Genomic DNA, 223,147 nt, shown 5'->3' with positions numbered 1-223,147 from the left:
CTGTCTGCTGCAGACCAGTTATCAAACTGGTGAGACTTTCACAAGCATATGCACTGTCTCCTCTTACCGTTGGTTGACGTAATAAATTACATCTGTAGCCACATGTTGGGCTGGAGACATTTCTGTGTGTAATGTTATTCAGTTTGAAATTTGTCTAATTTGATTATGTTGTTAAAATCCCAAACCCCAAATAAAACATCTGGCTGCTGAGGCACAAAGTGTTTCAGGTGCAGATGAGGCAGTGAGGTGACATCTGCAGAAGTGTGACGCTTTGGGCCAGACGCTGCTTTGAGTCCTTGTCACACTTACTAAGAATGAATCTACCAGCAGAGGAAGTTGGTGCTGACAATGAAAACACCCAATTGAGAAACCTTTCTAAAGGTAGTTACCGCTTCCAGGTAGGACTATTGTAGAGTAGAAGAAAAAGAAGAAAAGATTGTAATGGTACACTAGAGGGACCCAGAAATTCAGCCACGACACAGGAGTGAGCAGTAAATCTGATATTTATTAAAAGGCAGCTTGAACCGGGCACAGGATCGTCAGCTGCAGCACTGGCGTTCAGTAAATGTGGGGATCGGCTGAGGAACAAGGAGTGGAGCAGATGCTGCGCTGACGCAGAGCTCGGGACGAAGTGCCTGGGGAGGGAAGCGCTGATGCAGGGCAGCGTGCCAACTTGTGGGGGAAGCAGACGAACCAAATCCAGATCCTGAATCCTAGTCAGACGGGCGGAGGTCATACACGATCGGGACAGAGAACAGAATCCGTGGGAGTGGGCGAGAGCGGAGTTACAGTAACAGGCGTGGGTCGAGATCCAGAAAGGCAATCAGTAATAGTCCGACAAGGGCGAGGCAAAAGGGACAGGTCCGAGGAACAAGGCGTGGTCGTGATTATAAGGGCGAGGTAAGAGTGCTGGAAAACTACTAGCTGAAAGCGTTCGATAATCTGGCAGCTTGGTTGTGACTGAGGGAGGTTTAAGAAGGGAGACAATTAGGGAGAAACACAGGTGCGAGGAATAACGGAAATGAGGGGCGTGACTTGGATTGGCTGAACAAGAAACACAGGGTACAATGTAAACATCACAGTACCCCCTCCTCAAGGTCCGGCCCCTGAAGGACCACCAGGCTGGTCGGGGTGATCACGATGGAAATCCCTGATAAGGGTTTTGTCCACAATGTGGCGGGAAGGAACCCATGAGCGCTCCTCCGGCCCATAACCTTCCCAGTCCACCAGGTAATGGGTGGCACGGCCCCACCTTCTGGATCGGAGAAGACGCCTCACAGTGTAGACGGGACCCCCAGCAAAGAACCGGGCGGGAGGAGGGGGTTTGGAGGAGGGCATGAATCTGGAAGTGGCAACAGGCTTGATGCGTGAGACATGGAAAGTGGGATGGACCTTCAGAGAAGAAGGCAGCTGGAGGCGGACGGCCACAGGATTCACCACCTTGGAGATGGGGAACGGTCCGACAAAACGTGGCGCCAATTTCTTGTTCTCCACCCGAAGGGGAAGGTCCTTGGTTGACAGCCACACCCTTTGACCTACAAGGTAAGCAGGAGCCGGGATCCTGTGTCGGTTTGCTGACCTGGAATACATGGCAGACGTAGTTAAGAGAGCCCTGCGGGCCTTTCTCCACACCCTGAGGCACCTCCTCGCTGAGGCATGGGCAGAGGGAACCATGGCCGACCGCTCCTGCAAGGAAAAAACAGGTGGCTGGAAACCATAAACAGTGTGAAAGGGAGACAACCCAGTGGCACTGGAGGGAAGGGAATTGATGGCATGCTCTACCCAGGGCAAGTTCTGTGCCCACTTGGTTGGATCCTGTTCACAGAGCATGCGGAGCTTGATCTCCACTTCCTGATTAAGACGCTCAGTTTGCCCATCCGTCTGTGGATGGAAACCTGAGGAGAGGCTCACCTGGATCCCCAGCTGCTTACAAAACTCTTTCCAAAAACGAGAGACGAATTGAGGGCCACGGTCAGAGACAATGTCCCTGGGAAGCCCATGAAGTCTGAACACCTCTCTAGTGAGGATCTCACCTAATTCCTTAGAGGAGGGCAATTTCACAAGGGGAACCAAGTGTGTCATTTTGGAGAAGCGATCGACTATCGTGAGTATGGTAGTGTACCTGTTTGAGGTGGGTAATCCTGTGATGAAATCCATCGAAATATGCGACCAAGGCCGGTGGGGAACAGGTAGAGGGTGAAGAAGCCCTGCTGGGGGTCGAAGGTTTAGCCTGAGAGCAGACCCGCAGGCAGAGACAAACTCTTTGACATCCTTTCCCATGTTCCTCCACCAGAAGCGTGACTGGACCACTCTTAGAGTTTTGACTACACCAGGGTGGCAAAACAATTTAGATACATGGCAAAGCTTTAGTACCTCAGGGATAAGATTGTCAGGTACGAAGAGGCGTTGGGGAGGACAGCCTGGGGGGGGCCGTTGCAGTTGGTTGGCCTCCCTGACCCGATTCTCAACCTCTAGCCGAGTTACCGCCAGCCGAACTGACTTTGGAAGGATAAATTCTTCTGAACAAGTCACTGGTTCGTTCAGGGGTTCATGAATCCTGGACAATGCATCAGGCTTCACATTTTTGGAGCCAGGCCTGTAGGACAAAGTGAATACAAAACGAGAGAAAAAGAGGGCCCACCTGGCTTGCCTGGTGTTGAGTCTTTTAGCTGACTTGAGGTACTGGAGGTTCTTGTGGTCAGTCCACACTAGGAAGGGTTCCTTAGCTCCTTCTAGCCAATGTCTCCATTCCTCCAACGCTAGTTTAACTGCCAGCAATTCTCGGTCCCCACGTCATAGTTGCACTCAGCAGAGGAGAGGCTTCTAGAAAAGAAGGCGCATGGATGAACCTTATCATCCTCATACCTCTGGCTAAGGATTGCGCCAACACCAGACTCCGATGCGTCGATCTCCACAATGAACTGTCTATTCAGGTCAGGAGAATGGAGAACTGGTGCAGTGGAGAACAGGTGTTTAAGTCTTTGAAAAGCCTTTTCCGCATTAGGGTTCCACTGAAAAGAGACTTGGGAGAGGTTAGAGCATGAAGGGGTGAGGCAATAGAACTGTAATTGCGAATGAACCGCCTATAGAAATTAGCAAAACCCAGGAACCGCTGGAGTTGCTTACGGTCTTGAGGGGTAGGCCAATTCAGCACAGCGGAAACCTTGCGGTCCTCCATGGATAGCTGGTTGGGGAGACTAGAAAGCCTAAGAAGGAAGTCTGGGACACATGAAATTCACACTTCTCAGGTTTAACAAACAGGTTATTCTGTAGTAAACGAAGAAGCACTGAACGGACATGGTTGATGTGTGAGGGTAGATCCTTAGAGAAAACCAGGATGTCATCTAGATAGACAAAGACATAAAGACCAATCATGTCCCTAAGAACATCATTCACAAGGGCCTGGAAGACTGCTGGTGCATTAGTCAACCCAAATGGCATCACTAAATATTCATAATGCCCAGTAGGGGTGTTGAAGGCAGTTTTCCACTCATCTCCTCCGAATACGCACCAGATGATACGCATTCCTTAGGTCTAATTTAGTAAAGATGGTAGAGCCTTGGATGCGTTCAAATGCAGTGTCTGTGAGTGGGAGGGGATAACGGTTCTTGATGGTGATGTCATTGAGTCCTCTGTAGTCGATGCAGGGGCGAAGTGAACCATCCTTCTTTCCTACAAAGAAAAATCCTGCACCAGCAGGGGATGAGGAAGGACGAATGATTCCTGCTTGGAGGGCCTCCTTTATATAGTCTCGCATGGCTTGGTCTTCAGGGACTGAGAGTGAAAATAGACGACCCTTGGGTGGGCAGGTGCCAGGAAGCAGGTTAATGGCACAATCATAGGGGCGGTGTGGAGGCAGAGAAGTGGCACGATGTTTACTGAAAACCTCCTTAAGGTCATGGTAGTCCTTGGGGATCCCTGAAAGGTCAGGGTCCTGAACTGGGGAATCCAAGGGAACTGGCCCTGGATGATTAGCAGCTTGAAGACAGGTGGACAGGCAATGAGTGCTCCATCCAAGGACCAAACCATGGACCCAGTCAATATGTGGGTTATGTAGTCTCAACCAGGTGGCACCAAGAATTAACGGAAGGTTAGGAGAGTTGATGATGAGAAAAGAGATGGATTCCTGATGGTTCCCTCCCACGATCAGTCGGACTGGCTCTGTCTCCAGCTTGACCTGGTGTAAAACATGACCGTCAATAGCCTGGACCTCAGTCTTCCGAGTACTTTCTCTTAATTTCAAATTGAGTGAGCGGGCTAACTCCGCATCCATAAATTCAGTGTCGGCTCCAGAATCAACAAAAGCTGCTAAGGAGTGGGAGCGACCACACATAGAAATCTGCATTGATGGTAATTAATGAAGATTTAGTAGTTGTATGTTGGTTAAGTAGAGCGCTACAGACTGAAGGAACTAACCTCTTGGAGGGACATTGCGAAGTTGATGGTCATCACTGCCACAGTAGAAACAAAGGCCCTTCTTGAGCCTCGCTCCCTCTCCTCGGGTGTCAGCCTGGAGCGACCAATCTGCATAGGTTCTGGTTGGTCCTGGGAGGGAAAGGAAGGTGGTTTGGGCAACGATGACCTCATTGTGAGCCGGAGGGACTCCCAAGGATGTAGTCGGGTATAGTCGGTCGGAAGCCTTCTCTAGCCTTCTTTCATGCATCCGTTGATCGATCCGTGATGCCATGGTTTCGAGGTCAGCCAGATCCTTAGGGGGGTCACGAGTTGAGAGTTCATCTTTAATGCTTTCGCTCAGACCTTGGTAAAAGGCATCACACAAGGCTTCATCATTCCAATCACTGTCAGCAGAAAGGGTATGAAAGTCAATGATATATTCATTAATACGCCTCTTGCCCTGTTTTATTCTCCAGAGCCCTCGAGCTGCCTCTCTCTCAGGGAGGCAAGGATCAAAAACACGTTAATTCCTTGGAGAAATCATCAAAACTGTAACAGATGAGCGAGTCTTTCTGCCATTCAGCCGTACCCCAAATCTTAGCTTTGCCAGATAGTAAAGAAATCATGTAAGCAACCTTAGCTCGCTCAGAGGGAAAAGAGCTGGGCTGAAGCTCAAAATGAATCTCACACTGGGTAATAAAGGGCCGACATTGGCTAGGCTCACCACAGAAAACCTCAGGGGGGGAAAGACGGGGCTCCTGCGGAAGAGGTAACCGCACCAGCTGAGGAGGAGCTTGTCGTGGGGCAGCCGAGGCACTAGGAGGCGCTGTGGGGTTTGTCAACTTTGACAGCATAGACATCATTTCCTCCATATTAGCTTCCAATTTAATAATGGATTTCTCTACTGTAGCGCCATTCCTGTGCGTGCGATGGGTCCATAGTGGCCAGATTATACTGTAATGGTACACTAGAGGGACCCAGAAATTCAGCCACGACACAGGAGTGAGCAGTAAATCTGATATTTATTAAAAGGCAGCTTGAACCGGGCACAGGATCGTCAGCTGCAGCACTGGCGTTCAGTAAATGTGGGGATCGGCTGAGGAACAAGGAGTGGAGCAGATGCTGCGCTGACGCAGAGCTCGGGACGAAGTGCCTGGGGAGGGAAGCGCTGATGCAGGGCAGCGTGCCAACTTGTGGGGGAAGCAGACGAACCAAATCCAGATCCTGAATCCTAGTCAGACGGGCGGAGGTCATACACGATCGGGACAGAGAACAGAATCCGTGGGAGTGGGCGAGAGCGGAGTTACAGTAACAGGCGTGGGTCGAGATCCAGAAAGGCAATCAGTAATAGTCCGACAAGGGCGAGGCAAAAGGGACAGGTCCGAGGAACAAGGCGTGGTCGTGATTATAAGGGCGAGGTAAGAGTGCTGGAAAACTACTAGCTGAAAGCGTTCGATAATCTGGCAGCTTGGTTGTGACTGAGGGAGGTTTAAGAAGGGAGACAATTAGGGAGAAACACAGGTGCGAGGAATAACGGAAATGAGGGGCGTGACTTGGATTGGCTGAACAAGAAACACAGGGTACAATGTAAACATCACAAAGATATTCAGTTATTTTAAAAAGATTCAAATTGCAGACGAAATAAACACCTGTAGAAGTTTCCAACAAACAAGTTTGATCAGTTTACACCCCAAGTTGAAACTTGCTGGACTTGAAATGCCTCCTATTGGGAGGCACTTCTTTTTTATTATTTACATTTATCATATCTGTCAGTACCACACCTACTGAATGCACCGTTGAATGTTCAACATGTAGGTTCTACACTGACTGTGAGTCGGAGTTTGGGATTTGAGTTTAAAAAAACAAAGAATTCCTTTATTATTATTATTCCTTAAAAATTTTGATATTTATCCAGCACATCAATTATTATCAGAAAGTTGTGTTTTTAGTTTGCAATGATCGAAAGAGGGATGTTTGTTTTCTGCAGAAAAGACATTCCCACATGAACCTCCAGGAATCTCTAAATGTTTCATCAGCACTTTATCTGCCTGGATTTTCTCTGAGCTCTTAGTTTTTCTTACCGCTTTTGGTCAACTCTCATGGAGCTATAAATGGAGGCGAAGCTTGGATAAACCTAGAGAATGAGCTCTCCACAACAGAACAAAGAGGGCAAAAGGCAGGGAGCACTCTGAACCGGTCACCAGTCCATCTCAGGCCAACACAGAGGAACACAACCATGCTGAACACACACACACACACACGCATGCACACACACACTCAGTCTTAAGGGTAATTGATGTTTTTGGACTGTGGGAGGAAGCTGGAGTACTTGGAGAGAAACCCATGCAGAGGGAGAAAATGTCAACTACATGGACCCCAGACTGGGACTCAAAACCAAGATGTTCTTGCTCCAAGGCAGCAGTGCTACCCACTGCCCTCCACTCTGTCTAAGTTGGGGGTCTGCAGCCTGTGGCTCTGGAAATATATATGTGCCTGTGAACATCTTTGACCAAATCGGAAAGCAACAAAATCATACCAATTTCAGCAATTGTCCAAATGTTTTTTGGCTTTTGATTGAAAACCTGACATTATTTTTTCTTTATTTACCATTTTTATAAAATTCAAGAAAAAATGTTTAATCTCTTTTTTTAAGCTAGCTACTTTCTTCATTCTGAAAGCTAAAGAAAACAAACAAAAGAGTAACCATCAAACTATTGTCATTTCACGGATCCACAACTCTGAGGCAGTTTGTGAGAATATTCATTTGAAGAAGTCCAGTTTAGTGTTGGATAATATTCCTTCTTCTCCTTTTTTTTTACAATCATTGTGAAATAAAAAAGAAGAAGTGCACATTATAATCTATTCTAATTTACTCTGTTTAATGCGGTTTCTGTTTGCTATATGTGCTGTCCTGTCTCCGGTCTGTTATTTTTGTGAAGATTCTCAATCTTAAGATTTTTTTTATTATTAGACTATTATTTTAAATGTACTCGAAGGCACCATAATAGATTTCCGTTTTGTGGACAGAAAACTTGATTTGCAGTGAAATTAATTGGAATTTTATCAGCTAAAATCTCCAGTCTAACTTTGACCAAAAGGAACAAGAAAAGGAAACCTGGCATAAGGCAAACAGTGTTTCTTGCCTAAATCTGTTGCTAAAAAAAAAAAGCAAGAAAGAAAATGTTCTTTATGTTATCTATCCTTAAAGCATATAAGAGGAACAGAGAAAGAAAGATCCGTGACATTAATATTAAATACATATTGCACCCTGGTGTGCACAAACGGGAACCATGTAGGCAGAAACATGCTGCCTCCTTCTAAACTGTAAATGAGGCTAAACTGAGGGAGGGACAGAGGAACTGCATCTCCCCCTCTGGGGAAATGCGTGTATGTGTGTTTCTAAGAAAGAGAGAGGGGAAGAAAGGATGGGAGTGTGTGTGAACAGTTATTTAGTTTCTCCCCTAACGTCGCTCACCGCATTCTTGTCTTGACTGGAGGCGAACGGAGAGCGATTTAAACAGAGAGAGAGAGAGAGAGAGAGAGGGGAATCAGAGACAGATTGGAGCTGAAACTTGGCTGCAGACGCTCCTTGTGCAGGTCAGTCGATCTTCATAATCTTTTAATATTCTTAAGACAGACCAGACTCAAGAGTGCGTCTGCGGGACACTGTCCATCGCCAGCACGAATTTCTCATTTGGTTTAAGTTGCAGATTTGCATCTACATTCGGAACGTCTTCTCCACCTTTGCGCGTTTAAACTCGGCAGACCTCAAATGTTGCTGATGATGTCAAATCGCACAGTAGGCTACATTATTTTGCGTGCCCGCAAAGGCACCTGCAGTCGACCAAGTTTATCGATTGACTGCAGGGCTTTTGATGTCAGCTTCATATCTAGGCACTCGAAGAGCAATCGCTTGGCGCTTTTGGTGAAATCTCCCATCATTACGCTGTCGGGTAAACGGGGATACCTTCACGGAGCGTTTGGATTTGGAACGTTGGACCCCAGCGCAAAACAAAAGCGAGGTTTTACGCACGCATGCCTCCAGAGCAGCATTTTCCAAGTAGCCTAAGGGTCTCCTCAGTCCAACGTCATAACAACATCTCGACATGCATGATGTGCCAGGTCCTATGCGCAAAATGCGCGAACAGTAACATAACTCTGAGCGCTAATCGGGCCAAATTCAGACTTCTGGACTTGCTTTAAATGAACAATAAAAAAAGAAAAGAAATAAGAAGGCTCTGAAACGACATCAGGACGAAAAACAAAAACTAAACAAACACGTTTGTTTGTTTTTTTCTTTCTTTGTTTCCAAGGAAAGAAATAAATTCCCCAAATACTTTGGAATCTTGACCGTAAGGAAAAAGGCATGCCGTCAAGTCACTAAACCAGTATTTTTATATATTTATTTATTTTAGTTTTTATAATGGAGGTGTAAGGGCAGATATCCACTTTTAACCCAGTGTCAGGCAGGCGTGTGTTCACAAAAGATGCAATGAACAACTCAAAAAAAAGAAAACTAACTCAAATAACTAGACATTCGCAGTGGCGGCTGGGGCGATATACCGCACAGAAGAGAATCGTGTATGGAAAAATAGTAAACAATTGACCAATCAGCATTTCTAACGCCTTTGGTTGGGTCGGAATTTTGCCCTGACATCAAAGATGCCGAAACTTTTGGGTCGCCATGGTGATAAAGTTAATTATGGCGACAACAGCAGTCGGGGTGGGAGATCTTGCTTGAAAATGCTAAGGATTTTCCAGCAGACACGTAAGCTACAGCTTATGTTTCTCAGCCTGCATTACTAGTTTTAGCTTCCATGTTGCTCTGCTCTTTTCCATTGTTTAATTTTTCTGTCCATTATCTGCTAGCACTTGGTCTTTGTTGATAATCAGCTATTGGACGTAGATGATTTTATGCATTTTGTTGCCTTTGTTAGCAAAATGCTAATGTTGCTCTGGGTAAATGTTGCTAAGATTTTTTTATTATTATTGTTAATAATGGATATGCTCTTTTTGAGTTTCTATTCTAATAATGTTTGCTTGAAATGATGTTCAGATTCTGATGTGGTTTTGGACAAGGACAAGCTGAAGTTCTGTTTGCTGACTCAGTTTTGTGGACATTCATAAATAAATCCGGAGGGGTGTTTTGGTTCCAAAGTCCTTCTCATTACTGGGTTAATTTTGTCAAATTAATTATTATTCCATGGGATGTAATAATATGCTGGGATTATTCCATCTTATACCAGTGTGTGTTTTTTTTGTTTTGTTTTTTTTGTTATTTATGATAGGAAGGCCTTGTCTAGTGTAATAATTGATCATCTTCAATTTTAATAGAATTTTGCTTGTTGGTTCTCATAGTTTTTGAGTCTGATTTAGTGTTAACTATTGGCCCTGATTTCATGATTAAATGCTGTATATTTCACAAGTTAACGAACATAACTTTTATGTTTAGCTAATTTAACACCCCATGGTATTTCGCTGAATGAAGAATGTTATATAATTGTGCAACTGAAGTCAGTTTCCTACTGTTCATTGGAATCCATACTGGACTTGGAAGAGAAACATATCAGCCCCGAGATATATTTTTGTTTGTTTATTTTTAACCAGCCACCACTGAATATTGGACATAATGGCAATAGAATCCTATTCTGTAATTGCATTAAAAATACATGAATATTGTGGATCTTTGTATTCTATGTTGTACGTGCGCAGTATGACTAACGAACCACACTCTTGTAATATAAACATGAACCTGATTTTAATTGGACAGGTGTAAAGAGAAAGAACCGGTAGTGCGATCTTGTAGTTAGCACGCCATATGGTCCTGTGACGTAACATCAAGGACAACGTTGCCTCTGTGCGTGAGCGTCGGTTAGTGTGTGTGTGTAATGAGCGCGCGCAGCTCCACGTTAGATCCTTACTGACCCCCAAACACCGTGTGACATCACACGGTCCTCGCTCGCAGCCTCGCGCGACGAAGGACAACAACATTATTTATTTCTTTTTTTAAAAACACACTAAACGATGAACGCCTTGACCACCGCAGCCTGCCTGCTCGTCGCTGCCTTCAGCTGCTACCTCTACGGCGGCGGCGACGTGCTGTCATCGCTGCTCGGTGTCTTTTCTGCAGACGAATCCTCCATGCCAGAGCCGGGAGATGCTCCGCGGCGAAGCCCGCAGGGAGTCCCCTACACCGAGCTGCGGCACATCGTCAACGCCGACGGACTGCACCTGTTCTGCCGCTACTGGGAGCCCGCAAGTCCGCCAAGGTCAGTGAAAAGCAGAGTGGGCAAAGCGTGATCCGTAGTCATGACAAAATCAATAGGAAAACACTCCACCAGTTTTATCTGCTTTAATTCTGTGTGTGATCTTGTGATGTGACGTTACAAGTAATTCAGAGCACATGGCTGTTTCCAGTCATGGAGTCACATGACTTTAAGTTTAACAGATGGGGAACTGCGGTTCAGATGACAGTTGGGTTGTCTATTGAAGCCTTGCTAGATACTTGCGCATGCTTCTGTGGGTGTAACCCATTATGGCTAAGCCATCAGCTGTCCACACTGATAAACGAGCTCAGCTAGTCTGAGCTCTTTTATTTTATTTTTTTTATTAAGGTTGAACTTTCCAATAGGCAAGAGTTGGTCAGACTGTTCCATCAGTGCTGAAAAACCGTCTTAATCATTTATAGGCTGTTAACCTTTATTTATTGTTGATTGGAGGTTTTCTGTTTGGATATCATGGAGCTTTAAACAATAAAAGTAGGTCAGTGTTAGGAGTCAATAATGACTAAAAACTGCTCTAATCTATAGGAAATCTGGATTATTTTGACTCATTGTGCTTCATAAAGACATTTTAATTATGATAATCCCTGCATAGACAACATGATTACTGACACTGGGTTATGACCCTGTTTAAAAACCAGCAGAATCTGAATGTGTGGCTCAGGCTGTAAGGTAAAATAGTCACTGATGTTATTATGCATTTAGCTTTTACAGAACTAGACCAATCGTCTGCAGACTCTTTTATTTGGACAGTTCAAACTCTGATTTTAAAATGACTTGTTTTCTAACGCTGATAGGATTGTAATAGCAGGATCATGAAGGGGGGCAACACAGCTCAAAATAAGAATTAAAGATGCACTGTTTTGAGTTTCATTGCCAGTTTTCTATCTTGAGTTCATTTCAAGCTTGGGCTTCACAAAACTGATTTGAACTGATTTGTCTACAAGAACTATACTATAAAATAGATAAAAACATATTTATTTCTTTCATGTCTAAACATGTCATATAGGATAAATAGCTTATTACAGTTTTTAAAGTCTTCTACCTACTTTTTTTTTCTTAAAACAACTTGCTGATGCCAATAAGAGCTAACCTCGATTTCTTTTCCCTCAGTAATATAAACATTGCAGAGTGTTGTTGTTACCTCAATACAGTCAAGTATTAAAGGACATGCATCAACCCAGGAGACAATTCCCAGTCCAAGTACATGTCACAAATATTAGAAATTAAAGTGTGCTTTTAACCCCTGTGGACAGAATCTACTTTGTACATGTAGTGTTCACAATTAAACAGCATAAATGTCTGAAATCTTGACTCATTCTCTATTCTGAAGGATAAATGACATCATTCTGTCCTTGGCAAAGCAACATCAAATCACAGAAGTATTAAAACAACACTTCTGAGTACTTTACTGTAGTGCTGGTACTTCCCTCAGCCTCCTGTTGTTGGGCCCCCTGTGGTATGCAGTCTCTAGCTTTTAAAATCCTCTGCACCTGTCACATGTGTGTCTATGGCATTGTACGAAACCCAACGCATTACTCCCATCTCAGAGAAGCCGACCTCTCCTGCCAGCCGCAAAGCTGCACGGATGCCAGAAAATGATGCCACACTAAACAGAACATCTGGAATTCACACATGGGCCCACACATTTCATAAAGACCACGGTTTGTTTTCTGACTCAGCTGTGGAGCAGATTCACGGTTTACAGCCACATCTGTATACGCGTGTGTTTACACAGTAGTCATCCGTGATTAACTCTGTGTTTGTACATGGGGTTACTTGTATACCTGTGTGTATATGCTTGGGCAGATGAGTAGCAAACACTGAGGTGTTGTTTTTCTGTAACTATGACTAATGAGGCAAATACTGCCCACAATGCTCCTGTGGATCTAAACAACAGCACACTCACACTCAATCCATCCTTTAGTGTATTACTTTCTACTGGTAGATTTTTGCAGATATAAATTTCCCTTACACACATGCTAAAAAGCTGAAGCAGCGTAGCATTGGAATATCTGCAGAGTCGCTTGTGCTGTAACTGTTTTAAAGCTGCAGCTTTTTATGGCCTACGTAGGCGCTTTCTCACTGGAGAGCAACCAGTAAACCTGCTAAAACCACAAGCAGGCACAGTAGAAGGAGACTGAGTAGCCCCTGAGGGCTGTATCGAGTTATGTTCACGACTTTACCGACATTTTAGATCAGCCATGTGACAGTGTTATTCATTGGTGTTGTTTAAAGCAGATCAACTGTTTAAGTTTTAGACGCAAGCTCCACAGTTTTGAGTAAGCATGATTCCAAAGTGTGAAACAACAGAAGCTGCAATTAAACTTTAATATGATGGTTGCATTCTTTACCCAGGCTTATTAAAAGTTTTTCATTGAATTTGCGGCTGTCGTAATTACAGACAAGTGCTTTTCGGTTTTACTGGCGGAAGAATTACAGGAGCTTTGCAGTGATGGTGGGGAATTACAGTTGTAGTTTTAAACTGCATTTTTTTATGATAAATCAACAATGTTGGGTTTAAAAATAGTTTGGTGGAGGGATTGTCTTGAACTGGAAAGTCAGGGTTAAATCACCAACCCAGCCATGTGCTTAAGAGTTGTTGGAAAACGTGTGCACTTCCAATTTTCTCTGATAGACTTACTGGCATCTAAGGTGGTCTGGATAAAAGCAGCCTATCTCTTTAAAAAGAAAAGACACAGACTGAATGTTTCCTGTAATAGATCCACAGGCTTACAGTGACCATGTGCAACTGCTGTCAGATTATTATCATGAGATGCAGTAACTGTAATATATTATCGATGTAGAGGTTTCGACATCTCTGTAGAATCTGCTTCTTGCTCAGCGAGAAACAGATTTAGATACAAGAAAATGAAGAAGACAAAACTTCAGTTTCAGCAAAAAAAAATTTAAAAAAAAGTATTATATATATATATATATATATATGTTAAATTGTAAAACAATAATATAAATACATTTAAGGTATATATTTTTGGATATAATAGAAATTATTTGCACTGCGTAAAAAGATTAAGGATTTTTGTCTTGATATAAACAGAAACCAAAGAAGATTACAAAGAAATTGCTTGTAGCAATTTATGTTTTTTTTCCCAAAAAAGGGGTAATTAACATTAATTTAGCAGTTATCTAAATGCTAATCAGAATCATTAGGTTCTTGAACAACAAAGCACCCAGACAAAAGCCATGAAGGTGATTAATGTAGTCATAATAAGCAGTTTATTATTCATCACCAGGGGACATATTAAAGCCGGTCTTTTACATTCCCATTTCTACAAGATATCACAATGCCGTTTGCATTACAACCAAAGTAATAATTCTGCAGCTACTCAAAATATTAAATGCACTGAAGTGTTAAAAAGCAGATATGAATCATTCAGGATAAAATGAAACCCCATAGAGTTTGAAAAGGGAAAGCCCAGGCAGGGTGACCTTTGTTTGAACATACTAGAGGATTAGATGACCGAACGCAAGAATATTTTATGAAAATACATATCTTAAAAAAAACTGTAACGGTAAAAGGATGAAGGCCTGCACACAACAGGCAAATCATAAGTAAATAATTAGAAGGGAAAAAGCCAACCACTCAGCACCATTTTTATTTAAATGTATTTAAAGACCGCTAATGTACCTCAATCATAAAGGTAAGCAAGTATGAAATTCTCAAATTAGCATACAAATGTTTAAAACAAAAATTTTAATGTATAATGTGCTACTGCAATGATACATCAAATTCACAAAGGAATAATATCTGAGAATTTTTTATTTTATTTCTTTGCCATTTTAGCTCCAGAATTTTTCACAAAATCTCTGTATTCTGGGAAACAATAGAAGATATATCTACCTTTCTGGTAGCTTATTATTTTACAGGAAAATAATTATGAAGAATGAACTAAATACTCATGGAAAATTTTTTTTGTTTATATTTGCTACTCTGTTTTATTAAAAGTCATCTGGAAAAAAATACTTTAGAAACTTTAAATTACACTTTCAGTGAATTAGTGGACACTACTGTCGCACATCTTACCAGTAGAACAGAACTTATTTTACTGCTTACTCAAAACAGCAACTACTGAAGTGTTTGGGGCAAAATATCAACTCAGCATTCAAGGATATCTTCCAAATCAAATCAAATCAAATCAAACTTTATTTGTATAGCACATTTCAGCAGCAAGGCATTTCAAAGTGCTTTACATCAAATCAAACACAAAAATACAATGCAACATAGAATCAACAATAAAAACACAACATCAAGTCAGATTCTGTCAATAAATTTGCAATTGATTACGTTCCAAATACAACTCTAAACAAGTGGGTTTTTAGTTGAGATTTAAAGGAAGTCAGTGTTTCAGCTGTTTTACAGTTTTCTGGAAGTTTATTCCAGATTTGTGGTGCATAGATGCTAAATGCCGCTTCTCCTCGTTTGGTTCTGTTTCTGGGGATGCTGAGCAGAACCAGAACCAGAAGACCTGAGAGTTCTGGAAGGTTAATACAACAGCAGCAGATCTTTAATGTATTGTGGTGCTAAACCATTCAGTGATTTATAAACTAACAACAGTATTTTAAAGTCTATTCTTTGAGCTACAGGGAGCCAGTGGAGAGACTTTAAAACTGGTGTTATGTGCTCTATCTTCCTGGTTTTAGTGAGAACACGAGCAGCAGCATTCTGGATCAGCTGCAGCTGTTTGATTGATTTGTTGGACAGACCTGTGAAGACGCCGTTACAATAATCAATACGACTGAAGATAAACGCATGGATGAGTTTCTCTAGATCTGGCTGAGACATTAGTCCTTTAATCCTGGAAATGTTCTTCAGATGATAGAAGGCCGACTTTGTAACTGTCTTTATGTGGCTCTGAATGTTCAGGTCAGAGTCCATCACTACTCCCAGGTTTCTGGCCTGATCGCTGGTTTTCAGTTGTAATAACTGAAGCTGTGCACTGACTCTAGATCGTTCCTCTTTAGGTCCAAAAATAATAACTTCAGTTTTGTTTCTGTTCAGCTGGAGGAAGTTTTGGCACATCCACACATTTATTTGTTCCAAGCATCTGTTCCAGACATTACTATTTATTCTATTTATTTTATTTTATTTTTTTTACAAAATTTGCTAAGTAGCTCATATTAAGAGGGAAACTATGTTACACCCGATCACCACTGTGAAGCTGCTAAAAAGGTGTTACTTTATTTTCACACAAAGTGAGCATAACAAAAAATTAGGTCAAAGGTTTTTAAATGGTCTTATTTTAACAAGAAAGAGGTGAAAGGTAACAAGACAGACATAGGGACATCTGTAATCATTAACAAGGTCCTAGCAGATATTTGACTTGGGTTAACCGTTAAAAAACATGAACACACAAACCGATTTGGAGCTATATCTGAAACCTGCACCTGTACTTTACTAACTCTTTTTGCATACAGCAGACAGCTATAGCCCCTCACAATGAAATGTCAGATGAGGTCAGGGTTTCCTTTTCTGTTTGCATTTTAGCAATGTCAGGCAGTTTAAACTCTCCTCCTGTGTCTGTGGACAATACTTTTATTACAATGGTGCTCTTTGTATTAACACTCAGGGGTATTTATGGCAGATCTATAACGAATGACCTATGATATTGACTTTAGGTGGCAGCTCACTTTGAATATTAGGAACTGATGTAGATTTTTAGGTAGTGTCTTTTAATTTGGCTGAGATATGAGTAATCAAGTTATAAATCATACCAGAGGTCTTTGAGGATGTTCAATAATATTATACGTGTCCTGAGACGCTGTAGAGACTTGGGAATGTTTAGTTTACAAACCTCACATTCAAGAAGTGCAGTGTGGCATTTGGCTTGGCAGTGGATCAGAAAAACATGCTTTTCCTTTGCCAAGTTGTTAAGGAGTTTATGGAGGGCAATTTGTGGAGGTTTCTGTGGTAGCATGGGGTTCAGGTGATGCTTCTAAGGGATTTCAGAATTTCCATAAATAGTGTTTTTCAGCATCTATCTTACTTCACGGAGTCAAGTCATTTAAAGGATTATTTTGTCATCTTTGCAAATTAATGGCATAAGCCACTTTTTGCAAAAACAAATTGAGCTATTATTTTAGGAAGGTGACCAAATGGGAAGAATTAAATGTTGCAATAGAATTATGGTGACAATAGAATTTTTCTATGTAGTTTTAATTGCCATCCTTACATATCTTATGTGCTAATTTGTTATTTTTGAGTTTTTCATTTTAAGATCAGGTCTTTGCACAATTAGGTTCCTTTTTATTTAGGACTTTCTGATCAATTGTTTCTAAAAAAAACAAAACAAAAAAAAACCTATCTGTGCAAAGGAATATCTTAGATATAAAAGTATCACCATTCTTTATTCCATCGGTTTAAGCTTTCCTACTGTCACAGCTTATCTGCCTCGGTCTTTCTCCATCATGCAGCAATTTCCTGTTTCTTGTCTTTTTTTCCGACTCTGCTCAGCAGACTTTGACGCAAACATAATAACTTCCCCGTTTCCAGCATCCTTTTCCGTACTGGTCTGTCACATTAGCTTTCTACTTGTCAAACTCGGCATCATTTTGCAGCTGTCGCACAGTTCTTATCTGTCACATCCATTTTATTTTTTGCTCCAAGTGCATCAACTCTTCCTGCCACCTGGGAGTTCAGCCTGAATGTGTCTTAAATGGTTCTGAGTTATATTGAATTACACTTGAGTTACAGTGAGTCTTTTTGCACTGTACTTCATAATACTGGGAAAAGAAAAAGGATTAACAGTGGAAATACATTAAAATTTACTTGAAATAAGAGTAAAATAAACGGAAATTCTTTCTAGTGTTTCATTTCCTTCAAAAAAAAAAATCAAAACATCTTGAAGTCTGTTTCTTCTTTAGCTTCTGTTTTCTTGTTAGCTTTTTTATTCATACACTTAGCAAACAATCCAGATACAATTTTATATCAGGGGTTTATGTAAACAAATAAGCACTTATAGTAGGATTGGAGAAAATAGTGGATCCCCAGTATTCAGTCCCCTGTTAGAGACTAAACTATAGAGCATCTGAAAGAACTTATAACGCTGTTTTAATAATTCAAACAAATATACCTTAACGTGTACTGACAGTGGAAACCATCTTTGCACTACTGGAGAATTAAATAGCTGCAGTCTTTCTGATCTTTGCTTTACAGCCAATCAGTGTCAAGAAAAATCAATGGTCCTCCAGGATTGGCTGCTTTGCAAGCACCATCCATTAGCATGTCAATTAGCATTGCACCTAGGGACTTCAGCTTCCAGAGTTGCATTTTCTGTTGAATGTTTTAGACTTGCTTCATGAAAAAAATCAGAAAATAGGCAGATTTTCCACAAACAATTTTACGTTGCATAGATACAAACGCAAATAGGCAACTTAAATTCTGCTTTGGGCTTCATGACCTTCTGTTTACATTTAGCCAGGAAGTTTGGGGGAGTAATTTTCTTGTAGCCATTTCCTGGGCTTATAGGAGTGAACATACATGTGCTTTAGCTGAATGGCTTGTTTTCTGATCTTACCCATTTTGATGGGTCATAATTAAATCCCTGAAAAATAGAAAGTCATAGATTACTAACTCTAAATACACACTCATGAATATTAAAAATGATAATAATTCAATTTTCTTCAATAATAAATAACTAAATGAAGATGAGTCATTTTAAGCATGTTAAACCTTGTTATTAGCTGCAATGTGAAAACATGACAGCAGAAAAGTAGCACAGACTGGTGTTTGAAAATCTGGTAAGTTCCTGTTCCAAGTAATGCTCACCAGTAATGGTGGAGAATTTGAGGACCATTGAGAGCTTTATAAAGCTTATAACCTTGCTGTACCCCACAGGCTATACATAATCAGGTGGATTAGGGCTTTGGCTTTGTTTAGACCCTGTGGCTGTTTGGACTAGCCCCGTGTTAAAGCAGTGGGAGCCACAACCTGTCTCTCACTCTCTGGGTGGTTTAATAGGACTTGTTCTAAGCCACGTTGTTCAAGCAGCGGAAGCTGTGTGAGAGAGAAGTAGATCTCCAGTTCCCATGAAAGAAGAGGCAATGAAAAGCGAGAATCCTTTGAAAAAGGAGGAAAATCTGAAAGTTTTCCAGCTTTACGTAATAGGACAGATCTAAATAGGGATTAATTATGGGGGTGATGATGCAAACCTTAGGCAAACATGGTGCACTTTAGATGAAGCGTAGAGCTCATTTGAATTGATGATAATGTTATTGTGCTGTCGAGAAGTCTTTTCACCCATATAGATTTCTTCCTTTTCATTTTTTGGCATATGCTCCTTTTCTAGGTCGTCAAACAGATTTTAATATCAGACAAAGACAACCGGAGTAAAATGTCCAACCTGATAAACAAAAAACGTTTTCAAGTGGTGATTTCATTTGCTATTGGAAAAAGCCATGTGAAAATGTCCCTAAATCCATCCACTGCACACTAGTCCCTTTAATCATAAAATTAAACATTGTCTAATTTTATCACAAACAAATTTGCAACCCTACTTTGGATGCTATTTAGTCTCGTCTTATTCTTACTGTTGACTCAAAGACACTGACCTTCGCTGAGACTATTGCCTGCTGGGCTGCTGGACTTTAGATCCATGTCTAGCTTGTTCTGCGACCTCCTGGATGAGTCGTGGATGAGCTCTTGCAGTAATATTGGTAGGTCGACAATTCCTAGGAAGGTCCTCTACTGTTCCATCACATGTTTACGTCTGAGGATAACAACTCTCTCCGTTGTACACTAGAATCTCAAAGCCTCAGAAATGGCTTTGTAGTTAGATGCCATCAGTTCTCATCAGAGGCAGTAACTTTTATGCTTGATCTCTGCTCAAAAAGGTTTGCTCAGTTGAAATCACCATTTGAAAACTGTCAATTTCTATTTACTAATGGTATCTTTGTTTGATATTAATTTTGTTGATGGAATGTGGCAAAAAAATATTTTGGAACCTCAAACGTTTACCCTAAATTGAACCTGGTGTTTAAATGAATTTCATATAGTCAGAAAATAATTTTTTCCTTTATACGAATAATACCAAAACGTAGTATCCAATTCAAATAATAATGCAAAACAAATGCTTGAAAAGTGCCTGAAAAACGTGAGGTGGCTTTGTGTGGCTGAGCCATCATACTGAGGATATCTTGGTCATGTCACCTAGCCGCCTGCAGTGTGTTACTGAATGAAACCAGTATGCGACTATTCAGAGCGTTTAAACTGAAAGTACAATTTATTTTATTGTTTTCATACATTTTGTTACAGGACAGAAATAAAATGTGAGCTCATCCATTGCATCAAAAACCCTTTCGGTGAAATTATGGATGGAGAAAATCCTGAAAAGAAATGGAGTCTGCAGCATGCTGTTCACTACGGTTGCCTTGACAGCAAAGCCAAATTACCCCCGCTAATATACCGCAGCTCCTCTGGTTGTGTGTTGCAGAACATTATGGTCGCACAAAGACACTGATTCACACTCAAGTTCACTTGTGACCAGTGCGGAGGAAGTCTTAGCCCCAAGCGATGGATGCCTAAAAAAAGGAGAGGAAGAGCTGTGAGTGACACAGAACCCCTGATGAACAGTCACTACTGTTCTACTCCCCCTCCCCACCCTGCCCGTAACACCTTCGCTCATTTTCCTCCTTTTTCGTTTCACTTTGTCCCCTCCTTCCTCTGTCGCTGAATGCATTTGGGTTAATTGTCTGCTGCTGATTAGTGAAGCTCTTGCAGGCTTCTCAGCACCACTGATGCTTCTGAGAGAAGGAACGCTCCGCTTCCCCTGCTTAGTATGCGCTGATAGAAGACACAAAACATTTGATAAAATCAAGTGTTGCCCTAACAAGCCCCATTCTAGGAATAAAAATCCAGTATACTCCCCATTTGCAGGGCGGTGTTTCAAAACCCCTAAATTTACTGTCATGTTATCTGTTATGCGTTGACATGAGACTGGTTAAACACTGTAGTTTAGGAGCCTTTTGATTCAGGGGATATTACCTACTAGAAAAAGAAAAAGACTATTAGAAAGTCTGGATAACCATTAATAAAAAAATGTTTTAGTCTTTTCAACAGTTTTTCAGGTATGATACAAACTGAGAACATTTCTTAATTGAATGTGGTGCTGAAGATGAAGAGATGACTGCAGGAGAAATGTCAGCTAACGTTACTGGTAACATATCATGCCTGTCAGTCAGCAGCCAATCAGAATAGGTTGTTTTTCTACAGATATGTACAGATGAAGCACCTTGTGTTCATCTCCTTGGACGTCTTACCTTTCTTATTGATTTTGCAAAAATAATCTTTATTTAAAAATATGGCATTTTTTATGAAGTCCTTTAATGTTTAGGTAAAACCTGGTTTCTACAAAAAAATGACACATAAATAAAAATACGTAATGTAAAATAGGTGGTTGCATCATTATTCACCACTTTTAAAGTTATTGGCCCAATGAAACGTGTGTCCAGTCTCACAAGGAGTGAAATGGACATCCGCTGAGTGTTGTGGCTGTCTCAAGTGATTGCAAGATAAAGAAACCTGTCTCACTGGTTAATCGGTATTCCTGGATACCATTGCAGCATAAAGACAAAAGAAAACTCCAAGTAAATTAGAGAAAAGGTTACTGAAAAGTATGTGTCAGGGGATGGATGCAAAAACATTCCTTCTTAATGAAATGGAAGGAATATGCTACATATGTAAATCTGCCTACATCAGGCAGCTGAAATGGAGAAACTCTACAGACAACAACTGTTGCTTGGGTTCTTCACCATTCAAAGCTTTGAAGAAAACTCAGATTGAGGATGAAACTAGAATTTGCCAAAAGGCACGTGGGAGAATCTATGGTCAAGTGGAAGAGAGTTCATTGGTCTGATGAGATCACCATGAAAAAGTCAAAGCATCTAGCAATAGCTGCACAGAAATGGTTTGAATTCAACGTGGTAGATGTTCTTTAGTGGCACAGCTAAAGTACAGACCTAAATCTTATAGAGAACTTGTAATTAATTGGGTTAGTATTTATGTAATATCTTATTTTATGAACATGTTCGTTTTTTTGTCAAAAAAAATTTGGCTGCTCATAATTGTTTTGTAGAAGCAATAAATAAGGTAAATATCCAACACTTCTTCCAGTGTTTTATTGTCACTTGATTGAAAGGAAAAGCCAACAAGAAATCCAAGAAACTATTCTGGCTCTATATGTCTCAAGCTCATGTTATTAAGGATTGTCAGTTTCTTCTTTTGGACACTCGTATATCTTCCCAATTCAATTCCATCCTAATCATAAGATACTTGCTACAAATTTTAAAATTTCTTCATCATCTTCCTCTGTCCTGAACCCCCTGCTCTTCCACTTCTGCTTTCCACTCCCATCACCCCATCTGTCCACAGTGGGGTTCAGAGCCATCGTCCATAATCTCGAGATAGAAGGAAAAGATAACATCCCTTTGACACAAAAAATAAAAACTTGAATGTGAACTGTTCTTTTATGTATTCAGCCCACTTTAATTCTCTTCTATCTAATTAGTAAATACATTATTATGTGTAATTTAATCTTACCATAAATCCAGCTGTTTGTGAAGCCCATCATGTTGCAGAACATCAGTGAAGAAACAACATCAGGAAGACCAAGAAACATACAGTAGCAGACAGGTCAGACTTAAAATTACAGATTTAGGTTCTTAAGTTAGTTCTTAAACAATACAACAGAACTGCCAACTAAGACATGGCTACCCACCTGAATAATCAGATGGGAATTTAATTGCAAACATTATCCTGATTCTCTATGTAAATTAAGCCAAACTGTGTTATTTGATTTCATTACTTTGTGTTGTCTATTGCCTCGAAATATAGTAAAGCTTGCTGCTGAAGTGTGATCAATATAAAGGGAGTATGAATACTTTTGTACCACAAAACTGAAAACATTTAGGTAAAAATAGATGCTTCACTAAACGGGATTGCTAAAATCTGCATTTTTAGCTTGTGTTCTCATATTTCGGTCTTGAAAGAGCTGCAAGAATATACAGTTGCTGCTCTTGCTAAATTCATGCGCTTTGCCATGTTTTGGTGGCATCTCATGTGTGTGTTTTGAGTCAGGCAGGCAGGGGTGTGTAGAGGCAGGCAGACTGACAGATGGATGATAGCTGTTATCTCTGAACACACAGGCTGCTTCATTCTCAGCTTGTCTTTTTCTGCTGTTGCTCATGATTTTCTTCCATCATCCTGCAAGTCCGTTTCGGTCCTCTGCAGCTCATACACAGGGCCTGCCAGGGGGACATTCTGAGGTTATTTCAAGTCACAAACTGTTGCATTGCAGAGCCGGATTATCGGTAAATCAAGGAAGGATGCCACTCCCATGCAGAATATAAACTTCAGTTTATCCCCACATGCAAGGGATTGGAAGGGGATAAAAGAAGTCACGCACAAATCCGGTCTAGAAAAAAAAAAAATCAACATTTTCCCTCTCATCTCCTCTCAGGGCTCTGGTGTTTATTGCTCATGGAGCCGGAGAACACAGCGGGCCATATGAAGAAATTGCACAGAGACTGAAAGAACGGTCCCTGCTGGTGTTTGCTCATGACCACGGTGAGTGACAAACGCACATCACAGGACTGTAAGCCCATGCATACATTTACGCCCACGCTCACTGTGTCCCTCATGTTTATCAGTAGTCACATACAGCTCTGGCTGGTACAGATTATTCGTTTTAAAGCCAACTAATCCTGTTTGAGAAAATGATTTTGCTTTGTAGCTTTCAATGGACGTTGTTTTTCTTCCTGAAACATGTTGTTGTACATAAGTTTTCAAAACACTCTCCAGCCCTACCAGTCAGCGGACGAGGAAATGGTTCAAAACAAGACAGACCTGTTGTTCTCTGGGCCTTCGGTTAATCCAGTGTTTCTCAATTACAGTCCTCAGGAACCACTAGTGATGTTACGTGATGAGCCGAGGCTTCGAGGCGTGTGTCGAGTAATGGAGGGGGCGTTTCCGTGAAGCGCGTATCGAGGCTTGCTTCATTTAGGGGAGGAGCCGAAAACGATGACGTCCGAAGCCTCGCTGCCCGGCTGTACCACGTGACTGCTTCGGGAAATGGCTCAGATTTTGTCGCGCGGTTTGACAGCTTTATAAACCCCACAGGCTCCATTCAAAATGTGGGTTGTTGTAGGCGAGTTGCGGTCATTTGAGAGAGTGGATAGAGTTTTGATAGTTTGGATAGCAGAGTTTGGATAGTGGTTATTTAGTTTGAGACAGTTAGTTTGGTGTTTGGAGAGTTTAGGAGAGAGATAGATAGATAGGAGATTTAGGAGCGCGAAGACAGGATAGGAGTAGGATGGAGCCAGCGAGAGGTAAGGTGAACTGAACATTTGCAGATGCATTAGGTTTGCTTATGAGGAACTGTATTTTTCACTGTTTCTTATTTTCTGTAAAGTTTAGGTGTTTATTGTGCACCAAGGAGTTGGGGTACAAGCTAAGACACTACCGTGCCTTGCATGAGAATAGGGAGGAAACTGGAGCTTCACCCAGCCAAGGTATTTCATTACTATACTATATACTATACTATAATCATCGGTCACTGTACCCCAATCTGTACAAACTTGCACTTATTTATTTATGCACCCCGGCATCATGTGTGCCATGTGAGCGTGTCTTTTCAAAGGCTGGAGAAGTAGTGTCAAAAAAGAGAAATCGTTTGAAACCTAAAACTGTGGAGAAATTGTTGTTTCTTAAAAAAAATGAATGAAATCATCCAAGTTACACAAGCATTAGCCTATTCACTACCCCCTCCCTAGTTCCACAAGCACTTTCACTGTCCTCTGCCTGATTAAGCTCATGCCATTTTTCTAGAGTCACAGAAAAACATTATTACACAACATGCCATATCACATGACACTACTATTTTGGGAATAATTACACACAGAGAATACATTCAAACAATATTTTATTGTTCAAACAATATTTTATTGTACATATATGTACACCTTTTGTGAAGTTATTCCCAAGACCCATAATAGACAAAAATTCAATGCATCACATGTGTTAAGATACAGCGGGCTGTGATTGTACACCTGGCCAGTAGGTGGTGTCGTGTGCACATGAAGCCTCAAGAAATGAACCCTTTCTCGAACCAATTGGCTCAAGTGGTACAATGCCTCATGAGGCTTCATCTCACCATCACTAGGAACCACTGCCCTGCATGTTTTAAGTGTTTCCCTTCTGCCACACACCTGACTTGAATAAGTGGGCGATTGAACATGGTTTTGCAGCATGCTATGGCATGAAGAGGAGGTCCAGCAATAATTTAAGCCAGGTGTTCTGGAACAGAGACGCATCTAAAATATGCAGGGCAGCGGTCCCTGAAGACGGGAATTGAGAAACAATGGGTTAATCCTTTGTTTTCTTTACAACGGTGCTTTACGTCAGTTGTTGGATATACATTCATTCACCAGGCACTTTATCAGGCACGCTTTGTTGTCAGAGGGTGGGGCCTCTCCGAAATGTTGCAATTTGTTGGGTCACAGATTCCTCTTGAAGGCTGAAACGTTCTTCAGAAATTGTGGTCCATAACAGCATGACAACATCACACAGTTGCATCAGATTAGTCATCTGAACATCTATAATGCAAATCTCCTGTTCCACCACATCTGTGATCATAAAGGGATGGACATTACCAACAGCAGTTTTCAGATAGTGCGTAAAAAATTTAACACCATCCCCCACCGGGATTAATAACTGATACAAGGCAGGATGGATTCATGCCTTCACGTTGTTTACACTAATTTCTCACCCTACCATCTGAATGTTGCAGCTGAAGTAGAAATTCATTGGACAAGGCGAAATTTTGCCCATCTGTTGTCTTCCAATTTTGGTGAGCCTGTATAAATTGTAACTGTAGTTACACATTTTAGCTCACAAGAGCGGTACCCTGTGTGGTCTTATGCTGCTGTAACCCATCTGCCTCAAGGTTTGACATACTGTGTTTTTAGTGATTTGAGTTACTGTTTAGTCGGTTTCTATCATCCATTCTCCTGCACAGATCTGCTGCTGATTGGATATTTTCTCTTTTTTTGGATCATTTGTTAATCCAAAATAGATTTACTATGAATGGATCGTACAATTCCCAGTAGATCAACAGTTTCTGAAAGTCCAGTTTCTGATCCATTGTCATGCTTGGTTTGAACTGCAGGAAGTCACCTTCGTCACATCTCAATGCCTAAGTGGATTGTGATTGGCTGATTCACTATTTTAGTTAACAAACACCTGAGCAGGTTCACCTAATGAAGTGACCTGTGAGCGTATTTCTAACATTTCACACAGTCTGTTAGTGTCCAATCTTGCATTAGACCAAAGCTTTGACAAAAAACAGGGTATGAAGATGAGGATAAAAGCATCCCTCTTCTGTTGTTGTTTTTTCTAGTTGGAGCAGGACAGTTTTCAAGTGGTTTAAATATGAATGTTGTTAGATCCTTTATTTATGGGAACAAGATGGAAGGCAGAAGTCATAATGCTCAGTAACATACTTCATCTGAGGCAAATTAATTTTTACATAAAAACACTTTCAAAATCTCTGATATGTTATAAATTGGATGTGGAACTAGTGAAAAGTTCATTACAATTAATCTGACAGTACAGACGTAGCCAAAGATCAGTATTAACTTCTCTCTAAGATATTCTCAAAATATTGAGTAAAAAGTACTTTTTTGAAACAGTGTCTTCATTGTATGGGTATGGATGAAGTGTTATCTTTCTTTAGATGTCAGGAGGTCAAACAGTTTTCAGGAAGGGAGCAGCATCTGGATATGTGGTGTAAGCAGCAGAAGGACTGGAAGTAATCATTGTAGCTCCTTGTACATGTACTATGGATACTATGAATGCATAGTATCCATAGTAACCAGCTGCTGTGCTGGATGCTAGGTCCCAACAGTGCCCAGCACCAGTGCTGTGGGTTATAACTCAGATCTTCCCAACAACTATAGGTTATGCAGCTCTTCTGTTCTACAATTTGTATTAGGTTTTTATGTATTACTTTAAAACTGTTCTTCTGAACAAAAACACTGCTTTAAAAATCAGGAGGAAATTAAATTAAATTAAATCTCTGTTGTGTGATGTCAGTACAGTTCATCATTTGCATGTTAAATATCAACACGTGGCTTCCTTATTGTACTCTCTTAAAGTAAAAAAAGGCGGAGAAAGAGTTGCTTAAGTAATAATGAAACTGAAATGAAACACTGGCAAACACAATAAAAGGAGGTGAATGACTCTGAACATATGCACAGTGACACCTTTTGAAGTATGACGTTAAGCGAAAATAGTGAACTGGAGCGAGTCCCTATAGACTTTGTTTCATCTGCAAACAGATGCACAGGAACACACATCGCCTAAGGGCGTTCCCAACTGAGTTCATCAATTGAGTTAGCTTTTTTCCCCACACTGTCTCATGGGTATTTCTGTCTACATAAAGCATTTTTAGGTCTTTTTCATTCACAGTCCGCAGAGATTAATTGTTTCTCCCTTCTTACAAACATTTCATCTGTTAGCAGTCAACATTGTTTCAGCATCGTCTTGTAAAGTGCTTAGATTTATACATAGATCAGGAGTTTAATGCCAATTTTCAGTCTCTGAATTTTGTAGATGTTTGATCTGATGATTTGTCTTTACGAATTATATATGCAGCAGACATAACAAATTTCAAAATATATTTTTCCGGCCTTCCTGGCTTGATATTAGCAACACAAAGCAAGTTACATGGGGTGTGTGACAGAACCTTCTCCAGAAAAAAGGATTTACTGTTTTTTCATTTCAAAGACAAAATCTTTAGGCTCTTTTTTTGACAGTGCTCTGGGTAGCGCTGCAACGTAAGACTGCATGTATATTCCTAAAATATATAGATCTTTATTTGGGGTCTAAGATTTCCAAAAGGCAACTAATGTTTTTAAATCCAACATGCTCCAGGAAAACCCAAAGGGATAAAAACGTATTTTGCTGTACTCAGCTCTTTTTTTTAAAGTCCTGAAGCCCTATTGCAACCTTAATGAACCTCAGACAACATGTCATAGAAAATGCAGTTCCCTTTTAAAGCTTCTTACATCTCTGGGGTTCCTCCAACATTAAATTAAACATATTCTTGTTACTGAAAATAGCTTACATTGAGTTTTCTTCCCCCACTGAGCTGAAAAAGTTTATTTCATCATTACGCAGTCAAGCTTAGTAATGTGTGTTCACTTACTGGTAAAGATCTGGGTTTTTTTTTAGTTGCTGCTGGTCACCAGTCAGCTGAAGATTGTCAGATTACAGTCACCAGACGATTTCTCTGTGCATCTTTCTACACAAATTATCTCACTGTACTCTGCTAATAAAATGTAAATATAAGTTGTTTCTTTTATGCCTGGTTTGATTTCTTCATTTCTTTTTTGTTTGCCCACTTTGCATCCCTCTCTCATCAGATTCAACTCCAGGGCAGTTTTCTATTTCAATCAGACTTTATTTTCTTTCCCAGCTCATTTTGCCTTATTTGGTTACTTAGCCTGTCCTATCTCTTCTAATGACTTCATCATCTTAGCCAGAATTTCCCTCATTCTCATCAGTTTGGCTTCCCCTCCATGTTTTTTCATTCAATCTTTATGTCCTTTTAACAATCCACCATTTCACTCCTTTTTTGTCTAAAACAAAGCAGAAGGATTACAGTGGAACAGAGAAAGAGAGAGTTCCTAAATCGCTAATTAAAAACTTAGAGCAAAGCCATTTGTTAAATATCCACCAAAGTCTTGATGTTTTTGCATAAAAGGTCTTTAAATAATACCATTCACAATGACTAATCTGTCACTGTCTCGTCTTGCAGTTGGCCATGGTCAGAGTGAAGGAGAGAGGATGAACATCAGGGACTTTCAGATTTACATCAGGGATTCCCTGCAGCACATTGACCTCATGAAGTCCCACCATCCCGATCTTCCCGTCTTTATTGTGGGCCACTCCATGGTAGGACACTTCCCAATACCCATTTCAGTGATTGTCCATTGATTGCGGATGTTACTTCTATGTTCGCTTTTGAATTATTAGTTGCTCTTTTCAAGTCTTTTTGAATGTTTTAGATTTTAAAACCATCTGGTGTGGCATGAACTGAATAGTTTCTTCGACGTCAAAGTACGATCTTTATAATTTAGTCTTTCTGTGAAGCCAAACCACATGCTGTTATAATTCTCTGAAATCAAAAATATGGTTTAACTGTAAACAGAGCTGAGCTGGTTTCATACACGTCCCAACATCCTGCCAGAACCACAGGACTATTAAAGAAGACCATGCCTGTGCCAATTCTTTCCTCACTTTACGCTCTTGTTTTATTTGTTTTTGGCTGGATTGGAGCGCCATGTGTTTAATTGATGTGTAAAGGGAAGATGCCAACAGCTCAGGGGAAGGTTTGTTAGCTTTACCTTTTTCAGTAAACTTCACGTTTCACACAGTGACACATATTCCATACAGCTGCAGCTAACAGAGCAACCCCCTAACAGAGCAAGTCGCAGGTTGCGTGACCTGCCAAATGTCAGCGTGGTTTTACTAGAGAACAGAAAAGAGAAACTGTTCTCACATCCAGCACAGTGTCATTTTACCGACCCTCCCGATGCCTGTTGTAGTTCACCATCACCTACAGTTTACATTAAGGACTGGGAGATTAGTATCATCTGTGTTGAGTTAGAAAAGTTTTATTGTTACTAGAGTTACTTTCTGTCCAAGACTGTTCAATGTAGCAGTAAATGGCAGCAGAGAAACAACTGCTCCAGCTCCATCAAACTGTCACGCCATTAATTTGCACTGGAACATATAACTTTTTAAGTAATTTCATTGTCTTTGTTTCTCTTGATGAATGATGATGTCCCAAAACGATCCAATACCAATTTTAGATTTACAAGTAATGTCAGAAAGTATTTGTATGATCATTTGTTATAACACATACACTTTACACTGTATATATGTATAAACAAATACATAGATTTTCTATGTATTAGTGTGATCTCTCTCTGCAACACTAATATTCTGCAAATACAGTAAAGTAAGCTTATGACAAAAGCTGTTCATCTGGTCCAGATAGAGCTGGTGATACCAGAGTCTGTGCCTTTTGCAGTGAAAAAAGAAGTCACTGGTTCCCAGTCACAAAAACGACAAGACTGGGAATGTCAGGGCTCGGTGAGCAATCCTGAGCTCAGAATCCAATCTGATTATTCCCAAGTAGAAAGCTGTGAACAGTTCTGGTATAAGCTATAAACAAAGTCCAATTTTTTAGAGCGTTATATGTTAGCTAATCGTTAGCTAACAGTAGTTTAAGCATTGGCTAGCTTTAAAGCTTGAAAACAAGTCAAAAAGTTTTCAGCTGATCACTGTTTTTAAATTCTGGTTTACTGTGTAAGGAATGTAGATGGGTGTAAATTTCAGAACAGAAAGTTAAAAGAGTTTAGTGGAGTTTTGTGACTGATGAAATGGGGCAATTAAATAAATCTGTGATAGAAAAAGTCTGAATTATTTTCAAGTGGTTGATTCAGAGCGTTTCACAGAGCCGCACCAAAACAGCACAGCCTCTCATTGTTGTGCTCCGTGACCCACTAACTCTGAGCACAAACAAATAGGACAAAAACATTAGAGATGAGTTACATAATGGATGATTACTGTCGGTGTTAGTGGGCTGAGTCAAGTTGGATCTCATTGAACTCGTCTCTGTTGGATTAACAAGCTACTCACAGTCTGTACTTTTACTTTATGAGTGTTTGACATAGTGTCATGCTTTATAAAAAATTTTATGGGGTTAGAGGATTGATAGAGTAAGAAAGTACAAAGGCTCATGCACAAGTCAGGAACAATTCCAGCTCAAGACAGGTTAACCGCATAAATCAGAGAGCAAAAAGAAGAACTGCTGATTCATTTAAGAACTGTCCCCCTCCAGCAAGGAGCTTTGCCTTAATTGTACATCAGCAAATAATTAAAACTCAACACAAATAAATATTTTATTTTACATTTAATGAGCTTTACAGAGAAATTAGAACCAAGTTGTTTGAAGAATTAAACATAAGGTTACAATTTAAAGAAAAGGTTATCCAATTTCAAGAACAAAAGTCTCCAAGTCCTCAAGGTATTTAGGACTTTGAGAGCTTAACTTCAAGACTGGCCTGGTTATTTGTATCAGCGTTTTTATTTTTCTTGTCCTTTTTCGTAGTTTCTAAGGGTATCTGAACGGAGATCTCTGTCTTAATGAATCTTTAATTGTAACATCCTTTTTATAGATTTCTCTTTGGAAGCTCAATTATTATGAATTAGATAGCAGTTAAAAAGATATCAATAACAAATAATCCCCATTTGAAGCATTTTTTTCCAAACAAAGTTGCCCAGATAATCAGGTCTCCTTCTCTTGGGTATAGGTTTGTTCAATATCTTGTCTCAAAACAATTGGCTATTACAGACAAAACCTGCATTGGCCCTTATCTAATTCTAACCCATAAAGATACATTTTAAGAAAATTACCCATGAGAACCATGGTTGTTCACAGAATAAGCAAAGCAAACTCCAGGGCGTGGGTCAGTATCCGCCTCGAACTGGGGAGAAGAGAGACGTTCAGGTGTCTTGTCGTTTTGTTGATGAGTGATAGGATACAGAGACAGATATGCTAAATAGGAAACTATTTACGCTGTTTCTATTTTGGTCTGTCATGATGAAGAACGATCTGAGTCATAAAGCAACGATCTTGATTTACCGGTCGATCTACTTACCATGCACACATGATCATGAGACATAGATCATGACTAAAAGAACAAGATTCTGGATAAAAGAGGCTGAAAGGAACTCCACTGTAAGGTTTCTGGATTGAGTGTTAGGCCCTGGATCCTTTTTGGCATTCGATCAGATTTCCCATCTGATTGAATGCCAATGTCGATGTGTCTTTGGGCAAGACACTTCACCCATCTTGCCTGCTAGTGGGGGTCAGAGGGCCCAGTGGCGCTGGTGCATGGCAGCCTTGCTTCTGTCAGACTGCCCCAGGGCAGCTGTGGCTACTATCCAGTAGCTTGCCACCATCAGTGTGTGAGTGTGTGCATGAATAGTTCATTAACTGCACTGTAGTGTGAAGTGCTTTGGGGTCCTCCGGACTTGATAAGGGGCTAAAACCAGAAAGCCAACACCATGGATGGATGAGCGGAGTATTTCTATGTACATAGTTTGACTGAAACTGCAAAACATTTTTAATAAATGCGATTTGTTTTTTTGCTCCTTATAATTACTGAGTTTGAAAATTAAATTGTCCTTCACTTAGGCCTCTTCTTCTATCTCCTTGTAAATGAATACTTGTTTATTGGAGTAAGTTGAGCTTTGGAAGCTTTTAGCATCACTTGATTAATGTGAATTGGTTTGGCTTGCATAGCTCATTGTTTAAAGGAACATCTAGGGATGCTTTTTCTTTTGTACTATAAAGCTTGGGCTGTAAATGTATACTCTTGCTGTGTGGTCATGGACGAAGGCAGTAGAGTGTCTAAAAATCAGAACTAAGTTTAGGACCGTATCACCCCATGGTTATTGTTTATCTTTACATTTCTTCTTCTCTGATATTTCCCTACATTTGCTCATTGTCTTAGTTTTTCATCTGGTGGTTTGGGGGCGGTTGTAGTTTCATGCAGATATCCGCCACATCAGTCTGTACTGTTAATCCACCAACTTGTAGCCATCAGTTTCTTCTTTTGTTATTCCTCACCCTCCTAACACCTCACTATATTTTCATTCCAGTCGTGCTTTATGTTTTCCTTAAAAGCAACAAAACCCCAGACTGGGTGTTACGGAAACCAAGCCCATGATCAGTGTTGTGTCAGCGTGTTTTCACAGGCCTCACTCTCCAGCTTCCCAGTGTTGTAGCGATGCATCCTGTTTCCATTAGCCTGTTCCTCTGCTCCTCTGTGTGTACACGAATCTGTTTTAAAAAGGCCTTGAATGACGTAAAAACTACAAGACAATGAACCATCTGTAGACTCCAGTATGTGTGCTGACATTGTGCTGGAGATTGCAGGATCCAGAACCAACAACTGCAGAAGCACTTTCCCTTTTTGTTCAAATTGAGAGAAAATGCAATAAGGGATTCCATTAGGATTGTATTTTGTTTAGAGATTTGGTCCTGGACAAAAGTAATTGATGGGGTATGAATCCAGACGGGTTTCTCACTCCTTTATAGTGATTCAGGTCAGATGCATGAGTAGAAATATGAGGTCCTTTACTGGAGAAACGGTAGTTTAGGGTTTTGCTTCATATCTTGTTTTAGCTTGTTTTAGAACCATAAATTTCTAGTCTGTTATGTGATCAATCTCTGGAGAGCTCTAGATTTCAGATATATATTCTAAGCCTCAGCTTCAGCACTGTGACCTCTCTGCATGTTCCCCATTTGTGTTGTGTTCCGGGGTCCTGGCTGCATGGTGGGATTTCCTGTGCGCCGTATCACCTTTTTACCACCAGATGGCGACAGGTTCTGGTTGGAGTGCGGGGCATCATCATCCGCAGCTGTTCAGGATCATCCTCATCAGCGGTGCAGATTTAAGGAGTTGGCCGCCAGTCCAGCGTCGCCTGAGTGTTAGCCAGTCACGGTACCTCTGAGCCCCCTTGAGCTTGTCTCTATGTTACTTGTTGCCTTGAACCTTCTAGTGATCTGCTTTGTTTTTCTCCATTGCCTTCAGGTTATCCCTTGACGAGATCCTGACTGATTTCCTGGTTTTTTGAACCGCCCTCGTGACGCCGTGGAAAATACCCACAGGTTGCCCGAGTTCCCAGACTCATCTCTCCGTTGTTTGCAAATCTTCCCTGGACTCCACGGCTGGCGGCCGTTCCATTCCTCCGTGTCTCCGTTGCACCCAAGCCTACCTGTCCGCTCCCCGCCGCACTCCTCCATTGTTCCTGGACCCACCAAGAAAACAAGACCCCGGACATACACAGTTTCCCCTCCAAGACTTCATTCATCTACCACAAGTAAGATCAGCCTGTTTTTCCCAGAGAGATTCCCGTCTTCCCACGACCCCTGAACTCATCATTCTGCTTTCTCCTCACAGTGAACTATTGTTGCTGTTATTGTCGTTTTTCCCCGGACCAGACCATCCTGATCATCTCTCAATATTGTGTGATCACTATTAAATCATTTAACACTGATACTACCTCTCCTGTTTTGGTGTTCTGCATGTGGGCTTGTTTCAAACTACCATCATGACAGAACACTCAGGCCAACAAATCAGCCCAGCAGACGCAATCCGGAGAGCCTTAGCCGAACAACAATCAATATTACAAACTCATGAAAACGCATTAAGAGAACTAAGTAAAATCCAAACTGAAACTAACCAACAACTGTCTGAATTAACCCGTTTCCTTGAGGTTCAGCCCTCAAACTTCTCCTCCAGATCCCGCCCAGTTTCAGACCCAGTTCCAGCTTCAAACCCAGCCCCGGAGATCCAATCCACGCTTGAGGTCCGTCCACCTACACCCGAAAAATTCACAGGTGACCGGAAAAAATGTAATGGTTTTCTTCTTCAATGCTCTATAATGTTTAATCACTCCCCGAGAAGCTTCCCTTACAACAGCTCCAAGATTGCATACGTCCTGTCCTCGTTGTCGGGACAAGCTTTGTTATGGGCGGCTTCGTTTCCCAGATCCAGCACGCTATGGCTGTTCATTTGATGAATTTATAAAAGAGTTCAAACAGGTATTTTGTCAAGATGCTGACCAGTCATTTAATTCCAGAGAGTTATGGAATATTAAACAGGGAAATAGAACGGTGGCGGAATTTTCTGTTGATTTCCGCATCAAGGCTGCGGCGACAGGCTGGAACCCAGTCACTTAAGAGCGCATATTATAACGCTAAATGAAAACATTAAGGATGAGCTGGCTACTCTTGAAGAACCAAGGACCCTAGAGGAATTAATTAGCCAGACCATCCGACTGGATAATAGAATCCGTCCCGTAGGAGAGATTGGGGTCACAAGAGCCAACCATTTAAACACCTCGGTGGCTCCGCTCCCCTTCTACAGTTTCTCCGAGTCTCCCATGAACCCGAGCCAATGCAGTTAGGTCGAGCTCGCCTGACTCCTGAAGAGCGCCAGCGACGATTTCAGCCCGACTCTGTATTTATTGTGGTTCCCGGGTCATTTCTAGCTAGTTGTCCTGCTTCGTTTAAACCTCCCGGTCCCGCCAGTAGAGGCGAGGAGGTTGGCGGACCATCCCAACGAAAGGACTCTCCTCGATTACTGCTGCCTGCAACCATTCTGATTCAGACCCAGTCATTTTCTCTATCCGCCCTAGTCGACTCGCTGCGTAACAAGATCTGATCGACGATTCCCTGGTTAAACAATTGAGAATAGAGACCGAACCACTACCTGTTCCACTGCGAGTCACTGCATTAGATGGTAAAACGCTGCCACACATCACCCATAAAACCAAACCACTTCACCTCATCATTTCTGGTAACCACAGTGAGTTTATTTCATTTTTTGTATTTTCATCAGCCAATTCCCCCATAATTTTAGGTTTCCACTGGTTACAACTTCACAACCCACAAATAAACTGGACCGAAAAGCACCTAGAATCCTGGTCCATTTCATGTCACTCATCTTGTCTCCGGTCAGCTGTTCCCCCAGGTCCTTCATCGGCTGAGTCCCAGGAGACGGACCCGGTCGATCTCTCCACAATCCCTGCTGAATACCACGACCTCGCTCCTGTGTTTAGTAAGTCCAAGGCTCTTTCTCTCCCTCCTCACCGTCCATATGATTGCGCCATAGATCTCCTGCCGGGTGCTCCGTTACCCACCAGCCGCCTATACAATATCTCCCGACCTGAAAGAGAGACTATGGAGAAATACCTAAAAGAGTCCTTGGCAGCCGGTATAATCCGTCCCTCATCTTCCCCCCTAGGAGCTGGATTTTTTTTTGTAGAAAAGAAAGATGGATCCCTGAGACCCTGCATTGACTATAGAGGGCTAAACAATATTACAGTTAAGAATAAGTATCCCCTGCCATTATTATCATCAGCCTTCGAACCAGTGCATGGTGCTACAGTTTTTTCTAAGCTCGACCTGAGAAACGCTTACCATCTTCTGCGACACTAAGGGTGACGAGTGGAAGACGGCATTTAAGACACCTACTGGCCATTTCGAGTACTGCGTGATGCCTTTTGGCTTATCCAATGCACCTGCATTTTTTCAAGCCCTAGTAAACGATGTTTTAAGAGACTTTCTGAACATCTTTGTTTTCGTTTACCTGGATGACATTCTCATTTATTCGCAGAACCTAGAGACACACAAACGCCACGTTCGCATGGTTCTCCAAAGACTACTCGAAAACAAACTATTTGTCAAAGCTGAGAAGTGTGAGTTCCACAAGCCGTCCGTTTCCTTTTTGGGTTTCATATTAGGGGGCGGACAGGTACGGCCAACGGAGGAAAAGATCCAGGCGGTACTGCAGTGGCCCACACCCGAAACCCGCAAGCAGCTCCAACGTTTCCTCGGATTTGCAAACTTTTACCACCGGTTTATCAGAAACTACAGTCAGACAGCTTTACCACTAACTGCACTAACCACTACCAAAATCCCTTATAGTTGGACTCCGGAGGCAGAAGCGGCGTTCTCACGCCTCAAGGCCCTCTTCGCCAACGCACCTATCCTGATTCAGCCAGACCCGTCCCGACAGTTCATTGTCAAGTCGACGCCTCAGACCCCGGTGTTGGTGCGGTTTTATCTCAGATCTCTCCTCGCGACAATAAAACTCACCCATGTGCCTTTTTTTCCCGCAGATTATCACCTCCTGAGAGAAACTATGATGTGGGAGATCGGGAGCTATTAGCCATAAAATTAGCCCTGGAAGAATGGAGACATTGGCTGGAGGGAGCAGAGCATCCGGTGCTGGTCTGGACCGATCACAAGAACTTGTCCTACCTTCAGTCTGCCCGGAGGCTCAACCCACGTCAGTCACGCTGGTCACTATTTTTCTCTCGATTCAATCTCTCCATCTCATATCGCCCTGGTTCCCGTAACATTAAACCTGACGCACTTTCCCGCCTGTATTCATCTGACGATTCCGAGAAGGCACCTGCCACTATTCTTCCTCCCAGTTGTACAGTCGCCACCGTTACCTGGGAGATCGAAGACATCATTAAACAAGCTCAGTTAACAGAACCTGCACCCGACACCTGTCCACCCAACAAGCTCTACGTTCCTGTCTCAGTCCGAGCCCGTTTTCTCCACTGGATCCATGCCTCTAAATTCTCTGCACATCCCGGAATAAGCCGTACCATTGCACTCGTCAACCGCAAGTTTTGGTGGCCTTCTGTCCATAAAGATGTCAGTGAGTATGTCCAAGCCTGCACCATCTGTTCCAGAAATAAAACCTCTCACCAACCACCATCTGGTCTCCTGCAACCTCTCCCCATCCCCAAACGGCCATGGTCTCACATATCAATAGATTTTGTTACCGGCCTACCTCCCTCCAAGGGCATGACCACCATCCTCTCCATCGTCGACCGTTTCTCCAAGGCCTGCCACTTCGTTCCTCTCCGTAAGTTACCCACAGCTTTTCAAACCGCTCAACTTCTGATCAAACACGTTTTCCGACTCCATGGCATCCCACAAGACATCCTCTCTGACCGAGGTCCTCAGTTCATCTCTCAGGTTTGGAAAAGTTTCTGTTCGGCTCTCAACGCATCTGTCTCACTCTCTTCCGGCTTTCACCCCCAGACCAACGGTCAAACTGAACGGCTCAACCAGGACCTGGAAACCACCCTCCGCTGCTTCACCTCCACCAACCCCTCTGACTGGTCCCAATTCCTCCCTTGGGTGGAGTACGCTCACAACAGCCACATCTCAGCAGCTACCGGTATGTCCCCGTTCGAGGCCTCCATTGGTTATCAACCCCCTCTTCTTTCCTCAGAGGAAAAGGATATTTCTGTCACCTCAGTCCGTCATCACATCCGCCGTTGTCATAAAGTCTGGAACACCATTATCCGTAACCTCAACCACACTGCAGATAGAAATAAGCGCCTGGCCGACCGGAAGAGAAGACCAGCACCCACATACATCCCAGGTCAACAGGTATGGCTTTCTTCACGTGACATTCCACTCAAATCCATTTCCAAAAAGCTCTCTCCCCGATACATTGGTCCCTTCCCCATCGAAACCATAATCAGTCCGTCTGCTGTCCGTCTCCGTCTGCCCGCCTCCCTCCGCGTCCACCCCACCTTCCATGTGTCCCAGATCAAACCTGTCCAGACCAGCACGCTCTGCCCTCCAGCCGAACCCCCTCCACCCCCCCGTGACATTGATGGTCATCCTGCTTACTCCGTCCGCCGGATCGTGGACTCCCGTCGGCGAGGTCGCGGCTGGCAGTACCTCGCCGATTGGGAGGGCTACGGTCCGGAGGAACGATCCTGGATCCCTGGTTCTTCCATCCTAGACCCTTCCCTTATCTCCGACTATCGTTCCTCGTTGCCTTCCAGTTCATCTAGGCCGCCAGGTGGCGACCGTTGAGGGGGGGGTACTGTTGTGTTCCGGGGTCCTGGCTGCATGGTGGGATTTCCTGTGCGCCGTATCACCTTTTTACCACCAGATGGCGACAGGTTCTGGTTGGAGTGCGGGGCATCATCATCCGCAGCTGTTCAGGATCATCCTCATCAGCGGTGCAGATTTAAGGAGTTGGCCGCCAGTCCAGCGTCGCCTGAGTGTTAGCCAGTCACGGTACCTCTGAGCCCCCTTGAGCTTGTCTCTATGTTACTTGTTGCCTTGAACCTTCTAGTGATCTGCTTTGTTTTTCTCCATTGCCTTCAGGTTATCCCTTGACGAGATCCTGACTGATTTCCTGGTTTTTTGAACCGCCCTCGTGACGCCGTGGAAAATACCCACAGGTTGCCCGAGTTCCCAGACTCATCTCTCCGTTGTTTGCAAATCTTCCCTGGACTCCACGGCTGGCGGCCGTTCCATTCCTCCGTGTCTCCGTTGCACCCAAGCCTACCTGTCCGCTCCCCGCACTCCTCCTTCCTGGACCCACCAAGAAAACAAGACCCCGGACATACACAGTTTCCCCTCCAAGACTTCATTCATCTACCACAAGTAAGATCAGCCTGTTTTTCCCAGAGAGATTCCCGTCTTCCCACGACCCCTGAACTCATCATTCTGCTTTCTCCTCACAGTGAACTATTGTTGCTGTTATTGTCGTTTTTCCCCGGACCAGACCATCCTGATCATCTCTCAATATTGTGTGATCACTATTAAATCATTTAACACTGATACTACCTCTCCTGTTTTGGTGTTCTGCATGTGGGCTTGTTTCAAACTACCATCATGACAATTTGAGCTGGCACTAAGGAATTTCAGCTGTTTTGTATGAGCTCATGGATCGTTCCAGGATGTTTCTACAAGCTTCTTCTTCTCCCTCCAACTAAAGCTTTTTTCCCCTCTGCAGCCAAAATTCTGGCAATTGGCCCAATTGTCTAACTTTCCAAGTGCCAACTATTTATGTAATGGCATATTACTGTTTAGTGTCTATTTGCTCATCCTTTTCCTCTGTATGTGTCTGACATTCAGCATCTTGCCAACATGGTTACTGGAATTGTTATTGCGTCTCTATGCTTCTTTTTGATTGCTATTATACATAAAAATCTATTATTTAAGGAGGAGAAACTACAATAGAAAATGAGATAAGAGTGGCAAAGAAGATTCCTCTTTTTACAACAGGCTTTCCTGGCATCCCGGGTACCAGCATATTATTTTTCTTTATTGTCTTGTACATTTCTCTCTTGCTTGTTCTTACATGATGTTCTGATGTGTTCCTCAGCATTTTACTTTCTGTTTCCTCAACTTAAAAAAACAAGTGTCCTTTTGGTGGCATAGGTATTTCTCTTTTTGTGATGTCATAAATTTAACATTTTTTAAAATACTTTTTCATTTTTGCATCCATCTATCCATCCCTCTTCTAAACCTGCCCATCCTTTTTTGGTGCCTATCTCCAGTAGTCATTGGGCGTCCGGTCAGCAGTCATGCGATAACAACCCACGCGTGTGAGCGCCGCACAGAAAGATCTCCGGCCAAGATTATAACCTATGAACTTATTGTTGCAAGGCAACAGTAGAGAAAATAATTTTTAAAAATTTTCTTGTATTTCTCGTATCTGAGCTTACCCTAAGAACTACACGTTTTTAGTTAAAACTTTTCTCCAGTTTCGTAGATTTAGCCTTTTTTTTTTTATTAAATATTTAATGAATTCGTGTAGGCCACCTTCTGTCTGTTTCCAATAGTTATTAAACTTTTAAAAATGATAATATAAGTACATTTCTAAATGTAGCTTGTTCAGCTACTAGAACTTGCTCTATTTAGAGTAATCAAGCTGTGAAATATGCAGACTGCATGTATGTTTGCTCATCAGGCAGTTTTTGTCAGAGCAGTGGACATTACCAGCATTCACTGCCCAAAGTGTTAAAGGAAGAAAGTGGAAGGTGAGCAGTAGGCAGTGTTTGAAAAAGCTTCAGTGTCTCAGTCCTTTTTCTAGTGCTGCCTTTATTTATACCTGCACCAAACCTCTGGGGAAAATACAACTTTTTCTTCTTTAAAAATATTAGAAGAATCACATATGTTGGGTGTTAAATAAAACTGAATACATTTTCACTCTGAAGTAGAGTGATAATTCAGGCATTGTGCAAATGGTTGTTTTTTTTTTCTTTGTTTGTTCTTACACATGGAAGTTTTACTGTTGATAAGAGGAGGGATTCAGGAAGATGTAACAGGAAACAAAACATGGAAGAAGCAGGCTTCTCGTTTCCAAAAGAAATGTGCGTGTTTGCAAGCGGACATGTTCTCCTGTGGGAAATGGCCTGTCTTCCTGTGGTGCTGCTTCTTTTCATGCAGTGGACCTGCCATTGGCCCTGAGCTGATGAATATTCACACAACTGGCAAAGAGTGGACAGATAAACAAAGATGAAGCCAATTAGTTTCTAAAACCAGAGAGAGAGAGAGGGAAGAAGAAGACAGATTTGTCCAAAGAGGATGCCTTTGTGTTTACACCACTTGTTGCACACAAGGAGAGGAACTGTACCAAATTCATCCATGGCTAATTGATTTTAGCCCTGATGGTCACAGAGCTGCTAATTATCATCAACCTACATCACAGGGTTCAAATCAGAAACAGGAAATGTCTTCTTAGCTGTCAAAGTGTGGACTTGTCCTCATGTGCAGCAGCGAAGCAGTGCGTGTTTCACCCTGAGGGCTTTTCAGTCACATTTCACTCTCAGTGTGTGTGTGGATTACTGAGAGGGCGGGTGGAAATTCACACCCAAATAAACAAAAGATGGATTGTTTTGTGTTGGTCTTGACTTACTGGTATTTTCCCCACCGCTTGTTGCATCAGAACCTCTCTGGTGTAACTTTCCCATTGCTATCACAGGGGAGAAAAATCTCCCCATCACTTGTTACAGACAGATGGATCATAATATTGAACCGTATCACGTAACTTCACATCTATTATCTGTTGCCCTTTCCTTTTTTTCTGTAGTTTCAGTATCTGTACATTTTTTACCCACGTTACTTGCTAATATCACCAGCACATCTCTGAGGACAGCATGTGCGTTCAGCACTTTTAATATCACAACTCATAATAGCATGGTAGGACAACATAAGCCGTTATTAGCATAACATGCAGGCGTTTTTATCTTACAGATAATCTTGGTGAACTACTGACTACATAAAAACATTTATGTGTATTTTAGTTAATTTTCCTCTTGTCAGCCCTCATGCAGTTTAGACAAGTTTTTAGTTCAGGTATCTCATTCTGAACCATTAAATTTGTTTTCAAGTTTTAATGTGACAATCAGTGAATTACAAATCTTGTCTTAATGAGAAAGAGCCTTTTATTCTAATTTTATTCTGAGAAATGTTACCTTGTGATTGAAAGTGAGGATAGCTTTTTGCTTGGAATAATATCCACTAAAAGCTTGTATGTAAAATCAAAATGTACTAATTTGTATGGAATTGCATCTGGGAACTTCTTTGGAAATCTAATGAACTGTATTGAGTGGGAATATTAAAATCCAATATTAAAGAAACAAATTAACCTCCCAAGCTTCAGCTCTCTTCTAAAAATTTGCAGAAGGCACTAAAATCTCTGTCCTAGTTGACATTAATGCAGACTGGAACCAGAAAAGCACCATATCATTGACAATTTTCTTTCTGGTTTTAGAAAACCTAAAGAAAAAGGAATTATATTAAAATGTTTAACCTCATATGTTTACAACATAACAGTAGCACTATAATTATTGGTAGGAAATAAATCACAAACTGATGGTAGGAGATTCGCATCAAGCCTTTTTGTGTTGAACAGGAGATCTGATTATTTCAGGTTCAGCAAGTCATTCATATCCAGAAGAAGTGAAACATGCTATGCTTGACTGTTGCTATGATTTATTTAGTTGTTTTTGTTTTTTTCTTATCCGATGTGTTATGTTAGTTTTACAGCCTTTTATGTTGTCTTTGGTCAGCAGGTAACTCTGCCTTTGTGCCCAGTCTCTTTCTTATTGTTAAATCAATAAGAAGAACACGATACTAAATAGAGCAAGTAGATGTTCTGAGTTCTTTTATGGCCTCTCGAAAGAGTCATCGATGGACTCTTGGAGTAACTTTGTCAGGTTCTCCTTCCTGGTGAGATCCACCACAGTTGCATGATTTTCCACATGTAGATAATAGCTCATACTCAAACCTTGGAAAGCAATTTGTAATTTCTCCCTAACTGATAGATATCGAGGACTTTGTCATCTGCGCTTCGGTTTCTTCATGGCGAAATGATGAGTTGCTTTTTAAGATCTTTGAGCCTACTTCATATCGTCAGACAGGCTCTGTTTAATTTTCTTGAGGATACATTTCTGGGAGTCATCGGGGATGAATTGAGACCAAAACCAGTGTTAACTTAAGATTTCATAAATGGGGCAAGTTTCACATTTAACCAAGTTCTTGATAGTTTTCTTCCCCTTATAACTGGATTCATCTTCTGAAAATGGGTTAGGGTCTTCACTGAAAATTTCTGTCTAAATTGTCACATTATTAAAATTTGTGTGATGATTTGAAACTAATTATTTTTTCACAGTTCTTTATAGTCACAGTTAAACTGAAGGGGTGTCTAAGCCCCAGCACTTACTACTCCAACAAAAACAAATTAGGTGAACCTAAAACTTTATCTGACGTTTACTCCTCCTTAGGGTGGTGCTATCTCCATCCTCACCGCCTGTGAAAGGCCCAATGATTTCACTGGAGTGGTCCTGATAGGCCCGATGGTCCAGATGAACCCAGAGTCTGCGACGCCCTTTAAGGTACTGCCTCATGGTCTATGTGTTTATTATCACAACTGAACTTCTCTCTTTTTTTTATTTATGTTTTTTCTTTCCTTTCCTACCTCTGTCAACAATCAAATTTCAGTTCCCGCAACCAGCGTCATCTTTTCAAAGCCAGACTTCAGCTAAATCAAAATCTTTAATGGGACAGAGAGGGTTTGTTATTTCCTAGATATGTGTTTTAATATGATCTTTTTTTGTTTGTTTATTTGATTTGTTTTCCTTCAAATTGGTGCCAACTTAAAATAGCAAAACACTCGGATGTGAAGAGAACTGTGAAAATGTTCAGACAAAGTAAGATTCTCCTGACGAAGGTGTCAGATTGTGAAAACAAACAAAACAAAACAAAAAAAACTCAGCCAGCTTCTTCTCCCCAAAGGTTTTCGTGGCGAAGCTCCTGAACCACATGCTGCCGAGCCTCTCTCTGGGATCCATCGAGTCCAAATGGGTCTCACGGGACAAAACGAAGGTGAGAGACAGACTCTGGCTGCAGTGAATCTGAGTAGGTATGCTCTGTTGCTGGTGTATCTGAATTATCAAGTGGTTTGTGTGCATGTGTGTCTCATGGGAAAATGTGTCCAGTGGTGTACATTCACGTGAAGTTGAGCAATTTTTGAACAATCCCAGGATGAAGACCGCACCTGTTTAGCAACGACAAACAAAGCGCATTTACTTTGTGTCACATTTAAAATAGCTGCAGCTTCACCACGAGGGAGCCAGATACAAACATTATGTCACGTTCACACACCTGTGAAACCACGTATTCACACAAGTTTGTGAAACTTTACATGCGCATGTATCTCAGCAGCCACACATCCTGCTATTTCCACTTCCTATAATAAGAGAGAGGAAGTTTTTGAGTTCAACAATAGGTGGTTTTAATCCTTGTAAAGTGTTTTGGGTGAATGTGACCCATTTAAATTTTTGTGTTGCTCAAAGTGCAGGTTACACTTTCATTTCTTTCCATGAAATGTTGTGACGTTTTCGCATCTAAGGCTATAAACTGCTGTGTCAAATATCTGCACACAGTTTGTATACAAAGATGATGTTGTGGGTCAGATGGTAAAATAAAACAATCAACATCACCACACCAAATCCGGGGTAGATTGTCGTCTTCTAATGTCATCAAAATGACTCCTGGTCCCACAGGATTTGCTGTCGCAAGAATTGATGATACTGAATCAACATTTCAGGTCTTTGCATCTCCACTTATAGAGAAGATAATCCTCAACATGACTAACTTGAAGGGGAGGTGTGTCTTTCAAGAAAAATGGATCCACTGGATCTAACTGTCTTGTAATCCTGGTATCAGCTAGGGAAATATTGAAATCAGGAGTTCTTCAATATAGCATTAAAATTGCAAAATTTCTTTTTCTCATCTCTTCTAAATGTTTGTATAACCTAAAATAAAGTTATCATTGGTTTAAGTTCATTTTTTTTTGCCTGTCTAAAGTGGATTTAAACAATACAGGTCAGAATAACTAATAAGAACAGACCTACCAGAAAGAAGTAATAATGCAAAAACTACTCATCATAAATAAACCGTAACAAAGTCAGAAATCAAAAAACACAAAACCAAATAACTATACCAAAAATAAACTTTTTGTCCTTAAATATGTAGTTTGACAGAAGCTGTAGAATTAGACTTGTTGACTCACAAATCTTCTGACATTTATTCTTTATTTAATCACTTTTGACATATTTAAACTATTTTGGTTAGACTTAGTCACAGCTGTGCGTACTCAGAAACATGTTTGTGGATTAGATAGCATATATGAAATACTGCTTTACAAATATAGATGCTTTATTTAAAAACTGACTCAGAAAAAGTCATGACAAACAACAGCTTAGGTAATAAAATGGGATGCAAAATAAGACATTGCTTTGGACACTTGTGTTATGAAACATGCAGCTATTTTAAATGATGTTATGTTGCTACCAGTATCTGAGCTCCTCCCCTCTGCCTCTGCTCACCTGTTCATCATTAAACCATCATTTACTCTCCATACCTGGGTCTACTACGTCTACCTCCCAAACCTCTCAATCGCAATTTATGACAACTGTAAGAATCACCCTTTAAATGAAATAGTTTCAAAGTCACATGGAATATGATAGGTTTTTGTTGTTGTGCTGTTTAAGTACTAACACTGGGATTCCAACAATCTGATGTTAGTCCAGTAGCCGCCCTGCAAACAGCTGCTTCACCGACACGACCCAACACCATAAATCTGTGTTGGGGAAATAAATGCATACAAGAGAAAAAAAAGATTTCACAAAACATAACTAAATCAAAAACATACTGTGTAGATGAGTTGTTGATTTAGAGGTTATGTTTGCATCTCTTATCATTCTGTTTCATAAATGTCAGATCCTATGCTGTGCTTTTGGGTTAGGGTTAGGGTTTACTGCAATGTGGGATTTATTTTGTTGTTGTTCTAAAGCCTTGCTTGATATCAAAACATGGAGGAATGCTGCGAAATCAATGTTACAGAGTCCGCCCAACACTGTTCTTTCTCCTCATAACTCTTTTGTATGGATGTCTCCCGTCAGGTTGAGGCGTATGACAATGATGAGCTGAACTACCATGGCAGGTTACGGGTGTCGTTTGGCATGCAGCTGATGGCGGCGGCCGAGAGGATCGAGACGGCGATTCCATCCATCAGCTGGCCCTTCCTGCTCCTCCACGGCGACGCTGACAAGCTCTGTGACATCCGAGGCTCTAAGATGATGTATGAGAAAGCTGCAAGTTCGGATAAAAAACTAACGGTATGTGTGAGTTCTCACAGAGGCCATCCCTTTTTTTGAGAGGTGGAAGAAAAACATGTGACATGATATTTTTAGTTGAATAAAGGGTGGTAGGTTTATTTGCGCAGCATTGTTCAAAGATAATGTAATGCAGGAAGATCAACAGCACGGGAGTAATAAAAATCACATTTATGACAAGACAGACTAAAAGAATTGTTCATTTCAAAATTGCATAAAAAGAAAAAAACTCAAATTTGAACAAATGAACAGATGAGAAATGACATAAACTAACTGATTAAACAGTATTTGACCTTTAGAAGAAAGACGCAGAAAAAAATGAAATTTGGTCCTAATAATAACAGTTTATGAACTGAGAGTTTGTTCCTGAGCTGAGGAGAGTAAAAAAATAAAGTCTGGCTCCCACACGTTTAGTTTTGGTCCTGGGAACACTGAAGGAACAGGATTTAAACTTCACCAGCATCTCTAAAATCCATTCATGCTGTGCCGTTATAGACCATCACCAAGATTTGAAATTCTGTGCCTTTTACAAACAGGAGTGAGCAATTTCAGGACTGGTCAAATATTATGACTTCTTTCTGATTTTGTCATGATGGGTTCAGTTTTTAACAAGCCCACATGCAGAACACAAGACAGGAGAAGTAGGATCAGTGTTAAATGATTTAATAATGATCACACAATTATCGGCGAGAATCAGGATGGTCTGGTCCAGGGGAAACGACAGTGACGGCAACAATGGTTCACTATGAGGAAAGAGCAGAGTGGTGAGTTCAGGGGTCGTGGGAAGAAAGAAAATCTCTCTGGGAAAACAGGCTGATCTTACTTGTAGTAGATGAACGTAGTCTTGGAGGGGAAACAATGTATGTCCGGGGTCTCGGTTCTTGGTGGGTCCAGGAACAACGGAGGAGTGCGGCGGGGAGCGGACAGGTAGGCTCGGGTGCAGCGGAGAACGGAGGAGTGGTACAGCCGCCAGCCGTGGAGTCCAGGAGATAATTGCAAAACAACGGAGAGGTGAGTCTGGGAACTCAGGCAACCTGTGGGTACTTTCCACGGCGTCACGAGGATGGTTCATAAACCAGGAATTCAACCGGGATCTCATCAAGGGATCACCTAAAGGCAACGGAGCAAACAAAGATAATTACTAGAATGTTCAAGGACAACTAGAAACACAGAGACGGGCTCAGGGGGCTCAGAGGTACCGTGACTGGCTAACACTCAGGCGACGCTGAACTGGCGGCCAACTCCTTAAGTCTGCGCCGCTGATGAAGATGATCACGAACAGCTGCAGATGATAATGCACCGCACTCCAACCGGAACCTGTCGCCATCTGGTGGTAGAAAGTGATAAGGGCGCACAGGAAATCCCACCACGCAGCCAGAACCCCGGAACATAACAGTACCCCCCCCTCAACGGTCGCCACCTGGCGGCCTAGACGAACTGGAAGGCAACGAGGAACGATAGTCGGAGATAAGGGAAGGGTCTAAGATGGAAGAACCCGAGATCCAGGATCGTTCCTCCGGACCGTAGCCCTCCCAATCGACGAGGTACTGCCAGCCACGACCTCACCGACGGGAGTCCACGATCCGGCGGACGGTGTATGCAGGATGACCATCAATGTCACAGGGGGGTGGAGGGGGTTCGGCTGGAGGGCAGAGCGTGCTGGTCTGGATGGGTTTAATCTGGGACACGTGGAAGGTGGGGTGGACGCGGAGGGAGGCGGGCAGACGGAGACGGACAGCAGACGGATTGATTATGGTTTCAATGGGGAACGGACCAATGTATCGGGGAGAGAGCTTCTAGGAAATGGATTTGAGCGGAATGTCACGCGAAGAAAGCCAAACCTGTTGACCTGGGATGTATATGGGTGCTGGTCTCCTCTTACGGTCAGCCAGGCGCTTATTTCTGTCTGCAGTGTGGTTGAGGTTACGGATAATGGTGTTCCAGACTTTCTGACAACGGCGGATGTGATGACAGACGGAGGTGACTGAAATATCCTTTTCCTCTGAGGAAAGAAGAGGGGGTTGATAACCAATGGAAGCCTCGAACGGGGACATACCGGTAGCTGCCGAAATGTGGCTGTTGTGAGCGTACTCCACCCAAGGGAGGAATTGGGACCAGTCAGAGGGGTTGGTGGAGGTAAAGCAGCGGAGGGTGGTTTCCAAGTCCTGGTTGAGCCGTTCGGTCTGACCGTTGGTCTGGGGGTGAAAGCCGGAAGAGAGTGAGACAGATGCATTGAGAGCCGAACAGAAACTTTTCCAAACCTGGGAGATGAACTGAGGACCTCGGTCAGAGAGTGTTGTGTTGTGTAATACTACTCCATGCCACTAGGTGGAGCCGCTGGTAGGGTGTGTGAGAGAACGGTAGGCGAGTGAAGAGAAATAATGAAGAGAAGGATAATGGCGTTGTATTCGTTCTGTAGTTGGATTTGATGTGCTGCGTTAAATAAAGGCACAGATGTTCAAGAACGTGTCTTGTTTCTACACCATTACAAATTGGCGACGAGGGATCCTGCGTGTGCGTTTTTTTTCTTCTGCTGAAGTTTTTCTACCTACTGAATTAGCATGGCTGCTAACGTCCACCCACCGCCGTCGTTTTTGCCCTGCCCTGGAGAACCTGCTCTACCATTCAACATGTGGATGCGTATGTTCAACAATTACTTGCTCGTGATTAATGCAACAGGGAATGCTTGGCCTGACGCCAGAAAGAGAGCGACTTTATTGCACTGCTTAGGAGCAGAAGGACAACGAACGTTCTACTCATTAACGAACACAGGTGACACGTTTTCTTCTGCTGTTGCCGCTCTAGAAAAACACTTTTCACCGAAAGTCAACATTGTTGTAGAAAGGCATGCTTTCAGAAAGCGAACACAATCACCACATGAGACTGTTGAGCAGTACGTGACTGCTCTACGTGACCTTGCTTCTAGATGTGACTTTGATGATAAGACCGAAGAAATGATCCGTGATCAGTTAGTTGAACACATATTCAACTCCAGAATAAGAGAGAGACTCCTACTTGAACCTGATTTGACTCTAGATAAAGCTGTTACTCTTGCAGCACAAATGGAGTCGGCAGCTTCCCAAGCTAAAGCGTTAACAGCTAATAGTGATGGCCATGTCCAAGCCATACAATCTCGCTCATACTCAGCTACTAAGAATAACAATTCCGTCCTTCGACCTACCAAGGCATCTTCTGCTACGTCGATTCCTGCTAAAAGTTGTTTTAGGTGTGGTTCAAACAAACACCTGGCTAACTTCCGCCAATGCCCTGCTGCTAAAGCTACATGTAAACTCTGCCAAAAAGTTGGTCACTTTGCCCGTGTCTGCTGCTCATCTAAGACGAGACAGGTCCGTGAAGTGCAGCTACCAAATCTGACTGTACTGTACTTGAGAGACACTTTGCATGCATCAAAAACCCTACAGTGTGACATTGAATTACGCACCACAACTTCACCTACCAAGACACTTCGACTCACTGTCGATACAGGCTCTGCAGTTTCCATACTGCCACAGGAAACCTACAAAGAACATTTCAGTGGTACACCGCTACGTCCCCCTGACCTTCGTTTGGTTACGTATACAAAAAAAACAATTCCTGTTCTAGGATGTTTACAAGTTGAAGCGAGTAGAGGACTTACTACTGCACCAGCTACTCTTTTTGTTGTAAAACAGGGAACTCCTCTTCTTGGCCGAGACTTGATGGAAGCACTGCACATTTGCATATCTGGAAACGCTGTTTTGCCACCATGCACTGCCCCTACTGCTCCCGTGATGACAACAGATGCATCACAAGCATCACTTACCTCTGCTGCGGCTGCTGCTGATATAGGTTGCGTGAAATCATTTGTTCATAAAGTAAGACTGGATCCTACAGTTAAACCAGTACGACAAAAGCTTAGACGCCTTCCCTTTGCGGTGAGGGCTCCAGTTTCAGCTGAACTGAACCGCCTCCTGAAAGCTGGAGTCATTGAACGCATTGATGCATCGCCATGGGTTTCACCAATCGTAGTGACAGGACGCAAGACAGGAGGGATACGTTTGTGTGCAGACCTCCGTGAACCAAACAGAGCTGTTATTACAGACTGCTATCCCTTACCACATGTGGATGAGTTGTTTGTCAGTCTACAAGGTGCAACTCTGTTTTCTACAATCGATCTAGCCAATGCATACTACCAGCTACCCTTGCATGAAGATAGCAGAGATTTAACTGCATTTATCACACATGAGGGTCTTTTCAGATTTTGCAGAGTTCCTTATGGCCTTGCCTCCGCTCCTTCAGCATTTCAAAAGATGATGGCTGAGATTCTAAAAGATCTTCCTGGTGTCCAGAATTACCTGGATGACCTCATCATCTATGGTAAAACTCCTGATGAGCATGACGGTAACCTGAACGCTGTTCTCCAAAAGCTCAAAACTGCTGGTCTTGTGCTGAATGAAAACAAATGTCATTTCAGAAAGACATCTTTACGTTTTTTTGGTCATGTCATAACTGCAGATGGCATTCTCCCTGACAAAGCACACATTGACGCTGTTTTGAATGCTCCTCTACCCGCTGATGCTGCTGCATTGAGATCCTTCCTTGGGTTGGTCTCTTGGTACTCCAAATTCTTGCCCAATTTTGCAACAATTGTGGCACCTATGCGTTCTTGTGGAAGTGGGACAAGTAACTATATATGGACTGCAGAAGCACAGAAAAGTTTTGAAGAAATTAAGCAGCTTCTGGTGAACAGCCCTGCTCTTGCACTGTTTAACCCTTCTTTACGTATTATTATATCTACGGATGCCAGTGATTACGGATTGGGTGCTGTCTTTGCACAGGTTCAGCCTGATGGAACAGAGAAGCCTGTGGCCTTTGCTTCTGACACTGTCTGCAACCGAAAAGAAGTACTCTACTGTCGAGAAGGAGGCACTTGCATGTGTGTGGGCTACAGAGAAATGGAGAACATATTTGTGGGGTCGACGCTTCACCCTTCGAACAGATCATCAAGCTCTGACCACACTTCTGAGCACAAAAGGAATGAATCGAGCTGGACTGCGCATTGCACGGTGGTCAGCTCGCCTGCTATGTTTTGATTATGATGTCATTTACCGACCTGGTTCTCAAAACTACACAGCTGATTGCCTGTCACGCCTGCCTTTGCCTGCGACGTCAGATCCTGTACCGGATGTGGATCCGGAAGTGGTCGCTGAGATTTCTGCTACTCTGTCCGCTCTTCCTGTTACTGATTTTGATTCAGCTTGCTTCTCCTGCCCTGAACTGATAGACCTGCGTGCGCAAATGGAAAAAGGCTGGCCTGCCTCCATTAAATCGGTCAGTGATACACTTGCGCCATACTACAAGATCAGACATGAACTTTCCACTTACAGTAATTACGTCCTCAGAGGTGCGAGACTCATTGCACCACTTTCTGTCAGACATACTCTGATTACACTTGCACATGAAAGTCATCAAGGAATTGTGCGCACGAAACAACGTTTGAGAGACCTTTACTGGTGGCCAAAAATGGACTCACAAGTTCAGGATGCTGTAAAGTTATGTGTAATGTGCCAGTCAAATGATAAAACTGCCCAAACACGCCCTGCTCCTCTTCAGCCTGTGCCACTGCCAGATGGGCCATGGAAAAAACTTGGACTTGACATTGTAGGTCCATTTGACACAGCTATTCCGTCTTGCAGATTTGCTATTACATTGACTGATTATTATTCTAAATGGCCTGAAGTTGCGTTTTCACATACTGCCACTACGAATGATGTTATTCAGTTCTTGTCAACTGTTTTCAGTCGTCATGGAAACCCTGAGAATATTGTTACAGACAATGGCACTCAGTTTACATCTGGAACCTTCTCATCATTCCTCCAGAATAGAGGAATATCTCACACCAGAACTTCTGTCTATTATCCTGCTGCCAATGGTGCTGTTGAAAGGTTTCATCGTGCTCTCCGCTCCTGCATTCAAACTGCAATACAGCAGTCTACGTCGTGGAAAGACACTGTCTCAGAATGGCTTCAAGTATACCGTGCAACACCTCATGCAACTACATTCACCTCTCCATATGAACTTCTCTTTGGGAGGAAAATGCGTACTAAATTGAATATTCTTCCTTTGCCTCCTGCTACATCTTCACTGCACGACAAGGCACAACGTGCAGTTCTGAAGCAGCAAACCAAAATGAAACGCTACGCTGATGCCAAGCGCGGTGCAAGAGTACCTTCATTCCAGATAGGAGAGAGGGTGAGGATACGGAATCCATTACATGTTCCAAAAGGTCACCCTAAGTTTACCCCTCCTGCAACCATCACAAAGATTAAAGGTAAACACACCTTCACGCTGAGTGACGGAAGGAATTGGAACGCATCCCACCTTGCACGCTGCACTGCAGTTTCTGGACAAGACTCTACTATGACAGGACTGGAAAGGGTTCGGCCTGATTCACTTCCTCATAGGAAGCTTCCTCGTGCAAAACACAAACCCGGTTGGCACAGAGACTTTGTTATGTCTTAAAAGTTATGTAGAAAAATAACTGTTTCGTAAAGTTATATTTACTGACTTTCTTTGATAAAATGTTATTTCATTTACTGGTTACTAACATGGGTTAATTTGTTTTATTACGGAATTATTGAGAAAAAATCTTGTTAGAGTTAAAGGGTTATGTAATCCTTATTAGTACATTTGTTTCATATTTCTGTTGCTACAAATATGCAGATAATTTCAAGTGCATTTGGATAATGGGTTGTATTAGCAAATTCTGTTCAAGTATACTGTAGAGGAAGTTTAAACCTTAACAAGGGAGGAAATGTTGTGTTGTGTAATACTACTCCATGCCACTAGGTGGAGCCGCTGGTAGGGTGTGTGAGAGAACGGTAGGCGAGTGAAGAGAAATAATGAAGAGAAGGATAATGGCGTTGTATTCGTTCAGTAGTTGGATTTGATGTGCTGCGTTAAATAAAGGCACAGATGTTCAAGAACGTGTCTTGTTTCTACACCATTACAGAGAGGATGTCTTATGGGATGCCATGGAGTCGGAAAACGTGTTTGATCAGAAGTTGAGCGGTTTGAAAAGCTGTGGGTAACTATGTTCATGCCCTTGGAAGGAGGTAGACCGGTAACAAAATCTATAGATACGTGAGACCATGGCCGTTTGGGAACGGGGAGAGGTTGCAGAAGGCCAGATGGTGGTTGGTGAGAGGTTTTATTTCTGGAACAGGTGGTGCAGGCTTGGACATACTCACTGACATCTTTATGGACAGAGGTCCACCAAAACTTGCAGTTGACAAGTGCTATGGTACGGCTGATTCCGGGTTGTGCAGAGAATTTGGAGGCATGGAACCAGTGGAGAAAACGGGCTCGGACTGAGACAGGAACGTAGAGCTTGTTGGGTGGACAGGTGTTGGGTGCAGGTTCTGTCAACTGAGCTTGTTTAATGATGTCTTCGATCTCCCAGGTAACGGTAGTGACGGTACAACTGGGAGGGAGAATGGTGGCAGGAGCCTTCTCGGAATCATCAGGTGAGTACAGGCGGGAAAGTGCGTCAGGTTTGATGTTACGGGAACCAGGGCGATATGAGATGGAGAGATTGAATCGAGAGAAAAACAGTGACCAGCGTGACTGACGTGGGTTGAGCCTCCGGGCAGACTGAAGGTAGGACAAGTTCTTGTGATCGGTCCAGACCAGCACCGGATGCTCTGCTCCCTCCAGCCAATGTCTCCATTCTTCCAGGGCTAATTTTATAGCTAATAGCTCCCGATCTCCCACATCGTAGTTTCTCTCTGGAGGTAATAATCTGCGGGAAAAAAAGGCACATGGGTGAGTTTTATTGTCGCGAGGAGAGATCTGGGTTAAAACTGCACCAACTCTGGTGTCTGAGGCGTCGACTTCGACAATGAACTGTTGGGACGGGTCTGGCTGAATCAGGATGGGTGCGTTGGTGAAGAGGGCCTTGAGGCGTGAGAACGCCGCTTCTGCCTCTGGAGTCCAACTAAAAGGGATCTTGGAAGAGGTTAGTGCAGTTAGTGGTAAAGCTGTCTGTAGTTTCTGATAAAACGGCGGTAAAAGTTTGCAAATCCGAGGAAGTGTTGGAGCTGCTTGCGGGTTTCGGGTGTGGGCCACTGCAGTACTGCCTGGATCTTTTCCTCCGTTGGCCGTACCTGTCCGCCCCCTAATATGAAACCCAAGAAGGAAATGGACGGCTTGTGGAACTCACACTTCTCAGCTTTGACAAATAGTTTGTTCTCGAGTAGTCTTTGGAGAACCATGCAAACGTGGCGTTTGTGTTTCTCTAGAGTCTGTGAATAAATGAGAATGTCATCCAGGTATACGAAAACAAAGATGTTCAGAAAGTCTCTTAAAACAACGTTTACTAGGGCTTGGAAAAATGCAGGCGCATTGGATAAGCCAAATGGCATCATGCAGTACTCGAAATGGCCAGTAGGGGTCTTAAATGCGGTCTTCCACTCGTCACCCTTGCGTATGCGCAGAAGATGGTAGGTGTTTCTCAGGTCGAGCTTGGAAAAAACTGTAGCACCATGCACTGGTTCGAAGGCCGATGATAATAATGGCAGGGGATACTTATTCTTAACTGTAATATTGTTTAACCCTCTATAGTCTATGCAGGGTCTCAGGGATCCATCTTTCTTCCCTACAAAAAAAAAATCCAGCTCCCAGAGGGAAAGATGAGGTGCGGATTATACCGGCTGCCAAGGATTCTTTTATATATTTCTCCATAGTTTCTCTTTCAGGTCGAGAAATATTGTATAAGCGACTGGTGGGTAACGGAGCACCCGGCAGGAGATCTATGGAACAATCATATGGACGGTGAGGAGGGAGAGAAAGAGCCTTGGACTTACTGAACACAGGAGCGAGGTCGTGGTATTCAGAGGGGATTGTGGAGAGATTGACCGGGTCCGCCTCCTGAGGCTCAGCCGGTGGAGGACCTGGGGGAACAGCTGAGCGGAGACAAGATGAGTGACATGAAGTGGACCAGGATTCTAGGTGTTTTTCGGTCCAGTTTATTTGTGGGTTGTGAAGTTGTAACCAGTGGAAACCTAAAATTATGGGGGAATTGGCTGATGAAAATACAAAAAATGAAATAAACTCACTGTGGTTACCAGAAATGATGAGGTGGAGTGGTTTGGTTTTATGTGTGATGTGTGGCAGCGTTTTTCCATCTAATGCAGTGACTTGCAGTGGCACAGGTAGTGGCTCGGTCTCTATTCTCATTTGTTTAACCAGGGCGTCGTCGATCAAATCTTGCTCGCAACCAGAGTCGACTAGGGCGGATAAAGAAAATGACTGGGTCTGAATCAAAATGGTTGCGGGCAACAGTAAGCGAGAACGGAGGAGTGGTACAGCCGCCAGCCGTGGAGTCCAGGAGATAATTGCAAAACAACGGAGAGGTGAGTCTGGGAACTCAGGCAACCTGTGGGTACTTTCCACGGCGTCACGAGGATGGTTCATAAACCAGGAATTCAACCGGGATCTCATCAAGGGATCACCTAAAGGCAACGGAGCAAACAAAGATAATTACTAGAATGTTCAAGGACAACTAGAAACACAGAGACGGGCTCAGGGGGCTCAGAGGTACCGTGACTGGCTAACACTCAGGCGACGCTGAACTGGCGGCCAACTCCTTAAGTCTGCGCCGCTGATGAAGATGATCACGAACAGCTGCGGATGATAATGCACCGCACTCCAACCGGAACCTGTCGCCATCTGGTGGTAGAAAGTGATAAGGGCGCACAGGAAATCCCACCACGCAGCCAGAACCCCGGAACATAACAGATTTTGGTTAGCTGCAGTTCATTCAGGATCAGCTGCAGCTGCCATATTTATTTATTTACAGTGACATTTAAAGGCACAATTAAAACAATTATACAGGCTTTTGCTAAAATAAAAGCTTGTATGAATTTTTCTTTGTTTTTGGGGGGGATTTTTTACAACAAACTGTCTATTTTAGGGTGTACCGTAATAGTTTGACTTCGTAATAGATTGCCTGTTAAATTTCAAGTCTGACTTCATGGCTTCAAATCTGGTTACATGATGGCTTCTAACTGTGCATTTTTCAATTATTTCTGCATTAGACTGAAGGTTTGTAAATTGAAATTTTTGTGAGGGTGAAAGCTGTTTCTGATTATGTCAAGGTTTCTACGATCCTCCAGACATCCAGTCCACACATATACAGTACAAGGTTTTTAAAATATTACAATTCTCTCACCAAAACACACCCTAAAATTGTGCTACTCCTTACACCCCAGACATTTAGAATTAGATTTAGTGATTTAGATTTAGTGCTCATCAAATGGCTGTCATATCAGAAAATGTTCTGTTTCCCTTAAGAATAACAGTTTTCAGAGGATTTTTTTATGCATATCATCTCTCTGACGTGGCCAAATGTTTCCCCAGATCTTTGAAGGAGGCTACCATGCTCTCCATCATGACCTCCCTGAAGTGGCCGAGACTGTGCTGAAGGACGTGACGAGCTGGATCACAGATCGACTGCCTCCGGCATCGACGCCACCGCAGCACGGCTCGTAGATCTCCAACGTAAAAAAGAAAGAAAAAAAAAAGAACTCAGTCAGCGCTCCAAGGAGACTCCCAAACCGTATCCACCGGGCGCACATCCTTTCCCGAAGCCATGTGAGGCGTAACACTTCTTTCCTGTCCAAGGGAGGTGTTTGAGCTCTCTGATCTGACATCGTGTTTTCTGTCTGAAGGGTTTACTAACATCATTTCCCATCTTCTTTAAGAGGATGATGCCATCACAAACTTTGATCCTAGAAACTCAGCAAAAATAAAAATTTCTTAGCAGAATCTACAATCAGGGATGTGCCTCAGTGGGTGTGTTGGTTTTGTCATCATCTCCTGGTCTCCTGCGCTGCTAGAGTGAAGTTGAAATCACATTAAGTTATGGTTCTACGTGCAATAATGACATTATCCTGCATTAGTTACTGAATTGATCTTTTAGATGCTAATACCAAATGTAACACCTTGCTTTACTGATACGAAGAAATAGCACTTGCTTTTCCGTCCCTCAATCCGCAATACATCAAAAGGTCAAGTTGCTGTCTGATCTCTGCTAGGGGGTGATGGCTAAGGTCACCTCAAACTCAATAACTGGTTTCTCCAATATTCCAACATAAACTCCATAAATCTTTCTGAGTTCACTTCATATTCAGAAGATATCCTATCTTTTCTTGACTTCTTTCATATGTTTCCTTTGGTCTGAAGACAGAAGGACCAATAAACAGCTCAAAATCAATACTTCTTCAGCAAAGAAGATTCAGACAAGTTTTTTGTGTTTAGCTGATAGATTTGAAGACATTTTATATATGGCACTGTTTACCTTTTTTAAATAAATGAGTGCTTTCAATGACAGAGTTGTGAGCACAATCGTTTCTAGGAGGCAAATTAACCAGGTGATGCTGTTGTGACTTTCTCTCCAGATGGGGCCTCATACCAAGAGGTCAAAGGTCAAATGCTTTGACCCCCTTTAAGGCCACGGTTGACTTCACTGTTAGTGGTTCATGTAGCATCTGTTTGGTGAATAGGGAATACCTCACAGCTGTGAGAGGAATTAGCGTGGTTCTGTCGGGGGAAGCTCCACTGTCTCACAAAACGAATCATAGCTTTGAATTTAGTCAGATTTTGTCAAACACAAACCGAAACCCTTTCTGTTGGACTTCTGTGTGATGGAACAACACAAAGTAGCGGCTAAGTGGGAAGTTGAACAAATCTGAACGGTCAATACTCTGTTGAAGCACCTTTTGTGTAATTGCAGAGCAGATCTTTTGAGGTCGCTGCCAGCTTTGCACATAACATTTTTTTGCACATTCTTGTAGGCAGTATAGCTCAAGTTCGGTCAGATGTTGGCCATAAATGATCGTCAGTTCAAGTCTTCCCACAGATAGATTCTCAGTTGGATTTAGGTCTCGACTTTGACTGGGCTATTCTAACACATGAACATACTTTGATGTTAACCATTACGCTGCAGCTCTGGCTCTATATGGTTAGTTGTTCTGCTGGAAGGTGAACCTCTGGCTCAGTCTCAGGTCTTTTGCTGTCTATAAAAGGTTTTATTCCAGGTTGACGCTGTCTATAGCTCCACACTCTTCCCATCCACTTTGCCTTGTTTCTCTGTCACTGCTGGAAATATCATCCCCGCAGCATGATGTTGCCACCACCATGTTTCCCTGTGAATACACATGTTCTCGGTCATGTGCAGTGCCTCTACGGGAGGCATTTTCCATGTCAAGCACAAAGTTCAATGTTTGTCTAATCTAACTTGGACTCCATTTGTTACATGTTTGTCCCCTAAATACCATCCATCCATCCATTTTTCTAACATCATTATCCCTAGTGGAGTTGGGAGGTCCTGGTGTCTATCTCCAGTTAAATTTCCGGGCGACAGGCGGGTTTCACCCTGAACAGGTTGCCAGTCTGTCGCAGGGCAACACAGAGACAGACAGGACTCACAACCATGCACACACACACACACACACACCCTAAATACCATGTAAAAAAAAAAAAAGAAACTGCATATGGGACATTTTTCCCCTTTTAATAACACTTTCTTCCTGATACTTTTAAAAAAATTTGACTTTAAGTGTATAAATATAGTTACACATCAGAAGTTAATATAGTTTTAAAGTAGAAAGCTTTGGAATAGATGTCTTATTCTGAGTATGAATGCTAGGTAGAAATAATTACTACAATTATTCTAAAATGGACTTCTTTATAGAAAGCTACAGTTGAATGAGTAGCAGAAGCAGCTGTCAACTCTTTCATTCTGCTCCCCCCCACACAGCAGAGTGTCTCCCCTGAAGTCAACCTTGGCTTTAAACACCTAAGCAATCATGTCACACCAGCTTTTATTTTTGATTAAAACATTTTAACATTGATTTTTTTATTCTTTAATTGTAAGCTAAGCAGGCACACACTGCGTCGTACCGTCCTGCGGACTGTAATTATCCGCTGTCGCTACCTGTCGCTTTGAATCGTTCACAATGAGAAAACACTTTAGAAGTCAGGGGTCCAACATCAGGATCACGGTTAGCTCATTGTTGGTATTCACAACCAACTTATTAGTAGAAAATGTAATTATTAGTGTTGGGTGAGTTTAAATGAATCACGCAGAGTTCACAGACACTTGTGCAGGAGGTGTGGGGAACATGGTGACGACCGGCTGTCATGTTTATCTGCAGCAGCAGTTCTTTTGTTTCAAATGCACTTCACATGTGCCGTCACCAGGGGGATCCCAGCTGAAGTGATACAATGAGAGGAATCTCTGGGTTCTATACGCCTTTCCAACTTTCCGTCTCCTCCGGTCGCGCCGCATTTCACTGTGCGCTGGGTCTGGTATTTTTATTTCATCTTTCACCTTCCTCTCCTTTTTTTTTTTTTTTTTTTTGACTACGAGTGCTAACGATTGCTCTTTGTTCTGTCCATCACGTACGCCTTTGCTCTGTCACAGATTCAGACATGTTGTCCACGGACACCCACACCGTCACACGCAGGGAACTATCTCGGCGGCAACAGGCTGCGAGGATGCATTGTGGAGATGTTGCCTTAGAGCGCTCTTTTTGTCCTGTAAAATGTACAACTCTGGTAAACCTGAAAGATTTAGCTCAGCGTAGTGCCGGATCATACCACACAATGTCCAAGTGAGCATCCTAAAATTTCTCTTCCACAGATGATTGGTTTTTGTGTGTGTGTGATCAACAGCTCAGGAAAAAAAAAAGTCGAATTTGAAATAATAGCATTTATTATCTCATCACACAGAAGATTTACCCTCAACCTGCATCACCCCGTGTGCAGATATAGACAGAAACGTAATGTATTCCTGATTCTCAGGGGGAGTCAGACCTCTTAACCCTCAACCAGAACCGCTCGCACTTCAAACACAATCTCCTCCTGATTAGGTTGCAGCAGACCCAGCAGCGCACAAAGGCTGCCCAGTCCCCAGTTGTATTCAAACTCCTAATGGCTCCCCTGCTGCACAGCATCAGCACAATGACCTCAGTTCGCAGCGTAATTTAGAAAAAAAAAAATCTCTACCTGTCAGACTACGTGAGTGGATATTTCTGCCTGTTGTTTGCTTTGATGGTAGAGAGAGAAACCGGGATGCAGGGAGAGGAAAAAGCGAGGAAAGAAGCCAACAGTAACCATGGCAGCGCTTTCTGTTTCTTCTTCTTCTTTCTCTCTCTCTCTCTCTATCTCTCTCTCTCTCTCTCTATCTCTCTTGTGAAATCACTCAGTAAAAATAAATATTCTCATTAATTTTGTGGATCGTCTGGCAGACTAGAGGGTCTCGAGGCTTGTTGTCCATTTGCTGCTCTGAGGATTCCCTTTTTGTGTGAGTGTTGAGATAAGAGACTAAAGCATCATCATCTCGCAGTGAATAATAAGAGCTGCATGCGCTGAATCCTAAACAGCAGGGATTATACACCATTTGTGTCAAATGAGGATCTTTCCTTGGACATTGTGTGGTTGAAATTTCCCTTTTTTTTCTTCATACATTTTCTAATTTTTTTTACACTTACATTCCATGTCTATTAAAGAGTGATAAAATACAGTCCAGCACTTTCCCAATAGATAACATTCCTATTCATCCTAACAGTCAACAATCCCTGGCTTCACTTATTTTAAAGACTACACATGTCCACTGACATGCGTTGTGGTGAAATTGCTCACACTGAGACAGCCATGTGAAAATGTTCAGTTCAGATCCAGACTTCGGACAGGCGCTCTATATTAAGTAACTGGGGAGGGAAAAAAGGGGGCAGAACAGAGCTGAATCCCAATTGGGCTGTGGCTTTTCTAACAAAGCCAGATTCATCCTGCCTGCTGGTTTGTCAATAGGGACACTGTTTCTGTTTGAGGTTTTTTCTTTTTTTTCTTTTACGACTTTAGGACTGTTTCTATGAAAGAGCTGTTATTTATGACAGGAGTGAAGGGGCAAAGGCCACTCTTTCTATAGTTTTATGAGATTAATCTGTTCTGAGGAGGCTCTGTGAAGTGTGCCATTAACGGGATAGTTTGTACGTTTTTTTGGAGTGAGGTTCTATTCAAAGGTTATCAGCTGCTGATGTCTTACATTCATTGAAACCCTTCTTGGGATTTATAAAGTCTAACTTAGTATGTGATACAGGCTAAGTCTAACAGTTTCTCTGAGAGGGAACAAGACCAAAGCAGATTTCTTAGAATATCTTCAGTCTCAGAAATGCTCCATTCAAATGCTGTCTTTCTGATCCTCTAAACCAGTGGTGTCCAAATGGTGGCCTGTGGGCTCTTTGTAGCCCTCAGGGTGATGTAATGTGACCCCAGTTCAAGAATGGTTGAAATTTGACTCACAAGCACAATCAGTTCACAGAGACAGACACATTTAAATTTAAAATGTAAACTACTGGATAGATTCATCTTATATTATCTCAGATTTTTTTTTGCTTTTTGTTTTTACTCTAATTCACAGTAAATAGGATTACAAACATGCATCTTTTTCCATTGATAAAATATCTGATAATGATAATAATCATACAATTTTCAAAGAAAGTAGAGCTTTTATGCCTTTCTTATTGTCGAAATCACAAATTTTCCAGACTAAAACAATAATAATAACTGACCCTTATTTATTTATTTTTCTTTTTTAAATCTTTTAATGGCAAACATTTGAGAAACTCTTTCATCTTCAAATCAACAATGATTTGCAAACATGTGAGTATCTAGTAGTTTCATTAAAATATAGGAAATGTTGTTTCTTACCATGGGTCTATGGGTGATGGAGGTTGGGGGGGGAGTGTGCCACTAATTATCTTCTGGTGTGAAAGCACATTTAGAGAACATGTGAAGCATTTCTGGTCAAATGACTGAAAGAAATGCAAAGTAGCATAAATGGTTAATTATAGTAATCAGTTAGGTCCTATAATTTCCATAATCAAGCAGAAATGCTGGAATGGACAATTGAAGTGTAACAAAGTTTACTGAGAGGGAACCTTTGAAATTCCTTCTCAGCAAAGGTTTGACAATGGTCACTGCTTTTCCTTATCTGTTTTATGTCACATTAAAATAAAATAAATCTTAATGTTTTGCTTTTCTTTTGGCCTGTTCAAATGAAAAACACCTACAAGTAGCTGTTAAGTTTTATTCTGAAAACTAAAAGTAGAAAAAATGGAACAGAAGTCGTTCTTCTTCTATTCAGTAGCTATTGTGACATTGGTGGCACAACACCACGCACCTCCATTCCCTGTGTAAACATTCCTCAGCTCTTTATGTAGATGAACCACCCTGGTAACCTGTTGATGCTCTAAAGGCTTTTAAAATAACTGTAGCATGTGATGTTTTTGACAGTTGTTTAAAAGGCAGACGTTTTGTTTAGTCTGGATCCCTCTGTTTTTTGGGGGGGGGTTTTGTTTGTTTTGGGGTTTTTTTGTTTTTTTTTTTTTCAACAGAACCTCATCTCAAAAATTCTGAACTATCCCTTTATGGCGCTCATGTTGCTGTGCTCAAGCTGTCAGCAAGATTTGAACAGGTCTTCTCCAATTTGCTGTGAATGCTAAAAATGAGTAAATAAAAGTAGTTAGTTTCACCCCGGTCTTGAAAGAGGTAATGGGTGTATAACAACAAGTTTTAGAAATCCTGTTCAAATCTTGCTGTTGTTAAGAAATCTTGTACAATTATTGTACAATAGCTTTGTATTTATAACACACAAAAATTACAATTGTATTGTATTTTAGCTATTTTTTATTTATCTCGTGTAGAGTACTATTAACAAATAACTTCATGTATTGGCATGTTAGTTACACAATGTCAATGTACGTTTTATACCAGAACCAATTCAGACATCCTGATGTTCACTTATTCCACTTGTAGAGCTGTTGTATATGTAGTCAGCAATCAAACATTGTTTTTCTAAGGAGATTTATATGATAAGGAATTTACTCCAGTATGTTTTAGATGATGCTGGATGTGAAAAGAAACTACTGCCAAATAATTTTACAGAGTTTTGAATTCATTTTCATGTTCTAAACATCTAAAGCTCATCTTACTCTTCAAAATTGAAAATGTGACAATGAAGATGTCATGTTTAACAAACATTCAATGTAATTCAGCAGTTTTGAAAGTGTATGGAACTCATCCAAAATCTTAAGCATTAATCAGAAACAAAGAAAACCTATGATTAAATTTCTTAAAACACAATTTGCGAGTTATTCTTGACAATTTATGCATTGCAAAACTTTGTTTTATCTATGTTGTTTATGCCTTATTGTTGATGAATGTGCATATTATAATTGTTTGCCTGCATTGAACAGTAAGCTAATTAGAAAGGCAGCAGCTGATCTGCTAGACACTGGAATCAGGTGGTTTGTCCTGATTGGCTCATTGATAATGAGGGACTGGCTAGGTCACACCTGATTGGTGCATGTCCAATAAGGATCTTTTCACATACATGAAGGTTAACATTCATGTTGCTCCTGACTTTCTGACATCTACTGTCGTGTCCACCTGCTTGTGTACCTCTTATCAGTCTCATTAAATTTATGTCTATTAATCCTTGTTAATGTGAAAACAAGGAAGCAGACACATTAAAAACTGCTACTGCTCCTTTTGATACAAGATGAACTTCGCTATTTAAATACCTCCCTGCTTTGTTACACACCTGTTCAAGTCCATTTTATGTTAATACCAAAAAAAAAAGATTTTTAGATGAAAACTGTTTGAGTTTACCAAGGCTAATAGTAGCTAAATTACTCATGAGCATTGATCAAAATTGCATAAAATAGATAAATCAGGGGTTTTATTCTGTTGTTTTTTGTGCTAGCTTAAAATAAAATTTTAAAATATAGTTTTCCATCAGTGTGACTATTTTTGAACGATTGGTTAATTTGCACGTGTATCTGGAGCAACTCTCTCCATGAGTCATTCTGGCTCCTCTTAAGGGATTTTAAGTGTCTATGAAGGGAAGCTCCCCGATGTAATACAAAGCCTGGAGAGATTAGATTGTATTTGTAGGGAAATAAAACACAGAGGATTGGATAGTTAAGTCTTCCTTGTATGTTTTCTGTGTTGATTTGTTTTAACATGTTGTAATGTTACTGAAGGACAGTTTCAATATTCCTGCGCTGGTGTTCTGCTATGTCCTCCAAGCTGAAATCCAATTTAAATTCAGGTATTAAATCTGCTTTTGACGGAGATAATAAAATCACTTCATTGGTCAGGCATCAGCATTTGAAAGTTTGTAACTGTAAATAAGATGGGTTTGAAAAAAATAACACTGAAAATTCTTCTGAATGTCAATCTACTTATTGCTAGACTGTTCACGACGTCCACATTGTCTTTTAAAATAAACAACATGACTGTTTAACTGCCTTGTGTGACTTTTTTGTGAGTTTAAATGTTATTTATTTCTTAACTTCATGCTACAACTTATTTTAAAGATGAAAATGTTTCTGAAAAAAGTAAAAACCCACAATTAGTTTAATGAGGATAACCGGCTGCAGATTTTTCCACAGCATATAAATCCTGGTTTGTTCGCATTTCAAATAAGTAGTAGTAAAATTAATATTTATTTAAATTTTTTTATTAAGCTTATTTTATAGGGCAGACACAATAACATGGACCAACTGAGTAAAGCAGCAGTCCCACTCCTGCGTCATAGTGCTTACAGCATGAGCTAATTTGCAGCACTTGTCCCCAGATGGGCTTTTATGATTTTAAGATAGTATTAGCCAGTGGAAGGGTAATGAAAGAGTAACATAATTAAAAATAGCCACACTTTATAACTACAAACCAAAATCATAGATGGTGTCACATAAGGTTAGTCATAAAAATAGAAATACTTCTCATCTTACAGCTTCTTTGTATTCTGCTCCCTCTTTTTCTCACTGGAAACTGTAAATTTAGGAGAGGATAATCACTCATACTTCAGAGTGTCAAAGATTCACAGCAACGCAGATCAATTTCTATTTGTAAGTATATTGCACCCCCATGTGTCAACATTATGCGTTCCTTTTTTTTAATCATAATTGGCTTTTTATTTTGTTTATTATTTGCTTCAGTCATTAACATTCCAGACAAATATCTGGGAATTTTTTTAGGTTGGATTCCTTAAACTCTAATTTTAGCAATTAAAACTTCATCAGACTGTCAGGTATCAAAAAAAAAATGTTTGATGTTTTCCCTTTCCATATATGCAAACTGAAAGACGTATATGTTAAATAAAAAATGACATTCTCCCTCCCCCAAGATTTTAGGCAATTATTAAAAAATGCAATAAATATTTATATTTATTTTCAATCTTATGTAATATTTTAATCTTCTTAGAAAGTAATTTTGAGGTTTCATTAGCTGTAAACCATAATCATCTAAATAAACAAAAATAAGTGTTTGAAATACATCACACGGTGTATTACATCAATATCATGAATAAGCTTTACTTTCTAAATTGAACTTTTCATTGGTACTTTTGTTTATTGAGACGTGTGTACCCAAAAACTGGTATTCGGAAACCCAGCAGCTGTACTTCACTTGTCGTATACATATTTACCAGTAGATGGCAGTATTGCTTTGTCGTAATAATTAGCGTCGGCCTATTTGTATGAATGTGCTGCTTGTTAAATTCATACATGCGATACATGAATGAACGCGGGATCTATTCAGAGATTTGTTGATTCTACTTTTGGTGAAAATAATGAGGTTAATGTGTCACTTAACGTCAAACACTGTTTAATTGCCTGCGAGTTTAAAGCATGTAGCTTGGCAATTAAAAGCAAAATGCCTATTATTTTGTGCTCTGATATTTTAGTTATGCATCCTCTATGGATGTTGTCGTTGCTTAAATCTAACATCATTAAACATATCTGGCTATATTGCCATATCAGTGCTTGATGATATTATTGTCACTCTTTTATGTGTTTTTTTTTTCTTTTTTTTTTTTGCTTTCTGTCCCATATTTCCCTTTCTGCGTCCCTCTCACTCTGAATATGTAGGCCTTGCAGCTCTCTTTGAGTCAGTTTTGGAATTGGCCGGAACCACATTAGCTGTAATTCTCAAAGGGGAAACACTTCAAGTAAAGCCTTGACCTGAATCCACACTCTTGTTGATTTTAGTCTTTCACTATACATGAAGGATGCACTGCCTCTAACTCCTGCTCCTGTAGGTCCACAAGGAATTCAACATGCAGAAAAATGCATTCCCACGAGGAGTGCAGAGCTTAAGTTTTATGTCAGTAGATTTCACACCAATTGACAGTCCAGGAAATAATAATCTTATCTGTTAGAATGAGCAAAGTTACACTGATGATGCAGTGTATTTTAAGAGCACTCCGTCAAACATTTGTGTTAAATACACATATATTTCTACAATAAGTGTCATGTTTTATGGTGTGTTGTGCTTTGTTAAGTTGATTTTCCCAGCAGGGGGAGTCTGAAGCTCTTGTTTTCCCATGTTAGTTAAAAAACAAAGAGCTAAGCCAATCAGAAACCAGCTCAAGGAATTAAATAAGGGTTCTTTGTGACCATGGTAACAGTTTTACCTCAGTGACAGATATAAGGTGAGAGATAGAGATGGAAAAGCGGCTGATGCATTATTGACTGGAGTCAGTGGGTTACTGCAAACTTCACTGGAGAGTTTGCAGTATCTTCAAAGTGAAGCTTGGTGACCTGAGAGCATTTTGACCTCTTTCTGTCTACGAACTCTAACAGAAGACTTATCTAGCTAATCAGAGAAAGCTAAGGTAAGAAAGGTGAACAGGAAAATAGGAGTCATCGGTAGTCCTGCAACTAAAGATATGTCATGTGACATATCATTACAACAAAGTGAATGAGAAAAGTTTAATGTTATACTTGGAAAAAATTCTTATAAAAAACTTAAAAATGTGGAGCACTGTTCCCTTGCAGAAAAAGGTCCTGGACTCAAGTCCCATCCAGGGGTATTTCTGCACGGATTTTGCATGTTCTCCCCGTGCATTCAGTCTCCAACTGTTTTTACAGAATTTATATAACTTGACAAAATGCAAGAAATTTCAAGGGTTGAGATACGTTTGCAAGGCACAGTTCATGCAGAGTGATTATTGCAGATTTATAGTCAAATTAGATATGCACACACCTATTTGAAATGCTATGACATTATGCTTGAATTTGATTTGAATTAATTTATTTATTTGAAAGAGGACAGAACAGCTTAATAAAACACATGTCAATTTCTGAAATAAAAGTTTATGAAATAGTGTTTGTAATCTGTAGTCCTATGGCCATGGAGTTAATATATTAGTAATTGGGGCCTGCCCATAGCAATGCATAAGGAGAGCAGTGGCTGACTTGCGAAGCAAGTCAGTCACTGCCTCCATGCATTGCATGGCAGGCACCTATTGTTCTACACCCAATAGAATGTCTCTTTATTATTATTGGGGCCTGCCCATAGCAATGCATAAGGAGAGCAGTGACTGACTTGCGAAGGTACATAGAGTCTACTTGACTGTTTATCATAATGTTGGTATACAGACTGTGAATGTATGGCTTTGAGAAGTTGTTGCATACCTTTGCAATTGGAATATTAAACATATTGATACTACAATGGGGATGTTATGCAGCTCTGGTGGTCTATGTAACCTTTTGATTGACTTTTTAACAAAGCTGAAAGATGATCATTATGAGTTCATTAGGGTTTTTTTCCCTCCTTTTTTAATGTAAATTTAAAATTGAATTGTAAATATAAACTCAAACTAAGAAAATGCTTTCATGGATTGAGCAGCGCAGTTGAATATGTAGGTTGTATGCTCATGGAAAACTTAGCCAAATCCCCTCCCAATGCCAAACGGCTCATTCTGCTGCTGCCTCCTCATCGGTGTCTTTCAATAGATTGGAGAATTTAAGAATTACTGGGAATGGAAAACCCATGCACAACCCCGACATCCTGGCACTTGCTCTTCATGCTGGCTACCAGCTTGGTCGCACACTGCTGTGGGATGGCATCCAATTTTCTCAACCAGCATGTTGCGAGTCAGTCAGCAGGGTTATGTTGGAAACTCTGGCATGAGGAGCACACCCAAGCTCACCCGAAAAGCTTAAAAAGAAAAAGATCAGACAATATTAAATATCCTTGCCTTTTGGTTTCAAGTCCCAATCTCATTGGGATTCGCCTACGCTGATGGTTTCTAGGTCTGTGAACCAACACTGTCAAGGTCACTGAAGTGACAACTGTCCTTGGAACCGGTTTCAGCCCATTGCTGCTGGTAGTAGCTGTGATAGGCCGTGGCCTCACCTTCTGATGGTTCAGATAAGAGTGAAAGGGCTCTGTGAACTACTAGTGGCCTTTAAACATTCCTCTTCTGTAAATCTCAGTATCGTCACAGATTTTCTCACAGTGCTGCAGATTTGGTATTTTTTTTTGTATTGGCTTTGTTTTTTCCCCCTGATCCACTACAATTGTCAATTGTTTCCCAAGTATGTTGTATACCCAAATCATTTTGCACATTCCTTTTCTCAAAGTACAAGTCCATAGTCAAGATGCTAGACCTTTACCAGAATAGCTCAATATAGCAAACTGTTTCACTTCCTGTTTGTTTTGCCTCTCTCCAATAAAAACGTAATTGTTGGGCCTTTTCATGTAAAAAATTCTCAGGTTTGATTTGCTTAACTCTGCCTTAATGATTTGTCTCCAATGCACAAGCTTTCTTAGTCGGAGTATAGCTTCAGTCTTTCTTCATGAAAAAGTTTTATTTTGCAAGCTATTGAATGCTGGAGCTGAAAATTGCCACAAAAGATAAACCTGGAACATCATGGGGTCAGGAATCTTGTAGATCTGAAGGTTTGTGTCTCATTCTTCAGATGACGGATAGGAGTCAACTGGTTCTACTCGTTTTTAATTGTGCACGTTTTCACTGATAATGTTGAGGATTTTGGCAGATGCCCTGAACAAACTTTAGACTGGTTTAAACGACTTAAGTTGATGGTGTCAATTTATTGGGGCCTGCCCATAGCAATGCATAAGGAGAGCAGTGACTGACTTGCTTCGCAAGTCAGTCACTGCCTCCATGCATTGCATGGCAGGCACCTATTGTTCTACACCCAATAGAATGCCTCTTTATTATTTATTTTTCTTCCGTCTCCGTTAATGCGGCTCGTACCGCTGCGAGCCCACCCACAAAAGTGGTATCAAAACGTCCGGCTCGAACCCGGCATTGGAGCTATTACTTTTGGTGGGATTTGGAGTTACCCTGGCGACGTAAAAAGCAAAAAACGACCCCAAAATCACTAACGAGCTCACCAGGTGCAAGTCTCGTCGTCAAGGGGATGAGGCAAACCAGTAAATCCTGAAAATACCCTATTTTTGAGGATTTTCTGTGTCATAACTTTATGTAGAAACGCCATTCAAACTTCATTTTGTAGATACGTCTGATCTCTTTTAAAGTGAAGACAGCACGTCAATATGTATTATGGTTTGTCCACAACTTCTTTCTAAGCGACCCAAAGTTTTTGATTTTTGGAAAAATCAGAGGTGAAGGCCGCCCGCTTAGAGTGAGAGTCAGAGTGACATTTTGACCCCAAATCTTTTTTAACTCGCCTCACGCCACAAATATTGCATGATTGGTATCAAACTTGGTCATGACATTGATACGCGTGCCTGCTCCGTCAAATGTTTAAAAAATTATCTAGCGCTTACAGTTTTCTCCAGGTGCTTCAGAGCAAAGTCATGCGCCAGGGTAGCAGACAGATCTCACTGATTCACTTCCATGTATTTCTGAAAATTTCAGACCTTGGCACACACTTTTTTATCTCATCGCTGTTAATACTGTGAGTGAGGTAGAGATATGAATGGCGGGACTATGTGAGACGACAAATAGCCCTCTCATATGCTTCAAACGGTTTTCGAATATGTATTACGGTTCCTAACGGAAACAGTTTTTTGCAATGCTTTTTTAGTCAAACTGGCTGGCTCAAACAGAGAATTGTCTCCCCCTGGATGTCTCACTCACAGCTGGCAGAGAGGATTATTTACCATGGCAACGGAACCCAGAGCAGGGAGAGCTGCTGGGACTACAAATACGCATCACTGTAGTTCGAACTACTAGTTCAGTTAAAACAGAGGAGGACTGAGCTGGCCTTTAGAAAACTTGCTGCTATGGGCTGTATATAACTAATTTAACCCTGTCACTGTTACACATGGGATGAGTTTGGCCCTTTGAAATGAAGCTTACTGAAAATTTCAAAATAAAAGCCCTTGAAAATTTTTACATCAGGTCATTGCTTTTTTGAGCGTTATATGACTGATTTAATCCAATGACTGTTACACATGGGATGACTTTGACCCTTTCAAATGAAGCTTAACAAAAATTTCAAAATAAAAGCCTTGGGAATTTTTACATCATGTAATTGCTCTTTTGGCTTTATGTGACTGGTTTATCCAAAGCACTCTTACACATTGGATTAGTGTGGGCATTTAATATGAAGCTTACTGCAAATTTCAAAATAAAAGCCTCAAAATGCCCTTCTGATAGTGCACCACCGAGGCGTGCAGTGATATCATTCTGCATTATCTGTTTATCCCAGTTAGGGAACTGCCTTGCAGCAAGGCAGTTCATTAGCATTAGCCTTTTAGCTTAAATAAGCTATTTTCTATTTTTCAGACTTATTAGCCATGTTTAGTATACTTAATGGAGTAAGTAAATGACAGTAAACATTCTAATGATACCCCACATGCTACTGAAAGTATTTATGCTTACATTAGCATATTTGCTCATTTTAGCTAATACACTTACTTTATCATACTGAATGTTGCATGTCCAGCTTACTTAACATTCTTGTGATTCTCCACATGCTATTGATTACATTGCAGCTTTCTTTAGCATTGATGCTAATTCTTAGCATCACAACGCTGGGTCCAAACCGACGGGCACACTTTGGCAGGCCCCAGTTAAATTTCTTCAGGAATTTTCTAGTATTTTTTATATTGTTGTCGAAACAAAAATGCATGTCTTTGTAAACTTCCATATGCTGACGTTTTTCACTTTTTAAATTTGGTCAAACATAAACTACCAGAAAAACGCATCCAACTTATTTTGAAATGGTGGAAAATTTTCTACCATACTAATTCAGTTTTTTCATTTAGAGATAAGTTACATTAGGGTTTGGGGTTATTTCAATTTAATTAAAGCTAGATTATTTTATGAGAACCTTAATGAACTAATTAACTTCTCGTAGATCAATTTTTACTCTGTCTACTTTTACAGTTATTAAATTATAAATATGATTTAACATTTCTGTCAGGCTCTCAAGGCCACCTTTGTGGGTGCGGCCTTTTTTGGAGTGTACAAATATAGTTCTGCCTTCCAGCCCACCCTTTCTTCCATGGTTGTATGCAATTGGCTGTCGTGCTATAATTCTTCAATTTTATTGGTTGTGCGTTCTGTCAGTCTGAGAAGCCCCGCCTTCTCACGCTTTCTGAAACCAGCGGTTCATCCGTGCGTGAAGAGCTGAGGATTACCTTGTCAGGGAGGAGCACACCTGCTTTCTATTAATTTAGCAGGGGGTTTTTCCCCATGTTATTAGCCGTCTTATAAATGAACTTACCTTAAAAGTTTAGAGTTTTTCCTTCAGTGTTTCGGACAGCTTTTAATAATAGAAGTGTGGCGCTACGGTGTGAACGGTGAGCTCGCAGCAGGTTTTTGTGTCACCTGGCCCTAGCAGCTGACTCGTGTCTTGCGGAGATCGGAGTTGTCAAAGGAAAACTAGCGGTTGCTAGTTAGCAAGTCAGCCACTTAGCCCGCCAGCTAGCCTTACTGCCACACTAAGTCCCACCCTCACCGTGCGTAAACGTCGGGCTGCAGCGGTGAAGACAAGTATAATATTTTTGCTTCCTCTGAACTTGGCTAGCATCCTTGTACACCTGGCTGGCAGGAGAGATTAGCGTAGTTAGGTGGCGCTAACGGAAATTGGCCGTTTTTACGTTCGGAGAGTGTTCTTTTTTTCTCTATGAAGGAATACTGATAAAAGGGACTGGCTCAAAAAGAAGAGGCGAAATAAAGAGAGAGAACAAGGAAGACTGAGGAGGAGGTGACTGGCTTGTTTAGCCGGGGAGACACAATTGTGAACGTAAGTGACTCATACATAGCTAGTGTCGTGAAAGTGGCTTGTTAAACGGCTTACATGACCTGTCCAAAACAACTTGCAGCGCTTGCATGGCAACGTTTATCCTGCCTGCCGCTGTTCTGGTGGCTTAGCACCCACAGCCAGTGCGCCATACTATAACGTAAGCTAAAGGGGGGTCGTCTCTCTAGCTAGCATGACAGTTTTCACGGATGAGCTTTAAGTCGAAACAGCACTTCAGTTTTTCAGTCTTCGCTTCATTGCACTTTATACAGGCACCACGTTTTAACCAACGCTTACCAGCAAGTTTGGTTAAGTTGTTTCTTTAGCTCTAAATCAGCTGTCTGCCAGTAGTATTAGCTTAGCTAGACGTGCTAGCTCCTTTGAGCCGACCACCCACCCAAGTTGACAGCTCAGTTTCGGACGATACAAAGCACTCGTGTTTGTAAAACCCCAACCAGTTTTAGTGAATTTGTGTCCATCCCTAAGCAAACTCCTTATCTGCCGCCTGCAGCTGTGAGAACTCTGTGTTCCTCAGCTTAGCTTTAGATAAAGTCGCCACTTAGTTGTAGCAGTGTCACACAAGGCTGGTAAACTATGTTGCATTCAAAAGACTGTGCGATGCTTTCTCCTTTTGGCTGTCAAACTTTAGCCCGTCTGCATCCTTTTTTTTTCTTTTTTTTGTCATGCTGGGCTGTCATCACCTAGTGAGCCTTAACAGACATGCATTGTGTTGAAATTACAAGTCATATCTGTTTCAATCAACAATCAGGCTGTCATAGACCGCACCACGTGCCAGTCCTCGACATATAAAAATTATTTTGCCAGCACAATTAGGGCTGTCACTATTATTCTCTATTAATGTAAATGGAAAGTAGAAGCAATTTCATCTAGTGTTTTCCAACAGACATCATTGTGGTTCCCAGTACACCACAAAGTAAGATGGCAATTAAAAAAAAAGATACTTCTGGTTACGACTGAACAATGTAAAAAACAACAACATGTACCTGCTATATTATGAAACATTATGATATGCCGTTACAATTTATCCATATTTTCGTACTCCTGCATTTTCGCTTTACTTTCCATTAGAATAACTTAACCATTTTCCGTGAGATTCTGGGATTTTATTGTCATGAACAGATGGATATGCTGTTGCAGTGAAAGGCTGACAGAGATTTAGCTTGTCAAAAAAGTTCAAAACTTAATTGTTTAGCTGTGGGAATAAAACAATATTTTATTGGTTTTTGGCTGTTTTCTTAGCCCAAAACAATCATATTACCACAGTGAAGTTGAGTTGGTACAAAAGCAGTGGAAATTGTTTTAGGATTTTGCATCATGCTGTGAATTGAGCAACAGCGTTGATGACAGATTGTACCACCTCGTCTGTTTTCAGCTCTTGTAGTTTCTTTGAAGAATCCAGTTCGACTAGCATTGAGGTGATAAGGAAGACAACTGCAGCATTACAGTCTCCAACTTTAATGTGGCTGCAGACATCGTTTAGAAAAGAAATGAACTTTTTCAAAATATAAAATAAATACATTCTCTTCAAAGAAATTTTCCTTCTTAATGAAAAAAAAGGTTTATTTTAAAAACCATTCCTAAGTTTTACATCGGTTTTGGCAGACGTTACCCGCAGTGTGGTTTCTTCGAACATATTGTTTACATTTAGTGTGTAGAAAATATCTATAAGGTACAAATTAGAGCTTTTCCGAAAACCATAAAAAGAAGCATGTGAGTTGAACAGATTGGTTTCTTCTGGTTACTGGCCTCCCAGTGAATATGGATTCTGAGGCCATTTTGACAAGTTTGAAATTTTGATTTTGTCTTTTATATACCACCTTTGTTCAGGACAACTTTATTTTTTTCAACTTAAACCTATGTCATTGACATGTTGTGTACTTTCGCAAACGGCGGTGTAAGAAAAAGTTGTAATTTTTGTCAAAGTTTAAAACCTAAAAATGGTTTAATAAATGGTCCACAAATTGGTGCCAAGAAATTAAATAAATCCAATTTTCCTGTCTTCTTGTTTCATCTTGTTTTAGATATCTAGGAGCTACCAACAAGCTAAACACAGCCATGAGTATTCAGATACCGGTGGGGTTGACAGAACTGCTACAGGGCTACACCGTGGAGGTGCTGCGACAACGGCCAACAGACCTGGTTGATTTTGCTATACAGTATTTCACCCGTTTGCGGGACTCCAGAGGTCAGGATGGATCCGACATTAGCGGTAGACCCGGGAAAGGAGTGGTGTTTGATGGGGAGCCCATGCAGACGGAGTCCAACGGCGAGGAGGATGAAGATGATGACTCTGACTTTGAACGTGAGTTGATGCTGTCGGTTTGTTAGATGGGTTTGTCTGAGGAAAATCAGATGTATTATTTTGGGTTCCCATGAGGATATAAATTGAGAATGTGTTACAGGAAGCAGTGTCTGAATGCCCATCATATTTTTATAGAAAGTAGTCCTTACTTGCCACTCTTCTAATCTGCATGTTCTTCATCCCTGTTGTCTTTGTGGTCATCAGACTTGCACATTCTATTCATGTTTTGAAGTTTCAAGGTCTTTAGATGTTTATTTTCTAAGAATTTGTGAAAAGGGGGGAACTTGACTACATAAGCGCTCAAGGTAAAATTCTGCAGTAAATTCTTGTGGTTTTGTGCTTGCTTTTAACTTTTTAGGCTTTTGTCATGTTTCTTTTTTTAAACAAAATGTCAGTTTGTTGTCTTTTCAAACCTGCGTTCAAGCCTCCTTTTTAACACTGTTCACAGATTGATTCCTTACATCAATGCAACTCTGTTGAGATCCTCCTCCTAGTATGTTTTTAGAAAAGGAAGAACCGCACATCCTGTGGCCTTTAGGTTGCTTGTTTGCACATTTGAAGGCTAGATTAATGGGACCCTGAAGTTCCCACACTGCACACAGCCTCACCCCTGCGCATCACTCCCCTGTGTTTGAGACACTGGCACAGGATGTAAGCCATTCCATAGCCCAGCTCTCTTCAGAGCAGTATGGCCCAGATCTAATCACATTCCGATGCTGTGAATGGGACTTTACAGTTCATGTATTTGCTTGGATCTATTTGGAGAGCCTCTGCAATTTGGAGGTTTGCAATGGAAAAAAAAAGTGAAGCAATTTATCTGCAAGTTAATGGTTAATATAGTCTAAATGGTGCAAGTGTGATTGTGGCTGCAGAGTTGTTGGGTTTTTTTTCCCAAATCAACATTGGATGCAGTGAATTGGAGCGAATGTTAGATTTTTATGGCTGTTTGAAAATTAAGATTTGTTAGCCAAGCCTGTCAGTGCACAAAATAAATTCAGCTCTGGCTGCTGTTGTCTTTCTACAAAGTTTTGATTTACAGTGCTCTAATTCTGCACTAGGCTATTAACAATAGATGTTGAAGCACAACTAACAGGGCAATAAATGTAAGATGTGAGGGCAGAGCTTGGACTGTCAGGCACTGTAAACGATGACGTTCAGACAGAACGGGTTCTGGGACACCCATTTTGCCCTCTTTGGTTGTAAACTTTAGTTTTAGTTTCACCGTGTTTTTATGAGTTAACCATCGTCTCTTATGTAAATGTTATTTCAGTTAAAAGCTGCGTTGCCAGATGCTGCAGTCTGGTACAAACAAGATAGATTATGTATTCTGTGTTTATTCTCACACAGTGTGACTGCTGTCTAACAGCTGTAACCTTAACCGAGAGAAGTGTGTGTGTATCCACACATGCGCATCTTCGATATCTTCTTGCCTTTGAGTTAATAAGTGAACATGTATGTGCTTGTTAAAGCACATTGTTGTGTTCTGACTTTTTCACACTAGTTCAGATTCCATTCTACTGACGTCACAACGCTCTTGTGCTCTGAAAAAACCTCAGCAGTACTTATACAGCTCATCCAGGGGGGCAGTAAACCAAGAGTAGATACAGTCATGCTTCAGGAGGAAGCTTTACACTAAATGCTTGAGGTTACACACGACTTCCATGGCATTAAGTTATCCAAGCAGGCCTGTGTGTGTGTGCTGCCCCCAGAGGATTCTGGCTCTGTAGAGGCCCACAGGACTGTATATTGACAGAAATCATGTGCTGTTTGAAAGACCACTGGATTAACCAATGGATGTGAAGATTACAGATCTGCTGAAAACAAATCTTTAAACATAAATATGTGTATTAAGTATTGTTATTAGCTACACTGCTTCTTCTTTTAATATTTCAGTGTTGTCTATATTTAGTGTGTGGAAAGTATTAATAAACTACAAATTGCATTTCTTTTTGAAACCAAAACTAAAGCTTATCAGTTCTATGGATTGTTTTTTGCTGTTTTGCTGTTATGCACCTGCTGGTTACTGGAAAGAATTTCTTTAAAAAAATTAAAAAAAATTAAACAACTGTAACATATTGGGCCCAAAAGTGCAGTAAAATAATTAAATATCTGTTGAAAAATACTATTTGTTTTCTTACATTAAAAACCTTCTTAGTGAAGTGGTTTAGAGGTAAATGTAGGTAGTAGAAACTAACATGCACATTTAATTAGGGTCGAACTGTAAGTATTCCATTTAAAAACTTGTACTTTCATAAGCATTTTTTACCTCATCAGCTGCCCCTGAAGCTAAATGATTGCTTTTTAAAAATTGATTAAACTCCTTAATACTGCAGAACTATAGCATTTAAACTAATCACACTCTGCAGCACTCAGTGACACTGCTATAAGGATCATTGTGTATTAATGAGTATCATCACCTTTCTGTTTTAAATGCATCTCAGCAGTTTTATAGTGCATTACCCTTCATCAAGAATAAAATGTGTATTTCAAACCTATTGTGGCTTTCCTAACCTATTCTGGTTTGAGGTTCCTGACGGCACAACTGAGATGCTCTCGTTTAGAGGAGGAGCTACATCGCTCCCCTTTTAAAGCATGTCAGAGGTCTCTAGTGTTTGTCTAACAAAGGCTTTCTGTAAGTAGGCCAATCACACTTTTAGGTGTTGACACTTTAAGAAAGACATAGTTGTTGCAAAATGTTTGACGCAACTTGGAATCAATTTGCTCTCTGAAAGGTTGATTGGTCTGAGCTGTGATTATGTGTACGATACGTTTTATGTTTCGCATTCAAACATTTTGCCAGTTTTTTTTTTTTTTTTTTTTCTTTGTAGGCTGCTTACAGTTTTGATGATTCATCACTGTGCTCGTAACCTTTAGATTGCACTGCAGGAAACTGGTGTGTGTGAGATAGAGAGCACTGGCATAATGCTTTATATGTAAATGAAGGAGATGAGGTTAGTACACTGTACTAGTGAAAGCATCATATTATTTTTTGCATAGATTTTCTTTATCTCTTGTAGCTTAAAGCTACTGCAGGATCAGTATATAAGTCTAAACTTAGCTAAAGGAGGTTTTGTTTTCAGTACACACTATCAGACTGTCATTATATGCATCACTGTTTCTGCTATGGAAAGTAGCCTGATACGTTACCTGTTAAGTGACTTATCAGAAATCCAAATTCTACTAACAATTAAGATGAACCAAATATCACTAAATAAATTTTGCTTTTACAGTATTACATTGTCTTAATTTTGGCACAAAATTGCCTGAAAAACCCACCATCTGTTTATTCCATTAATTTATTCCATTGCTTACTTATTTTAAATAAAATAATCTCCTATTTGTGTTTATGGTGTACTTGAGCTACAGGGTTATTTTTAAATTTTTTCCATTATTTCAAGCTTTGATGAATGTGTTTTATTGCTCTTCCTTAATAAATCTCCCTTAAAAAAGTACTGGCAGGAAAACATTAGCTTGCATGTAATTTGACTTGTAATATATGTTTATACAGTTCTAATTCATTGTGTGTGACTGGAACTGACCAAAAAAGATGCTGTCCTGCATCATCATTAATTATTGACTAGCGTGCTAGGCTAGCCCACTTAGCTGGCCCACTGATGCAGGTTTTAGTTGCCGAGATGCTAAATGTCACAGAGTAGTTTGAACATCTCGATCTTAACAGAAGAAGAGTTGGTAAAACATGTTACTTGCAACCAATAGCGTTATTTGTATTATTTTTGCAATATTACGGTTTCATGTTGTCTTTATACAATGGCACCCCAATGTCTGCCTTACTTAATATATTTGCAGATTGTATCTTATGCCTCTGCTGGCATATGTTTGGCTGGACACTAAAGGCTTATTTCAAGAGTAAATGTGTTTGGCTTACAACAGAGTTATAAATATCTTGTTTCCTGAAGAAGGCATACTTGGGAGAAGCAGAGCACAGGCACCACGTTTCCATCTTCCTAATATGTTAAACCTTTTTCTTAGAGCTGGCCTGTGTAGTATCAGTTTAGCAGTGCATGTGCATCCAGACAAACTGTGACTGAATGGACACCTTTGTGACTGAAGAAATAGATGGGGGACAGTGTGTCCCAGTGATGATATTAGATGCTTTTTTGTATGAAAGACAGCTGGAAGGAAGCAGTGGCTGTTTGAAAAAAAAAAAAAAAAATATGTCAACGAGTATTCAGAGAGCCTCTCTTTCTATTAGGAAAACATCTGTGTTGTTTGCAGAACACGACAAAGCCATGCAGATGGATCAGCTACCTGGATAATGAAACCCTTTTGTGTGAAAAGGGCTGTTTTTTTGAGGGGGTTTGGGGGGGGGTTCAGATCACTGGGAAATGTTAACCAACATGATAATAGGGGTTTTATCTATCGATCTGTCAGTTGGTATATTTAGCTGTCCATCTGTATATATAAAAAAAAGCCTCTGAGGTATGTGGTAATTATGCATAAACACTGGTATTTTGAAAGCAGAAGATGCCTAACATCCCTAGAAGCCAGCCAAGTGTTTCCTTTTCATCCCAACAGCCCTCTTCCATCAGTATATGCAAAACTCCACAGATGGTTGGTGTTTATTTTTGACAGCAGACCTTCTCTTACTGGTAAACACTTCAGTAAATAGGCACATGAGCATGGATCTGTGAATATAACCCAGATCAAATATTGAACAAAGGCAGTTTAAAAAAAATAAAAAAAAGAGTTAGAAAGAAGATGATTTTTCTTTACTTTATTTTAGATTGTTATGTGCTGCATTAAATGTAATTAGATTCTTGTTATTTCTAGGGATTACTGTGAAAGATCTGCATTCATAGCTTTATTTATTCACAGCTCATGCTGGTCCAAAGAGGTGCAGAAATCCATTAACTGGGAATAATGATGAAATTGTGACAAATGCAACATGACTCTTTGTATTAATAACAATAATACATTCTCTATCAATCATTCCAATCCTACTGCAAGCTTTTATTTATTCTATTTGAGGAAATAAATGTTCACCAAGGACCCCTAAATGCAATTGGTTTCTTAAAATGTTCATACCAAATGCAGTATTTCATGGTACAAATATAAAATAGACTCTTTAGTGCATTGAAGCAAGTGAGCCCCATTCTTCACACATGCGCTGGAATCCTTAGGTTTTGATGAGTGGCATGTATGAAAATAACTCCAGACAGCGATGCCCCACAACAGCTGACGTATAGTCAATCTGCACAACCTACCAAACCTAAAGTTCACTCCTATATTTAAAGAAACTGCCACAGTTATCATCCGACTTTTAAACTATGCACCATTTCATTGATGTCAAATGCTGACTAGCACTTTTCCCTTAACTAATGATGTATGCATGCATGCATGTGCCTGGTTTCAGTGTAATGCTATGCAACAGGTGACCTGATTAGTATGCAGCAGTGTGTGTGTCCAATGTAGCCTGTGGGTAAATCTTATGCTGCCTAGCTTAGAGACCAGGCCCACTGGCAGACTGACAGCACAGATTAAACTGCATATACTGACTTTTTGTTTCTTCTTTTCTTTTTGGAAAAGAGTGACATCTGTGTTTTATGCCAAGTAATATCATAGCTACTATATATATATATATATATATATATATTTTCCTTGATCAACTAGAATTTTCAGGCTACTTTGGAACAGTTTGATTTCTTAAAGTATAGCATCTACTACATGTTTAATTTATAATTTGCCACAGCTGCTAATTCCTTTATTATTTAACAGACTAGCGGTGGGAGGGAAATGCTGGTTATTTTGCCCTTCACATTTCAGTGTTGCCCATTTCCTACCAGACTGAATAAAGTTTGTGTTTGCAGAGAGACAGAGCCATAATTACACTATCAGCAAGTTGCTAATATTCAAACAGGCGACGTTAACTTATGCTAGCCACCTTGTTTAATACTTTTATAGGTACAAGTTACCCGACCTGTTAAAATTTTATTAAATGGTGTTGTTAAAATGCTTCACCAAGTCTGTAGAGCTAACTAGACATTAACCATACAGAAGCTGTCACAGTTTGAATAAGCGCTTATCTTTTTTTTTTTTTTTTTCTGGTTGTCTTGCATCCAAAATGCCCATAAACACATTTGCCTTTTTACACTAAAGGTGGTTAAAATGACTCATTTCCTGTCATGTCTGTGATGCTACTGGGGTTCTGAACTTGTCAGCAACAGCTCAATAATTTGACTTGACAGCCATCAGGTGACTTGCTGCAAATTCAGTATGCTCTCATACTTGTGATGATTTTGGCTTGGCTTTATTCAGAATGTAAGCTGATCTGCTATAAGATCAGCAAACATAAATTCTAAGTACCTCTGGGATTTTGTTCATTATTATTTTAATCGAAGTAAGTGTCATATGTTTGGTGTTTTTATTGTCGTGATGGTGGGCCACAAGGAATTGGTTGCTTTAAGCATGTTGTCTCTCAATTAAGTTCTTTTGTTCTGTTCACCCCACTGTTTAAATGCATCATTTCTCTTCTCCCATAAACACAGCTGCAACTTATTTCTTGCGATCAGGAGTTAATTAAAGCCAACAGAGCTTCCTGTGCAAGGGGCAAAATTTGAACAATGCCTAAATAAAGGGAAGGAGCTAAATAAGATAATTGCAAATAAATAAAACCCAATGCACACAATTATAAATCAACCATGAGAAAAAGGGATGACTCAAATATAGAAGCACGTGAGCTTGTGGTACGTGATGCATATATTTACTGATAAAAATCATTTGAACTTTGTTACTTCCTCATCTTGTTCTTGGGCATCTTTGATGGACTTATGAGGAAATGGTAGGACATCACATGCCTTTACGGAGGGAGTCTGCACTGTGCCTGCCTTCTTTTCCCAATACACAATATCCCTTTTGAATTGTAAACAATGCAATATCTCTTACTACGCTGAAACAGTTAAGCATACAGCATAATCCATTTCTTGGTAGTCATCACCCCACTATTGGACCCACAAGACTGTGGTTTGGTTTTATGGTAATCACAAACTCGAGTTGCACAAAAATCAAATGTTTTTTCCAAATTAAATTCAGCTTCACCTCTATTCAAGCTCTCCAACTGGCGTCCACCTGACAACCACCCTACTACACCAACGACCACTGAAATAGGCTAGTTGGGGAATATTAATTTAATTTAGTAGTGCACTTTTTACACTAGATGTATTGAATAATATTGTCAAATAAATGTACTTCACCTGCTCTCATTGAACTAACAGTGAGCAGAATACGATCCCAACAATTCTGTGTAATTTCAGACGCTTCTAATTCTGAAAATGGGTTGTCAATCCATAAAGGCTTCATAATCCTACACTTGTTGTTTATTTATATATTTTTTTGGTTAAACAAAACATCTTCTAGGTGAGCAATTATCAGGCTCAGGTTTGATCACTCTAAATATTTTAGACTTTGAACCAGAGGTGCAGAAGCTTTTCGGATTTTTCAGAGGTGAAATAGTTTAGCACCAACAGGAAGATGTAAACAAGCAGAGCAATTGAGAGTTTTGTCTGTTCTTATTTCAAAATAAGTTTCAAACATAGATAAGATGAAGAAAGACTGCCAGTTAAAAAGTTGATTATTGGGGTGTGATGTAGGGGATAGCGCAACCCACATTTGGAGGCCTTGAGTCCTCGACGCGGCCGTTGTGGGCTTGATTCCCGGACCCCACTGACATTTGCTGCATGTCTTCCCCCCTCTCCGTCCCCCTTTCCTGTCAGCCTACTGTCATATAAGGGACACTAGAGCCCACCAAAAAAAACCCTGGTGGGAAAAAAAAGTTGATTATTCGGTGGACTCTTTTTTTTTTTCACTCTACTTGTGTATTCCCCCCCAAAAAACGCCATTTCTAAATAAAAAAAAATAAAAATAATAATAACATAACTAAATACAATTTAAAGGTTTTGATTTTTAAGTATGAAATAAAATGCAACTTCCAGCTTTACGTAAGTAAACTGAATGAAACCTCTGTCTATGTATTTACATAATGTGGGCATTGATGAGATTACTCTGGGAATAAACAAAAATCTGTTCAGTCATGACTGTAACTCCAAATGAAAATGTTGTTTACACGAGGGGCACAAACAGGATGTTTCACATTTCTTTCCGTCTATAACTCCCCCAGCCCAGTCCTTCTTATCTTTAGAAACCTTGGTACAAGCGGCTTCATTTGGTGTTTTGTCTTGCACCCAAATCTGTTCGTTCAGCACCTTTTCTGCTCAGGTTGAGGACCTGCACTATAAAAGAGCTGTGAGTGTTTGAAAATGGCACAGACATCAATATGACGAGGTATAAGGCAGGCGAGCTCTGTTGCCTTGCCTTATACTATTCACAAACATGATTGTTTGTTAATATTCTTTGATTGCTTATCTTATTTAAACAAAGGTTTGCAGAAAATATTGTGAACATGGTAGTCTCCTATGTAGAAAAAAATGTTTTGGTGTCTAAATAGTTGTGTGCATGTAAACATGCCTACTGAGAGAGATGACATTTAAAAGATGAGGGAAAGAGCCAGATGAAACTTCTTCGACAGTATGTGTAATTATAAAGCAAATACTAAAGAAACTTTACTAGCTTAAAATATGTAGACATACTATCCTAACAGATTTTGTTCAAAGAGAATTCATGATCATACACTGAAACTAATCTTTGCTCCCCGGTGCTCATAGAGAAAAATCCAGAACCCCTGAGGGTTGTGTTTGTATAAAGAACCTGATTTTTATTTGACAAGCCAAATCTTTTCAATCTCATTAAACGCTTGATGCCTTATAAGCTAGGTAGAATGCAGAGCAAAATCAAGCAGTGGATTAAGTATACTTTAACCTTATATCGATCAGTTCTTTTTTTAATTAAAATTGACTTGCTCGGTCATCAGAGAAGCTTTACAGTTGATGAACTGACTGCAAGCACTTGTTTGTGTTTTGCACGGAGTGTCAGATAAGCTTGAACTCACTCAGGGTTTAGGGTTATTCAGTGACATAGCATTCATTCTTATCTTCAGCCCCGTGCTCAGGCAGAAAGCCTCTAAAAATGGGTCACACAAACACATGTAGTTTGTCCTCCATTGTTGTTGAGTTGTTTGTCTATTTCTTAATACTCCCAGAGATAAGTCATGTGTGACATTTTCTCTCAAGGCCTGTGCATTCCTGGGTGTTGAGTTTGTCAATTAATAAAAACAAAAATCATCACTCTCTTGTCCTGTTGGCCTTCAACCCACCTATGTCACATTTGTCTGCTGGTACTTGCTTTGCATTTGTCTGTCTCGGTGTAAAGCCCCAATCTCATTAGACCAGATGGATTAGAGGGAAGATGTTATTAGGCCGGTTTAGCTGAATGCCTTTAGCAGGGTAAGAAAGATTTGACAAAAAAGAGGAGAGAAGACAAGAAAGCATGAATCAGAGGAAGAAACTGAATGAATGCTAACCAGATATTGCCAGATTTGGGTAAACTGTAAAGATTTTTAGTCAAATTGTGTTGAAACTATATATATATATATATATATATATATATATAGCTTACTGGCATGATGGATAAATGGTTTCCTACTGAATTGGTTATTAGAGCAGTCAAATAGATGTGGTAGGGCTATTTACAGGAACAATTTGGGTAGTATGATTTAGTCTGGCAGGTTTTCAAGTAAACTTTGAGAACTCTAGTTGGCCCAGCTTATATAGAGTTAATAATTTATTCTGTTAATGATACTCTGACGGAAGTTCTGTTTTCCAGACATTATTAGGAAAACATATAATGGCAATGATGGCAAGGACTTTTCATTCTTTATACATGATTAATGTCACAATGAATCTTGGACTGGAAGTCTATGGCAGACTGGGCGTAGTAGGTACATAGAGTCTACTTGACTGTTTATCATAATGTTGGTATACAGACTGTGAATGTATGGCTTTGAGAAGTTGTTGCATACCTTTGCAATTGGAATATTAAACATATTGATACTACAATGGGGATGTTATGCAGCTCTGGTGGTCTATGTAACCTTTTGATTGACTTTTTAACAAAGCTGAAAGATGATCATTATGAGTTCATTAGGGTTTTTTTCCCTCCTTTTTTAATGTAAATTTAAAATTGAATTGTAAATATAAACTCAAACTAAGAAAATGCTTTCATGGATTGAGCAGCGCAGTTGAATATGTAGGTTGTATGCTCATGGAAAACTTAGCCAAATCCCCTCCCAATGCCAAACGGCTCATTCTGCTGCTGCCTCCTCATCTGTGTCTTTCAATAGATTGGAGAATTTAATGGAAAACCCATGCACAACCCCGACATCCTGGCACTTGCTCTTCATGCTGGCCACCAGCTTGGTCGCACACTGCTGTGGGATGGCATCCAATTTTCTCAACCAGCATGTTGCGAGTCAGTCAGCAGGGTTATGTTGGAAACTCTGGCATGAGGAGCACACCCAAGCTCACCCGAAAAGCTTAAAAAGAAAAAGATCAGACAATATTAAATATCCTTGCCTTTTGGTTTCAAGTCCCAATCTCATTGGGATTCGCCTACGCTGATGGCTTCTAGATCTGTGAACCAACACTATCAAGGTCACTGAAGTGACAACTGTCCTTGGAACCGGTTTCACCCCATTGCTGCTGGTAGTAGCTGTGATAGGCCGTGGCCTCACCTCCTGATGGTTCAGATAAGAGTGAAAGGGCTCTGTGAACTACTAGTGGCCTTTAAACATTCCTCTTCTGTAAATCTCAGTATCGTCACAGATTTTCTCACAGTGCTGCAGATTTGGTATTTTTTTTTGTATTGGCTTTGTTTTTTCCCCCTGATCCACTACAATTGTCAATTGTTTCCTAAGTATGTTGTATACCCAAATCATTTTGCACATTCCTTTTCTCAAAGTACAAGTCCATAGTCAAGATGCTAGACCTTTACCAGAATAGCTCAATATAGCAAACTGTTTCACTTCCTGTTTGTTTTGCCTCTCTCCAATAAAAACGTAGCTGTTGGGCCTTTTCATGTAAAAAATTCTCAGGTTTATTTGCTTAACTCTGCCTTAATGATTTGTCTCCAATGCACAAGCTTTCTTAGTCGGAATATAGCTTCAGTCTTTCTTCATGAAAAAGTTTTATTTTGCAAGCTATTGAATGCTGGAGCTGAAAAAAAAAGAAAAACCTGGAACATCATGGGGTCAGGAATCTTGTAGATCTGAAGGTTTGTGTCTCATTCTTCAGATGACGGATAGGAGTCAACTGGTTCTACTCGTTTTTAATTGTGCACGTTTTCACTGATAATGTTGAGGATTTTGGCAGATGCCCTGAACAAACTTTAGACTGGTTTAAACGACTTAAGTTGATGGTGTCAATTTATTTAAACTGTTACTCATGTGGTTTTGGGGGCATAACCAGTCATCACTAACCAGGGCGGCATTAAACTTACAGAAATAAAATGCGAGGCACATTAATAGATCTTTTTTTTTTTTTTATCTTCAAAGGTAAAGTCACGCACAGAAAGCTCTGCACTGTGCAAGCTTCTCAGCAGCAGAACAATTTCAAATTACACCATGCATCAGCTTTGACGTCAATATATTAAGCAGTCATCATCAGCAACCAGTGCCTACCGGTTTCTCCACACATTAGTTACTTCTGGGAATCTTCCTACCCAGCGACTTCTGAATGAAGGGAAAAAAAACAGTGTATTTTCCCCTGAGTAAATAAGGCTGGGAAACTAGATTTGAAACAAACCACAGTTTTGTTATAAGTCATAGCTGGAACCAGGGAGGGGCAATTATCTAACCATTTATTAGTATCATGGATTTTTGATTTATTTTTAGAAATAATTCTCATAATAAGGATTTATAGTGATAATCCTACACCATGATGGCTGGAATCCTATTTTTTTATTAACCCTTTTATTGTTATAGCACAACATGCCACATTGTATGGCAGTAAATGTTTTCAGTCTATTTTATAAGGAAAGAACAATTACTACAATATTAATGCTTTAAAATCTTTTTGTAAAAGTATATGTTAAAACTGCGAAAGATGAAGTCTAGTGACTGTCTAGTCTTTAAGGTTTAAAATATAGTGTTATTTACGGAATGAGAAACGGGTGGTTTGCATTTCAACTAGTGGGGTTTAGGTTAAGACTACAGGTTGGACATTCTTATTTTAATGTTATGTGAATTTCTGTGTCTTTCATTATTTCCTGAAAATATAAATGCAGAAAAACACATCGGTTTGTTTCTTTCCTCCATACCAGATGAACGTAAAGGGAATGGCAGCATGTTATCGGAACGGGGATTTCCACGGACGATAAATATCTTCTCATGATGCTCTAAAATGCTTCCACAGAGACTCTTAATGATGGGAATAAATGTTTATGACGCCAAACCCTAATCGGCAGGTAGCTCCTGCACCAAAAAACGTGTAGACGTTAAGTGCCATAAAGTTTTATAGTGGCAACAAAAGTGTTCAGTAACCGTAAATGAAAAGTAGGCAGTTTGTTGCTTTCCTGTTTGTAGCCAAAAGATGTTTCTCTGGGACTTTTTTTTTTTTTTTTAACAGAGTGAAGTTCTTGTCTTGTGAACATGTTTTAGTTTGAGAATTGCAGAAAGGGGAAAGGAATCATTTCCCTCTTTCTTTTTTTTTAAAAGCAGCTGTTTCTATTTCAGAGCCACATACTGGTGTCTATTAGTAACCAGGGTATGACTTAACTTTTCAATTCAACTGACATAATTTACTAGCTGTATTTTTTTTTTCCTCCCCCTTTCCAGTTTTTTTTCACCATTTTGGTAACTGGATCCTAATGTTGAACTGAGTACACAATCTATCAGTAATATATAGAGAGTAAGAACAGGGCCTGTCAGGCTCAAAGTGGGTTAAATTACATCACCAATAGCTGAAGTGCAATGAAAGCATTGCTGCCCAGCTATAAGCAGGCCAGAGTTTCTTCCTTTTAAGGGCCTAAGTTTCAGCGAGTTTGCGATGAGAGGGTTGAAACACTGGGAAAGTAGATTGAGTCACGTATGGGACAAGGGAAAAATAGGGGAGAGCAGTTTTTATAGGAATCCTGCATATTGAGTTCTAAGAAGAGAAATGCTTGGGGTTAGTGGAAAGCTGAAACTTGGAATAAAACCGTAACTTCACATGATGCTCTTGAATTTCAGCTTTTTAAAGCTCCTCTACATTGTCCCCTCAAACATTCAACTGATGTTCAATGTGATCCTTTAACTGACTTTATTTGTTTTAAAGCTTCTTGACACAATTATCATTTAAATATTCGTTCTAATAACTAAGTTAGTGGGTTTTTTTGTTTTGTTTTAGAGGTTAAAAATGTTTGAACGCTTGGATAAATATTCTAAAACTGAAATAAACTTTTAATCTAAACACCTCAAAGTCTTTTAATCATATTTGCAAATATCAGGTCTGTTCAATTATGGGGAAGAAATAATTACTATTTTTGTGAATAATAAAATCACAGTTGTACATATTTGCTAATTGAGTTATATATGGAATAGTAATTCCACAATTTTGGCCCCAATGTTCTGTAACTGATTGGAGTCAAAATTGAAATGCAGATTTGATTAATTGCCCTTCCCTCTCGTTTAATAAACCACAAGCTTTTTAATTTTTTTATTTTTTTTCTGATATGGTGATTGAAACGTATTCAAAAGTTGCCATCTTTTGGTATTGTTCCCTGAACAGCTTTGGGAAAACTGATGTCTTCCAATAACCTAAGCTATTCCAGTGCTTTGGGTTAGGCTCTTTAAACTGTGACAAAAATAAACAAAAGCACATTACTGTACATTATATATCAACCTTACTCCAGTGATATCTTCTCAGCTGACTCTCATGCACAGACTCCACATGATAAATTCCTCTAGCTGCAACAAATTTGTCTGTAAAACACAATCGCATCGACATCCCAGATACTGGGTAAGCATTCAGCTCCTCCAGCATGTCCTCAGTCCATGTAGTAAAGCCTCAATTTGCAAGAGGCAATAATTGGCATGTTGTTTGACACTCATAATTTGACTGTGGTATGACGCACTGCAGCCTGAAGACACACGTCAGCAGACCTGATGCCTGCATTGCACTACATATTTTACCTAGAATGACACAAAAGATGCCATCAGGATGATTATCTACAGGCTATCTCTGGTATGTGGCCACAAATGCCCATAGATTCACACAGGTTGACCAAAACAGTTTAGGGATGGATAAAAAATATACCCATCTTTTCTTCTGTGTGTGTTCAGTTTGAATGAATTGGTTTTATTTGATGTAATCTGGCTATAAAAGGCTTGAACTTATAGTATTGAGAAAGACAACGTAATCTTTTAAACGCATCATTACCCCACTGGAACAGGACAGACTTTGTTTTTTTAGTTTTTAAACCAAAGGGGGGTATAAGCTAGATTTGTCTGTCCCCTCTTTAAGGGCAGGATGTACTGATTATGAAAAAGTTCAATTGTGTTCCAGAAAAGAAGCATGTTGTATAACTCCAGATTGAGGTTACGAGTTCTTAATCTAATTTTTGTCTTCTATATTATCACTTTGTCTTTTTTTTTTTTTACTAAACTGGCACAAACATTTAGTATGGAAAGAAAATAACACATTCAGTTTCTATGCACCACAAATCTGGGAGAAAGTTCCATAAAGTCTTTTCTTTAAATCAAGGCTAAAAACTCCCCTGTTTAGATTATAAAATGTTATGTACATTTGCTGGATGATTGCATTTTACAAAATGTAATGTTTACTGTTTGTTTCTTAATTAATGTGTGTTTTTATGTTCCAAAGCCCTTTGACTGCCTTGTTTCTGAAACATGCTATGCAAATAAACTTGGCTTGATCTGTGCAATACACAGTTTACATTCTGTCCTCATTTCTATATCAACCTCATGTTGATATGAAAATGAATAGGAACCTGAAGCTAAATGTTACTTATAACCTCAGTAGCGGAGGTTACTTGTTTTACAAGTACATCTGTGTACTTGTAAAACAAAGTACACAGATGTTCATTTAGAATCACTAAAATAAACACGGAAGAACCAAAAAAAAAAGTGTTAGGATGGGTCACTTTGAATTTCAGTCCATGGTGAAAAAGCTGAGCTGCCTCTTACTGTGTCTCTTCAACAATCCTTTTTTTTTTTTGTACCGTCTGAGAGGAAGTATCGCATTGTGTCCGAGTCAAACATTCAAATAACGGCGGAAAACAAAAATCCCTGATTCTTTTTTTTTTTTTTTTTCTCCCCTGTTCAGACTCCGCACGCATGCATCACTAGGGCAATATTCAAGGGGGAATTAGGGCTTCATTACATGTGTGGGTGTACAAACTGAAACTGAAGCTGATGGGTTTTCTGCGTTTGTAGTCGTCTTCCTTTTGCTGTGCTTTGTGAGCCTGCACACAAAACACGTCTCACGCTGTTTGTGTTTGGGTTTGCTGACCTCACTGTGTGCCCAGATGAAGGATGCGGTTGTTGTTTTTTGAGGGAGTTAGACTTGTTGGGACATCCAAGGCTGCTTGCACTGGAGGAGAAGTAACACATGGGGGGGAAGTTCCTTGAAACATATCTCTCCCTGCTGTTATCATTTGGACCTTGAGGCTGATTTGGGGGTAGAGGGGAGGTGGGTGAAGAGAGTTGGAAGAAGACAGTTGGAGGGGATAAGTTGCAGTTTTGGGTTAAATTAGACATTAATGACTTTGAAATCTATTAATCACAGTATTTCAGTTAGAAGCAATAAAAACATCATTACACTTTTTTTTTGTTTTGTTTGTTTTTAAGTCAAAACCTTCCACATGGAGCCGTAGCTCTGCACTTTAGAACAGGATGTTTATTCTTAAATACTCGCATCTGGTGGAAAATGATGGTGATACCCTTTTAGTGACATACCAAACACATACGGGCTCAATATTTTGACGGGCTCTGCAATCCATCAATTACATCCAAAGCAACGGTGAGGCAGATTCACAGGCTCGTAAACCGGCCTGCTGCCGAGAAACAAGGTTGAATGGAAAGACTACACTCTCTCATTTAAACCCTTTGCTATGATGTATAATTAGAAACATTTGGAGGAGGGTTTCCATCTGCAGGTGCGCTGCAGTGGTGGCTAACACTGAGTTGCTATAACTCAGAGTGTACGATGTGAAACTGCAAAATCTTAAGGATTGCTAATTTGATTAAAAGATACGCAAAATCATGTGTCTTTCAAAGTTTTAAATATTTTTGTTTTTCCACTACCAGAGATAAACATTTATTTGTGAACATGAAGTGGACTCTGAGGATTACATTAATCCTGTTTGGCCAAAACAAAAAAAAATTCATTTGAACAAATTAATGGCTCCAAAAGGAGGTCGACTCGCTGCCAACTTTCTGTTCCAGACTAGTCTGTTTAAAAGCTTTTTTAGCCTTTTACTGTTTCTATTCCAGGAAGAAGAATAGTTGGGGGGGCGATAAGTTGCAGCAGGGTGGTAAAAAATTAAAAAAGGTTACCTGTTTTTATATGTTTTATTATTTTGCCCCCTCAAAGTCGGTCTTTGCTTTCTCAATACACATTAATTTATTTTTTTTCCAGATTGAATCTCTTTCTTTCCTCTCTCATTTATCGTCACTCACTTTGTCAAGGCAAATTATTAAATGTCTTTTTTTTTTTGTCTCAAGTATCGCAGCCATATTCATCCCCTGATTATATGAGCTATTGACAGGCAGGACCAACAGTCTCACAATTAGAAGGACTGAAAGATAAATCAATGGGAAATGCCAAGCAGAGATGGTTCAATTGCTCTCTTTTCATTCCCATGGGTTTTTGTCTCTCCTGCCTTGGTTTCAACATTATTTTTTGTTAGTGTGCAATTACATAAAACTGACAAGAAAAAGGGGCTTTGTCATTTTTCTCCCATCTTTTCCATATTTTTGGGTTCATATAATGGCTTAATTCTAATTTCTTATCCCTATGTTCCTACACGTCGCTCTTTTTTTTTTTTTCTGTCAGCGATTCTTGTGGATCTCGCACTTCTGCCTCTTCTGGTCTAATTGTTTCCCCCCTCTGGTTTTCCTTCTGTTGTTCCTTTCTTCTTTTCTTTGCTCCTCTTTTTTTTTTTTTTTCCACTGCTGTTAATGCTGCCTTAACACCCAGTGGGTGTGTATAGGGAGGGATGGACAGACCGCGTATGTGTGAAGGAGAGGAAGGATGATCTTCCACTTATCACAAGCTGGGTAGAAAAGGGGGATGGATGGTTACTGGGGGGGGAGTCTGAAGAGGAGGGTGAAAGGGACAGCGTTGTTATGGTGATGAGAGATCCTCTTTGTGTTTGGTTGCCAAGGCAACTTCAGTCACACTCTTCATACAGCCACCACTACTACCCCATCACACTCTGAACCCCATCAGCCACATGACTGCAGGAAGAGCACATTACACACTCGGACTCCTGCACCCACACAGTCTCTGTGTATATACACACACACACACACACACACGGAGCTGCCTGGTAAAATTGTGATATTGTGAATGGAGATGAACATTAAATACTATGATGTATATGAGGTGTGCTGTATTTATTCATCATTTACATCAAGTTGCCAGACATATTTCCTCCCCATCAGCTGTTTAGTGGATCAGCTCAGTGCGGTGGGATGAGATTTTAGTCAACTTTGAGACTTACCAGGCTATACTTCAGATATTTTAACTGTATTTTTCATTCTGTGACAACAGTGAGACAAATAAAGCAGGAAGCATGCTAGTGTGCTTATGTACGCTGTGGTAATGGTGGTGTTCTATTTAGTGGACGATAGGCTGTTGCTAAACTTTGAAGAAGTTCAGCTCAGGTGAGCCCACCAACGAGGTAAAGGAGCATTGGGTTGTCCTGTTAGCAAGAATGTACTACAAATCTGGGTCATTTGTCAATTAGTGAGCTGCAACAGCCGGATGTCCCGTTTTGTCAGTCAACATATCTGTACATTTTCTTAATTTAACACAACTAATGATGACAGTAGAGCCACATTTTGGTTGGTTTTGCTTGTGAGTTCTTAGTGTAGCTGTTCTTAATGAACTGGAGCCTGTGAAAATGTGCTTCTCTGTTTTGTCTTTTTTGTTATTGCATATCTTATATCTAACCCACAGCAAAGGGAAGGTCAGGGAATATTAATGAAGTAGAACATCTGGTTTACATGCATTAGGCAGTGAACGCTGGTTGTACAATATATAATAAATGTATTGTTAATGGAATGACAATGTTCATAATGTAAATATTGCCAAGAACTGCGTAGAGTATAGATGTAAGCTAATTAATATATATGCTGAGGCTTGTTTAATGCTGCAGGAAATGTTGAAGGAGGCTAGAGCTGGGTATGAAGAACCCCACAATTCAGTTTGGTTTTGATTTATTTTTTTTTTTTTTTTTAAGTCACTATTTGTGTTGTTTTAAACTCTTCAGTATTGAGTTTATAATAAAAAGTACACAAGTTGATTCAAGCCATCTGGATAATATTTGGATATTTATTTTCCTGCCCATATAAACAGAAATATGTTGACATAACAACGAAATATCTGAAAATAAAGTAGTAGGACAATAATATTTGAGATTACTTTATTATTGATATTAATATTGAAGTGCACGTCACTGCATTCCTTACAACAGAAATATTCTCTGTGTACGTGGTGTGCTTATTCATTTATTACACATATTTACTTGCAGAGCTTTTCTCAATTCCCAGTGTCACAGTGACAGTGATGAGACGGTCGAGGACTTCCTCACGTTCCTCATCAGACAGAAAGGGCTGGGCATCGAAGCGTTGGTCTAGAGCTGAGGGTGTGGAGAGTTCAGCCTTCAAGCTCATGTACCTTGAAATAAATAATTAACATTTTAATAAATATTTTTTTCTTACAATCTTGATTTTTTTTCCAGGATTGTAAGATGATGGTGTATAGTGAAAAGAAAGTCTCGATTATATAAACAAACGCCTTTTCTGAAGATCCCGTTGTACAGGAGACAAAGCAACCAACAATCTTTGGTGAGACTGACGGGAAGTAGCACCATGTTACCAACATTATCGGTGACGATTGCTGGCACTTTCTCCATTAATCACCATTAATTCATTACTTCTGTCAACAATTTTGCTATATTGCTCTCTGTGTAGCTTTCGTGCAGGGTCATGGTCCTCAGGACATTTGACCTCAAAGCCCACTCTTCAGAAATGTAATGAGAAGAGACAGTTATTTAGGGGTCATTTGCTCTGAAAGTCCAACCATTGCATCATCTTCTTAAAACCCTTTTTTTTCTACAACACTTTGCAATCCCAAGTGCTTGTGATTGAACGCCACAACTAACGCCGTCGTCTTCATTGCGTGAACAGAAGATGACGTTCACGTTTTCAAAGAAATAATCAGTCAACTTGCTTCTGTTTAAGATCCACAGCTGTAGCTGCAGAGTACTACAGGCTGGCATTGGTTGCATAAGACTTTAAACTATTTCCTCTATTCTGGATTTACATGGAAACCCAAAATATCTCCTAACGTCTCCTTTGAAAGTTGAAGCCACTGGCTTCATGCTGCTGCCATTCACTTCGATCTCCATGTTTTTCTAGTGCTGCTGCTTCTTCTTTTGTTTATTGGCAATTAGTAAAAAGCTTTTTGGTGCATTACTGCCACCAGCTAGTGTAGGTTAGAATGGCATTTTTTTTCATTTTTTATTTTTATTTTTATTTTTTAAAGTTCTCAACATCTTGCACCCACACAGCAGGGGATCTAATCAATCAGAGCACTTTTCTAAATTATTATTCAATTGGAAAATATTATATTGCTGTAAATTGAATAGATATTTTACCCACCCTGAAGGGGTCCATTAAGATGCTCTGGTGAAGTCATTAAAGAGCTATAATGGCACATAAAGACAGCTTCAACTTTTCAATAAAACCATGTTTTTTGTTGTTGTTGTTTGACTTGCATCATGCAGCAAAGCCATTGTGGTGTGGACATTCTAGAAGAATGTCTAAACTCTAGCAGACCCTAATATTTTTGTTATGACCCATAGTCAAACTTAACAATATTGTATGGATTTCCATCCCCTTTTGACCCTGTGAAAAGACAACAAGGCCTCTGACAGGGCTTCTCTGTTTCAGTTAAACACCCCACAATCCTGCACTGCATGACTATCAGCGTCACATGCCTAACCAAATATCACATGGACAATAATACCTAAAACACATACACCAACAGCAACAAGATGGAGGTAAATATTGGTTGTTCATATCAGACCAGTTTTATTTATGACAACATTGACAGTTTGTTAAAAAGGCAAGAGGCGATATGAATGTTAAAGCAGGATAATAAATTCTACCCAGTGTTGAAGCCCAGCACTATGGCAGAATGGCTAAAGTAAAGCAGCTGGCCAAGCCTGAATATCTGGTGTGTATGAGAGACAGGTAACACATTTATGGAAATGAGGTTGAAAACACTCCAGGCTTTCTATTTGTGTGTGTGTGTGTGTGTGTGGGTGTGTGTGTGTGTGTGGGTGTGCGTGTGTGTGTGTGTGTGTATAAAAGCTAATCTAGTTGATATAGTGCTGTTTTTAGAAATTCACAAATTATATGAATTTTTTTGTTTAATATACATTTGTGTGTGAATAAGTAACTTGGCCTCTCCTGTGGCTTTTTCTTTTTATTGATGGTGATCTCCTGAGAGTAGTGTGTTGAACTTTGACCTCATTCTCAGATAACTGCAGGAAGGTATTGTGTGTGCGTGTGCGTGTCCGGGGGCATGGTTGTTTGTGTGTGTGTGTGTGTGAAAATACCCCTTTAGTCTCCTAACAGCCTAGATCTAATGGACTCTGACACAGAGCTATGAAGAGAGTGAGTGACATACAGTGTGTAAATGTGTATTTATATGCGAGTTATGGCGGAAAGATTCTAGTTAGTTCCTTCACTACTATTCAGTTTTGTTTGGTTTCTGGTTACTTTGCTTAAGGAGGAACCAGCAGGGCATCTGGCTGCTGTTGTGTGTTCTGCAAACAAATTGCAGACAGACTTAACTCTTGGCATCGTGATTCTCTTTAATTTAGGAAACACTGTACGACTGTATCAAAGGGATTTCTCTACAATTTGCAATAGCTGGCTAAATGTTACACTTATACTGTAATTCAGACTGCAAATCTAATTCAAAAGTCAGACTGTGATAGAACACCATGCATGATAGGCTTTTGAAAACACATCAAGGTAATCTTCTTATTTTTTTACGTTTTTGTCTTTTGAAGTATTACACCTATCATGTGTCCTCCTTTTTTTTTTGTTATAAATCTCTACTGCTCATAAATATCATCCTCAGGACTTCGGAGTAATCACAGATTTGTAGTACAAGTTACAACGGTGGTGATAATTTTTCTTTTTTCTCTTCTCTGCAGCTCCACCGCCGAGCAGATTCAACAGGAGAGTGTCAGGTAAGAAGTCTGGTTCTGAATTCAATTATGTGTACATGTATGCATGTGGCTTTGACGTCATGTCCTCAGAGAAGGGAAATCCACCTTAGTTATGCCTTTGCGTACATCTCTACCTCACTGTCATTATATTTGGGGTTTTTTTGTTGTTTTTTTTTTTTTTTTTTTTTTTTTGACAAGTCTTGCGTCGAACCGTGTTTAGTCAATGTTTTAATAATGAATGTTTTTTGTAACGTTTCTCCTCTGAGGTCTGGTGTTTAGTGTGTCGTCTCTGCCTCTGTGGTCCTACATGGAGAGCACACTTGTTTTCTCACGCTCCGCTGTGCCCATTTAGTGTTTACATATGAGTGATTGAATGTCGTCAGCCGTCACAGAGCACTGCACTTTGATTAGGCCGTGGGTGTGTCTGTGTGTCGGCTGATGTTTATCTTTTCTAAGCTCTGTTGTCTTTGTTTCACCAGCTGTCCTCCGTATTAATATTCAATGTCGCCGGTATCTTGATCATTATGATGTGATGTTTTTCAATTGTAATAAGGTTTTAGAGGTTCTTGTTGTCATAACATGGTAATTAATGTTGAATGGACCTTACAGACACTTGTGTTTTTGCTGTAGGGCAGGGGTGTCAAAGTCAAATGGACGGAGGGCCAAATAAAAAATGGGGGTGCGCGTGTTGTGAGGATCGAACAGAAGGGGGTGCGTGTTGTGAGGATTAGGGGGATGCTGCGCGTGTTGTGAGGATCGAGCAGAGGATGCGTCGTTGTGAGGATCGAACGGGGGATCGTGCGTTGTGAGGATCGAGCACGGGGATCGCCGTTGTGAGGATCGAGCAGGGGATCGTGCGTTGTGAGGATCGAGCACGGGGGATGCGTTGCTGAGGATCGAACGGGGATGCGTCGTTGAGGATTGAACGGGGATGCGTCGCGTTGAGGATCGAAGCAGGATCGTCGTTATGAGGATCGAGCACGGGGGATGCGTAGAGGATCGAACGGGGATCGTCGTTAGAGGATCGAGCAGGGGATGCGTTGAGGATCGAACGGGATCGTCGTTGTGAGGATCGAACGGGGGATGCGTCGTTGTGAGGATCGAACGGGGATCGTCGTTATGAGGATCGAACGGGGATGCGTCGTTGTGAGGATCGAGCACGGGGGATGCGTCGTTGTGAGGATCGAACGGGGGATCGTGCGTTGAGGATCGAACGGGGATCGTCGTTGTGAGGATCGAACGGGGATGCGTGCGTTGTGAGGATCGAGCACGGGGATCGCGTTGAGGATCGAACGGGGATCGTGCGTTGTGGGGATCGAGCGGGGATGCGGCAGAGGATCGAACGGGGGATCGCGTTGTAGAGGATCGAACGGGGGATCGTCGCGTTGAGGATCGAGCACGGGGATGCGTCGTTGTGAGGATCGAACGGGGGATCGCGTGCGTTGAGGATCGAACGGGGGATCGTCGCGTTGAGGATCGAACGGGGATCGTCGTTGAGGATCGAACGGGGGATGCGTCGTTAGAGGATCGAACGGATCGTGCGTTGTGAGGATCGAACGGGGGATCGTCGTTATGAGGATCGAACGGGGGATCGTCGTTATGAGGATCGAACGGGGATCGTCGTTGTGAGGATCGAACGGGGATCGTGCGTTGAGGATCGAACGGGGGATCGTGCGTTAGAGGATCGAACGGGGATGCGTCGTATGAGGATCGAGCAGGGATCGTCGTTGAGGATCGCGGGCAGAGGATCGAACGGGGGGTTGCGTCGTTATGAGGATCGAACGGGGGTTTGCGTCGTTGTGAGGATCGAACGGGGTTGCGTCGTTGAGGATCGAACGGGGGGCGCGTTGCAGAGGATCGAGCAGGGGGTTGCGTCGTTGTGAGGATCGAACGGGGGTTGCGTCGTTAGAGGATCGAACGGGGGGTTCGTCGTTGAGGATCGAGCACGGGGGTTCGTCGTTGTAGAGGATCGAACGGGGATCGTCGTTTTGTGAGGATCGAGCAGGATCGTCGTTGAGGATCGAGCAGGGGGATCGTGCGTTATGAGGATCGAACGGGGGATGCGTGCGTTGTGAGGATCGAACGGGGGATCGTCGTTGTGAGGATCGAACGGATCGTCGTTATGAGGATCGCGTCGTTGTGAGGATCGAACGGGGGTTGCGTCGTTGTGAGGATCGAGCAGAGGGGTTGCGTGCGTTGTGAGGATCGAACGGGGTTCGTCGTTAGAGGATCGAGCAGAGGTTGCGTCGTTGAGGATCGAACGTTGCGTGCGAGAGGATCGAGCACGGGGGTTATGTTGCGTTGTGAGGATCGACCGGGGCGGGGTGCATCTCGCATTTTTTCAAACTAAATCAAGATCATCCCAGGGGCCGTAGAAAATCTTCTCACGGGCCGGATGTGGCCCGCGGGCCTTGACTCTGACATATGTGCTGTAGGGTAATGATTCTTTTTAGACTATGATTAAACATCACTGCTCCAAATAGGTTACTTATACAGGAGAGGAATTGCACTTAACTTGCAGAAGAATGTTTTAGAAATGAGAAAGTTTACTGCGGGAGGAAATTAGCATGTTTTTGTGTTTTAATAGATTTAATAAGTGTTCAACGCTTGTTCAGTTTATGTAGTTTGTTTTAGATTAATCAACCCTGTCTGGTAACCGGTTTATTGGAGACTCTACAACCTGATGTCTTTCTGGTCAGTGAGCGCACCAAATTAGGTCCTACCATGTTGTTTTATTGACACTCTATTAGGACTTTGTCACCAAAAACGTTGCATTTCTTAACTAGGCTGATGCTGCAACCAGTTCTGCATCATGTCTGTAAAAGAACCGCTTTGTTCATCTCATCCAGTTAATCCACCTGTGTTATATTCTCTATTTTGTAAAGAATTATAGCGCATGTACACAATTTAGCCAAACAAACATTACTTATCACAGCATCCCTGCAAACAGGGATATCACTACCTTAGTTCATTAAAAGCGGTAATTGTGAATGCTTCACAAATCTAATCAACTAATCTCTCATACTCACCAGCGTGAAAAGAGACGGTGTTCAGAAACACATATATTAACACGTGGAATGTTAAAATACTGACAGTGTTAAAGAACTGTCAACATTTATGGATTCACAACAAATTAATCAGCTGTGAGTGCAGCCATTAGAAGTGCATCTACTGATTTATGCTCTGTGCAAAATTCAGTCACCTGCTCAACATCACAACTGGATTTAATGATATATTTTGAAACAAGCTGCATTCTGTAGAATATCCACATACAGATATAATTGTCTCAAGATACTAAAGCAAGTTTAAAATATCAACTCATGTGAAACATTTTTTCTTTTAAAATACTTGTAAAACTTACTTTGAAAGCAATTGAGCTCTCATACAGCTACATAATGTTGTATCTCTTAACTATAATGCTCACTTGTAGCAGAATTTCTAGTAAAAATATTTCCATGCAGTTCTTCTGTCGTCTTGCATTAGTTCCCAGAACTCAACAGCGAAAGTTAGCTCTACCAGGTCGGACTAATACCAGAGATGAAAAATCGTCCACAAAATCCTAATCTTTGCCTCTGGTAGCGCTGCACAATAGTAGACAGATGTGGTATGGCGACATTATTGTTGCAGAAGGTCTAGATTTTAGTTTAAAGTACCACAAGTCTACTCATTTAATTTTGAGCTATTCATATTGCAGAAGCAACACTGCAAACTGCATAATAGACAAACTTAATTAGGTCCTCAGGACCCACTTCTCTGTCTGGTTTTATGTCTCCATATTTTAGCGCGCCATGTTTTTAAATTAAACTCCACTGCTCCAGTAGAACTTGATGAAAAACTCTAAAGACGATTAGTTCCGTTCTATCAGGGCGTCAGGTGCAGGGCGACACCAGAAATATGCAACGGAATATACCAAAAAGGCGAAGATGGGGACATTCTACATTAATCTGAAGACTGCTAATCATATTTGCGAGTAAATCAAAAAGGAAAAGAATCAATTATGGGTGAAGACTGAGTTTTTATATGCAAAACGTCAAAGTTTAGGCCACCTGTGTTTCATTGTGAGACAACAATTCTTTCCTAGGCAGCTTTCTTTCTCACTGCTGCTTGACTTTCCTGCATTTCAGAGCAGGTCACAAGGTATCTTTGAAAGATGGTGTTCTCACTGCAGAATTTTAGTCCTCTGCAGCTTGTTTAACCAGGAAGGAAGGAAGTCGGATGCAATTGCTCTGGGTTGCTGTCTGTAAATGGGAAATGAGAGGCTCACCCACTCTGCTCTTCGTGCTGCAGGGAGGTGGATCCTGCAGGTCACTGGTGATGACTTATGCGTGAGCAAAGAGGCGGTCATTTTCATTACAGTCAGAGACATGAGCCCAATTTATTGGCTGCAGTGGTGCATGGTTTAGGTGAATAAATAAACGTTGATCTCTTTTATCATATTCCCCATCTGCCCTCCTCACCCCCAATCTCATTCACTGCTTGTCAGGAAAAGTAAAAGAAATCAAATAATTTATACATTTGTGGGAATTACTAGGGATGGTTAGTTTAGGTAAATATATGTAAACTAACCATCCACACATAAAAATTCAATTTGAAAAATTCATTCAATATTCAATATCAAATCTGAAAGAAATGGCAGACAGCCCTAGAAGCAGCTTCACATGCCTGAAATTAATTTTACTTGAATGTTATTCACTACTAAACATTTACATTAGCATGGTGCAGTTTTTTTGTCACTCATACTTTTAAAGCTCTGATTGGTTGTTTCTGATTGGGACCAGTGTATTTCTGCAGATGGCTGTAAGACTACAGGGAGAAGCCTTTAATTTTTTATTTATTTTTTTAGTATCTGTCACGACAGTTTTAACAAGTATGCTTAAATCTTTTTTTTATTTTCTTTACCTAGTGTGAAAAGGTGAGTCTGTAAAATATGGGAATACCAGGTCAGAGTTAAAAAAAACAACAAAAAAAAACTAAAACTTGAGTTGATATTTTTTAAGGTTTATTTGGTACAAATGTTATCCGGTATAAGAAGAGAGCTTGTTGGTTTATAAAAAAAAAAATAAAATAAAAAAAAAAAAAGAAAATCTGTTATTTTCTGCTTAGGAAGAGAAAGTGTTTGCCTTTTATAAAAATAAAAAAAATCCCATAGTTAAAAATGTACTCTTAAAATTTAAAATCTAAAACTTCTTCTGCCAGAAAACCTTAAAAAAAACCCATCTGTTATTTACAGACCTAAATAGACAAAGAGACGGAAGTGTCCCTGATTTAAACTAATTTGTCTGTCCAGATTTTCACACCAAACAACCACAAATGTATGCAGGGAAGGCTTTTGGTTGCTCACTGGGTCCTCAGGAGTTACAGTTTTTTTCTCAGTAGCTATAAAGTTCACCATGGCAACATTTACTTCCACCCGGAGCACTCGGCTGCTGTAGAAGTCGACTTTGTTCACACACTCTGAGTTTAACCTAAAAGATACTTGGGACAGAATTGGCTTTTCCTTTTTAGCAGTTGGACACAGATGAGAAGCAATGGTCACAAACGAGTTCATCAAAAAACTGCATATGTAAACATAGATATATAAATAATAGCATTTTGTTTGTTTCCCATTTGAAGTTTAAATCAAGATGGTAATGAGGTCTTTGATCCAGCAAGGTTCACCAGCTTTATGTGTCCTCTACATTTAGATCTTTAGAGTTTTTGCTAAAGGTGATTACTAAAATTTTGATGGATTCTGTTTGTTGGGAATAAGAAAGAAGCCCCTTAAACTCCCTAAAGCTGCTTCAATCAAAACTTTGTGGCCTATTTGCAATCTAGTTTTTAAAAGATTTTCACACATTCTGATGTGAGAGCAGTCAGTGTGACAGTGTTGTCTTGTTCTATAAAAAGAATACTATCATAGTGTTGTACGACAGTAAAATGTTAATGATTTAGCGGTTTGTGTTTATATCAGATTACCGATAATGAACAGTTTACGCAGCTACTGGAAATAAAATAAAGTTAATTATTGCCATCTCAAGGTTTTATGTAAAGTTGCTTCTGGCAGACAACTTCTGTTTTGGCTATGAAAGAATTTAGTTGTTCTGTAATGACTCGACTACCTCACTACCTCTTCACCGTCTAAAAATCTCTTTGCTGACATTGGTTTAAAAATCTCTTTAAACCAGGGGTGTCAAACTCCAGTCCTCGAGCGACACTGTCCTGCAGTTTTTAGATGTGCCACAGCTATAAAACACTGGAATGAAATGGCTTGTTGACCTCCTTCTTGTGTAGATCGGTTCTCCAGAGCCTTGATAATGACCTAATTATTCTATTCAGGTGTGGTGCAGCAGAGCCACATCTAAAAGTTGCAGGACAGCGGCCCTTCAGGACTGGAGTTTGACACCTGTGCTTTAAGCCAATGTCACCAAACCTATTACAGACGGAGTCTGGATGCAAAAATACCTTTATTATGACCATTTGTTGCAGTCCAAGCAGTTATTTGGTTTATGTACAGTTTTTGACTACTTCAGAATCCACAACAATTGTTGGCAATTAAATAGTGATTCTTTTTCCTTTGGGATCAAAGAAGTATTTTTTGAGTGGAATTGATTCCTATTCCCTGAAATCACTCAGCAGAAGCGCAACTTGAATACAAGTACTCATCTCTGACTGTTTAAACCCCTAATTGTATATTTTCCAAATAATAAAAAAAAATAAAAATCTGCAACTTAAAAGTTTAGCAATTAATAAAACATCCTTTTTTAAAATAAATAAATAAATAAATAGAGGTCTTATGAGGTTTACCATTTGCACTCAGTCATAGCATTAAATTATTTTGCCTTCCATAAACATGAATATACAATATTTATTATTTTTGTTTGTTTTTTTCCCCCTACTGGGTTGTTTTTGCTGCTTATACCTAACACAAAAAATATTGAGCAACATAATCTATTAATATTGGAGCTATTAATATTCTATTCTTATATAATAGAAACTAAAAATATGGTTGATTATAGTTAATCCCCCCAATCAACTATAAAAAAAATACATTCCTGCTAAAAGTAAAGATAAGCCAGTAAATAGTGTATGGATAACATTTTCTCCAGTTGATTGCTTACTTATTACTGGACTGAGCAAAAAAAAAAAAGTAACATTCACAATTAATTCAAACATTAACATATTAAACAATAAATTTTCTACATAAACAGACTGCCCTATTAATTGTGTGTTTGATTTGTATTTTATCAGAATTCTGAGTGGAAAAATGTCATTTTGCACGAGCCTGACCCTAAAATCCAATGTGGCCGCCGTACCTTTAATCCCTCGATTGATGCAATGAATATCAGGTGAACAAAACTGGCACATCTGCTAATGTGCATCTCATTGAACCTTTGAAACACCCAGCACTATACAATCTCCGTCAGTGGACAATTTGCTGTAGAGTTCAAAAATTAAAAATTCTACCAAATGCTGGTTATTAGACCATAAACAATAGAAGTTTGTGTGGATTTTTGTGGTTGTCATCACAATGCTTCCATGCAATAAACTTTATGCCATGGAAAGCACTTGTGGGATCAGATTGGGCTTGCGGTTCATGTTGGACTGACCAACACAACCCTATCAGCTGACTTCCCACAAATAATGGGTGAGGAATGGAATGCCATTCCCACCACAACACGTGACCAAACCGGTGTCCAACATGACGAGGAGGTTCCTCGTTTGTTGTGGTTGTATATGGATCTTTAATGCATTACTGCCAGGATATCTGGCTTCTTCCTACATAAAATCGAATAAAGGACACCAAGCAAGATCCAACAGCAGAACAAGCAGTTTGGCTTTGGCAGAAAGGCTCTGGCATATTTTTTTTTTATTTATTTTATTTTTTTTCATGGGCACAACCCACATACTCTGCTCTGCTGTTCAACCCTCAAACACATTTTCCTTACAAATGTGACCCCATTTCAGGGGAAATGTTACAACTTACCTTTAGTAGGTGTTGCTGTAGATGCAAGTCAGTGGGAACATGGACCATAATAACATATGGTTCCACTGGGGAACAACGCAGTTCGTGTTCACAGACGCTGCTAACATATCCAGACTGCAGAGTGATGACCAGTGGCTCTCTGCTTCCTGCTGTGCACATTTGACTCCCACAATCCAATCACAAATTAAACTGTCTTAATAATCTACTCTACTGCATCTGACAGAAGACGGCGTAATACGATCTCTTCCTTTAGAAGCTCATACGTCGGTTTAGAACATTTTAACAAAACACGTGATATACTTGTACATCTGTAAATATTGTTTCAATACTTTTTATATTTGGCTTGACCAAAGTACCGTGTCAGAAATTAACTCTGATTTTAAGAGTCCTGTCCTTAATTTCCCCCTGGCTCAGGAAAAGGATCTGACAGCGCTGAGAAACAAAATGTTATTGCAGCAAGCCTGCCTGCTCCATTATCTGATCTAAAAGGATATCAGTGAAGAACACACTAACATGCCCAACATGTTGAGGACGAGGCGTGCCTTTTATAACCTCATATTCAATATTTTGATTGGTCTGGGTTCTGCATCCAGATTCACACTTTTATCTGTTTTCTGCTCTGTTCGGGATTTTTTTGTTTGTTTTTTTTTATATATATATATATACAACTACCTGATCAAGCTGAACTAAAGGAGCTGACACGTTGACACTCCTGAGGTCACACTGCTGTGAACATCACTGGCACCGCTCCTGGGAGAAAAGATGTTACTCGCTTGATTTCCACGCACACATTTTGAGACTGTAGTGTGTTTAGTATAAATGTCATGCGAGAAGTGTAGTGTGTCTGCAGAGGAGGAGAAACACAGATACGTAGTGACAATTTGAAATGACCTTGTCAGGGTTTGTCTTCTGGTGTGGCAAAACATGTTTCAGTGTGCGTGTCATTTCCTCCTCTGGGCTCCTCCAGCGTCTCACTTCTCCTGCAGGCTGTCGCCTCATTATTTGCTCTCCACTGTTATCTATTTGTGTGGGTTTTTGTTGTTTTCTTTTTTTTCCCTCTTTATATAATAGAGTTTTACTTGTGTAAATGTGGAACGTGGATGATCGTAATGGAATTGCGTGTCTTTCTGTCAGTTTGTGCCGAAGCATTCAACCCAGACGACGACGATGAAGACACTGAGCCCAGAGTGGTTCACCCAAAAACAGACGAACAGCGCTGCAGACTGCAGGAGGCCTGCCGAGACATCCTGCTCTTCAAAACACTAGATCAGGTAAATTGTGTTGCGACACTAATGAAATGTTGCTGCTTATGACATTGGAGAATGGTGAAATTATTATTAAATTATTGCTCATCTTCACCGAAGATGTGCATCCATCTTTATGCTGCCGTATGCACATTCGTTTTAATCGAAAATGCACAAATCAGACTGATTAATATGAGCTGTTTTTGTTTGTTTTAGTGATCAGCATGTTGGACACTAGAATAATTTATTTTTTTTACTTTTTAATTAAATATATTAAAACAACAAACTCCCCTTATTCGGTCTATAAATGCATCAGTCAACAATTTTGTTTTTTGTTTGTTTGAGAAAAAATAAATGAATAATAAATTGAAACTATCTTGTAACGTTTTTTTACTATTTACAACTATTTGTATGTTTTTTTTCCATCTTTAATCTTGCTTTGAAGAAAAGAGTTGTTTTTTACTTTCCTTTAAGAATAATCTCTTTTTTTTTTCTTCTTAATATTCTTGGCCATATTGAAGTTTGATATTAATCAGATTGATGTTTCCCAGCAAACATTTCTTTACTACTTTTGGGATTGCTAAATGGTTCCAAAAGAAGATGTGAGCTACACTGGACTGTTGGTTGTTATGGTTGCAAACATTGAGTTATTAAATTCACATCTTTTAAGTCCTGTTGCTTTCAATGGAGCGCCAGCATTTCATTTTGTACGAAACGTATTCTAGAAAACCATAGACACCACCTGCACTATTGAATTCCAACCAGTCATTCGTTACCCTGTTTTGTCTCTCGATTGTTCTGTTGATGTCATTATGAAATCTAATCTTTCCTACATTCAGAAATGGTGCCCATGTGAAATTCAACGTCCCATTTAACTTCTGATGTTTGCTTTTCTTCCATCTTGCAGGAGCAGTTCTCACAGGTACTGGACGCCATGTTTGAGTTGAAGGTCCAGCCACAGGAGCATGTCATCGATCAGGGGGACGATGGAGACAACTTTTATGTCATAGAGAGGTAGAACTTTTTTTTCTTTTTTTAAATAAATGGTTACTTAATTGCATTTAAATATAATCTGTTTGCTTCGAGGGGCTTTGAAGCATTTAAAAATGTACAGTGTTCACAGTCATTGTTACGAGATGTACGGTGTTTCAGTCGCAGATGACTTGCTTGGATGTTAGTACATTATTGTTAGTACAGTTTATTCAAACTCTGATTGCAAATAATAGTGTACATGTGGCCTGTTGGGTGGGCTTTCACTGGCTTTTATACACACACCTGAATTAGATCTCAGTGACTAAGATGCTTAAATCCAAAGAAGAGTGGTTAAGACATCACAATGATGGGAAAAAGTAGTGAGAAAAATCTGCGGCCTACATCACAGTGCAATATTCAGCTAAGATGTTACCTTATTTTCTTCCTAAATTTGCACAGCCATAGTTTAAAGCTACAAATCTGCAAGTATTTTTGCAGCTTTTCTAGTTTGCCTTTAAACAGCTATTAATGTTTTTGTGGATGTGAAAGAAGTCGAGAGCAAAATTGCTGCAGTTTTATTCCTTTTTTCATATCCAAGCATTAAAATACCAAACTTTTCTTTTTGTTGTTGTTTGGCATGTGCCATTTCCACTAAAACATGTATGAGATTTAAACCTGCCGTTTAGGAGAGCATGTCGTGGCCGGTGTTTGACCGGTGGCTGCTTTGTTTGTCATTTGCCTCCATTCATTCTCAACACATCAGATCAACACATTGTTCTAGCTCTATTTGGGCCCAATCTCCCACACCTTCCCGCGCTGCCTGCCACCTTGTACAATGCAAGCGATGACCTTTAAGAGTGGCACGCCTACCTGGTTGTATACTGTCCCGGGGTTTTCCGTGGACAAAGTAATGAGTGGTAGTTAATGTCATCAGCAGGGTGGGATGCGAGCAGGAACTCGCAGATACTGGTATCATGAACGATGAACAGAATACAGCAAAATGACTCCCGTTTTGTCCCTATTTAGGCAGTGATCACGTCTCCTCCACACTTCAGTGTATAGCAATTTATTCCCCAACCTCTGGGCAGCTTTACTTGTCCCTCGCTTTCAGCTGTTTCTAAATCCAGCCTCTTGCACTGCCAGTGTGCTGCCATTTGGCAGCGTTTCAGTGAGGAATAAACAACCTTCTCTGAGGCCCATAAAACAGGAAGTAGCTGAAAATCCTGTGCAAGCCCGTAGGGAGAAGCCGGAATATGATTTGGACGGAGCATGAAAAAAAGCGATAAGGATCATTGTAGAACATTATGGAGCATGCTTGTGTAATTTACTCCCAAGACTTTAGTTTTAACCTCAGCATGCCATCCAGTTGTTTCTCTTTTGTAACCCACATGCTTTATTGTTCTAGTTGCTTGCATATAATTGCGATTCAGCAATCAAGATCAGTTGCTTAATGCTGTGACCGTTTTTCATATTTTATCACCGGAAATGAACTCATCAAAGAACAGAGCAGCAATGGGCTGGATAGTAAATTATTTCCAATCCAGACACGCACACCGTGCGTCTTCTCTCACCACTATGTGCACAAGTCAGAGCACTGGCACTCTCCATTATTATCATTGATTATTACTGCCTTCATTCAAGTATTTATTTATTGTTTTTTAAAAACTGCTTCTTTCTGTTTAAAATTAACTCTGTGTTGACCGATTGATCATTAATCATGGCTTTCTTTGCGCGTCGAATTAAAGGACTAGAAATGTAGCCGTTCAGTAGCACATGCATTCGGAGCTACCTGAGAACACAGGCGATCACTGTCCCATGGTCATGCTAATCCAAAGTAAGCTAATACTCCCAACAGCAACGAGGACTTTAGCCCCTCTGCACAACCAATGAGAAGACAGGCCTTCTTAGAAAATGACTAGTTAATCCTGCCAAGCAACATCAATGCAAATTACCTTCCTTATGTATAATCCTCATAGAGATAGAAAGAGGAGGCAGTTCAGAGCTGCTCTGTTCAAATGTTGCACTCATTAGCAAAGCATTCACCTGCACTTTGTGGCCTTTCCTCCTACATACAACTTGTTTTTGTAAAAAGTTAAATCATTAAGAATTAAACAGACAAGGATTTTATATAGGACATGTATAGTTGAGACCAAAACTGTTCAAACCCGTGGCAGATTTGGATCTAAATTATTTCCACTCACTTTAGATGTTTTTATGCCATAGGAAATGAGAAAAACATTTCTCAAAATGTAATGAAACGGTATGAGTAACGGCATGAGTAACAAAAGTACATGTCAGAAATGATTCATGCCTTCTTTAATACTCAGAGTATTTATTAGCATTACAACATTCAAGCCCTGCTAACTGCTGACCAGCTTTTTGCCAGTTTCCGCTTTCATTTCACAATTTATCAATTGTGAAATGAATCCCTAATCCCCAATGGTTAGATCCCTAAACAAGTTACCTACCAGTTAGCAGAAATATATATAGGTAAAAAAAAAAAGTTTACTTTAATTCTGAAAAAAGTGGCTCAACATGTTAAACAGACTATCCTACAAAACAAATGTGACACAGTGATGAAGTATGGAGTCAGGATTCCACAAAAAAAATTAACAGCGGATTTTGAAGAAAAACTGCAGGAGTGGTATAAAAATCAAGTTGTGCTTTTTTTGAGATGGGGATATTTTGTGATGGATTCTAAAAAATATTGGCTTCATTTGACTGCTTTCACCTACAGTACAGAATATAAGCTCTTAATTATATTGTCACCCACTGTGCAGAAAAAAATCCATCCGGGGTTGCTGATAAAAGCGTTAGGTCACTTTACAAAATGACAATCTGATGTAATATTTTGCTAACCTTTTGTTTCTATTTTTGGTCCAACTCTCCCTCTCTCTAGGGGTGTATTTGACATTGAGGTTTCAGGAAATTGTGTGGGTCAGTACAACAATAAGGGCAGTTTTGGAGAGCTGGCCCTCATGTACAACACGCCACGTGCCGCCACCATCATAGCCACCGAGGAGGGCGCACTTTGGGGCTTGGTAAGAACGCAAATGAAAAGCTGAATTGTATAAAGTAAAACAACTGAAGAGACAATATTTTTAAAGCGTTATAAAATTCAATCACATGATTTGTTTTTGCTCAAAGCAAGTGTGGCGTTTTAAAAGTTTTGCATACTGTCAGGTTAGACCACAGTCTGAACCGTCGCACCTAGCGATGTGTTCTGTGATTCTCAGACATGTTAAGAATGGAGCCATGTAATCTATGAATGGAGCCCTGCGCCAGTCTGATGGTTTATGCTGCTGCAGCGCCTCCTGGTGGTTTAAATCAGAAAGACAACAGCCAGACATCCATTCTGTGCAGGGGAAGTTGTTTTTTTTTTATGTTCTCACAATGTTTTTTTGTTCCTAGGACCGTGCAACGTTTCGAAGACTCATTGTCAAGAACAATGCCAAGAAAAGGAGGATGTACGAGACTTTCATAGAGTCCGTGCCACTGCTGAAATCGCTGGAGGTAAGTTTACATCCCCCAACAAGTGTGAAGTAGTTGAATGAGAGTGAGTGAGACGATCCTGACTGCTTCCTGGCTCTGCTTTCTTTCAACATCCTTGTTTTTCTTTTCCAGGCAACAGAGAGGATGAAGATAGTGGATGTATTAGGAGTGAAACAGTTCTCAGATGGAGAGCGCATCATCACACAGGTGGGAAACTACAGGTTTCCATAGTTTTTTTACCCTGAACTTCCATTTCTGATTTATTGATAACACTTCTCTTTTTTTTCATTTTTAGGGAGACAAGGCTGATTGCTTCTACATTGTAGAATCTGGAGATGTCAAAATCATGATGAAGAGTAAAGTAAGGCACAGATTCCTCTCCCTCCCCCTCATCTCCATTTGTAGTTTAGCAACTTTACAATGCAATTCTTTTATTGTCCTGAACTGTTTTCACTAGCCGGTTTTTATTGAGCACAATGGATGACTGCCGCCCACACACTCAATTAATATCCGCCAGGCTGCAGGAGGGCTTCCAGGTTTTGCCTAGCAACAGCAGGGAATCCATCACAGCCTCTCAGCGGCTCTCGCCGCGCCAAGAACAAGCAGCGCTCGGGGGGCTCCTAACCTTTTCATCTTCCTCCCCGCAGACGAAGGCAGACCACGCAGACAACAGCGAGGTGGAGATAGCATGCTGTAGCAGGGGCCAGTACTTCGGGGAGCTGGCCTTGGTCACCAACAAGCCCCGGGCCGCCTCAGCCTACGCAGTAGGAGATGTCAAATGTTTGGGTAAGACGAATTGTTGGACAAACTCCTGTCAGCGTTGGTGGTAATCCTGAACATTAGACAATGATGAGATGAGATCTGCTGGTGTGACGTAGCATGCGGGTGTTTAAAGGAAAGATGTTCAGCATCTAAGCTAAATAGCTCCACAGGAACATTCAATGGTTCTTTCCTACTCCAGTTATTTATAAATAAAAGAATTTAATTTGGAATTTGTAGCTAAAATGTAAACATCTGATGACTTCAGCACTGTGTGTGTTTATTTCTCACTGATTGAACACTTTAGTGGCCCCTGAATTGATTGCACGTGGCCCGCCAGAACAAATGCTTGAGACTTTTTATCTTTAATTATAGCAAAATTCTTGCCGACAAAATAAAATTTTTGTAAAATAGAAAACATGCTTTTAGACAAGCATGTTGTCTCCTTTTATTAAGGAGAATATAATTCTCAATTTTATTGTAAATAGGAGTACACTTAACAACCGACTTCTACTCTGAAACAGACTTTAGGGAACTTATATCTGCTTTTAATTAGTTTAGCAAATTTGACTTAATACAGCATATATGTTTTACAGAAATTGACCCAAACTTTGCTCTCATTCCTGAAAATGGGCTGAATAATTTTTTCTTCTTTTCATTCGAAGAAACTGGATGCTTTTCTTTTAATAATGTGCCAAACATTTTTTAAGTTTTGAATCTACAAAGATTTAAACTAACCTTCCCGTTTCCTACAAGAAAAAACTGACATTTCTTATATGTTTAATAGCAAATATCGTATGCTTAGCTTATTCTTGAGTAGTGAGGAATATGTATTTTATTTATGGTTTTAGTGTTTTGAAATTTGCATTTCTTTGGCCCATAAATACTTTTGACTTGACGATTTTGGCCCACGTGACAAAGTTTTGACACCACTGGTTTAACACATAATAATTATTATTTCATAATCAACTCATCTGCCGTAACCTTGTAGTTTCTAATTTTCTTTGAGTGGATGTTAATATCCATGCTTTTGTCACCTCTCCTCCTCCTCTTTCTATGAAATATGGACGCCATCTCCTCGTCCTCATGAGTGGATCCCTGCACCTTTCCACACGAACCTGTCACTCTCGTCTATCAGCTAACCAAGCCGGCAGTAACACCGGCTGTCTGCCACGACTGCTGATTGGCTTGTGAAGCAGAGAAAATGCTTCACAAACATGCACTGTAGCAATATTGTTTGTTGCTCTTTTTTTTTTTTTCCCCCCCCACCAAGGGGTCCTTTTTGTGGGCTCTACTGTCCCTTTTTTTCACAGTAGGCTGACAGGAAAGGGGGAAGGAGAGGGGCAAAGACATGCGGCAAATGTCGTCGGGTCCGGGAATCGAACCCGCGACGGCCGCGTCGAGGACTGAAGGCCTCCAAACGTGGGGTGCGCTAACCTCTACACCACCAGAGCACGCCCCTGTTGCTCTTTTTTTTTAATGTTTTTTTTTTCTCTTCTTGCTCTCCTTGCCTCCTGGTTCTGTGAAGGATTAGCAATAATTCATTTTACCGCTGAGCCTCCTTAGAGACTGAGAACATTTGATTTTGCTCTTTATATTGGGGATTATAAGAGAGATAATATTGTTTAATTAATAGAAAACAGTCACTTATAATAGAAGTTACACCTTGACTTTTTTAAAGCAGCTTTTTCTTGTTCACTGTCATTGAGTGCATTCTGGACTCAACTGAGGAACTCCTCTGTGTCAGGGATGTTATTCATACAAATGGCAGGATTTAGGACCTCACAGCGAATGGTCAAAAATGCTCCTACGTTGGTAACGAGACTCAGACAAATACAAAATTATAAAAGCTCTTATCAAAGTAGGTTTGTGTCGGCGTGTTTGTTTGCAAAAAGGATTTAACAAGTCATTTTACTACAGCTCTCCTTAACTCTCCCATCGCAACCATTCAGGTTCCTTAGTGCTTGATATACAAAGCGACGCCTATTTCAACAAAGCTCCTCCCAATTTTATAACTGAAGATAACAGTTACTTGATTGTACCATAAAACAACATTGTGTGCCTGGAAAACACAAAATACTGCCCCTTTAATAAGAACTAGAAGCTTTCAGGGGACATAAGTTGATCCATATGTGATGCAGTTCAGTACTAGGGGCCACTGAACGGCACATAACCTTCTCCTCTCCTCTTCTCTGCGCAGTAATAGACGTGCAGGCGTTCGAGCGCCTCCTGGGCTCCTGTAAGGAAATCATGAAGAGGAACATCGCCCACTACGAGGAGCAGCTGGTGGCTCTGTTCGGCTCCAGCATGGACCTGAGAGACTGAGCCTCCCACACCACCCTCCGTGCCTTCTTTTACAGACACACCAACAAACACGCAGACAGACAGACAAACAAAAACACACACAGATACAAGTTCTTTCCAACATCAGGAAGTGGTTAAACAGACTCGTAAGCTTTCCACCCGGTGCTCGGCTCACCTGCAAGTACGTGAATCCTCAGTTTTCAAACACTCATCCCGCTTCTTTTCCTCACACACACACACATGCAGTAGGCACTGAGACGCACACTCCTAAATGTGTGCTCACCCTCGAGCACATCCAAGCTAAACATATTCCTTGCTAAGCTGACTTTGGTTAGATGTACACACACACACACACACATACTCTCTCTCTCACACATCCTGCTACAGGCCACCCAAGTTGTTGCTTGAGTTAGTTTCAACCTCTCAGTATGAATGTCTTACCTGCAGTAACCTTATGCAGGCAGAGCAGTGTAAGGGCATGAACTACACACACACACACACACACACACTCCAAACATTCAGCATCACACCATGGAGCTTCATTAGTGCTGGCTCTTTCTTCTCATGAGCACTTGAACAACTCAGACTTGTTCCAAGCCTCAGCCAAGGACACATCAAAAATACAGGCGCAGACATGTGGTGACAGGTGTAGATGCTCAAACACACACACAACACACACTCCCATACACACCAGGGAGACAAGAAATCTTAAAAAACAAAAAGAAATAAAAAATAAAGCAAAATCTCTGAAAAGGGAGAAGAATCCAAAAATGCAAAAAAAATAAAATAAAAAAAAAAAAGTTTAAAGACAGATAAGTTTTAGAAACATTTTATGAAGATAAAAACAAAAGCTTTGATAAAATATTATTTAAATAATAAAAAAAAAAGTGTTTCCTCTTTGGGAGGCTGGGGTGCAGAACTTTGTGAGCGCACTCCGTTTTCTTCCTCTGCTGTCGTTGATTGAGTTGAGTTAGTGCTGGTGATTGTTGCAGTACCACGGAGGATGCGGCGAAAACAACAAACCTACACCTTCTGGGCCATTGTTATTCTGTCAGACGCCACACTTCATTGTATTGAATTAATTATTAATGTATTGTTATTATATATTCATTTTTTTTGTTTGTTTTACGTTGACAAGTTCTGGATAAAAATTCACCATCCATCTCTGACAAAATGTAAAAAGAGAGAAAAATCTAATAAACATATTAGTGCTTAATTCTTCTTGATTATTCTTGAATGAGTTGTCCTGGATTAAAAGAAAAGCTGAAAAATAAAGTAAACATTTTGGTAACACTCCAGCCTCCTTTTACTTCCTGCTGGAATGCAACCTTTTTTGTGCACTGGGTCTAAATGCTGCAAATTTTTAATGATTCACCCATACAAAAAAAGAGTCCAATACTGTGTAATTTTGTGGGTGAACATTACAGATACAAACAAATTGTTTTTTTTCACAGTGATTTTACTGATCAGCTTTTATGCAGTTTTGTTTTAAAATATAAATTGAATAGTTAAGGATCTATGGATGTAGAGAGATATTCTAATATCCCTCATGTGATGTGTATTTTTTTTTTTTTTAAATCAGTGTAGCTATTACACCTTAGGTGATCTTAAATATTGTTGTATAAACGTGCTCTAATGATCTTTGGATTTAATTACCAGTACTAATATCCCTCATGTGATGTGTATTTTTTTTTTTTTTAAATCAGTGTAGCTATTACACCTTAGGTGATCTTAAATATTGTTGTATAAACGTGCTCTAATGATCTTTGGATTTAATTACCAGTATTCTGTGGCACATGTGCAACAGAAATCCTTCTGTGACATAATAGAGCTACAATTATTTGGAGACTAAAGCATAATTTCTGTACAACATAATTCAAAGTGGATTGGGCAAATTGGCGCAGCGTCTGCCATCAAGCAGGCGCTGTACCGGACTGTCGTGGTGAAGAGAGCTGAGCCCAAAAGCGAAGCTCTCGATTTACCAGTCGATCTACATTACTACTCTCATCTATGGTCATGACCGAAAGAACGAGATCGTGGATACAAGCAGCCGAAATGGGTTTTCTCCGTAGGGTGGCTGGGCTCTCCCTTAGAGATAGGGTGAGAAGCTCAGTCATCCGGGAGGGACTCAGAGTAGAGCTGCTGCTCCTTCATGTCGAGAGGGGCCAGTTGAGGTGGCTCGGGCATCTGGTCAAGATGCCTCCTGGACGCCTCCCTGGTGAGGTGTTCTGGGCACGTCCCACCGGGAGGAGGAAGACCCAGGACACGCTGGAGGGACTATGTCTCTCGGCTGGCCTGGGAATGCCTTGGAATTCCCCCGGAGGAGCTGGAAGAAGTGACTGGGGAGAGGGAAGTCTGGGCCTCCCTTCTGAAGCTGCTACCCCCGCGACCCGACCCCGGATCAGCGGAAGAAAATGGATGGATGGATGGATAATTCAAAGTATTTTGCAGAAAGAAAGGCAGACATTAAATAATAGTAAATTCTAATGAAGTAGGTAAAACACAGATGGCCACATTGGTGTCTCTGGTAAAGATTTATTTACTACTTCTTGATATTATGATTGATCATATTTGTATTATATAATTGTGTACAGCACTTTGGTCCTGTGGGCTTTTAAAGTGCTTTATAAATAAAATTGGTATGATGCATAAAAAGTTGTTAAACATTGAACATTTTTTTTGTTTTTGTAGGTGTGAAAGGGAGTTTATTCTACATTTATTCAACAAAGAAAAAAATCCATGTTTTTTTTTGTTATTAGATTAACAATGACAGGTGTTGATGTCTAAGAAAGCCAGAACTATTTTTTCCATCTGTCGAAAGTGGACAAACCTGTAAAATGAAACAACCAAAACAAGTTCCTTTATTCATACCCTAGTGAAAGCTTATTTGTTTTAAATATTTCTCATTCACTTGAGGGGTTTTCAAAAGTCTCAAAGGAGTTAGAAACGTGCTATACCCTTTATAGGGGCAATAGCCTACAAATGGAGGACAGTCAAAACAAACCCCAATGTGTCCAGGTCTGGCCTACAAGTAAGTCTAGATCTAAAAAGAAGAGACTGCTCAAACAGACAAGTGGAGGTCGGCGCAATTAGACTTCAGTTTAAATTTTATGAGAAATCTGCAAGAAGGAAACTCACTGTTCAAGAAAAACATGAATCCTAAATTGAAGTTTGCAGGACTTGTTCTTTTTGCCAGGTAGGTCTACATATGTGACAGTATTTCTTCAGAAAATTCAATATTTAAAGACCTGTCCTAATTTTTATCGTGATGTACAGAACCTTTAAGTAAACCAGAATATAATGGAAAAGGTAATTTATTTTAGGAACATTATCACAAAATATTACATAGATTAATTACACAGATGGGTGTTAAAGCCTTTATTAATTATGTTTTTTTTCATACAGTTAATATAAACAAGACCTTTTAAATTAGAATTAAGTCAGATTTAAAAAATAATGTGGGTTTATTGTAAATATGCTTAATACCTGCTTAAAGGTCATTTTCAAAATATACATTTAATCAAACGAGACTCATTGGGCTGTATATTCTAAATTATTGAATGTGCCTAAAACTGGACGCTACACTAACTAAGAAAAGAAAGGAGACCATCGTGTAATACCCCTCCGATCCGCAGAGTGTCAGTAATGAGATCTATATTCTTCTTTAGAAGAGAAACTATCAACATCGATAGTGTTTATAATATTTAGTCCTGATTCTGGATCAGTTGCAGCTGACTGTTCTCTCGGTCTTTCTCCTGCTATTGGCTGCCGCTGTGACCGACGCTGACTGGAGATCAGCTGTCTGTCCAATGAGAGCGCTTTGACGGGAACACAACCAGCGTCTGACCGCGAGACTGCAAATGTAGGTAGTGTTTAAATATCACTAAGTTTCTAACTGAGTTGAATTAGAAGTTAGACATGCGGTTCCTCTTGGTATTTAACATAAAGGTATTTAACATAAACATTGTGAATTAAGTTAGTTTTTAAAATTCTACATGAACAACTACGTCAACCGAATTCATGCTATTTCTGCTCTTACCTTACATGGAAGTGGCAGCTACGGAGACAGGAGATGAAATATTAACTGGGAGTATTCAGTACAAATACGTCCCCCTTATACAGAAACTCTGTATACGATTTATGTTTCATACTGAACAGTCTATATTTGGTGCTATAAAAATGACGTAAATCATTTCCACTCAGTTATGGTATTTTTAACTTGCCCAGCCTCCTCAATATTCACAAAGTAGGAAAATATATAAATATATATTTTGAGAGCTGTTCAAAATCCTAATTACTCAAATGTTAAGTAATGTGGTTACCGTATTAAAACAGTTACATATTTTAGGGGTGTTTTCTTGTTTTAGTACGTTTGTTTTTTGCTCCTTTGTTTTTTTTTAGAAGATGGTTTTCCTCAGAGATGCTAGATTGTGTTGACTCTTTCGTGCTTGTTCTGTTAAAAACGCTCAGTGCGCAGGTGCGAATCCTTGGAATAGAAAACACTTACACTAGCGTCTTACAGGGAGCATTAAAGGCAAATAAGAACTTAATAGTTTGGCTACATTGTATAAAAGCGTATACTATTTTTGCGCAAACCCTTTGTACTGTAAACATTAAAACAGAGTGGTTAAAATAATATAAAGGCGTGGTGATTTCCATTGCGTTCCCACAATGCATTGCGTCCACATGGATTTGCTTTTAAACTATGCGTTTAACGCGTTATGTCGTGTTATTACGTTGTCAATGTAAAGTTTTCTGTACACTTGATATTCGGCGGTAAGTTTTTGAATTGTTGAGGCCTAAATGAGTTATTATGTTTGCTAATCAAACAACACCGTAGGTGAAGTAGGTATGATGTCGAAAGAAATAGGGCGTCTACGTCTTGTGTAGGTTATGCACTCTTGTTTCTCTTCAGATCGTATAAATCTTTCGCCTTTTACTAAAGATTTCCGTGGAGAGGAACAATAAGAGTTTATCCTAATTTTTTGATACCCTGCCTTTCGGTGGGGTTACCTTTGCCTGTCAAATGATAACAATTATTTAAATATCTCAGATAATTTTTAAAATACATATGGCATTAGTTAAACATTCAGAATTCTTTTAGTGAGGAACAGCGGATCCTCATCTGTCATTATGGAAATATATTATATGGTAATGCTATTTTCACCCTGTGTTTTGTACTTTGAAGTATTTATTTTTCATTTAGCTTTACCAATTTAGATTTTTTTTTCTTCAAAATTGCCACATTTTTGCAATTTCCCTCTCAGAAGCGAAGCATATTGGTTGTGGAGCGGGCTGCTCATGTTACGGTCTAATTAACTTCTGCGGCTTTATTTCCTCAAGATAAATTTAGACTATAAATGGATTAACAAAACGTCGTATTCTCTTTAGTTTTCTCTGGTCTGTAATGGCGCTATTTGGAAGGCGCTTCCTAATCAGACGCTCCAAAGCGTCCGGTCCATAACCCTCTAAGCTCCCGGTCAGAAAGACGCATAATTCAGTGTCCATGAGATAATATTCAGAAAGGATTTTTTTATTGATTGATTTTTGTTGCCTCTGCCATGAAATCTTTGTGTGAAGTCTATAATGTCTGTCCATGTGCACCAGTCAGAGATGTTAATTGTAATCTGTTAAATGACGGACGGGCTTTAAATTTTCAGGTCGCTTAAAAAAAATAAATAAATCAGTCAAAAACTAACGGAATGTTAGCGACCTCTGGGTAAACTCCTGATCAAAAACAACCAATCAGAGCCAGGAGGAGGGTCTTAATGCTATCACCCATCCTCATGTACTGGCTACTAAATGTGTTAATGGCAAAAACAATGTACTATTTTTTATTTAGTTTTTGTGCGTAATGTTTGCAAAATAAAGAAAAAATGTTTAATCATGTCTATTAAGTAAATAACTGCAGTATGTTCTTTCAGAAAACATTTTAATGCTTTGTGTAAGTTTTGAAGCAACATAAAAGGAAAATGTAACAACAGTAGAGAGGAAAAAATGCACTCGAGTTGCTTTCGCAGTCAGTAAAGCACCATAACCTCCCTCCACTCCACCACCATCATGAGGAGATTGTGATTGACAAGAGAAGGAGAAGGCTGAGGATCTTGACATTTTTCACAGACTTTCTCTCTCATACTGTACTGTCACCACATAATGACAGTTTCAACAATTATAATACAATTATTAAAGTTGCGCCCTGCAGCTTTAATGGAGTTCTTATTTTGCGCAGTCAAATAGCACCGTCATCGAAAAGGATATGATGACGAAACAAATGGGGCACTGACAGTGCATGTTGGATATGCACTCTTGTTTCTCTTCAAAGCGTATAAATCTTTCGCCTTTTACTAAAGATTTCCGTGGAGAGGAACATAAAGAGTAAATCAAAATTTTTTAATTCCCTGTCTTTTGGCGGGGTGCTCTATCACTGTCTAATATGAAATTATATTAATGGAGTTTAAATTTTAGGATAAGGGCAGGATTCTTTGCGTTTAAGCAAAGCATTGTGTCTCAATGGTTTTAAGGACCCAACATCATCCGAACCCAGACAGTAGTGATGGTGAGATGAAGCCTCATGAGGCATTGAACCACTTGAGCCAACTGGTTCGAGAAAGGGTTCATTTCTTGAGGCTTCATGTGCACACGAAACCACCTACTGGCCAGGTGTATAATCACAACCAGCTGTATCTTAACACGTGTGATGAATTGAAATTTTGTCTATTATGGTTCTTGGGAATGACTTCACAAAAGGAAAAAAAAGAGACAAAGAGAGAGAGAAAGAGATATATAGAAATAGAGATAGAGAGAAATATATATACAAAAAAATCCTATCCTGTCCCACAGCTATCTTAAAAATCCTAATATAAAAATTAAGAACTTCAAAACTAACTAACCAATCCTATTTATAATAGTGAGATTATTAGTAAAAAGCTCAAATTAAATAAATAACCCAATTATAAGTCCTGAAATAATAAAGTCTAAAAACATTAAATATTAATCCCAGAAAAATAAATAAATAAATAAATAAATAAAGGGGGAAAAATTCATTTAGATCAATACCTTGCTTATTCCAGAGCAAATCTGCTTATGATGTGTTTGATGATGGTATTGGAGTTCAAGGTAACTCAAGTTAAATCAAGTGGTGAAAACTCACGTATCCTTAATTTAAAATTAAAAATAGGATAGCTGTGGGACAGGATAGGATTTTCTTTTTCCTTTCTATTTTTTATTTTCTGTTTCTCTCTATCTCTAGATCTATATGTCTTTCTCTCTCTCTTTGCCTCTGTCTTTTTTCTCTCCCTCTTTCTGTATCTGTGTCTCTCTGTCTCTGTATTCTGTCTCTCTCTCTCTCTCTCTCTCTCTCTCTCTCTCTCTCTCTATCTCTCTCAGAGGACGAGGAGTTGTGGACGAGTTCGGCTGCCGTGCTTTCCTATGACTTCTAGTGAAACTGCCCTATTGGGTGGGGGAAGTTGTAGTGTTTGTATATATATATATATATATATATATATATATATATATATATATTCTCCCTACCTGTCTCAAACTAAATAACCACTATCCAAACTCTGCTATCCAAACTATCAAAACTCTATCCACTCTCTCAACTGACCGCAACTCGCCTACAACAACCCACATTTTGAATGGGGGGTTTATAAAGAATCTGAAGCAAGCCTCGATCGGCTCATCACGTAACATCACTACCAGACAGTGGATGTGCTTTTGGAATGTTCTTATTCGCACACACCATTAGCGCAATGTCGCAGACCACCTGGGGGACACCCCTTCCGCTGCGGTATACGTCACGCCACTATCCGCGGGGTTTCCCACTTCTTTCAGGCCTCCTCTGTTTTGCTTTTACGAAACGGTCCCGGAGCTGGCATCATGTACCTTCTCCGTGTACGACGATGTTACAATTTACATCCAGGATTTTCGATGTTATTTAGTTACGCTCAAACTGCAATGTTCGCATAAAGCGCTTCAACAAACTCCTAGCCAATCAGACAACACTTCACAGAGCTCTGTCGAAATAGTTGTCTATTATGTGGGAATGACTTCACAAGGTGAATTTAAAAAGAGACAAAGAGAGAGATAAGAACCAATTTCGGCCTTTTGCATGAAGAATGTCAGTGCCTTTATTTTAAAACCATGACTTTAATCTGTTATGTCCCGTGTTTACACCGTGTCAGTGAAGTTATCAGCCCGCTTAATAAACAACATCAAAGTCTGAATTTTTGAGGCTGAAATGAGTTCCGACGTTGTGCAGTCAAACAACACCGTCGGCGAAGTGGGTATGATGTCGAAAGAAATGGGGCACCGACATTGGTAAGTAAAATATTCTTGTTTCTCTTTATCACGTATAAATCTTTCGCCTTTTACTAAAGATTTCCGTGGAGAGAAACGAACGAGATTCTGTTTGAATTTTTGATACTCTGCTGATTGGCGGGGTGTTAATTGTCTGTTTAATATTAAAATATTTACCTAAATGTAATAAATTACTGTTTGTAATCAGAGTTGCAGTGGAGGTTGTCTTTATGGTTGAGTGCATATAATACCCCGTCATGTGGTAGGGTCCTTTTTCTCTGTTCAGTATGAAAATATAATGTCAAATAAATAATTATAGAGTTTTACGTGATAGTAAAGTGGCTACAAATTAGATGTCATCTCACTTGAGTTCCTACAATGCATCGGCTGATTATCCGCATTCTAGATATCTAAAAATGCATTTTTGACGAAGCCAAGCTATATTTATACTTTCCGGATTGGCAATTTAAGATATCTCCATTTACATTCTGACTAGTAAGAATAATAATTCAATTACCTGTTGACGAGTCAGAATTCCTGTCAAGGTATTTCAAATCACGTCATATATCCGTAATTAGAATTGAAGATTTCTCTTTTTTCTATTTTATGCTACATTAAAATGCTACATTTGAACATTAATCTGTAATGTTTGGGCTAGACAGAATACCAACTCAAGATATCAGTAAAATAGAATACGTGTTAAAAGCCAAAGCCTTTGAACTTTCCAGGCTCTAATCAGTTCTTATGTTTGCTAGTCAAATAGCACCGTGAGCGAAGTGGATATGATGTCGGAAGAAATTGGGCACCTAACATCCTTAGTAGTTTATACACTCTTGTTTCTCTTCAGCACGTACAAATCTTTCGCCTTTTACTAGAGATTTCCGTGGAGAGAAACAACAAGAGCTCTTCTCAATTTTTTTGATACTCTGCTATGTGGTGGGGTTCTAATTCTCTGTTTAATATTAAAGTTTTATCCCGAATGTAATAAATTACTGTTTGTAGTCAGAGTTACAGTGGAGGTTGTCTTTACTGTTGAGTGTGATCATTCGGATGCGTACGCTGTACACAAAAGCGAAGGTGGTGTACATGAGCACAACAGCGCCACCTGGACAGGAAGGAAGGACACGATCGGCAAACTTAAGCTCTTCATTTGAACATAAAAGCCCAACTTTGAAATGTTGCTAAACCTGTTTTGATTTAAATTAAAATGTGTTAATTTAATTTTGTGCCTGCCCCCTCTGTAGTTATGCCAGGTAAATTCATCATAATACTGAGAAAAAAGTTGAAGTATATTTAGTCTATTTATCATTCATCCTGGCCTGGAGTCTTTCTGCATAGAGCTTTTCACATTCTCCCTGTACGTTTTCTCTGGGTACTCCGGCTTTCTTTCACAGTCTTAAAACATGACCAAAGTAGATAGCTGCAGCTATAAGGCATTGGCCATAAGAAAAGCTGTCTGACCATCAGCTTGCTTGTTACAATGAGGTTGTTGAAGACCCGGTATCTTAGGATTCTGAAGAAGGAGACCATCCTGCAAGAACTGCCACTAAGTAAACCACTTGTGTGCCAAAAAAACCCACACACATTACTTTCATTTTTTTGTAAATGTATGGTTATTTTATTGTACACTGTAAAATGTTACTGTACAACTCTGACTGTAACAGACAACCATGAATCTTTGGTTTGTGAGAGAAAAAGAGCATGAATGTTAAAATAAGAAGCATAGACATTAAAAAGATTTTAAAAAGGTAGTTTTTTTCTCCTGTCTCCAACAGATGAAGGTCTTAAAAGCTGCCAGCTGATTAAATGATTACATTTCTAAAGCTGCTGTCCAAAGAACAGAAAACTGATTGGAATTAAATGTCTCTTTCATTTAGACTTCTTGGTTCTAACTACCTGTTTCATAAGACAGACTTGTGTTATTCACTGAAAAAGTTAGAAACTGTACATCCAAACCTTGTGTAACATTTCAGCAATCAGTTCCAGAGCTCAGACTGACTTGAACCCTGATCATCACAGGTCTGAAGCGCTAACGTCCCTCAGTTCCAAACCAGGGAGCGGAAACCAGCGGAAAGTCGAGCCGCAGAACCCCCCAAATTCACATTATGCTGAAAAAGTCTCGTTGCTGGATGGAGACGTTCAGAACAGCAAACACGACGACGACGCCGAGGAAGCAGGGAGGATCCGTGCAGTTCCAATCCACCGGCGCCCGGATCTGCTGGTACCATGTGCGGACCTGGTCAACTCCGAGTGGCGGAGGAGCCAGGCAGCCCGGGTCCACTCCCTCCAGAAGTCCTGCTCGGAGTTCCCCGTCTGCCTGGTTCTCCTGCAGGGCCCCAGAGGGACAGAGGAGAGGCTCCTCGGCCATGCCCGGCTCACCCGGGTCATGGGTCATGGCAGCAGCCTGTTTGTAGAGTCGGTAGTTGTGTCCAAACAGGAGCGGGGGAAGGGCTACGGTCGGGTTCTGATGGAGGAGACGGAGCTCTACGCTAAACGCAGAGGCTTCAAGCGTCTGTGCCTGACCACCCATGACAAGCAGCACTTCTACGCCCATCTCGGCTACGTCCTGTCCACGCCGGTGCAGAGCACCAGTACTGTGATGGCGCTCCTCCCTATGGGGATGCTCATGAGACTTTCCAGAGCTCCAGACACGGAAGCAAACCCAATGAAACAAACTCCAACAAGAATGGAAGACTTAGAACGTAGTTGTGCTGATGGGTCACCTTCACCTTCTCATTTAAATAATCCTCTTCCCTATGTACCTCCATCATCTCCTCCTCTTCCCTCCATACCTCCACCACCTCCTCCTCTTCCCTCCGTACCTCCACCACCTCCTCCTCTTCCCTCCGTACCTCCACCACCTCCTCCTCTTCCCTCCATACCTCCACCACCTCCTCTTTCTCTTTCCTCCTCAGTGCCTCCTCCACCGCCCCAGTTTTCAGGACAGCCTGTAGTTCAGACTTTGACGGAAACCCCCTACAGAGACGCCAGAGGAGTTCCCATCTTTTGGATGCACAAGGACATTTGATGAACAGTCGGACATTTGATGAACATATCTAAAATAAGACACACTGAGATACACTCAGGGAAAACTGCCTTAAACCTCAGAGACGGCATTAGGAAACCAAACAATCAAAGATCAATGCACTTCTTGCACAAGCTAACCTTCAAGGTCCAGTACCAGTTGCAGAAGAACCACAAAGACGGACAAAACACCAACAAAGAGACGAGAGAAAACTGAAAAATGGTTATGGGACAGAACAATAACTTTTAATAAAAAAGGTTTAGATCTTGTAAGATGGAGAAGAGGGTAGAAACAAACCCCTCCATATTAGGATTTCTGGAAGAAGTATGATAAAGATCTTTTACTTAATTGTTTATCTCTATATCATGATTTCAAACTGATTTGTGCAAAAAAATCCAACCTTTGGGAAACTTAATAAACCATCTTGAAAGAAACAAATGTGTAATCTCTAATGATAGCACTTCTGTCAACTTTTTATTCAGTGACCTTTTTGTGAAGAAACTATGACTATGACTTTAGTCCAGGAGGTTGAGGTGGAAGAAGCTTGATTTGGTGTCCGGTAATCTAATCATGTCATGTTTTTGTATTGCTATCCGATTGAAAGAACCAAAGGTTCTGATTGTTAGTTTTCTGGAAGAGAGAACCGGATTTACAAATAAAAGGTTCTGAGAAGTGACTGACATTAACAGGATTCCCAGAACCTTTGGGAGCTGTTTAGGTTTGGATCCTTTACCTTACTTCACAGTAGTTATGCAATGTGTTAAAACATATTCATTCCGTGTTTCCTTTAATTGACAAAAATCTCAACTCTAGTTTCTTCAGACCAAAGCACAGAGCTGGTTTACCATCCAGACAGCTTGTTGTCATGTAAACGGCATCTGACTGTTGTTATGGTTACAATGGCTTTGTGTCCAGGGGCTAAGAGAAACATCTACAGTGTTGCTATATTTCTATTAAAGATCATAAATTGCTCCTTTGACAAACTTTCTTTTACCTTAAGAAGAAAACTACAAATTGAAAACACTTCAATAAGTATCTGATAAGGTACTAACAACTAGTGCTAACATCCATAACATAACTGATATGGTACTAACATCCAATTACTTCTCAACATGAGTTTGTGGCTCTGATTAAATGATTTCAGCTCCGAAGTGGAATTTTTCTCAAATTTCTCATGTTACCTTTATCCTTACCTGTAGCTCGCAACTTGTGCTTGCATTGAAATACAGCCATTCTCAGAGAGGGTTAAATGTGTTATTGTATGGTTAATGTGGACGTATTAAAGTATTGAGAGGTGCTTTCCAACCTAAAAAGGGATCATTTCTGATAATTGTCATGTCTTGTTTTTGGTTTTGAATCTCATTTTGTGTTTTCCATCTAAAAACTACCCAATAAACTGAACTTTTAGCCTATGTTTTTATCATAACAGCTACTGAGCTGCTCTGTGAAAACCTTATTTAACTTCGCTGGTTGATATGGCGTATTATAAAGTCTACATTTTAATGTTTAGGTTTGATTTTATTTTATTTTTAGTACTTCAGAATGAAAATTAGCCTGTGTTTTAGCTGTTCAGATCATGTGATCCTGAGTTGCCATAAAATATACATATATATTTATTTATTTTTTATTATATTATTATATATATCTTGCTGGCACAGACGATGAGTTATAGCAGTCTCATGCTACCATATACAGATGACATCAGAAACTACAATGGTTATTGTTACTCCTGTCTTTTTATCTTTACCTCCATAACGTTATTAACACTGTAGTCACGCCTATGTAAAGTGTATTTCATAGACTCTGATTTAGTCCACGATGTGTTAGTCTCTTTTCTTTATAAATTTATAACGTTGATAATTATCCCCGTCGCGTCTAAAAGTGCATTGATAAAATGCATGGTGAAGGAATCAGTTCATTATTGCTCAATAATTACCGGCGTTGTGGGAGAAAGTAAGAAAAGAAGTTTATTTGCGTGACGTGGCAGAAAACATTCAAACTGACTAACAGCGCTGAGATGTTTGGACCTATTGAGAGCTACACGGTCCGGTACCGCGTTCAGTGGCTGTCTTGACTCTCTTCATGTCTATGGCGCTGGTTCTTCGGACTATCAAGCCTACATCGTGGCACTGCGCATGCTCAGAGCGATACCAGCACACACTTTGTTCGCAACAGACAGCTATCGTGACGCACAAAGTAGCACAGATCTTCAGAACCGGATGTCATTATGACGCATTAAATGTTTGTAAAGTCACTAACACAGAATACTGTGTGCATTCATTGGAAAGTTTTCTCTGTCAAGACACATATCGGGGGATTTGTTGCTAGTTTTACGGTGAGAATGGAAAACAATCAGGTTGGTGAGACATATCAATATTTATATCAGCAGCTGTCTGAGGAGATGAAAGGACTTAAGAAAATGTGTTTACAATACAGGCAGGAGAATGAACGTTTGAGAGAAGTTATATTTCATGGAGAAATTAATGTACAAAACATTGACAATAGATACAAATCTGAAATAGACAATCTTACGCACATCATGGCTGAATTGAAACATAAGTTGTCGAGATCAACAACACTTAATGATCAAATGATGGATACTGAAGAAGAAAGAGTAAAGGAAGTTTCCTCTTTGACAGAAGAGAATGATAGATTGAAAGCAGAAAACAAAAAATATGAAAGGAGAAATTCAGAATTGATGGAAGAAAATGAAGATTTCAAACTCAAACAAGACAGTTTTATGGAAAAGATTTCAAACTTGGAGAAGGACAAGCAAAACTATATTGCTTTGAGCGCTAAATATGAAGGCATGATAGGAGAATTCTATGAAATTTCAGAGTCGCTGAGAAATTCAAATAGGGAATTGAAAACACAGCTGCAATTGAAACAACAGGACAAAATACTGCCGGAAAATACTGCAGACAAATCTGTACAGACAGAACACTGGACACCTGAAACAAAGGAAATATGGACTCAGACAGAAACTGTGAGTCATAAAGAAGAGCAGCTTCAAACTTCATTTAAAACATTACCTCAAACACAAACTTCAAAATGCAAATGTAGGCATTTAAAAACTTCTACCAGAAAATCTAGTCAAGCTCAAACTTTGGCCCATGAACCTAAATCTTTTGCTGACGAATCAAAACAGTGTGAGTCTTCAACTACTGATGATTGTAATAATTGGTGGCATATGTGTGTCAATGGCCTCTGTTTTGCATGTAAATACACCCTGCTGGGAATTTTTCAAGCAGCGGTAATAACAACATTTTATGATGTTGGAAATGACTGCCATTATGAACTACCAGAAGTTCCTTTTTAAGGGATAGTTTGTTAAATTTGCCAAAGTTGGTGTGTGAAGTTGAAAGGATTTAGTTGGACTCACCTCGATGCACTGCTCTGACACAAGGATTGGACACTTTTTCACTCTGGAGTTACCATTTCTGAGAGGCACAGAACAGGAGTGAGCTTGAGGACCTTGAGTCGAGCTTTTTAGGTGCAGATGTCACTGAGGTGGGTAAAAAGTACCTCAGAGGAAGGCCCTGTGGGTGGATGATATTTTCCTGGAATTCCTTAAAGTTCTTGATGTTGTGTTGGTTGATGCAACTTTGTAATATTGTGTGAACAAGAGGGACAGTTCCCCTGGATTGACAGACCAGGGTGCTGGTCCCCCTATTCAAAAAGGGGGATCATAGAGCGTGTTCCAACTAATGGTGGGATCCCACGCTGAAGCCTCCCTGGTAAGGTCTTTTCATGGGTTCTGGAATGGAGGGTACATCAGACAGCCAGACCTTGGATTCTGGAAGAGCAGTGCAATTTTTGTCCCAGCCATGGAACCATGGAACACTGGACCAGCTTTACGCTCTCAGCAGGGTTCTAAAGGGTGCATGGGAGTTTTCACCCAAACAGTCTACGTTTGGGTGAGAATCCGTTATACATTGTCCCTTTGGGAATCCTCTGGGGGCTACTCTGGGAATGTAGGGTACTAGGCCCTTTGAAATGGGCTTTTAGATCCCTATATAACCAGTGTCAAAGCTTGGTCTGCATTACCAGCAGTAAGTCGGGCTCATTTCCAGTGAGAGTTGGACTCTGCCAAGGTTGCCCTTTGTTACAGATTCTGTTCTAGGTGCAACCAAGGTATTGAAGGAATCTGATTTGGTGGCCTTAGGCCCATGTCTCTGCTTTTTGCAGATGATGTGGTCCTAATGGCATCATGACGTCATGATCTTCAGCTCTCACTGGAGGAGTTCGCAGCTGAGTGTGAAGTGACTGGGATGAGGATCAGTGCCTCCAAATCCAGGACCATGGTCTCGAGCCAAAGGACAGAGTCCCTTCTCCAGGTCAAGGAAGAGATCCTGCCCCTAGCAAAGGAGTCTAAATATCTTTGGGTTCTTCACGAATGAGGGGAAAAATGAAGTGGGAGATCGATAGGGGGGTTGGTGCTTGATCTGCAGACTGCAGTCATGGACATTTGGATGAAACCAAGCTAGTAGGTACTACTCCAGTATGTGCTACTGGATGGTGGATTCTAGTCCACCATTCGCTGGGGTATTAGTGTACCGTCAGAGGAAGTTGAGGGGGTTACTATACCGCTACAACCCATGTGGGGGTTGTAGACTGAGGGTGTTGTAGACAGAGACTGAGGCTGAAGCTGAGGCTATCAAATTGTTACATAATTCTAATATTACAATGGTACGCTCGCAGTCTAATAGCAAATGGTCAGGAATTTAGAGGTTAATCTAAATACAAAACCAGATATAATATGCATTCAAGAAACATGGCACAAGCTGACATTGCACTTTAGTGTTCATGGTTACTCAGTTTTATGTAAAGATAGAATAAATGGGAATTTATTCTATCTTTTTTTAAAAGATAGAATAAATATTCCTTTAAAATAATGTCATGTTTTTAAAGGAAAACATAAAATTTATTCAGCTCCAAATAATATCAGACTTAAAACTTATTGCTGTAGAAATTTGGACAAATGATGGGAATATTACAATAATAATTATTACAAACCTTGCAAACAATTAGAAAAGTTGAAACTTGAAACAATCCTAGAGCACTGAAGAAGGAAAATTGTTTGGTGTGGGGACTTCAAAGCACACAGCACTTTATGGGGAGATCAAGATGATTATAATGGAGGAATTTTAGAAGAGATGATTGAAGAAAAAGAATTGGTAATATTAAATAATGGAGTAGGCACTCTGGTGGACTTGGTAAGAGGATATTGGATTGGGCAAATTGGCGCAGCGTCTGCCATCAAGCAGGCGCTGTACCGGACTGTCGTGGTGAAGAGAGAGCTGAGCCCAAAAGCGAAGCTCTCGATTTACCAGTCGATCTACATTACTACTCTCATCTATGGTCATGACCGAAAGAACGAGATCGTGGATACAAGCAGCCGAAATCTGTCAGCAAGATTTCTCCGTAGGGTGGCTGGGCTCTCCCTTAGAGATAGGGTGAGAAGCTCAGTCATCCGGGAGGGACTCAGAATAGAGCTGCTGCTCCTTCACGTCGAGAGGGGCCAGTTGAGGTGGCTCGGGCATCTGATCAGGATGCCTCCTGGACACCTCCCTGGTGAGGTGTTCTGAGCACGTCCCACCGGGAGGAGGAAGACCCAGGACACGCTGGAGGGACTATGTCTCTCGGCTGGCCTGGGAACGCCTTGGAATTCCCCCGGAGGAGCTGGAAGAAGTGACTGGGGAGAGGGAAGTCTGGGCCTCCCTTCTGAAGCTGCTACCCCCGCGACCCGACCCCGGATCAGCGGAACAAAAGGAATGGATGGATGAATGGATAATTCAAAGTATTTTGCAGAAAGAAAGGCAGACATTAAATAATAGTAAATTCTAATGAAGTAGGTAAAACACAGATGGCCACATTGGTGTCTCTGGTAAAGATTTATTTACTACTTCTTGATATTATGATTGATCATATTTGTATTATATAATTGTGTACAGCACTTTGGTCCTGTGGGCTTTTAAAGTGCTTTATAAATAAAATTGGTATGATGCATAAAAAGTTGTAAAACATTGAACATTTTTTTTGTTTTTGTAGGTGTGAAAGGGAGTTTATTCTACATTTATTCAACAAAGAAAAAAATCCATGTTTTTTTATTTTATTTTATTAGATTAACAATGATAGTGCACATCATTTACAGGTACCTGAACCATTTACAGGTGTTGATGTCTAAGAAAGCCAGAGCTATTTTTTCCATCTGTCGAAAGTGGACAAACCTGTAAAATGAAACAACCAAAACAAGTTAGGTTTTTTTTAGGCAAAACATGTGGTCCAGTTTTTATTTTATTTTTTCCTTTAACCCCTTCATACCCTAGTGAAAGCTTATTTGTTTTGGCTGTTGTAGCACAAATATTTCTCAACATAAGATTCCCCTAAATGAAGATTTTGGTAGCTTCACATGAGGGGTTTTCAAAAGTCTCAAAGGAGTTAATATAAACAAGACCTTTTAAATTAGAATTAAGTCAGATTTAAAAAATAATGTGGGTTTATTGTAAATATGCTTAATACCTGCTTAAAGGTCATTTTCAAAATATACATTTAATCAAACGAGACTCATTGGGCTGTATATTCTAAATTATTGAATGTGCCTAAAACTGGACGCTACACTAACTAAGAAAAGAAAGGAGACCATCGTGTAATACCCCTCCGATCCACAGAGTGTCAGTGATGAGATCTATATTCTTCTGTAGAAGAATATCGATAGTGTTTATTATTTAGTCCTGATTCTGGATCAGTTGCAGCTGACTGTTCTCTCGGTCCTTCTCCTGCTATTGGCTTCCTCCGTTACCGACGCTGACTGGAGATCAGCTGTCTGTCCAATGAGAGCGCTTTGACGGGAGCAAAGCGGGACTGAAAATGTAGGTAGCGTTTAAATATCACTAAGTTTGTAATTGAGGTGAATTAGAAGTTAAACATGCGGTTCCTCTTGGTATTTAACATAAACATTGTGAATTAAGGCAGTTTTTAAAACTCTACATAAACAACGACGTCAACCAAATTTCTGCTATTTCTGCTCTTACCTTAGACAGAATACCAACTCAAGATATCAGTAAAACAGAATATGTGTTAAAACGGCCTGCCATAGTAGCCAAAGCCTTTGAATTTTCAAGGCTCTAATAAGTTCTTATGTTTGCTAGTCAAATAGCACCGTGGGCGAAGTGGATATGATGTCGGAAGAAATTGGGCACCTACATCTTACGTAGGTTATACACTCTTGTTTCTCTTCAGCACGTACAAATCTTTCGCCTTTTATTAAAGGTTTCCGTGGAGAGAAATAACAAGAGTTTGTCTTAATTTTTGATACTCTGCTATTTGGTGGGGTTCCAATTCTCTGTTTAATATTAAAATCTTAGCCCAAATGTAATAAATTACTGTCTGTAGCCAGAGTTACAGTGGAGGTTGTCTTTATTGTTGAGTGTGGTAATTCGGATGCGTACGTTGTACTAAAAACCATGATAAATAAATCCAGAATCACAATGTTGATATGACTTGTGTCCTTCTCGGTTGTATTCCTTATCTAATGTCATAGTTGGCAAATGTTCTAATTTATCATAACGATCTCACTGTCCAAAAGTCGCTACAAAAGCGAAGGTGGTGTATATGAGCACAACAGCGCCACCTGGACAGGAAAGAAGGACACGATCGGCAAACTTAAGATCTTCATTTGAACATAAAAGCCCAACTTTGAAATGTTGCTAAACCTGTTTTGATTTAAATTAAAATGTGTTAATTTAATTTTGTGCCTGCCCCCTCTGTAGTTATGCCAGGTAAATTTATCATAATACTGAGAAAAAAGTTGAAGTATATTTAGTCTATTTATCATTCATCCTGGCCTGGAGTCTTTCTGCATAGAGCTTTACACATTCTCCCTGTGCGTTTTCTCTGGGTACTCCAGCTTTCTTTCACAGTCTTAAAACATGACCAAAGTAGATAGCTGCAGCTATAAGGCATTGGCCATAAGAAAAGCTGTCTGACCATCAGCTTGCTTGTGACTATGAGGTTGTTGAAGACCCGGTATCTTAGGATTCTGAAGAAGGAGACCATCCTGCAAGAACTGCCACTAAGTAAACCACCTTTGTGCCAAAAAAACCCACACACATTACTTTCATTTTTTTGTAAATGTATGGTTATTTTATTGTACACTGTAAAATTTTACTGTACAACTCTGACTGTAACAGACAAACAACCATGAATATTTGGCTACACATTATTTTTTAGGTATAACTCTTTGTGACAAAGAAATGTTAGCATACACAATTCAGACAACTTAGGCTCAGAATCCTAAAGGTAGACTTAAGTCATCTTGCCTAAGTTTCAACAAATATTAATTACAAGTAATTACAACTTATATTGTGAATTACATTGAGAAAAACAATGGTATATTTAAAGAAGAAAGAAAGGGAGACCGAAAATTATGCACAAGTATTAAAAGTTTTTCTCTCTCAGCAACTATCTTGAGTAAAGATCTACTGCTGCTGCTTCTTTTTCTTATTTATTCTGCAGTATGTGGTAATTAGCCAACAACCAGTTTCCTCTTACAAGCAGAATGTGAAGTAGTCCGGTGTGGTCAGAGACGAGTGAAATACTTGTAGAACAGTCTGCGATTAGTCCTCAACTGCTCTCTCAGGTGAGTCGATATTACTCCATTGTTGGGTTTTTTATTCTGTTATAATTTTTCCTTTAAATAATGTTACATTTAAACTGTGTGGAACCGTTGCATCTTTCTATCCTTAAAATTAGCTCTCATTCACAGAGACTCGCTGGTAGTTGTTTGCAGCTAAATGATTGGATATGTAACTAACCTAAATTTGATAAAAGTACACCATCGTTGGAAAAGATCTCTCTCTCTCTCTCTCTGATTTTCATATATTGGCTATACTAATGTGTAATTTTGGCCAAATTACACGGCATTGAACACAGTGTTTCTGTGGAAAGCAGAAGGAAGAATTCAGCATACTGAGCTGCTTTAAGTGTTCTTTTCATATTTCTTGGTGGGGACGTGTCAGAAAGCTGCCACTTCCCTATTAGCTGCAGCTGGTTAACACTTTTAACAAACTGGAATACATTCTCATGAATTATGCTCAATAAAAGCGATTGCACGCATGTCTTTTGTACAAAGATCATGCCTGTAGATGTGACGTGACTTGAAATCTGACCGATTTTTTCATTTCTTCTTTTACCTGGGTTTATAAGCACCTTCTCAGAGTTGTGCAGCTCAATCCACCCATCAAATAGGTCATTAAACAACTTTCCTTTTTTTCACACCATGTCCATTTGGTTTTAGCCGACGATGACACCGTGTTACAGCAGGTGACTTGAAATTATATGAAGAAAATTGCAGCTTTTATGGCCGAATCAGCCACTCTCTGTCTTTAGGGTCCTGCTGTAATTACACTATACTGAGCTGTGTGTTATATTTATGGCATTAAACATATTTAGCCAAACGAGAAACCTCTCCGCATGCAGTTCTATCCATACATCTCATAGCTGATCCACTCACGGCAAAAACTCATTCTGTTTTTGCCGTGAGTGGACTTCCATGTTCTCTAAAAGTTCCACATAGAACAACGTCTGCAGGTATTGAACAAGACATTGTGAAAGAGGTTAAGATAATGGGGGGGAAAAAAGGCATTACATATGCCATTATGTAATCTTGCAATTGATATTGCAAGATATATTTCGCAACATCAGTTTGCAAGATACTGAAACATTATCTTAAAATAGGTGCACATTTCCTTACTCCCTGGCTGTTTTAAAAATTTTCATTTTTCTCTAATACCTGGTGAAGATGTGCTTTTTGTTTTTTGTGTGGTTTTAAAAAGCTGATCAAATCCCAGGGATAAGAACAAAACATTAGGTGAATACAATGATTCTTTTAGTATCTGTAAATCTAGCACATGTTGAAATTTTAATTTTGTTATTATTCTTTAGGTATAACTCTTTTCTGTCTCATCTCCAAAAGTAACAGCAACGCGTCTAGATGATACACACACGAGCATAATACACCAGTGTCAGGAACTGCAATTTTAATCTGCTTCACTAAATTGAATAGAATTTAAATTCCTTCCAGCTGTTGAAGTTTGTGAGAGAAACAGAGCATGAATGTTAAAATAAGAAGCATAGACATTAAAAAGATTTTTTTAAAAAGGTAGTTTTTTTCTCCTGTCTCCAACAGATGAAGGTCTTAAGAGCTGCCAGCTTATTAAATGATCACATTTCTAAAGCTGCTGTCCAAAGAACAGAAAACTGATTGGAATTAAATGTCTCTTTCATTTAGACTTCTTGGTTCTAACTACCTGTTTCATAAGACAGACTTGTGTTATTCACTGAAAAAGTGAAAAACTGTACATCCAAGCCTTGTGTAACATTTTAGCAATCAGTTCCAGAGCTCAGACTGACTTGATCATCACAGGTCTGAAGCGCTAACGTCCCTCAGCTCCAAACCAGGGAGCGGAAACCAGCGGGATGTCGAGCCGCAGAACCCCCCAAATTCACATTATGCTGAAAAAGTCTCGTTGCTGGATAGAGACGTTCAGAACAGCAAACACGACGACGACGCCGAGGAAGCAGGAAGGATCCGTGCGGTTCCAATCCACCGCCGCCCGGATCTGCTGGTACCATGTGCGGATCTGGTCAACTCCGAGTGGCGGAGGAGTCAGGCAGCCCGGGTCCACTCCCTCCAGAAGTCCTGCTCGGAGGGGGAAGGGCTACGGTCGGGTTCTGATGGAGGAGACGGAGCTCTACGCTAAACGCAGAGGCTTCAAGCGTCTGTGCCTGACCACCCATGACAAGCAGCACTTCTACGCCCATCTCGGCTACGTCCTGTCCACGCCGGTGCAGAGCACCAGTACTGTGATGGCGCTCCTCCCTATGGGGATGCTCATGAGACTTTCCAGAGCTCCAGACGCGAAAGCAAACCCAATGAAACAAACTCCAACAAGAATGGAAGACTTAGAACGTAGTTGTGCTGATGGGTCACCTTCACCTTCTTGTTTAAATAATCCTCTTCCCTCCGTACCTCCACCACCTCCTCCTCTTCCCTAAACCATCTTGAAAGAAACCAATGTGTAATCTCTAATGATACCAATGCTGTCAACTTTTTATGCAGTGACCTTTTTGTGAAGAAAACAGATCTTTGTCACTTTGTCCTTGGCTTCTCTCTGATGCTCTTGTCTCTTCAGCTCATTCCACAAGTTTTCTATGGCTTTAGTCCAGGAGGTTGAGGTGGAAGAAGCTTGATTTGGTGTCCGGTCATACAGCCATCATGTCATACAGCCATTCTCGGAGAGGGCTATATGTGTTATTGTATGGTTAATGCGGAAGTATTAAAATATTGAGAGGTGCTTTCCAACCTAAATAGGGATCTTTTCTGATAATTGTCATGTCTTGTTTTTGGTTTTCAATGTTATTTTGTGTTTTCCATCTAAAAACTACCCAATAAACTGAACTTTTAGCCTATGTTTTTATCATAACAGCTACTGAGCTGCCCTGTGAAAACCTTATTTAACTTCGCTGGTTGATATGGCGTATTATAAAGTCTACATTTTAATGTTTAGGTTTGATTTTTTTTTTTTTTTTAGTACCCCAGAATGAAAATTAACCTGAGTTTTAGCTTTTCAGATCATGTGATCCTGAGTTGCTAAGGTTGTATATATATATATATATATATATATATATATATGAACCCACTTTTAAATCTTTACTAAATAGGACATGGAGTAAAAAGTTAAAACTACATAAATTTAAAACAAGAGGAGTAAATAAAAAGATTATTCATAAAATCAGGTGAATAAAAGTAACATTTGAAACAGGCTAAGAATTTCAAAAGAACACATTCTGTCCCTGTGGAGGGATTTTAAATCATGCAGGTTGTTCTGTGTCTCTGAGCAGGAAGGACAAACTGACTGCTGAGCAGCCATGGTGCTGTCTCGCCTTCGTCTTCTCATCCTCCTCATCACTTTGTTGCCCCGCGCCTCGCTGTCGGAGAACCTCAGCCACCCTGATGCGGCTGCTGCTGGTCCGGACCTGCGGGACCGGCCCTTCGTCGTTGTGTGGAACATGCCCACAGCTAACTGTCAGAAGCGCCACAACGTCCACCTGGACCTGCAGGACTTTGGGATCGTGGAGAATCGAAAGCAGCGTTTCCAGGGACAGGTGATGAAATTATTTAGATAGACTAGAGAGATAATAGTCTCTTGTTTAATTTCCTTCTAAACCACCCATAACTATGCATACTCTATCTCCAAGTGCCAGGGATTTTTGGTTTGGTCAATAGTTCTGCATGGTTTTTATGTTAACAGTTATCCTAAAAATGACAGAAAAAAGGCTGAAGACTTACTGATCTGGACCGGAAACCTTGGCAACCGGAAGCAAACTATAGAGGACAGCTGACTGTTAACTTTAAGGTTCTTATGGATGCTTGAAATCCTTGAATTTCAATTTTGTAGCTTCAAGGTTTGGAAAGCTCATCATTTCTGTGCAAGGTGCTTGAAAGTGCTGCATATTCAAACTGCAGAGTTTTGTAATAAAGTGCAATCTAAGTTGGAAAACTTTTTTTTTTTTACCATCTTAAGTTAGATGAGACCAAAGTTCTCATCTTTTAAGTAAGTTCGAATTACCAAATTTTGCTAAAATCCAGAAAACAGTGATAATTTTTTTAAAGATATTTATTTGTGTAACTTTCTATCTTTATTGTGCCTATGCATTTAATTTAATCATTTACCTCAGCATGATTTGGCTGGATTGTTTCGATGTCATGAATATTTGTTATTCCTAACAGCTCAATGACTTCTTGATTTGTGTAATTGAAATAAAGGTTGTCTTATATTTTACATGTTAAACAAAGTCTTTGAAATCTTGTTGAATTAGTCCTTTATTCTAGGACCAGTCATGTATAGGGTGGTGTGTGAGAGAAACACTCAAAACATAAAAGCTATTATTAAAAAAAACTAATATCATGGACTAGTGAATTGAAACTGTCTCCTTTTGTTGATTTGTGTTGTTTTTAACTCCAGAGTGTGGTGCTGGAAAAGTTAGAGAACTTACCTTGGAAATGATTGAGAAGTGCTTAAATTTTGCTGTGGGAAAATCTACAAACCCTGTAAACAAGACCTACAGAGCTCAGTTAGATCTGCAAACTTTATATTTATTTGTTTTATTGTTTTACTTTTCCAGAATGTGACCATCTTCTATCGGGACCGCCTGGGGAACTACCCCTACATCTCCCACGACGGCAGGGAGGTGAACGGGGGAATCCCGCAGCTTGGCGACCTGGCCTCTCACCTCTCCCTCGTAGATTTGCAGCTGGACATCCTGCTGCGCCCCGGCTTCTCCGGAGTCGGAGTCATCGACTGGGAAGAGTGGCTGCCGCTGTGGGAGAACAACTTCGGCTCCAAGATGGAGTACCGCAGGTTGTCCAAGCAGCTGGTGAGCCAGGAGAGACTGGATTTGTCTGAGAAGGAAGTGAAGCTGTTGGCTCAGCAGGAGTTTGAGGAGAGCGCTCGGATGTTTATGGAGGAGACGCTGAGGCTGGTGGTCAGGCGCAGGCCCAGAGGATTCTGGGGCTTTTATGGTTTCCCCTCCTGCTTTAATAAGCACAAGAGAAAGAGAGGTAACGCAAACAGAAACTGGATTGTTGTTACCTACCGGGTGGGATTCATTGTTGTACATATGCAAGCTTAAAAATGGCTTAAAATGCATTGTTTTAAGGAAAAAAGGCATGTTTAGTCAGATAAAACTCATTTCAAGAATACTTTATTGAGCCCAAAGGGACATTTAACAGGAATATAACTCATATTAATTGAGATTTAGATAATGCTGCTATGGAGCAGGCTTGGCATGTTCAGAGTAATGTGCAGTTTTTTTTTTCCTGCTACACACAGCATTTTGAATGTAGGTCAAAAGGTTAAATTAGTTAATTTTATCAGAGCATTTTCTTCCACGTGTTTGCTACATGGATTTGAGAAAAGAAACTGCACACAGGACTTATCTCATTTTTATCTTTTTGCAACATTGATTTTCTTCTCGCTACTCCTCTATGAAGCCCAGATTTGTGGAGTCAGAGCTCATGGTTGCCTTATTCTCAGTTTTTCCACATTTGAGGTGTTTTGTATGTTGCAGACTCTTCTAAGTTAGATAGGTATCAGAATGAAGGAGGAAGAGAGGAAGGCGGGGGGGTATAAAAACACAACACACTTTTCAGATCTTAAATTGGTAGAAAATATAGAAAACTGCCAACTTTTTTCCTTCCACATCACAGTTATCCACTGCTTTGTGTGAGTCTGTCGCATAAAAAAAAAACACAAAATGTGAAAATATATGAGGGTTATGAACAACTTTGCAAGACGCTGTAAATTGTTTCTATTTAAGTTTCAACTTTAAAATGTAACTGATATAACCAATTATAAAAACTGACATCAGCGTGTTTTACTTCATGTGTGAGATCAGACCAAACCTACACAGGACATTGCCACGCGGGGACTAAGCAGAAGAATGACCGGTTGTCCTGGCTGTGGGCTCAGTCCACAGCTCTCTACCCCAGCATCTATCTGCCGCAGCGGCTGGCAGGGTCCACAGACGCTGCTCTGATGATCCGGTACAAACACACACATTTATGTTCTGTTTTACCACAACCTTTTGTCTGAAACCAAAGAAACTGATCCGTTTCCTCCACTCAGACACAGACTGCTTGAGGCTTTGAGAGTGGCGTCGCTGTGGCGTCATGGCGACAGTAATAACCAGGCCACACCCGTCCTTCCGTACGCTCGACTGGCGTTCACACATACTCTCGACTTTCTCAATGAGGTAGCCGCTCGTTCACGTCAATGTAAAGCGTTGAAATTAAACTTGTAAGCATAGCAGAATGTCTGGGCTTGCAGACAGACTTGGAGCACACACTTGGAGAGAGCGCGTCGCTCGGCGCAGCTGGAGTCGTGCTGTGGGGAGAGATGAAGTTCGCCAAATCAAAAGTACGCGACTAACCAAAATCATGATGCATGTGCGTTTCGGAGCCTGTGTGTGTGTAAACATATTGTCTTCTCCCGCCTACCAGCAACAGTGCATCCTCCTCAGAGACTACATCCACACCGTCGTGGGTCCCTTCATTAAGACCCTGAGGGCCGACGCGTTGCGATGCAGCCTCCAGCTCTGTTTCAGTCATGGCCGCTGCGCTAGGCGACGCCCCAACTCTGGTCGCAGTCTATCATCTGTGCCCGTCTCTGTCTCTCACAATGATACGGACTCTGCCAGCAGCAAATACTTTCAGCGGCATTTCAGGTGTCAGTGCTACTCAGGCTGGACTGGAACCTGGTGCCAGAGGAAGATGGTCGGGAGTGGGCAGGACAAGAGTTGATGAGTGTCCTTCAGTCAGGAAACGGCATAGCAGGGTTTTGAATAATAATAATAAAAAGCTATACATAACCTTACTAAGTTTTTTTTAACATTGTAATTTGTAAAGCTATTTCGACATGCCGTAGTTCAACTGTTGTCCTATCTCAAGAACAAGGCAGCAGATGGTATATTAGTGCCTATATTTAAACTTTCACACTGTGTGAAACCCATTCACACCTCGTCATGACAACTACCTCCCTCACTTATCTAACAGATTCTAACACATAAACAAGCAACACATTCTCACACCCGACTCGTCATATATTGACGAGTTGGGACGCCGTCTGACCATGCGTCACATATTGACGCGAAGGGTATACCCTTCGCGTCAATATGTGACGACTTGGGCAGGTTCCTTCGCCGTAAAATTTTGACGATTTTGACGATTTTGGAAGGTCGCATGTTTTACATGGATTATTTACGCGAATGGTCCTCGCAAACACTGCCGACACTTCAAAACCCAAAAATTGGTTAGGTTTAGGGCAAAAATTACGGTAAGGCATCAGGTAAAACCCTTCGCGTCACATATTGACGCGAAAGGGGTACCCCTCGCGTCAATATGTGACGAGGACGGAAGTCCCATGCGTCAATATATGACGAGTTGGGAGTGAGAGTGGGTTGAAACAAGAGTAACAAGATCAGACTAATCACTAGTGATGTTACGTGATGAGCCGAGGCTTCGAGGCGTGTGTCGAGTAATGGAGGGGGCGTTTCCGTAAAGCGCGTATCGAGGCTTGCTTCATTTAGGGGAGGAGCCGAAAACGATGACGTCCGAAGCCTCGCTGCCCGGCTGTACCACGTGACTGCTTCGGGAAGTGGCTCAGATTTTGGCGCGGGGTTTATAAACCCCACAGGCTCCATTCAAAATGTGGGTTGTTGTAGTCGAGTTGCGGTCAGTTGAGAGAGTGGATAGAGTTTTGATAGTTTGGATTGTGGTTATTTAGTTTGAGACAGGTAGGGAGAATAAATAAATAAACACTACAACTTCCCCCACCCAATAGGGCAGTTTCACTAGGAAGTCATAGGAAAGCACGGGCCGCCGCACGTCGTCCACAACTCTTCGTCCTCTGAGAGAGAGAGAGAGAATACAGAGACAGAGAATACAGAGACAGAGACACAGATACAGAAAGAGGGAAAGAAAAAAGACACAGGCAAAGAGAGAGAGAAAGATATATAGATCTAGAGATAGAGAGAAACAGAAAAATAAAAAATAGATATTTACAGAGAGAAAGAGATAGATACATACAGACAGAAAAAGAGAGAGAGAAAGATATATAGAGATAGAGAGAAAAAAAAATATATATACAGAGAGAGAGGGAGACAGAGAAAGGAAAAAAGAGAAAATCCTATCCTGTCCCACAGCTATCCTATTTTTAATTTTAATTTTTATTCTAATATTAAGGATACGTGAGTTTTCACCACTTGATTTAACTTGAGTTACCTTGAACTCCAATACCATCATCACACACATCATAAGCAGATTTGCTCTGGAATAAGCAAGGTATTGATCTAAATGAATTTTTCCCCCCTTCCCCCTTTATTTATTTTTCTGGGATTAATATTTAATGTTTTTAGACTTTATTATTTCAGGACTTATAATTGGGTTATTTATTTAATTTGAGCTTTTTACTAATAATCTCACTATTATAAATAGGATTGGTTAGTTAGTTTTAAAGTTCTTAATTTTTATATTAGGATTTTTAAGATAGCTGTGGGACAGGAAAGGATTGTTTTGTATATATATTTCTCTCTATCTCTATATATCTCTTTCTCTATCTCTATATATCTCTTTCTCTCTCTCTTTGTCTCTTTTTTTCTTCACCTTTTGTGAAGTCATTCCCAAGAGCCATAATAGACAAAAATTCAATTCATCACACGTGTTAAGATACAGCTGGTTGTGATTATACACCTGGCCAGTAGGTGGTTTCGTGTGCACATGAAGCCTCAAGAAATGAACCCTTTCTCAAACCAGTTGGCTCAAGTGGTTCAATGCCTCATGAGGCTTCATCTCACCATCACTACTAATCACTAAAAGCTGAGTAGCTAACTTAAATGATTAACAATGAACAGAAACTCTACCCATAATCCCTCCCTACTGTGGTTGCCACATATGACAGGCAATATTAGCTACAGGCAATACTGGTGTGGCTACAATATTCAAAATATTGTAAATATTTTACATTTTTAAAGCTACAATATATTGTAAATATTGTAGCCGTCCCACAAGGCTACAATATTGGAAAAACTGCTTGAGTTTCTTATAAAAAGCAGCATTTTCTTGTTTTCAAAAGCTACTTTTATTGGTGTTAGCCAACAACATAATATTAGCATTTTAGCATATGCTTGCTATTTAGCTGAAGATCGCCTATAAGCTGCTGTTAGTTTATCAAATAGTATTTTCAAACTACTGGATGCATATTAGCTTCCCTGCGACAGACTGGTGACCTGTCCCGGGTGAACCCCGCCTCTCGCCCAGAACCTTCGCTGGAGGTTAGGCACCGGCACCAGCACCACTCCCGACCCCACCAGGGACAAGGTTGTATGGAAAATGGAAAATGGTTATCAGCTTCCTTCAACTTAGTAGATAATGGTGACTGTCTTGGTTAAAGTACAAAAATAACCTGCCGCTATTAGTATTTTAGCTGCAATTTATCTAATGATTGTACATAAACTGTTAGCATAATAACAAACTATATCTTCGCTAACATATTAATAGTTTCTAATATTTATTATGGAATATAAATATTCTATTTCTATCTATAAATATAAATGTAATATATACAAATAGAATAAATAAATTCTATTTCTGAAAATAAAATTTCATTAATTTTGGTTAATAAAGACTTTTTGACAAATTGAGCAAATCTTTTTTTTCTGAGCAATTGACCACATTTATTAAATATTGGGGGGGGGGGGGTTTTTGTTTCTTTTTTTTTGTTTGTTTTTTGCTTAATTTCAGCTATTTTAATATACGTGAAAAGAAAAGTAATGTCACTGTTGCATTTCAACTCAAAGCACGGCTAGTGTTTGGAGACAAAAAACCAAAACCAGCATGAAACAAAGTTTTATACTTCACATTGAAAAAGTATTTGACATCTATAAAACAAGCTTGTGTGAGTGCACCAGCACAGCGCTGGGGATTCTGTGCGTGTCCTCATGTCCCCCGTCTCACGGCTGTCATGTTTCGCCTCAGTTCCTGCAGCTCCTGGATCAGCAGCTCCAGCTTGTTGGCTGCAGCCTCCTTTTCCCTCACAGCCTCAGTTAGCATCCTGATGGCAGCGCCCTGCTGAACTGGAGGAGGCACAAATGCAGATATTGTGTTAATTTTTTTTTCAAAGAAGTCATTATATGACTTAAATGTTCATATGGGGGGCCCTAAGGATAGAAATGGGCTGAAATAATTTCATGAATAGAAGGATGGATAATACGCCTATGTAGGTGATGCCCATTTCAAGCTGATTTAGTCGATTTTATATACGCTATATAAAAATGTGCAAAATCAAATTTTTTTCAAGTCAGACTAAACCTTTCCTATTCTAGATCTATTGGGATTACTATGCTTTTCTATCTTCTAAATTCCTGAAAAAGAGTGATTTTTGAGAAACATTTTTGTTTTTCTTTAACTTATTTGAGAAAACTGTAAAAACCGAAGCAGACATTATCGGCCAAAGGGTCAAGAACAACATAATCTTTGCGAAATTCAAATAAAAACAGACGTATTGCCTAAGACGAAGATGAGCAACACTGTGAGCAGAAGCAGGGTGACGATGGCGCAGCTCGTGGCGTAAGCCCTCGATGAACTCGGCGTCAACATGTCCTGAAGACGTCTCGGCCACTTGCTGCCCAGCGGGCGCCCTCTCTGACTGACCGCTGTCCCGTCATGTGTGTACAGATTCCCGTTTGGGGACGGTGTGTACGCAGGGCGAGGAGGCCTCATCCCTGAAAAGGACACGGGGTGAAAAGTAAGTCAATTGGCCAAATGTGGATGTGCGTGTTGACACTGTGCGCACCTTTGTGGCTGTGCTCAGGGTGCGTTCGGTGGAGGTCGTTGATGGAGTCGACGGAATGCAGCTCGATCTCAGTGAGGTCTCTCTCGCTCACTCTGTAGAACTGAGGGGTGGTCTGGGACGACGGAGGCCTCGACATGTCTCCTTCAACTGAGGGAAGATGTGGGGGCAGATGTCACTTTAGTGATATTTATGGTGATGGACAAACATGATTTAACTTACTATGGAGAAGTAGGAGGACATCTTTTTGCAGATAAAACCAAGAAGATTTTCTAAGTATTCGACACATTCTATCCTAATGTTCCTAAATAGAAAATTATGAATTGGATTTAAATTAGGACTTTCACTGGGCAAATAAACCCACCTTGATTTGAAGCATCCAATTGCAGCTCGGCTGCCTGTTACGGGTTGTTTTTCTGCAGGAAGGTGAAAACTTATCCCCATTCTCAAGTCTCTTGCTATCTCCAGTTTCTGGGATTCCCCATTATTGCCAGTCTTCTGTAAAAGGCCAGGTTCGTGTCTACAGACTCTCCCTCCCGAGGAGACCATGTCTGTTTCTCTGATTAATGCTTTTCGTGTCCAACTTGTTAGTTTAGTTGGACGGCCGTGTCTCGGGGGGTTTGCAGTCGTTTTCTAACAGAAACCTCCAACACATCCATAGAACAGCTAGATTCATGCGGACTAATTTGGTGAATGGATTTCCATTCCTTCTGTTTCATGGTGTTGCACTAACTTGTTTTGTTTTGGTTTATACACGTCACATCACAGAAAGACAATAACATTTTTTCTTGGTAATGTGGAAATATGTGAAATAGATTCTGATCTTGATGTTAAGATTAAAGAAACAGGCCAGTGAGAATCTATTCATATGTCCAAGAAAAGAACAGATCATTTTGGTCTATTTGACAACAAAACATGCATGAATATCTTAGGTATGAGTCCTATTATTAGAACTGCTTATCAAACATGATGCTGCTGGAATTTGAATCAAGGGTTAAAGGACAGAATGTGCTCATGACTGATAAATGACTGACGGAATAAATCAGTACACGCTTACTCTGTGAATTAGTCTGATGCAATGGTTAGCCACCCGTCTGACGATTCCTCTTACCTTGTGACACTAGTAAAGAAAATCCTGTTTGCCGTATTATGGTCCTCTAGTCTTCTGGTTCACCTCTCACATGCTGACAGCGAACTGCCAAAGCATGCATCTGAGCCAAGAAGAGGAACATCAAAATGTATTTTTGAGTGAAAATCCACATTCCAGGAGCTCTGTCAAACTGAAGCCAGGTAAATCCTGCTACATTTGGTCCACTTTGTTCCTTCACAAAGGAAAACAGAAACAACAACAACAAAAAAAGCTTGCTGGTTCCAGGTACAAATTTTCTAAAGTCTCAACAAAGTTCCAGGACGCTCCAGAACCAATAGAGGCCAAACTGGGTTTGAGTCTGTATTTTCAGATTTAACCCACCACAGCTGAACTATAGGAGACGTAAAGAAAGAGATATGAGCAGGAGAGGAAGTTTTCTTCTCTGCCTTAGTGCGCCCCCTCCCAACATTCACATGCTTGGCTTTGCAGGCCTTCACAGTCCAAAATAGCACCAGAGACATGAGATTATTATTAGTTCCTCTGGCCAAAAGGATGACTCAGTGACCGGGGTGAAAGGCATGATGGGATCAACACACACAAACACTGACAGAAAAATATCAGAGACTTTGACTGATGGAAGCAGATCTAAAGCTTTAACAAACAAATCAGCGCAGACAGTCTGTGAAATTATTCTTTTCTTGTTGTTTCTGCGTGTGCTCCTCTGAAAGAAACTGCATTGTGAAGCTGGTGACATAGTTACAGTTAAATGTTCAAGCTACAGAAAAAATGTCTGGAATATTTTGCTGAATAGTAGCTTCTTCTTTTTTTAAGGGTTTTTGAAACCCTTGGAAAATGTTAATGTTGTATAAACATGCATCCACAGTTATTTTAACAAAAGCTTTTTGTTTTGTGGATAAAGACTGTTATGCTTATATCTTGGCTCCATCTCCTCATAAAGTTTAGGGATAAAGCTCTGGAGAAGGTCAGTTTTTTCATCTCAAAGAGCGCTGCTCAAACTATCATCTGTTGGAAAAATTGAAAACTTTTAGCACAACAACAAAACCTACTAAGATATGGCTGTCCACCAAAGAGTGAACACAGAGTGATACTCAGATAATCTGATGATAATCTGAGGACATTCCCATTATTAGTTGTCCTCTCCAAAAATGAGACCTTTATGAAAAAGGGGTTATTTGGAACCAATATTTGGCTGTTTGATCTATATCCAAAAGGTCATGTGGGGCATGAAATGAGCCACAGAGGAGGCTAAATGCACCAAAGTGATAGGAGCATCATGTTGTGGGGGTAATTTTCTTCTGCAAGGTCAAATGAAAGGGATGGGATGGGATGGAATCAACACACATTCATGTGCCGGGATGGCCTAGTCAATGTTTAAAATTGAGAATCTGTGGCAATAAACTGGTGATCTCCGTCCAATCTAACAGAGCTGGAGCTGTTTACAAAGCAAAAAAACATAGCTTCTGTTACTTATTTATTAATGTTAATAAAAGAACATTATTTTCCTTCAACCTTAAAATTATAATTAAGTATTTGCTCATTGCTTAAAAATCATTGTGGTTGTAGTGTGAAAACGTTTTTGTTTCCCCCTGTTGCCATGGTACTATGATCTGTCACGCTAACGTGATCAGAGAGTAATTTGTTGCACACTCTGAGGCTGGGACATGACCAGAATATCCTAATTCCGCTTTAAAACCGCTGATCTCCAGTGAACCAAAGTGAACTCATCAACTACGTTTCCCACAAGTCTTTGCTCCTTCCCTCCTCGTTACCGACGCTTCATGTGTTTTTTTTTGTTTTGTTTTTTTGTGCAAGGAAAGCAGGGATCCCACGTTGTTGAGTTCAAAAGAGTTTGGAAGCAAAGCGGAAGTGCTAACGCGGCTTTAAGCGCCGAGCGGGTCCAAGTTAAACACTTGAGCGGGGATCAGGCTGCAGGATGTGGGCTCGGGTTACGGCCGGGGGCTCGGGGCTCGGGCTGCGGGCTTCCAGGGAGTGCTTGCTGCGGGTCACGGGTGTTGGATGTGCGGGGAAGATGTCACAGGAGAGACGGGATTTCAGTGCAGAGGTATGGGGAAAGCTACAGATTGATTTCTTTTTTGTTGCCTTTCTGGAGGATTACGACTGCTTTGAGCAGACCATTACACTGTGATTTAATATGCAGAAAATTACATCTTTAACGCTTTCTGATTTGTCATTACAGTCTTTGAAACCATTTGGTGGAAGTGTTTCAAATGTGTTTTGTTTGTCTTTTTTTAATTTATTTTTTATTTTTAGTTTTCTTCCCAATCTGCAAATCAAAATTGTTCGGGCCCTTAATGAAAGATTCCCACTATTTCAAGTGCATCATATGGTTAATGAATGGCAGTGACAGTTCGGTATTTTGTTCAAGCACTTTGAACCCTTCGTGCACGTGAACCCTTCGTGGATGCACGTGCATACACTCGGCCCTAAATGCCCTGAATCTGACCAGATCTGATCACCTTTTACTAAATCAGAAATGCCTTCCGGTGACTGAGCCTGTGGAGTGTGTTTGTATTTCAGTTCACCCTGTTAGTGCAGTCATGTTTTTGATTCCCTCAGGAAGCCCTCAGTGTAAGCCTGGCTGTATCTGCGTGGCTTCGTGTTGCACTAATAACAGAATTGTGCTCTACAACAGCAGCCTGCTCATGCAGACATGATGTGCATGTGTCCCAGCAGACGCTCTGTCTGCTTCACTTCCCCGAGCTGCACGACATGATTTTATTGGAAACACGAGCGACTGCTTCTCTGTTCTTATCAGAGCAGGCTGATAAGCCCCCGCCCTCCCTTCACCAGCCAGTTTAAAGGTCATCAAAAAACAAAAACAAAACAAAAAAAACAAGCTGAAGTTGGGATTGTGACAAACGTAGAGCTGTCTATGTGTCAGGATTTTTGCTTGATTACACGTTGTCTCAGTAGTTTTGCGTATCAGGCAGATTCTAACTTTTATTCTGTTCCTTCTTCCTTGCAAACACATTTTCCCCATGTAGATTTGGATACGGTTTACAGTTACAAAATACATAAATACAGTTCTTGCATTTTCTTTCAACCCTTTCTACTTCAGTAGCCCTAAATGAAGTCCAATGCAGTCTGTTGCTTTCAAAAATCAAACATTTTTTAAAAGAAAAACATGTTGCTGTGTTTCTGTTAACTCCTCTGACTCAAGTCATTTTTTTTCCCCCTTTTCCCACCAGGCTGCCCTGAAGAAAACCACTCTCTTTGACTTCCACAGGAACAATGGTGGAAAGATGGTGGAGTTTGCAGGCTGGAGTATGCCTGTGCAATACAAAGACAGTCACATCGCCTCACACATGCACACCAGGGAGCACTGCTCCATCTTTGATGTCAGCCACATGCTCCAGGTGAGGCACACCAAAGCTGAAGTGCTCCAGATTTGGCTCTGCTCACCGTATATGAATGTATAGAAATACATTCTCTTCATACATTTAACCACCGTATTCCTATTTTCCCCTTGTCTCTTGAGTCAGACCAAAATCCACGGAAAAGACCGGATAAAGTTCATGGAGTCTCTGGTGGTTGCAGATATTGCAGAGCTGAAGGACAACCAGGTAGAAGAAGGGTTAGCTGTTACCAGTTCTCACCTTGTAAATCTGTGTGTGATTCCAACAAGATGATCTGTAGCTGAACTACCATAACAGAGCTCTAACTGCTTTTCAAATGTATTTCTACTTCCAAATACATGGGAACAATGCAGAAATTAGTTCTAAAAACCGTCTTCTTTTTTTGACTACATAGTAGTAAATAGACCTTTTATATATCGCAAAGAAGTTTTTACTGACCTTTAAATCTACGAGATAGCTTTAACTTTGTTAATCTATGTTTCCTAATAATCAGCCCCGGCTCCAGACGAGTTCAATAGGGGGCATCTGCTTATTTTGGGGGACAAAATGAATCTGCGTAGCAATAATAATATCACTCAAGTAAAAGAAAAAGGTACAGTGCAGTAAAACTACTCGTATAAGTACCTTTTATCCAAAAGTCACTCAAGTGAATGTAACTAGTACTACACACTTTTGAACATAGATAACATTGGTAACCTACAGACTACTTCTTAACAAGCTTAAGGTGCTGTACTGGTATTTGCTAGTCATCTTTTAGCTAACATTACCTGCATCCAACAGCAATACTGAACTCATTTGGTTAGTTTGGGGGAAAAACTGTGCAAAGTTCTTTGCGTTTTGCTGGTTTGCTGCCATGATTCTAACACACACCTGAGTAGCTCTGCCCAGCAGCAGCAGGTCTCCTTCGCACAGGTGTAAACCCGAGCGTCTTATCACTCATGTTGCGTTCAAAGGTGGTTCGGAAAAGCAGGTTACGACATGTTAACAATGGATTAAACAGTTTTAACTGCTGAAAAAAAGTGACAAAAGGCACAGATATGGGAAGTGCGGAAGCTGTTACTGTATAAAATCGACATAGGAATAACAGAGTTGGTCACTTTAAAGTAAAAACAACAAACACGCCCCCCGGCACGGCTGACCATGCTGCCGGCCCTGCATATACCGTAGATATATGCAGATATATACCGTAGTTTGGCTTTCATCTCTTTCTGTATTAGGACAACAATAATCCTAAACACATAAAGAGATAAATCTGTAAGCCCTAAATTTATCATCAGTAGCAGATCTATTCATATACTTACAGGAAATTATTGAGTTTATCTTTAACTCTCCCCACTCCTTTTCCTTCTCACCTCTCAGGGTACGTTGTCCCTCTTCACCAACGAGAAAGGAGGAATCATTGATGACCTCATAGTGACAAAGACCGACCAGGGTTACCTCTACGTGGTCTCTAACGCCGGCTGCGCCGACAAAGACTCGGCTCATATGAAGGTGAAGGAATCTGTGGAGGCTGACTGGCCTGGAATCGCCCGGGAAATGACGGATGTGTGTCTGTGTGTGTGTGTGTGTGCGTGTGTGTGCGTGTGTGTGTGTGTGTGTTTTAATTCTCAGGCCAGACTGGCAGAGTATAAAGCTGCCGGGTTTGATGTGGACCTGGAGTTCATTGACGGAGCCCTGATTGCTCTTCAAGGTCAAACACCCATTCGGTCTTTCATTTGCTCTCCCTTCTTAAAGTATCCTTTGTTATTTCATTCCTTAATAGGTTTCATATACATTGCTTTACTTTTAGTTCCAAGATAAGCTAAAGCTCGCTCTGTGCTTAAATTTCCAAGTCATTTTGTGTCATCAGGTCCCACCATGGCTCAGGTACTTCAGGCTGGGCTGAAAGGAGACCTCAGTAAGCTGACCTTCATGACCTCCACCCTGGTCACGCTGTTCGGTATTCCTGACTGCAGGGTGACCCGCTGCGGATACACCGGAGAAGACGGGGTGGAGGTGGTTGTTCATTTCTGTCCATTGTTGGGCTTCTTTTCTCAGACCTTCCCCAGACTATTCTGACTGAATGTTTAAAACATGTCAAAGGTCAAAGGTTGTATCCATAGTGATTAATTTTTGAACTATTCTAGTACTGAAGTACACTTTGACCTAAAGGACCTCCATTTAGGTCAAAATGGACGTCATTTTGACCTAAACGGAGGGGTCGCCAGGGGTGACCAAATGAAATCTCTCCATATCAACTCGAGAGATTTAAAATCTTCAAAGGGAAAATATTAGGTAATTACAAAGCATTTGTCTTTAATTAACCAAGCTCTCTGTTTTCACGTTGACTTTATGGTAAATACCACAAATACCTAGCAACCCAGCGACTTGGCTGAATGCATCTTGGATTTTTGAAGAAACGTTACATAGCATGATGCCGCACCAACATGGAGATGAGTTGTTTAAAATGAAGTGGTAAATGTAGTTTCCATGAAGGCCCAAACATTTGTGGTCTTTTGGGACCAGAACACTTTCTTGTACGTTTGGGTGACTTGTGGCAAACTGCAAAAAGGTTTTTTTTCCTATGACTCTATGTCCCATTCTCCCAAAAAGATCAGATCTGCACAGTGACCGAGTCACAGTTATCCTGTAAAAGTCTCACACTTGAGCTGTGGATCGCCATAGCTCCTCCAGGGTTGGTAGATGTCGGTAGTCTTTTGGATTTTATCCCTGCAACAGAAACCTTAACATGTAGAACGCTGGCGTTAAAGTTACTCTGTCTGTCTGTCTGTGTCTCCCAGATTTCTGTTCCTCGTTCCAGAGTGGTTGAGCTAGCAGAGAAGCTGCTTAGCAACAATGAGGTGAAGCTGGCCGGTCTGGGAGCCAGAGACAGTCTTCGGCTGGAGGCGGGGCTTTGTCTCTACGGCAACGACATAGATGAGACCACCACGCCTGTGGAAGCCAGTCTTGTTTGGACGATAGGTTAGGTTTTATTTCTGGTAACAGTCTACATGTAGCTATTGAATACATGCATAGTTGAGAATAGACACTCATAAGTGTGTAAGTCGGTGCACTTTTTTTACTTCAGCCTGAGCAAGGCAGCAAGTAATGCTCTCTCCTGTCTTTTCCTTCTCACTCGCAGGGAAGCGCAGGCGTCAGACGAAGGATTTCCCTGGCGCTGACATCATTGTGCCGCAAATCAAAGCCAAGACAGTCAGGAAAAGAGTTGGACTGGTGTCCACCGGTCCCCCAGTGAGACAGCACACCCCCATCCTGAGCCCTGATGGACAGGTCATAGGTGAGGGAGCGACAAGGAGCCAAGGCCTTATCTGAATTTGAAATTGAGAGTAGAATCATGTGGAGAGAATCATATAAGAAAGTAATGCAACTGCATATCACTGTTGGATAAATAGAACTATTTATTTGTTAAATTAAGCATTAAAATGTCTGAATCACCTTTTTGTTTGTTCTCCGAACAGGTTTAAATAATTTGACCACTAGGGGTCAGCAAAACCCTTGCATTTTCCTAAACCGTAACTCTTCAGAAAATGTACAATTTAATTTAAAATCTCATGCATTACATCATGACATTTTTAATTGTAAGTGAATTTATTAGTCAGAGATGAATTCAAACACTTGCTACTTTCTAAATAAATGAGCAATAATCCATTATCTGGAATACAAACCAATGTCTGAATGTTGTTTTTCATGAGTTTGTTGCAGGAGGGTTTATTAAACTACTGTCATCACATAGTTTATTTATTTTCACTGACACCTTTCTCGTTCTTTATAGGGGAAGTGACCAGCGGCTGTCCCTCTCCCTGTCTGAAAAAGAACATTGCCATGGGTTACATGGACGCAGCATTTGCCAAGAACGGAGCAGCCGTCCAGGTTGAAGTCAGAAAGAAAACAGTCCCAGCCATCGTCAGCAAGATGCCCTTCGTCCCCACAAACTACTACACTGGATAGGAACCACACACCGGATCCTTCTACCAATGCCTCTCTCATTTACTGTCGTCGCCCCCTGGTGTTTAACTCCAGTCATACAAGGCCAATTTAGGATTTAAAATAGGCCATGTATTTTAAAATACAAGGCCTACACTTACAGAAAAAATACTTTCCAGTAAGTGTGTGTGGGGGATAAATGCAACACTGTAAACGTGGTTGGTGTTCAGCTGTGAACAGCCATATTCAATGCAGAAAACTGATAGGTTATGGAAGTAATAAAACTGTGAGTTTGGCATCCTGACTTGAACCCATAGTTTGATAACATTGTTCAATCTGGGTTGTGTTGTGGTGGCGTAGGGGATAGCGCAACCCACATTTGGGTCCTCGACGCGGCGATCGGGGGTTCGATTCCCGGCCGACATTTGCCGCATGTCTTCGACCCTCTCCTTCCCCCTTTCCTGTCAGCCTACTGTCATATAAGGGACACTAGAGCCCACAAAAATACCCCGTGGTGGGAAAAAAAAAACAATGTTCAATCTGTTTAGAATGAAAAGCAGGTGGCGTGAGAGTACAGGGAGTACTGATGATGTTAGCACAGTTATGGGACCACAATAGAAACTTTTATTTATCAAGTCATTATGATACTAAACAAAAAAAATTCCTCAAATTTGCAGGCTACTCTTTTTGACCCTCACCTCTTTATTTTATTTTATTTTATTTTTCCTTTTTAGTACCAAATGGAGCCATCGTCCGTGGTACACTTTATAAGGGCTATTTGTAAATTTGCACTTGACAACAATTAAGTACATTCCTACATTGTTCTCCTAGTAGAGAACATTTGGTTACATGACTCTAGTAAATTACATCGACCAGCTGGAGGTCACTCCAAGTCATTATAGAGTTATTACAAAGTTTTAGCATTTTTATCAGTTTCAATCATCAATTTAACTATAAAGAAAAGAAAATGCTCCACATTGGTTGAAATATGAGGGAACAACATAAAAGATGGTGACAAATGTCACAGAGCCTGACAAGTGAGACGGTGTGACTAACAAACTACTATTTTGTGAATTAGACTGCAGCACATTCGTGCACGCTTTTTTGTCTTCTAATGCTGTTTTAATGCCACAGATGCATAGAAGTATTTGCATTTACAGTAGCTATGAACCAATATGACAGGGTTTGGCGTTTTTGATCATATGATGATAATGATGACGATGTTTATATGTATGTTTAGATAGTATCAATTCATAAATCCAGATGGGAAAAATAACGGTCTAATTTATAGAGATTGCTTAGTTTAACCATTAATCTTTACTACTAATAAAAGTATTCAATATGTAATTAGAGCTTTCTATTTTCACATGAGGTTTCTAGTAACTTGATGAAATTTACTACTGACTTGCCAACTTGGAACTGTGCAACAATGCGATTAACTTGGGTTTTTATGTATGGCTGAACGTTTGCGTGAACTTCTTAAGCCTTTTTCACGGGAGAGTTACTTCTGAGTAAATAAAATGTGCTTTTCTACTTGCCTCTGATCATTTATTTATTTAGCTTCTGAAATTAACTCTTTAAATAAAGACGAGCCAATTAAGAAAATGTTTTACAGCTCTTACTGTTAAGCATTTCCACTTGCAAAATTACTTAAACACAGTTTTTTATGTTTTGTCGCATTTCAGTCAAAAATGATCTTGTGTGAAAGACCAACACAAAGCAGCGTATTTATTGTTTGGTAGACCAATGCTAGAAATTTATTTTATTTTATTTTTAAATAAATAGCACAACTTTCTCACCCTCAATAAGAGGCCAACATTTTTACATTTTTTCCTTTTCAAAATGCCTCAAGCTAAGTCGGATTGGGCCAAAAGTTTGGGCCAAACATTTACACTTCTGAATTTAATAAAGTAAAGAAAACAATATTTAGAAAAAATCTCAAGTTTATTAATCTGGGGTATAAACAAAAGGAGAATACTGCCAATCCCCTAAAATGGGAGAGATTCAGTTGGGTTTAATGTTGATAGTTTTGTGCAGTGTAGTCTTAAAGCTTAATAAGAGATAAGCAAACAGTTTCTCCTTTACATAGAAACATAACGTGTACGCCAAATGTTTAGGCCTGGGTCCGGCTAAAATAATATGACAATGATATATTTTTTTACTGAGCATTTAAAAAATAATGGTATTGGTGTATGACCTACCAAAACCGGAAACGGGGGATATCACCAGAACCAACCAACCTGGCAACTCGCGTAACCGGTGGGTTCAGTAGTTACTGTGGGGAAGATGGTGGACCTGGTGACAGCAGCGTGCTCCAAACTCCGTCCTAAACACTTCGAGAAATATTTACCATCTCAACCTGGCGTTAGGTATAGATTACCCGGGGACAATCACAGATAATACACATAAAAACTGGTAAAAAGTGGGACATATCCCGCCCTGGACAATTCTTTTTTCCGGGATTGAAGACGGCAGAGAGTTGCAAAACGTGGTTGGTGTTGCTCATCTCTGACGCTAGGCGAAGTGTCAACAGAAGAGTTTTGGGGGGAAAATGTGTCGGTTTTATAGTCTTTGACTCATAAACAGAAGTTTGGGCAACAGGGATAATTTAGACAGGCGTCTTTCTCTGTCTCCAGCTGTTAAATAACGGCGGAGCGGACTTGAAGGAGGCTAATCGACGCTGCTACCTCAGCTAGCTTTGTTGTGACCCGGAGGATCTGCTCGAAATGCCGCGGAGTAAAAAAGGGAAACGTGGCTCCGGTAAACCGGGTGAGTAACAGTAGTATGGAAACCCCCGTCCACCTTTGTAGACAGAAGAAAACAACAGGACGAAAAAACAGGCTTTACATACTGTAAAGCCTGTTTTACAAGATGTAAAACAGGCTTTATAATGTCCATGTGGTGACAGCAGCCTGTTGCTCTTCTGACTTCAGTGTGTAAACCTGTCATTGTTGCACCTGGCAACCACTGCATTTTTAAGCTATTTTGTAATTTATTACGATTTGTAATATTTGCAGAATGTTTTTGTAAAGTTTTAGCGCGATTTTTCACCCATTACTCCTTCTAGCACAAGAGATGACGTTTGATTAAACATTACCATATTTACAAATATGTGCAGTTTTGTAAATACAGTGTGCTTTTATCATGAATGACAGTAGGTGTTGGAGATGCATCTATTTGTGATAATTTGTGGGTTAATCACCAATTTTGCAAAGCTTTTACATCTGATTTCAGTCAATTCCTATTTCTGTATAAGAACTCTAAAAAAATTCTAAATATTTTTTGACAAATGGAGAATGACGTATTTAAAGCAAGAATTAACATCCTTGTGTTTACATTGCTGTGTTGCTCTTTTTCAGAGAAAAGCTAAGCACGCAGTAAAATGCTCCACATTGGAAAGAGCTATTTGCACACCTACAACTAAGTACAAATGCACAAAAACATGAGTGAGACAATCTAATCGACCATTTTACCAAACAGGAACTCTTATTGGGAATCAGGAGAGCAAATGTATATACAAAAAACAATAATTGATTAAAATAGATTCTTTTCTTTAAGTCAAACCTTAAAGAAAAGAAGAATTTATAATTTGGGAAAAGATCATCGTGCATCATTAATTGCAACATACCAATTTTTGAGAAAACTGAGGCTATAGCAGTGTAGTCATCATTTATTGAACTTTTTCCTGCAAGTTATTTGATAAATAAATAACTGTGTTTACCTTTTTGTCATGAATGATTAGTATTTATGTTGGCACCAGACGTAATGTCACACAATCCGGATTTCACAAATAGTTCAAAACAGAGAGAACATGATGGCAGAGTTGATATTTTAAACTATTTTCAACATTTTTTTTATTAAGAGCTCAGCATTAATAGCAAAGCAATCTCAGTTCCTCATAGCTGATCCTGATCTTAACTACAATATATTGTGGCGTAATTTTTGTCTCCTTTTTTCTTTCAAATACTGTAGAATTGCAACCAAATTAATTTGTTACTACACTAACACTCGTAATGGACTTTAGAACATACAGCTCCCTTTAGGAACACTTTTCTTTTGTACAAGGTTCATCTTTCTGATTACTCATATATTTACAGTACTAACATAGTGTACTCTTGCATGCAGGGTTACAGTGAATTGCATGTTATTTTTAGCAGCAGTGATATCACGCTACTTAAATTGTGCACAGCTGGTTGTATAGTTAGGTTTCAGAGTGCTGAAAGTGGAAAAGCTGCGCACCACGTGCAGCTCTCTTTTTCTTTTTTTTCTTTTTTTTCCCCTGCAGCCTGTTTGGAAAGCATGCATCTGTTCACACAAACTGTTGCATTGATTACCAACGGAAATTACAATGAGGGAAGTCATAAAGAAATAAACTAATACATCTACAGAGTCATTAAATGCTGCGCTGCAGTGAGATCATGGAGCATTTGAGCACCGGCGCTCATCTGTAATCTGATTTAGAAATAAAACTCAGTTCTGGTGTTTTTCTCTCCATCATGGCCATCCCTCATTTTCCCCTCCCTCCTCCCCTCCCCTGATTTATTCTCCAATCCACTATTTTTATTCCCCATCTGCCTACGTTGTATGTCAAACATCCTTTTGGTTCTTTTGCCCATGCGTCTCCCAACTCCACTAGGCTCGCTTCGTCAGGAGGTTCTTCAGCTTCAGCTTTCAGCTAAAGGATCGTTGAAAGGTAACATCTCTGATTCCTAACATCAGATCCCTGTTGAGCTCAAACCCTGCGATGACCCTCAGCAAGGTGCATGCAGTAAACCTTAACATCAGCTGAAATGCTGAAGCACACTGAAACCATTTAAATTCTTCACCCATGTGCCTCACCTGACTTTTAACACTTTCTTTTTTTTTATGTGACTGAAATTATTAGTCAACTTCCATATGACCTGACTAGAAGTGATGATGATGATTACTATATAAGGGATTGTTTTTCCTCTTTATAGATGGGGAAGTAGAATTGTGGTATTTTTTAAATGTATTATTTGGGTTTTGGTTCCAAATGATGACAAAAACAGCATAATTGTGGTTGGGGTCATTTTTTTTTAAAAGGTTAGTAAAAATGTCCAGAGAGAGGCAGCAGTGGTATTTCTAGGCGACATTTTTACGCACCTGAGAAAATCAGGGTTTTGTTTTCTATTTAAAAACAATGAAATGTTTGCTAATGGTTGCTATTTGCAGCAAAACACAACTAGCTTAAATGTGAACACTGACCTTTGGAGAAATTTAGCACAGAAAATGTGCCTTAAATATGGATAGAATATAAAATGTGAGCAATTTTCTTCCTATTTCTGAAAATATTGCTGGATTTTTGTTTTTTTTTTAGTTTCGATTGTTTTCTCCAGAGAGTGGAGAAAACACTCCACTCTCTGTCAAGTGTTCATTAAAACTAAATCACTTCAGCTGGTAGCTCAAATAAAAGTACTACAATATCTAAATCGTCATTGCAGTAGTTTGTTTATTTCTTAAAAAGAAAACTCTCTTTAATGAAATTGACCTGCCCCAAGCAGCCTGAATCTCAGTTCCAGTTAGTTCCAGCTAACAGTTTGGTGAAACTGTTTCCGGCTTACACCAGAACCTGACTGCAGTGTGCGGCTATTGGGTGATAAGGACTAGAGGAAGGGAAGCAGGCTGCAGTGAGCTGTGTACACGTGTTGCTCGTTTGGCTTCCCTGAGTGAAGATAAAATTAGAGGCTTTTTTGTCTCCAAGTGACAGTTTGCATGTGCAGTCGTCTGAAATCCCAGCAGTCGCCTTTGCCTACTGAAATGGATTTGTGGTTTCAGTTGACAGGTTGTTTCCCCAAACAAAGCCGTCCACTGATATTTGGGTCGGTGTCACCGACTGCTGGAGTCTTTTGTTCGATCGATGAGATGACATGCGAGTCGTGGCAGGCAGATAACAGAGCCGTGGGTGGGGCTGCAGTGGGAGTCAGCAGGCAGTGATCAGGAGTTCAAGGATAACTGGAAAAACTGCGGACTGGTCCACGCTCACAGCTTCCCACCGAACCTGTTCGTTGATCCCATGTTGGAACAACTCTGATTATGGAAACAAATTTTTACAGGTTCACAACAGTGAAAAAGAGTAAAAAAAAAAAAAAAAAAAACCAAAGCAGACAGAATGTGTCCTGTAGCGTTTAATATAACAAACAAGACAAAATCATATTGTATGATTAGTCAATATTTCTAATTCTGATCCATTGTTGTTAAAAGCTTTATTTTTCCGATCCACATTTTTATCAGTTTCCTATTTGTCTTTGATAACCGTGCAGGAAAATAGAACAGCATCGATTTCTTTCTTAAATTGTAGTTGTGAACCATTATTATTTATAACAGAGGAGGGGGGACTTCATGACATGAGTCACTGTTAAAAATACTTTGACTGTTTTTATTAAGAAAGACAAAATGATAATGGAGTGTGGCTGAATAAACCACAAATGTCATAGGAAGTTCAGTTTTCTATCAAATGGTTTCTTACAGCTGTGATATGTAGTTTTTAAACACTTCACATGTAATGAAAATGGCTAACAGTGGATATGGTTAGCTCACCGATTGATAAAAGCTAGTGTTTTTCAATTGCATTATTCCAGTCACTAGTTGATTTTTATTATCTTTTTAATTCATGAATGTAGTATCATACAGTGTTAGTGGATACATTTATGAGTGGACTAATAATAAGGCTGTAGAAAGCCTACCCTAAAGTTTAAATAAAAGACACAGAACAACAATGAATCTAAAACTGGGTCCGCTCAGGTTTGAATAGCTGAACTTTCCCCTGTTATTACTCTGGTTTCACATTCTCAATCCAGTTATTCATAGGTTGACTATGGACAGTTATTATTTTCTTTATTCAGGTGGAAACGGCTAAATAATACAAGAGCAAATGTTGCTGAAGTTGTAACTCCTCTCACTTTTGTAGTTTCTGTTCAGTTTGGAGAAACTGTCAAGTGTTCGTTAAAACTAAATCACTTCAGCTGGTATCTCAAATAAAATCACTCTGCTTTGCTGCTGTAGGAGTGACCTCTGAATCACTTTTACCGTCCCAATTGATTTTTAACGTGAACACAAATGCAGCGTGACCATTCTGGATCGTGAGCGGACAGATGAACGGCCTCGCTGGTCTTCAGTAATCCCACCAACAGTAGAAAGTCCCGAGCCAGCAGAAACATGAGAGTTAGCTTAGCTTAGCCTGCCTGCCTCTTCTTCCTCCACCACACATGGCAGAGCTGTGCCGGAACAAACCCCTGGTTTGCTAATAAAAGCCTAAACCATCACACAGTACTGCTTAATGGCAAAACCTTTCCAGTTCAGCGGTTTCCAGCTAATATGTCCTGATAGTTAGCCAAAAAAATAAAAATAAAAAAACACCTGTTCCTCTGGTGGATGTTACCCTGAAAGACATTTTACTTGATGAGTGTCATCGTTTGTACAAGCCTGGCCCAGTTTGTAGCAAATTGCAATCATGCACGAATGTGTGTGTGTGTGTGAAAAATTTTATCACTCATTGTGAATTTTTGAAAACTGCATATGCAAGGATTGCAGATTTTGTGGCCAGCGTCTAATCCATATTTACTTTTTGTAATTCCACGTTTCAGATTCCAGGCTTTTTGTTTTCTCCACTTTTAAAAGTCATCAAGTTTCAGTAGAATACACCGTTTTCTTTATAGAAGCTTCTTTGCTTCCTCTGACTTAACAGTAAAATAAACTGAATGGTTAGCGTTCAGTCTCCCCTTGGTAAAACCTTCGGCACCGAAGTGTGTTGCTAGCAGTTTGAGCTGGTAGCATCTCGCTGAGCTGCATTCACTGATTTGAGGAAATGTTGGATTTTTAGTGTCTGATGAGATCATGACCAGTCAAGATTTATGCTGTCAAATTTTTCTTTGCATTTCCATTTAATTCTAGTGTGCACAGTTTGCACTCAGTATTCATTGGGTTCAGGGACCACAGCCACCCACGAACAGCCAAAATATAAGAACTTCAGACCCCCTCTAAAATGGCTTAGAACTGCATATTTTAATATGTATTAACTCACGCAGTAGAAACAGTCTTGGCACTAGTGCAGAAGCTAACGTATAGTCTTGCTTTAACGCTACGTTTGGGGTATTCTTTCAAATATTTTAGATGTTTGCCTATTTATGCCTATTTATGGATTGTTCTGCAGCACAAAATGTGCGTACAGGGTAATCCGTGAATAGATGATGGTAAACAGGCGGGGTCCACTGTATCTGGAAACCAGATACTGACTCAGGTCGTAAGTGTTTGAGTCAGAAACACAAATTATCGAAAGGCTAATAGTTGCAAATCAAATGAACATAGACGATCTGCATCTTTTTCTCTCGAAGAGTAATTAACTCTTCCACTCACACTCATTCTGCAACTTCGTCTGGGTTCCAAGTCTTCCCTTAGTCCACTAATCCAGTGTTTCCCAACCCTGGTCCTCAAGCCAGCACTCTCAGCCCACTTTATTTTAACTTACTACTAAAAAGATTTCTTTGTTCTTGTTTTTTTTTTTTTTCCTCCAAATTCTTCACGTTTTGCGGATGTTTTTGTTTTTGCCTCCAGGCGTTAAAAACGGGATGAAGGGAGAATCTGCAGCCAGTGACGATGAGCTGACATCGGAGATCCTCAGCCACTACAGTAGCGCCAGTGAAACTGCTTCTGTCCTGGAAGAGGGCCCAGGTCTGTACAGAGACACAGATATTATAATCATACACAAAGCAGCTGATCAAACAAGTTTAGTTCTTGTCGCTGAAGTAAATACAGATAACTTTTTTTTTTTTTTTTTGGGTTTTCTGAATATTTAATAGGATGTCTTAACTTTTTCACAGCTACTTTGCTCAACATTTATCTTCTAAGTGTTCTCTGGTCATATTTAGGGAGTGAGCAGGTGGATGAACAGACTGCACGAGAAGAAACAGAAGACAAGCTCAAGCAGTGTATAGACAACCTGATGGACAAAAGGTGAAGGTTTTTATTTAGCTTCTCTAAAATAGAAATACTGATAGCACAAATTGATTTCCAGGACAATATATCCTGAAAATCAAAACGCCAAGAATTAGTGTGTGGAGACAAAAATACTATTAGACAGATGACTTGTTTGAATTAATGATTGGCAACAAGAAGATGTCAAACAACTAAAAGTTTGAAAACACAAGAGGTTTTGGGCTGCAGTGACTAAAGCTGAAGGAACTGCATTCTCCTATAAAATGTCATTTTCTATGCAAACATATTCACCGTTCTACTGTGTAGTTTTCTTCAGGTTTTTTTTTTTTTGGGTTCTGGTCATCAAAGTTCTGTGCATTAAACTCTGCTTTACAATAATATATTGCCACAACAGATGGATGTTGTAGCGGCCAACATCAAAACGCTTTGACTGTCTCTAATGTCTCATTGCAAAGTCTCGCTCTGTTTGTCTTTCTCTTCCAGTGCAAAGACTCGTCTAGCAGCCCTGAAGTCACTACGACAAGCTTTCTCCTCCAGAGTTCTGTACGACTTCCTGACAGGCCACCGTCTCACGGTGCGCGACTGCCTGGAGAGAAGTCTCAAAAAAGGTTCTGAAGACGAGCGAGTTAATAGATTGACATTGCGTGTCATCATTGATGCGTCATGTTTGTACACAAACTTCCTGATTATTTTACGAAAGCTTTGCCTGAGCTTGTTTGATGCAATGTAAAACACCGTTCTTGGAGTGAACCAGTTAGGTTGCCCAGACTTGAATTTCTTCCTTCGTGTCTGCAGGCGGCGGAGAGGAGCAGGCGGCGGCGGCAAACGTTTTCACAATGCTGTGTATCCAGCTCGGAGGAGGGGACGAGGCCGAGGAGGGCTTCAAGTCGCTTCGTCCTGTTCTCACCTCCATCCTGAATGACAGCAGTGCCAATATAGCAGCTCGTCAGAGTGTGAGTGATGCCCTCTTCTTAGCAAATCGCCCTTTAAAATTAAAACGCTCTTTCTGATTGGATGTTCTGGACGATTAAAAAAAAAAAAAGATCAAGATCAAAATGTGGGATTAGCAGTTCTAAATCTGTTTCAGAACATTTTATATGCATACACTTTTTACAGACTACTTTGTTTTTAAATAAAGATTTCTGCTTCTTTTTGGATGTTTTAAAAAGAGAAGCACCATAATTGTTTCTGTTCACGGTCACTGTTTAAACGGATAAAAACATTTATGTACATCAGTGTGGCTTAATATGGAAGCTTCAGTGTTTTAATGTACATCTGCTTTTCTCCTGTCTCATCAGTGTGCCAGGGCTTTGGGGTTGTGTTGTTATGTCTCCACTGCAGAAGAAGGAGAGGTGAGATTTGTTTGCAACTCTTTGTGCTAACACACAACTACTCGATAACAAACCTGGGACAAGACGCCCACAAAAGCATAAATGAGTTTCATATATGTTGGGTTTTGTATTTAGTTTTAGTTCAATGCACATTTTTAATACGGTGTCTGAACTGTTGCAGGATCTGGTCAAGTCGCTGGCTCTTCTGGAGAGCGTCTTCTCATCTTCCTACCCTAACAGAGAAGGAACGCTGCCCACGCCCAAACCCGGTCTGCCCGGCCTCCACACTGCCGCCCTGCAGGCCTGGTCGCTGCTGGCCACGCTCTGTCCCACTTCCAAACTCACTGAGCTGCTGGAACTGTGAGTGGACATGAAAAACATAATAAATATTACTAATCCAAATAAAGATTAATATCTCACTGTTTTTGTTTTGATGCATTCTTTTTTCCATTGAATAAACGAGTAAATGTAAAATTTGAGTCAAAATCCCGTTTTTCATCCTGTGTTTTCCATCTAAATTTATTTTAGATTTATTCATAATCACAATAAAAAAAAAAACAAACACCGTACTATTTTGCCCATTCCACAAATTTGTGTTTGTGGAATGTATATCATCTTATTTTATGGACAAATACTCAAAACGTGCATTGCAACATCAGCCAAGATTTGCAGACGAAGTCTGTATTTAGTCTAAACACAGTCACCACTGAAACAGCTCACACACACTGATATTTCGTTGCACTGTCTTGAATATCTCATGCATTCACAGGCTGTTTTAGAGATGAGAAGCTACTCATTGCATCCACCTCAAGGAGTTGTTCAGCTGGAAAATAGCTCTCCATTTGTTCCAGTGGAAGAAGAAATTTGCATCTGGACACATGTATGAGTCTGTTTGACTATGACCAGTTGCTGGACATGCCAGTCAGTCTAACCTTCCTTGAAGTGGGCATGGTTGTCTGATCTAGTCTCTGATAACAAATGTCCTGCTGCTTTTCAACTTGTCAGACTCCAGAACCTAAACTTTGAAGGACGCCGGAATAGCTGAAATTTAAACCCAGGACTTTGTCTAATGTACTCCAACGTTATTGTATAATGTCATTAGTAGGTAGTAATCGTTACCAAATACTGATTATGCGTCCACTGTGTTCTTTGTAGGCACCTTCCTAAGCTGCAGGCCTGTCTGCAGAGCAGCGACGTCAACTACAGAATTGCAGTGGGAGAGACGATTGCTCTGCTGGTGGAGTTAGGCCGAGATATAGATGAGGTAACCGCAAACAAATACTATTTGCGTGGTGGAGGATAGTGTAACTATTGATGAATAATGGATGAATACTTTGTTGAACATAGATCGATCTGTTACATAAAATTCCATTAAAATTCATTGAAGTTTGGATTGTAACTTGATAGAATGTGGGGAAAAATATCAAGGAACATAAATACTTTTGCTAAGCACTGTAAGTGCCTTTGATTTAGCGTCACTAACGCTATGTTGCTCGTGTAGGAGTTTGAGGTGGAGGACACTGAGAGCCTGTGCGAATGTCTGAAGAGTTTAGCCACAGACGGCAACAAACACAGAGCCAAAAATGACAGAAGGAAACAGCGCTCCATCTTCAGAGAGGTGCTACATTACATAGAGGTTGGTAACTGTCTCAAGCATTTCCAACTTGTAGGCTTTGACTTTTGGTTTTCTGTTTGCAGTAGGTTTCTTCTGCATCCCTGCTGTCTCTTTAGTTTCTTACGTCCAGTTTCTGTCCCCACAGAATGAGGATTTCACTGAGGAGAAGATCAGATTCGGGGTGGAGAGCGTTTACATCGATGGGTGGATCAGAAAAAGAATCTACGATGCCTTCAAGGAGATCCTACAATCTGGAGTTAGACACCATTTACAGGTGTGGTAACAACGCTCCAACACAATAAAACACGCTGTGTAGAACTTTGAGGCGATTTGTCCTCAACCAACCTCTATATGTACCTTTTGTTTTGTGCAGTACAACCAGCTACTCCGAGACATCTTTGGCCTTGGACCTCCCCTCATCTTAGATGCTGCTACTATCAAAGGCAGTAAGATCTCACGGGCAGAGAAGGTAAAGTACAATGCACTTTTTCACCAGCTTACTCCTGGCTCTTAAAACCATTAATACCTGTTGAGAATAGTAAGTGTGTTTAAAAACACACAGCTTAATAGCCATTGCATTGGTTTAAAATAAAGGCCAATACATTCTCTACTGGTATGTGTTGCTATTCAGTCTAGTTTATGAAATAGTCATTCAACGTTTCCTCCAGAAAACTTGCTAAGCCCGGTGGTTGGGTGCTAAGGCAGCAACCTGTTGTGTTTTTCAGTTAAAAAAATGTTTAAAGTTGACAGAAAATTTGAAAATATCACTTGGTAATTATGTGTTATTGAAAGATTGGAAGATTAATACTTGAACACCAGCTATAAAGTTTTAAAAGATGCAAACATTTTAAAAAGACTTCAAAAAATAAGCAATGCTTAGCCTGGTGGGGGCACAAGTAAAGCCTGGTGGCCTGCCAGGCTTATAATGCACTGGGGGAAACTTTTTTTTTTCTTACCTCCTTGTGGAAAAATGTTTTTTTTTCTGGCGAAGAAATCTTACATCGTAGAAAAACGTCCTCCTAATGTAGGAGGAATAAACACTTTTTTTCCCCCCCTTCAACAGCATTTATTCAACATAGCTGCCTTCAAAGTCCGCACAAAACAGAGGAATAAAGTCAGGGACAAACGCGCTGATGTCATGTGAGGGACGGACATGAAGGGAGCGGATGAGGAACCGAGATGCCTTCGGATCTTCACCCATCAGACACAAAAAGACTCAGATTTTTCACTTGTGCTCTTCATTTGCTCTACAAAGAGCTTTCCCTGCTATTAAGTGTTTTTGCCAGACCAGGTGTGTGGTTTTAATGAAAACATTTGGATGCTTTTTTGTTTTGTATTAATAAGTAGCAAAACAGGGTTGAAATCTGAACCAATCATTTAAAGAATCTGATTCTGTGCAAAAAAAAAAAGGAGCCAAGGAAACGTTGTGCTAAGTGTCTTCACTGTATGGGATGTCCGATTCCTTGTTTACCCCCCTGAAAGCCCCACGTCTCTCACCCAGCCAGAGTGGCTTCTTCAGCTGCCAAAAAAAACCTTTTCAAACAATGCAACCTTTGAGAGAAATGTGCGTGGTGTTTGTGTGCGAGTGTGTTTTACCTGACATTAATTTAACCATGAAATAAAACACTTACCATGTGAATCCAGAAGATGCCTAATTAAAAAAAAGGAAACATTACTATTGTCATCTCTGTATTGTTTTTTCCTTTTAGAAAAGAAGTGAGCTTTTTCTGGTGGGGAAAAAAACATGTATTTTACTGTTTTAATTTATTATAAGAGCTGTAATAAGTGTTTTTTTTAAAGAAACTTGAAATTATAAACTATTTACAGACACAACTATGGTTAAAGATGACAGAGGTTTATATAAGTTTTCTTTCTGATTAATTTTTAACGAGGGTTACCAGGTCATAAAATATTTACGTGTATGTAACACATAGAACATGGATTCATGGACATATGTGTATGTGAGATGAATTGAATGAATTTTATTCGCTAAACCACAATAAATGTATTCACAGCTGCTGATTAACAAGTTTGACAACATTGTTTTTAACTGATGAAGTTCACTTTAAACATCCATCTGTTTAAATGACTTTTATTTGGTGAACTTGGTGGCTGCCAAACAGTTTGAACTGGTGATAAACCAGAAGAAGACTGAATGTTTGCAGAGTCGCTGCAAACTTTTACCAAACTGTGTTGTTGATCCTTCTTGGACGGAATCAAATGAAATAAAAAGCAGTTCAACATCTACGTTGTTTTTAGTTATTCCAAATTATTGAAATGTTGCATTAGTTTGGGGCTAGTAAGTTTTTTTTATAAGTAAAGTCAGCATAAGGCTAATGGGCATGTGTGCAATTTTTAAAAAGTATACTTTTTCTATGGTTTTAAAAATCAAAGAATGTGTTGTCTATCTTAGCATTTAAAGGTTTTTATTTTGATTTTTCATCTGAAATTAGGGATAATATTTAATGTATGGTCTTTTTATTTGATGTTCATACAGAGTCCATGCTGACCACATGGAAAAATGGGAGGTGGGGACTTATAAATGTTTTATTGGATTAGCATAATCTAAGATTGACACAAATGTATTCAATTGAGAAAGTTCAATACGTTTTTTCCGGGAAAAGTATACATTTCCAAGTAAAAAGCCTCTACCATTTTGGCAGTGGCTCATGTTTATATTTAACACAAAGAAAATGCTTTTATTTTGGTGTTCTTTCTGCTGCCTCCTCATGGTTACTTTCATCACTACACCCACTTTGATCTGAGCAAGGTGGTATAGTCCCAACATGGAGGCGCAGCGCCGGTAGAGCAAAAATCATTCGGGTTTGGTGTTGAAGCGGCTTCATGAAATGCATTCCAGTCATTGACCGAGGGATGCGCTTAGCTCTTGGCCTGAAATAGAGGCATTTGGCTGCTGCTCCTGAGGAGTAACACTTTCATGCAACGACGGTGCCATTATCAGGTTGTTAGCTGAGCCTGCTGGTTCATAGTGAGCCGTGTGTGTTGCCGCAGACGCGGATGGACTCCGACCAAATCACCGGGCTGTACGGAAAGGTCAGCGGCCTGGCTGCTCCTGTTTCAGCTCATGTGAGCGAGGAGCAGCTGCCGGAAGTCCGGATCTACACTGTGACAGCAGGTGAGCTAGCTGCAGCTAACACAGCCTGTTCCACTGATGGTGAACACAGTACTTATTTGTTAATTACACATTTGGAACAAAATTATTATTAATTAAATTGTTTTAATATTATTATTATTATTATTATTATTATTATTATTATTATTATTATTATTATTATTATTATTAAAGTCGTCACGTTTCTTAAATTTGTTTTAAAATAGTGCTGACAATAAAATAAACTAACTATATTTTTAGACACTTTGCTGGAAGCTTTTGCCTAAATTTGTATTAATAAACTCTTGAAATCAAATCTTACCATAAAAAAATGGAAATGTACCAGATTTTTATATATGAAAAATGATCACCCCATAAATCTAATAACTTCTTGGCCATGCTTAGTGACAACCATAAACTGTTTGTGTTAACTGGCACATTGGTGTGGAGGAATATTTGTACATGTACACCTGTTTAAGGTCACATTTCAATAGGATATAAGTCTAGACTTTGACTAGGCCATTTCTATTTTGTTGAGCTATTTCCCAGATCTCTACAGTGTAAAGTTTTTGCAGATCTGCCCCCATCACTAGAGGACCTTGATGATAGTGAAACTATCACATTTCTTCAAACAAGTGTAGACACAAAATAAAGCCTTTGTGGAACGTAAAATTAATATAATCCTTTTGCCAGAGGCCCCGTTTAATAAATTCCGACTTTTTACTGTGTACACATGCAGAGTGGATCCAGACTGACCTGGTCCGAAACTCCAGACTTCGCTACTCACAGCAGTGGACTCTGATCGCTGACAGCAACAACCACAAAAGCATCAGGACCGTCCTCCCACCTGGACCATGTTCACCGCTGTCTGGAGAGTGAGTGGTGCTTGCTTTAATCTAACTGTTTTATCCTCAACTATATTTACAGCTGCTATTAAGCCTTGACCATAAAACCTGTACAAATGTTTCATTTGTTTGAGTGATAGCTGCTGGAATAAAAGACTTGCTGAAGTGAATGATTGTAGCTTTATGAAACCTTCAGTGAAATAAAGTACAGCGGTCAGGCAGAGCAGATTTCTGTTAAGCTGCAAAGACTTAACAACACTGCAGAAATGTTTCCTCCCTCTCACTCAACTGGAATTGAACCATGCCTTTACATAAAAGAAGTCTACATATTGAGGTTTACTAAGCAAGAATATATGTCTATATTTTTAAAGTGATATAAACTTACAGGCTGTACAGTTTGTTGTAATTGGCACAGATAATGATTCAACGATCCACTAGATCTTACAGAATAGAAGATACATTCTCTCTTTCACCATACATGGGATTATAAATAGTGAAAAACAATGGAACAATGTTTGTGTTCAATCTGTGCACATGGAAATAGTTCTTGTGAGAAACTGCTGGCACAAGAGATGTGGCTCGGCGAGGGATGCAAACAATTAATTGAGTTACAATTAATTGTTTAAAATTAGTCCCAGTCAATTAACTGATAGTGTCTGCTTAGACCCACTTGTAGTGTTGTAGTGTGCCCGCCATCCAGAAGAGGGCGCGACTGGACATCCTTAATTCCAGCCAGTTAAGCCAGAAACAGAGACGGCAGAGCCAAACCAGACCTGGAAAGTGAAACGGTCCAGAATTTGGCATGAGATGGAAAATACACTTGATGTGGTTCTGTTATGAAACATAAATATAAACATAAACACTCGACAAGCTCCGTCAGTTCCACCTTAAAGCACTCATTCAGCTGTGCCTCCTGATAGAGCAGTGTGAACTTCTCAACCACAAATAATTAAAATATAAAAATGTGTTTTGTTTTTTTAAATTATGAAAAACACAGTCCTTTGTGTTATGGAAAAAAGAGAAAATGGTCACCTATCAATTAATTATTAGTCAATTGTGATTGATAAGCTTAGTGAACTTCAGGATAATAACTTGGCCATAAAATTAATCAAAGATTTCCAGTTCTGTTTTTCTTCAGAACAACAGAACTTCTGACTATTTTGCAGAAGTATTCATTTCTGACTATTTTGCAGAAGTATTCATTTCTGTTCTTCAGGTTATTGAGCGAACTCTCGCCAGTTCGTGGCCTGAGGGCTGTTGTCAGGGAGACGGGCAGCCAGCAGCTCCTAGAGGTAAGAACAATGGATCAAAATCATCCCCAGGAAGACAAATGCTTTACCATTTCAATAAGCTGCTGCTTGTGCTTGTTCCTGTTCAGATCTGGGACCGTCACGGCCTCAGGAAGAGCCTGAACCTGTCTGCCCTGAACATCCACGGCAGAGTGTACGACGACAGTAAGAGATCGGACTGAGCATCGCCGTGAGTGTGGTACTTTGACACGCCCCTTATGTCTCACTGTGTGCATCCAGCTCAGTTCGGCTGCCTGTCCTGGTCAGAGTGTGAGAGCAAGCTGCTGTTCGTAGCCGAGCGTAGCCGGAGCTCGTCGGCAGAAACGCGTTCTGGAGACTCTATGAGCAGAAAGGTTGACAAACATCGCCACGGAAACACACCCCGATATCGAGTTCCCTGTATGGAGATGTCTTTGTGTCCACACAGGACAGGAGTGTGTACTGTGAGGACTGGGGCGAGGCTCTGACCAGTAAGAGTGTCCCAGTGCTCTGTGTGGTGGATTTGCATCATGGTGAGGTCGATGTACTGCAGAGCGTCCCGCAGGACGTCTCACCTGGACAGGTGAGGAGAGACGCTAACCTCACTTCTTCATCACTGATGTTTTTAATCACAGCAGAAACTTTATTTTATCATGGTTGATCAGTATATGAATGTTTTCCACAGGCTCTGTGGGCTCCTGGCAGCCAGGCTGTGTTTTTTGTGGGTTGGTACCATGAACCTTTCAGACTTGGACTGAAGTTCTGCTCCAACCGCAGGTCTCAGACTTTATTATACACACCTAGAGTGAAGCAGGATGACAAAAAAAGTAGTTTATCACTTTAACCTAACATATATCTCGACCTTCTAAGTATTTAATGTGTGAACATGAATAAATGATCAAACTACAGGCTGGAGGAAGATTGGGAGTTTCTCATAGTAGTAGTAAAATGTCCAAAACACTTCTTTAGATATTTATGTTGGACATCAACAGCAATGAGAAAAAAAAACCCTTAAAGAGCATCTACTGTTTAGAAATACATCTGCTGCTATCCCTCGTTTCTGAATGCTTCTTTGCTGTTGATATGGAAACTTTTTTCACACTACCAAGTATTTACCAGGAGGATTCACGGTCTGTTTTATTCTAAAAGCCTGGCATAAGTGATTATTTCCTGATTGGAATCGGTTCCAATATTTTCCTGCCCTGACTCTCAATCGTAGCTTAATAAATGTAAAAATCCCAGGATTGTGTGTGGATTATTAATTTCTCTCTTATTTTTTTCAAAACCTTTCCAGAAATGCATTTAAAGCATGATGTAGAGAAATTGGGGTTTACCTTCTCTGTGCCTTTTTTTTTTGTCTTCCTTGTGTTTCAGGTCGGCTTTATTCAGACTCAGCCTGGATGGATACTGTGGTGAGACCTTTACCTCCGTCTTTTTTTTAACGTATTCGTCTCTGATCATCTGACCTCTGACCTCTGTGATCTACACCGCCCTCCCTCCTGTCCCAGAGTGTATATCTGGGGACAACCTCGCCGTGTCCTGTCCCAGGCTGAGTCCAGATGGATCCACGTTGATCTACCTGCAGGGTAGTGTGTTTGGGCCCCACAACCAGTGCCTCAGTGTACAACAGGTGTGGTGTGGGGTGTGTTTGAGTTGTTTCGTACTTCTCTGTGTGTTTTCTGTCCATTAACAGTTGAATGTTAAACCTGCACAGTTGGACCTGAAGAGTGGGAAGACCTCGACCATGCTGGATGTGGTCAGCAGACCTCAGACTGGTGGGTTAAAGGTCAATCGGGCCACCCAATGAAGACTCACTCAGTGCAACACGTTGGTCTAAACTGTTGGAGCTTTAATAAATGAACATCTAGATTATATCTACATTAGTAATCCTATACATTTTTGATGGTTCCAGGTGATTTTGCGGGTGTGTATGAAGCGCTGCCGCCCCGCTGCTGGTCTGCGGACGGTCAGAGAGTCGTGTTCAGCAGCGCCGTTAGAAACTGGAAGGTAACACTCACAGCTGTCTGCAACCAACAAGCAGATATTCATGCCATACTTTCAAAATAAAGCGAGCTGTGTTTGATTTTGAGTCATTAGTAATTAAACTGCTCTGTCTCTCCTGTCAGGATGTCTTCATGGTGGACAGAGGAACAAAGAAAGTCTCTTCCCTCTCTGATAGTAAGAGTCCGTCCTCTCCTCCGCCTCCTCCCCCACCTTCCTCTCTTCTGTCCTCATCTCCATCTTTCATTTTCCCTCCTCCTCCTTCCCAGCCTCCCACTCCTCTCCTTCCTCCCCCTCCATCCCCTTATTGGTCTCTGTATTCACCTCCGCCACCACCTCCTCCACCGGCTGTCCCTCTCTTCCCTCCTCCTCTTCCTCTTCTGTCTCCTGTTCTTCCACCTCCTCCTTCTCCTTTTGCCCAAAATTCAGCTCCTCCTCTTCCTGCTGACCCTTACTTTCCAAATCCTCCTCCCCCTTTCCCTCCTCCTCATTCCTCATCTCATCTTCACCAAGAACACCAGAGACAGGTGGAAGGTATGACATTTCAAAATAAAAGCCCTGGGTTCCGAGCTCTCTAAAAGGAAGAACACTTTTGACAGTGCAGTTGTTATCTTTGTATCATAAACTCATACATCTTTTAAAAGTATTCATACCTTTCCACATTTTGCCACATAACAACTACTAATGTCAAGTGTGTTTTATTGAGATTTAATGTGATGGAGCAAAAAAAATAATTGCACACAATTGTGAAGTAGAAGGATTTAATACTTGGGTTTGACAATTATTTTTTTTTGTCTTTGCTGCATTTCGGCTGCAGACCTCTCTGATCTTTCTAAGGTTTATGGAAGCTGGAAGCTACTGACAGTCCAGAGAGACCTGATGGTCGTCTGCTGCTCCAGCCCCAACTCGCCTCCCACCCTGGTCAGACACACTACACACCAATACCAGCCTATATCATGCAACCCAGATGAATGGGTCTTAGACCTCATGTAATGTGTTGCTTTGGTGTGTGCAGAGGGTGGGATTCCTCCCATCAGCAGACGAAACTGTAACCTGGAGAACTCTGCAGCAGCCTGTCACCACGTTTGATTACCTCTGGACGGTCCTAAATGTCACACCTACATCAGACGAGGACAACCGACGTTACCGTGAGCTTTCAGCTTCTGTCTCGTTAGAGGATTTCCTTGGGGTATAACATGATAAACGAGTGATGTAATCTGTCAAACCTGGACGGACAGATTGTCTGTCTCAGGACGTACAAGCGCGCAATGGTGACAGTTTTAACAAATATGTAAAAAAACATAGATTTTTTTAAATAAATGTTGGAACATTTGTATGAACAATAAACTAACAGAAAATGTTTGAGATTTTTCCATTTGTGAATTCCTGCAAGGTTTAGAATCAAAAAAACTTTCAAGAAAACTAAATGTTGGATTGAATAAGTTTTCTTCTTCATTCTTCTTCATTGTCTGCTTTCTAAACAGCTGGTTTAGACTTTGGGGCCATCTTGGTCAAACCGTCCCGTCTCTTCTGTGAAACCGGAACACCTATGGTTGTCTTCATCCATGGTCTGGACCTCTCTTTGGCTTTGCATGGGAAATTTTCACATAACAAAACGGCACATATAAACAGAATAATGCCTTGCTCGTTTAGGTGGCCCTCACTCCCAGTTCCCTGCAGAGTGGAACAGCACCACCGCCGGACTGGTTGAACTGGGCTTTGCCGTGCTTATGGGTGAGATATTTTCTTTCCTTGGTTGTCTGCAGAAATTCTCCCAGAAACACACAGATGGCGACGTTCATAATCTTTCAGATGTGTTTGAGGAAAACACCTAGATGTATGTAAAGTTGCTGTGTGTAATATGTGGCAATGTCAGCCTGGATTTTTTTCCCGCACTTTAAAAGTTTGCTTTAAATATCTGTTTTGGATTACATTGTATGCTAGTGATCATAATCCAAGGGTTTGATCCCTCTGTAATTCAGCCGACGTCACTCTGCCTTTTTTACTGCCTCCATCCAGTGAACTATCGGGGATCCACAGGGTTCGGACAAGACAGCATTTTATCCCTGATTGGTCAGATCGGGAGTCAGGATGTAAAAGATGTTCAGGTATCAACTTTCCTTGTCTGTCTCTTGAAATAAACCTATGATGAGCGATGTGTTGATGTTCTAGCAGATGCGTGTTTGTCACCACACAGAGATCCTTCACCTTAACACCATGAAATTAATCTTGTCGGTGTTCACCCTGTAATATAGCGGGCTGTTATGGCTGCACTCCAGAGTGACAAAACCCTCGATCCCAAACGCTTGGCTGTGATTGGTGGTTCCCATGGTGGCTTCCTGTCCTGTCATCTGATTGGTCAGTACCCAGACTCCTACAGGGCATGTGCAGCCAGGAATCCAGTCACTAACGCCGCTACGCTGCTGGGAACCAGTGACATAGTGGACTGGTGAGAAAAACTGTAATATTCAAAGCAGCACTGGTGGGATTTGAAAAAGTATTCACACCTCCTGGACCTCTTCCGTTTTTTTTTTTTGTTTTTTGGGGGGGATTTCTTTTTTGGACGAGCACAGAAAAACACATACATTAAGTGAAACTTACACATTGTGTAAGTTTGTTCTCTCCAAAAGTTCAATGGGTGGGAATACTTTCACATAGGACTGTAATAGTCACTTTATGACATGAGTTTTATTATTCTGTCTTCCTGCTTACAGGAGATACACGAGTGCAGGCTTTCAGTTCTCATATGACAACATCCCTACTGCTGAAACTTTGGCTGCAATGTTACAGAAGTCTCCCATCACACATGCAGCACAGGTAAGACTCATATAAACACACACTTTATTATATTACTCCTTTGAAGAAGCAGATAAATAACCTTTTTGTAACCAGAAGTTAATTTCTGTTTTCAAATATGTTTCAGTAGCAATTCTTAACATGATTTACTGAGCATTTCAAAGCTACACGTATTACCAAAAATGCCCTATAGGGGTGCTAACTCTAACACAAAAATGTTCACATAACAGTTTTGAGTTTTAGAGATGCTATAAAATGTTACTTTTATCAGCAGATGGGAGTTTTGAATTATAGTTAATTCTAGTTAAGGGAAGAAGGAGTTTACATGACCTTTATCAAGTTAATGTCATTGTGTTTTATGTGTGTAGATCAAAGCACCAGTGCTACTGATGTTGGGTGGGAAGGACAGACGAGTTTCTCCTCATCAGGGTCTAGAGCTCTACAAAGTACTGAAGAGCAGAGGTTCACCTGTCAGGTACAAGTGAGCAACATAAAAATCTAAAATGGTGGCCCAGACCCTTGGACTTCTGCCGTTTCATTACTCTTTCCAGGTTGCTGTGGTTTCCAGAGGACGGACACTCTCTGTCCAGGGTGGACACTCAGGTCGACTGTTTCCTCAACACCGTGCTGTGGCTGAACCAACACCTCTGAGCAAATCCTTCCAAACAAACCCCTGTGACAAGATTGCTGTGATTCTGCTGACTGCTGCTGAATTTTTGACACCCCTCATTTGTAATAAAACATAAACCCTTCTTTATACTAAAATTAATCCTAATTTTATAAAAGTGTGTTTGAAACAAAATCATGCAATAAAGTCATGACCTAAATATTGGATCATTTTGTTTTAGCTTGGTTGAGTAAAAAGCTGAACCGTATCTCCTATGGTTGCCCTAACCCTATTTTCAGGTAGAGATTTTTTAATACTAATAGCTGACATCAATGCGCATTATTTTTTTAAGACTGAACAAAAATATAATACCTGGTGTACTCTAAAAAAAGAGATCAGATTTGATGTAATTAAAATATATTTACAATTTTTTTAATAAAATACAGATTTGATCAGTTTTTTTTTTTTTTTTATGTTTTTATAAGAAGAAATGAAATTTGACCACTTGAAATTGGCCCTGATCTGTCTCTTTAAGAAGCTCCTACGCTCCACCTTTGCAACGTCACGAAGACGTGCAAAGAGTCTATGGACGTCAGCTTCCGTGTTCGGGGATAAGGGGCTCGGTCGCTTCCGGTCTATTGAAAATGGCATTTTACACTGGGTGCTTGCAGTGGTAACAATTAATGATGTACATCGAGCCGAAGCTTCAATAAGTAAGCTTGATAAAGGTTTTAAGATGTACGCCTTGTTATGCATTCATGGATTTGACGGTGAGTTTTACTTGCTTTAAACTTTGTGGCTAACATTAACTTTAGCTTATGGTAGTAGGCAATGTTTTCGGACATTTTCATTATAAAAATACGCTATTTAAGTATCTAAACATGCTCATTGGACAATGTTTTTACCTTATTATAAATATACTTATTTTCAAGTATATTATGTGTGTTTATTGTCCTTAGTGTGAAACAGAGACACGGGGGAGATTAAGGTTCGGCGGACATACATGTGCTACCGATTTCTTTACCATACAGACAAACCTGGAATGGAGTAGTGGAACGGAGTGGCAATGTGATCACAATGCACTGTAAGCTATGTAATGTGTTTTGAGGCAGTTGACCAAAATCCCGGACGATTTTTAAATTCCCCCCGGACATTTTTTTAGGTCTGAAAAGTAGGACATATCCGGGAAAAAGAGGACGTCTGGTCACCCTATGATGAATAGCGCATGAAGTCAATTTTATATAATACAACTCATTCAAATTCTCAAAAACTGTGATTCTTCGGTTCAGTCCTGCAAATAGTAAAATTGTAGATGCATCCCTTCTCCAGCACACCTGAATCAAATGAATGTGTTGTTACCAGGCCACCGCAGAGCTGACTGACATGCTGATGATGAGAGAATTCAACCATTCTGGTGTGTTGGAGCAAAAGTTTCCATAGGTTGCTGATTAGCTCTTGAGAACTCGATATGAGCATGTCTGCTTTCAATCCTCCATCTTAGAAATGGCTATGTTACCGTTTTAAGTGGGATAGTGATTGTAAAACTTTTTCAAAGTTGGGTTAAAACAGCGCCGTGAATGTAATTCAGAAAGTCGTACAGCAGATGGCAGTCTACTTATTTAGTAAAAGATGATGCCTGGTTGAGTCTGCAGGTTTATCGTATCTTTAGAGCTCCGAAAAACAATAAAGATGCTGTAATTAAATAAAAACGAAAGCTGCAATACCTTTTTAAACGGAAGCAATTCTACTTGTGCTTAAAGCAAAGTAAAGATGAGAAAGTTTTAGGATGCCAGGAGATACTCAACATCAGAGGCTTAGTAACCACAGAGACTGGTTGCATGGATCTAGACCACCTGAAATGTAATATCCTTTTAATGAGTCTCTTGACCAGCTTTCTCAAGGGACCGGCTGAGCATGTAGAACTATACTGCTGACCTTCAAGTCAAGAGATTGAAACAAGATCCAAGAAAGCAATCTACTTGAAAGTGAAGCCATAATAACCCAGCCTATACAATCCAGTTTATTTTCATATATCCTCAGTTCACTGAAACATCCTTTCAAGAAAAGTTGCAAAAATCCAATTCAAGTTAAGTTACCTACAGTCAATCTCAATTATTGTCATTCAAGAGAAACCCCTCTCCTCTATTTTTTGTGGGGAAATTAATAACCAAAAAGCTTAAAAAATTAGTCAAAACGTCTGCATGAAAAATAATTAATTTATACAGCATGCATAACTGAGTAGCAAAGGCAGAGAAGACACAATAGTTTCTATGAAACCTTTTTTTTATTTACCCCAAAAGTTCAAAGTATAAAAATGCACTTAAAAAAGGTAACTGCCTGCTGTTACAATTTCTCTGGGATAAGAAATGGAGTTTAATTTGCTCTTGTGATGACGATAGCAATGGCAGTAAAACTATTTCTAGTTCACATGGAATGTGACTTTTTAAAAAAAAACATTTGCACATCTGATACATACAAGTGATTGTGTAGGTCACTGAGTAGACTATTTTAGAGATTGCGAGGTCCTTAATTTAAGACTACCCCTTTCTACACTTAGGAATTCAATCTTGTTTAAAATGAGTTTGCATTTAGACATCACTTTTACACCTGATATACTTCAATTTCAGCCTAAATGACAAAAAAACAGAAGTGTCCAAAGTAAACCAAACCTTTCACCCAATTAAACTAGGATGAATGTGGACCATAGACATTGTTCAAAAATATGAATCAATATAAATCTGTGTATTAGGTTCAAATAAATGTTTTATGACTGACTTTTGAATAGTTTAAACTATCTAAACAACACTTTGTCCCAACACTGGCATACTCGAAGCCCTTGGCCAAGCCTGCAGTCAGTTGCCGCAAATTTAGTTTTTTATTGCTTTGTTGCTTGGGTAGTCGATGGGGAGTGAGCACCTGCCTTCAGTGTTCTGTTTTACAATAACAATAAATCACATGTTTGGTTTAGCACTTTGTATTGCCTTGTTGCTGAAAATGTGCTATGTAAATAAAGTTACCTTTATCACAGAAGAAGGAAAATATGTAATATAACTACTGATATGACTTGTGATAAACATCTAACAGTGTTAATTCTACTGTTGTGATTTCATTACAAGTGTAATTAATTAACTCATGGCAATTTTGTTGGGACATTATCACCACTTTACCTTCTAAAGCATTTCATGCTGCATTAATCATAAGCGATCCTCAATAAACAAGTCCAGTATGTTTACAAGGATAGAGAGCCTGAAAGCATGGTACTTAAATTGTCCACTAATATTTATTGCAGCTTAAGTAGTTCTTTGATGTTGACATTGCATTTGACCATGAGCTGTGACACCATTTTCATTTCCCTCACCATGGGTCCCCCTGACATGATGCTGATGGTGATTTGAAGACGAATGAGCTGAAGCGCTGACTTGGTTCACATCTTCTGTTATCCAGAAGATATCAGCCAGACATGGTGGCGGCATTGACTGTCTTCACCAACAGTCGGATCTGCAGCCTTGACCGCAGCTGTTGTCTGATGAAGTCACTGTGATGTGGGTGCTGGGTGAGGTCATTGGTGTGGGAGATGGAGGGCAGAATGGAAGTGATGATGAGGAAGTGACGTATAAAGGAAAAAAAAAAAAGAAGTGGTAGACAGATGAGCGGGTGTTGGAAATGGAGAGCGAGCCAAAAAATAGGACAGACTCATGGCGTCCCTCTGTGGTATTCTGACGTGGGATGGTGCAAAGAGACAAAGTATTGTTAAAAAGCCAGAGGGAGGGGGGGAAGATTCATGCTCAAAACTTGGTGCATGTAGGAGGTATGGATACAAAGGAAGAAAGAGTGAACGTGTTGTTTTCTGAGACTGCTGGACAAAGAGTCCTTTGGTATCAGTTTTCTGGTGCTTTCCCCTTTTAATCGCCTATAGAGAAAAAAACAAGTTTAGCACAGATGGACAGGAAAAACTCAGCAAAAATAGCACTTGGGGCTGAGTTATGTCCCTTTAGATTCTACTTTCCTTAAAAGAACATACAGGAATCTTATCTCACCGTGCAACTGCTGACCAGCTTTTTGCATTTTTCCTCTGGTGTTTTGTTGATTTATCTTTTGCTGCTCAAATCTTTAAAGTTGAAAGGCCTCCATCACCCTAGCATCGCCCTCATCTCTAGACGCCTCTCCAGATTCAAGACAGGAATCCGGACGGGCTATTTCAAAACGCTATTTCTCCCCGTAAGAAGAAACTTGTTGGTAAAAATGGTATGAATAACTTTTGAGATTAAGTTTACGCTGAAGCCATTAATCGTAGCTGGGTCCCAACTGTTTGTTGCAATGGTTGTGGGATTTTAACAACCAGATTGTTGCTCTGGAGAAGCACAAGAAGTCAGTGACAACTCTGAGACATCATTCTTGTGCAAATGGAAACCCTGCCTGCATTGTTGCACTGCAGCCATCATCAAAACATCAGTAGTCGAAATACACTCTTGAAATATTTCATGGTGGACCGGCAGCTGCTGTGGATCAGCTCCCTTGAAGTAAAGGAACGGGCTGGGCGCCGGAGCTAATGCCAGCAGGCTTTCAGCTCAGCACGACAGGAAACAGTTGAGGGAAGCAACAAGCCTGGTTTTGTCTAAAGTCAGAAATATCTGATTACCAACACTAAACATGTCATATTACAAGCCACAGTATGTCTTGCTCCTTTAATCCGTTAAAGGTAACATCCGATAGTTTAGACCTTGAATGGAAATATGAGGCTATTCTATTCAAGTGCTTTTAAAATGGGTCTTAGTCTGATGAATAAAGAATTGCTTAGGATGTTTTGAATTCTGGCTTTACATTACTGCATGCTGTCTTTCCATAGAAAAGCAGTTCAACCCTAAAAGGTTGACTGAAAACATATGCATGGCACTGCTAAAGGTCAAGAAGACATTAGATCAGAATGACATTTAAATCATTTAACTTTTGGCACTTCAGGAGTTTATCTTGAACTTAATTTCCGGTTGGCTAATGTGAAAGTCAAATTTACAAGACGAGTAGATCTAATTCCCAACACTGACAGTTTCAACATCTGCATCTCCTTAAACTTATGCTGACTTCCCCTGCTTTTGTCCTAACCCTCAAGCCGTGACCTTGAGTTAGAAATCCTGGTTGTGTGCCGATACTGTACGCCTTTCTCAGAAAGCCTCTGTAACCGAAGAGTAGTTCTTTTTGAGAGTTTGACTTCACACGATTCAGTAAAAGGAGGACTTTTTTCTCTTATACCTATTTTCCATTGATGCTCTTCCCACCAATAAGCTCTCTTCCTGCCTTTAATCCCATTGTCTTTGTCGTCTGGCGTCCACCATGAACAGCCATTTGTAGGTCTGTGTACAGTGTTCATTCAAAAGTCTATTAAAGGTGGCCTTCACTGAATGGAATCTCCTTTTTGATTCATTATTTAGTAGTTGAGGGTTGTTTGAAGAGAACAGGTCGCAGTTTGTAAAGGAGTGATTTAGTATTATGCCACTGCCACTTTTGTTCTCTTTTATCTTTTGTCTCATTATTTTCTCTCTTTTTTTCCTTGTGCTGTCCTTTTTTTTTTTTTTTTTTTTTACTAAATGCTTTCTTATAATAACAAGAGCAGGTTTGTGGATATGGTCACATTGTATTTCTTGAAAGGTGGAGCTGGTTTGGGCCCTTTTAAATGGTGGAAAGATTTAAGAGGGTGACAATTTACAAATCCTTCCTTTTTTCACTGTTGTTTCTTTTCTACTCTTCCAAAAACAAATCAGATACTTTAAAAGTCACTGCTTCTACCGCATAACAACCATATCTGTTTTCCCCAACCAATCAGTCAATATTTGTTCATTTTAATTCTGGTTGTCTGGATTTTTACATCACCCTGCATCTTCCATGTGGGCTGTTTCCTAAATGTGGCAATACAATTTTTTTTTTCCAACATCCTGTGTCCTCAGGATCTTTACTGATTATCTGATCTGACTTCATATCTGATGTTAGTTGCCAAAAATGTCTCATTTCATTACAAATGTTTATCTTCTGCTTTAAATGATTTTCCCCTGTTCCACTGGAAACCAAATTCTTAACTTTGCCTTAGAAACAGATGGAAGAAGTAGTGGAATGATAGTTTTTTCCTTCACAGATTCTTTGAAGGAGCTACTGCTGTCGCTAACTATATGTTAGTTTACTGGTATCTGTTTATCTCCCATAGATAAACCACTAAAACAGCCACCACCACTATTGCCACTGGATATTTTTATTTTCCGGTAAATTGGGACCAGTTCCTTTTTTTTTTTTGTCTATGCTCATTATTCTCTAACCTCTAGTTGGTTGAGGGATTGCTATGAAGTTAATGACTCAATGGAATCAACTGTCCACTGTTGCTGGACGCTCAGTGGTGAACAGCAATCTTCAAGCCTGACCACTGATTGGCAATTGGATTGAGGTCTGAGTTTTGACTAGACCATTCCAATACATTTACACATTTCTCCTTCAACCATTGGAGTGTCAATTTAGTGGTATGCTTCGGGTCATCCTCCACCCCAGTCTCAACTCACTGACAGACTGAAACAGGTTTTGCTCAAGAATATAACAGCCTCCGTCATCTCCTCAACTCAGACTAGTTTAGCTGTTTCCCAAGATGCTGCCACCACCATGTTTCACTATGGGGATGGTGCACTTGGGGTGATGAGATGTGTTGATTTTGTGGCACGGAGCTCATGGCCGAAAAGTTATATTTTGGTCTTGACTGGTAAAATCACCTTCCTCCATACATTTGGGCAAGCTCCTGTTTTTTTCTGACCACTGTGGCTACTTTTGCAAGGCACTGTATATGTAACATCTACCTGGGGCTTAAATTGTGAAATATGAGGAAAATTTAGTACTCTACCCCCTAAAACAACTTGAGGGTGTGCCTTACATGTCACATGCAATTACATGGTCAGTGTAAACTTTCTTTAGTGTTCCAGCTCAATAGTTTCTAAAGTTTGCCTCTTGCTCCTGGAAGGTGTGGGGGAGAGGCACTGGTGACTGTGCAGAGTGTACCCTACCTCTTGTCCAATGACTGTTGGACATAGGCACCAGCCCCCCTGTAACTCTGCAAGGAAAAGCAGGTTTAGATGATGGCTGGCGAGACATTCTCACTAGTTCATTACAGCTCCAACACAGAGACAAACAACAATATACCCACATTGCCAAATAGCCAACAGTAGTTTTGGAGCAGGGCAGGAAACCAAAGTACGAACATGCAAACTTCAGAGACAATCCAGTAAAAATTGTTTTTCATTCCTAAATTTCAAATATAAATTGACATTGTTTTTGTTTCCCCATTTCTTAACATGTAAATAAAGCATCACCCTTACCCATACATGATGCATAAAAGACTTCTGTCTCCTGCACCATCCAGGATCATGGGAATATTCCCCCTCTGCTCCACTTTAACAGTAGGAGCTGTCTGAACTATATCACAAACAACCCACATTCATCTGCCCTCATCCAAATATTTGGCTTGCCTCCATCTTCCTTTTGTCGCATTTTACTATCTCGCGATCCCCATGCTGTGTCCTAAGCTACTTCTTGTATCAGTGCCATGCAGGATAATAGCAGGCTGAGGGGAGGAGATTTCAGCTCCTACCTCGAGAACAACTAACACCAAAGAACGGAAAAGGCAGCAAGCCCCTTGTTCTGTTAAAAGAATAAAATGTTCAGCCGTTCTGATGCAAGATCCTGAGCAGGAGAGATTATAATTCTATTACTCCTGGTCCAGAATCTAAGCTATTAATACTACTACAATCCATTATATTTCCTTTACAAGGTGGATTTTGGAACCTATGCACAAAATCTTCTTTCATGTCAGATCAAGCTTAAACTATAAAAAGCTACACACACTTGAATTATCAGTGTATTCCAACATTGATATTTCACACATTCACACTCTTAGGTGAATGTGTGAAATGTGCATTCAGGTCTTAAAATGCTTCTGTAGTCTTTAGATCTGAGTTTTATGTAAACCATTCTGCTGACTTGTTGTGGAGCAAATTTATAGGACACCTTGTGGTGCTTACATTTAATAATGAATGACAATCAGTTTATTAGATCTACTTATTCTTTACAAGCTAAGACTTATTAGACTTATTGTTTTCTACATAATAATAAAACCCTATTTAAGAAGGGTTTTTTAATTAAATATTTAAATATTTTTGTTGTTATTGTGCAGGTTATTTATTTTTTGTCCACGTCAGCATTTTGTGTTTCTGTCAGCGTGTGTGCCTATCTGTCTATATATGCAGAGTGTGTGTTTTTGCATGAATAATCTATGCAGTGGGGCATTTAGTAATGCGTGTTATGCATAATTCATCGATAAGAAATGGGATGGACCTTCATTAGTCAAGTTTAAAGCTGCTGTGAACGCCACCTGTTATTACACTGCTCAGTGAGTCGCACACGGGAGTGTTGCATTGTGACTATACGGTGTTTCGAGTTTCCCAGTGCTCTGCCATGCCATTAGAAATGATATTGCTAAGTTGGAAAGCAATATTAAGTAAAATAGTTTTTATTTAATTAATTATTTATTTTATATTTTGGTTTTTAGAAACATTTTACACTTTTTTGGTTTTTGATACTGGCACCAGTCAACTTGTACTTATGTACAGCAAGCATTTCCTATAATGTGCCAGACAGGCCTTTGTTTGATCCTAAAAATATACATGTTTTAACATTTCTCCACTGTAGGTAATGTTTTTAAGTAATAGGCAATGTGTTTTCCTCTACCAGACAAAGTACTTTAAATGTGAACTATCAGGTTCCTATCTTTCAAACTAGACACTTCTAATGCCTAAGCCACACAGATTTTCCTGCCAACCATCTGACTCAAGATCAAGCAGAAAAATCAGTGATGGAAAACAAAAGGAATCTTAAGGACGTTTCAATTTGTAGACTTATTGGTAAATTGACAAACCACTTTGATGTAAAGGAAGAAGTAAACTTATACCAACCTCCTCCACAAAGAGTTGCCTTTGGGTCATGACTCTCGCCATCATCACAAGTGATACTTGAAATATAGATAAACTCAGTTAAGAGGAAGTTTCACTATTACTGGTGGTTAAGAAACATTTAACTTTTTAACTGCTCTTTTTAAAAAGAGCAGACTCTCATCCTTGTCGCCTCACACTCGGCTCTGTCACTCTAATGTATGTACGATGGTCATGACTTGACCATACCTACAAAAACAAATCTTGTAACTTGAAAATAATACCTAGTATTTTAGTGAAAAACAAGATTGGTAACACTTCCACAGAAGTTCAACAAATCTTACAAATTTACTTTTGTGTATGTTTTGCATATATATATATATATTTTTACTGTGACCTTCTGACTCATGCAACACATAGTATTTGGTCATTTTTTCTTTATTTTCAACATGGTAATATGCGGATCTGCTTCTTTTCTTCTTAAATCTCCACTACTTGGTCTGCCAAGGTTTCTTTCTGCTACTGATTAATGAAGTTGGCTACAGTTTATTCGTCAGTGTTTGCTTCTGCTAACTACAGAGTGCAGAGAATGGGGGGAAAGCAGTGTGTTAAGAATATATGTTTCCCTCTTAAGTACTTTCATATGTGCACGTGCATTAATTTTGGCTTGCAAGAGTATCAAGAAGACGTGTGTGGGTAAGCTGGTTTTGGCTGCAATGCCTTAGCCAGTCTAGGTGCGTTTCAGGGGCTCAAGGTATATAAGGACTAACTTAATGCATCATTCATAAATGAAGGATTAGCCCTAGCTTCTCATACTCGAAGATAAACAGGCAGTAATCGAATACCCCGAAATTAAATTCACCACCAGTCTTACACATACCATTATAAGTCCCCAGAATGTGCGCTTTGTTTCTTCTCCCGGTCTATTTAACCTTCAATATAAATTGCACTTGTGCAAAAAGAGGGTGCATTTGGTCCAAGGACCAGCTTTACACTGTGTGCGTGTGTGTGGGCGCGTCTTTGTTTATGTTGCCTGTTAGTTTCTGATATATTGAATTGCTTTCTGCTAGTAGACTAATTGGCCTTACAAAGTCCAAAACCGACCATTACTGTGGCAGACCCCCACTTTTATGGTTAGTGGTAAGGGTTAAGAATGTATAAATAATCGTTAAGGTTTGTTGTAAGTATTGGGTTAGCCACAGATTGAGTCATTAATATTAATGGAAGTCAACACAAAGGCCTAATATGGTTAGAAATCTAAACTTGTCCGTTTGCAATTATCCTTCATGCATGTTAAGATTCAGCAGGCTCCCAGTGTGCAGCAGCGTCCGATGTAATGCACTGCTTTAGTTAAAAAGAGCTGCGTGTATGTGCATGTTGTCTAAATGTCCCACCTCATGTTTATTCATCAACTGCTCAAACTTCTCTGCAGTACTAAGTTAACGCTGTGCACTTTGATCTACAGATCACTCAAACTGCTGAGCCAGGAAAAAAATGAAGAAACTCTCACAAACACGCTGCAGAATGCAGACTCTGAACTTGCACCAGTTCTTGACACACATTAACATTCATACCCCCCTACAGATTCCCCCATTCACTATTCCAAGTTGGTCAGAGTAGTTTTCAGATTAAAAATCTTAAACCAACCAGAGACTGGGATTCACATTTCCTTTTTGTAACTTTACTTTAGATTTTAAGTGTTGCATTGTGTCACAGTTAAAGGGCATTTGAGTTTGAACTTTCTTTTGATTACATTTGCATCATTTCTTTGTATCTTGTCATATTCTTCTCAGTTCTCTGTATATACTAGTATTATTGTAACGTGAACTACGCATCGCTGCATACAGAGGGTTTAATCCCCTGGCTATTTAGAAACTATTGCTTGCTGGAAGCGTGGATTATATTGAACTTTTAACTTATTTTGAGCTTTTAAATTTTACTCAATTGTTAATGCTATGACTAGCCAGTACAATGCTATGAGGCTTACCAGAAATTGCACTGTTTTTTTTTATTTAACTATATATATATATAATCAAACTAGATCCACTAATATAACAAAGTTCTTGCTCCTTCTTTCACAACCCTCTAGGAGGAAGGACTTTCAAGAACCCACAATATTTTCCATCATCCATTCCAGTTTTCATCTCGGCTGGTACTTGCAAGTGGACAGGTTCAGTCATAATTCATAATTGACTGTGACAACAATTCATGCACATAATTAAATGTTTTCAAAACTGTGTTTATGGTAAGAAAATAATTCATAAGTACTCCTACACATGAAAACTCGCTATTGAACTACTGCCAGCTCATTTTCTAATGACTCATCGTATGATGGTGAATCTTCTTGGATTTAAAGATGCAAACAGATTGACTGCACAGTTTTTGAAAAGTTTGATCCACCCAAGTGTCCTATGATAATAATATAATATTGTATAATAATATAATGCTATGATATAATAAGCATAATGAAACGTCTCTAGGACACCAATTTATGAGTAGGTGAGATTTCAATGTACAACTTTTGGATTGTGTCTGTAATAACAGGTCATTGCAAGAATATTGTTTTTTATATTAGTTCGTTATCTTGCATAAAGAAATAAATAGGTGAGTCTTCAGCTCTAATTAGCCACGCAGAAACTTAGGAGTCACTATGAATATGAATGGTTTCTCTTTGCCAAACCCCCTTCAGGTGTGTTCGTAATAGGGCTCAAGTTGTACTTTCCTTTGGCACCAGTAACATTTATTCTTATCAAGTGGTTTCTTATATTTTACATGTGGAAATGTTACTATGTTTTTGGCATTTTGTGCTTGCACAACATATTACTATTTTACAGATGGCCACCACTGATAACTATCTATACGAGAGTATTAGCTGAAGGTTTCAGTGGAGATGAACAGAGCCTGAGGCTGAGACTCTCTTTTCTTTGTATGTAGCGTTTATGGACTCACGCCAGCTGGCAGAAGAAACTATAAAATCAGCAATTTGATCTAAGATTCATCTTGGGATTCATTGAGGCTATCTATAATGCTTACCAGTGATGAAACTTTCTTTCATCTTACATATAATTAAAAATTGGCTACATATTAGTTGCTATTACTATTTTTAAGTTCACTAATTGTCATCTCACATAAAATCTATGATGATATGAACGTAGTGAAGTATAAAGAGGAGTAGCTTCAACAGTGCAGTGAAAAACAATTTGCACTTCACATATTTCTTTTGTTTTTGCTTTTCTTTCATATTTGAATGGTTGAGGTCTTCAAACAAATGTTAATATTATAAAAACATTACCCAAATAACACAAAAATCTCTTTTCAAATGATTTGGTTTATTAAATGGGACAAAAAAAAAAAAATACCCATACCTAAAGCTGGTTGTGCCACCCTTTTTGGCAACAATTGCCTTTGACAATTTTGGTAACAGGCACAATTTCTTCACCTTTATGTAAAATACTTTTGACGCACTTTTATGTGCAGAATTGTTTTCATTAAGCTTCATTGCAAGGTTTGAGGCGTGAATAAAATCACGTTTAAGGGCTTGTGACAGTATCTCATCTGTCACATGCACAAGTGGGTCAATAAAAATGCATTTTTTTTTTCTTCCTGTTGTAGAGAAGGATTAATTGTTTCATCAGTTACCAAAAGTCGCTAAAGAAACAAAGCGGCACCACTCCATCAAATTGCCACCGCCATGTTTGACTGTTTCTATAATGTTTATCCAAGCAGATAAAACATTGTAACTTTTATATTTTCACAATACAAAGAACTTCAACACAATTTACAACAGGAAAACGTCTTGGTTTCTTGAGTTTAAAAACACCTTAAGAATTGAAAAGTTACAAAAAAAAAGCAAGTCTGTTAAATCGTGGGGATTCAGGGATGATGCTGTTTTGCAGGGATCACTTTGTTCTGTTGCTGGTGCATTAATTTGAAGTGCTGGCTCATTTTTCTGAAAGAGCTTCAGGCCCAGAGCAAAATCTGTTCTTTGCAGAAAGAGTTCCTGTTACTTTTGTGTGTATACATCTTTGTCGGAGTTTTTTCTCAAAGATAAACTAAGATAAACACAAAGGCAGAAATCCTAAAATCTGAACAATTTGGACCACAGCATGTATGGAGTTCAGAAATTGACATATATATATATATAAAATGTGGCCAATGACAGCAATATAATTTAGAACCTGCTCTAAGGAAGAAATTTTAAATTACCGTACAAACTATCCAAAGAGGAGGCGAAAGGAAGAGGAGAGTAAGGAAAAAAACTTTTAATGGTGAATATTAATTAATTTTCTACAAGGTACAGAATACGGTTGGTGGGGGACACATCAAAGATTAATGTGTACCAGGCCCCGGCGAAGCAGTCAGAAGAAACGGAGTCGTCTTATTAAGTTTTAGGACTTTCCCCCCCAAAAAAATAAGCCAAAATACCCATGACAAGGTTTCTGTTCAAACACCTAAATCCAACCATAAATCGTCTTTCCAGTGTCCTGTTGTCAGCTCATAAAACTGATTTCTTTTTCAGCACTGATTTGTAAAGCTCTGTTCATACTTAAAAAAAAAAAAGACACATAAGTGTTTGAGTGCAGTGGGAAAATCCAGTGTCAAATGATTTAACAGAAGTGGTGGGCATTTTGGGGTTTCCAGCCCTAATTGGTACCGCTGTGCGCACAGCATCCACAAGCACGGACTCATTTTCAGTGAGAGGTGCAGAGCTCAGGGCTGAAGGCTGGGAGTTCACTCTTTCTTCTCCTAAGCAGAGCATTTATTAGCATGACTCACCTGGAGGCTCTAAATTTGACAGCAACTACATTTTAGCAACTAGAAACTCAGGCTGAACATCACACCTGTTCTTCTTGCTTACTTTGTGATTAAACAGAGCACAAATTACCTTGATATTTAGATTATTTAAAGATATTGGTCTGGAGCTGCGTGCTACAGTTTAATTGTATATTTTAAAGTTGCACTACATCTTCAGACATAATTTCTTAACCATCATGTTGCAGCTGCCACAGCAGGAACAAAATGATTTAATCTGAAGTACCGCTACATGAAAAAACAAGTTTTACCAGCCAGTTGGGGAAAGGTTCTGGAAATCTTATAAATGAGTGAATTTAAGTTATTAACTTTACATGACTTTATCTGATTTACTCAGATACCTTCTAGGATGTGCTGTGACCTACACTGACATTTGCAGTAGACACTGACAAATTCAACCCATGCCCGTCTTGCGCAAACATAAGCACCTCAATAACACCACGCCCTCCCAGCAGATCTCCTTTTCCCAGCTGGACTTTGAGAAACGCATAACCCTCTCCTGTCTCGTATCGTTCCATCTTTCTCCTCCGATTACTTTCTCCATCCGTCATCCTTCCCTTCCTCCGTCAGCTCAACAAACTGTGAAGAGATTTACAGCGTACAAGCAGGAACATGGTTTACTGCACCTCTGTATCCAGGCCAAACCATGTCAGAACCTGCCAATCCAAACGGTTTTCTTTTCCGCAAACGGAGCATAAACAACGGCTAAAAACAAATGTTTAAAAAATCCACACAAAAAGAAATAAATACATTGGTCTCGTGTGTTTTTAAATAAATTCGTACATTAAAGAATAAAGATAAATCACCAAAAGTTTTCAGATGCCTGCTGCCAGATTAAATGTGCGCATTAGTCAGTGTAATTTCAAACCTACATAGGAAGTCAGTGAAAAGACTCCAAGGGAAGCAAATTCTTTGCCAACGCTGCTGTGACTCAGCCACAGATGTTTCAAAGTTTTTAAAAATACGTCAGTTTTGGCCACAGTTTGGGTGAGTGTGGAGACCTAATGACTCAACTTAATTATGCCCAGTCAGAAAGGAGGAGTGGGGAAAGTAAAGATGTTAGCTTTATACCTGGGGGTGTATTTTATTAGGTTTTGAACTACAGATGATCAGCTGGAGTCAAGACGTTTTAAGAAATAAACAAAAAAACCAGTGCCAATAGGAAGCTATGAAGATGTTAACTTTAACTCTCCAGACATTCTAGCATTTCTATTGTGCCGTCAACAAAACTGGGACCCATTCTTCCTAGGGTCTCGGAGATAGCAGGGTTTCAACTACGTGAAATGCCTTTTAACTTGTACTTATAGCCTGTACATGTTCACTAAAACAGAGTAAAAAGTAAGAGCAAAGGTGGATCTTGCTACTGTTACGTCTGGGATCGTTTAACTTAATTATACAAATGAGTGTGCAGGTGCCAGTTTTTGATTGGTGCCTGGAGGACGACGGGGGACGTCCGATTGGTGGCTTCCCGGACGTTTCTTTTGTTTGTTGTTTTGGCATTAGCTCATTCTGAAGTTATTACTCCATTTTGTTAAATTTAAATCAAAGACATAATACATATATATCAATGAATCTCACTATAAAATGTTTAACTGTGTGTGTTGGCTGTTTGGGATGGGATGAGGAGGGACCTTTTATGTTATGATCTGGCCACTACACTATTCTTATTTTAAGAGAAACTTGAGTGCAGAACTCTTGGAAAGTCCACATAGGGCCCTCTACCCACACATTTACTTTATAGCCTTACTCTGGATATTAAATATGATATGGAAGATTAAAATATTGGACAAATAAAACATTTAAATTTTTTGTACCTTTTAATGTGTCCACATTAAAAGTGGGAAGCATCTTTGATAGAGAAACTTGGACTTTTGGTGGTCTGGAGGTTTGAGCTCATATCGCAGTATTTTGTGTTCCCTTTTTTGTTGTGCATGACGTGTTTGTTTTCTGTGGTTGGGTAAAAGTCTGAGAAAATAAAAAGTTATTTTCAAAACTTCTGAGTGAGTGAATAAGCTTACAAATATGGATTGTTAAAGTAACTTAATCTTTTTAAATGGAAATGACTTTACAGTGAAAGCAATTGGATCTCTTAAAAAAAATTAAACAATCTGTTTAATGGCTTTTGCTAAAATTGTGTTTAAGATTTTCATTTATATTATTTATGACCAAGTAAAGATTGCGTAATGTGCGGATTTTATTTTGCTGCCTTCATGTCATTGTAATTATAGTTTAGTTGGGTATTATTTAGCTTGTGACAGGCCAGGAGGGTGACAGTAGTGGAAAGGGATTGGTGAATAACGCAATGTGGATTTACTGACTTTATATAAACACGGAGGAGATAATTGACAGAAAAACAAGCTGGAAAAAAGAAACGACTGGGTTACAGCTTTACAAAAACATAGTGTTATGTCACGCTCTGTGTTTTATTCACTCACTTACAGAACTGACAATTATTCAAGTGCATCAAATCACTGAGAGGTCAAAATCGAACATTTTCAGAAAAGCTCTGGGGCGCGGAGCTGAATAGTTAGATGAGTGTAGCTCTGGCTTTCTCTTACATTTTCTAAGTTATGTAAAAAGTGCCTCTCTGCTTGTTTCATTTTTCAATCCTTCTTTTAAATAAATAAATAAAAATTATAGTTTGCGATTTCTTAATGACTGCAAAGAGTCAAGTGGAGGACACCGTGTAGCTAAAAGCTGAAAACAGAGCCGCCAACATCTTGCTTCATGTTTTAGTACTTGGAATCATTTGCTACCCAGTTGTGCTGACAGAAGCCAATACACTACAGAGAAGAGGGCCTTTTTTATCTGGACAGACTTGGTTTAGAGTTTCTGATATACTCAAAAATCAGCTGATGTGGTTTAGGCATCTAATCAGGAGGATGTTTAACTACGATTTGATCAGAGGTCAGAGGAGAATAATGGAAGGATGAATGAGTAAAGCACTGCTTTCTGCGTCTGTTTATAAATAATTGTTTTCCATTGGGATCGAATGAACCATGGCACCTCTGAACTGAAGGATGGATCATTACGTGGGCAACGTGGTACCGACACAGCACCAAAGAGAAGCAGTAGTATCGACTAGCTTTCAGATGATCAGAACAGGAACATCCCTGAAAGCATCTCCAGGCAGATGTCTTTTCTATAAATACCTCTTGATTCTATTCATATTCTTACTGAGTGTCCATATTGTCCAAACACATGATGACGTGTTGTGACATTCCTGTTTTGGGTTTACAGAGTCTCACAAAAGTAATAATTTTCCAAAACCTTTTCAGATTTAGTTGTTTAAGTCTAAATGTTTCGTTGAGACTTTTTGTTACTTGCCAACACAAGGTGTTGCATAATATGGGTGGAACAATAAGAATTTAGCCACCTCCTTTGCACATTTAGATTGTTTTTGCCTATTCTTGTTCTCACTTTAGTTGAAGATGAGTGACTTTCTCTAGGGATTTAAAAGAATAAAAATTTATGATGGCCTGTCTGCTTCTGTCTCTGTTATCAACAGTGACCAGAGATGGGGAGAAGATGGCCCTAAAGAAGAATAGAAAGAACAGAAGGATGAATGCAGACAGATCCTCATAAGACTAAGAGCTCTGCGCTGTGATAAAACACTTGAATGGAGACGTGATTTAATCATGTTCTCACACAGACGCTTCCACGCGGAGACAAGCTATCTGAAAGGTTAAGTGAAAAGTATTCACTGTTCATTTCCAGGATTCAACCTTCTCCTTATCTAAAAGGCTACAGATTTATGGTAGTTTCCATGTTCCTGCTCGTTGTCTCTCGCTCTCTCGCATTTTAATTTAGCTGATGTTGCCAACACCTCCTGCACATGCAGCTGCACCCCCTTTTGATTCACTCCTCGCTGCTCCCTTTGACCTTTCCCTGCAGACGACAAGCCATAAGCTTTCTGCTGCATCCCAGAGTCATGTGGAAGATGGAGGTTTTTTTTTTTTTTTTATCTTTCTCTTTTAATTTTTAAATCCATGTTTAAAAACCAACACGGCGAATTCAAAAGGAGCCTCTTTTGATCAACCTCAGCCACTTGATGCTGATTACTGATTTACATATGATGTCATCCATGAAATGTTTTGGAGGTTCCTGAAACATCTTGATCTCCCCCCACCTCCCTGAAGCCCTGGGCCTGGGTGATGTCATGGTATGCTGGTGATGTGTAAAAGTGCATCAGAGAGTATCTTCCATCTTGTAAACGAGGGAGATGAGGTGCAGTGGTGGAGCGAACTGGCACAGGTGAGATAGGGATCAGGTCAGGGCCATGCAGGTAATCCTTCAAAACCAAACATCTGCACACTTAGACCCACATACTGTTAAAACCACAGGTTCACTTCATTCCTGGCATTTGAGTTGAAGGTGAACATAAACAGGAAATGACATAAATGGCCACAAGTGAGATGCTTTTCACAGACCATTTGAACTCTTGACACATAAAGCAGGAACGTGTAAAATGTAGCTCCAGGACTGAGAATTCAAAATATTCAGAGACTCTTAATAACTTTGGTTAAAAATAATTAAGAACCAACAATGCTTTCAAATATAGATGTAATTGCAAATGCAGAATTTAAGTTTTTCGTGGGGTGATTGCATTAAATTTCCGCAACAGAATGACTCTAAAAGTGCAAGAAATATACTGCATGTATAAATGTATGTGTGTATATACACCTTCTGAAATGTTACAGGAGCTCTTCTTCTACTAATCTGTTAATTTCTTCACTTCACAAAATTTTCCCCCGTACATATAGATTACCAAGGACAGGATGGTTTTCGTTCTTGAAGTAGTCCTGAGCTTGGGCTGCTGAAATTGTCCTGTTGTAAAAAATGTATTTAAATTAAAACTTTAAAGGTTAATCTAACTATAAAAAATAATATAGTGTTTATTATACAAAGAGACTCAGTCTCCTGGACACAATATTCCTTATGTTTTACATTACAGTCTGGCTATGCACTGGCTAGCACGTGTTTCTCCCAAAACTGCCCATCATCTCCAGTCTTAAACGCTTCACAGAACGTCTTCAGATCACGACAGATGACTGATACCATAAACCAGAGCTGGCGGCAACATTAAAAGATTTCAAAGAGAAATGAAAATCTGACTTCGCTCCTATTTGTAACCATATTTATAGTTTCATTGTGTCCAGATATTTTTCTTTTTTTTTATTCATTTTTTGCAAAATTGAGCTCACAGCAATCAGAAACACGTAATAGATTGCTATGCCTATAAAACTTGCACACTGCAGCTGATGGACAGTTGCCTAACCTCACACACTTAAACACGCATACATAAATGCCCTGCAGGCTCAGCCACATGCTTATCACAGAGAACTGCCACACACCTGGAATGCAGTCCTGGACTGTAATCAGGATCTTGATTCAAATACAGATAAAAATGCTGCTCTAACCACAATACAAATGGCTAAACTTTTATTGAAAATTATTTGTGCTCATGCTAAATAAATAGTTTTGATCAGCCCTACATACCTAATTTGCAGAAGTTTCTATTTATTTTATTTTATTTTTACAGTTTCTTTTATATTCCCGACTTATTCTCAGGGTGATCTTACTCGTGCTTTTGGCTGGCAGTCTTAATGTTCATGTGTAGCTGATGAATGTGACAGTTTAATGTTTTATCGGCTTGTAGCTTTCGTAGCACCACTCTGATTTCCACATCAAAGCATCTCCGCCTGCATCTGACTGCATGCCAGCAGAAGCGTTTTGTGCAGCTTTTGCTCCAAAGTATGTGCGCACGTGGATAAAAGCATCCTGTCCTCACCTTCACTTTTTGATCTTGCATTGTATTTTTTTTTCCTTTTTTTTGCAGGGGATGAAAAGTTTTGTTTTGGTTTTTTTTCTCTGGCATCAGCACAAAAAAATGGATTCACAATAAACAGATGCTGCCTTCCAGCCCATCCACAAAGATCAAGCTAATGGGTTACAGTGGACATGTCCTCTTAACATTAAAAACGGCTCCAGTCATTTTGTTCTGCTGATATGATGGATGGAGGGATGTGTTTCGTCACGTCTGCTCAAAGACACAGACGGGACTTTGTTGTGGCGAAGATCCGTGTGTTCGTAGAGTGGTTGACAGATGCACCCGTCTTGATTAAAGACACACAGTTGCGTGTCTATTTCTGTCCCTACAACGTATTTTTCAGTGAAGTTTTACATACATCCCTTGAAGTCACATCCAAGAGTTTTTGAGCTTCTGATACCGAAGCGCTTTTGTTCCAGGCCTGTAACTTGGCAGTAATTTACAGCAGAGCTTCCCGTGTTATTTTCCAGATAAATGACAGATGTTGTGTGTGTGTGTGAAAAAGGAGAGCACACCTGCCAGGTCAGAAAAGGAGATTTTCTTCCTGGCTTTATCTGCTATTTGTGATGCATCACACACCTTGTTTACGTTGAGGTCAACTTCATGTGTGGGCCCTTTTGCTTCTGAGGAATAAATCGTCGCAATTGGGAAGTTTTTTTAAAGCATCAGATCAAAATGATCTGATTTGCTTAGCTAGTTAGCAATTTAACTTTGACAACTTTGGTGACTGGGCTTTTTGGTTTACCACTTGTCATGTCTCGGCTTCTTTGGCCGTGACAAACGACAACAAAATAACCCCAACAGACATAAATTCAAGTAGAACAAGTCCGTATCATTTATTTAACGGTTTATGAGCTGGAATTAAAGTGTCCATCTTCGTTGTGCCAGTGGGACCTACAGTGATGACCTCTTTCCGCCTCTGGTTGGAAATGAGGAGGAGGAAACACAAACTCGGTGTCGGTCTGCACTCGGCTTTTAAGATTCTGGGATGACTGGCCAGATGCCGCCGCCAATCGGGACGCGTAAACGTAAAAACACAGACAGGCGCTATCAAAACAGAGGTTATCACACTCTCTATGACACCCGTTCAGATGGCTTGTAACAGGGTTTTTTTTGTTGTTTTTTTTCAGTTAACTAAGGCAAAATCTAAAATTCAATTAAAAAATTAATAGCGGTTCAAACAAATTTATCAACAGTGTCACTCTTGTGCTAGAACATTAGTTTCATAGCAGATTATGGCTATTTATACTCATGTGGCTGCAGTATGTTGTGCAACACGTTTCAAAGGAGAACGTGTTGATCCTAATAATATATTAATAAGTTGATCTTCCAGATGTTTCAGAGTTTGAGTTGTTTCAGCAGTTGAATCTTGAGCACTTGCATCTTATTGTCCAAATGGATCTTTCATAAGTTTTTGTCCAAATTTTAAGGCTTGAATGTCAACATACTGAGAAAATATTTTTCACTCAAAATTTGCTGGCTTTCTTGCTAAAGGTCTTCACTTCCGGCACGGTCTGGTTTTTCTGGCCTTGACTCGGATTCTCTCCGGTCCATATTTGATTTAGTTCAATCAGTGAACAGTAGAAGAAGTTATGAAAGACGACATTGTTTTTCTGCGCTGTTTTTAGAACTGCAGTCTGCTTGTAGCGTTAACAGTGGGAGCTGAAGGAGTGAACAAAGTTGTTCAGTCCGCGTTGGTAACGCTTCCGAATATTGAATTAACATTAACAGTGATCTCGTTTGGCTTAGCATTTCTCTCTTCACAGTGGAGAACATTTGTTTGCAGTGGAGGCGATTTCTGGCAAGCATTACATAAGTCACTGGTGAACATTACCACGGCAACGCAGTCCACGCCTTGAGAAAGCGATCATTTCTCAACACCCGAGAGCCCAGACCCTCTGTATGAAGCAAAGTATAGAACAAGTGGCTGTTTTTTGAAAAAATGTTTTTGTAACTAAGCCAGCCTGCAAAAAACAACACATTTAAAGCATCAGTGTTGTCACAGTAGCAGAAGCAGATGTTTATCTAACATTATCTAATACCAATTAGATAATGTCAGTCTGGATCTGATTTAGAAACTAATCAAAATCATTCCTCTGGAGACATTTGTGGTTTTGGGACTAAGAGCTACTGAGGAGGCAAACATTGTGCAGAGCTGCAGCTCTGAAACTGTCAATGCTGGGTCGACTGTGGACATATATCCAGTGAGATCATTTCGATTTTCAAGTGTGTATTTATAGCAACTTTTATAGTAAGTGATTTGATTATGACTCTACGGTGGAAAACAACAAATCTGTATTTTTAACTGCAACTGTTTAAAACAAGACAAAAACAGGATAGACTGGAGCAGGAGAAATGTGAACCTCTGCAGATGAGAGGAATGTGGGTAAAAACACAGAACAGCTGCTTCTGAGTGCCTTAAAATTTGCTGGAATGATTGGATGAGGACGATGACAGGTAGACTGAAGGCCATCTGGATACTGATGGCTATGTTCAGCCTTGAATAGGGCATCGTGTGACACTGGCCTTATCAATGTTACGAAGATGTTCTCTGTGGTGAGATCATAGATGAATGCTATCTGAGAAGTTATTAACAGAGGAAAAAAGCCTTTAGTTTAACATCAAAGTCAGTATTTTTACTGTCTCTCTCTCTTTATTTGCAACCTTTCCTGGACATCAAAGGTACCAGCTGAACGCCATGAACGCATTTCTTCTAAATCATAAACAGCCACTGTTGTGCCAGCCGAGCAGATTTCTTAAGAACTTCAAAATGGTCTGATTGCTCCCTCAACATATACCAGAACTTCTGAGGGACATCTTGTTGTTAAAGTCCAGACCCTTTAATTTTTAATTTTTACAGCATGCAGACATCAGAAGGGCTTGCATCAACGTCTGATGTTCACAGACGTTACTAGAGACTGGATGGATCTTTTGGATGGGTTATGGGAACTGGTCTGGGATCCCAGGAACCGTTTCACACTTCTTACACCCAGTTAACTGATTTTCCTTTCTTTTTTTTTTTTTTGGCAAAGTTTTTATGGGGCTGATTTTAACGCTTGTGTGAAGAGTGAAAGAAGTCATTCAATTGGCCTTGCTTCGAAAAATTAAGAAATTAACTTTGGAGCAAGAGGAATGTTTAACATTTGGAAATTTTGCGTATGTAAAACATCTTAGAGATTGGATAAAAATTTTAAATTTCAACAGAATCCACGTCTCCAGCAAGCAATTGTTTCTTAATAGCTGAGGGTAAAGACCCTCTATATGAAGCATAAATGAGGGGCTTTTTTTTATCAGGCTAGTTTTAATCCAATTCTGAGGCTTTTTTCCATCTTTCTTATTCTTTTTAGTATAGACCATTACAAAGATAGATTGATAACAGCAACTCCTTATTAATTAATGTAGTGCTTTAAATAATAAGTGGCAACCAAACATGTTTTAACTTATTACTCCTCAACAATTAAAGTTTTAACTAAATTCAAAACAAAGTCACGAGCATGAACACATTTCTAACCACCAAAAACTCCTTCTTTGTTCTTTCTACTATTTCATTAGCATTTCCATTGTGACTGGTGGTTCACTCATAAATGCTGGCCCACTGTTGGGAATCATCAGAAAAACTTTTCCCACACTGTGTTGTTCTCCTGCTGAAAAACAACCAACACACTAAAACGAACCAGTGCTCGTCTTTGCCATGCGTACTTTGTAGTGTGGGGTACAAGTTCATGCTAACACTTCATGCTGTGCTGTGAGCCACACTGTGCTGGTGGGGGCAAACCAAACAAGGGCACTTAGCCCTAATTATGGAGGAAAAGGTTGAAAGTGGAATAAAAGCGTAATCCCCTTTCCCCCCTAATTCAGGCTGGAGATAAGGGTGTAAGAAAGAATTTCATAATAATAAGACAATTTCTCTGGGCAAATTTCCACTAAGCTTCTCAGAATCCGATTATGCTCCATCGTAAGAGGTTCTGGAGTTTTTCTTTCAGGGGGAAATTCAACTCCTCCTCTTTTTCCTCCTGCTGTTCTCTGGTCACCTCACGGATTTCTGTTGTGCTTTATTCCGATTGGATCAGCCCACTCTTGCGACCTTCCGCACCATTGGTCAGTTTTGGAACACAAGGTATGAAACCACCATCAGAGTGGCAGGACCTCTTTCTCTTTCTCTTTCTCTGCTTCTTTTCACAGATGAACTTGTTTGGGGTTTTAGATTTAAAATCCAGTCTTTATTGGACTGCATTTTAATGCACCTGATTCGAGGTTCATTATTCATACAGCTTTATGGATTATAGTTGCATGAAAAATGACTAGACTTGTCAAATTTGTTTCTCTCTGCATGTACCTTATCTGAATGTCATCTAAGCATGTGGCAGAGTTGTACCAGATTGTTCTTTTTTGTTAAATTGTTAAATTACGAATTAGCTTTGATTTCAGAAAAGTTTAGTTTGATTTCTTTGGCGCCACTCAAATCGGATTACTACCTGACCTGTTTGGAAAGTTTGGAAATCGCTTAAATCAAGCCAGGCTGGGGCACCATGTGGGTCAGAAACAACACTTTCTGACCAACTCTGTTGAGACTGCAGTCCTTGATTGATTTGTCCTGGATTTAATTCTAGATCCGAGCCATTCTTCCAAATTGAAGCCCAGTACTGCCACAAAAACGAAAGAAACAACAATAACAGTCAAGAACATCCTTCACGGCATGTTCATTTGATCAATTGGGCTGCATAATTGGGCTACAATTATCTAGATGTACACATTACATTCCCTTTGGTAGAAATTCAGTGATTATCCCTTGACTCTTAAATTAGTTTGATAATCAAAAACATGTAAATGTGACAAGAAGCCAAACCAGCAGAATCCTGCTGGGGACCAAAACGTTTTCCAACGCTGTAGCTTTAAGTTTGCTTGTGCACATCTTGTGCTTCCCATGCTTTGTTTCAGAGAATGAACTCTACATCACACCATCAGGGTGTAAAGACAGACCAGTCCAGACTTGTCCTTGCAGCCACCCTCATCCCTTTGACCTGTGACTCCTGACCTTTGACCCCTAATCTTTCATTATATTGGCTAAGAAACAGGTTAACCTGAGGGACAGCAGTGAGTAGTTAAAACTCCCTTTCTGATCTAATTTTGTTTGATCAAAACAAAAATAGTTAATACTACTTAAACTCTTAGACGGGTGATACGTTGCAATATTTTGAAATGGATTTTTGACAGGTGATTGTAAAATCCAGATAGTAAAGTCCTAACATGTCTCTTCTCCCTTGTTTCTTTGAGTCTTTGTTCCTTATTCAGTTCAGTCTTGAAGTCTGTCACCCAACAGCCCCAGGAGGTTTGACCTTGTTGCTCCAGGCAGAATGAGGTTACAGGTGAGTTTCCTTCATATCCTCTTCCTGTTGGCGAAACAGGTCTCTACTTGAAAAGGTTCGCCAAATGTCCCGTCATTTCAGCTCCTAGTATAGAGAAGCTTGAAGCTCTAGAATATATAAAAAAAAAAAAGACTTAGGATGTCTATTCTGTAGAAGTGACGATGGTCAGAAACAAGTTTTATGTTGCGTGTGTGTTTTTAGATTCTCTTAGCAAATTAAAATGAGCATTAAAAAAACTTTTGGGCAACAAAATAAAAAATTATGTGTTTTTTGCAGTCCCATAATAATAAGCCACATTTATTTAGTTGCAGGGAAAGTTATTCGTTCTGCCTTTCATCTTCAGTTGAAAAATAACCTTTTGTAACTTTTAGGAAACGTAATTATTGGCCCTGTCGTTGTTTAACATTCAGTCCATTAAACCATTACATTTCAGAACCAGGGCTCAAATTGCTCCCTTCTGCTTTTGAAATCTGAGTAGCTTTTGCAAGGCTTCCTTAAAAATTTTCCTATTCAGATTTTCTCATTTTATCAGTGATGGGCATCTAACCTCAAAAAACTTTGAGGGGATCCAGTTTCCGCCCTGCTGTTTGACATATATTGAGCCTGGGGCCATTCTCTGGGATTTAGTTTCGAGGTTCACTGCAACCCAGCTGTAATAAATGTGGCATTGGAAAATTGGGATCTTTGTTTGCTTTTCATGGCTTGTGCCTTAAGTGGAATTATTCTAATACAACTTAACGTCAGACAGAGTTGAAGCAGTAGCCGCTCTCCTTTTACAAAACCATTTCTTTGTGCTTTGTGTAGGTGCGTTTTTCATTTCTTATCAGGAATGAACTTTTGAATAATTTTGAGCCAGAACCATATGTGCTGCTCGGGGTATATTCAGCTTTTTTTTTTGTAAGATTTGACCTATTGGACTTGAATTTTGCGAGTGCCATCATTAAAAAGTTCATTCTAAATTGTTTTGTTTCTTTTTGGGTTTTGTTCTCCTCTTTAATTATTTATGTTATATCCCATCTTGTCAATTCCAGGTTCTGGTCTACTGTCTCCTTCCATTTTCCTCTTCCTAGCCTTCCATCCCCCGTGTTTCATGTCTCAACAGTAATTGCATGCAAAGCGAGCCATGTGAAGCTGTACTGGACTGAATAGCCTCAGGCTAGAAAGCAGACAAAAACATTGAGGTGTGAGCAAAGGGGGAGATTTTATTTATTTATTTATTTATTTTTTGTAAGGGAGGGAAAATAACAGTTTTGGGTTCAGATTGGATTTTGTGTGGGTGACTTTAGAAATTTGGTTAAAAACAAAACTGATTCATGAGGTAAACAGCTTCGTTGTTGACGATGCAGAGAAGGTTTAGCCAAGGCAAGTCCAGTAAACGTATAACAAATTCAGGTTTTTGTGCGAATGCTTTATTTAAACCAGCTGGGCTCCAGAATGGGGCCATTGTGAAAAATGTAATTTAAAAAAAAAATATTAGTCAAGAAAATAAGTAAAAAAAAAAAAAAAAAAAAAAAAAACTAACTAAAAAAAACCCTGACTTTTATTTATTTTAATGAAGGCTTGTTAATTATTTACTTCCTATTTGATTTCTGTTACTGACAAAGGAATTCATTTGATCTTGTTTAACACATTAAGATGAGCAGTGATGTCTGCAGAAACCCTCAGTAACTTTTCCAGCTTGTTTGAGGAAAAGCAATATCATGAGAAATATGTAGTTTTTGAGAATGTTTACCTATATTTTTCTTGCTTCTAAACTTGAGCAAAGATGATGTTCTGATGTTTGGAACATCAGTAAATCTCTTTTCTAACGGATTACTGCTACTTCACAGTTCTGTCTTATTGTTCTTTGCACCTCTTATTTCCTGAAGTTTTGTAAACCTTAACAGCCGCATTGTACGTTTCTGCATGCATGAGTAGTCAGTGTGAAGGAGCATTCTCTTCCTGAAATTGACCCCACTTAAAAAAAAAAAAAAACTTCCCTTGGACACACTGATATCATCAAAAGGTTTACAAGCAATTAGGAAAGGCTTCTCTTTCAGTTTTGGTTGCTACAGATTAGCTAGCTGCAGGTCAGTCATTTATGATGAGTTTTAATTATAATCCATGTTTTAGCCAGACAGTTATATAGTGCAAAACCAACATAAATCAAAAAGCAACCCATGTACCGTTAGGGCAGCTTTGTGTCTGAGTGTTAGCATTGCTAATACTTGATGTAAAGCTACGTTGTAGCCGTACATGCTGCAGGTGTTTTCACACACACTATGTAAGATAAAACCCATATTTTTGTAAGTTCTGCTTTTCAATCTCTTCTAAAGTTTACAGAATAACTACGCTTTACTGCTGTCACTTTATTTAGTTTTGAAGAGAATGTCAACACCTGAAGGTTGTTGATTTGTGATTCCTAATGGAGTCCCCACTCCAACCTTTGGATTCACTGATGAAAAATAGTGTTATTTCCTTTAAAAGAAATCTTTATCTAAAAAGCTACTAGTTTTATTTTTACTCTAAAGAATGAATGAAAGCAGGTGTAGAGACTGTTGCACTCTAGTCTTTTTTTATTATTGTTATCCTGATTTGACATATTGTCCATCGCTTGTGGTTCGCTGCTCTCACACAGTTAATGGGCTGTGAGTACAGCAAGAAAAGGAGAAATTTCTTTGCAGAATGGTTGACCGAAAGAAAACAGTTTGTTTGGAAAGGAAGTGAAGCCGTGCAGAACGGCCGACTGAATACTGATCCAGAAAGGAGAAGGAGCGGAGGGGTGAAAGCATGTAGCGACACCCGAGGAAAACAAAGTGTGATAAAGGAGCAGCAGGAGATGTGCTTCAGGGGTAGAAACAGAGGCTCAGGGTCAAAACCTCCCCCCATGCAGCTCTGCAACAAGACCGTCAGCAAGGCAAAAGGTTAGACCACACATACATTTTGACAAATCACATACTTGAAATTTCTTCCAACCTGAAAAATGGAAACGCTAGAAAGACGCCGGGCCGCCCTGGAGACGGGTTGTTCCCATTTCTAAGGTCACTTGTGTGGGAAGATAATTTAAACACTTCTCAAGTATAAAACTGGAGATGAGATGAGGTCAAGAGATCAATCAGCTCTCCTGTCCAAATTAGACTCATCCAGGCTGAGTTGTCTTATGAGTGGAGACATGGCTAAACCTGCCTGAAATGAGGCACTTCCAAAAAGAAAAAGATAAAAAAAGAGGTGGTGTGTTTTAGAGCCTCAGTCAGTTGTTTTTTAAATTATGTGCAGAGATGAGATTTAAAAACATAAAACTAATAAAAATTTACAAAAAAAATGGACGAAGCCAGGAAACAGTTTAAGCGTGGCATCCTTCGCTACTATGTTAACATTTGCAGATTGATTTCCACTTGAAGGTGACGCGCTGTTCAGTCGTTTTTTCTGCCTCAGATCACAGTGTGTGTGGTCATAGCTGCTGAGCTTCTACACCTGCACAGGTTGGTCGTGTCACTCTGCAGTTGATAGTTAAAACTGAATGACCACTGAGGGACATGTGCAGACCTGCATGCATCTTTCTCTGCACTGCTTTTTTTTTTTTCTTCTTTACAGTAGGAATGTGTCCAGAGGTGGGTAGTAACTAATTATATTTAATTAAGAAACGTTAAAAAAAAAGGCTGCTTATAGGAGTCGTTGTACCTGTTTCTGCTGCATGTTTCTTTTTATTTCGAGGAAGCGTGACTTGAGTACAATTTCTGGCTGCTCAACCTATGTCAGTTTACTTCACTGAATGAATAACTTTGTTATAATTAAAAACCTGCATGTGGCAGAGATACAAACGTACAGTTTTCATATAGGCTTTATTAATCCAGTGATATTTTCCATCTGCAGCACCACTTAGAGGCCGGTTGAATATTCAGAACAAATTATATATTGCCTTTGGGAGTTATTAGTACTGTTCAGACAAGTAAAGACAATCTGATATATACATTCTAATAGCTTTTATGTTCAGAGCTTTTTTTGGAATAGCTTTTTTCTGCCTGAGTTTGTCATTTTGCGGTGTAATTCATATTTACTAATTTTTATTTTTTTGTGTACCAGAATCAGAAAATATTAATGTGTCATAATGGCGGTGCAATTGTATGAAAACCCATTAGGCATTTGGTTTTAACTCCGCTCATTAGGGTGCAAATGGTTATGGAAATGCTTCCTCTCAGTCCATTCAGGCTGGGAGAGAATGTTTTAAAGCAACAGCGCCGATAGATCAGTTCTTTGCTGAAAACAAATTTAAAACAATCTTCAGAAATCAGCACTCTGTTTATGCTCACAAAATTTTCCTTGATGGCACTTTGAAGAACTGCACGAGTTGTTGAGCGTCAAAGAAATCACAATTAAAAGAAGAATAAGGATGTGACTTTTTCACATATTCTTGACAGCAGTGGACAATTTTAAAATAAAAAACTGTCTTTCTAAGAAGGATGGCAGCTTGGCTTATAAAGAGCTACTCAACATGAAAATGTGGGAGAAAAATCTATGGGTATTACTGGAGATTTTTTTTTTGTCATAAAAGTTAATGATCAGAGCAGCCAAACATCTGCTTTAACCATGGGAGGGGAAACTAGTGAAGGTTACTGAGAACAAAGTCATGCCTCTGTATGCAGAGGAACAGAAAATCTGGCAATTCAGAGGTAACGTGACTATTAAGCACAACACTTGCACCACATGCAAGGAGAGTAGTGGATTTTAAAAAGAAAAACGGCAAGTAAAGGCACACTTTACTGGGTATACCTAAAGCAAGAAACAAACCAAAAAACACAAATGTTTGCCATATTAAGGGCACAGGCAAAGCAGCTTCAAGTGAAAAGTAGCTTACTTAAATCTTCTTCCAGAAAAAATTAAAATGTCACAAAGGATAAAATAATTTAAGGTCTAAATTATTTGAAGCTTTTGACTTACCAACATAACATTTAGGGGTAACAAAATCTAACAATCTTACCTTAAAAGCAGGTCAGCATAAAAAATAAAGAAGGACAGAAAAGGAACATGAACGACTGACGAAAGAAGCAGCCCTCCTGAGGTCATGTATGTTTTTCTTTAGTGACTTAATAGATTAACTGGATTAACTGTGAAAACAATGTGATGAATAAAGTCTGATTAGGAACACAGAAAAGGCTCCAATAAATATCTTTCTGCAGAGAAGGGAGTCGTGTTACGCCTGAAATAAAACAAAGAAAACATCTGGGTAGGATCGTGCTCCAAAAGTTTTGAAATTTTATTTTTTATTTATTTATTTTTTTTATGTTTTTGATTCTGGATTAATACATTTTGCAAAAGGCAATGGCTTGACGATAAATATAGGAAGCTATTATTTTCTACTGCATTGTGGTCGCATCTCAAACACTCACTGCATGTGCAAAATGACAGTCACGACTACCAGACCCTTTGGTAGTTGTCTGTTGGCATAAGGTACTTTTCCTAGCATCTACTAAGGCAGTTAAGGCAACTGCTTTATCCTCTAAATATGAACATGTTGGCAACCAACGCATGTATTATAGAGCCAGACAAAAACAAAAGTAAAGTCTATTCCAATTTCTTGTTGTCCATGGAATGAACAAAATCCAATGTTTTGGATAAGGCAGCATTGGTGAAACATTTTTATGCTTAAAGAAACATCCGCTTATGGCTCTGTTGCCCGTCCTTTATCTCTAATCACTCCACATATTATGTCTTCCTCCCCCGGTCAGGTTAGGGCTTAAACAGTTGGCCTGTTGGATCTGTAATTTCCCAAATACCAACCAAATTTTATTCTGTTGACAAAAATTATATAGGGAACCATTTGTTAAGGGCAATGAAAAATACGTTTCAATCAATCCAAACGGAAAAGTCGAAAAAGTTGCTTTTTGACTTTTCAAACCATTAGACGTGGCTGTTTGAAGGAAAACCTGATCTCACCTAAAATGTTATATTATTTTCAAGATGTCAATTAGCTGTAAATTAAAACAGTCTTGGTCATGTGTGATTTCTCTTTTTGTCCCCGGGAAATCAGAAACAACTGAGCAAACATCCTCGAAGAGTTATTACTTCATATTGCCAGAGGTTTATATTTAATAAAAGCCAGGTCTCCTTAACTTTCTGACTTCTAATAGACAATAAAGGGTTTACACAAATTAAACTCTGCAACAAGAGCAGTGAAAGCCAGTAATAAAAAAAAACAAAAATCCCCTAAAGATTCGTGGAACTGTTTTCTCAAAAGTGGCCAACAGTGGAAATGTGGATTCACTGGAAACTTTTCATAATGTTGCTGACAACAAAATGGTGTGTTCTCCATTTAAGGGTCATCAGGATCTTCCATCCATGAAGTAAGGCAGGAAGAGAAATCTAAAATGTTAACATTACTAAAAAAAAATAAAAGTAAAAATACAGGAATGGTATTCATTAAATCTGCTGACTTGACAACTTGTGGACGTCCACTCACTGGAGCGTGTGACACGACTACAGCACGACAGATGAGAGTTGTGGTCCGGGTCAAATCCACAGCAGCATCTGACAGCACCGCACATCTGTCAGTGTCAGAACAGCGGAATGATTTCTACTTGCAGATTAATAATACATCACTCTCTCACTTATTATTTTCAAATATCTTTGAACTCTTCAGTGAATATTTGATCATTTCATTTTGTTTCAGTCATTTTACATATTTAGCTTAATACAATAAATCGACAAGAAATGTCGGGTCCTTTTTCAGAGCGACTGAGCAGGGGAAATTGAAATCCAACTACGTAAAAATCATTTAAGCCCAATCAAACGTAGTCCACTTGCATCTCTACTGCTCAACATGAAGAGCACAGTCGCATCGAGCGGCATGTTTACGGCAGGGTTTTTTAAACTTATTCTAAAAATAAGAGTCCACAGTAAACTCGGAGAGTTCAAATATACAGAGAATATCGCCAAATATAAGTGGCTTAAAATATTTTTCTTTCCCCTGCTGGTTTGAATGTGGTCAAAGAGGGGTGAGACAGAGGCTGCTGAGTGAGTAGTTTCCAGGGAAGAGCAGCTTGACTCGCATCATGGAATAAAACAGCCATGAAAGACAGAAAAAAATAAATAAAACAGCTGAAAAAAAAAAAAAAAAGAGAAGCAGAATCTCCAGCCACGTTAGGAGAGAAAGGGGTTGGAGGAAGTTTGTAGACTGAACCTGATCCAGCGGATAAAAGGTTAAACATAAACATGGTGGCATAAAGTAAACCTGAATAAGGGCGCAGAGTGTCTATTACAATAATAAATGTGATTATTTCTGTAGCAGTAAAAAGATTTTGGAGTACTTAACTGTGACTCTTTGATAAGAGACGTAGGTTTTGAGCACGAAGTAAATTGTGCAAGATAATGCTTATTAAAAATTGTCCTTGTTTAAAAATATGTAAAGAGCACATACAATGTGAGGCTTTTCTAAACTAAACTAACTTGCTCAAACACCTTGACTTTGGGAGAATGATAAATGATTCTCTGACAGGTCAATTCATCATTAACGAGGAAAATTACGACAACTGAAAACACACATGCACACACACACACACACACCCACACACACAGGCATCACACATTTTATTAAAAGCTGAAATTAAAGTTATTCTATCAAAATCTGGAAAAATTAGTTAGCAAAACTACATTTTGTTTCTTTTGTGTTCTTATTGACCAGAATCAACAAATATACGGTTGTGTAAACTTATTTCTCTGCTTGGTCACAGAAAACCATAGCTTTACAGACTGTATCTGCTTTTTGTCTGCCTCGACTTGTGGCAGGCGTGAGTGCTATCCTTGTCTTCCAAACTTCACCCACATAGCAAAGCCGTCGTGTTTTTGGAGCCATACTCTGTCAGCTAAATAACGCCAGTCTAAGATTTGTAGAGACGTTTTTAACGGAGCATTAATTGAGGAATAGTGGTTGTTGAACAAGCTACAAGAAAACCCACCAAATATTTAAAATGGTCTGGAGAAAGTAATATTTGGGGAGGAGAAAATGTGATTGGTAATGAATGTGATGGTGAGGAAAAAATTTAAAGAGTGAAAGTTTGTTATAGTTTTTGATGTGGAAAACTCGTGACCTCCATCAGCAGGTGAAGAAAAGGGAGAGCAGAGTTTCAAGAAATTCTCCAGAAGCAAATTAGAGGTTCTTTATAAGCCAAGAAATTTACTGCAGGTTTTATAAGAACAGAAATAGTCGTTTCCTAAATTGTAGTTTAAAAACTGCTGCGGTTTGAAAAGTTGCCCAACGGTGAGGATGTTACGAGTGAGTCGTTGAGTCTGTGCATCGATGACTAACAGAGTGGCAACCTGAGATGAAAATGGTTAATACTGAATATTTAAATGTGGGTCTTCCAGTGAAGGAGAAAAAAAAAAAAAATCAAAAGTTAATTTAAGAGCAGATACTTGAAACCCCAAAAAACTGGTACTTTGCCAAATAATTTAAAGCCCTCATTGGTGTTCCACCACAGTGGCAAATGACCGCTGGTGAAAATATAATAAAACAAATAAACAAAAACTCTTAAAAACCTGACACCAATCAGGTAGTCATTATTATACCCGAGAAATGCACTGATCCTGATTTTTATTTACATCTAAAATGATCTAAAATGGAAAAGACTTCAAATTTTGCATAGAAGGGATAATGAATATCACAATGCTGTCAACACATACTGTCCTATAATAATCATGTATATGCAAGTCACCTATCACTCGTATCAAAGAGTAGTATTACTAGTATTATTTTAAAGGAATAAACTAGATATTGTTCTTTAACCTAATCATAACTAAAACACAGTTGTCGAATTTAAAACGAACAAATCTTAAATTAAATATTGTTTCCACAAGTATATCTGTCATTCATTAACCATAGCTGTATCCCCATTTTTAGCTAAAACTTGTTCATTTCAGTATATTCTATTATTAGGAGTAGTTTCTCCTATTATAAGGAGACAAAATGGGAGTCAAAGAGTCATGAGAGAAATCCTTGCTTGGACAGGATAGAGAAGAGAGAAGTCTCATTGCTAAGATGGGTGTAGAGACTTTTTTCTTTTCTCATGTGGACGATGAGCCAAAGATAACAACAAAGACTTTGGAAGAGTTAAATACATGTACTTAAGAGTGTAAAGTTAACACAGGACACACACAGGCAACCAGTAAAAGCCCAATAAAATGTCTGAAAGGACAAAAAAACAACTATCAGTGAGGTTTTCCATGGGTAATTTTTTAATTCCATTTAAGGTAATCCCAACTCTAGATCTCTCAGTGCTCAGTGATTTCGTCCAGTGAAAGTCCGTGCATTAAGCCCGCGTTCGATACACACTGTACATTTATTTCTGTAAAGTTGATGAAAAGATAAAGTACAAGTACAAATTTGTATTTGTAAAATACAAATTTGGCCTGATTTATTCCTCAGGCCCAATAAATCAAGGCCTGAGAAATAAATCAGGCCAAATTTGTATTCTACAAATCCAATAAATCAAGGCCTGAGAAATCCAGTTTGAGGTTTGGCTTTAACCTTTGAAGGGATTCACCTTTAGTGACTTATCCAGAAGAGATAAATTCTTGAACTAAAGCTTGACAGAAGCTAAATCTTTAGGGTTTTGCTCACACATTTACAACCTCTTTGTTTTGTAAATCTGCTCGTTATAACATCATCTTCCAGTTGATTTTCTTTCCATTTTCCGTCTTGTTTCTGGATCTCTTGAACATGTACAGCGAGTGTGTCTGCAGATTCAAGTCTTTGAGTGTGTCACTGCCTGCATGTTCTCTGGGGGAGACGTCTTGGGTGCTGTCCACCATGTGTGTGCATTTAAACAGAAATTATTGGTCATGACTCTTTCTTTCTGTGCAGCAGCATTATATAAGCCTATTTGGTCCTCAAAGAGAATCCTCTCATAACTTTTCAATCACATCTTCCTCACTCCTCCCAGCTCTTTCTCTTTTTAAATGCATGATTCTACAAACACACCCACTCATCCCTTTAGCTCCTCAAATTCAACAAAAGGGTTTACTGACGCTTAAGGGTTTTTGGCAACATTTTTAATCATGTCTGGCACAAGCTGAGCCTCTGACAATAGTGAAATCTATTCCTAGTACCCTTCCATCTTTCTGTTCTCTATCCACTGTTTCCTTTTTTTTCTCTTCCATCTCTTTTCCTGGCTCATTTTTTCATTCAATCCATCTGGCAGCTTCTCTCTCTCCTTTAGGTCACTTTCTTATCCCCTCTGCACACATTCAAGGCCTGCCATCCTCCACAAAATCCCATTCATCAAACCGTTGCCTCCATCCCCTCACTCGTCTACGGATTCACCTTCCTCCTCTTCCTTCATTACTTCCACCCAAACCCTCCATCCAGCTAGCTCTAACAATAGTGTAATGCTCTGCTTGTGCCTATTTAACCTGGGGTGTATGGATCCCTATAGAGGGGTTTTCTTATTAACACTCTGTATTTATCTCATTTCTTAACACTGTATCTTTGGTTTAGATACTCCTGAGTACTGCAAACACTAAGATTTGCAGTAATTTTCACACAGATGGTCTTTTTTTTTCTTATTTTCAATTAATCATATGGGCAGACATGTTTATTTGTTTTATCACTTCCTGAATCTAACAGGAAAGTTAGATATTTGATTATCCTCCCTTTTACTTTTCATTTCCAACTATGTTAGGTTACCCTCTAATTAATTCACTCAGTGGTAAACAAAAATGTAGTTCTTGTTTTAGTCGATTAGTTTTGATTTTATTGTGCTCTCTACAACAGCTGCCAATGTTTTAGTCAATCCTCAGCAGGATCAGGAGGACAGGGCCCATGGGGAAGCTCACTGGAAAGTGCCTGGCTCTCGGGATTTGACTAGGCCGGGCTTAGCTCGAAGAAGCGACAAGATGGAGCCTCAAGCAGGGCCTTGCCCCCTTGAGGAGGAACAACAAAACTAGGTGCAGGGTGGGCAGCAGGTGATTCCCAGTGGCCCTATTTATCTTTGGAGACTTTGTGACGGGGAAGGAACTGGAACCTCTTTGTGAGATTCAGTGAGACCCACTTGATGGTTGGCCTCACCTCCATAGACAGCTTGGGCTGTCGAACGCAACATCCGGAGAAAGAAAGCAGGACTTTCTGGGTTTTCCCAGGGAAAGAAGCAGAGGCATAGAATGGGTGTGGAAATACAAAAAAAATAGTCAAATTGAGTGTGTTTGTGCTGGAATTGAAGGGATGCTGTGGACATATAGGATGCTCTTCCGGTCCTTGTAAAGTCAAAGAAAGAGGTAAGTTTTCAAAGTCAACAAACATAAGGGTTGCCCCTGGTCACCAATCCTGTTGGTAGTGTTCACGATCAGAATCTGAAGACATGGTCTTCCTTTAAAGTGAAGAACTTAAAGTATCTCAGGGTTTTTTTTTTCAGGAGTGAGTTGGAGATGGATAAACAGATGTAAGAGTTACTACAGTCACTGGAGTTTGCTCAGGTCAAAAAGAGCTCATCAAAAAGTGAAGCTCTGAATTGCTAGTCTGGTCACGGTTAAACCTGGATCACCAGAGACAAGCAGCTGAGATGACCTTCCCTTATGCTAGACTAAGCATAAGGGCTAGCATCAGGAGTTTCACCAACCAGGAAGAAGTCGTCACATAGCCTCTTCTTCTCCACCCCAAAAGAACTGAGGTGGTCATCTGGTCTGGACGTCTCCCTTTGGAGCCAAAACTTATCTTTCCCATTCTTTTCTCCTTCTTTCACTTTTTCTTTTGCTTTTTTATCTATCTTTATCCTCTATGGTATGGTGAAATTGTCTGGTTTCCTCATTTGTTTTGTTTTTCTTTGTCCAACATATTTGTTAAAATAAAATACAGCGAAGGTGAGCAAGAAGACATTAACTTCTTTAAAAACGCAAAGAACACACGTAATATTCGACGTTGCTAGTAAACCAGCTCACAAGGAAACGTCAATGTGCTTGATGATTCACTTGATGAAGCAGGAGAGACGCAGAGCGATAGAAAGGGTATGGATCATAATTGGAGTGGACAGAACAGAACAAAGAAGGCGAGGCAAGGACATGAGGGAGAGAGATTGAAGCAGAGTGGCAAGAGAAAAGATGGAACAGAGGAACACATTAAAGCCAAGGACAGGACGGCGAAGGAAGGAAGTCGAGGGGAGGGGAGGGAATAAAAATGGGGACAGAAGAGTCAATTAGATGAATGTAGAAAGAGAGGCAGCTGTAAGCTTTTGTTTATGTTTACTAAGGTTGGTAATATTCACCATTTTATGAGAATCAAGTGAACCGATTAATACGATCCAACTGTGTATGTTTTGAACTGATCCTCAGCTTACCCTCTGCGTTTTGTGCAGTTACCTGATGGTTTAAAAGAAAATTGTCATTAGAGAGCTTATTGGCACTCTGTATTATTTACACGTTCAAGAAGGCCTTCGTTTTTCTTGGTAACGGGGACTATAAGTGTGTTGAAATGTTTGACAACTCCCTCTATGTGTGGATACATGTTATCTGTTTGTGTGCCTTGCAGCGGTCTAAAGTGGTGTTCATTTGTCTTCCATTCCCAATGGCGGCCTGTTTTCTACCCATAAGTATCAGTTTCTTTCCGTGTGTGTATGCGTGTGTGTTTTTGTGTTTGTGTGTGAGGCTTGCTCTCAAGGTTTCCTGATGTAGAGGCTGTTGTGTCGAGCCACTTATCAGTGTTGGAGTGTCCTTGAGTCGCACTGCAAATCACATGCAGCCACAAACAGGAACGCCTGCGTGACTCACACACATTCACCTTCGAGTTTGTGCTCACCTTCGCTGCGTTTTATTTTTACAAATATGTTGGACAAAGAAAAACAAAACAGATGAGGAAACCAGACAATTTGACCGTACCATAGAAGATAAAGACAAGCAGACCGTTTTAGACACAGAACACACACTTGGTTCCCACGGTGGAGGGCGAGTGTGTTTGGTCTGTTAGGCTTTGGTCTAGGCTTATCTGTCTGTCATGTCATAACAACTCTGTGAGTTTCTGTGTGGGAGAGATACAGGCACCCACGCACACACGCACACACACACACACACACACACACACACACACACACACACCCTGGCTCTTGGTCTGACTAAAGGTCAAAGAAGGCCCAATAAAGGAAATAATAATATAGATACAGACAGCATCATTTCCTTACAGAACAGTGGGAACACACAGATTTCACTTCTTTGAATTGGTGTGGCGCTAAAACCTATGTTAATTGAGCACTACCTTGAAAACCCATTATTTACTTCAACATATCTGTGTCCTGCAAAGCAAAAGATAAAGAGACAGTTTTTTCTAATGAAAACACTTTCCAATTTCAAGAAAGTCTTTAATCCCACAAAAGTTTAAAGTTTGCTCCACACTCATGGGAATTTTAACAACACTTAACAACACTTATTTAAAACATATCCTGTCATAATAAACAGAACATTTGAAGCCCTTTTTATTTCCCGCTTGTCGTCTTTTACCCCAGATCCTCAGCACACCGGTCTGAGGGACGTCCCATGACTTACAGCTTTAGATATTCAGTCAGCGTAAGGCATTTGTTGATATTCTAAACTTAAAAAATTACAAAATGATTTTAAAGAGTTTAGACTATTTGTTTGAAAAGAAAATGAAGTGCACAAAAAAGGCAGATCTCACTACAAATTGCATTTTTTGGAGTAACTTAAGCGCAAAATGTAATTTTTTTTATCGTTTGCGGCAAAATTGCTACCACTTTTTTCTTACTTTTTGGCACAAGCTGTGTTCTGAAAACCACCTGGGCTTGGAGAATGAATAGCTGTTTGCTCTGGCTGTGTCACATCAACACAAACATATGGGTGTGTTTTCAATTTGACGCCATCACAATGCCTCATTTAAACTGTGTGAAGTGCTGACGTTCACAGAGGCTGTTTGATGTGTGAACCAACTTCTAAAGCAGATCTACCTTTGTGTTTAGTTTCAGAATAGGAAGCATGTGGAAACTCAGAATCATTTAACTACCCTCTTAAAGCATGATGTGTCAGCCTGTGAGTAAGACAGGTAAAATTACAAGTCCTAGACTCTTATTCTGTTTTCTGTTTGTTCGTTTGTCCAGATAAAGAGAACATATGATATTAAAGCATATAATCGTTGTATGTAAACTTTTATGTCTACAAGAAGTGAGAAGAGAAAGTGATAAGGAAAGAAATATAAATGTTTATCTGTTTAAAATAAGAACCTGTGTTCAATACTTCAAAAAGATAGCTTATTGTTCTAATTTGAATAAAATACACTTCTTGTCATTTATCCCTGCTGCATGTCTTTTTTGGTAAAGACCACGTGGTTAATACTGGCAGATGTTTCAAGCCTCTACATTAAAATTCCTCCATTTTCTCACGTGTGCAAACAAAAGCAGCAGTCTTGTTGTGGCTAAATCAAATCTCACCCGTCCACCAAACCCAACTCGCTTCCAGCTGCTTCAAAACCAGGGTGATTTACATAAATGCTTTTGCATCTCATTATGGGTTTTATTCTTTCAAGTGAGCTTCCTGTAAAAACTGAAGCTTTTTCTTGGAAGAAAACATTTCAATAAGGGAGCTAACATGTGGGAGAGAAGAAGCCAAAGGTCAAGATAAAGAGAAAAATATAACAAAAACGACAGAGGAGAGAGGAGGACCAGAGCACAAAGGGACGAGTGAAGTTTAGATACAGTAGCTGGTAATTCCCCTTCCTGGACAGGCAGTTTATCTCATTAAAGGGGCCCTGTGCAGTGAACTACAGAGGGGGTGAAGGATGATCAGCCAAGTGTTTACTTTAGAGCCATTCTAGTCTCAAGTCCTCTCTGAAAGGCAAAATCTTTGAAAGAGAGACAAGCAGAATAAGTATATTGGCGCCACGCGATGGCACACGTGGTTCTGACATGAGTCCATGTTTGTAATTATAATACTTCTTGTATTTGTTAGTATTTTTTTTAAACTCTTCTCACTGCAGCTCTTTTGCACCTGAAAAGGTTTGGTGAAAACATGCACGTCTGTCATTGCCGCAAAAATGGAAAATCTTAAACAGAATAATCCTTCATGGCCAGAATGAATGATCAAAATCCTATTATTTGTATCAAAAAATATTAAACCCAAATCAAACACATGAATTAAGCATCTCCGTTTGAACCTTTGTTGCAATTTCTGATTTCCTTCAAAGTTCACAGTCATTTAGCCCAGGTTCTGATTCTTGGTTCTGGTTCCGAGTCGTCAACCCCCGGACCTGGGAGGATTGCCCAGAACTTCGGGATTCATAGAGCAACACAAGGAACGCGTTGTTCTTTTCGTCTGGTCTCCTTTATGTTCCTTCCATTTTAATTTGTCCCAGCTTATTTCCCTGTTGCTCTTTCACTTCCTTTGTCTTTTTTGTGAATCATTGACAAATTGCTGTGGGCTCAGATGTCAAAAAGTCAAGCGTTTCCCAGCCAAGCAGTCACAGCCAGAAAAAAAATAAAAAAAAATAAATAAATAAAATGATAGTCTACGCACACATTTATAGAAACACATTCGCGCATTTACATATAGAACATTAATGTCATGAAGACAAGAAGAAGAAGAAGAAGAAAAAAAATCAAACCGGTCCACACGAATGCCCACACACAATCAGGTGGTATTCAGATCAACGCAGCTGTGTGCTCTCCAGAGCAGTGAAATGATTTTAGGTCCACTGTTGACAGGCTTTGATGGATCTAACACACCACTGACTTCTGCTTCATTCTATCTGCCTACAAAGACTCCAACAGAAGGCTGCTTCACTGTTATTGGGCAACTCAAATGCACCTGTTTGGTGTGTGCAGCCACACACACAAACACACATTCAGGCCCAATCAAGGACATTTTATGTTCGTTTTTTGGAAAGGCAGAGGGGATGGAAGAATTGCTCCTTGCTCGCCAGAAAAAGAAAAAAATATGGTTACCTAACAAAAGACAAAATACCTTAAAAGTCTTTGGAGGACTATATATCTGGAATAATATTAATAACAATAAAAAAGGCATGAATCTTTGTGACATATTTATTTATTGGCATGAAAATGTGAAGTGATTGTTGGCACAGCCGTTGATGTTTTGTCCTGAACATGCATCTTTTACATAGTTGCTATGTGACACTTGGCAGAAAATGATTACTAATTAGAGACATATTTTATGTATATAATTGTATAAAATAGACAATCATCTCATCACTTTTCTTTTTGATAGTTTGCTTTATAATTTTATGAAAAAAATATAGTATCTATAGTTTAAGAGAAAGGCTTTGCTAGTCCTCTAAGGAGAGGAATATCATCTGTCACAACTCCTTACACTTATCAACGTAGAAATCACAGAAAATCAAATAAGAACCGTATAAATCCTGCAACAGTGGTGCACAGGTGCAGTATGGCCTGCAAGGCCTGCAGCACTCTTGTGGTAAAACATACAACAAAACAATTGCGGGAAGCTTAGCTGGCATTAAAATTGTGTGTGTGCTGCAGTGTGAAATGCATAGACTGTTAGTTAGAAATCAATGTTAGTCATTAAAACAAAATGCAGTGTGGGTGGGTTAAAAAGACCTCAGGTGTCACAGACTGTTCAGATAATCCTAAGTTTCTTGTATTAAAATAAATTGTTTGTACAGCAGATATATATATATTTTTTTGCTAAGAACATTCCAACACTCCTTATGCATCTTAATCCCTATAGATCATTACATTTTACACATCCAGGCCAGAAAATTCTGTTCTCAAGTATTCCAGGTTCTTGGTTCTGTCACATTGCAGAATTATGTTGGTGCACAGGCTGTTTCAGACTTTAACATCAATATACATGAGACCCTCTGCTGTATCTGTTTTTGGTCAAGCGAGAAGCTGCAGGAATGTTTTTTTGGGAGCAGAATTTATCAGCTCTTCTCTTTTCATCCTCATAACATAAATCATTAAGAAGGTATGTGTTTCTGCCTTCACCTCTCCCTGGCCAGTCTAGAGCCTGAACTCTGTGTGTGTGCTTCAATGCAAGCTTGTGTATGAAGATATACCACACCTTTGGTTCTTTTATTAGATGAGTTCTGCTCTTTGTAAAATATGTGGGCTTTGATCATGTTGTAATTTAACTACAAATACATACGTTTCTGTATTCAGTATGTGTTCGTTTCTGTCAGAGGCAAGGAGTGATGGATTCACCAGGGTCTGTGGAGTGTGAAGTTACATGCCTTTTTAACTTTTGGATGTGAAATATTTATATGAACGGTGGAGCTGCTATGAGAGCAGGCTTGACAGAAAGAAGAGGAATCAGTTTATGCGTACACAGTAAATACCTAAAACTTGAGAGGGAACAGTTGAGCTGCAAAATGTAATTTGCAAAAGATGTTTTGTTTGTCTTTACATATTTATTAAAATTGCCACTGTCAGTTTAACATGAGGCAGATAGTCTGTGAAATCAAGCTCCGGTTCCTCCTCCCAGTGCTCCTAGTGCTGACTACGTAAATACACTGAGTTAGAAGCAATCAATCAGAGCCAGGGTCTTAATGTTGTCAGTGATGCTGTTTATGCACTTCTCGCATCCTTCCCCTGCTCTCTGTTACGCTACAGCTTCTTTCCGATAGCAGAATCTGCCATGAATGCTAAGGCTAGTTACCATGGCCACTGATGACGGCAGATAGTGTTTCCCTGAACTTCTAAGTTGTTTCTCTACCATTAGCACATTTAGCAGCTTGTACACAAAAATGATGGTCAGCACTAAGACCCGCCTCATAGTTCTGATTGGTTGCTTTTGCAGATGGCAATAGAGGCATTATGAGGAGGTGGAGAAGTTTGATTTTTTTTTCTGTCTCATGTCAGATTGTCTCAATATAATGACAGCTTTAATAATTATAAAAAAAAAAAACAAAAAAAACATGTTTTTCTTTTAAATAAAAGTTACAAAGGCTACTGCAGCTTTAATGGTTTAAGAACATTTGACTATATTTTTAATTAACGTGTCAATATATTCTCACAAGATTATTTCAGGAGATCTACAAAATCAAGTTCTTAAAAATTACTCAGTCAAATCCAATAGGTAGGACTAAGTCAAAAGCCTGCAGTAACATCTACATTAACTATTGATATTGAGCAAAAAACATAGGTTAGAAAATATTGCTCTGCTTTGTATAGTTACACAACATAAATGTCTGCAGCAAAATGTCACAGATTCCTCTAACATGATCAGATTCTATCAGATTTACAAAAATAAATGGCTCATCTAAACTTCATCTCACTTGGAGTCACTAAATTGTTAATGCTTATATAAATGCTAAAAAATACAAATAGGCTAAACTTCTTCAGTGTGTGCAGCTGCTAGTGAATGTGCCTCTGAACATTTGGGCCCCATCTAAAGTTGTGGATTGGCTTGACCTTTGTTCCCTCTGGCATGTTTTATATTAAGGCATAATTCTGTTATAACCGGGTGGATAGCACAAACTTGCTTTGAGATCCAACAATTTAAAGTGATTTCCTATGTTCATATCCTACCATAAAGTTGTCCAGTGAATAATATCTACCAACAGTAAATCTCTCTGAGTCAATAATGTTTAAGCAGGCAACTACATTTCTCATATTTGGGCCTTTATATTTCTCTTCTCAAGCCCAAGAGTGGATCAGTCCCGCAACTGATGGAAATAAGCTGTCGTACAAAACTTTCAAGAAATATTTTACAACTGTTAAATTGCATGCAAGGTTAGAGCAGTTGTATTTCTATCTGCATAATACACGTAAAATATTAACTACACGTAAAAACAATCCGACAGTCAGTTGTGAAAGTACACATTTAAAAAAAAAATGTATTTGCTAACATGTTCGAAAAAGCCAGAAGCCAAGAAATGGCAATGCATAGATACAACTTTTAAAAATTTTCTGGCCATAAATGAACACACAAAATACAAAGAAAATCTAAAGCCACGGTGAATGGAGAAGGTGCTCCTTGAAAAACGTCTGTTTGCTTCTCAAAGAAGGGAATATGTTACAGTCTACATCAGTCACTACAGGCTGGAAAAAAGTTTAGTGCTGACACCTGGTGAACTTGGCTCTTTTTTCTATGTGTGTGTGTGTGGGGAGCGGGGGGCGTGTATGCGTGTGTGTTAAAGGCTAGACTGGTAAATAAAAAGGACAGGGCAAAGGAAAGAAGAGGTGGGGATCTCTATTGAGAGCCATGCGTACTTTTTGAATGCATGTTAATTAGTCTGTGCATTTGTGTCTGTGCTTGCACATAACTCTCTGTGTGCTCTGTTGCATGTGTTAGAAAAGGCCTTGAACAAACACAGAGTCGTCAGGGTAGCGGGAGGGAGGGTTGTGTAAGAGGGGGCCTGTTGGACGGGCGAATGTGGAAAATGCAGATGCATAGATTTGTTTTTGTCGACTTTGCAGAGAAAAAGACCTAAATGATGGAGTTTCTGAGTTAAATGGGGATAGATGGAGAAAATGGAATAAGTGCAACTAAGAGAGAAGCGGTGACCATGGGGGATTCAGGAGGTAGTGAAGCAGAGGGGGAAGGATAAACCAGAGAAGGGAAGCATGAAGGGGGCAGATGAAGTCAGAATATAAAGCAAAAATGATTAAAGAAAGAAGAATTGAGGGGTAAGGTGCAGAGAAGGGTAAGGAGGGAAAATTGGGACTGATGGATAGACGGGTTTAAAGGGGAGAAGGTAATTTTAGATAAGGACGCAAGAATATGAAAGGAACACCACAGAGAGAGCAACGGTTAGCTGTGACAGAAAAAAAAGGAGACAACAAGGTCAAATGTGTTTGAGTGAGTGTGTGAGATAAGAACAAAAGACAAAACAAGAAGACAAGGAGAGAATTTTCTTTGTTTTGCACATTTCTCCCAGATTCAGTGTGTGTGTGTGGGGGGGGGGAAGAAATGGTTAATATGTATGGCAGGATGTGCTGGTTCGAAGAAGCCAATCGATAACTGATAAATAAATGATCAGCCACAAAAATTCAAAAGGCACTGACAAAAACAAATGATTTAAGCCCTCGTGAGCTATCAGAGGGGGGTAAAAAAGAGAAGAAGAAAGTGAGTGAATGGGTGCATTAGTGTGCACATGGGTTCTTCTTTTGTTGCAATGGAAAACATTTGGTGGCTCGGTTGTGGAGGTGTTGATGTTTTCACCTGGGCGTGACAGTTTTCACATGCTCATGTCCGGTTTGTGACATCAGAGGCTGTTTTGCTCTGAGGCTTATCGTGTTTTACGTCAGGTGTCTGTTATCAGTTTGTGAGAAAACCCTTTCAGAGGTGTGGACAATGAAAGTGTTCACTGGCTAATAAAAAAAAGTAAATAAGTACAGATAGTGTAAATAAAGATAGTTTGTATGAACGAATGAAAAGAATGAAAAATGACTTCTCACCACACTAAGAGACATTTTAGGAAGCAAAGTTGTTCTTTCTGCTTTGCACCTCTTGTACGCTCACTACATGAAGTGAAAAACTGTGACTTTAGAAATGTTCTCCAAAGAGTAGACATTTAAAACCCCATCTGTTAATAGATTGTTGTAACTTTGTAAACACGTAAACTGAGAGGATGAGAAAAGACGACATACCTTTTCACACATCATTTTGTTTTGTCGGCTTAAAGTCACAGCAACAATGGCACGTTTTCTCCCAGCTATACCTGGACTACTCTTATTCTGTTTGCATGTTTTGATTACACATGCAAACATAATCAGACTGTCAAGTTTTACACACAGCTATCCAAATTTAAATTATTCTACGCGGGAAAGTAATTACCAACTAAACCCAATAGTTGATTGTTTCACTCTTTGTGGCAGGAACTGGCTTCAGTCTTTTGTGCTTACTGGCACTGAGAGTTTTATGTCACTGTGGAGGAAGAAGGAATTGTGTCCCAGTCTTCTTGTTTCATTTGAGGCACAAGTAAAAACGACCCGTTCAAGGTTGTGCCATAACTTTGTAACTGAAATTAATACCCAACAAATGACCAAAGTGTTCTTAAGCTTAAAGCTGCCAACTGATGACCAAACATTCTCCTTCAGGATTTTATTGGGTGCTGCACAGTGGCGCAGTTGGTAGAGCTGTTGCCTTGCAGCAAGAAGGTCCTGGGTTCGATTCCCGGCCCGGGGTCTTTCTGCATGGAGTTTGCATGTTCTCCCTGTGCATGGTGGGTTCTCTCCGGGTTCTCCAGCTTCCTCCCACAGTCCAAAAACATGACTGTCAGGTTAATTGGTTTCTCTAAATTCTCCCTAGGTGTGAGTGTGTGTGTGAATGGTTGTGTGTCCTGTATGTCTTTGTGTTGCCCTGCGACAGACTGGCGACCTGTCCAGGGTGAACCCGCCTCTCGACCAGAACATAGTTGGAGATTGGCACCAGCAACCCTCCTGACCCCATTTAGGGACAAGGGTGAACAGAAAATGGATGGATGGATGGATTTTTTTGGGAACAAATTTCATGACACCATAATGTATTTTCTCCGACACAATATGTCGGCAAAGTATGAGACTTAATAAAACATCACACGTTTGTATATGTATTCAACTATAATATCTACACTTGGTTAGGTCAAAACAAGGCCTTACAGGGAACTTTGCTATATAAATGAACTCCATGTCAATACCTTACAGCTGAATAAATCAGAATGGAGGAGAAAATACACAATAACTCACATGAGCTACAACAAAACTGTTACAATTCCTAATACTTGTCACTTTCATCTAACTTTAAAATGACATAAACTGATCTAATTTAAATTTCCTTTTAGATTTTCTACTTAGTTTTGTTTGACAGGAGAAACATTTACATTTGACTACACACGTGCACTAGTATAAACACCAGTGCATCACTCCATCACTTTTGTGTGTGTGTGTGTTTGCGTGGGTGATAATAAAAGCTGCTGACAGGCAGCTGTGATTGGTTCCCTCCTCAGTCTCTGGAGATGGCTGTCTCAATGGTGCCAGTTTGACGCCAGACAGGCGGCACACTGTGTGCTTGTGTGTGTATTATGCATTAATAAGTGTGAACTACATTAGCGTTTAGATTAAGAAGAAGTTGTTTATGTGCACATAATGGCCTGACCTTTGATTGTGTATTTGCATGGGTGTGAAACTCCAAGTGACAATGAGATTGTCCACATTGCAAGATCCCACATTTGTGTGATTGTGTGCTCATCACATTCCACCGCCCACCATTACTTCTCAGTTTGTTCGCATTCTACGTGAATTTGTCCCTTCAGGTTCAGATTTGAACTGTGGTGGCATTTTTATATTTGTATCATCATAGCAGGGTTTCCTGTATAGCAAATCATTATAGTTCTTGTCTGAGAAGTACACCAGAAGGTCTGTCAAAAAACTGTCTTGACATTTAAAATAATCGAATTGCTGCCGAAATCTGCTGGCTATAAAAAGATAGTTAGGGATTTTTTTTTTTCAAAGTGAAGTTCTATTAGAAGATTGTAAGATTGGAATAATTCATCAAATGTTTTCAACAAGGAACCAAATAAATGTTAAATAACTTATGGTATTATAATGTTTGTGTCACCCTATTTCCTCCCATTTTTGATTGTCGGCACACTAACATTACCACAGTCTTGTTATTCAGAGTATTGATCATAAACATCAGCACTGACGGCAAAAAATATTTACATTGGCTGCATTGCTGGGGCTATCTTTGCTAATTAGAGCATCAAAATCCAGTTGACAACAGCTTAAAATATAAAAATATGGGAAAAATCATGCTAATAGAGGAGCAACAGTATGACTGTAACAGGAAATTCGAATCGATAGGGAAACAAGAGGGAGCAACAAGACATCATCAGGTCAAGTAAAAACCAGCCAGCAGGAAAAGGAGTGGCGGAGTCTTAAAACATGAAAGGGAGAACGGAGGCGTGGGCTACACATCTCAATGAAACACTGCTTAATGCTGCGTAGTTGTGCCTGAAACCATTTTCGGGTAGGGCTCGCAAGAGTGGGAGCGTCTTTGGAAAGTGACAAAGTATGATTTTGGATTACAGCACGATAACCAGATAACATGTGAGCAAGCCATGGAGGCAGGTTTTCATTAAAAACAAAGTTGTTTTTTTTGACTGCAGTTAAAGTTCTAATGCCAGTCATCATATTTGGCTTAACTGTTAACTGTAATGTGGTAGAAAGCCAGCACAAGGTTCAGAACACACTGGGAGAGTGTAAAAACTAGCAGAAAATTGAACCCAAAACTCTCTTGCTATGAAGAAACAGCTCTGCCCCACTGTGTAGCCTGTAGTACGATCTAGTAATAGAAAATAGTGATGATTTGTGAAGCACAACTCCAAAACAAACAGCTTCAGCTGAACACAACAAAAAAATACACAAGTTTGACTCTTCTCTTTCAAATTCACACTAGAATGACTGTTTGAATCTTGTAAATATATGCCCAGCCCTGGTGAGGTTTCCAGTAAGCTTGCTGTTGAAGACTGTAGCAAGGACAAATGTCCAGTTGAACAAAAACTTTTAAAAAGATCCTGATAAGTGGGAATCACTGAGTCAGACTTCTAAGATATGATTGTTTTGCTGCCCTCTGGTCACAGAAGCTAAAGGGAAAAGATTGGCTGAGGCGTTCATAACCACAATGTTCAGCTGGTTGTTCTGAGGAGGTGGACTCGGCACCCGGATGAGTTCCTCCCAAGGTTCCCTCACAGTCAGAGCATAAACAAGGTCTGACTTTATTCCATCCGAGAAGTTTCCTGACCTATGTCGAGTCTGAGACTTTAGAGATACTTTTTGTTAGGCCGTCATGGTTCAAGAACAAACCAAGAGTGAAAATTTGTAAAACAGAGTGTAGATATGAAACAAGGTTGATCGTAATGTGAAACATGATGAACATGATGATATATTACAAAATATTTCAAATTAACTGAAATGAACAAGATTCAGGCAAAAAAAAGCAAAAGACGTGGATGTTTTGATGTCACTTTGAAAAAAAAAGTTTAAAAAATTTAGGGCTTAGGTTTGGTTAGTGAATGTCTCTAATATATGGAGAGCTGTAAACAAACAGCCATTTTATTTACGTGTTTATTTTAGGATATATTTATGCATTTATTCCATTGTTTATTTCATAATGGTGTTTTAATTTGTGACACTTATTTTAGGGACTTTCTTTTTTCTTTTTTTACTTTTAACTTTTATTTGAGACTGTTTTTATTTCATGTTTGTATATTAAAATGAGGGGACAGAGCTTTCTCTGTGGACAGAGTCTGGTCAGAGGGCAGTGCTTGGGGGAGGGAGTTCACATCTGCTTCATGCAAACTA

At 39.9% G+C, this 223,147-nt stretch overlaps 9 protein-coding genes, 2 long non-coding RNA genes and 5 other non-coding genes across 27 annotated transcripts; 14 read left to right on the top strand and 2 right to left on the bottom strand.

Annotated features, from left to right (window-relative positions):
* The first annotated feature begins 7,859 nt into the window (after nucleotides 1-7,859).
* On the top strand, nucleotides 7,860-64,138 carry mgll (monoglyceride lipase). 2 transcript variants are annotated; one of them, XM_044118188.1, is made up of 8 exons: nucleotides 7,860-7,992; nucleotides 10,526-10,664; nucleotides 23,150-23,256; nucleotides 28,508-28,644; nucleotides 42,892-43,002; nucleotides 43,403-43,492; nucleotides 45,574-45,789; nucleotides 56,185-64,138. In XM_044118188.1, exons 2-8 carry the CDS (start codon nucleotides 10,537-10,539, stop codon nucleotides 56,314-56,316), a joined length of 921 nt encoding a protein of 306 aa, XP_043974123.1. In that variant the 5' UTR covers nucleotides 7,860-7,992; nucleotides 10,526-10,536; the 3' UTR covers nucleotides 56,317-64,138. The 2 variants fall into 2 exon arrangements, with proteins under 2 accessions (XP_043974123.1, XP_043974115.1); XM_044118180.1 differs by lacking the exon at nucleotides 7,860-7,992 and adding an exon at nucleotides 9,060-9,163.
* LOC122831792 lies at nucleotides 19,956-23,628 on the bottom strand. 3 transcript variants are annotated; one of them, XR_006370764.1, is made up of 5 exons: nucleotides 23,536-23,628; nucleotides 22,802-22,934; nucleotides 22,231-22,241; nucleotides 20,308-20,475; nucleotides 19,956-20,213 (listed from the first exon to the last, which is right to left on the bottom strand). It is a non-coding gene; the product is annotated as an uncharacterized LOC122831792 (long non-coding RNA). The 3 variants fall into 3 exon arrangements; XR_006370766.1 differs by lacking the exons at nucleotides 19,956-20,213; nucleotides 20,308-20,475 and adding an exon at nucleotides 20,486-22,116; XR_006370763.1 differs by lacking the exons at nucleotides 19,956-20,213; nucleotides 20,308-20,475 and adding an exon at nucleotides 20,486-22,088.
* LOC122831786 lies at nucleotides 33,040-34,025 on the top strand. The gene is made up of 3 exons (XR_006370761.1): nucleotides 33,040-33,269; nucleotides 33,360-33,648; nucleotides 33,729-34,025. It is a non-coding gene; the product is annotated as an uncharacterized LOC122831786 (long non-coding RNA).
* A 7,045-nt stretch (nucleotides 64,139-71,183) lies between the features above and the next one.
* Nucleotides 71,184-113,589, top strand: prkar2aa (protein kinase, cAMP-dependent, regulatory, type II, alpha A). 3 transcript variants are annotated; one of them, XM_044118152.1, is made up of 11 exons: nucleotides 71,184-71,864; nucleotides 73,904-74,184; nucleotides 95,548-95,583; nucleotides 104,660-104,796; nucleotides 105,677-105,783; nucleotides 108,641-108,782; nucleotides 109,153-109,254; nucleotides 109,366-109,440; nucleotides 109,529-109,594; nucleotides 109,881-110,019; nucleotides 112,193-113,589. In XM_044118152.1, the coding sequence occupies exons 2-11, from the start codon at nucleotides 73,938-73,940 to the stop codon at nucleotides 112,315-112,317; spliced, it is 1,176 nt and encodes a 391-aa protein (XP_043974087.1). In that variant the 5' UTR covers nucleotides 71,184-71,864; nucleotides 73,904-73,937; the 3' UTR covers nucleotides 112,318-113,589. The 3 variants fall into 3 exon arrangements, with proteins under 3 accessions (XP_043974087.1, XP_043974104.1, XP_043974096.1); XM_044118169.1 differs by having other exon boundaries at nucleotides 71,227-71,418; XM_044118161.1 differs by having other exon boundaries at nucleotides 71,227-71,864; nucleotides 73,912-74,184.
* Nucleotides 113,590-115,986: 2,397 nt separating this feature from the next.
* On the top strand, nucleotides 115,987-124,053 carry LOC122831771 (N-alpha-acetyltransferase 80). The gene is made up of 2 exons (XM_044118215.1): nucleotides 115,987-116,158; nucleotides 122,614-124,053. Coding segments are annotated over exons 1-2 (1,011 nt in total). The 5' UTR covers nucleotides 115,987-116,156; the 3' UTR covers nucleotides 123,623-124,053.
* Nucleotides 117,192-117,306, top strand: LOC122840545. Its single transcript, XR_006372257.1, has one exon. It is a non-coding gene; the product is annotated as a U5 spliceosomal RNA (small nuclear RNA).
* LOC122840475 lies at nucleotides 118,597-118,711 on the top strand. The gene has a single exon (XR_006372236.1). It is a non-coding gene; the product is annotated as a U5 spliceosomal RNA (small nuclear RNA).
* LOC122840477 lies at nucleotides 120,625-120,739 on the top strand. The gene has a single exon (XR_006372237.1). It is a non-coding gene; the product is annotated as a U5 spliceosomal RNA (small nuclear RNA).
* LOC122840478 lies at nucleotides 121,422-121,538 on the top strand. Its single transcript, XR_006372238.1, has one exon. It is a non-coding gene; the product is annotated as a U5 spliceosomal RNA (small nuclear RNA).
* Nucleotides 122,583-135,205, top strand: LOC122831776 (N-alpha-acetyltransferase 80-like). Of its 2 annotated transcripts, none has more exons than XM_044118235.1 (2): nucleotides 122,583-122,613; nucleotides 134,046-135,205. In XM_044118235.1, the coding sequence occupies exon 2, from the start codon at nucleotides 134,099-134,101 to the stop codon at nucleotides 134,675-134,677; it is 579 nt and encodes a 192-aa protein (XP_043974170.1). In that variant the 5' UTR covers nucleotides 122,583-122,613; nucleotides 134,046-134,098; the 3' UTR covers nucleotides 134,678-135,205. The 2 variants fall into 2 exon arrangements, with proteins under 2 accessions (XP_043974170.1, XP_043974162.1); XM_044118227.1 differs by lacking the exon at nucleotides 122,583-122,613 and adding an exon at nucleotides 130,141-130,491.
* On the top strand, nucleotides 130,842-130,955 carry LOC122840482. The gene has a single exon (XR_006372242.1). It is a non-coding gene; the product is annotated as a U5 spliceosomal RNA (small nuclear RNA).
* Nucleotides 132,218-139,056, top strand: hyal3 (hyaluronidase 3). Of its 2 annotated transcripts, XM_044118131.1 has the most exons (7): nucleotides 132,218-132,260; nucleotides 135,524-135,787; nucleotides 136,808-137,243; nucleotides 138,080-138,227; nucleotides 138,310-138,436; nucleotides 138,511-138,600; nucleotides 138,684-139,056. In XM_044118131.1, the coding sequence occupies exons 2-7, from the start codon at nucleotides 135,551-135,553 to the stop codon at nucleotides 138,981-138,983; spliced, it is 1,338 nt and encodes a 445-aa protein (XP_043974066.1). In that variant the 5' UTR covers nucleotides 132,218-132,260; nucleotides 135,524-135,550; the 3' UTR covers nucleotides 138,984-139,056. The 2 variants fall into 2 exon arrangements, with proteins under 2 accessions (XP_043974066.1, XP_043974057.1); XM_044118122.1 differs by lacking the exon at nucleotides 132,218-132,260 and having other exon boundaries at nucleotides 135,477-135,787.
* A 2,888-nt stretch (nucleotides 139,057-141,944) lies between these two features.
* On the bottom strand, nucleotides 141,945-144,583 carry si:dkey-20d21.12 (uncharacterized protein LOC556245 homolog). Its single transcript, XM_044118249.1, has 4 exons — nucleotides 144,140-144,583; nucleotides 143,032-143,178; nucleotides 142,745-142,960; nucleotides 141,945-142,312 (listed from the first exon to the last, which is right to left on the bottom strand). The coding sequence occupies exons 2-4, from the start codon at nucleotides 143,165-143,167 to the stop codon at nucleotides 142,176-142,178; spliced, it is 489 nt and encodes a 162-aa protein (XP_043974184.1). The 5' UTR covers nucleotides 143,168-143,178; nucleotides 144,140-144,583; the 3' UTR covers nucleotides 141,945-142,175.
* A 1,242-nt stretch (nucleotides 144,584-145,825) lies between these two features.
* On the top strand, nucleotides 145,826-152,973 carry amt (aminomethyltransferase). Its single transcript, XM_044118140.1, has 9 exons — nucleotides 145,826-146,201; nucleotides 147,349-147,516; nucleotides 147,643-147,723; nucleotides 148,876-149,007; nucleotides 149,128-149,206; nucleotides 149,366-149,511; nucleotides 150,297-150,477; nucleotides 150,638-150,793; nucleotides 151,289-152,973. Exons 1-9 carry the CDS (start codon nucleotides 146,073-146,075, stop codon nucleotides 151,462-151,464), a joined length of 1,248 nt encoding a protein of 415 aa, XP_043974075.1. The 5' UTR covers nucleotides 145,826-146,072; the 3' UTR covers nucleotides 151,465-152,973.
* A 711-nt stretch (nucleotides 152,974-153,684) lies between these two features.
* ifrd2 (interferon-related developmental regulator 2) lies at nucleotides 153,685-165,585 on the top strand. Of its 5 annotated transcripts, none has more exons than XM_044118093.1 (14): nucleotides 153,685-153,699; nucleotides 154,077-154,209; nucleotides 156,077-156,133; nucleotides 160,012-160,128; nucleotides 160,326-160,410; nucleotides 160,876-161,000; nucleotides 161,188-161,345; nucleotides 161,691-161,744; nucleotides 161,905-162,083; nucleotides 162,879-162,987; nucleotides 163,225-163,359; nucleotides 163,484-163,612; nucleotides 163,712-163,807; nucleotides 164,402-165,585. In XM_044118093.1, the coding sequence occupies exons 2-14, from the start codon at nucleotides 154,167-154,169 to the stop codon at nucleotides 164,480-164,482; spliced, it is 1,368 nt and encodes a 455-aa protein (XP_043974028.1). In that variant the 5' UTR covers nucleotides 153,685-153,699; nucleotides 154,077-154,166; the 3' UTR covers nucleotides 164,483-165,585. The 5 variants fall into 5 exon arrangements, with proteins under 5 accessions (XP_043974028.1, XP_043974021.1, XP_043974044.1 ...); XM_044118086.1 differs by having other exon boundaries at nucleotides 153,691-153,809; XM_044118109.1 differs by lacking the exon at nucleotides 156,077-156,133 and having other exon boundaries at nucleotides 153,691-153,809.
* Nucleotides 165,586-166,067: 482 nt separating this feature from the next.
* zgc:136971 (S9 family peptidase) lies at nucleotides 166,068-174,192 on the top strand. Its single transcript, XM_044118069.1, has 21 exons — nucleotides 166,068-166,474; nucleotides 167,190-167,325; nucleotides 168,512-168,587; nucleotides 168,674-168,749; nucleotides 168,825-168,937; nucleotides 169,012-169,146; nucleotides 169,249-169,340; nucleotides 169,938-169,975; nucleotides 170,072-170,193; nucleotides 170,278-170,338; nucleotides 170,476-170,570; nucleotides 170,690-170,741; nucleotides 171,382-171,485; nucleotides 171,580-171,712; nucleotides 172,049-172,132; nucleotides 172,218-172,298; nucleotides 172,584-172,672; nucleotides 172,820-173,013; nucleotides 173,279-173,381; nucleotides 173,729-173,835; nucleotides 173,912-174,192. The coding sequence occupies exons 1-21, from the start codon at nucleotides 166,357-166,359 to the stop codon at nucleotides 174,009-174,011; spliced, it is 2,109 nt and encodes a 702-aa protein (XP_043974004.1). The 5' UTR covers nucleotides 166,068-166,356; the 3' UTR covers nucleotides 174,012-174,192.
* The last annotated feature ends 48,955 nt before the right edge of the window (nucleotides 174,193-223,147 follow it).

Source organism: Gambusia affinis, linkage group LG01, assembly GCF_019740435.1.
Source record: "Gambusia affinis linkage group LG01, SWU_Gaff_1.0, whole genome shotgun sequence".
NCBI classification, from domain to species: Eukaryota; Metazoa; Chordata; class Actinopteri; order Cyprinodontiformes; family Poeciliidae; genus Gambusia; species Gambusia affinis.
Note: the sequence above shows the minus strand (reverse complement) of the source record. Positions and strands in the feature narration are given on the sequence as shown.

What these genes read in the sequence shown, in the direction of transcription:
- mgll (XM_044118180.1), top strand. Translation starts at nt 9,139, where the DNA reads ATGCTAAGGATTTTCCAGCAGACAC. An exon ending in GGTGTTTGCTCATGACCACG is followed by an intron (nt 23,257 to 28,507) that starts GTGAGTGACAAA and finishes CTCGTCTTGCAG; the next exon opens with TTGGCCATGGTCAGAGTGAA. An exon ending in AGTCTGCGACGCCCTTTAAG is followed by an intron (nt 43,003 to 43,402) that starts GTACTGCCTCAT and finishes TTCTCCCCAAAG; the next exon opens with GTTTTCGTGGCGAAGCTCCT.
- prkar2aa (XM_044118152.1), top strand. Translation starts at nt 73,938, where the DNA reads ATGAGTATTCAGATACCGGTGGGGTTGACAGAACTGCTACAGGGCTAC. An exon ending in ATTCAACAGGAGAGTGTCAG is followed by an intron (nt 95,584 to 104,659) that starts GTAAGAAGTCTG and finishes TCTTTCTGTCAG; the next exon opens with TTTGTGCCGAAGCATTCAAC. An exon ending in AGGAGATGTCAAATGTTTGG is followed by an intron (nt 110,020 to 112,192) that starts GTAAGACGAATT and finishes TTCTCTGCGCAG; the next exon opens with TAATAGACGTGCAGGCGTTC.
- LOC122831776 (XM_044118235.1), top strand. Translation starts at nt 134,099, where the DNA reads ATGTCGAGCCGCAGAACCCCCCAAATTCACATTATGCTGAAAAAGTCT.
- hyal3 (XM_044118131.1), top strand. Translation starts at nt 135,551, where the DNA reads ATGGTGCTGTCTCGCCTTCGTCTTCTCATCCTCCTCATCACTTTGTTG. An exon ending in TAAGCACAAGAGAAAGAGAG is followed by an intron (nt 137,244 to 138,079) that starts GTAACGCAAACA and finishes GTGTGAGATCAG; the next exon opens with ACCAAACCTACACAGGACAT. An exon ending in TGAAGTTCGCCAAATCAAAA is followed by an intron (nt 138,601 to 138,683) that starts GTACGCGACTAA and finishes CCCGCCTACCAG; the next exon opens with CAACAGTGCATCCTCCTCAG.
- si:dkey-20d21.12 (XM_044118249.1), bottom strand. Translation starts at nt 143,167, where the DNA reads ATGTCGAGGCCTCCGTCGTCCCAGACCACCCCTCAGTTCTACAGAGTG. An exon ending in CCCTGAGCACAGCCACAAAG is followed by an intron (nt 142,961 to 143,031) that starts GTGCGCACAGTG and finishes TGTCCTTTTCAG; the next exon opens with GGATGAGGCCTCCTCGCCCT. An exon ending in GTTGCTCATCTTCGTCTTAG is followed by an intron (nt 142,313 to 142,744) that starts GCAATACGTCTG and finishes TGCCTCCTCCAG; the next exon opens with TTCAGCAGGGCGCTGCCATC.
- amt (XM_044118140.1), top strand. Translation starts at nt 146,073, where the DNA reads ATGTGGGCTCGGGTTACGGCCGGGGGCTCGGGGCTCGGGCTGCGGGCT. An exon ending in ATGTCAGCCACATGCTCCAG is followed by an intron (nt 147,517 to 147,642) that starts GTGAGGCACACC and finishes CTCTTGAGTCAG; the next exon opens with ACCAAAATCCACGGAAAAGA. An exon ending in AGCCCTGATTGCTCTTCAAG is followed by an intron (nt 149,207 to 149,365) that starts GTCAAACACCCA and finishes TTGTGTCATCAG; the next exon opens with GTCCCACCATGGCTCAGGTA.
- ifrd2 (XM_044118093.1), top strand. Translation starts at nt 154,167, where the DNA reads ATGCCGCGGAGTAAAAAAGGGAAACGTGGCTCCGGTAAACCGG. An exon ending in ATATAGCAGCTCGTCAGAGT is followed by an intron (nt 161,346 to 161,690) that starts GTGAGTGATGCC and finishes CTGTCTCATCAG; the next exon opens with TGTGCCAGGGCTTTGGGGTT. An exon ending in CTCACTGAGCTGCTGGAACT is followed by an intron (nt 162,084 to 162,878) that starts GTGAGTGGACAT and finishes TGTTCTTTGTAG; the next exon opens with GCACCTTCCTAAGCTGCAGG.
- zgc:136971 (XM_044118069.1), top strand. Translation starts at nt 166,357, where the DNA reads ATGGACTCCGACCAAATCACCGGGCTGTACGGAAAGGTCAGCGGCCTG. An exon ending in GCGCCGTTAGAAACTGGAAG is followed by an intron (nt 170,571 to 170,689) that starts GTAACACTCACA and finishes CTCTCCTGTCAG; the next exon opens with GATGTCTTCATGGTGGACAG. An exon ending in GGGCTTTGCCGTGCTTATGG is followed by an intron (nt 172,299 to 172,583) that starts GTGAGATATTTT and finishes GCCTCCATCCAG; the next exon opens with TGAACTATCGGGGATCCACA.